Source organism: Scyliorhinus canicula, chromosome 5 (assembly GCF_902713615.1).
Source record: "Scyliorhinus canicula chromosome 5, sScyCan1.1, whole genome shotgun sequence".
NCBI classification, from domain to species: domain Eukaryota; kingdom Metazoa; phylum Chordata; class Chondrichthyes; order Carcharhiniformes; family Scyliorhinidae; genus Scyliorhinus; species Scyliorhinus canicula.
This window is the reverse complement of record NC_052150.1, coordinates 214,407,528-214,671,695: the sequence shown is the minus strand read 5'-3', so window position 1 is coordinate 214,671,695 and position 264,168 is coordinate 214,407,528. Positions and strand designations below refer to the sequence as shown.

General features: G+C 47.5%; 2 protein-coding genes and 1 pseudogene across 7 annotated transcripts; 1 reads left to right on the top strand and 2 right to left on the bottom strand.

Moving 5' to 3' along the window:
• Nucleotides 1–27,384: 27,384 nt before the first annotated feature.
• Nucleotides 27,385–27,484, bottom strand: LOC119966708 (annotated as a pseudogene).
• A 17,897-nt stretch (nt 27,485–45,381) lies between these two features.
• Nucleotides 45,382–97,224, bottom strand: gorasp1b (golgi reassembly stacking protein 1b). The gene is made up of 9 exons (XM_038798473.1): nt 97,083–97,224; nt 85,874–85,954; nt 80,714–80,917; nt 76,028–76,114; nt 72,734–72,864; nt 65,586–65,721; nt 58,624–58,753; nt 54,209–54,370; nt 45,382–49,149 (listed from the first exon to the last, which is right to left on the bottom strand). Exons 1-9 carry the CDS (start codon nt 97,128–97,130, stop codon nt 48,878–48,880), a joined length of 1,251 nt encoding a protein of 416 aa, XP_038654401.1. The 5' UTR covers nt 97,131–97,224; the 3' UTR covers nt 45,382–48,877.
• A 14,909-nt stretch (nt 97,225–112,133) lies between these two features.
• On the top strand, nt 112,134–263,211 carry LOC119966565 (tetratricopeptide repeat protein 21B-like). 6 transcript variants are annotated; one of them, XM_038798472.1, is made up of 29 exons: nt 112,134–112,345; nt 113,938–114,067; nt 131,740–131,850; nt 135,000–135,166; nt 138,467–138,589; nt 146,380–146,537; nt 153,090–153,174; nt 165,004–165,102; nt 165,697–165,889; nt 172,328–172,425; nt 175,237–175,437; nt 185,305–185,434; nt 186,782–186,939; nt 188,469–188,690; nt 194,999–195,237; nt 196,019–196,091; nt 199,210–199,320; nt 206,092–206,227; nt 209,601–209,707; nt 211,793–211,981; nt 229,768–229,878; nt 232,264–232,345; nt 234,740–234,890; nt 235,687–235,848; nt 240,824–241,022; nt 244,590–244,814; nt 259,166–259,286; nt 261,354–261,421; nt 263,045–263,211. In XM_038798472.1, the coding sequence occupies exons 1-29, from the start codon at nt 112,319–112,321 to the stop codon at nt 263,120–263,122; spliced, it is 3,954 nt and encodes a 1,317-aa protein (XP_038654400.1). In that variant the 5' UTR covers nt 112,134–112,318; the 3' UTR covers nt 263,123–263,211. The 6 variants fall into 6 exon arrangements, with proteins under 6 accessions (XP_038654400.1, XP_038654397.1, XP_038654396.1 ...); XM_038798469.1 differs by having other exon boundaries at nt 206,092–206,236; XM_038798468.1 differs by having other exon boundaries at nt 138,443–138,589.
• The last annotated feature ends 957 nt before the right edge of the window (nt 263,212–264,168 follow it).

Genomic DNA, 264,168 nt, shown 5'->3' with positions numbered 1-264,168 from the left:
TGAACCAATCCCGACCCAACTAGACAGAAGCAACCCAGACTGAACCAACCTAGACTCAAACAGATTGAACCAACCCAGACCAAACCCAGACTGAACCAACCCAGACCAAACCAGACTGAACCAACACAGACCCAACCAGACTGAACCAACCCAGACCCAACCAGACTGAACCAACCCAGACCCAACCAGACAGAACCAACCCAGACCCAACCAGACTGAACCAACCCAGACCCAACCAGACTGAACCAACCCAGACCCAACTAGACTGACCCAACCCGACCCAACCAAACTGAACCAACCCAGACCCAACCAGACTGAACCAACCCAGACCCAACTAGACTGACCCAACCCGACCCAACCAAACTGAACCAACCCTGACCCAACCAGACTGAACCAACCCAGACCCAACCAGACTGAACCAACCCAGACCCAACTAGACTGACCCAACCCGACCCAACCAGACTGAACTGGCCCAGACTGAACCGACCCAGACTGAACCGACCCAGACCAAACCCATACTGAACCAACCCAGACCCAAGAGGACGGAACCAACGCAGACCAAACCAAACTGAACCAACCCTGACCCAACCAGACTGAACCAAACCAGACCCAACTGAGACTGAATAAAACCAGATTGAACCAACCCAGACGAAACCCAGACCGAACAAACCCAGACCCAACCAACCCAGACCCAACCAGACTGAACCAACCCAGACCAAACCCAGACTGAACCAACCCAGACCACACCAGACTGAACCAACCCAAACTGAACCAACCCAGAACAAACCCAGACTGAACCAACCCAGACCAAACCCAGACTGAACCAACCCAGACCACACCAGACTGAACCAACCCAAACTGAACCAACCCAGAACAAACCCAGACTGAATCAACCCAGACCCAACCCAGATGAACCAACCCAGACAAAACCCAGACTGAACCAATCCAGACCCAACCCAGACTGAACCAATCCAGACCCAACCCAGACTGAACCAACCCAGACCAAACCCAGACTGAACCAACCCAGACCAAACCCAGACTGAACCAACCCAGACCCAACCAGACTGAACCAACCCAGACCCAACCAGACTGAACCAACCCAGACCCAACCAGACTGAACCAACCCAGACCCAACTAGACTGAACTAACCCAGACCCAACCAAACTGAACCGACCCAGACCCAACCCAGACTGAACCAACCCAGACCAAACCCAAACTGAACCAACCCAGACCAAACCAGACTGAACCGACCCAGACCAAACACAGACTGAACCGACCCCGACCAAACCCAGACTGAACCGACCCAGACCAAACCAGACTGAACCGACCCAGACCAAACCCAGACTGAACCGAACCAGACCAAACCCAGACAGCACCAACCCAGACCCAATCAGACTGAACCAACCCAGACCAAACCTGACTGAACCAACCCTGACCCAACCAGACTGAACCGGCCCAGACCAAACACAGACTGAACCGACCCAGACCAAACCCAGACTGAACCGACCCAGACCAAACCAGACTGAACCGACCCAGACCAAACCCAGACTGATCCGAACCAGACCAAACCCAGACTGAACCAACCCAGACCCAATCAGACTGAACCAACCCGACCCAACCCAGACTGAACCGACCCAGACCAAACCAGACTGAACCAACCCAGAACAAACCAGACTGAACCAACCCAGACCAAACCAGACTGAACCAACCCAGACCCAACCAGACTGAACCAACCCAGACCCAACTAGACCGAACTAACCCAGACCCAACCAAACTGAACCGTCCCGGACCCAACCCAGACTGAACCGACCCAGACCAAACCCAGACTGATCCGAACCAGACCAAACCCAGACTGAACCAACCCAGACCCAATCAGACTGAACCAACCCGACCCAACCCAGACTGAACCGACCCAGACCAAACCAGACTGAACCAACCCAGAACAAACCAGACTGAACCAAACCAGACTGAACCAACCCTGACCCAACCAGACTGAACCAACCCAGACCAAACCAGACTGAACCAACACAGACTAAACCCGACTGAACCAACCCAGACCAAACCAGACTGAACCAATGCAGACCAAACCAGACTGAACCAACCCAGACCCAACCAGACTGAACCAACCCAGACCCAACCAGACTGAACCAACTCAGACCCAACCAGACTGAACCAACCCAGACCCAACTAGACTGAACTAACCCAGACCAAACCCAGACTGAACCAACCCAGACCCAACTAGACTGAACTAACCCAGACCCAACCAGACTGAACCAACTCAGACCAAACCAGACTGAACCAATCCAGACCCAACTAGACGGAAGCAACCCAGACGGAACCAACCAAGACCCAACAAGACTGAACCAACCCAGACCCAACCAGACTGAACCAACTCAGACCCAACCAGACTGAACCAACCCAGACCCAACTAGACTGAACTAACCCAGACCAAACCCAGACTGTACCAACCCAGACCCAACTAGACTGAACTAACCCAGACCCAACCAGACTGAACCAACTCAGACCAAACCAGACTGAACCAATCCAGACCCAACCCAGACTGAACCAACCGAGACCAAACCCAGACTGAACCAACCAAGACCCAACAAGACTGAACCAACCCAGACCAAACCAGACTTAAACCAACGCAGACCAAACCAGACTGAACCGACCCTGACCAAACCAGACTGAACCAACCCAGACCAAACCTGACTGAACCGACCCAGACTCAACCCAGACTGAACCAACCCAGACCAAACCCAGACTGAACCAACCCAGACTAAACCAACCCAGACTGAACCAACCCGGACCCAACCAGACTGAACCAACCCAGACTGAACCAACCCAGACCAAACCCAGACTGAACCAACCCAGACCAAACCCAGACTGAACCAACCCTGACCCAACCAGACTGACCCAACCCGACCCAACCAGACTGACCCAACCCCACCCAACCTGACTGACCCAACCCCACCCAACCAGACTGAACGTATCCAGACCCAACTAGGCGGAAGCAGCCCAGACTGAACCAACCCAGACCAAACCCAGACTAAATCAACCCAGACCCAACCACACTGAACCAATCCAGACCCAACCCAGACTGAACCAACCCAGACCAAACCCAGACTGAACCAACCCAGACCCAACCAGACTGACCCAACCAGACTGAACCGACCCAGACTGAATCGGCCCAGACCAAACTCAGACTGAACCAACCCAGACCCAACTGGACGGAACCAACGCAGACCAAACCAAACTGAACCAACCCTGACCCAACCAGACTGAACCAATCCAGACCCAACCCAGACTGAACCAACCCAGACCAAACCCAGACTGAACCAACCCAGACCCAACCAAACTGAACCAACCCTGACCCAACCAGACTGAACCAACCCAGAACAAACCCAGGCTGAACCAACGCAGACCAAACCCAGACTGAACCAATCCAGATCAACCCAGACTGAACCAATCCAGACCCAACCCAGACTGAACCAACCCAGACCAAACCCAGACTGAACCAACCCAGACCCAACCAGACTGACCCAACCCGACCCAACCAGACTGAACCGACCCAGACTGAATCGGCCCAGACCAAACTCAGACTGAACCAACCCAGACCCAACTGGACGGAACCAACGCAGACTAAACCAAACTGAACCAACCCTGACCCAACCAGACTGAACCAACCCAGACCCAACTGAGACTGAACCAACCCAGACCAAACCAGACTGAACCAACCCAGACGAAACCCAGACCGAACCCAGACTGAACCAACCCAGACCAAACCAGACCGAACCAACCCAGACCCAACCAGACTGAACCAACCCAGACCAAACCCAGACTGAACCAACCCAGACCAAACCAGACTGAACCAACCCAGACCAAACCCAGACTGAACCAACCCAGACCAAACCCAGACTGAACCAACCCAGACCAAACCCAGACTGAACCAACCCAGACCAAAGCCAGACTGAACCAATCCAGACTAAACACATACTGAACCAACCCAGACCAAACCCAGACTGAACCAACCCAGACCAAACCCAGACTGAACCAACCCAGACCAAATCCAGACTGAACCAAACCAGACTGAACCAACCCAGACTGAACCAATCCAGACCAAACCCACACTGAACCAACCCAGACCAAACCCAGACTGAATCAACCCAGACCCACCCAGACTGAACCAACCCAGACCCATCCCAGACTGAACCAACCCAGACCAAACCCAGACTGAACCAACCCAGACTGAACCAACCCAGACTAAACCCAGACTGAACCAACCCAGACAAAACCCAGACTGAAACAACCCAGACCAAACCCAGACTGAACTAACCCAGACCCAACCAGACTGAAACAACCCTGACTGAACCAAATAACCCAGACTCAACCACAGCAATTCAAACAACCCAGACCCAACCAAACTGGACCACCCCAGGCTCAACCACAGCAATTCAAACAAACTAAATTAGGCGAAACCGGACCCTATCAAACTGGACGAAACCAGACTCAACCTCAGCATCTCAAACAAACCAAAACAAACCAAACTAGACCAAACTGGACAAAACTAACTCAACCCAGACCAAACCAAACTTAACCATCTCAGACCAAACCAGTCCGAACCAAACCAGACTCAACCACAGCAACTCAAACAAAACAAAACAAAATCTTCTGTACCAAACAAGACCCAACGATATTGGATCAACCCAGACTCACCACACCACTTCAAACAAACCAGATAAAACTAAACAGGACCAATCCAGGCCCAGTCACAACAACTCAAACAAACCAGACAAACAAACTGGAATAAAGATGAACCAAACTGGACCAAATGAGCACCAACCAGAACACATTAGACCAAACCACTGCAATACAAACAACCAAGCCAAACCAAACTGGACAAAACTGACCCAATCACACCAACACAAAGATACAAGAACAAACCAAAACAAAGCAGACTATTACAAACCAGACCCAACCACATACACCAGACCCAACCACTACAACCCAAATAAACCAGACCCAAACACAACAGCCCAAATCAACCAGACCCAAACACAACAGCCCAAATCAACCAGACCCAACCACAAATCAAATCAACCAGACCCAACCACAACAACCCAAATAAACCAGACCCAACCACTACAACCCAAATAAACCAGACCCAAACACAACAGCCCAAATCAACCAGACCCAATCACAACAACCCAAATAAACCCGACCCAACCACAAATCAAATCAACCAGACACAACCACAACAGCCCAAAGCAACCAGACCCAAACACAACAGCCCAAATCAACCAGACCCAAACACAACAGCCCAAATCAACCAGACACAACCACAGCAACCCAAATAAACCCAAACCAACCACAACAACCCAAATAAACCAGGCCCAACCACAACCGCCCAAATAATCCAGACCCAACCACAACAACCCAAATAAACCAGGCCCAACCACAACAACCCAAATAAACCAGACCAAACCACAAATCAAATCAACCAGACACAACCACAACAGCCCAAAGCAACCAGACCCAAACACAACAGCCCAAATCAACCAGACCCAAACACAACAGCCCAAATCAACCAGACCCAAACACAACAACCCAAATAAACCCGAACCAACCACAACAACCCAAATAAACCAGACCCAACCACAACCGCCCAAATAATCCAGACCCAACCACAACAACCCAAATAAACTAGGCCCAACCACAACAACCCAAATAAACCAGGCCCAACCACAACAACCCAAATAAACCAGGCCCAACCACAACAACCCAAATAAACCAGACCCAACCACAACAGCCCAAATAAACCGGACCCAACCACAGCAACTCAAATAAACCAGACCCAACCACAACAGCCCAAATAAACCAGACCCAACCACAACCCAAATCAACCAGACACAACTACAACAACCCAAATAAACCAGACCCAACCACAACAACCCAAATAAACCAGACCCAACCACAACCCAAATAAACCAGACCCAACCACAACAGCCCAAATCAACCAGACACAACCACAGCAACCCAAATAAACCAGACCCAACCACAACAACCCAAATAAACCCGACCCAACCACACAACCCAAATAAACCAGGCCCAACCACAACAACCCAAATAAACCAGACCCAACCACAACAACCCAAATAAACCAGACCCAACCACAACCCAAATAAACCAGACCCAACCACAACAACCCAAATAAACCAGACCCAACCACAACCCAAATAAACCAGACCCAACCACAACAACTCAAATAAACCAGACCCAACCACAACAACCCAAATATACCAGACCCAACCACAACCATAATAAACCAGACCCAACCACAACAACCCAAATAAACCAGACCCAACCACAACCCAAATAAACCAGACCCAACCACAACAACCCAAATAAACCCGACCCAACCACAACAACCCAAATAAACCAGGCCCAACCACAACAACCCAAATAAACCAGACTCAACCACAACAACCCAAATAAACCAGACCCAACCACAACCAAAATAAACCAGGCCCAACCACAACAACCCAAATAAACCAGACCCAACCACAACCCAAATAAACCAGACCCAACCACAACAACTCAAATAAACCAGACCCAACCACAACAACCCAAATATACCAGACCCAACCACAACCATAATAAACCAGACCCAACCACAACAACCCAAATAAACCAGACCCAACCACAACCCAAATAAACCAGACCCAACCACAACAACTCAAATAAACCAGACCCAACCACAACAACCCAAATATACCAGACCCAACCACAACCCAAATAAACCAGACCCAACCACAACCCATATAAACCAGACCCTACCACAACAACCCAAATAAACCAGACCCAACCACAACCCAAATATACCAGACCCAACCACAACCCAAATAAACCAGACCCAACCACTACAACCCAAATAAACCAGACCCAATCACAACAACCCAAATAAACCAGACCCAACCACAACAACCCAAATAAACCAGACCCAACCACAACAACCCAAATAAACCAGACCCAATCACAACCCAAATAAACCAGACCCAACCATAACAACTCAAATAAACCCGACCCAACCACAACAACCCAAATAAACCAGACCCAAACACAACAACTCAAATAAACCAGACCCAACCACAACAACTCAAATAAACCAGACCCAACCACAACCCAAATAAACCAGACCCAACCACAACAACTCAAATAAACCAGACCCAACCACAACAACCCAAATATACCAGACCCAACCACAACAGCCCAAATATCCCAGACCCAACCACAACAACCCAAATAAACCAGACCCAACCACAACCCAAATAAACCAGACCCAACCACAACAACCCAAATTAACCAGACCCAACCACAGCAACCCAAATAAACCAGACACAACCACAGCAACACAAATAAACCAGACCCAACCACAACAGCCCAAATAAACCAGACCCAATCACAACCCAAATAAACCAGACCCAACCACAGCAACTCAAATAAACCAGACCCAACCACAACAGCCCAAATAAACCAGACCCAACCACAACAACCCAAATAAACCAGACCCAACCACAACAACCCAAATTAACCAGACCCAACCACAGCAACCCAAATAAACCCGACCCAACCACAACAGCCCAAATAAACCAGACCCAACCACAGCAACTCAAATAAACCAGACCCAACCACAACAGCCCAAATAAACCAGACCCAACCACAGCAACACAAATAAACCAGACCCAACCACAGCAACACAAATAAACCAGACCCAGCCACAACCCAAATAAACCAGACCCAACCACAGCAACACAAATAAACCAGACACAACCACAGCAACACAAATAAACCAAACCCAACCACAACAGCCCAAATAAACCAGACCCAACCACAGCAACTCAAATAAACCAGACCCAACCACAACAGCCCAAATAAACCAGACCCAACCACAGCAACCCAAATAAACCAGACCCAACCACAACAGCCCAAATAATCCAGACTCAACCTCAACAACCCAAATAAACCAGACCCATCCACAGCCCAAATAAACCAGCCCCAACCACAACAGCCCAAATAAACCAGACCCAACCACAGCAACTCAAATAAACCAGACCCAACCACAACAACCCAAATTAACCAGACCCAACCACAGCAACCCAAATAAACCCGACCCAACCACAACAGCCCAAATAAACCAGACCCAACCACAGCAACTCAAATAAACCAGACCCAACCACAGCAACACAAATAAACCAGACCCAACCACAGCAACACAAATAAACCAGACCCAGCCACAACCCAAATAAACCAGACCCAACCACAGCAACACAAATAAACCAGACACAACCACAGCAACACAAATAAACCAAACCCAACCACAACAGCCCAAATAAACCAGACCCAACCACAGCAACCCAAATAAACCAGACCCAACCACAACAGCCCAAATAATCCAGACTCAACCTCAACAACCCAAATAAACCAGACCCATCCACAGCCCAAATAAACCAGCCCCAACCACAACAACCCAAATAAACCGGACCCAACCACAACAACCCAAATAAACCAGACCCAACCACAACAGCCCAAATCAACCAGACCCAATCACAACAACCCAAATAAACCAGACTCAACCTCAACAACCCAAATAAACCAGACCCATCCACAGCCCAAATAAACCAGCCCCAACCACAACAACCCAAATAAACCGGACCCAACCACAACAACCCAAATAAACCACACCCAACCACAACAAACCAAATAAACCAGATCCAACCACAACAGCCCAAATAAACCAGACCCAACCACAGCAACTCAAATAAACCAGACCCAACCACAACAACCCAAATAAATCCGACCCAACCACAGCAACTCAAATACACCAAAAAAACAAGCCCAATCCAAACCATACCAAATCATGCCTTGCCAAACCACAGCAACACAAACAAACCAGACTGACCAAAACCAAACCTAAAGATAACCAATCCTAACTGAACTAGACCAAGCCACAGCAACTCAAAACAAGCTAGACTAAGTCAAAACAAACCAAACTAGACCAAACCCAGAACAAACCACATAAAGCGAAAGCAAGTCAGGACGACCCAGGTGATCCACTCCGTGCCAGGCCAATCAAGACCAACCAGATCAATCCAAGTCATGTCAAACCAACCCAAAACACGCCCCACAAGGAAATCTGCCGTCCTTTCCTGGTGTAGCTTACATGTGACCCCTGGACCGCAGCAATGTGGTTCACTCTTAATAGAGGGCAATGTTTAGGGAAGGAATTCTAGAGTTTACAATTGAAGCAACTAATAGTGTAGACAATAGTGTCGTAATTAAATTTAGGGATGTGCAAGAGGCCAGAATTGGGGAAACACTGATATAGAATCGTCGAGGTCTACAGCACAGAAAAGGCCCTTCGACCAATTGTGTTTGTGCCCGTCAAAAATAGCCACCTATGTATTCTAATTGCATTTTCCAGCACTTGTCCCGTAGCCTTGCCTGCCTCAGCATCGCAAGTGCACCTCTAAATACGACTTAAATATTATCAGAGTCTCTACCTCCACCACCCTTTCAGGCAGTGAGTTCCAGACTGCCATCACCCCCTGGGTGTAAAAGCTTTTCCTCACATACCCTCTAAACCTCTTGCCCCTTATTTTAAATCTATGCCCCCTGGTCATTGGTCCCTCCTCGTCTATCTATTCCCCTCATACTTTTATACATCTCTGTAGGTGACCCACAGTCGAGCCGGCTGCAACATGCCGAAATTCACCCCTCTCCGGTGCAGCACCGCCTTAGCCCAGTTGTACCCGACCCTCTTCTTAGCCACCTCCACACTCCAGTCCTGATAAATCCGGATCTCTGCGTTCTCCCACCTGCTGCTCCGCTCCTTCTTAGCCCACCTCAGCACACATTCTCTGTCCGCAAACCGATGGAACCGCACCAGCACCGCCCGTGGTGGCTCACTGGGCTTGGGCCTCCTCGCCAGCACTCGATGGGCCCCCTCCAGCTCCAGGGGCCCCTGGAAGGATCCGGTGCCCATCAACGTATTCAGCATGGTGACCACGTAGGCACCCACATCTGACCCCTCCAGCCCCTCCGGGAGACCCAGAATCCGCAGATTCTTTCTCCTCGACCGGTTCTCCAGGTCCTCGATCTTCGCCTGCCATTTCTTATGGAGCGCCTCGTGCATCTCCACCTTCACCGCCAGGCCCACGATCCCGTCCTCATTCTCCAAGACCTTTTGTCGGAGCTCCCGGATCGCCGCCTCTTGGGCCGTCTGGGTCTCAAGCAGCTTATCAATTGACGCCTTCATCGTCTCTAGCAGCTCTGACTTCAGCTCCGTGAAGCAGCGCTGGAGAAACTCCTGCTGCTCCTGTGACCACTGCTCCCACGCTGCCTGGTCTCCACCCGCCGCCATCTTGGCCTTCCTCCCTCGCACCTTTCTCTGCTCCAACTCCACTTTTTGCACCGCTCCACTCCTGGTCCAATCCATACAGTGCCGGGGGAATAATGTTGTCCCCTTCCCACTCTGGGAATCATCGAGAAATTGCCGCTGGGGGCCCAAAAGTCCGTTTCTAACAGGAGCTGCCGAATGTGCGACTTAGCTCCGCATAGCCGCAACCAAAGCCCACTTTTATACCTCTCAATCATGTCCCCCCTCAGTCTCTTCTGCTCCAAGGAATATGGCCTCCTTCTGCACTGTAAATTCCATGATTCTACGATATCCAATCTCTCTTCATAACTAAACCTCTCCAGCCCAGGTAACATCCTAGTGAATCACCTTTGCACCTTTTCTAGTGCTATCACATCCCTCCTATAATGTGGATTCCAGAACTGCACACTCTGTCTTGTTATGCTCTAGGTGTAGCATAAGCGGCTTCCTTGTGGTGCACTTGACAAAGGAAGGTTCAGACGTGGAGATAGCTTCAACACGTTTATTAAACTATATACACTTCTATAACTCGGGTTCGACACTACTGTTAATCCTACTATAGCTACCCAGACTGACTAACCAGTCTGCTACAATCCACGTGGTGGGAGTGATATCAAATCAACCCTGTGTCTCTGCTCACTGACTGACTCCACTGGAAAAAGGCAGATCATGTGTGTGGTGTCCTTTGTATATGAGTTGGTGTAATGCCCTCCTGTGGTCGTGTCACCTCTGTGTGTATTGTGAATGCCCATTGGTCGTGTTCTATCTAACTGATCTATTGGTTGAGTGTGTGTGTGTGATGTCTCTGGTGCTCCCTCTAGTGTCTAGCTAGTCTACATGTATTTACATTAACCCCTTGTGTATTTACAGTGATGCACATCACCACACACTCTACTTTAGCTGTGGCCTAATCAACATTTTATACAGTTTCAGCATAACCTTCCTGCTCTCAAACTCTACGCCTTGGCTCATAAAGGCAAGTATGCCATATGCCTTCTGAACCACTGTCTCTACCAGCCCTGCTACCTTAAGGGTCCAGAGTACATGCACACCAAGGCCCCTCTGATCCTCAGTGCTTCCCATAGTCCTGCCATTTATCATGTATTCCCTTGCCTTGTTTGTCCTGCCCAAGTGCATCACCTCACACTTATTCAGATTGAATTCCATTTGCTACTGATCAGTCCATTTGCCCAGCCTGTCTATTGTCAGGTGGATGTACCTTTAAGAAATGGGTGTTTATCAAATAGCTGCAGTGATGTCAGTGTGCGGGTGGAGCTGGGCTGTCTGTCTTTCACTTTCGTTTTTGAGCTGGCAGCTGCAGTGAGTTTTTGGTTTCGTTTTCAGAGGTGGAGAGCTGTATTCAAAGCAAGCAGCTGTATAAATGAATCTCTCTCTACAAGCTAAAGAATGTCTCCAGATCATTGATGATTTCAAAATAATACCTGTTTCTGTAGAGCATTTAAACCTGCTGTCTTTATTTTAAAAAGGATTTAACTTATGGATGTTGTTTGGGAAGTTATTAAGGGTTACCAATAGAATATTGTATTTGGGAAAGTATCAGTGTTTGTAGTTGATATGATGTTTACTGTGTGTTTATAAAATGTTAACTGGATTCATAGAATAAACATTGTTTTGTTTTAAACATACTTTAGTTCTCTGTTGCATCACACCTGTAAAGTGGGCCCTTGTGCTCCCCATAACCAAAATCTATTTAAAGTTATGGGTCAGGTGAACTCCACGATATACTTTGGGTTTCTCTAAACCCTGGCCCATAATATTGTATACGTAGAAAAACATACATAGAAAATGGAAGCAGTGGGAGGCCTTTCGCCCTTCAAGCTCTGCCATTCATTATGATTATGGCTGATCACAAGTTCAATACCCTGGTCCCATATCCCTTGATTCCTTTAACCCCAAGAGCTATATTTATTCCCTCATGAAAATACACAACATTTTGGCTTCACTACTTTCTGTGGTAGTGAATTCCACAGATGCACCACTCCCTGGGTGAAGAAATTTCTCATTACCTCAGTCCTAAAAGGTTTACCCCTCATCCTCAAACTATGACCCCTAGTTCTGGACTCCCCCACCACCGGGCACAATCTTTCCGAATCTACCCTGTCTAATCCTGTTAGAATCTAATCCTGTTAGAATTTTTACATTTCTATGAGATCCCCTCCCTCTCTTCTAAATTCCAATGAATATAATCCTAACTGACTTAGTCTCTCCTCATATGACAATTCCACCATAGCAAGAATATCCTTCCTCAGGTAAGGACACCAAAACTGAACACAATACTCCAGGTGTGGCCTCACCAATGCCCGATACAATCCTCCTGTCATCCTCCTGTAATCAATCCATGGCTATCCTCCTCACTATTTACTACCTCACCAATTTTCGTATCATCAGTGAACTTACTGATCAACCCTCCTATATTCATTTCTAAATCATTTATATAAACGACAAACAGCAAGGGTCCCAACACTGATCCCTGAGGGACCCCCACTGGACACAGACTTCCAGTCAGAAAAACACCCCTCGACCATCACCCTCTACTTCCTGCCACTCAGCCAATTCTGGATCCAATTTGCCAAATTTCCTTGGTTCCCATTGGCTCTTACCTTCGCTATCAGTCTCCCATGAGCAACCTCATCAAAAACTTTGCTGAAGTCCAAGAAGACTACTTCAAATGCATTATCGTCATCTACACAGCTCGTCACCTTTTCAAAAAATTCAATTAAGTTGGTCAGACATGACCTCCCCTCAGCAAAACAATGCTGACTGTTCTTGATTAATCCCTGCCTCTCCAAATGCAGATTAGTTATATCTCTCAGAATTGCTTCCAATAGTTTCGCAACCACTCTGAGGTTAGACTGACTGGCCTGTTGTTTCCTGGTTGATTCCTTCCTCCTTGAATAATGGTACCACATTGGCTATCCTCCAGTCCTCTCCTGGGGCCAGAGAGGAATTGACAATTATTGCCAGCACCTCTGCTAATTCCTCCCTTGCTCCACTCAACAGCCTGGGATACATTTCATTTGGCCCTGGAGGTTTTACTCTTAAGCCTGTCAGAACACTCAGAACCTCCGCTCTGTCCATGTTACTTTATTTCATTTTATCACAGTCCTTCTCCCTGATTTCCATGCCCACATCATCCTTCTCACTAGTCAACACCAACACAAAGTATTCAGTTAGGACATTACCTACGTCCTCAGGCTCCATTCACAAGTTACCACTGTGGTCCTTAATGGGCCCTATTCTTTCCCTAGTTAGCGGTTTACCCTTAATGTACTTGTAAAACAACTTATTTTACCTGCCAGAATCCTTTCATATTTCCTTTTTGCTCTCCTAATTTATTTTTCATTTTCCCTTTTGCACATTCTAGGTAGTGGGGCCTGGAAGAGGATATAGAGAGTGGGAGGGGGCGGGGCAAATGCAGGAAGGAATTGAAAACAAGAATGAGAATTCTTTAATCAGGTCATTGCTGGATCTGGAGACAATTAGGTCAACAAGCGCAGGGTTGAGGGGTGGACGACAAAGTACTTTTAAGGGATCGCCTCTGTTGCAATCCAGGAAATGCATAGCCATGTTGTGCACAGCAAGATCCCAAAAAAATAGCATTGTGACGAGGAGCAGCTAAACTGATGCTGTTTGAGGGATAAATATTGGTCAGGGCACCAGGGGATGTCTTCCCTGCTCTTCTTCAAAAGAGCGCACTGGGATCTTCTATGTACAACCTTCTATCCTGCAACATAGATACATAGAAGATAGGAGCAGGAAGAGGCCTTTTGGCCATTCAAGTCTGCTCCGCCATTTATCATGAACATGGCTGATCATCCAACTCAATAGCCTAATCCTGCTTTCTCCCCATAGTCTTTGATCCCATTCGCCCCAAGTGCTATATCTAGCCACCTCTTGAATATATTCAATGTTTTAGCATCAACTACTTCCTGTGGTAATGAATTCCACAGGCTCACCACTCTTTGGGTGAAGAAATGTCTCCTCATCTCTGTCCAAAATGATTTACCCTGAATCTTCAGAGTGTGTCCCCTGGTTCTGGACACACCCATCATTGGGAACATCTTCTCTGCATCTACCCTGGCTAGTCCTGTTAGAATTTTATAAATCTCAAAAGGGTGCCCCTCATTCTTCTGTACTTCAGCGAGAACAATCCTAATCTAGTCAATCTCTCCTCATATGACAGTCACGCCATCCTTGGAATCAGTCTGGTAAACCTTCGCTGCATTCCCTCAAGAGCAAGAACATCCTCCCTCAGAAAAGGAGACCAAAACCAATATTGAAGGTGTGGCCTCACCAAGGCCCTGTATAAATGCAGCAACACATCCCTGCTTCTGTACTCGAAACTTCTTGCAAGCGGGCGGCACGGTAGCACAGTGGTTAGCACTGTTACTTCACAGCTCCAGGGTCCCAGGTTCGATTCCCGGCTTGGGTTGCTGTCTGTGTGGAGTCTGCGCGTTCTCCCCGAGTCTGCGTGGATTTCCTCTGGGTGCTCTGGTTTCCTCTCACAGTTGAAAGATGCGCAGGTTGTGTGGATTGGCTGTGCGGAATTGCCCTTAGTATCCAAAAAGGGTAGGTGGGGGTTACTGGGTCACGGGGAGGTGTTGACTTAAATAGGGTGCTCTTTCCAAGGGCTGGTGCAGATGCGATGGGCTGAATGGCCCCCTTCTGCACTGTAAATTCTATGCAATCTATGAACTCAGCACCTCCGACAATGCAGCTCCCATATAGAGTGCCCTCTTAGTGGCTTTTCTGCATTGGGCCCATGACACAAATGTTTTCCTTGTGTACTAGTGAGCAGAATTGGATATGGGACTGAATCGTGGAATTTTAGCCAGAAGGCAGCTCCAGAGCCCATTGTGTCTGTACAAACTGTTTGAAACAGCCATCCAATTAGCTCCACTCCCCTGCCCCTTTCCCCAGGGCTGGAAAATTCCTTCTCTTTCTAATGGCAAGTTCCAACTGCAGCATTGTGAAGGGAATTTTAAATTGTGTAAAAATGCTCACTGAAATTTGGAATGAAGTGTAATAGTTGATAAGAATTTTTAAATCGTGCAAGACGGGGGAGGTCGCAGGGTTACTTCTTTGGGCAAGTGAACTGAAAGAGGAAAGAAATGGGCTTTTGTTCTCCAGAAAAACTCTGTGATCTTATTGCTAGGTTTGATTTGCAGCACTGAGCAATGCTGAGATGGGATGCGTTGTTCTGGTTTGGAATGTACCGCCTGATAGGATGGTGGAAGCACATCGAATTCAAACCTCCAAAAGGGAATTGAATAAATTATTGGAGCTGAAGAATTGCAGGGCCGTGGGCCAGTACGCATATGATGGGCCAAATAGCCTCCTTAGCTGCCGTATCAATCGATGAATCGCAGGGCATTATCAAAGGTGGTATGGAGGCTCTATTATGGTACAGTCAAATGGGACAGGTTTGCACAATACAACGTGTGCAGAGCTTTTTTGCATTGCATTGCATTGTATTGATTTTTATGTCATCATTGGCTACAGGAATAGTGCCAGAGGACTGGAGGATAGCAAATGTGGTCCCTTTGTTCAAGAAAGGGAGTAGAGAAAATCCCGGTAACTATAGGCCGGTGAGCCTCACTTCTGTTGTGGGTAAAGTCTTGGAGAGGATTATAAGAGATACAATTTATAATCATCTAGATAGGAATAATATGATTAGGGATAGTCAGCATGGTTTTGTGAAGGGTAGGTCATGCCTCACAAACCTTATCGAGTTCTTTGAGAAGGTGACTGAACAGGTAGACGAGGGTAGAGCAGTTGAGGTGGTGTATATGGATTTCAGTAAAGCATTTGATAAGGTTCCCCACGGTTGGCTATTGCAGAAAATACGGAGGCTGGGGATTGAGGGTGATTTAGAGATGTGGATCAGAAATTGGCTAGTTGAAAGAAGACAGAGGGTGGTGGTTGATGGAAAATGTTCAGAATGGAGTTCAGTTACGAGTGGCATACCACAAGGATCTGTTCTGGGGCCGTTGCTGTTTGCCATTTTTATAAATGACCTAGAGGAGGGCACAAAAGGTTGGGTGAGTAAATTTGCAGACGACACTAAAGTCGGTGGAGTTGTAGACAGTGTGGAAGGATGTTGCAGGTTACAGAGGGACATAGATAAGCTGCAGAGCTGGGCTGAGAGGTGGCAAATGGAGTTTAATGTAGAGAAGTGTGAGGTGATTCACTTTGGAAAGAATAACAGGAATGCAGACTATTTGGCTAATGGTAAAATTCTTGGTAGTGTGGATGAGCAGAGGGATCTCGGTGTCCATGTACATAGATCCCTGAAAGTTGCCACCCAGGTTGATAGGGTTGTGAAGAAGGCCTATGGTGTGTTGGCCTTTATTGGTAGAGGGATTGAGTTCCGGAGCCATGAGGTCATGTTGCAGCTGTACAAAACTCTGGTATGGCCGCATTTGGAGTATTGCGTACAGTTCTGGTCGCCTCATTATAGGAAGGACGTGAAAGCTTTGGAACGGGTGCAGAGGAGATTTACCAGGATGTTGCTTGGTATGGAGGGAAAATCTTATGAGGAAAGGCTGATGGACTTGAGGTTGTTTTCGTTAGAGAGAAGAAGGTGACTTAATAGAGGCATACAAAATGATCAGAGGGTTAGATAGGTTGGACAGCGAGAGCCTTCTCCCGCGGATGGAGGTGGCTAGCACGAGGGGACATACCCTTAAATTGAAGGGTAATAGATATAGGACAGAGGTCAGAGGTAGGTTATTTACACAAAGAGTGGTTAGGCCGTGGAATGCCCTACCTGCAACAGTAGTGAACTCGCCAACATTGAGGGCATTTAAAAGTTTATTGGATAAGCATATGGATGATAATGGCATAGTGTAGGTTAGATGGCCTTTAGTTTTTGACTTCCCATGTCGGTGCAACATCGAGGGCCGAAGGGCCTGTACTGCGCTGTATCGTTCTATGTTCTATGTTCTATGTTCTATGTATCAGCACCAACTGCCGGTGAAAAATGCAGCCTGGATTCAGAGTCAGGACCAGTCCTGATCGGAGTAGTGAGGAAGGATTCTGGGCGGAATCCTCCGGCTGTTCACCGGTGGCGGGATTTTCTGATCCCGCCGGCCTCGCACACCTGCCCGTGGGTTTCCCGCCGGCGTGGGGTGGCTTCACTGGGAAATTCCATTGACAAAGGGCAGTAGCAGAGAAACCTTCACCAGCGAAAGACGTGTCAACATTCTCCGTCCTCGCTTGGGGAGGCCCCACAATGGAGAATCCCGGTCTCTTTCTCAAATTCACTCCCGAGTCAGGCGAGGACAGCTGACCTGTGAAGCAAAGATGAAACTTCTTTGTCACCAATGCTATACTTGTAGTGTGAATGCATTGTTAAAAATAAAAGGCAGCGGTGGAAATAACTCATAAAATTCAAGATGAGGGTTAGAGAGAATAGGCATTCAGAAATATCCCCAAATTTAATTTGGTTAGTTTTTCAGTTGTGATTTAGATTAGAACAAGAACAAAGAACAAAACACAATCCAGCACAGGAACAGGCCCTTCGGCCCTCCAAGCCTGCGGCAACCGTGGTACGTGCCTAAACTAAACTCTGCACTTACGGAGTCTGTATCCTTCCATTCCCACCCTATTCATATATTTGTCTACTTGTCCCTTAAATGCCGCTATCGTACCTGGTCCTGCCACCTCCCCAGGCCGCGCATTCCATATATTTACCACCTTCTGTGTAAAAAACATTTGCCTCGCACATCTGTTCTAAACTTTTCTCCACGCACTTTAAACCTATGTCCCCTAGTACTCGACTCTCCAACCTTAAGAAAGAGCATCTGACTATCCACTCTGTCCATGCCACTCTATCAGGTAACCTCTCAACCTCCGTTGTGCCAGTGAGAACAGACCGGGCTTATCTAACCTCTCCTCATAGCTAATGCTCTCCATACCAGGCAACAACCTAGTAAACCGCTCCTGTGCCCTCTCCAATGCATCACATCCTTCTGGTAGTGTGGCGATCAGAATTGTACATAATATTCCAAATGAGGCCTAACTAAGGTCCGGTACAGCTGCAACATGACTTGTCAACTTTTATATTAATTGCCCTGATGAAGGCCAGCATTTCGTATGTCATAATATCCACTCATGTATATAATGAGATGCAGGCAGGCAGTGATTGACACACAGGATAACCAATGAACACACACGACACAGAACAACCAATCACCAGACAGGACACCACTACTATAAAGCCCACAGGCATTAAGACTCTCCCTCTCTCACAGGACACAGCTGCTGCGATAGTTAGAGTGCACAAGCCAGTGAGCACCATCTCCATGTGATAGAAAGCCAGTCTGGTCAAGCCAGTAGGAGATTATCAGTTAGATTAATAGACTGGCAACCCGCAGCAGATTATGTACAGCAATCAGCAAGTTCAATAAAACAGTGTTGGACCATCTCCTGTGTCGGAAGCCTGATTCTAGTTTCACTGCATCCAGTTGCAGTCAACGTTGAACTAACTCACTTAACACATCACCGAATGCCTTCTTTTTTTTTATAAATTTAGATTACCCAATTATTTTTTCCAATTAAGGGGCAATTTAGCGTGGCCAATCCACCTACTCTGCACATTTTTGTGTTGTGGGGGCGAAACCCACGCAGACACGGGGAGAATGTGCAAACTCCACACGGACAGTGACCCAGAGCCGGGATCGAACCTGGGACCTCAGCGCCGTGAGGCGGTTGTGCTAACCACTAGGCCACCGTGCTGCCTTCCGAATGCCTTCTTGACCACTTTGTCCACTTGCCACTTTCAGTGATCGGTGGACATGCACGCCCAGATCTCTCTGCCTGTCAGTACTCGCAAGAGTTCTACCATTTATTGTGTAATTCCTACATGCATTGGACCTTCCAAAGTGCATTACCTCACACTTGTCCAGATTAAACTCCACCTGCCATTATTCCACCGAGGACTCCAACCAGTTTATATCCTGCTGTATATTCTTTTTTTTTTTAAATTTAGAGTGCCCAATTAATTTTTTCCAATTAAGGGCCAATTTAGCATGGCCAATCCACCTACCCTGCACATCTTTGGGTTGTGGGGGTGAAACCCATGCAAACATGGGGAGAATGTGCAAACTCCACAGGGACAGTGACCCGGGGCCGGGATGGAACCTGGGACCTCGGCGTCATAAGGCAGCAGTGCCACTGTGCTGTCCGTGAATGTATGGAGATGCCAATCAAGTGGGGTTGTTTTGTCCTGGATGGTGATAAGCTATTTGATTGTTGTTGGAGCTGTACTCATCTCGGCAAAGGGAGAGTATCCCATTACATTCCTGACTTTTGCTTTGTATATAGTGGACAGGCTTTGAGGAGTCAGGAGATGTGTTACCACCACAGAATTCTTAGCCTCTGACCTGTTCTTGTAGCCATTGTATTTATATGAGCAGCAAGTTCAGTTTCTGATCAATGGTAACCCCCAGGATGTTGATTGTGGGGAATTCAGCAATGGTAATGCCGTTGAATGTCAAGGGGCGATGGTTAGGTCCTCTCTTGTAGGAGATGGTCATTGCCTCGCACTTACGTGGCGCAAATGTAACTTGTCACTTGTCAGCCCAAGCTTGGATATTGCCCAGGTCTTGCTGCATTTTGACATGGATTGCTTCAATATCTGAGGAGTCGCAAATGGTGCTGAACATTGTGCAGCCATCCGCAAACATCCCCACAACAGACCTTACAATAGATGGGAGGTCATTGATGAAGCAGCTGAAGATGGTTGGGCCTGGGACACTAACTTGAGGAACTCCTGCAGTGATGTCCTGGAGCTGAGATGATTGACCTCCAACCACCTCAACCATCTTCCTTTGTGCCAGGTATGACTCCAACCAGCGGAGAGTTTCCCCCTGATTCCCATTGACTCCAGTTTAGCTCGGGCTCCTTGATGCCATACTCGGTCAAATGCTACCTTGATGTCAAGGGCAGTCACTCTCACCTCATCTTTGCAATTCAGGGGGCAGCACGGTGGCCTAGTGGTTAGCACAACCGCCTCACGGCGCTGAGGTCCCAGGTTCGATCCTGGCTATGGGTCACTGTCCATGTGGAGTTTGCACATTCTCCCCGTGTCTGTGTGGGTTTCGCCCCCACAACCCAAAAATGTGCAGAGTAGGTGGATTGGCCACGCTGAATTGCCCCTTAATTAGAAAAAATATTTGGCTAATCTAAATTTATAAAAAAAAATTAAAAAAATCTTTGCAATTCAGCTCTTTTTTCCATGTTTGAACCAAGGCTGTAATGAGATCAGGAGCTGGGTGACCCTGGCGGAACCCAAACTGAGCGTCTGTGAACAGGTTATTGCTGATCAAGTGATTCCTTCCATCGCCCCTTCCACAAACATTCAAACCATCCACCACTGACCAACAATGGCAACCGTGTGTACCATCTGCAAAATGCACTGCAGTCACTCGACAAGGTTCCTTAAACAGCATCTTCCAAACCACGACTACCATCATCTAGATAGAAAAGGGCAGAAGAGACCTGGGAACCTCCCCAACTGGAGGTTCCCCTCCAAGTCACTCACCACCCTGATGAGGAAGCCGTTGCTTCACTGTCGCTGGAGAAAAATCCTGGAACTCCCTCCCTAACAGCACTGTGGGTGTACCAGGGACTGCAGCAGTTCCAGGAAGGGAGCTCGCCACCACCTCCTGAAGGGAAACTAGGGATGGGAAATAAATGCGGGCCTAACTATTAATGCCCACATCCTGTAAATGAGTAATTTTTGTTGAAAGATGGTTGACTGACAATACAGGTCCAGACATGCCCTGACAGATTGACTGTGTTCTGTCGATTTGAATTTGGCCAAGTTCGAATTCCCATCAGGCTAGTTTTGGAGCTGATCGTGTTTGATTTAAAATTTCCAATTCTTAGTTTAAAGTGTCCCGTTTTATCGGGCCTAAAATATAGGCTGCTTTCCATTTTACCACAGCGTTCAGCGCATTTGAAGTAGTTTATGGCCACAAAATCCGGGGTCCATTAAAATTGTTGAAAGAGAAGTTTCCAGAACAACAGGAAATGTCCTCAATGTTGGATTACATGTCCGAGTTTCTGGAAAGACTCACAGGAGTTTGTCAGGTAGCCCGAGAGCTTCTAAAGATTTCAGGAGCATGAGTGAAAATGTGGACAGACAAACATGCTAGGTCCACACCCTTCCGGGCTGGAAATGACGTTATTGTTGGGGCTGGTTTAGTTCACTGGGCTAAATCGCTGGCTTTTAAAGCAGACCAAGCAGGCCAGCAGCACTGTTCGATTCCCGTACCAGCCTCCCCGGACAGGCGCCGGAATGTGGCGACTAGGGGCTTTTCACAGTATCTTCATTGAAGCCGACGAGCACTGAGGCAATATGGGTGGAGCTAAGAAATAGGAAGGGTGCAGTAACATTGTTGGGACTTTACTACAGGCCTCCCAAAAGCGAGCATGAAGTAGAGGTACAAATATGCAGACAGATTATAGAAAAATGTCGGAGCAATAGGGTGGTTGTGATGGGAGATTTTAACTTCCCCAACATTGAATGGGATTTGTGTAGTGTTGGAGGTGTAGATGGAGCAGAGTTTGTAAGGAGCATCAAGGAGAGTTTTTTAGAGTAGTATGTAAATAGTCCAACTCGGGAGGGGGCCATACTGGACCTGGTATTGGGGAATGATCCCGGCCAGGTGGTTGATGTTTCAGTCGGTGATTACTTTGGGAATAGCGATCACAATTCCGTAAGTTTTAGAATACTCATGGACAAGGACAAGAGTGGTCCGAAAGGAAGAGTGCTAAAATGATTAGAGTGCAGGACAGACATGTCCCTGTGAAAATGAGGGATAGAAATGGCAAGATTAGGGAACCATGGATGACGGGTGAAATTGTGAGACTAGCTAAGATGAAAAAGGAAGCATTCATAAGATCGAGGCAATTCAAAACTGATGAAGCTTTGGAGGAATATTGGGAAAGTAGAACGAATCTCAAACGCGCAATAAAGAGGGCTAAAAGGGGTCATGAAATATCTTTGGCTAACAGGGTTAAGGAAAATCCCAAAGCCTTTTATTCGTATGTAAGGAGCAAGAGGGTAACTAGAGAAAGGATTGGCCCACTCAAAGACAAAAGAGGGAATGTATGCGTGGACTCAGAGGAAATGGGTGAGATTGTTAATGAGCACTTTGCATCAGTATTCACAAAGGAGAGGGACAAGATGGATATTGAGGCTAGAGATGGATGTTTAAATACTCTAGGCCAAGTTGTCATACGGAAGGGGGAAATTTTGGATATTCTAAAAGACATTAAGGTGAACAAGTCACCAGGACTGGATGGGATATATCCCAGGTTACTGAGGGAAGCGAGGGTCGAAATAGCTGGGGCCTTAACAGGTATCTTTACAGCATCCTTGAGCATGGGTGAGGTCCCGGAGGACTGGAGAATTGCTAATGTTGTCCCTTTGTTTAAGAAGGGTAGCAGGAATAATCCAGGGAATTATAGACCTGTGAGCTTGACGTCAGTGGTAGGCAAACTGTTGGAGAAGATACTGAGGATAGGATCTATTCACATCTGGAAGAAAATAGACTTATCAGTGATAGGCAGCATTGTTTTGTGCAGGGAAGGTCATGCCTTACAAACCTAATAGAATTCTTTGAGGACGTGACAAAGTTAATTGATGAGGGAAGGGCTGTAGATGTCATATACATGGACTTTAACAAGGCGTTTGATAAGGTTTCCCATGGCAGGTTGATGGAAAAAGTGAAGTCGTATGGGGTTCAGGGTGTACTAGCTAGATGGACAAAGAACTGGCTAGGTAACAGGAGACAGAGAGTAGTGGTGGAAGGGAGTGTCTCAAAATGGACAGAGGTGACTAGTGGTGTTCCACAGGGATCCGTGCTCGGACCACTGTTGTTTGTGATCTACATAAATGACCTGGAGGATAGGTGGTCTGATTAGCAAGTTTGCAGATGATACAAAGATTGTTGGAGTTGCAGATAGCGAGGAGGACTGTCAGAGAATACAACAAAATATAGATAGATTGGAGAGTTGGGCAGAGAAATGGCAAATGGAGTTCAATCCAGACAAATGCGAGGTGATGCATTTTGGAAGATCAAATTCAAGAGCGGACTATATGGTCAATGGAAGGGTCCTGGGGGAAATTGATGTACAGAGAGATCTGGGAGTTCAGGTCCATTGTACCCTGAAGGTGGCAATGCAGGTTGATAGAGTGGTCAAGAAGGCATACAGCATGCTTGCCTTCATCGGACGGGGTATTGAGTACAAGAGTCGGCAGGTCATGTTACAGTTGTATAGGACTTTGGTTAGGCCACATTTGGAATACTGCGTGCAGTTCTGGTCGCCACATCACCAGAAGGATGTGGATGCTTTGGAGAGGATGCAGAGGTTCACCAGGATGTTGCCTGGTACGGAGGGGACTAGCTATGAAGAAAGGTTGAGTAGATTAGGATTGTTTTCATTGGAAAGACGGATGTTGAGGGGGGACCTGATTGAGGTCGACAAAATATTGAGAGGTATGGACAGGGTGGATAGCAACAAGCTTTTTCCAAGAGTGGGGGTGTCAGTTACAAGGGGTCATGATTTCAAAGTGAGAGGGGGAAAGTTTAAGGGAGATGTGCGTGGAAAGTTTTTTACGCAGAGGGTGGTGGGTGCCTGGAACGCTTTACCAGCGGAGATGGTAGAGGCGGGCACGATAGCATCATTTAAGAGGCATCTAGACGGGTATATGAACGGGCGGGAACAGAGGGAAGTAGACCTTGGAAAATAGGAGACAGGTTTAGATAAAGGATCTGGATCGGCGCAGGCTGGGAGGGCCGAAGGGCCTGTTCCTGTGCTGTAATTTTCTTTGTTCTTTGTTCTTGTTCTACTAGTGACAATAAGCCATTTTCATTTCAATTTCATTTCATTTCATTTAATTTCATATTGTTAATACAATTAATGTTGTTTCCATTGCTGCTGCCTCCCAGGTTCGATCCCGGCTCTGGGTCACTGTCCCTGTGGAGTTTGCACATTCTCCCCGTGCTTGAGAGGGTTTCATCCCCACAACCCAAAAGATGTGCAGCGTAGGTGGATTGGCCAGGCTAAATTTCCCCGTAATTGGAAAAAATTAATTGGGTACTCTAAATTTATTTTAAAAATATATTGTTTCCATTGTAGGGTGAACCTCCGGCAAATTCATTGCCCCTATGAGGTAGTTAGGAGAGTGAGTAAAGTGACTTACCTAACAGATACTGCAGACCGTAGGAAGAAGGACCGATTATGCCATGTAAATCTGTAAAGAAATATTGTCGTAGGGAAGAGGAACCAAGTGTGTCAGGTGGTAGAAGTAGTGGAAGAGGACAGAAATGGGAAGAGGTAGGAGACAAGGTTGACAGTTCAGAGAACGACCCTCCGGTGGTATGACTAACAAATACAGACTACTCAGATAATTAGAGGCCCAGTTTGCCTATTTAGGAGATGTAAAAGGGTGCCACAGTAGCACAGTGGTTAGCACTGTTGCTTCACAGCACCAGGTCCCAGGTTCGATTCCCGGCTTGGGTCACTGTCTGTGCGGAGTCTGCACGTTCTCCCCGTGCCTGCGTGGGTTTCCTCCGGGCACTCTGGTTTCCTCCCACAAGTCCTGAGAGACGTGCTGTGGGGTACTTTGGACATTCTGAATTCTGCCTCTGTGTACTCGAATAGGCACCGGAATGTGGCAACTAGGGGCTTTTCACAGTAACTTCATTGCAGTGTTAATGTAAGCCTACTTGTGACAATAAAGGTTATTATTGAAAGAGAAAAGATCTAATTAAGATACTGAAAAAATGGGTAGATTTGTACAAACATATCAGGGTGCACTATGTTAACTAATCATTATGCAGACACGGGAAACCCCGAACCAACAAAGCAACATTTGACTGGACTAAACCCATGGAGAGTGACCCAGTTAGAGACCGAAATCCGGTGCATGTTGGTGATGTTGCTGTAACAAGAGAAAATGGTGTGTGGTCCACAGAATGCCAAGTAGAGTTTTGGAAGGTTGAGGGCCAGGTTGGTCAGGTTGGTGGGTGAACCAGTGCTGGCAGCCCTGGAATTTTCCAGACCTTTTGAAATGATCATGTATGCCAGCGACTGGGGACTGGGGGGGAGGGGGGGGGGGAAGAGGGTGGTATGGTGAGGGGGGCAGTGTTACTACAAGATGATGATGCAGGTATAGATAGGCCAGTGGGATATTTTCCAAAAAAGACTAAGTCCATGCCAAAGAAGGTACTACACCATTGAAAAGGAAGCCTTTGCCTTGCTACTAGCCCTTCAGCATTTTGAAATATATGTCCGGGATGACAATAAACAGAGCTTATTTTATACAGACCATAATCTGCTTGTGTTTATAGAAAAGTTTAAAACCCGGAATGAAAAATTATTCCATTTGAGTTTTATTATTACAACAGTTAAATGCTAAAATTGTACACATCCTTGGAAGGGATAGTGTGATTGCGGATACTTTATCACGAGCTTAAGGGCTGACTAATTACTAATGTAGTTGACTTGCTACTAAACTGGGAAGGGCTGACTAGTTACTAAACTGGGAAGGGAACTTGTATAATGAGTGAATGGATGAATGGATATGTGTTTGTGATTTATGTCTTGCGTACATCATAATGAAACACCTGTGCCTTGACCTTTCATTCCTTTTAGGGAGGGAGGTATGCAAAGGCCCCTTCTTGTTGATTCCATTACTTCCCATTTCTTTTACTTTGTGGTTATCATTTTGATTCATGGATATTGAATGGACTGATACCTTGAAGTCGAGCAGAGAAGATGAGGGACTCAAACGTTGCAGAAAAGTACACTGCGATTTTGCAGATTTAGCTTTTGAACAGCAGAACTCAGACTTTCTGGCTCCTGAGAGATTGGAGGGATTCGGTTCGGTTGGTTGGCTGATGGCCAATGAATTGGCAAATGGCTGAATTCTGCCCGGTGACAGGTGGTGATTGGATTCTGCTGGTGTGAGATGGTTTTCAGAGAATCCAGGAAGGGACAGTTGGATGCTGGACACTGAGAGGAAATGAAAAAATGAAAATCGCTTATTGTCACAAGTAGGCTTCAAATGAAGTCACTGTGAAAAGCCCCTAGTCGCCACATTCCGGCGCCTGTTCGGGGAGGCTGGTACGGGAATTGAACCCGTGCTGCTGGCCTGCCTTGGTCTGCTTTCAAAGCCAGCAATTTAGCCCAGTGTGCTAAACCAGCCCCTAAGGAGAAGCTCTGAGCTGTTGTCTGTCTCTCTTTCTCTCTTTCTTTCTCTGGCTCTCTTTCTCCTGAAATGCTACCTATCTACTGTTTTCTGAACCTGTAGAGAGGTTTTTGAGACCTTGACGAATCTACAGTGAAAACTACCACAGACTGAAAGAAAAAACCTCGAACTGAAGGCGTAGTCTGAAGAACGTGTACTGGAAACGTTCATCTGAAACAGTGACGTTTATTCTTTTCATTTTTCTTCACCCCCTCTTTCCCCTGTGTTTGGCTGTCTTGTGTGTGTGTGTGTATGTAGAGGGTGGGGTGAGTCAAAGAGGGAGGTTTAGGAATTAGATAATAGTTAACCTGTTGTTTTTGATGTTTAGTTAATGATAGTTATCGTTATTAGTAACAATTAATTGTGTTTAAATTTACAAACCTGATGACTATTTTATTGGGCGGCCAAAGACCAAAGACTTTGGGTATTTCCTAAGAATGAATTACTAATTTCAAATGATTCTCCGTCTCACCAGCCGGCCAACGGGGTTTCCATTTCTTTTACTTTGTGGTTATCATTTTGATCTGTCGGGAAATCCCCGGCGTGGGTGCAGTCCCGGCACAACGGAGAATCCCGACAGCGGAGAATCCGGACCCATATATTTATAGTGGGACTGTCATAACAATCATCTTCCACAGTATATTCTTCACATCCATTAAGAATAGAATATAAGAATATATTTTGAAATTAGTTAATCTTCTATGTTAAACTGATAAAAACAGATACTACACTTGATCCTAGCCAAAAGGCCAAGAAGCGATGTTAACCTTCTGTGTTGAATGAGTTGTCCATGTTGTGATGTAAGGTGGGGAAAGCTCAAAGAGGATGGGTTGATGTCATCCACAGAAATTCCCAAGACTATGGAAAGTATTCAGGAGCAGTTCATGTGGAGCATGTTCCCGACAATATTTCAACATATCTAAAGGAATTTTGAATAGCAGGTGACGTTTAGTGCTTAGGGGTGGATTCTCCATTGCTTGATGCTGGTAACGGCCTTCCCAATCTGACGGAGAATGGAGTATCGGTCGAAAAATGGGATCGGCGCCCAGCCTCAATCCCATTCCGATGCTCCGGTTCACCGCCAGCTGCGACAGCGAACTACGCGCCCCGTGCCGACAGGGGGATGAAATCAGTTTGTAACAGCTGTGACAAAGAATCATCGGACTCGATACGTTAGCTCTTGTCTCTCCCTACAGATGCTGCCAAACCTGCTGAGAGTTTCCAGCATTTTCTCTTTCGTTCCGGATGAAATCAGTGTTTTGCACCTATTTGCATCTGATTAAAGGGCTGGAAGCACAAGTCTCCAACACCCCCCCCCCCCCCCCCCCCCCCCCCTCCCCCCCAATCCCGTTATGCATTGACCCCCACAGCGGGAAATCCTCCAGGCGGGATTTGGTGCAAATTATCCCAAGCATGGCCCTGTCACGTAGACCCCGCGGTGGGTCAAACTGGTTAGTGTTATTGGAGTTGCATTCAACCAGGTAAGCGGAGAATATTCCATCACACTCCTCACTTGTACCTTGTAAATGGTGGACAGGCTATGGGGGGGTCAGGAGGTGAGTTACCAACCACAGGATTCCTAACCTCTGACCTACTCTTGTAGCCACAATATTTACATGGCTAGTCCAGTTCAGTTTCTGACCAGCGGTAACCCTCAGGATGTTGATTGTGGGAGATTCAGTGAATGTAGTGCCATTGAATGTCATGGAGCGATGGTTAGATTCTCTCTTATTGGAGATGGTCATTGCCTGGCACTTGTACGGCGCGAAGGTTACTTGCCACTTGTCAGCCCAAGCCTGGATATTATCCAGGTTTTGTTGCATTTGGACATGGACTGAGGAGTTGTGAATGGCTCTGAACAATATGCAGACATCCACAAACATCTCTACTTCTGCCCTTATGATGGAAGGAAGGTCATTGATGAAGCAACCGATGGTGGCTGGGCCCAGGATATTACCCTGAGGAACTCCTGCAGTGAAGTCCTGGAGCTGAGATGATTGACCTCTAACCTGCACAACTATCTTTCTTTGTGCCAGGTGAGACTCGGTAAGGTAGCACAGTGGTTAGCACTGCCGCTTCACAGCTCCAATGTCCCAGTTTTGATTCCCGTCTTGCGTCACTGTCTGTGCAGAGTCTGCACGTTCTCCCCGTGTCTGCGTGGGTTTCCTCCGGGTGCTCCGGTTTCCTCCCACAGTCCAAAGTGTGCAGGTTAGGTGGATTGGCCATGCTAAATTGCGCTTAGTGTCCAACTGGGTTACGGGGATAGGGTGGAGGCATGGGCTGAAGTAGGGTGCTCTTTCTGAGGGCAGGTGCAGATGCGATTGGCCAAATGGCCTCCTTCTGCACTGTAAATTCTATGATCTGTGATAACAGTGGAGGGCTTCCTAGATTCCCATTGACTCCAACTTTAGCTAGGACTCCGTGATGCCACACCTGGTCAAATACTGCCTTGATGTCAAGGGCAGGCACTCTCTCCTCACCTTTGGCGTCCAGTTCTTTTATCCATATTTGAACTAAGGCTGTAATAAGGTCAGGAGCTGGATAGTCAGAGGCTCTTCCCCAGGGTAGAGGGGTCAATTACTAGGAGGCATAGGTTTAAGGTGCGAGGGGCAAGGTTTAGAGGAGATGTACGAGGCAAGTATTTTACACAGAGGGTAATGGGTGCCTGGAACTCGCTGCCGGAGGAGGTGGTGGAAGAAGGGACGATAGTGACATTTAAGGGGCATCTTGACAAATACATGAATATGATGGGAATAGAGGGATACGGACCCAGGAAGTGTAGAAGATTTTAGTTTAGACGGGCAGCATGGTCGGCACGGGCTTGGAAGGCAGAAGGGCCTGTTCCTGTGCTGTACTTTTCTTTGTTCTTTGTTCTTTGAATGATCCTGGTGGAACCCAAACTGAGCATCAGTGGGCAGTTATTGCTAAGGATGTGCCACTTGATAGAACTGCTGATTACGCCTTCTATCACTTTATTGATTATCTAAATAGACTGATCGTGCGGTAATTGGCCAGTTTGGGTATTTCCTGCCCTTGTATACAGGATATACCTGGGAATTTTTCACATTGTCAGGTAGATGCCAGTTTTGTAGGTGTACTATTTATGTTGCCGTAATGTTGTCAGGGCCCATAGCATTTGCAGGATCCAGTGCCTTCAGCCTGGATCAAAAGATTACTGATTTAAAGTGATTTGCAAAAGAAGCAAATGCAATGTGAGAGAAAAAAAATTCTCACAGAGAGTGGTTCGGGTCTGCAATGCACGGCCTGGAGGGGTGGTGGGGGCAGCTTAAAACAGAGGCATTCAAGAGGACATTAAGTAATTACTTGAATAGAAACAATGTGCAGGCCTACAGGGAAAAGGCAGGGGAATGACATCAAGCTGGATACCTGGTGTAAACACGATGAGCGGAAGGCCTCCTTCTACACTGTGACAATTCTCTGATTCTGTCACTGCTGCAGATCACATGACTCATAAGAATATCCAACAGCAGTTACGAAGACATAAGAGTTCCACCCTCATCCTTGTGTAATCTCGCACCCCATTCTAAGAACACGTTATTATCATAAAACCAGGGGAGGGCAGCACGGTGGCGCAGTGGGTTAGCCCTGTAGCCTCACGGCGCCGAGGTCCCAGGTTCAATCCTGGCCCTGGGTCACTGTCCGTGTGGAGTTTGCACATTCTGCCCATGTTTGCGTGGGTTTCACCCCCACAACCCAAAGATGTGCAGGGTAGGTGGATTGGCCACGCTAAATTGCCCCTCAATTGGAAAAAAATTAATTGGGTACACTAAATTAAAAAAAATAAATAAATAAATAAAATTAAATAAAACCAGGGGACTCGCAGATATTGAAACTCGTTGGGCGGAATTCTCCGCTCCCGGGAAAAATCGGGAGGGCCGTCGTGAACTCAGCCGAGTTTCACGACGGCCTTCGGAGGCTGCTCCTTGCCCCCTATTCTCCCCTCCCGGCGGGGCTAGGAGCGGCGCTCCGTAAATCTCGGCCGTGGGGGCGTCGCGCCGAGAATGACGCGGCCAGCGTGCCTAATGACGTCAGCCGCGCATGTGCAGGTTGGCCGGCTCCATAACATAAGACATAAATCAAAAGCAAGGTTCAGACACCCGGTAAACATCCCTTTATGAACTCATTATGGTGGAAGGTCAAATGGCTCAAGTGACCATTTTGAAATTACCATACTGTTGGGAACTCAAATGGAGGCCAGTCTACTGATTTACCTCCAGCCTGAGTAGAACAACAGCAGGACTCCGAACTGACCAGGCAGCCAACACCAAATCTCAGCTCCCCAAAGCCTGTTCGTCCGAACTCCACCAGCCACTGCCCACCAAGCGGAACAAGCCTCCGAATACCAATCTCAACGTGTCGCACCATCCTCCACTTTTCAGGAATTTGGTGCTGCTTTCCTCAACCGAATAACTACGGGAATTGGAACCTCTCCATGAATGAATTCCCCCTCTGGATTTTGACTTTCGGGACTCTGGGAATCACACATACTAATATTAATTTCTGTGGTTCTTTTACGATTGTTACTGTCACAACAGCCTGGGGCTATTGCACGGTCAATTCAGGTGAAATAAGATTTTATCTAAAATACCCGAGGTCTTTGGTTGAGCCAATAAACTACAGTCACCAGGTTTGTAACTTTGACATGAGTAACCTTTCATTATGTACAATATTATAATTACATAGTCAGAGGGCAGCACGGTGGCCTAGTGGTTAGCACAACCGCCTCACGGCGCTGAGGTCCCAGGTTCGATCCCGGCTCTGGGTCACTGTCTGTGTGGAGTTTGCACGTTCTCCCCGTGTCTGCGTGGGTTTCGCCCCCACAACCCAAAAATGTGCAGAGTAGGTGGATTGGCCACGCTAAATTGCCCCTTAATTGGAAAAAATAATTGGCTAATCTAAATTTTAAAAAAAATAAATAAATAAATAATTACATAGTCAGAAAATGTACTATCTACTACCCCATTCTAAACCTCCCCCTTCCTAATTCACCCCATTCTACACACACACACACACACACACAGACAAACAGCACAGAGGGGAAAGGGTGGTGGAAAGGGAAATTAAAAATAAATGAAAATCAAAAGGATAATGATCTTTGATGCACTGGAATAATATCCAGTCGATGTCTTTCTGAAGTTCAGGCTTTCGTTTTGGTACTTCTTCCTTCTAGGCTTGAGATGGCTTTCTCTGGAAAGGTTGTGAGCACAAATGGCTTTCAGAACAATAAAGCAGTTGTTTCACTTCAGCAAGCAGAAGAAAGAGAGTTCCATTCACTTCCAAGGTCTAAACACTTCTGCTACGTTCTCTCAGAAAACATCAGGCAGGAACCAATCACTGACTATTGCCAAGCAGAACACTGGCCCTGGCCAACCTATTGGCTGCCAGTTAACTAAGCGAACCGGCTCACGCCACAACCAGTTCCTAAGATCCACCCGGTGCCGGGGAGTCTGGCTTCTCCTCTCCAAATACAAAACCTGGGAATGCAGTGTCCTGGCAAGCAGGCTGTTTCACTGTTGAATCTTCTACTTAAAAGCACATCCCATTTTTGGGTCCATGGATGAAAACAATAAAATAAATGGGAACAAAGGAAATGAACAGGAAGGGCTCTTACATTACCCATATCTGTTAAACTCTCTTCTTTCTATCCCTCTTCTTGGATATGTGTGTATGCATGTGCAAGGCTGTGAAAGTGTGAATAAATTGATCTTCTGAGTTAATCAGGAAGCAAATTTCCTGAGAGTTGTTGTGTTATGCTGCTTCGGATAACCACTTGATGCAGTCTTAACTAAAGGATGCTCCAGACTCTGAAATATGTTCAACGTGTTTATTGAACTATTAACACAGTTCTCAAATGAGTTCGACTCTTTGCTAATCTAACTGTGGTAACTCAGTCTAACTGTACCAGCTTGCTCTAAGCCACGTGCTGGGGTGTGATGCTGCTGATCAACCCTGTCTAATCCTGTGGGCAGCACGGTAGCATTGTGGGTAGTACAATTGCTTCACAGCTCCAGGGTCCCAGGTTCGATTCCGGCTTGGGTCTCTGCATGTTCTCCCCGTGTGTGCGTGGGTTTCCTCTGGCTGCTCCGGTTTCCTCCCACAGTCCAAAGATGTGCAGGTTAGGTGGATTGCCCATGATAAATTGCGCTTAGTGTCCAAAATTGCCCTTAGTGTTGGGTGGGGTTGCTGGGTTATGGGGATAGGGTGGAGGTGTGGGCTTGAATAGCGTGCTCTTCCCAAGAGCCGGTGCAGACTCGATGGGCCTAATGGCCTCCTTCTGCACTGTAAATTTTATGTAAATTCTATGAAACTCTCTGGATGTCTCTCTGTGGAAAGAGGCAGGGTGTGAGTGCCTCATCCCTTTTATAGTGTTTATGTCATGCCCCCTTGTGGTGATGCCACCTCTGAGTGTCCTGACTGCCCATTGGTTGTGTCCTATTCTGAGTGTTCATTGGTTGCTTGTTTGCAGATCATGACAAGAGTAAAATTGGACCACACAAACTGTGGCTTTGGGGAAACACACCGCAGCCTAGTTTTCAAACAGACAGGCAGACAGTGAGGGGATAAAGAAGTTCAGTTTGCCTCTCTCTCTGGCCTGGAACAAAATAGTTGCTCCCTTACCCAACAACATACATTTGTGAAGTATAATCTTTTGCTATGACAGCAATGAAGACAAAGTACAGGTCCCGTCTGTCAGTGGAATGTTATTTACAAATATTATTGTAAAACATGACACTAAGGACAGGCAAACTCTTCAGTAAGAAGCAGTTACACCTATCTCACGGATATCTATATGTAAACAACTTTACACTTGAAATGTAGCACTTTCATATTATGGTTATTACATAATATTATAATTTAGGTAGAGGCACCGCGATCGCTAATCCATTTGAAAAGGGGGGTTTCAATCAAAAAGGTTTGAGAACCTCATCTCTGATGTGGCACAATGTCAAATTATATTTGATAATGCCAGGCAGTTTTTCTGTCCCAGAAGTGTGATGGAAATGCAAGTTGTTTCATTTGCAACAATGAGAAAGCCACACAAAAAAACTAATATGAGCACTTTACAATATTTTTTTTAACAAAGTGCTGAGACAGAGAGAAACTGTAAAAGTGCCTTTGAGGTAAAGGATGTTGGTGCTGAGGAATCACCCAGTTTAACCTTTTGGTCACCAGGGAACTCTGCACTAACAATGGGGGTAGCACTCCCCTGTGTTGCTTGTAACAAAATCATAAACCTGTTATTTGTAGTTGAGTTCATAATTTTGTAATACTGTGTACCCGGGGAAAATCAACTTATGTTCAATTCATCTTTTGCCCGTCCAATGCATTTTCACAAATCTGAAAAGTGTCAAACCAAAAGTCGTAATGTCATAGGTTTAATCCACACTCTAGATACTTTGGAACCCATTTTCGAGACAGATCGCAGGGCTGTACTTAGGGAGTGCTGCACTGTTGGTAGGGTTCTATCCGTTATTCATTACGATCTTGGCTGATCATCGAGTTCAATACCCTGATCTTGCCGTTCCCCCATATCCCTTGTTCCCTTTAGCCCCAAGAGTTGAATCTAATTCCTGAGATAATGAAGTTGCCCAGGAGTTTTGGCTCCTTCTCTGGGTACAAGTTGAACTTGGACAAGAGTGAATGTTTCCTGGTTAGCCCCCGAGGAGGAGAGCTCAGCTGGAGACGCTACAATTTTGCCTTGACAAGACTAACTTTCATTATCTGGGGGTAATTGGAGTCCACAATTGGGTCTCGCTTCATAAATTAAATTACACTAATCTGGTTGATGGTGTCAAGTCAGACTTACAGAGGTGGGATAACCTCCTCCTGTCCTTGGCGAGCAGGGTTCAGTCCATTAAAATGAACGTACACCTGACATTTTTATTTATTTTTCAATGTCTCCCCATTTTCCTCCACAAATCCTTTTTTGTCAAAATCAGCAAATTAACGTCCTCTTTATTTTAACAGGTAAGACCCCAAGGACCCGTAGGACTTCGCTCCAAAGGGGGCTTGGCTCTACCCAATTTCTTGTTTTAATATCGGGCAGCCAATATTGAGAAGATATTGGACGCGGTCTACCAGCCACGCTGTGTCCAAAAAGCAGCTCGCCGCGGCATTACATGGCCAGTGAATGACGAGAGACCCCACTCCCAAGATCTACCCAGCTCGCCACACCTTGCAAGATCTAACGTGATCTTGTTGCGATATGAAGCCCGCCCATTGTGAGGTGAGGATGAAATGAGAAGGTGAATTGGGTCCCATTCCAGATATTGAGGTGTGGAGTGAGGCCCTTCACAGGGTCAATCACATGTCTTCATGTGCTTGGCTAAGTTTGATTCAATTCAAAGTGGTGTACAGGACGTATTTGACTAAAGCGAGGATTTTTCTCTGGGGGGGAGAACAAGGGTGAGCGCCGCTAACCACACTCATATGTTCTGGTCTTGGCCCAGGTTTGCAAGCTCCTGGGCCTCTTTCTTCAGCGCATGTCAGAGATACTCAATGTTGATTTGGATCCATGTCTGTTGGTGGCCCTCTTTGGGGTATCAAACTTCACTATCAGTGCTTCAGGAGGGGATGAAAGTGGATGTTCTCGTTGATAGCCCGGAGATGTGTTCTGCTCCGCTTATGCCTCAGCTTGGTTAAGTGACCTCATTTCCTTCTTACATTTGGAGAAGGTCAGTACACCATTAGGGGGTCGATGGAAGGGTTCTACCTAAGATGGCACCCAATCATTTCCTTTTTTAAGGTGCTAGTCACTGCCAGATGTTAGGGGGTTTAGTTTAGATTTTAGGGTTAAAGTTTGTCTTGTTCTTCTATTGTGTAATTTTGGTTCATTGTGTTGTATGGTTTTGTTTATTATGGAAAATGTTCAATAAACATGTTTTAAAAACCTCACTTATTACTGGATATGTTCAACAAGTCATTATCTCAAGGCTCTGTACCCCCAACAGTGACTCAAGCTTCCATCTCGCTTATACTCAAAAGAGAGAGAGAGAGGCCCTGCAGAATGTGGCTCATTCCAGCCTATCTCTCTGTTAAATGTGGACATAACGCTGTTGGCTAATGTGTTGGCATGTCACTTAGAGCCTTGCATTTCTGGTATAATATTTGATGGCTTTGTGAAGGGGCACCAATTATTCTCCAACGTACGTCGCCTTCTTGACAGTATTCTTTCCCCAACAGCCACGGCTGACCCAGATGTTGTTAACTCTCTGGATGCGGAGAGGGCGTTTGATCGGGTGGAGTAGGATTATTTCTTTACACTTTGGGATAAATTTGGGTTTGGCTCAACATGTATTTCTTAGATTCACCTTCTCCATACCTCACCTTCCGCACCCCTCATTGCGCTTCTGTGAACTAGCCCACCCAGCTAGCCTGGCAGCCCCCACCCGTGGATGCCTAGCATCCTATCCCCTGTTGTTCCCCCTATCCCCTGCTCGAACATCAAGGGTGCCCTTTGCCCCCACTTCTTTTTGCCCTGGTGATAGACCCCCTGTCCATAGCCTTAAAGCCGTCAATGCTGTTAAAGGGTATCCACCAGAAGACTTACCCTCTGGTGTATGGAGCTGAATGCCAGAAGTGGTCGAAAAAGAGGGAATTGATCGTTTGGAGCTGGTGCGGTGCCTGCAACGCAGGTGGAGATGGCAGCGGGGCAGGGAGCGACCCTGCCAGCTCAGTGCTTGACGGAGCAGCTGGTGAGCTTCTTGAACAAGCATTTCACCCAGCAACGGAAGGAGAGTCTGGAGGACCTGGCCCGGGCGGTGGATTTGATTAAGGCGGTGGTCGACCGCGTTGAGACGAGGCCCAGGGTCTTGCAATCCAGTAGATGGAGGAGGTGGCATGGGAACACGAGCAGCAGTTTGCCTCGATGGCAGCGGAGTTGGGGCTGATGAGCGATCAGCAGAAGCGGCTCCAGGAGAAGGTCGAGGACCTAGAGAACCGGTCACACAGGCAGAATATAAGGATTGTTGGCCTACCGGAGGGGAGTGAAGGAGCTGATGCTGCTCGTATGTGGGGAGGATGCTGGAGATGCTGCTCGGACAGGGTGCGTTTGCATGGCTGTTGGAGGTGGATGGGGGTTCAGTCTCTTTGCTTGGGTTTGGGTAGGGGTTGTTTTTGGTTTCTTTGCACTAATGTTCGAGTAGAGGATAGGGGGATCAGCAGGGGATAGGATGCTGGGCGCCATGGGCAGGGGCCGCCAGGCTAGCTGGGTGGGCTAGTTCACGGAAGCGCAATGGAGGGTGAGGTCAGTGGGGGATGGGGGCAGGGGTTTGTTGCTGGGGGCTCTGGGGAAGGGGTGATCGGGGGGGGGGTACTGCTGACAGGGGTAGGGCTTTTAAAATGTAAGGGGAGGAGGATTGATGTTGGTGGGTGCCTGCGGGCGGGCCTGGGGAGGTGCGGGGCACAGATGGGAGGCTAGCCCAAGAGGGGCTATGGTTGATCGGCCGGGGGGGTTGGGACCCCCTCCCCAGGGGTGCAGGATACCCCCCTGACCAGGCTCGTCCCATGGATCGTGCGAGGATTGAATGGACCGGTCAAGAGTGCCCGTGTGTTCGCACACTTAAAGCGATTAAAGGTGGAGGTGGCTATGCTACAAGAGACATACCTGAAGATGGGGGACCAGATTAGGCTGAGGAAAGAATGAGTTGGGCAAGTGTTTCATTCAGGGCTGGATTCTAAAATGAGGGGGGGGGGGGGGGGGGGGGGGGGGGGTGGCAATTTAGGTCAATAAGCGGGTGGCATTCGAGGCGGGAAATATTGTGGCGGAGTCTGGAGGGAGGTATGTCATGACAAATGGGAAACTGGAGGGGATGTCGGTGGGGTTGGTCAACATCTATGCCCCGAACTGGGACGACGTGGAATTTATCAGGTGGGTGCTGGGGAGAATTCCGGAACTAGACACTCATCAGCTGATTATGGGGGGGGTGGGACTTTAACAATGACCTGGATCTGAGACTGGACCTGTCAAGCTTGAGGTCGGGGAGGGTGTCGGTTACAGCCAAGATGCTCCGGAGGTTCATGGAGAACATGGGGGAGTGGGGGGTTTGGACCCGTGGAGATTTGGGAGACCGAGGGTGAAAGAATTTTAGTTTTACTCCCATGTGCACACGGTGTACTCCCAAATAGATTTTTTCGTGGTGGATAAGATGTTGTTGGCAGAGGTGGTGAATGTCGAGTATTCGGCAATAGTGGTGTTGGCCCATACCCCACACTGTGAGTGTGCAAGGCGGGGGGCCAGTGCCCACTATGGAGGTTGGATATGGGACTGTTAGCGGAGGAGGAGGTGTGTGAGCGGGTGACAGAGGTCACCCGGGGGTATGTTGAGATTAATGACACGGGGGAGGTTTCGGCAAGTACAATCTGGGAGGCACTGAAAGCAGTGGTCAGGGGGGAGTTCATTTCGATTCGGGCACATAGGGAAAAGGCGGAGCGGGTGGAGATAGAAAGGCTAGTGAAGGAAATCCTGCAGGTGGACCGGAGATATGCAGAGACCCCGGAGGAAGGGCTGTTCAAGGAACGCCAGAGGCAGTAAATAGAATTTGGGTTGTTACCCACGGGTAAGGCGAAGGGTGAGAGGGGCGATATACGAGTATGGGGAGAAGGCGAGTAGGATGTTAGCGCACCAGTTGAGGAAGCAGGAGGCAGCAAGAGAATTTGGGAAAGTGAAGGACAGGGGAGGGAACACAGTCTTGGACCCGGCAGGGGTGAATGGAGTGTTCAGGGAGTTTTACAGTAAATTGTATAAGTCGGAACTGCCGGCCGGGGAGGAGGGGATGAGGAGGTTTCTGGGAGGGTTAGAGTTCCTGAAGGTGGATGAGAAGTTGGTGAAGGGCTTGGGGGCCCCAATTGGGCTTGTAGAAGTAGTAGATGGGTTGGAGGCGATGCAATCAGGTAAGGCCCCGGGATGGACGGGTACCCGATGGAATTTTATAAGAAATTCTCGGGGTGTTGGGACCTCTGTTGGTAAGGGCTTTCAATGAAGCAAAGGAGCTGGGAGTGCACCCCCGACGTTGTCACAGGTGCAATCTTCCTCATTAAAAATGGGATAAGGACCCAGAAAACTGTGGGTCATATAGGCCGATTTCCCTGTTAAATGTGGATGTCAATTTGTTGGCGAAGATCCTGGCCATAAGGATTGAGGATTGCGTCCCAGGTATAATTGGGGAGGACAGATGGGGTTCATTAAGGGGCGGCATCTGGTGACCAACATTAGGAGGTTGCTTAATGTAATTACGATGCCTCCAGAGAGGCGCAAGGTTGAGGTGGTGGTGGCCATGGACGCAAAGAAGGCCTTTGATCAGGTGAAGTGGGAATACTCATGGGAGGTCCTGGGGTGGTTTGGGTTTGGCAGGGATTTGTGGATTGGGTCCGGTTGCCATACCAGACACCAGTGGCAAGTGTGCGGACGAAGCGGGTGAGATCGGACTACTTTAGGTTACATCGGGGGACGAGGCAGAGATGTCAACTTTCCCCACTGTTGTTTGCCTTGGCTGTAGAGCCGTGGGCATTGGCATTGAGAGCGTCAAGGGTCTGACAGTGGATAGTACGGGGTGGAGGGGGGTGTGGAACACAGGGTCTCGCTCTACGCGGACGATCTGTTGCTGTACATAAAACAAACATTACTAGCCTGATCACCAAGATTAAGGCAGATTTCCAATGCTGGGATAAATTGCCTCTTTCCTTGGCCAGCTGAATACAATCTATAAAGATGAACATTGTACCAGGTTCTTGTTTCTTTTTCAGTGCCTCCTGATCTTCTTACTAAAAATAATTTTTTGTTGTGGTAAATAAATTGATATCAACATCCACCCGGGCAGGCAGGACTCCTCAAGCCCATGGAGTGATAACCTGTACTTCCGAGAGAGAGAGAGAGAGAGATAGCTTGCATTACCGAACCATCTGCACTATTAGTGGGCTGCGGGTATTGTTAGATTTTAATATGGTGTCACGATCCAGAGGAACACTGGTATCTTCTGGAACTGCAGTCCAGCTGCTCATTCTCCCTTCCTGCCTTAATTTGTGCCCCGCTGTCCCTGTCTCCTGCCAAATGCATGTCACGCTCCCATTGTAATTTCCCCTTTAAAAATCTGGAAACAATTTTGTCAACACTTGAAACTCACCATTCCTTCGCCTCAGGACCTTATTTGTAACAACCACTTATTCTTGCTTTCCAAGTTTGTCTCGGCATTTGCCTTTTGGAGGGAGAGAGGGCCTGAGCGTTTCACTGAAATGTCTGTAGATGGGTCCTTTACCAGCTTTAACAAGCTGGAAGCCAAATTTAACCTGCCCCAATATAGTCTTTACCGCTATTTTCAGGCCCATAGTTTTGTTCGCTTGCATTGGTCATCCTTTCCTCAGTTACCTCCAAACACAGGATTGGAAGGGATTCTGTCTCTGCCTCAAACTTGCAGAGGTTTCATTTCAAGATTGTGTGGTCACATGTGCTTCTCTAGTCCCTCCCCTCTTCACAAGATCGGAAATGACTGGGGAACAGAACTTGTGCTTGACCTTGCAGAGGATTGGTGGGAGACTGCCCTTACTAGGGCCAACTCCACACTGACCTGTCCTTGGTTAAGCTTAATTCAAAGTGTTGCACAAAAATCACTTCATCAAAGCCAGATTTTTTTTTTGACAAACAATTTTATTGAGGCATTTTGGCATAGTAAACAACAATATAAAACAGTGTGCAAAGAACAATCAACATAGCGCAAAACCCAGCTCCCCTCCTACAAGGACCCACCTAACTACCCCCCCCCCCCCCCCCCTAATCTACGTTGCCCAAACCCCCCACCCCTGTTGACGATTAATTTTCCGCAAAGAAGTCGATAAATGGTTGCCAACTCCGGGCGAACCCTGACAGTGATCCCCTCAGAGCGAACTTAATTTTCTCCAGACCCACCAAGGCCAGAATTAGCACATTTCCCCTCCCCAATACGAACAATAAATGTGACAGGTGTTCACTTGCCCCTGTGGACCATACCCACACAGATAAAAGCAAATTACTGCGGATGTGGAATCTGAAATAAAAACAGAAAATGCTGGACAATCTCAGCAGGTCTGACAGCATCCGTGAAGAGAGACGGAAGCTTTTTTAAAATCCATTTAGAGTACCTAATTAATTTTTTCCAATTAAGGGGCAATTTAGCGTGGCCAATCCACCTAGCCTGCACATCTTTTGGGTTGTGGGGGTGAAACCCACGCAAACACAGGGAGAATGTGCAAACTCCACACACAGTGACCCAGAGCCGGATTGAACCTGGGACCTCGGCGGCCGTGAGGCAACAGGGCTAACCCACTGCACCACCGTCTTGCCTTGAGAGAAGTAAGCTAACATCGAGTCTGGATGACTCTTGAGTGAAGAGGTTTCTCCTCATCTGATTTAGCTCATTGGGCTAAATCGCTGGCTTTTAAAGCAGACTAAGCAGGCCAGCAGCACGGTTCGATTCCCGTATCAGCCTCCCCGGACAGATGCCGGAATGTGGCGACTAGGGGCTTTTCACAGTAACTTCATTGAAGCCTACTCGTGACAATAAGCAATTTTCATTTTTTCATTTCATCTCAGTCCTAAATGCCCTACCCTGTATACTGAGACCGTGACCCCTTGTTCTAGACCCCCCCCCCCAAACAGAGGAAAGAACATCCTTGAATCCAGTCTGTATAGCCCTTTCAGAATTCTATGTATCTCAATCAGATCCCCTCTCATTCTTCTAAATTCCAGTGAATACAGGCCCAGTTGACCCAATGTCTCCTCATATGAAATTCCTGTCATCCCAAGAATCAGTTTGGAAACCTTTGCTGCACTCCCTCCATGGCAAGTATATCCTTTCTTCAATGAGACACAATACCCCAAGTGCGGTCTCACCAAGCCCTGTGCAACTGCAGTAAGACATCTTTGCTCCTGTACTCAATCCTTCCTTTTTAAAAAAAAAATTAAAGCGCCCAATTAATTTTTTCCAATTAAGGGGCAATTTAGTGTGGCCAATCCACCTACCCTGCACATCGTTTTGGGGTGAGACCCACGCAAACACAGTGACCTGAGCTGGGATTGAACCCGGGTCCCAAGGCTGTGAAGCATCAGTGCTAACCGCTGTGCCACCGTGCCACCCTTATTCAATCCTTCCTAACTGCTTGCTGTACCTGCATGCTTGCTTTCACTGACTGGTGTACTAGGACACCGAAATCCCATTGTATGTGAACATTTTCCAATCTATCACCATTTAAATAATAATCTGCCATTGTTTTTCCTACCAAAGTGCATTTTAAAAAATAAATCTAGAGTTTATTTTATCTTTCCAATTAAGGGGGAATTTAGCATGGCCGATCACCCTAACTTGCACATCTTTGGATTATGGGGTTGAAACCTATACAGACACGGGGAGATTGGGCAAACTCCTCACAGTGAACCTGGGACCTCGGCGCCGTGAGGCAGATGTGCTAACCACTGCACTACCGTGCTGCCCCCAATTTTGCACTCTTCTGTGGGATGTTCAATAAAGCTTTCTGAAAATCCAAATACACCACACCCACTGGTTCACCCTTAGCTATCCAACTGGTTACACCCTCAAAAACTCCAATGGATTTGTCAAACATGTTTTTCCTCTCACAAATAAATGTTAGAAAATATCAACAAGATAGGAAAAAGTCTAAGTGTCCTGTTATCAAATCCTTCATAATAGACTCCAGCATTTTCCCTACTACTGTTAGGCTAACCGGTCTGTAATGCCTTGTTTTCTACATGTACTACCCAACAATCTACCACGGCTGTTCCAAAGGAAGATGACAACCAACATATCCTTTATTTCCATTTGTACCACCTTTCGTCCCCCGGTGCTAGAGTGCTGCACATAAGCAAAAATCCATTTAGCGTTTTGAGATCTATCCTGCAACATCACCAATACTCTCCTTTGCATTTAATCATCAATATCTGAGGAGCTAAATCTGAGATTAAGTCAGTCCATTTGCAGCCTTGGGGTCACATTTGACCCAAGATGAGCTTCCAACCTCATTTGTGCCATCACTCAGGCCATCAATTTTCACCTCCACAACATCACCTGCATCAACTCATCCACTGCCAGAATCCTCATTTCACACTTTGCTTTGTTACCTGTAATCATGACTATTCCAATACCGACCCACCCCGTCCCAAAGCTGGATTATCACCATAAACCCGAGGTCATCCAAAACTCTGCTGCCAGTGTCTGAACTCACGGCAAGTCTCATTCTCCGATCACCCGTCCTCGTTACCTCCCCTGTCTTGCAAACCTATTAATTTTTAAATTCTCATCTTCGTTTTCAAATCCTTCCATGTCTGTAATCTCCTGCAGACACACAACCCTCCCAGATATCTGCTCTCCTCTAACTCTCTAAGAAGTCTTACAACACCAGGTTAAAGTCCAACAGGTTTGTTTCAAACACGAGCTTTCGGAGCGCAGCTCCTTCCTCAGGAGATCTCCTCTAACTCTGGTTGTGTGCGCCTCCCAACCTTTAAATGCTCCACCACAGGTGACCGTTTGCATTTGCCAAGGTCCTACACTCTGGAATATGCTCCCATGTTCACTGGTCCACCTCGCTTCCCTCCTTCATGACACTCTTTGACCTCTGTTGCTCAAGTGTTATCTTTTGTTTTCCAAGGCCCTGCAGCTGCTTGGGATTTATTAGGTTAAAGGTACTTATCAGCATAAACTGCTCAGATTGAGCAGCTTGATGTTGAGTTTCCACTGCTCCCTGCCTCTTTCTGCCCTCCCATGACCATTGTATCTCTAGGTTCAAATTCTCTGTATAAAAGCAAATTACCGCGGATGCTGGAATCTGAAACGAAAGAGAAAATGCTGGACAATCTCAGCAAATCTGGCATCTGTAGGGAGAGAAAAGAGCTAACATTTCGAGTCCGATGAATCTTTGTCAAAGCCTTTGCCAAAGTCTTTGTCTTTCATTTCAAATTCTCTGTAACTCCTTTCATTTGTCAGTTGGTCTCATTGACCATCTTGTAACCTAAGGGCCAATTAGTTGAATACCCATTTAAATCTTTGATGATGAATTCATTTCAAGTTTGTTTCAATATAACAGTTGTGATTGAATTGCCATAACATTGATCTATCTTCAGGTCACAAACTACCCTTTTATCTCTACCATTGTTCATGCTGCAACCATTAGGTATGCAGCCGAGGCCACCCCATCTCCCAACTTTGCATCTTTGTCACCTCATCCAATGATGTGCGGAACTTTTAAAAATTTGATCATGGGTTTTAAGGCTTGTTGGCCTGGCCAGTGTTTATCGCCCCGCCCTTATCAGACAGTTGCAGTGGCCCACATCTTTGAACCGTTGTGGTCCTCGTGGCGTTGCTCTACCTACAGTGTTGTTAGGGAGTTCCGATGCTCATGATGGAAGATTGATGAATCAGCTTTTGAAAAACTTACAAATAGCATAGTTTACAGCAGTGGTTTCCAAGCTCTGGTGGTCCATGAGAGTATTACAGGTGGTCCGTGGAAATATACAATTAAGTGTACCTCGTATGTATCATAATCAATGTTACATAATTATTGCAATGTAATTTGCTTCACAAATATCCTTGTAATATAATCTGCAATATATTTGAGTGTACATCATAAACTATTAGAAATAGCTGAGTTTAAAAAAAAATTAATAAAAAAGAAAAGAAATAGCTGAGTTTTTAATACGTGTTGATAAATAGGTCAGCTGTAGGCTATGCAAAAAAATTAATTACAACGGCTTGTGGACAGAGTGATCCACAAAAGCTTTTGATGACTATCTACGGTCTGCATAAAGGACAAGGTTAGGAACCTCTGGTTTACAGGATCTAATTTACACTCAATTATTGTACAGTCCAGTGACAATCGCTGCTCCAAACTGAAGGCGTTATATGCAGATCAGGTAGTGTTACATTTTAATTACCAATTTCCTTTTCACAAAACTCTTGAGCATGGTTTATCTTACTGATGGATTTAATTCCTTGCCCAATGTTCTATTCATTTAGAACAGCAGAAATTCATAGCAAAAGCTACCATGTAGATGTCTGCTGTTCACTGGGAAAATCCAAAACCCATGGTCAGGTACTGTCCACAACTTCAAATTTGCTCCTGTTAAAGACGTAATGCTCAAGAATTCACTGTTTATCCACGGGCACGAACATTAGTTACGTTCGTCATTATTGTCGGGTTTGGTGATCATCTGCTTTTCATCAAGTTGTAGCGAAGCTGGGCAAACTAGTGTGTCAATTCAGTCATCTGAATATCTCAATCTCTACAGGGCAGAAGGAGGCCATTCAGCCCATCAAGTCTGCACCAACCCTCTAAAAAAGCACCCCACCCAGGCCTACACCACTGCTCTATTGCCGCAACCCCACCTAACCTTTTGACACCAAGGGGTAATTTAGCATGGTCAAACTAACCTGCACATCTTTGGACTGTGGGAGGAAATGGAGCCCCCAGAGTAAATCCACGCAGACACAGGAAGAACATGCAAACTTCACACAGTCACCCAAGGTCAGAATCGAACCAGGAGGCAGCAGTGCTAACCACTGTGCCACCCATGGCCTGAAAGATTAGACTCTTGGGGCAACCTCTGTGTGTCACCGTGAACTCCAGCCTGAACGAAAACTAGAATGATTAAAAGTGAGGCATCCAAATTAAACATTTTAATGTCTTCAGAAAAAAACTTTACATATACCATTCACTGGCCCATTTTCCCACATCCCCTCACATAATTGTTTTGACAAAATACAAATTCCCTTCATCAACATTCACCTTTTTAGGAGCTTCTCCTGTGCCATCATCAAAATGACATTTTTGTATAATTAAGTATGAAAATACTAAGATGCGGAAATTGGACGAGACCCTGATTCTATAAGATACCAAATCCAGTCCTGAAATTTTCCACACCATTTAAAGAGTTTTACACAGCTGAGTGGGTGTCAGTCAGTGGCACTATTTATTAGGAGAGTCAAACAGCCATATTCTCATTTTTTCCGTTGAAAGGTGGAAAGCGGTAACTCAGCACGGCATTGATTACAGCCTGACAAAATTCTCCGCAACATTAAACAATGATGAGCAAATTTAAAGTCACAGGATGCCAGCCCAGTTCACTTATACATGCAATGTGACGACTAAAACTCACTTTTCGTTTAAGAACCAGATAATTGGGAAATGCACGATTGAAGAGCAAAGAGTTTAGGAAATGTGCATTTTGTGCCTCGTTAAAATTTTTTTATTGGATATAAAAGTAACATCTGTTAATATCTTCAAAATGTTAGAAAACAGGCACAGAACATCTCAAAGAGGACGATGGTCAATACATTTTGGGTGTAACCGTGACGATCGAGCACCTTCTGCATTTCCATCTTTGGCAAGTTTTCCTTGTTAAAATTAAGCAGCATAATTGCGCACCTTGTCAATTGCCTTTCACCAAGCCCACGCAAAAAGCCAGTAAGCGCATTTAGACATGTGTTCAAAAAGAAAGTGAGGCACAACTAAACACACGGTAACCTGTGCAAACGTGGTTAAATGATAAAAATTGGCAAGGAAGAATTTTGATACAAAGGACTAAATACAAACTCTAGGAAATAAGTACAAGCTGTCTCAGCATCTTTGGAAGGTAGAAAGTAAAACCCTTCAAGCTCTGCTGCAAGAATACATTTTGAAAGCACATTTGTTCTGACAGAAGCTATGTAGCTTTTCCACAATGCGCATCAATGTACAACAGTGTTGAAGCTATTCCTCCTCCAATATGTAAACATGACTTCTATTAAAAACCTTCTCTTACCCTATTTCAGGGCTATCGTTTAATCAGTGTCTGTAGCTTTACGACCAAGTAGACCAAACAAGTTCCAATGACATAAAGAGAGATTAGGAAAGAAAAAAAAAAATCAAACTGAAAATTGTACGGTCATAAGATTTAGCGTCTTAACCTGATTTAAAGAATTAGCCACAACAGCATCCCCAAAGCCACAACCAGCAAATATTACCTCTACATGAAGCATCATCTCCATTCTTACATTTTCAATCATTCATTACCTTGTGCGTCGACTAGTAAAAGCAATAATAAACCCTCCAAACCCTTCATTAACTGGCATGAGTACCGGCCATCGTACAAAATTACAGTATAAGCTGTTGCCTTGGTGTAGTGCTATGCTCCTGGGAAGCTGGCTTATAACTGAACGTTTCATGTAGTGAAACTGCGACACAAGGCAGGTCTGTGTACAATAATAACTGAAAAAACCCCCCCAAAATTGTCAACTACATATATTATTGATCTTTATATGCTAGTTAAATAATTGATAGTCATCAATCATTGCCTGCAAATGAGCACACTGGCTGATTTGGACTGGCTAACAAACAGGCAGTTGGCTTTTCAGTCTTTGGCTTTGTGGACCTGAAGGCAGCAGAATGAGTGACCTGGTTGCAATGTGTGAAAGAAATTCCTGCTCTTGATGCGATGCATGGTGTTGGAAACTACATGCGAGGGGACATCAGGTGCACACAGAGCTGGACATGACTTCCCATACCTGACAAGGTAGCCTCCTGACACCAGCATGAAGGCTGGCCAGCCCCTCGAGGAACCGTACCCCAGTAAAAATCACCGCCTTCGGAAAGTGGGAAGGAAAATACAAGGAAGTGTTACCAGGACAGGAGGTAACTATTGCTGCATAGATCAGAGTTCTTTTAGCCAGAAGTAGGGGAAAGTCTGTACAAAATCAATTGTTTTCCATTTTCTTTGTCGCTTTCAATGTGGTAAGTGGCTAGCCATTTGACAACATCGGAGTAATAGTGAGAAATTAGATATAATCTATCCGTAAAACTGAGTAAAGCAGAAGTGGGATGCACACACGGAAATATAAGTGGAGGTTATTCATTTATAGGTTTCCTTTCCAGCAACTCTACATCAGCAAAAGTTAGTGCACGAAAGAGAGATAAATTCCACCCATGAAGTTTCAATAGCTCAGAGGCTTTGGGGAGGTTCTTGCGTCATTATCCAGCGTCAACAGATTTAGATTTTCTGCACAGAATATTTGAGTTTTTCTTCCCCTCCAAATTGCTCGAGTTAAAGGGTCCTAACGGCCTGCAAAATAACCTGGAGCTGCACTTTTTGATGGATAGGGGGAAAGTTTGCAAGACCGAGCTACTGCTTAATTAATTAAGAAAAATTGCTGAGCCCCCCCCTCAGACTGCGAATGGAAGCTAGTAACTAAAGCAACACTAAATTTTGAAAGTTTCAAATCTCTGCCTGCATGATGCATGTACAATGGTTTCCCCATCGCCTCACTGTGTGATTCCAGTCCAATAGTGACACAAAATACATTTCCGTTAAACAGTAACTTATTTTATATCCGTTAATGGGGCGTGAGCATCATTGACAAGAACGGATAAGTGCCGATAAGAATCATTGAGAATATTTCAATCTGGGCAATATAATAGTGCAGTGAAAGCATTCATGGTTACTTTATAGGTGGGGAATAAACGGGATTGCCTCAATACAAGCAGAGGGTTTGGGTGAAGATATATAATTTGATTACAAAGCTCCCAAAGTCCTTCAATCTTTGAAATGGTGGCTGTTGCCTTGAGCTCCATCCTACTCAAGAATATGACAGTACTAATCTCTTACTGGCGCAGTAGTGTTGTACACTGAGAGAAATGCACCCAAAGAAGATGCTTAAAGTATGATGCAGTTGGAATCTAGTCACAATGATATATGTTTCCCAAAGGCAGCAATATGAATCTTCCCACCACCCTCTTCTCCAACGAAGGTCAGGTTATACTTATTCTTTACTTTTCAAGAATTGCTATACAGGATAATTATATTTTTAGGAAACACAAGCACCATCACCAGAATTTTAGCTTAGCGGCCAGCTGATTTGAATGCGATATAACTAGCACTTAAATGCCTCCTTATTGCTTGTACCATCCAATGGAATAGTCAATAATGGGCATGTGACAGAAGCTACAAAACAGCGTAATGTTGCCTTTAGACAAGGAGCAACAAAAATAGCCTCAACATACAACTGTTTGTATTTCAATACACAATTTATCATCGTATTTAGATTAAAAGTAAACTCATGTAAGACTTTCAGCCGCAAGACATGTTTCACTCCCTGCTTCCCACTATCCTCGTGGCCTCTTCAACCTTTGCCTTCGTCTTCAATCACCGAGGAATCACGGAGGCTGTTTTCACCTTGAGACGGGCACTCTTCAAGATCTTTTGGCAAAGACTCCATGTAGTCAATAGCCACATGCTCGTCCGGTAGCATTTCAGAGGAGGTGGGAAGCGTCGGGGCAGTCAAGTCAGAGATTGAGGAGCAATCCTGATCCAGGTCTTGCTCCGTTGGTGAAGCAGCACAAGGCACAGCACCAACAGGATTCAAATCCTCAGACGCAGCTGCACTAGTCTGGTCTATTTAAAAACAAAAAGGCACACACACATATTCACTCTAAGTCAGTCACACAAAGTCCCACAAAAGGGATTAGCGCGCAAAATTAAAGCACATGGGATTGGAGGTAGTGTATTGAGATGGATAGAAAACAGTCGGCAGCCAGGAAACAAAGAGGTCGTTTTCAAAATGGCAGGTGGGGTACCACAGAGACCGGTGCTGGGACCCCTGCTATTCACAATATATATGAATAATTTAGGTGAATGAACTAAATGTGATATCCAAAAATTTGCAGATGGCACAAAGCTGGGTGGGAGGGCGAGCGGTGAGGGTAAACTGTGTGGAGGATACAGAGATCCTTCAGCGTGATTTGGGCAGACTGTGTGAATGGGCAAATGCATAGCAGATGCAGTATAACATGGATAAATGTGAGGTTATCCACTTTGGTGGCAAAAACAGGAAGATTATCTGAATGGCTATAAATTAAGAGAGTGGACTGTGCAGCGAGGCCTGGGTGTCCTTGTAAGCTAGGCGCTGAAAGAGTATGCATGTGCAGCAGGTGGTGAAGACACTAAATGGCATGTTGGCCTTCATAGTGAGGGGATTAGAGTACGGGAGCAGGGATGTTTTGCTGCAATTATACAGGGCCTTGGAGAGGCCACACCTGGAATATTGTGTGCAGTTTTGGTGGCCTTATCTGAGGAAGGATGTTCTTGATCTAGAGGGAATGCAGAGAAGGTTTACCAGACTGATTCCTGGGATTGTGGAATAAACGTAAAGGGAGAGATTGAGTCGGTGAGGATTGTATTCGCTGAACTTCAGAAGAATGAGGGGGTTCTCATAGAAACCTATAAAATCCTAACAGGACCAGACATATGCAGAAAGGATGTTCCGTACAAACCAGGGGTTACAGTTCAAGGATAAGGATTAAACCGTTTAGGACTGAGATGAGGAGGAATCTATTCACCCAGAGTGTTGAGTCTGTGGAATTCGTATACCACAAGAAATAGTTGAGGCCAAAACATTGTATGATTTCAAGGAGCTACATTTAGCGCTTGGGGCTAAGGGCATCAAAGGATCCCTTTAGGATCCCGGGCAGCACTGTGGCACAGTGGTTAGCATTGCTGCCTACGGCGCTGAGGACCTGGGTTCGAATCGCGGCCCTGGGTCACTGTCCATGACGAGTTTGCACATTTTCCCCGTGTTTGCGTGGGTTTCACCCCCACAACCCAAAAGATGTGCAGGGTAGGTGGATTGGTCGTGCTAAATTGCCCCTTAATTGGAAAAAATAATTGGGTACTCTAAATTAAAAAAAAAAAGCACTGCTGCCTCACAGCGCTAGTTAAAGTCCAACAGGTTTGTTTCAAACACGAGCTTTCGGAGCACTGCTCCTTCCTCAGGTGAATGGAGAAGTATGTTCCAGAAACATTTATATAGACAAAGTCAGAGATGCTGGACAATGCTTGGAATGCGAGCATTTGCAGGTAATTAAATCATTACAGATCCAGGGAGAGGGATAATCACAGGTTAAAGAGGTGTGAATTGTCTCAAGCCAGAACAGTTGGTAGGATTTTGCAAGTCCAGGCCAGATGGTGGGGGGTGGATGTAATGCGACATGAATCCAAGGTCCCGGTTGAGGCCGCACTCATGCGTGCGGAACTTAGCTATAAGTTTTTGCTCGGCAATTCTGCGTTGTCTCGTGTCCTGAAGACCGCCTTGGAGAACGCTTACCCGGAGATTAGAGGCTGAATGCCCTTGACTGCTAAAGTGTTCCCCGACTGGAAGGGAACATTCCTGCCTGGTGATTGTCGCACGATGCCCGTTCATTCGTTGTCGCAGTGTCTGCATGGTCTCGCCAATGTACCACGCTTCAGGACATCCTTTCCTGCAGCGTAAGAGGTAGACTACATTGGTCGAGTCGCACGAGTATGTGCCGCGTACCTGGTGGGTGGTGTTACCACGTGTAATGGTGGTATCCAAGTCGATGATCTGGCATGTCTTGCAGAGATTGCCCTGGCAGGGTTGTGTGCCGCAGAATTGCCGAGCAAAAACTTATAGCTAAGTTCTGCATAGATCTTTCTGGAACATACCTCTCCATTCACCTGAGGAAGGAGCTGTGCTCCGAAAGCTCGTGTTTGAAACAAACCTGTTGGACTTTAACCTGGTGTTGTAAGACTTCTTACTGTGCTCACCCCGGTCCAACGCCGACATCTCCACATCATCACAGCGCTAGGGCCCGGGTTCAATTCCAGCCTTTGGTGACTGTCTGTTTGGAGTTTGTACGTTCTCCCCCTGTCTGCGTGGATTTCCTACGGGTGCTCTAGTTTCCTCCCACAATGCAAAGATGTACAGGTTAGGTGGATTGGCCATGCTAAATTGTGCCTCAGTGTTGAAAAGGTTAGGTGGGGTTACTGGGTTCAGGGATTGGGTGCTCTTTCATAGAGTTTTCATAGAATTTACAGTGCAGAAGGCCATTCAGCCCATCGAGTCTGTACCGGCTCTTGGAAAGAGCACCCTACCCAAGGTCAACAACTCCACCCTATCCCCATAACCCAGTAACCCCACCCAACACTAAGGGCAATTTTGGACTCTAAGGGCAATTATCATGGCCAATCCACCTAACCTGCACATCTTTGGACTGTGGAAGGAAACCGGAGCACCCGGAGGAAACCCACGCACACACGGGGAGGATGTGCAGACTCCGCATAGACAGTGACCCAAGCCGGAATCGAACCTGGGACCCTGGAGCTGTGAAGCGACTGTGCTATCCACAATGCTACCGTGCTGCCCCCGAGGGTCAGATACAGACTCGCTGGGCTGAATGGCCTCCTTCTGCACTGTAGGGATTCTATGATATTAGGGGAAGGCGGGAACAGTTTAGCCTGGCCTTTTTAAAAAAAGGTACATACACACGCGCTGAATGTACGTCAGTCACATGAATTCACCCGACAGATGGGATTACTATTTTGCATTGAATTCTTCATCTTCCCTGCATTAGGTCTGTTTAAAAGCAACAATTGAGCAGCAAATGCTTTTTCAATAATTTGCTAGTAACATAACGCTATTTGAGAGACAGCTAGATTGAAGAGCTGGGGAGCAGTACATTTGTGGCATTTGAGGCAGGGGTGTGGGTGAGCGACCTCGCAGAATTCCTGAGGTTGGAGAAGGTCAAGTTCGCTCTGCGGGGGTCGATAGAGGGGTTCACCCGAAGGTGGAAACCGTTTATTGATTTCTTCGAGGAGGATTGAGGGGCCAGCTGGGGGTTAAAATGTGGAAGGCAGGGCGTGTCTGGGGGTCGAGTCAGGAGGGCCTGGAGGGTTGTGGCTGTTAGTTGGGTTGATGTGATATTCTTCCGATGCTCTTTTGATATTCTCTGTATTTATATTTCTGTTGAAAAGCCTTGAATAAAAATAATTTTATAAAAAATTTGTGGCATTTGAATTTTGGATGAAAATGTTCATATTTTATATTTTTTTACAGTAATGTTATTAAAACCTGGATTAAGATGCATATAGATAGTACAGTATGACTGCTAGAGCTGTGATTAAGGTGTCGTTAAAGTGAGGTAATCATTGATTTGCTGGTGAAGTGTTCTGCTAATAGATCTTGAGAACAATTTACTTGTTTACAGATAACTAGCTAATGGAATATTGTTTAGGTTTGAAGGAACCCTGGGGCGTACATAATTCATGAGGAGTATTGTGTTTGGTCCTGGCTAAACAAGTCAAAGGACATCTCAAGAGACAAAAGACACTGCTGCCTCATGGCGATGAGGACCCGGGTTCAATCCCGGCCCTGGGTCACTGTTCGTGTAGAGTTTCCACATTCTCCATGTGTTTGCGTGGGTCTCGCCCCCACATGCCAAAAATGTGCAGGGTAGGTGGATTGGCCATGCTCAAAATTGCCCCTTAATTGGAAAAAAAAATAATTGGGTACTCTAAATTTAAAAAGAGACAAAAGAATGCCTTATGCTTTGGGTACAGATAATGCAGTTAATAATAATCTTTATTGTCACAAGTAGGCTTAGATTAACACTTCATTGAAGGTACTGTGAAAAGCCCCTAGCCGCCACATTCCAGCGCACCTGTTTAGGTACACAAAGGGAGAATTCAGAATGCCCAAATTACCCAACAGCATATCTTTCGCGACTTGTGGGAGGAAGCCGGAGCACCCGGAGGTAACCCACGCAGTTACAGGGAGAACGTGCAGACTCTACTCAGTGACCCAAGATGGGAATCGAACCTGGGACCCTGGAGCTGTGAAGCAACAGTGCTATCGTGCTGCCCGGTAATGGGAGGAGCCAGGTATGTCTGCAAAATCAGTTGGCCCTAGAACTCTCATCTGAACAGAGGTGTTTCTGTTTGGTCCTGAAAGGTTTTATCTCCAAAGATTATGCATGGAGAAAAACAAGTAAAAATCTGGCTGTTAACTTTATTCATGGGTGGTATTTGAAATATATTGGTTTGCTTAATTCATATAGTGGCAGGTTTAACGTAGAAAATAGAAGCAGGAGGAGGCCATTCGGCCCTTCGAGCCTACTCCACCATTCACTTTGATCATGTCTGAGGAAGTTACGGTTTTCTCTTTTACTTGTAACTGTAAAGCTATTTCTTTGATGCTAATGTGGTTAATTCTATGATCAAATTAAAGTTTGTTTCAACATAAAATTATTGGTCAGTGTTATCACTACTGTGGTGTGGTAGCATTTCCTACCAAATTGCAAATAGTTGGGTTCTCATCCAGGATCCTAACAAATCAGTGCTACCCACTGTGCTACCATGCTGCCCAGTGAACCGTCACTCAAAATTAAAACTAATTTTTGATTACTATTTTAAAAATTTTGAAGCAAGTAATATATATAGAAATTTAAAACCAAAAAAAAAGTGTTTGATCATTTTCCTAAATTGCATAGAGAAGTGGTCAGGGCAGGCACTGGATCTGTGATAATACTGTAGGTGAATAGTCTACAATACTTGCTGCACCGACCTGCACACAAAGAACTGTCACCTGGATGAGACACCGTAGGGCAGTCAGTCCAGCCTGGGAAGGCAAAAAAAAAGGTTGACTGCTGGCTATACTTACCAAAGTGGAGTTCAAGTTCTTCACTGGTGAGGATTCCATCTGTTCCAATGTTCCTCTCTGTTGTTGTGTTAAAGGTAGTTGAGGAGGATGACGACACTGCGTCATTCAATATACTGGGCAAGTCATGAGCTCCCAGACTGTCTGTGGATCCAGGTGGAAAACCTGTTCAAGAATACAAAGGACAAATTAAATCATGACCCTTTATCTGTACCTACTGGAAATTCTATACAGTGCCACATTGACTGCAGCCACTCAAACTTGTTTCAATTCAAAGCCTGGTTTCTATTCAAAAGTGCTTCTATATTTCAAAACAAGCCTCTAACAAAAACAAGTGCTGAAATCTGTGGCAGCAACATTATCAGCCAGCTGGACAAACTTGTAGAATCTAATCATTGTCCCTATTCTAGGCTATTAAGAGTTGCAGAGCGGCAGAAATGATGCCTGCCCAGAATACAGTATTCACTCTATCACCCTTAACTCCGGATATTATATTACAAGCTTTGCAAACCATAGCGTAGTAACATACACTGTGCACCGTAATCGCGCTGAGCCAGCAGAGGTTTGGGCGTTGGCCCATGAAGGGCCAGGGTCACATGACATAGTCTCACCCCACCATGTATCCATACCCTTAATTAAGACACCTTCCCCTGGCAAGGCTAGTCACCAGGAATGTGCGGCGCCTGAGGGGACCTGTAAAGATCTCTTGGCATGCAGGAAAAAACTGCAATTGCAATTTGACCTGCTGTCCAGGGACAATGTGCAGCAATTGAGGTGGGCAAAGGGGCATTGTACGAGTATGGAGAGAAGGCCAGTCGTCTCTTTGTTCGCCATTTAAGGCAGCAGGAGATGGCCAGGGGGATTGCACGAGTTAGGGATTTGGAGGGGAGGCTGGTGTCTGCCCCATATAAGGCGAGTGGAGTGTTTCGGGACTTTTACGAGAGGCGGTAAAGGTTGAAACCGCTGGACTGGGAATGGCAGAGTTCTTGGGGGGGGTTTGGAGTTTCCCAAGATGGGGAAGGATCTGGAGGCACTGTTGGGCCTGGAGGAGATTCAGGTAGCGTTCAGCCACATGCAGGCAAGGAAGGCACTGGGGCCAGATGGGTTCCAGGTGGAATTTTAGAAGTTTGCAGACCAGTTGGGACTGGTGTTGCTGGGCATGTATAGGGGGCCTGTGTCGCCGGGCACCCTCCCTCAGACACTTGGGTAGGCATCCATCTCTCTGCTCCTGACAAAGGATAAGGACCCCACAAAATGTAGGTCGTATAGCCCGATCTCACTGCTAAATGTGGATGTCAAGTAATTGGCCAAAGTGTTAGATGCGGAGAAGTCATTCGACTGGGCTGAGTGGGGGTATCACTTTGCGGTATTGGAGAAGCTCGAGTTTGGTCCTGGGTTTGTATAATGGGTACGGCTGTGGTATGCGGCCTCGTTTGCAACCACTTTTACCAATACCACGAGCTTGGGGGAGGAGACAGGGGTGTCCAGTGCCGCCTCTGCGTTTGCGCTGGCGATTGAGCCATTGCCCGTTGTTTTGAGGGCCTCGAATGTGTGGAGCAGGATTTGTTGAGTGGGGGTGGGGGGTATCATTATATACAGATGATTTGCTGCTGTACGTGTGGAGCCCAGGGTCATCTATAGTAAACATTATGGACAGTTTGCAGGGCTTCGGGTCCTTCGCCGATTACAAGTTGGACATAGGGAAGAGCGAATGTTTTGTAGTCGGCGCGGCGGGTAAGGAGTCAGATTGGGGAGGTTACCATTTTGTTTAGCTAGGACTAGTTTTTAATATTATGAGGTGCAAGTGGCTAGGAATTGGGCGTGGCTCCAGAGTTTGAACTACACAAGCTTAGTGAGTAAAGTCAAGGCGGACCTGCAGCGGTGGGATAGTCTCTCACCATCTTTAGCGGGCCAGGTCCAATCAGTTAAGATGGACATCTTGCCGAGATTTGTGTTTTTATTTTAATGTCTCCTGATGTTCCTGCCCAAGTCAAATTTGGGGGCATTGGTAATGGCACCATTCCCACTGGCACCAGCAAGGTACCCGGCAAACCCAGTGTTGGTGTCCATGTTCATAATAATTTTTTTTTAAATTTTAGTGTACCCAATTCATTTGTTCCAATTAAGGAGCAATTTAGCATTGCCAATCCACCTACCCTGCACATCTATTGCATTGTGGGGGCGAAATCCATAGACACGGGAAGAATGTGCAAATTCCACATGGACAGTGACCCAGAGCCAAGATCGAACCTGGGACTAGGTGCTGTGAGGCAGCTGTGTTAACCATTGTGCTGCCCCCATGTTAATGATAATAATCTTTATTGTCACAAGTAGGCTTACTTTAACACTGTACTGAAGTTACTGTGAAAAGCCCCCAGTCGCCACATTCCGGTGCCTGCTCGGGTACACGGAGGGAGAATTCAGGACGTTCAAATGACCTCTTTCGGGATTTTTGGGAGGAAACCGGAGCACCCGGGGAAAACCCATGCAGACACGGGGAGAATGTGCAGACTCCGCACAGACAGTGACCCAAGTTGAGAATTGAACCTGGGACCCTGGAGCTGTGAAGCAACAGTGCTAAACACTATACTATCGTACTGCCCAAGTCTCACAGGGATCAGAGAGGGAGAGAGAGAGACAGATTGAGAGAGAGAGGAGAGAGAGAGAGAGACAGAGACAGAGAGACAGACAGAGAGAGAGAGAGACAGAGAGAGATGAAAGGGTGGTTTGCCAGCCTGGGAATATTATAGGATGATTTGGCTTGGCCGGCTCGGACCGGTTTAGGTACCTCCAGGTACAGAGCTTTTTGAAGGGGATGTTCTCGGGTTTTCTGGTACTGTCGCCATCGTCCTTACTGGAGAAGGTTTTCTCCCATTCGGGGTCGGAGGGCAGCTCGCCTGTCATGTACAAACGGATCGTAGGGGAAGAGCTGAGTTCAGTGGAGGGGGTAAATGCTAAATGAAAGGGGATTGGGACCAATACTGGAGGAGGTATAGAGGCACTGTGGAGGGCAAATGTCACATTATCATAGGCGAGACTGAGCCTGATACAACTCAAAACAGTGCGTCGAGTGCACTTCTTTCTCCAAGGTGAGGATGAGTCATTTTTTTGAGGGGGTAGAAGATAGGTGTGAGCATTGTTCGAGAAGGCTGCTCACAACACACATGCTCTGGTCCTGTTCCAAATTGGGCGAGGGGGTTGCCGGTCACTTATTAACACCATGACGGCGATCTTAAGCATTGAACTGGAGCCCCATCCTTTGGTGGCAAGTTTGGAGATTCGGATATTCCGGAGCTGTGGACGGGTGCGGGAGCAGATGTTCTTGCCGGCCTAGTTGGTGGCGTGGAGGTAGATTCTGCTGGGTTCAAAGCTAGCAACGCTGCCCAGTGCTTCGGTGTGGTAAGGGGATTTGATGGCATTTTTGCCCCTCAAGATGATCAAATACACCGCAAGGGGGTTGATTGAAGGGTTCTTCCCGAGATGGCGACTGTTTACATTGTATTTCAGATAGTTGGTCACTGTTAGCTGTTCAAGGGGGGAGGGGCTTGTCCTTGGGTTGAAGGGTTGTTGTTGCGGGTTCTGGTTGTTTGCGTCTAGTTAAGGGTTATAGTTTGAAATTTTTCTAAATTTTGTACAAAGTGTTAAAACTTTAATTGAAACATTAAAAATTTTTTACGACACATCAAAAACATCACGGATGTGGCTTTTTTTTTGGAATCTCAATGTTCATCAAGGTATTCAAGATGAAATCGGGCATTATTATGGTCAGTGTTGCGGTTTGATTTTAGTAACCTATAAAGAATTATCTGCAGAATTTTTAAATAAAATTTAAGAGTACCCAATTCTTTTTTCCAATTCAGGGGCAATTTGGAGTGGCCAATCCACCTTTGGGTTATGGGGGTGAAAACCACGCAAACACGGGGAGAATGTGCAAACTCCATACGGACAGTGACCCAGGGCTGGGATCAAACCCGGGTCCCCAGCACTGTGAGGCAGCAGTGCTAACTACTGCGCGCCACTGTGCCGCCCTTATCTGCAGAATCTTAATGATGACTCAACATGTCAAAATTTCCACCTGTTCCAACCCCAATCAGTCATTGCATGGAACACAGCACCATGAAAATCACAGACGTGAATCTTACATTTGTAATGTGCCGCACTGCATTTTCTGAAGTCAGTGAGCCAGATTTTTGTTCTTTAAATGGCATACAGTACACCATGAATGCAGGATAGTATGGACTCGAATAGGCTCGATATCCCATCTGATTAGACATTACGTTAAAATAATTTACCAAGTTAATACATTTATCATTACATTATCAAAGCATCATTGGCAGGAACTTAAATGGCTGACCAGACAGCCTATTGTTCAGTTTCAGACACTACAAAGGAAAAAGCTATTTAAAAATGTTCAGTACCTGGGTCCATGACACGTTGTATGGGAGGAGGGAGAAGTGAGCTTTCCACCGTTAGATTGGTCAGTTCTTGTTCTAAACCTGGACTCTCACTTGTCCTGTCAGTCGGTGAGCTGGGAGCCACTAAAGGTGCCTAGTGAATAAGCACAAAGATATGTTTTATGGCCATCTCAACCTGTATTCAGTAGGGTACGCCACCTTCAGCAATCACATTTGCAGACATTTCAAATCTATCATTTATCAAAGTTTATACAATAATCCCGAAAACAAATTTTAAAACATCAAACTGAAAATTAAACAATTTTTGTTAAAAAATAAATTTAGAGTACCCAATTCATTTTTTTCCCATTAAGGGGCAATTTAAGTTGGCTAATCCACCTAGCCTGCACATCTTTTGGGTTGTGGGGGCAAAACCCACGCAGACATGGGGAGTGACCCAGAGCCAGGATCGAATCTGGGACCATGAGGCAGTAATGCTAACCACTGCGCCACCGTGCTGCCCCTAAATTAAACAATTTTTGACTACAGTAAGAATGTACTTTACCTGGATCAGGTTTGTCAATTGATCTGTAGCCAAATTTAACAATAAAGACAGTGTGTTCCTGAAGTAATAAATATTGATCTGCTCAACATCATTCTTCTCCCCATAGGTGCAGGATGGCCTGCTGAACCTTTGCCAAAGCTAGAGACCACGTCTCAGATCCAACACACAAAAATATAGACACCACCCAGGACAAAGCAGCATGCTTGATTGACACCCTTTCTCCAAACATTCTACACAGTGGCTAGCACTGTTGCCTCACAGCACCAGGGACTCGGGTTCATTTCCGACCTCGAGTCACTGTCTTGTGTGGAGTCTGAACTTTCTCCTCATGTCTGCGTGGGTTCCCTCCAGTTTCCTCCCACAAGCCAAAGATGTGCAGGTTAGGTGGATTGGTCAAGATAAAAATTGCCCATTAGTGTTCAGGGATAAGGTGGGGGAATAGGTAGGGCAGTCTTCCAGAGGGTCAGTGCATACTCAATGGGCCGAACGGCCTCCTTCTGCACCGTAGAGATTCTATGATTCAATCCCTGCATCACGAATGTAATATAATCATAATAATAAGAATAATACTCGCTTATTGTCACAAGTAGACTTCAATGAAGTTACTGTGAACTTCACATGCTGACGCCTCTTCGGGGACTAGGGGCTTTTCACAGTAGAGTAGAGTAGAAGCGATGCAAACCCACTTTGTAAATGCAGGTTGCAACCCGCTGCTGGGTCGCGGGGTGGATGTCAGAAGGGTCGTTCTGCGCCCATTAGCTACTAGTTTTCCAACAACAGCATTCAGAAGCCTGCAGGTAAAATCCTGCCTAAAATATCAATTCAGTCGCCCTCCTGGCCAAAGCTGCAGCCCAAGAGTTCGCCCGGATGCAGCCCACCTGCACTTCAGCCCCCCCCAGGATTATAGACCCCATGTGCTCTGCCTCGATGCAGAACAGTTGTCCAGTGGGGCATCAAGGGGACTATACTCCCCCTCTGGGCGACCATCCTGCAGCAGAAAGAGCCCACCAGGAATTCGGAGACCAGTGGAGCCCTCACCGCCAAGCTCAGCAGATGCGTGAGCCAGAGCATGTCAGAGCCCTCGGCGAGTGAGCACAAACCTGGACATGCGCGTGATTGCTGTGCTCTCAGTGATAATAGCAATATAACCAAGGCAATGTCTCCATGCTGACAAAAAGCATGAAAATATTCTGCAGATTTCTTGGAGTGTGGCTGCTGCTGAGGGGCCATCAGTGTGTGTCAGCGACACCATGGAGGCACCCTCAGTGGGAGGGAATCGGCTGCCATTGCAGCAAGAGCGACATTCTTGGAGGTAACAATCTCCTCTGAGTGACTTCTTCCATCAGGCAGGAGATACAAAAGTCTGAGAACATTCACATACAGATTTGGGGCTGGTGGAACAGACCTGATGGAACAGACTGGGGCTGGTTTAGCACAGGGCTAAAGAGCTGGCTTTTAAAGCAAACCAAGGCAGGCCGGCAGCATGGTTCAATTCCCGTACCAGCCTCCCCGAATAGGCGCCGGAATGTGGCGACTAGGGGCTTTTCACAGTAACTTCATTTGAAGCCTACTTGTGACAATAAGCGATTTTCATTTGATTTTCATTCATTTCAAAAACAGCTTCTTCCCCGCTGTTGCCAGACACTAATCGACCCTCTTATGGACTGACCTGATTAATACTACACTCCTGTATGCTTCACCCGATGCCAGTGTTTATGTATTTACATTGCGGACCTTGTGTTGCCCTATTTTCTTTTCTTTTCATGAACTAAATGATCTGTTTGAGCTGCTCGCAAAAAAATACTTGTCACTGTACCTCGGTACACGTGACAATAAACAAATCCAAATGGCCTGTCTTCTGTTGTGGAGGCACGAGCACATCACTGTGCCATCATTGAATACCTGAGAAAATAATTAATATCTGAGAAATGCTTGTTCAATATCCATTTGTCTGATTAATGACAACCAGAACAGTTAGATTGTCAGTTGTCTGTGGGTCCGTTTTAATGCTGTCTGCATTCATCAATATTAATTAACTTGTTTCAAATAGTGTACTTTGAAGTTGAATAAACTTGCATCAAGCAACTGAATTGCATTTAAGCCAATTAGAAATCAATATTTTAATATAATGATCTTCAGATTTATGGTTGTTTTATTTACAAGAGCCACACATGGCCCTCTCCCAGTGATATCTGTTCTTTGTTCTCCTCAGTCTTGTTCATTTGTTTATTTTTTCCTCAAGGCAGTGTCCAGCGATGAATTCAGGTTCACAATTGTTGGTGGCCCTCCAGTATCTTGGAGTAACTTTTATTCATGTGTGACCCTGGACAGTGAACTTTTATAGATAGGAGGACGTCGCAGGCATTTCGGATAAATTTGACGTACCTGGTGCTACTGGATAGTGATTAAGAACTGGAAAACTAAATGATTTTCTTTCCCTCTCCTGCCTGGGGCAAGAAAACATTAGTGTCCCAAACACTGCCTTAGATAGACTGGGTATACGAGCATGCCGTGGGTCCCAAAGGTCAGCCGGCGGGGTCCCAAAGACTGGCCAGTTGACAAGAGAGTGTCCCGGGACAAAAATCTTGAAAAACACTGATCTAGAAGGACAAGGGCAGCAGATACATCGGACCGTCACCACCTGGAAGTTCCCTTCCAAGTCATTCGCCATCCCAATTTGGAAATATATTGCCGTTCCGTCACCGGGTCAAAATCCTGGAACTCCCTCCCGAACAGCATTGTGGGTGTACCTACAACACATGCATGGGCTGAGCGGTTCAAGAAGGCAGCTCACCACCACCTTCTCAAGGACTAAGGAAGGGCAATAAATGCTGGCATAGCTAGCAACGCTCAGATCCCATAAATAAAATAAAATATTGATGAATGTTCTGTGCCCCATTAGCTGATCTTGGTTGAATGCTGGAATGGATGCAGCAAATGGTCTTAGTTCTATTGGGTTGAGAGGGGTGGGGAGGGAACAAACCAGTTGTTGTTGAACATTGGTCTCTGCTGAAAAATGCATTTGTGAGGCACTGTGTTTGGACAATTAAGGCAAGAGTAGTGATACTGAGCTCTCTAATTTTTAAAAAGTTAATTCAAGGAACGTGGCCAACATTTTTAGCCCACTCCTAATTGCCCTAGAGTAGGTGGTGTAGGTGAGCTGCCTTTTTGAACTGCAGCAGTCCATGTGGTGTAGGTTCACCCACATTACTCTGTGTGTGTGTGTGTGGGGGGGGGGGGGGGGGGGGGGGGGGGGGGGAATTCCAGGATATTTACCCAGTGACAAATATGGCTTCCACAGCCCGTCAACATTCACTGTTGAAGCTCCCACACAACACAAGAAATGGTGGCTTGGGAAAGGTGGGAGGGGGGGGGGAAAAGAGGACAGGAGAGTCAGCACAGTTTTGTGCAAAGCAAATCGTCTTCGACTAACTTGATTTGAGACCTTTGACGAGGTTGCAGAGACAGTGGATGATGGCTGTCTCGTGTTGTGGATATAGTCTTACGACATTCGATAAAGTATCATGTAATAGGTTTGTTAGTAGAGTTGAATCCCGTGGGATTAAGAAAAGCATCAGCAGCATAGAAATGAAATCGACTAAGGAATTAAATCAGAGTTGTGGCGAGCAGCTGCTACCGACGTACATTATTAATCTCTTGGACTTGCACACACCGGGCACAATACAAACTTGGCAGAGAACACAAAATTAGTAAAGCGAGGTAGATATCAATATTCTTCAAGAAAACAAAGACAGGCTGATGGAGTGAACAGACACATGGGAAGATGAAATTTAATGCGTTGAGGTACGAGCTGATAAATCTTGTTAGGCAGAATGAAAAAAAAACAATTGACTAAATTGCATAATTTTTAAATGGGTTCAAGAAGAGGGACATCGAGTGGGTGTTACACACACATCTTTGGAAGAGGCAGGCAAGTTAGCATAGCACTTAATAAAGTATATGGGACGCAGGCATAGAGCACAAACGTTGTGCTAACCTACACTAACCCTAGTTGCTTCTCAGTTGGAGTAGTGTGTCAAACTCTGGTCACCACACTTTGAAAAGGAGTAAAAGGCTTTGGGGGGTACATAAAACATTTACCAGAATGGTTCCAGGGATGTGGGACTTCAGGTTACGTGGCTAGCTGAGAGGAGCAGAGTTTGTTCTTAGAAGGTCAACAGGGGATTTGCGAGATGCAATAAAAATTACTGATGGTTTAAAATAAAATAAAGAGAAACTGTTCCCAGAGGCGCAAAGCACAGATTTAAAACGTGATTGGCAAACGAACCACAGCCGACACGAGGAAAATTGAGTGGTTAGAATTTAAAACTTTAGGGTGGCAGCTACAACTGCTGCAATAGCTTTCAAAAGGAAATTAGATAACTGCCTGAGTGAGTATAGAAACTGCAGGGATGTGGGATAAGAGCTGGGGAGTGGGACTAAATAGAATGCTGTTCAAAAGAACTGGCACATACCTGATGGGCCGAATGGTCTCTTTGTGCGCTGTACTATTCCATGATTCTATGAGCTGCCTCCAATGAAAACATAACCCAGCAAGAAGGCAGAACCACCAACAGAGTAGCATGGAGAGAGGATGGACTAAAAGTATGTAGGAACAGGAGTAGGCCATTCAGCCCCTCGAGCCTGCCCCTCCATTCAATGAAATCACAGCTGACCTGTGGTCTAACCCCATATACCTGCCTTTGGCCCATACCCCTTAATGAAATGAAATGAAATGAAAATCGCTTATTGTCACTAGTAGGCTTCAATGAAGTTACTGTGAAAAGCCCCTAGTCGCCACATTCCGGCGCCTGTTCGGGGAGGCTGGTACGGGAATCGAACCGTGCTGCTGGCCTGCTTTAAAAGCCAGCGATTTAGCCCAGTGAGCTAAACCAGCCCCTAATACCATTGCTAAACAAAAATATATCTATCTCAGATTTAAAATTAACTGTTCTAGAAGGCAGTAACATCAACAAAGTAGCACACAGAGAGGATGGACTGAAACATTACAATGTGAAGTAATTTTCCTAAAGTTTGCAAACCACAACACACAATGCAGCTACTTTTATAAATGTTACATTACTTGCATCTGCTAAAATTATACCAATGTGACTCTAAGAAGCTTAACAATTTGATACAAATTTGTATCTGATGCGTTTCTATGCTTCACATAATTGGAAATCTGGTAAAGATATACGATTTGTGTCTGGTAAGTGCATCAGCTTTTATAATTGTGTATCTGGCTCATTTATACATTCATTGCAAACATTTGCAATTCTTATGCTTCTGGCTCCCCCAGCTGTTTATAAACAAGTACTGCAAGGAATTTAAAAGATTGAGTTTCTTGCCCCCTCAAAGTGCAGGGAAATGCAGTCAATTTAAGAAAAACAATTTGATGGGCAACTTTCCTTTCCCCATTAAGGGGTAATTTAGTGTGGCCAATCCACCTACCCTGCACATCTTTAGGTTGTGGTGGGTGAGACCCACGCAGACATGGGGAGAATGTGCAAACTCCACACGGAAAGTGATTGATTGGCAAACATTGGTGGCAAACATACGGTGGTGATGTGGTGGTATTATTACTGGGCCTGTCATCCAAGAGACCCAGGGTAATGCTCTGGTGACCTGTGTTCGAATCCCACCACGGCAGACGGTGGAATCTGAATTGAATAAAAATCTGGAATTAAAAGTCTAATGGATTGGATTGGATTTGTTTATTGTCATGTTTACCGAGGTACAGTGAAAAGTATTTTTCTGCAAGCAGCTCAACAGATCATTCAGTACATGGGAAGAGAAGGGAATTAAACAAAATTCAAGAAAATACATGAGAATACATAATAGGGCAACACAAGATATACAATGTAACTACATAAGCATTGGCATCGGATGAAGCATACAGGGTGTAGTGTTAATGAGGTCAGTCAATAAGAGGGTCATTTAGGAGTCTGGTGACAGTGGGGAAGAAGCTGTTTTTGAGTGACCATGAAACCATTGTTGTAAAAAAAAAAAAATACCCACCCAGTGAGGGAAAGAAATTTGCCGTCCTTATCTGGTCTGGCCTACAAGTGACTCCAGACCCACAGCACTCTGGTTGACTCATGAATACCCTCTGAACAAGGACAATTAGGGGTAGGCAACAAATGCGGGCCCAGCCACTGACGCCTACCTCCCATAAATGAACGAACAAAACTTCACAGACGGGTTAAGAGTAATTCTCACATTACGAATCCCGGGAGCAGAGCAGCAGTGATGGGATAATTCAAGAGATGGTAACAGTGGCAACAGTGCCCTTCAGCACATCAGAGGTGTAATCATAAAAACATGAAGAAATATGACAGATAATTGATAGGTAAATGTGCGAATTGTGCAGGGTGGTGCTAAGATTGGGGCCAGTGAATTGTTGGAGCCTGTGGTTACCCACCTCAGTATATCCTTTTTCTGGGTTGTGGGGTGGAGTGCTTGTCACAGGTGGTGCTGGAACCTCGGCCTTTTTGTTCGGTACGACAGGACAGGAGGGGATTCTGTGCAAATAGCCGTAGCCAATGCCGCAACCCAAGCTGAAAATGAGAATCAGGCACAGTGAACATGATGGAAGGTTGCTTAAATTGTCATATATGTATACTGTAATCATATATTACATATATTCTCAAGGGCAATTATAATAATCTTTATTGTCATAAGTAGGCTTACATTAACACTGCAATGAAATTACTGTGAAAATCCCCGAGTCACCACACTCCAGAGCCTGTTCGTTAACACTGAGGAAGAGTTCAGAATGTCAATTCGCCTAACAAATATGTCTTTCAGGACTTGTGGGACAAAACCAGAACACCCGGTGGAAACCCACGCAGACCAAGAGAACGTGCAGACTCCGCAGACAATGACCCAAGCCGGGAATCAAACCCAGGTCCCTGGCCCTGTGAAGCAACAGTGCTAACCACTGTGCTATCATCCCACCCATCATTATGGTGTCGAAGCGGAGCTGTAGTCAATGAATAGAGTTGGACCTAGGAGTCCTTGTTGTCGAGATGCTCCAGGAATGAGTGTAGGTCCAGGGCGATAGCATCTGCTGTGGACTGTTTGTGGCAGTATGCAAATTGCAGTGGATCATGGTAGCCTGGAAGTGTGGAGTTAATTCATCTCATGACTAACCTCTCGAAGCACTTCATAGTGATAGATGTTGGGCCGCCCAACAGTTGTCATTGAGGCACGTTGCCTGGTTCCTTTTTGGCACCGGAATGACTGTGGTCTTGAAGCAGGTGGGAACCTCAGACCAGAGTAGGGAGAGGTTGATGATGTCTGTGGACACACCCGCCAGTTGGTCCACAGAGAATGAGTGCATGACCAGGGACTCCGTCAGGTCCCGTTGCTTTTTGCGGTTCACTTTCAAGGCCGATCTGACTTCTGAGGCTGTGGTGGTAGGTATGGGTGTGCCCGAGGCTGTTGGGGCAGTTGACAATGGTTTGTAGGCTTCCTGCTCGAAACTGGCATAGAATGCATTGAGTTCATCAGGGAGGGGTGCTCTGTTGCCAGAGATTCTACTCGGCATTACTTTGTAGCCCGTTATGTTGTTAATGCCTTGCTACAATCGACTAGAGTCCGTGTCATTAGTCTGTGACTCTAGCTTAGACTGGTATTGTCTCTTGGCATCCCTGATGGCTTTGCGAAGGTCATACCTAAATCTCTTTTATAGGTCAGGGTCGCCTGCCCTCAACGCCTCAGGCCTGGAATTCAGTAGGGAGTGGATCTCCCGGTTAAACCATGGTTTCCGGTTGGGAGTTGATATTCTCTCTCTAATCTTTCCAATTGCAGAACAACTTTCCTCATTTCAATTTCCTTTTGAAAAGATCTTTCTTTTTCCCGCGTCTCCATTTTTAAAAATCCCTCTCATGCTCAAACTGCACCCGAATTTTCCCCAGATCGATTTCCTCACCAGAAATCTGATGCTACACTACCTGGACTACTTGTTCATGGGTGTTCCTGGGTTTCTCACAGACCCTACTACTCAACTATACATAATAAATCTCTCCCTTCTTAACTTTGATTGACCACCACTACTTTTAATTAACTTGCCAATTCAATTAATTTGTCTTTCAAAGCCCTTGTAAATAAACCAAAGAGAAGTCCTCCACCTGAAGAAAGGCTTTAGCAGCTTCTAGAGCCATCCTGCCATGTTATTACAAACCCGATGCCTCTTTAACATATAATGTACCCCAAATCGCCGCTGTCTACCTTTCCAAAGGTCCCGAATGAGCCCCCAAACCATTTCATGGCAACTTGGGCTAGTGCAGTCAATTCCAGCTCCACATGACCTGGAGTTGCAACACAGGTGAAATTAGATTTTATTTAAAATACCCAGGGTCCTTGGTTGAGCCCAATAAACTGCAGACGCAGACAACAGGTTTGTAACTTGAACTTTCATTATGTACCAGTATTATAATTACATGGACAGAAAATGTAACTGACTATCAACTACCTTTTTCCCAACTCGCTCCACTCTCTATACACACACACAAAGAATACAGAGGAGAAAGGGTGGTAAAAAAGGGAAAGAAAATATAAACAAAAAGACCAGGATCTCTGGTGCACTGGGATGACTTCCAGTCAATGTCTTTCTGAAGTTCAGACTTTCATTCTGGTACTTTTTCCTTCGAGGCTTGAGATGGTTTTCTCTGACCAGGTTGTCTATTTCTTCTGCAGACTCAGCATCATTCCAAAGGATGTGCCAGGCCCTCGTTGCTTTCAGAACAATAGAGCAGTCATTTCACTTCAGCAAGCAGGAGAGTTCCTCTCACTTCCAAGGTCTAAACACTTCTGCTAAGTTCTCGCGGAAAGCATCACACAGAAACCAATTACTGACCATTGTCAGGCAGAACACTGTTCCTCCCCAACTCACCAGTTGCCAATTAACCAATTGAGCCAAAGCTAGCTCCTAAGATCCAATTGGTGCCAGGGAGTTTGGTTTGTCCCCTCCAAAATACAGAACCTGGGAACACAGTGACCTGGCCAGCAGGCTGCTTCAATTTTGAATCTTCTGCTTAAAGGCACGTCCCAATTACAGGTCCATGGACCAAAACAATACAAATAAAATAAACAGGAGTAAAGGAAATACATAGGAAGGACTCTTACAGATGATAGCGAGTTTCTTTCATGCATATAGTAAGAAGTCTTGCAACACCAGGTTAAAGTCCAACATGTTTGTTTCAAATACTAGCTTTTGGAGCACTGCTCCTTCCTCAGGTGAATTCATGTATATACTCATTGTATAGTGAGTTCTTCGTTTCAGGACATCTGAGGATGAAAATCCTTTAAAAGGTTAACTTTCCATTTCTCTGTCCACAGATACTGCCTGATTAATAAGTGTTTCCTGCATTTTCTGTTTGATCCTGAACATTCATTCGTATTGTCCCATTATTTGATCTGAGCAAAAACATCCGCCTGTTCCTGAAACTGGGGCTTATATTTATCATTACGAGAGAAAGGATAGCTAAAGAGAAAGTGCTGGAATATTCAGCAGGTCAAACAGCATCTGTCGAGAGACAAACAGACTTGATGTGTCAGCTCTGTGGTCCGTCGTCAGAGGTGAAAAAAGTAATGATTGAAATAGAAAAGTTCACATAATTGCAGAGAGTCAATTTGCCACTCAAACATAGCTGCTGTAAGAAGATTTTCCCGATGGAAATGCTTGCTGGAAGGGTTCAGACAACCTTTCGAACCGAAGGCCCTACCAACACAGTAAGCAGAGGGATGAGGTTCAGAACACTGACTGTGTATCTCTTGAACTGGTTCCCTAGCCAGCAGTGGCTGACTCATCTCACTGGAATATGAGCTAATATGAATAAATAAGGAGATTTAACACACGCCCAAAGGTGGCCATGGAGACTGAATGCAGCAAAAACAAATGCAGGAATTTTGGTAAGTGAAGGAATACAGTACCATGAGGGAGGTGGTGCTGTTCTGGCCCTTTGCAAAAGGGAGTGGTTCAAGAGAAGGAGCCAGAGACAGTGAGACAGAGAGCTAATGCCCAGAGGCATCAAGTCGGTCTGCAGGAAGGTAATTAGTGATCTTAATTTTTTTTTCTCTTCTAAGCTGGGGGTAATATAAATCAGTACTGGATAGGTACGAGTATTACGTTACATTTTAGCATAGCTATGTAAACTCCATAATCACTTTGGTCAGAAGAATGGAGGCATAGACTATTTTCTAAATGGGAAAAGGCTTCGTAAATCAGAAGCACTAAGGGACTTAGAAGTCCTAGTTCAGGATTCACAAGATTAATGTGCAGGTTCAGTTGGCAGTTAGGGAGTCAAATGCAATGTTAGAATTCATGTCGAGAGGGTCAGAATACAAGAGGAAGGATGTATTGTTGAAGCTGTATAAGGCTCTGGTCAGACTCCATTTGGAACACTGTGAGCAGTTTTGGGCCCCATATCTAAGGAAGGATGTGCTAGCCTTGGAGAGGGTCCAAAGGAGGTTCACAAAAATTATCCCTGGAATGAAGGACTTCTCATATGATTTGTGGTTGAGGACTTTGGGTCTGTACTCAATGGAGTTTAGAAGGACGAGGGGGGATATAATTGAAACCTACAGAATACTGAGAGGCCTAGATAGAGTGAACGTGGAGAGGGTGTTTCCACTAGTAGGATAAACTAGAACCCGAGGGCACTGCCTCATACTGAAGCGACAATCCTTTAAAACAGAGATGAGAAGGAATTTCTTCAGCCAGAGGGTGGTGAATCTATGGAACTCGTTGTCGCAGAAGGCTGTGCAGCCCAAGTCAGAGTGTCTTTAAGACAGAGATAGATCGGTTCTTGATTAATAACGGGATCAAGGGTTATGGGGAGAAAGCAGAACAGGGATGAGAAATATATTATCCATGATTGAATGGCAGAGCAGACTCAATGGGCGGAATGGTCTAATTCTGCTCCTATGTCTTATGGTCGTATAATATAACTATGGATAATCATTGACTGATATTCTAAACTGGATACCTAATTAGTTAAATACTAACAATGTGGGAGCTGCTGGTGAACATCTGTGGGATACATGGCAATGACATCTGCAGTAAGCGTCTTCAGCTTAAGGAACATCAGATTCGAGTTGATGAGCTGGAATCAGAGTTTCAGAGATTGCAACGATGAGGCAAGTCACATTACTTGGACTAGGTACTTCAGATTTGGTCCATGGTCAGGCGCAGGAGGGTGCGACTGTAAGAGAAGCAGGTATATGGCTCCAAAGGTAGTAAGAGGAGCCATAGCCCTTGTAATTGCCCAACAGGTTCAATGTCTTGCAGCTCGTGTTGATGACAGCAGAACTGCAGAGAGTATGAGCAAGCTGACCATGGCAACAAGGTGCAGGGGATCACACAAGTGGGGAGAAGCAGAATGGAACATAGATATAATGGGGGCAGTATTGTTATGGAGGATAGACAGCAGTTGAAAGAATAAGTCCCAAAAGCTGTGTTGTCTGCCTGGTTAAAGAAACTTAAGAGTGAGTGGAGAAGGATGCAGTTGCCATGCTCCACGTTTGTACCAAGGACACAGTTGGGGCTAAGAACAAGGTTCTACATACTGCTGGAGGTGAACACATTGGCACAAGATTAAAGAGGTGAATATATACATCAAAGATTGGGAGGGGCAAAATGGTTTCAATCCATGGGACACTTGCACCAGTAACGGGGCAAGAGCGAGCTGGACTGGTTGGAAGGCCTTGCATAGAAACATGGAAAATAATTAGCCATTCGGCCCTCCGACCCTGCTCCGCCATTCATTCTGATCATAGCTGATCATTCAACTTGATAGCCTGTTCCCACCTCCCCCCTCCCCCCATATCTTTTGATCCCTTTCAGTCCAAGAGCTATATCTAACTCCTTGTCGAAAACATGCAATGTTTTGGCCTCAACTACTTTGTGGTAGTGAATTCCACAGGCTCACCACCCTCTGGGTGAAAAAACTTCTCCTCATCCCAGTCCTAACTGGTGTACCCCATATGCTCAGACCTTCACCTGAAATGTTCAGTGACCGGTACCCTGGTCAGTCAAATAATGAGAGTTGGAGAGAGGCCTTAAAAATAAACGGGGAACAGGGTTCACATGGGGGTAGATTTGGAACGTTCAAGAGAAAGGACAAGGCAATAATGCAAAGTAAAGATTCGGGTATTGATAACCAGAGTGCGACAGACTGAACAAATAGTAAAAGAGAATTAAATCTCTATCTGAATGCGCTCGGAATTTGTAACAAGATGGATGAATTGATAGCAGAAATAAAAATAATGGGAGCTTGCAAGAAAGGTAGTGCAGTAATCCTGAGAGGTCGTTTATCTTCATACAGATCTGAGTCAAACTGGCAAAGGTAGCCTGGAGGGTGCGTTCACAAGTGTATTCAGGACAGTTTGTCAGAACAACATGTTCTGGAACCAGCCAGGGTACAGACTAAGTGCTGGTAATGGGTAATGAAACAGGATTAGTTAATGAAGGATTAATAAATTAATAATTAATAAAGGATACTCTAGGTAAGAGGGATCACAACATGATAGAATATCACAATCATGTTTGAGGGTGAGAAATGAGCTGATGACACATAGGTAGATAGGAAAGCAATTTGTGAGGATAGAGAGCCTGCAAAAGGATAGAGGCAGGTTTAAATGAGTGGGCAACCATTTGGCAGATGGGATATCATGTGGAAAATTGAGGTTACCCTCTTTGGCAGAACAAAAAAGCAGCTGATTTTAATGGAAAGAGACTGAAAATTGTTCCAGTATCGAGGAATGTTTGTACATGAATCTTTGTACACCATTCACAAAACTTTAGCATGCAAGTATACAGTGCATTTAGGAAGGCAAATGGAATGTAGGTCTTTATTGCAAGAGGGATGGAGCATAAACGTAGAGAAGACTTACTATAGCATTACAGGATGTTGGTGAGACCGTACCTGGAGTAGCGTGTCCAGTTTTGATCACCATATTTAAGATTTTGTTTCTTTCACGGGATGTGGGCGTCACTGGTTAAACCAGGATTTTCATTGCCCGTCCCTAATTGCCTTTGAGAAAGTGGTGGTGGTGAGCAGCCTTCTTGAACCGCTGCAGTCCACGTGGTGTAGGTACACCCACAGTGCTGATCCCACTAAAGACGGAGATGAGGAGGAATTTCTTCTGAGGACTGTTGTCTGAGAATTCTCTTCCACAGGGAGCAGTGCAGACTGGGTCATTGAATTTTTGATTGACAAGGAAGTCCGGGGGGAGGGGGGGGGGGGGGAGAGGGGGGAGGGAGGAGAGAGAGAGAGAGAGAGAGAGAGAGAGAGAGAGAGGAGAGAGAGAGAGAGAGAGAGAGAGAGAGAGAGAGAAAACGGTGTTCTCACCACAATCAGATCAGCCATGAACTTATTGGATTGCACATCATGATTGATAGGCCGACTCCGGCTTCTATTTCTTATGATCCTATGCATGGCTTGTTCCGACACTGACAGTGAACAATGGGGGCAGTTACATTGCAAGCTTACATGCTTAATGTATGGTTCTCAAAATAGTGCGCTTTAACGTCACACAACAGCTTATCAATAAATCAGCACATACCTGCCCTCTCCTCCCCAGGCCCCATTGGGTGTAACCATGACTTCCCTGATGGCATCTGTCTCAGTGTTATAAACCATCAGCTTCAGGGGCTTTCCTTCAAAGGCCTCAATCAAGTTGAAAAAATCTTCAGTCTAGTTGAGGAAAAACAGATTTTCTTTTTGTAAAAGCACAAAGCTTTCCCACTTCTTAGACTCTTTTCCACACAAATCCTGAATCAGAAGCTGATGCAGGTGAGATTTAACCAACAATGTTGTTTTCACCATACAGATCAATTCATAAAATGAGAGATGAATTCTTTCATTGGAAGCGAAAAATGAGTTCAGTCGGATAGTTCAGTGCTGCCTGGTGTAAAACTGGCGAGTGCTGAAGGCTTAATTTTTTTGCTTTATTTATTCATTCAGAGAACATGAGCATTGCTAGCTAGACAGGTAATTATTATCCATCCCTCGCTGCCAAACAGAAAGTGGCGGTGGTGAGTCACCTCTTTAAACCATTGCATTCCGTGTGGTGAAGGTATCCCCACAGGCAGGGAGGTCCATACTTTAGAGTGAATAACTCAACATTTCAGGTGTTTGCGTTAAGAGGGGATTCCTGGAGCAGGTACCATCGAGGTCTGTGTAGGGGCAGCATGGTGATGTAGTGGTTAGCACTGCTGCAACATGCCGCCGAAGACCCGGGTTCGATGCAGGTCGCTATCCGTGTGGAGTGTGCACATTCTCCCCAGGGAACATCCTCACCATGCCCACTCTGTCAAGGCCCCTCAGGATCTTATATATTTCAATTAAGTCGCCCCTTACTCTTCTTTTTTAAAAATAAATTTAGAGTACCCAATTATTTTTCCCAATTAAGGGGCAATTTAATGTGGCCAATTCACCTAACCTGCACATCTTTGGGTTGTGGGGGCGAAACCCACGCAGACACGGGGAGAATGTGCAAACTCCACACGGACAGTGACCCAGGGCCGGGATTCGAACCCGGGTCCTCAGCACCGTAGGCAGCAATGCTAACCACTGTGCCACTGTGCTGCCCCGCCCCTTACTCTTCTAAACTCCAGTGGATACTAGCCTAGCCCCTCCAACCTTTCCTCACAAGACAATCCACTCATTTCAGGTATTTGTCTGGTAAACCATTTTTTCCAAATAAGGGGCAATTTAGCGTGGCCAATCCACTTACTCTGCACTACTTTGGGTTGTGGGGGTGAAACACACGCAGACACGGGGAGAATGTGCAAACTCCACACACAGTGACCCAGAGCCGGGATCGAACCTGGGACCTCGGTGCCATGAGGCAGCAATGCTAACCCACTGCGCCACCATGCTGCCCTTGGTAAACCTTTTCTGAACTGTTCCCAATCTTTTCTTAAATAAGGAGATCAATTCTGTGCACAATACTCTAGATGTGGTCTCATGAGTTCCCAGTACAACTGAAGCATAACCGTCCTAATTTTGTATTAATTTCCCCTCACAATAAATGATAACATTATATTAGCCTCCTTATGTCCTCTTCATAACTTACTTTCCAACCTTTGTTTCATCAACAAATACTGGCAACAATCCTGTCCATCCCTTCATCCAAGTCATTTATATAAATTGTATACAGTTTTTAAAATATAAATTTAGAGTATCCAATTAAGGGACAATTTAGCATGGCCAATTCACCTACCCTGCACATGTTTTGGATTGTGGGGGTGAGACCCACGCAGACACGGGGAGAATGAGCAAATTCCACACGGACAGTGACCCGGGGTCCATTTATTTTATTTCATCTTTACTGTTTGTTTTGGTCCGGGGATCATTAATTGAGACAAAGCTTTTAGTCAAGCAGAGGAAGTACAGAATTCAAAGTTTCAAATAGGTTGACAACTTGAACACAATTGTCCTCAAGTTTTGTATTTGGGAAAGGAAATCCCAGACATTCTGGCACGCAGCAGATTGCAGGGATTCAGTTTGATTAGTTGGCTGGTGGCCAATGTGTTAACCAAGGACAGTGTTCCGCCTGGCAACAGACAGCAATTGGTTCCTGCCAGGTGGGGCTTTTTGGAGAAAACCCAGCAGAAGACATGAGATCCTCCAAGTAAGAAGCTGTGTTTTCTCCCTCTCTATGTGTGTGTAATTATATATATTAGATAAGAGTGGGGTGAGTTAGAATGGGGTGGGGGGGGGGGGGGGGGGTTGGAATTAGAAAGTACCTCATCAGTTGTATTGTTCCCAATTTGATGGTAATTATTGTTGAATAATAAAAAGTTATGTGTGTTAAAATTTACACACCCGTGTTGTGGCCCCAGGTCAAGTGGAGCTGGAATCGACCGCGCCAGGTTGCTGCAACACCAGGTCATTTTTAATTTAAACATCAGGTGCAACTTGGTTGGTCCTGACTCCGAAAACTGTGGAATCAAGTCCCACTCCAGAGGCTTGAGCACCGGGCTGACAGTTCAAAAGAGTAATGAGTGAGCGCTGCACTGGCCTTTCCTTCAACACCAGGCCCCGTCTGTTCTCACGGGTTGATATAGTTTACTCCATGGCTCTATTTTGAAGAGCAGCAGTGAAGTTCCCTCGGTTTCCTGTTAAATATTTATCGCTCGCCCAACATTGCAAGCAAACTGCCTTGTGATTTGTCTCATTGTAGTTGTGGGATCTTGCTGTGCACACACTGGCTGGCGCATTCCCTGTCACTTAAAAAGTGCTCCATCAGCTCTGTTGGGGGAGCACTCTGCTCACACATGTAACCAAGCAAAGGGAGATAATAATTGTCACGCGTGGGTTTACATTAACACTGCAATGTCACGAGTAGGTTTACATTAACACTGCAATGTCACGAGTAGGTTTACATTAACACTGCAATGTCACGAGTAGGTTTACATTAACACTGCAATGTCACGAGTAGGTTTACATTAACACTGCAATGTCACGAGTAGGTTTACATTAACACTGCAATGAAGTTACTGTTTCTGGTACTCAGGGAGAATTGAGGATACCCAATTCACCTAACAAACGCATCTTTCGGGACTTGTGGGAGGAAACCGGAGCACCCGGAGGAAACCCACGCGGACACAGGGAGAACGTGCAGATTCCACAGTGACCCAAGCGGGAATCAAACACCTGCCCCTGGTGCTGTGAAGCAACAATGCTAAACACTGTGCTACCGTGCCACCCTGTCTCTCTAGCAGCATGATTTAAGAATTCTGAATTCAGGCAGACGCCAAGCAATGCATTTTATGTTAATTGTCTGGCTGGAGCCCAACCCTGAGCTGCCAGCTTCAGACCATGTCATAAACGTACCCTGAGAGTTTGTTACCTCTTGCAGCACTTGATCGGCGCCTATAATGTAGTCGGTTTGTGGCCTGAGACCTGCCAGGGCTGCCGGAGAATTTGGTTCAACATCCTGTTGGAGAATAGATGAAATAAAGGTGAGTGTGGAAAGTTTTGCTGCTCTCCAGTTTGTTGGCATGTGTGATACCGCTGACATCGTTTAGCTAAGATTAAAACACAAAGCAGCACCAGACAAAAAAAAAAGATTGAATCATACTTTTGCAGAACGAGGACAGAAACACAAATTACTAAAACAAAGAAACATTAAACTGTGAACTCTGCCTCATAACCCCATAAGCAGCAAAGATGCTCAGTCACATATTTGCTCCTTCTTGCAAATCCTGTCTTGAACACAATCAAAGATTCAATACGGTCATAAAGAAAAACACCGATCCAGCACCACTATTGCACATCCCAGCATGTACACAAATGATCCGGGGTATAAGACTATCCTATTTTTCCAGCCCCAAAAGTCATGTTTTTGCATAGACTTGGCACAGAGTGTTCAGTTCTGTTTTCTTTTCAGCAACAACACATTATACTTGCACTAGCCTCAACCAGTCTCAATGTTGCACCCCACAAATGCATGTTTTATTTAGCGGTAAGTTATGATCCTAAACCAGACTTGGTCAGACAACCAATAATGTTTTGTTTAAAATAGAGATTCCAGACACTTGCTCAGTGAATAAACCACAGGTTTCCACAGAGCTTGAACGCATAAAAATAAACTTTACAAGGTCAGAAAGATAAAACAATTTACAATATCTGTCCTATACTCTGACATTCAGGGTTAAGACCATATGACATAGGAGCAGAATTAGGCCATTCGGCCCATCGAGAGTGATCGCCATTCACTCATGGCTGATATGTTTCTCATTCCCATGCCTTCTCCTCATAACCCCGATTCCCCTTATTAATCAAGAATTTTGCCTGTCTTCACGGTAGAAGATAATAAAAATTTTCAAAAGCTAGTTAATGCAGAGGAAGTTGATGCAATAACCATCTCTTGGGAGATGGTATTGAATAAACTAATGGGATTAAAGGCAGTTAAGTCTCCGGGATATGATGGCCTGCACCCTAGGGTATTAAGGAAGGTGGCAGCAGAAATGGTGGAAGCATTGGTTATGAGATTTCAGAATTCCCTGGATTCTGGAAGAATCCCTATGGATTCAAAAAGGGAGTGAGGCAAAGAGTAGGAAACTATAGACCGGTTAGCTTGACCTCTGCGGTGGGGAAGGAGGAGATGACTGAACATTTGGAAACACAAAGCTCAATCATTGCCAGCATGGTTTTATGAAGGGTAAGTCATGCTTGACAAACTTGCTGGAGTTCTTTGATGGTGTAACCAGCAAGGTGGATAATGGGGCAGCTGTGGATGTGGTTTAGCTAGAATTCCAGAAGGCATTTGACAAGGTTCCGCATAATAAACTGATCCAGAAAGTGAGATTGCGGAGGATTGGGGATAGAGCATTAGATTGGATTGAGGATTGACAGACTGACAGAAAGCAGAGGGTCAGGATAAATGGGACCTTCTCTGACTGGTGAACTGTAATCAGCGGGGTGCCAGTGGTCAATCCTTGGACCTCAGCTGTTTGCAATCTATATAAATGATCATTAAGCAGGGACAGAGTGTAAAATAGCACATTTTGCGGGTGAAATTACAATACGTGAGAAGGCAGGCAGTGAAGGGGAGATAAAAATTTTACTGATGGATCTAGATAGTCTCGGAGATTGGGCCAAGGTTTGGCAGATCGGAGTTTAATGTAGTAAGCGTGAGGTTAACAATTTTGGCCATAAAAATAGAAAGGCAAATTAAGTAAATGGAAAGCAGATTCAATCTGCCTCTGGGCAGAGGGATCTGGGAGTTTTGTTCAGGAATTGCAGAAAGTCAGTATGCAGGTATACCACACGATTAAAAGGCAAATGGAACCGTGCTGTGTTATTGCAGTGCATCTTGTAGATGGTACACGCGGCTGCCACTGTTCGTCAGTGATGAAGGGTTTGAATTTTGTGGAAGGGGTAGCAATGAGCGGGTTGCTTTGCCATGGGTGGTGTTCAGCTTCTTGAATGTTGTTGGACCTGCACTCATCCAGGAAAGTAGAGAGGACTCCATTACACTCCTGACTTGTGCCTTGTGGACAGGCTTTGGGGGTGCCAGGAGGTTGTTACTCACCGTAGGATTAATAGCCTTTGACCTGCCCTGGTAGCCACAGTATTAATATGGCTAGTCCAGTTCAGTTTCTGCCTCCAGGATATGGATTGTGGGGGATTCAGCAATGATAATGCCATTGAATGTCAAGGGGCGATGGTTAGATCCTCTCTTGTCGGGGATGGTCATTGCTTGGCACTTGTATGGCATGAATGTAACTTGCCATTTGTCAGCCAAAGCCTGGATATTTTTAAGTTATTTCTGCATTTGGACATTGACTGCTGCATTCTCGGTGGGGTTGCCAATGGTGCTGAACTTTGTGCATCATCTGCAAACGTTCCCTCTTCTAACCTTATGATGGAAGGGAGGTTATTGATGAAACAACTGAAGCTGGTTGGGCCTAGGACACTACCATGAGGACCTGCTGCAGTGATGTCCTGGAGATGATTGACCTCCAACAAAAATAACTATCTTCCTTTGTGCCAGGTATGACTCTGACCAATGGAGAGTTTCCCCCCTGATTCCCATCGCCTCCAATTTGGCTTGGGCTCCTTGATGACATACTCGGTCAAATGCTGCCTTGATGTCAAGGGCAGTCACTCTCATCTCACCTCTGGCATTCAGCTCTTTTGTCCGTGTTTGAAGTTGTAATGAGGTCAGGGGCTGAGTGACCCTGGCGGAATCCAAACTGAGCTTCCGTGAGCAGGTTATTGCTGAGTAAGTGCCGCTTGATAGTGCTGTTGATGACTCCTTCCATCACTTTGCTGATGATTGAGAATTGACTGATAGGGTGGTAATTGGCTGGGTTGGATTTGTCCAGTTTCTTGTGTACAGGACACACCTGGGCAATGTTCCACATTGCCGGGTAGGTGCCAATGTCGTAACTGTACTGGAACAGCTTGGCTCAGGATGTGGCAAGTTTTGGAGCACAAGTCTTCAGTACTAATGCCGGTATATTGTCAGGACCCATAACCTTTTGCCGTATCCAGTGCCTTCGGCCATTTCTTGATATCATGTGGAGTGAATTGTATTGGCTGAAGACTGATATCTGTGATGCTGGGGACCTCCGGAGGAGACAGAGTTGGATCATCCACTCGGCCACTTCTGGCAGAAGATTGTTACGAATGCCTCAGCCTTGTCTTTGGCACATACGTGCTGCACTCCTCCTTCATTGAGGACAGCGCTATTTGTGGAGCTTCCTCCTCCAGTGATTTTGTTTAATTTTCCACCACCATTCATGGCTGGATGTAGCAGGACTGCAGAGCTTAGACCTGATGCATTTGTTGTGGAATCGCTTAGCTCTGTCTATTGCTTGCTGCAATACTGTTTGGCACACAAATAGTCCTGTATTCTGCTAGAAATGTAAAATAAATAGAAACATTGAGGTTGGGGCACAGCTAACCTTTGCCTGGTCAAACTGGGAAAGGAATATTTGACACGTACTGACCAGACTGAAGCAGGTCCAGTAAGATACCATGAATCTTGCAGAAGAGATAAGTAAGCAATATTAATTAAAATGCGACGTTGGAAATTCTTGAGGAAAGCTGTAAAGCCAGGAAACATCTCGATCCTATGAGATCATGGATAGATAACAAAATAATTACAAGAAAGGCCATGTTTAATAATTTGTTTGTAGTTTTGCCACGTTTAATGATTAGGTGATCAAAATATTTTAATTAACTAAATATATTCTGTGTAATTATGGTGAATGTAGGACAACAGCCTTGACTGCAGGTGCATTCTTAGATGACAGGTGAAAACACAGCACAAAACCGTAGCCTAGTACAATGCTGCATTTTTGTTTGAATGTGTAGTCTTGAAAGAAGTTAAATACTTTATTTCAAAATGTATGTAACAAATTTATACCGTCTTAGCTTTGACATACATATTGTCTATATCTCTCTCTCTACTTTGTAATGTCTAAATCAGGTCAAGACCTTGTGCCATGTTATATAATTGTTATTTAGCTTCACTCCAAGCATGAACAATCGCAATGAGAACATACATTGACAACATACGGATAAGCCCATTTTCATGGAAATTCCACAGGATATCAATACACCAATTAGGCATTTCAGATGGGCTCAAAGATTACATTGACACCGAGAGCCTCTTATCTTTATTAAGCAAATACTGAAAAATTGCGATGCACCAAGTATGAGATATATGTGAATTAATAAGCAAACTGTGATCAAACACACTTGGCACAATCAATGGCAGATGCAACCATGACAGAGTCCATGGATTTCTCAACAGACGTCCTATCTGCCAGTAACCCTGGGAGTCAAAACAATCTCATTGAAACTGCCTTGTTCTCAAACAGGGTTCCAGTCCTCATCTTTGAAGATCTAACCTGGGAATTCTCTCCAAAGGTCGCTCCAACTCAGACTGCATCAACAACTGCCTACCTCACCAAACAATCAAGAAGCTTTAGAAATATGCACAGTTTATAACAATTTAGTTATTGCTTTTGCTCTAAAGGCACTACTAAGTTCCATTTAACAGGTAATTAGGATCACTTACCAGTACATGCCAGATATGTTCATGCGCACCTTCAAAACTGCAGAAGCGAACACTGGCTCCCAGCAGGCCCTGTCCACCCCACATGTTATTGGGGACAACTTCCACCTCGCGGACCCTTGCAGCTTTCATGTTGTACACTTCCAGCTTCACTGGCTTCTCCACATTGACAATCAGCAGGTCCTTAAATGTGTCATTGTCCTTATTCTGCAAAGTGAAACTTTGTTTAAAACACTTTTTAAGTTGATTGATTGCAAAGTTGAACTGGCTTCTTGCAAGATGAATTGATAACATAAATAACAAAGGCTGATGGAACACTGGCCTTCTATCTGGAGGAATAAAAGCAAAATACTGCAGATGTGGGAAATCTGAAACAAGAATACAAAATGTTGGAAAAGCTCAGCAGGTCAGGCAGCATCTGTAGAGACAGAAACAGAGTTAACGTTTTGAGTCCAATGTGACTTCATCGGTTCCAAAGAGGAATTAAATAGACTCAAATCGTTAACTTTGTTTCGCTCTCCACAGATGCGACCGGACCGGATGGGTTTTTCCAAGAACTTTGCTTTTCTATTATATTTAGAGAATTCAAATAATAATAATCGCTTATTGTCACGAGTAGGCTTCAATTAAGTTACTGTGAAAAGCCCCTAGTCGCCACATTCCGGCGCCTGTTTGGGGAGGCTGGTACGGGGATTGAATCCGCGCTGCTGGTCTTGCTCTGCATTATAAGCCAGCTGTTTTGCCCACTGTGCTAAACCAGCCCCTGGCTGGTGTCGAAATACAAGGGTGGCGAAGTACTGCTACATCTATACAATAAGAAGTCTTACAACACCAGGTTAAAGTCCAACAGGTTTGAATCAAACCTGTTGGACTTTAACCTGGTGTTGTAAGACTTCTTACTGTGCTCACCCCAGTCCAACGCCGGCATCTCCACATCACATCTATACAAGGCCTGGCTCATAAATAGTAGACCATTTTGGGCGGCACGGTGGCATAGTTAGCACTGCTGCCTCACAGGTCCAGGGACCCAGGTTCAATTCCAGTGTCAGGTGACTGTCTGTGTAGAGTTTGCACTTTTTCCCCGTGTGTGCATGGGTTTCCTCCTGGTGCTCTGGTTTCCTCCCGGTGCTCTGGTTTCCTCCCACAGTCCAAAGATATGCAGGTTAGGTGAATTGGCCATGATAAACTGCCCCTTAAGTGTCCACCAAAGGTTAGGAGGGGTACTGGGTTATGGGGATAGGGTGGAGGCGTGGGCTTAAGTAGGGTGCTGGTTCAAGGGCCAGTGTAGACTCGATGGGCTGAATAGCCTCTCTCTGCACTGTAAATTCTATGATTCTATGATTTGGCTGAAGTCTGCTCTGCCGTTCAATAAGATAACCTGATTATAACTTTTTTTTAAAAAATAATTTTTATTGAGAAATTTTGATTTTATACAACAATAACGCACCTTAGTAAAATACCGAAAATAACAATAATATTAACAATCATATACATTCGCCCCATCCCCATGAACAACCCAGCATTTTAACAACAACGCAAATTAACACACTGTAAAGTTACAGAATAAACACTACAATAATGCACCCCCCCCCCCCCCCCCCCCCCCCCCGGGTTGCTGCTGCTATTGACCCAGTTACCTATCTCTGAGCCACGAAGTCCAGAAAAGGCTGCCATCGTTTATAGAACCCTTGTATTGATCCTCTCAGGGCAAATTTGACCTTTTCCAATTTTATAAATCCCGCCATGTCACTGATCCAGGTCTCCACGCTTGGGGGCCTTGCATCCTTCCATTGTAACAGAATCCTTCGACGTGCTACTAGGGACGCAAAGGCCAGGACACCGGCCTCTTTCGCCTCCTGCACTCCCGGCTCCACCCCAACCCCAAAAATCGCGAGTCCCCACCCTGGTTTGACCCTGGATCCAACCACCCTCGACACCGTCCCCGCCACCCCCTTCCAGAATTCTTCCAGTGCTGGGCATGCCCAGAACATATGGGCGTGGTTCGCAGGACTCCCCGAACATCTGGTGCACCTGTCCTCACCCCCGAAGAACCTACTCATCCTAGTCCCGGACATATGGGCCCGGTGCAGCACCTTAAATTGGATGAGACTAAGCCTCGCACATGAGGAGGAGGAGGTGACTCTCTCCAAGGCCTCCGCCCAAGTCCCGTCCTCTATCTGCTCCCCGAGTTCCTCCTCCCATTTAGCCTTCAGCTCCTCCACTGACGACTCCTCCACCTCCTGCATTACCTTATAGATGTCAGACACCTTCCCCTCTCCTACCCACACTCCCGAAAGCACTCTGTCCATCGTCCCCTGCAAGGGCAGCAAAGGGAATCCCTCTACCTGTCGCCTAGCAAACGCCTTTACCTGCAGGTATCTGAACATGTTCCCCTGGGGAAGGCCAAATTTATCTTCCAGTTCCCCCAGACCCGCAAACCTCCCGCCAATAAACAGGTCCCTCAATTTGCTGATGCCCGCCCTTTGCCATCCCCTGAATCCCCCATCCGTGTTCCCGGGATGAACCGATGGTTGCCACCCAGTGGAGCCTCCATCGAGCCCCCTGTTTCCCCCCGATGCCGTCTCCACTGTCCCCAGATTCTTAGGGTCGCCGCCACCACCGGGCTCGTGGTAACCCTCTTGGGGGAGAGCGGCAACGGTGCCGTTACCATGGCACCCAGGCTTGTACCTCTACATGACGCCATCTCCATTCTTTTCCACGCCGCCCCTCCCCCCTCCATCACCCATTTACGCACCGTTGACACATTGGCTGCCCAATAGTACCCCAGAAGGTTGGGCAGCGCCAGCCCGCCTCTATCCCTTCCTCGCTCCAGGAACACCCTCCTCACTCTCGGAGTCCCATGTGCCCACGCAAAGCTCAGAATACTGCCGGTCACTCTCCTAAAGAAGGCCCTGGGGATAAATATGGGCAGGCACTGAAAAAGGAACAAGAACCTCGGAAGCACTGTCATTTTGACGGACTGCACCCTCCCCGCCAACGACAATGGCAGCATGTCCCACCTCCTGAACTCCTCCTCCATCTTGACATTTGCTCGATGTTAAGGAGTTTTAAGATATATAGAAGCGGGGAGGTCGAGAAAGGAGAATTTTCTTTCCAAGAAAAAATACACAGTTGCCACGACCTGGGGAGCACAGCCTGAGAGGGCAAAGGAATCAGATTCAACAATAAATTTCCCAACGGGATTGGATAAATACCGGAAAAGGAGAAATGTGCAGGGTAACGAGGAATCAAAGGAGCAGTGCTAACTGGATAACTCTCCCAAAGGGCTGGCACTGGCAAGACAGGCCAAATGGCCTCCTCCTGTTCAGTATTATTCCATTCTGTCAGACAGAAGGTCGACGTTAAAACATGGTCACTCCACTGTGTTACAAAGTTGATTCTCAGCCGTGAGGAAAGACCGGTTTTCGCTCCTCTGGTTCCATAGGAGAATTCTGAAAAGTGATCTTATAGGAGATACACAAGAGGGAGAAGAAGTCTATGGGAAAGATCATAGATTATCATAGAATTTACAGTGCTGAAGGAGGCCACTCGGCCCATCGAGTCTGCACCGGCTCTTGGAAAGAGCACCCTACCCGAGGTCAACACCGCCATCCTATCCCCATAACCCAGTAACCCTACCCAACACTAAGGGCAATTTTGGAAACTAAGGGCAATTTATCATGGCCAATCCACCTAACCTGCACATCTTTGGACTGTGGGAGGAAACCAGAGCACCCGGAGGAAACCCACGCACACACGGGGTGGATGTGCAGACTCCGCACAGACAGTGACCCAAGCCGGAATCGAACCTGGGACCCTGGAGCTGTGAAGCAATTGTGCTAGCCACAATGCTACCATGCTGCCCTAATCAATCCAGAAAATTTACTTCAAATTAAACTGAGGGAGCAGGGCAAAGGATCGCAAGACATTTTTCCGTTAAATTCTATTTGCTGCACGTGAGCAGCTTATTGCCATGTCTGACCCCTTTAAGACTAACAGTCAGCTGAATGGGAACAGTCCTGCGATGGCTTATTTGTCCCGTGTGTAGTGTATTACAGGTGGCTGTGCACTGAACAGGCAGGATTCAACATGTAACAGGTAAATATGGGACTAATTTTCAAAAGATTGTTAAAGAAAGTGAGATACAATTATGAGAATCCAGGAATTATTCAAGAATCAACTGGATTCGGAAACCGGGTGTTCTTGTCACTGGATGCATGGGCTAAATCGATTCCCTAATCTATAATCGTGTGATGACCTTGTGAAAAAACATTATTTGAAGCGTTCCTTTTTTATTTGTGTGAAAATTTATATTATTTTATACAGTACCCACATCGTACCATGACTGTGTAGCAATATTTTTTCGTTATTCTTTTACGGGATGTAGCTGGAAACTCCAGCATTTGTCATAGCGGAGGTCCATTACACTAATTACAGTGCTTTGTTATCAAAGGAAACCTTGCACAACAGTGTCACGAGTAAGGTTAGGTGTGTAAAATGTTCATATTATCTTCACTTGAACACTCAAGGGCCAAATTATAGATTCTGTCTCCCCAAAAACAGGTTGCCTCTGGAGACAGAATTTTGATGTACAGAATAATTGGTGATCACTGGTGATGGTGGCAGGAGTAGGAACAATGTAGGACAATAGGTTAACAGCATCACCAAAGAATCATATTGGGTAACATTAGCTGAAGTTATGAGGGGCATGGATAGAGTGGATGGGCAGGCACACAGGGTGGAGGGGTCAGTCACCAGGGGGCATAGGTTTAAGGTCCGTGGGCAAAATTTAGAGGAGACGTGTGAAGCAGTTTTTTTTTTTTACGCAGAGGGTGGTGAGTGCCTGGAATGCGTTGCCAGGGGAGGTTGTGGAAGCAGATACATTAACGGCGTTCAAAAGGCATCTTGACAAACACCTGGATAGGATGGGTATAGAGGGATACGACATAAGGAAGTGCTGAGGGCTTTGGCCAAGGTTGGTATCATGACTGGTAAAGGCTTGGAGGGCCGAAGGGCCTGTTCCTGCGCTATACTGTTCTTTGAAGTGCAATTTATCCAATATGTCTAGGGACAACAAGGATACACTTGTCTCTTGTGTTTACAAAAGTTTCTGGCCAACCCAAAGTGTGTCTATGAATATCCTCTTACACAAGCAAAACTCACCAGCCTAGTATTTCCTATGGCGAGGATGAAGTCAAAGAATGGTTCCAAGCCTGCAATTTGGGCTGGGGAGTTGTCTTGTATCTGCAACAAAAAAGGTGAAAACATGAAATACTGCATCAAAACTTGAATTCAGTGTATTATCCTGAGTAACTTAGATGTCAAAAATTTCAGGCCCCTTTTAAAAAAGTAATCACCAGACACTTGACTGCCTCTAGCAAGGCAAAATTCATTGCTTGTCCCCAGTTGCCCGTCGCGTTTTTGAAGCGCTGCAGGTCACGTGGTAAAAACATTCCCACAGTGCGGGTGGGTCGTGAGTTCCAGGATTTTGACCCAGACACGGCGAAGGAACGACCCGCACCAGATAACTTACCAGGTTCAAAACAGTGTGTTAACCCGTGAGCGGGCATCACATTTCCCTGGATTCAGAGCTCACATCACCCTTTACTGCCTGGTTATTAATTACAGTCACAACCCATAAAACAGCAAACAAACCTGTAGCTCACAGCATTGAAAAAATGCCCTCTGCCACTGTTAATGTACAAACAATAGAAAACAGGGAAAGTGTCTCTGAACAATCCAATCTGCACAAATGTGATACCTTACGATGCACAAAATTCCTTAATCTGCCCAAAACCATGCAATCACCTGGCAGACATTTTAAAAACACAAAAATTAAAGGATTAAATTTACTGAAACTCTGCACTCGTTTCCAATTCTTCTGCAGACTGAGCTTATTCAAACTCAACAAGAAACAACAAAAACTTGACCTTGCATTTTCGTGCTACTTGCAAAGTCAGGGATTGGTCGATTTAGTTGCCAGTCCAATTGGCTACTTACTATCCTCCTGTGTGCATAGTGGGTGTGTGCGTCCATCTGGTCTTCCTGAATAAGATCTTCGTGGGAGGGAGTGAGAGATTGTGGGTCACTAGAATGCATTAACAAACCTCTATCTCAAAACTGATACAATTCTCACAGCTACCTTGATTACATAAGAACACAAGAACTAGGAGCAGGAGTAGGCCAAATGGCCCTCGAGCCTGCTCCGCCATTCAATGAGATCATGGCTGATCTTTTGTGGACTCAGCTCCACTTTCCGGCCCGAACACCATAACCCTTAATCCCTTTATTCTTCAAAAAACTATCTATCTTTATCTTAAAAACATTTAATGAAGGAGCCTCAACTGCTTCACTGGGCAAGGAATTCCATAGATTCACAACCCTTTGGGTGAAGAGGTTCCTCCTAAACTCAGTCCTAAATCTGCTTCCCCTTATTTGAGGCTATGCCCCCTAGTTCTGCTTTCACCCGCCAGTGGAAACAACCTGCCCGCATCTATCCTATCTATTCCTTTCATAATTTTATATGTTTCTACAAGATCCCCCCTCATCCTTCTAAATTCCAGTGAGTACAGTCCCAGTCTACTCAACTTCTCCTCGTAATCCAACCACTTCAGGTCTGGGATTAACCTAGTGAATCTCCTCTGCACACCCTCCAGCGCCAGTACGTCCTTTCTCAGGTAAGGAGACCAAAACTGAACACAATACTCCAGGTGTGGCCTCACTAACACCTTATACAATTGCAGCATAACCTGCCTAGTCTTAAATTCCATCCCTCTATCAATGAAGGACAACATTCCATTCGCCTTCTTAATCACCTGTTGCACCTGTAAACCAACTTTTTGCGACCCATACACTAGCACACCCAAGTCTCTCTGCACAGCAGCATGTTTTAATATTTTATCATTTAAATAATAATCCCTTTTGCTGTTATTCCTACCAAAATGGGTAACCTCACATTTGTCAACATTGTATTCCATCTGCTAGACACTAGCCCATTAACTTAGCCTATCCAAATCTCTCTGCAGACTTCCGGTATCCTCTGCACTTTTTGCTTTACCACTCATCTTAGTGTCGTCTGCAAACGTTGGACACACTGCCCAACTCCAAATCATCTATGTAAATTGTGAACAATTGTGGGCCCAACACTGATCCCTGAGGGACACCACTAGCTACTGATTGCCAACCTAAGAAACACCCTTTAATCCCCACTCTTTGCTTTCTATTAATTAACCAATCCTCTATCCATGCTACTACTATACCCTTACACCACTTCACAGCCTGCTCCCTGTGAGGACTCCATCCCATTCTTCCAGTTTCTCCGCCTCCGTCGCATCTGTTCTGATGATGCCACCTTTGCAAATGGTGCTTCTGACATGTCTTCCCTTTTCCTTAACTGAGGTTTCCCTCCCACTGTGGTTAACTGGGCACTCAGCTGGGTTCCGCCCATTTCCTGCACCTCTTCCCTCACATCTTCCTCTCCCTCTCGGAACCATGATAGGAATCCCCCCTCGTCTTACCTTTCACCCCACCAGCCTCCGCATTCATCTTCCGCCAGTTCCAGCATACCACCAATAAACGCATATTCCGCCAACCCCCCACTCCACCGTCAGCATTCCGCTGGGACCACTCTCTGTGACATCCTGCCCCCATCACAGCCAACTTCCCATTTCACCTTCCCTTGCCCTTACCTCCTCACCTTTCAAGGCCCCAAATACTTCTTTTAAGTTACACAGTGCTTCACTTACACGTCCTTCAATTTGGTTTATTGTATTCACTGCTCCCAATCCGGTCTCCTCTACATGGGGAAACTAAATGCAGACCAGGCGACCGCTTTGCAGAACAACGTTGCTCAGCCTGCAGCATGATCCCCCCAACCTTCCTGTTGTGTGCCATTTTAATTCTCCGATGCCCATATGTCCGTCATTGGCCTGCTGCGCTTCTCCAGTGAAGCCCGGCGCAAGTTGGGGCAGCATCTTCTGGTTGGGCACCTTACAGCCCTCGGGACTCAACGTCGAGTTCGGCAGCTTTAGATTTTGACTTCGCGCCTCCATCGTTTTCTTCTTTGACGCCTATCCAGAAGCCCCATATCCGTTATAACGACGTCCATGCAGCGACCAGGGCCGTCATCGAGCGGTGAGCCGGCATCCTGATGATGTGGTTCAGGTGCCTGAACCCCTCCAAAACTCTAGGAGGGTCTCCTATATCGTGGTGGTCTGTTGCGTCCTGCACAACATCACACAGCAGAGGGGCAACATTCTGGAGGAGGAGGAGGAGGAAGAAAGTCAGGCCTCATCCAACGAGGGGGATGCAGAGGGCAGATAGGATGGGCAGGGGCAGAGGCCGGATAGGGTGGGCAGGGGCAGAGGGCGGATAGGATGGGCAGGGGCAGAGGGCGGATAGGATGGGCAGGGGCGGAGGGCGGATAGGATGGACGGGGCAGAGGGCAGATAGGATGGGTGGGGCAGAGGGCGGATAGGATGGGCAAGGCATGGGATACGGGCAGCCACAGGAGGCCACATAACGTGTGTGCCAGGGCCGCCGCGCATGGGACAGTCTAATCACCTCCAGATTTACCAACTAGGCCGAATAGGCCCCCCTTTTCTTCATTTAAAAAAAATATTCCAATCATGTATTGCCCTAATTAAATACACCCCTCCCCCCCTCTCGCACCCAGTCATCTGCCACTTGTTCTTAAAGTTGCTACTTTTTGTTGCTGTTTCTTTTGCCCCAACATTCTCCCTTCTTTCAGTTCCGAAGAAGGGTCCATGACTCAAAATGCTAACTGTGTTTCTCTTCTGATAGATGCTGGCAGACCTGCTGAGTTTTTCCAGCTTCCTTGTTTCAGAAACACAGTCGTGTCAGCCAGTGCCTTACATCCTTTCTGGCAACTGGTACCAACAAGACCTCAGTGACAAACGTGAAAAAGGGCAGAAGCACTGTTGTGCTGTGCTGCCCTGATACAATAAAGCTGAGGTGTCACTAGCCAATTTGGATGCCTGTCAATTAAAAGTTCAGCAAAACTCCCCCTTAAATGTTAAATTATAATATCAGAAACATATCAAAATAAATCATAATGCTAAGGACTGAGGCTTCAGCTGGCCAAAGTCAGAGTTTGGAATTTTCTATTAAGAAAGGGCAGCACAGTAGCACAGTGGTCAGCACAATTGCTTCACAGCTCCAGGGTCCCAGGTTTGATTCCTGGCTTGGGTCACTCTGTGCGGAGTCTGCACGTTCTCCCCGTGTGTGCGTGGGTTTCCTCTGGGTGCTCTGGTTTCCTCTCTCAGTCCAAAGATGTGCAGGTTAGGTGGATTGGCCACGCTAAATTGCCCTTCATGTCCGAAATTGCCCTTAGTGTTGGGTGGGGTTACTGGGTTATGGGGATAGGGTGGAGGTGTGGGCTTGGGCAGGATGCTCTTACCAAGAGCCGGTGCAGACTCAATGGGCCAAATGGCCTCCTTCTGCACTGTAAATTCTATAATTCTATCAACAGGAACAGTTCAGTCGCTCAAGGCTGTTTGATCATGAGACACATGAGCAGATATAGGTCATTTGGCCCAAAGAGTCTGCTCCAACATGCAATGCGGTCAAGACCGAGCTGATAATCCTCAAATCCACTTTCCTGCCATCTCCCCATAACCCTCAATTCTCTTCCTGATTAAAATCCATCTACCTCAGCCCTGAACATCCAACTAGCCACTCAACCAAACCATGGCTGATCTGCTTCATTTCTGCATCCCTTCATACCCTTACCCAGCAAGAATCTATCAATGGCAGTTTTGAGATTTTCCATTGACCCCCATCTCGGCAGCTTTTTAAGAAAGGTGAGGTGAGGTTGGGGGTGGGGGAAAGACTGGGCAGGAGGAGGAGGAGATGGGGAAGGGGTGTCTGAAGAAGTCCTTCCAGACATTAACCTTGAATGGGCCAGCTCTAATTTTCAGGTTAAACCCCATTGCTCGAGACTCCTCCACCAGAGGAAGTAGCTTCTCACTATCTACCCTTTAATCATCCAACCCACCTCAATTAAATCACCCCTTAATCTTCCACATATCAGGAACTTCCAGTCGGCAAGCAACCTTTCCTCAGAATTTGGCCCTTTCAGTCCCGGAGTCATTCTGGTGAATCTATATTGCACCTCATTCCAAGGCTAATGCATCCTTCCTGAGCAGTAGTGCCAAGAACTGAATGTTGTACTCATCATTTTTGTATCTATCCACTAGTCTTTAGTAGTTTCTGTGCAGAGACCCACAACTCTCTCTGCTCCAGGTTTCTCACCATTTATACTATACTGTGATCTACCTTTCTTCAATCTATATTCAAGGGAATGAGAAGTCACAGGCACAGCTAAAAATGAGATCCTGACCTGGGCAGGCAACATGCACATTCAACAGCTGAAGCAGGGGGGCGGCAGGGTGGTTAGCACTGCTACCTCACGGCGCCGAGGAGTCGGGTTCGATCCCGGCCCCGGGTCACTGTCCGTGTGGAGTTTGCATGTTCTCCACGTGTCTGCGTGGGTCTCACCCCCACAACATAAAGATGTGCAGTGTAGGTGGATTGGCCACATCAAATATTTAGCCGAGTGAGCTAAACCAGCCGTTGGTTTAGCTCACTCGGCTAAATCGCTGGCTTTTAAAGCAGACCAGCAGGCCAGCAGCACGGTTCGATTCCCGTCCCAGCCTCCCCGGACAGGCGCCGGAATGTGGCGACTAGGGGCTTTTCACAGTAACTTAATTGAAGCCTACTCGTGACAATAAGTGATTTTCAATCATTTCATTTTCAAATAGCCCCTTAATTGGAAAAAAAATAATTGGGTACCCTAAATTTATGAAAGAAAACAGTGGAAGCAGCATGCGAGAGAGCTGAGCAAACCCACAACCAATGGATCAAATCAGAGTCCTGCCGCTCTGGCACATCCGTGAACGGTGGTGGACACTTAAACAACAAACAACCCCGTTCGCAATGATGGGGGAAGTCCAGCACCTCAGTACAGAAGACAAGACTGAAACATTCACTACCATCTTCAGCCAGAAGTGCTGAGTGGATGATCCATCTCTCCCCGAGATACCCAGCATCACAGCGCCAATCCTCAGCCAACTCGACTTCCTCCAAGTGAAGGGCCGAAGCAATGGATACTGCCAAGGCTATGGGTTGGGATAACACCACAGCAATAGTACTTGTGATCCCAGCTGATACTAATATTGGACAAGTCAGATTCCAGAGTGAAACCTGACTCGATAGATACTATTTTTAAAACATGGAGGGAAAGTAACTGAACAAATTCACGGGATTCTGTTGTTGAACTTTAAACTAAAATAATAAAATACTTATTAAACAATAAAAATGAATTCAATTTTTACAGCAGACAAAAAGGTTGGAAAGATCACAATAGTGATTCAAATATTCACACTATTTCTTCACCCGAGCTATCCCTTCACAGACGCATACAAATGCAGAAACATTAAATAATTAACCACCACTAATATTCAGGTAATGTATGTGGTGGATGTGAATCAACTGATGAACTGAAACCAGACACACCACATTCCAGAGTAATTGCCAGATGGCGAAGAAAGCAGATTCTATGGATTTCTCAACAACCTACCCAGACACTTGTCACACGGTCAGCCATCCGATCTCACGGACACTCTCTCTCTCACCAGGGTTTCCAATCTCCACATTTGAAAAACCCACTTTGGAAGTCTCCCCAAAAGTCAATCCCACCCGGAAGGCTTCAACAAGGATCCACTCCAAGATTTCAATCCCTCCATCTCAGATTCCTTCCCTTGTGTACACTCAAGTTTCACCTTCCAAGTACACTTTTAGGCCGTCGGCCATGTAAAACCACTGGTCCAAAAAGGTATCTTTGCCCCCATGGCTCACAGCACGCAGTCATCAACCTTTGGTTGCCCACTCAGATATTCTGGGCTACTCTCAAGCGTTCTTTGCTCCGAGATGATCATCGCAACTTTCTCTCTTTCAACATGGTGCCTATTTCTCTGTTCCTTCCTTTTAACTTTAGTTCCGAAACCTCTGTCTGTCCACTCCCGGCTTTGGGACCTTGTCCACATTCCCTTCCCCAGGTCCTGCTCCTTGGGCTGCCCTCCTCCTAATAGCCTTCTGGTTCCACATCACCCGATTTCATTTCCACACTGTTTCACGATTCTCCCCATTCTTTTCTTCTGCGCAGGGCTGGTTACCGGCCTAAAGAATGAAAAAAAACACTAACTGTACACGTGCAGCCCCTTCCCGGCCAGTGCAAACATAGAAGACACTAAGATCATACAAAAAACTGAACTGTAGCACAGTGGTTAGCACAGGTCCAGGGTCCCAGGTTCAATTCCCGGCTTGGGTCACTGTCTGTGCGGAGTCTGCACGTTCTCCCTGTGTGTGCGTGGGTTTCCTCCGGGTGCTCCGGTTTCCTCTCACAGTCCAAAGGTGTGCAGGTTAGGATGGATTGGCCATGATAAATTGCCCTTAGTATCCAAAAATTCTAAATTCTATGACTAACATTTATCTGGCAATATGGAAAATTGCCCAGGTGTGTCCTGTACACAAAACGCATGACAAATCCTCAATTACCAACCCATCAGTACATACTCTCGATCATCAGCAAAGTGGTCGATCATCGACAATGCTATCAAGTGGCACTTACTCAGCCTCTCTACCAATGCTAAGTTGGGTTTCAGCAGGACCACTAAACTCCAGAGCTTATTACAGCGTTGGTCCAAACATGGACAAAAGATCCGAATGCCAGAGGTGAGGCGAGAGTGACTACCCTTGATATCAAGGCAGCATTTGACCGAATATGGCATCAAGGAGCCCGAACAAAACTGGAGACAGTTGGACTCGGGGAAAATCCATTGCTGGTTGTAGCTACACGTGGCACAAAGATGACTGTGGTTGTTGGAAGTCAATCATCTCAGTACCAGGTCTTTGTTAAAGTGGATAGTTTCATGGACCCAATAATCTTCTGATGCTTCATCAATGACCTTCCTTCCATCATAAGCAGATGTTCACTGATGTTGAGCACCATTTGCAATAGATGCACTGCAGCAACTTGCCAAGGCAGATCCTCTAACACCTAGAAGCTCAAAGGCAGCAATTGCATTGGAAACTCTCCACCTGAAATTTCCCCTCAAAGGCACACAAAATTCTGACGCAACTATATCACCATTCCTTCATTGTGGCTGGGCCAAAGTCCCGGAACTCCCTCCCTAACAGCACTGTGGGAGTATCGACACCACGTGGACTGCAGTGGTTCAAGGAGGCATCTAACCACCACCTTCTCAAGGACAATTAGGGATGGGCAATAAATCCTGGCCGAGCCAGCAATGCCCACATTCAACAGTTTGTTTTTAAAACTGATTAGTACCTTCTAATTTGGAGATCACCTGCAAGAAAATAGGGCTGTTTGCTTGTTGATTGCATCAAATCAGTTAGCAAATCCAAAAATCAGGACGCAAAACATTTAAGATACAGTGGACCAAGCACAGCACATGCTGAATGATCTGATCCTGACCCAAGATTGGAACTGTACCAGGGCGTGTATTAAATCCCAATTTCCCAGACGTGCAGGCACACGAGACCATCACTTCTGACTCTCCACTCGTGCTCTTCATGTTGTCTTCACCACGCTGGCCTCAAGTCAGGCAAACACCAGCAGCAGTCAAAATGAAAGTTCCTAAAAGAACTTGCTTCCTGTAGAGGTACACATCCATGGGCACTGCTGCCCATCCTACATTGCCACTGCATTTACACTTCATGTCATTCATTTGCGTGTAAAGTCCTTTGGGGCCTCTCGAAAAAGATGCTCTGCAAATGAGTCTACCTTTTATAGGTCTTCTATGTGTGGCCCGAGATAGCCAAAAGCAGCAGGTAATCCAACAACAACTTGCACTTGTATAGCTCCTATGATGTATTAATATATTTCAAGGTGCTTCGTTGGAGCTTTACGAAGCAAACTTTGACACCCAACCATACAAGGAGATGGCAGGGCAGATAGCAAATAGCACGATCAAAGAGTTTGAAGCATTGTCTTAAAGGAGCAAAGGGAGGTCAAGAGATGGAGAGATTTGAGGGAATTCCAGGATTTTGGGCCTTGGCAGCTGAAGACATTGTGAAGCAAATCAAATTGGGATGCCCAAGTGGCAGGAATTGGAGAAGTGGAGATATCCCAGAGAAAAATTCAAGAATGAGAACTTTAAAATCAAATGTTGATTAAACAGGAGTCAATGCAAGTCAGTGAGCGCAAAAGGCGAAACGTGAACAGGAGTTAGTGCAACTATGGACACAGGCAGCAGAGTATGGGTGACATCAAGTTTATAGACTGTAGAATGTGGGAGGCCATTCGGGCTGCGTTGGAACTAGCAAGTCTGGAGGTGACAAAGGCATGAGTGAAGATTTTAGCAATGAGCTGCAGCAGGGGCAAAGTCATGCGATGTTACCGAGGTGGAAATAGATGGCCTTTGCGATGTGGTCATGGATGTGTGGTCGGAAGCTACATCTCAGGGTCAAACCCCTTCTGAAGGACAACTCCCCCCAGAACCTACCACCCCTCCCCTTGAACTTGTAGGCCAGCATGGTAGCAGTGGTTAGCACTGTGGCTTCACAGTGTCAGGGTCGCAGGCTCGATTCCCTGCTGGGTCATTGCCTGTGCGGAGTCTGCACGTTCTCCCCGTGCCTGCGTGGGTTTCCTCCGGGTGCTCCGGTTTCCTGCCACAGTCCAAAGACGTGCAGTTTAGGTGGATTGGCCAGGCTAAATTACCCTTAAGTGTTCAAAAAGATTAGGAGGGGTTTAGGGTTAGGGTAGAAGTGAGGGATTAAGTGGGTCGGTGTAGACTTGATAGGCCGAATGGCCTCCTTCTGCACTGCATGTTCTATCCCTTTATGCAGCTAGAAGGCAGAGGAGTTAGCCCCAGTGTTTTGGCCAATACATGATCACACTGCTATCTGAGAGTTTGTTGTGCGGAAATTGGCAGCTACATTTCATACACCACAACAGTTACTAAAATTCAAAAGTACTTAATTGGTTGTAAAGCACTTTGAGACATCCAGTGGTCGCTATATAAGTGCAAGTCTTTTTTTAAATTTAGCATCCAAGCTGTCAGGTGGGAGATCAGGCAACATTTTTAAAAGTACATGATCGGTTATGATTTGATTGGACGGTAAGCTTAAACCATATTCCTTTCTCAGGCGTTTCAATTCTTTATCCTTGGGAAACATCACCAACAACTCGCTGCACTCCCAGCAAAACTCATTTACTGACTCTTCTCCCTGTCATCAACCAATTTTCTATCCACAATGTCTCATTCCATTTTAAAACATATGCCTAGAGATTTCCAACACACCTCGAGTCACTTTTAGTGGTGCTTTCTGACACCGACATACACAGCTACCACATTTCACCGCTAAAGCCACACCAATCTCAATCATGTTCGTCAAGCACAGCTTTTCCGTTAAGAAACGGATGCGGAGTAGCCGATATATATATTTCATCAAAAATTTCACACACAACCCAAGTCAGACTAACTTCACAACCTGACTTAACCTCCTCTTCCTTTGGTAAAGGTAAGAAGTCTTACAACACCAGGTTAAAGTCCAGCAGGTTTCTTTCAAACAAGAGCTTTCGGAGCACTGCTCCTCACTCGGGACCCGAGGAAGGAGCAGTGCTCCGAAAGCTCGTGTTTGAAACAAACCTGTTGCACTTGGTGTTGTAAGACCTCTTACTGTGCCCACCCCAGTCCAACGCCGGCATCTCCACATTCTGGTAAAGGTGCCACATCAGCAGACTTCAGCACTGGAGTTTGTTGATATTTGACCCTTTAAAAAAAGTTATCAAACGCGGCAGATTCGCCCCAAATGCATAACACCACAGCTTCAGGTTAAATTATTTCATTCTGTCTTTTAAAAACATTCTTAACTTAACGAAAACAGAAAGATAAACAGCAGTTATTGGAATATTACACAATCTTTGGCAGCCAGGTCTATGTTTGCTCTTGGAGGGGGTGGGAGAGGGAACATATTTTACAGTTTTGCTATTTTCAACTTTTAATGAATTTTTCAGTTGGGAAGTTTAATTTTTAGACAAAATTCATTAAAGGGATGCTTTAAAGTGGATGGAACAATAACATATTAACTAAAAACTTTCTGAAATGTTCAGGGTTGAGGATAGAGTGTGCGGCTGTGTTGGTGACAGCTCAGTCCCTCCTGCCCAGCTCCCGGCCTCCAGGCCCCGGCTAAAGGCTGAGGGAGTCACCGGGCGGCCTCCACCCACAGCGGGTCTGACTGACTGCCTGCCCGGGGGGCGCAGCCCCGCTCGCCGAGGGTAGCTCCGCAAGTTGCCGCGCCGGCACCTCCCCTTCCCAGGGCTACCCACCCCGAACACATGGTAGCCCTCGTTGCCGCTGCTCTGGGAGCCTCCCATCCTCGGGTCTCGCCGGCTGCTGCTCGCTCCTCGCTTCGCTCCGAACCCCCAGCTCCGTCTCGACTGAGGGCGGATCCAGCAACGCCGCCCCCACCCGGCCGACTCCGGCAAAGCCGCCCCCTCCCGGCCGACTCCGGCAACGCCGCCCCCTCCCGGCCGACCCCGGCAACGCCGCACCCTCCCGGCCGACTCCGGCGACGTCGCCCCCTCTCGGCCGACTCCGGCAACGCCGCCCCCTCCCGGCCGACTCCGGCAACGCCGCCCCCTCCCGGCCGACCCCGGCAACGCCGCACCCTCCCGGCCGACCCCGGCAACGCCGCACCCTCCCGGCCGACTCCGGCGACGTCGCCCCCTCTCGGCCGACTCCGGCAAATGCGCCCCCTCCCGGCCGACTCCGACAACGCCGCCCCCTCCCGGCCGACTCCGACCACGCCGCCCCCTCCCGCCCGACTCCGACAACGCCGCCCCCTGTCGCCCGACTCCCGCCATAACCCACTGGGAAACATTTATTGAATATAGAACAGTACAGCACAGAACAGGCCCTTCGGCCCGTGTTGTGCCGAGCAATGATCACCCTACTCAAACCCACTATCCACCCTATACCCGTAACCCAACAACCCCCCTAACCTTACTTTTAGGACACTACGGGCAATTTAGCATGGCCAATCCACCTAACCCGCACATCTTTGGACTGTGGGAGGAACCCGGAGCACCTGGAGGAAACCCACGCACACACGGGGAGGACGTGCAGACTCCACACAGACAATGACCCAGCCGGGAATCGAACCTGGGACCCTGGAGCTGTGAAGCATTTATGCTAACCACCATGCTACCGTGCTGCCCAATATATTTAAATAGTTAGGAATGGGAACTTATCTTAATTGGACCCGCCCAACCCCTGAACCAAGCTACAAACTGAATGTGACCGTTCAGGTGGTTGTAAAGGAACCTGTGGCTCTATTCCGATAATGGTGACCAAATCTACTCACCATCAACACAGGTCAACTGGTCATTTGCACCATTGCTGTTATTGGGAGCTTGAAATGAAATGAAAATGGCTTATTGTCACAAGTAGCCTTCAAATGAAGTTACTGTGAAAAGCCCCTAGTAGCCACATTTCGGTGCCTGTTCGGGGTGGCCGGTACGGGAATTGAACCATGTTGCTGGCCTGCCTCGGTCTGCTTTCAAAGCCAGCTCTTTACAAAAAAGTGACTCATCGGCTTCCAGCAGCTTCCTTGGAGAAAATGAAACACATTTTGCAAATTCTTCTTTCTTTCACCTTATCCAAATGGCCATTCTTTGTATGGGTCGGTCCCTCGCTTGCTTGACAAGCATAGACAACACCAATTACACATTAGTGACCCCCTTCGGGCAGGAGATACAAAATTCTGAGAACACGCACGAACAGACTCAAAAACAGCTTCTTCCCCACTGTTGCCAGACTCCTAAATGACCCTCTTATTGACTGACCTCATTAACACTACACCCTGTATGCTTCACCCGATGCCGGTGTTATGTAGTTACATTGTGTGCCTTGTGTTGCCCTATTATGTATTTTATTTTATTTTTATGTACTAAATGATCTGTTGAGCTGCTTGCAGAAAAATACTTTCCAATGTACCTCGGTACACGTGACAATAAACAAAATCCAATCTAATCTGGAAAGAATAAAAACCGTCTTTAGAAATGCAAGCTCATCCCTTTAAAAATGAATTGGGTACTCTAAATAAAAAAAAGAAATACAACCAGGCATTGCCTTCTTCCAGACCCTTCCATCAGGCAGAAGTTACAGAAGTCTGAAGACCCGCACATCCAGACATAGGAACCGCTTCTTCCCCACAGATACTAGTCTCCTCAACGACTCCCCCTCGGACTCATCTGTTCCCTGTAAGAACACTATTCACGATGCTCTTGCTCATGTATTTGCTTGGCTTGACCCCTTGTTCCGCACTGTAACCAATCACTGTTTGTCGATGTACCATTTTGTCAATGTTCTCTGTTGATTATTCTTTTTGTCTACTATGTACGTACTGTGTACGTTCCCTCGGCCGCAGAAAAATACTTTTCACTGTACTTCGGTACATGTGACAATAAATCCAATCATTAATCAAACTCATAGACCACAACCCTTTCAAAACTAGCATTATATTAATTATTATATCCGTGTTTGGAGTGGATGAATGATGAGGTTCCCCTCTGAATGCTCAGTAACTAATTTGAATGATTTGGGTAACAAGTCACTCTAAATGGAGAAGGGTAAGTGACCCTTTTTATTGATTGGGATTGTCCAGCCACCAAGAAAAGAGAATGCATCTCAGGAGAATCAGTAGGTGGAGTCGGGCAGCAATTGAGGTTCTTAAGAGAATTTGGTGCTGAAAAGGGAGTCCAGACTCATATATGGGCCCGATTTTAACTCCGAGTAAATTAATGGATTTTGAATGAGTTAAAACTGGATCTACGCTGTCTGGGCAGGCGATATTGAAAGAGACTAGTTCATTACTTTGCACAAATCAGGAGTGTGATGCAATACTCTCCCCTTGCCTGGTGAATACAGCTCCAACAACACTTTTGGACACTAAGGGCAATTTAGCATGGCCAATCCACTTAACCTGCACATCTTTAGACTTGTGGGAGGAAACGAGAGGACCCGGAGGGAAACCTACCCAGACACGGGGAGAACTTGCAGACTCCGCACAGACAGTGGCCCAAGTTGGAAATTGAACCTGGTACACGGGAGCTGTGAAGCAACAGTGCTAACCATTGTGTTACCGTGCCGCCCAGAGAACTTGGGCGGGATTCGCTGTCCCAGATTTCTGGTGTGGCGTGCCCCAGGATTCTCCGTTTCGCCTGCCGCCCAATGGGGTTTTCCATCGTCGGGAAATCCCCGGGCTGCCGGCGCAACGGAGAATCCCAACAGCGGAGAATCCAGCCCCTTGTTTTAGTGATTTTAAAGGATTAGTGAAATAGGGGAATAAATACTTTAGGCGCCTGACCACTGTGGAAAAGTCACACATTGCTCTTATTCCAATGGTGCATGTGAAATCTTACATATTATTCTGGAAGGTCAGCAAGGAACTCAGTTTAATGTCTTGTCTGAAGGGCATTAGCTGAGTCAATGAACACCTCCCTCATGACTGACCCTCATACAGTGCAGTGCTCCCTCATTGCTGACCCTCATACAGTGCAGTGCTCCCTCACGACTGACCCTCATACAGTGCAGTGCTCCCTCATGACTGACCCTCATACAGTGCAGTGCTCCCTCATGACTGACCCTCATACAGTGCAGTGCTCCCTCATGACTGACCCTCATACAGTGCAGTGCTCCCTCAGTACTGACCCTCATACAGTGCAGTGCTCCCTCATGACTGACCCTCATACAGTGCAGTGCTCCCTCATGACTGACCCTCATACAGTGCAGTACTCCCTCAGTACTGACCCTTATACAGTGCAGTGCTCCATCATTACTGATCCTCACACAGTGCAGTGCACCCTCAGTACTGACCCTTATACAGTGCAGTGCTCCCTCATTACTGACCCTCATACAGTGCAGTGCTCCCTCAGTACTGACCCTCATACAGTGCAGTGCTCCCTCATGACTGACCCTCATACAGTGCAGTGCTCCCTCAGTACTGACCCTCATACAGTGCAGTGCTCCCTCATGACTGACCCTCATACAGTGCAGTGCTCCCTCATGACTGACCCTCATACAGTGCAGTGCTCCCTCATTACTGACCCTCATACAATGCAGTGCTCCCTCATTGCTGACCCTTATACAGTGCAGTACTCCCTCAGTACTGACCCTTATACAGTGCAGTGCTCCATCATTACTGACCCTCATACAGTGCAGTGCACCCTCAGTACTGACCCTTATACAGTGCAGTGCTCCCTCATTACTGACCCTCATACAGTGCAGTGCTCCCTCAGTACTGACCCTTATACAATGCAGTGCTCCCTCATTGCTGACCCTTATACAGTGCAGTACTCCCTCAGTACTGACCCTTATACAATGCAATGCTCCCTCTTTACTGACCCTCATACAGTGTAGTACTCCCTCAGTACTGACCCTCATACAGTGCAGTGCTCCCTCATTACTGACCCTTATACAGTGCAGTGCTCCCTCATGACTGACCCTTATACAGTGCAGTGCTCCCTCTGTGCTGACCCTTATACAGTGCAGTGCACCCTCAGTACTGACCCTTATACAGTGCAGTGCTCCCTCATTACTGACCCTCATACAGTGCAGTGCTCCCTCTGTGCTGACCCTTATACAATGCAGTGTGTGGTGAATGTAATATATATATTTATATATGATAATTCACACTGTCTTTGTAAGCGCAGTAGCACTATCCTACCACTAGGGGGTAGCTCTAGGAGTACTCAGGAACTTGTACTGGGCTCCACCCTTGGCTCCGTCCATGACTCCTCCCCCTAGTGCAGCTGTATAAATACCCTTGTCCAGAGTCAGCCTGAGATCACTAAGCGTTCATCAACGGGTAACAGGCTGGCTCTGAAGTAAGTCGATTAAAGCCAAGATTCATATCGGAAACACGTGTCTGGTGAATTGATGGTTCCATCAATTTAATCGACTTAAGAACAGTAAAGATCGATTATGGAATCGGCCCTCAAGCCTGGACGCCTGGAACTCGACCCGCAGGATGCAGAGGCTAAAGAAATCTTCTGCCACTGGATCCGGTGCTTCAAGGCCTACCTGGCAGAAGCAAGCACAGCCGAAACAGCAGAGGATCAGAAGCTAAGTCTATTGCATGCGAGGGTGAGCCACAGAATCTCTATGCAACTAAACTCGGCCAGTTCATGTACTAGCAGTTCTCGATAAAATTTATGTAAGGCCCATTAATGAAGTTTACGCTCGCCATGTGTTCATGACTCGCCGCCAGCGGCCTACAGAATCACTCGCCGAATTTCTAAGGGAACTCAATAATTTGTCCAATGACTGTAATTACCAAGCGGTTACCGCGGCTGAACACAGGGAACTTGCAGTACGCGATGTTTTTGTAGCGGGCCTCAGATCTAACTATGTGCGCCAACGACTGCTGGAAAAGGGGGCCCAGGACTTAGAAACGACTGTGGAAGCTGCTACCGCGATGGAGGTCTCCTTCCGCAGCCTTAACTCATTCCCCGCGGACCCCGCGACCCAATCATGGGCCCCCGACCAGCGACTCCCCCAGGCCTGTGCTACGCGGCCGCCCAGCCACCATGCTGCCCCAGCCAGCCACAATGCTGCTCCAGCCAGCCACTACGCTGCCCCAGCCAGCCACAATGCTGCTCCAGCCAGCCACTACGCTGCTCCAGCCTGCCATTTCTGCGGCCAGAACCAGCACCCGCGGCAGCACTGCCCGGCCCGCAACGCGACCTGCAGCAGCTGCGGGCGAAAAGGCCATTACGCAAGAGTGTGCCTCGCTAAAAGGGCCCCAGCTTCCAAGTCCCCAGCGACTAGAAGTAATCGCTCCCCTCACTCGCAGGCCCGTGGGGCCCGAAACGCTGCGGCCTATGCCCCGACTCCGCCCCCTTCAGCCAGGTGCGATCCATGGGGGCCGCCATCTTGGAAAACCTCCACCGCGCGGCCGGCCACGTGCGACTCATGGGGGCTGCCATCTTGGACGCCATCTTCCTCGCCGCCCGCCACGTGCGATCCACGGGCCCGATCGGCATCTCTGCGCTCGGACAACTCTGTGGAAGAATTCGAATTCGACTATGAACTCAGAGGGCAGTCATCACGGGGCCACTCCAGCACAGCTGATCGAGCCGCCGACTACCCGCAACTCAGCGCAGTCACTCTGGACCAATCACGCCCGAAGCATCTGCGAAATTCGATGGCAGAGGTCCATATCAACGGGTACAAAACGCCATGCCTCTTTGACTCCGGGAGCACTGAGAGCTTCATACATCCAGACCTGGTAAGACGCTGTTTGCTCCCCGTTTTCCCCGTGCAGCAAACTATCTCGCTCGCTTCAGGCTCCCATTCGGTCCAGATCCAGGGGCGCACCGCAGCGACACTCACAATCCGAGGCGCTAGCTACTCGAAATTCAAACTCTACGTTTTGCCCGAACCCTGCGCGCCACTCTTATTAGGCCTAGACTTTCAATGTAACCTCAAGAGCCTCACCCTCAGCTTCGGAGGGCCCCTGCCCCCACTCACGATCTGCAGCCTCGCTACGCTGCGAATCCCCCCCCCCCTCCTCTCTTCGCCAATCTCACAAAGGACTGTAAACCCGTAGCCACTCGTAGCAGGCGGTACAGCCTGCAGGATCGGGTATTTGTCAGAGCAGAGGTCCGAAGGCTACTCAGTGAGGGGGTTCTAGAGGCCAGCAATAGTCCCTGGAGAGCTCAGGTGGTGGTCGTTAAGACCGGGGAAAAATTCCGTATGGTGGTCGACTACAGTCAGACCATAAATAGATTTACGCTCCTTGACGCGTATCCCCTCCCCAGGATTGCAGACATGGTAAATCAGATCGCCCAGTACCGGCTCTTTTCCACGGTGGATCTGAAGTCTGCATACCACCAGCTCCCAATCCACCTGGAGGACCGCCACTACACGGCATTTGAGGCCGATGGCCGCCTCTTCCATTTCCTCCGGGTCCCTTTCCGCATTACTAATTGGGTCTCGGTGTTCCAACGAGCAATGGACCGAATGGTGGACCAGTACAGGCTGCGGGCCACGTTTCCGTTCTTGGACAATGTCACCATCTGCGGCTATGACCAGCAGGACCACGACGCCAACCTCCACCGTTTTCTCCAGACGGCACAGAAACTGAACCTCACGTACAACAAGGAGAAATGCGTTTTCTGCACAACCAGACTAGCCATCCTCGGCTATGTCGTGGAAAACGGAGTCCTAGGCCCAGACCCGGACCGTATGCGCCCCCTCTTAGAACTCCCCGTCCCCCATTGCCCCAAGGCCCTCAAACGGTGCTTGGGCTTCAATATGCGGACAAAGCCCGCCCACTCTTTGGACCACACGATTTCCCCTGTCAGCCGAGGCACGCCAGGCCTTCAACGGCATCAAGGAGGACATCACCAAAGCGGTCATGCAGGCGGTGGATGAATCCACTCCATTCCAGGTTGAGAGCGACGCCTCAGAGGTATCTCTTGCAGCCACGTTAAATCAGGCAGGGAGACCCGTTGCATTTTTTTCCCATACCCTCTCCGCTTCAGAACTCCGACACTCTTCAGTCGAGAAAGAAGCACAAGGCATTGTGGAGGATATCCGTCACTGGAGGCACTACCTCGCAGGTAGGAGGTTCACCCTCATCACCGATCAAAGATCGTTTGCGTTCATGTTCGACAACTCGCAAAGGGGCAAAGGTAACCAACCAGACCCCTCATGAGAGGCTCTTCATTTTTTCCAGGGGCACTACCACGGGGGTCTCACTTCCGGCATGGCTGAGGACACCGGGCCCCGTACTTCTGAGGAAACACGTCAGGGCGCACAAAACCGACCCCCTTGTTGAAAAGGTGCACTTGCTCCACTCCAACCCCCAGTACGCATTCGTCGAGTTCCCTGACGGCCGTCAGGACACTGTACCCCTCCGGGATCTGGCACCCGCCGGATCCAGCGCCCCCTCTACCCCCACAGAAGGACCTCTCACCCTACACCCCATGCTGCCGCCCCCTCGCGCACCCGAGCCCGCGAGCTCGCTCCACCAGTTCCGCGCACCCACGCTGGCCAGCCCCCAGCGCCCCCAGTCCCCGGTCGAACCAGGAGAGTATGAAGCTCGGATACAACCCTCCCTGGAGTCCGCCATCGTACCCCAGCACACAACACCCATCCAGCCACCGCAAGAGGCTGCAACCCCGGTGTTCTGCAGATCACAGCGGACAATTCAACCACCGGACAGACTGACGTTGTAGGCCACCACCCCCGCCGGACTTGATTTTTTTGCAGGGGGTGAATGTGGTGAATGTAATATATATATATGTATATATGATAATTCACACTGTCTTTGTAAGCGCAGTAGCACTATCCTACCACTAGGAGGAGTAGCTCTGGGAGTACTCAGGAACTTGTACTGGGCTCCACCCTTGGCTCCGCCCACGACTCCTCCCCCTAGTGCAGCTGTATAAATACCCTTTGATGGAACCATCAATTCAGCGAACACATGTAGTTGGATCTGAACAGAGGCTTTAATACACTTACAACAGAGCCAGCCTGTTCGTCATTGAACTTCAGATGAACTGCAGGCTGGCTCTAAGGCACTGATCTTTATACATCGGTCCCAGGGGGAGGAGTCCTGGGCGGAGCTAAAGGAGGAGCCCAGTGCAAACTCTCGCGTACTCCCAGAGCGACTCCCCCTGATGGTCGGATAGTGCAACTGCACTTACAATGGTGGATAGTGAATATATATACACGGAGTTATATTGGCAACTATATACAGCATTGATCTTACAACGGGTAGATAACGAACATATATACATGGAGTGATATTGGCAACCATATATAGTGTGAATCACATTCACCACATTCACCCCGTGTTAAAAAAATCAAGTCCGGCGGGGGTGATGGCTCAAAGAGTCAGTCTGTCCGGTGGACGAATTGTCCGTTTTGATCTGCGGAGCACCGGGGTTGCAGCCTCTTGCAGTGGCTGGGCGGGCGTCGAGGTCTGGGGTACGGTTGCCGGCTCCAGGGCGAGTCTTGTCCGAGCCTCATACAGCTCCTGGCCGAATGGAGACTGGGGGGGCGGGGGGCGGGCTGGTGCTGGCGCTCGGCACTGGTGGGGTGAGCTCACAGAATCGGGGGCGCAATTCAGCAGCAACCCGGTATCCCCCCCCCCCCCCCCCCCCCAAGACTAGGACCCCTCCTAGCCGCGACTCTCCCTCCACTGTACTCCTGTGAGCCAGCTGACTTCTGCTGACCCCGGCAGCTCCCGCTCTAACTCCGACCCCTCCCGATATGAGGCCCCCCCTCCTCCCCTGCATCAGCTCCTTGGCACCGCTTCAGCGCGGGAAACCCGGTCTAATAACCACGCCCCTCGCCACCAGCTCCACCCCTCGTCCCGCAGCGCGGGAAACCAGAGAAAAGCCTGTTTTCACACTGCCCCACCCCACCAACGCAGCTCCCAAACCGCAGTCCCAACCCAACCACCAACTCCGTACAAACAAAGACACAGATCAACCACAAACCCCAGTACCCCCCTTAAAACACAAAACCATAACCCACATCGTCCGAAAGCAAGAGAAAAAACAGAAACAAACGTAATAATCCGCTACAGCATAGAAAATGATACAAAAATAGAGAAAGTCCCACAGCTCCCAATCTCTAGTTCGAGTCCAACTTTTCAGCCTGCACAAAGGCCCACGCTTCCTCCGGGGACTCAAAGTAGTGATGCCGGTCCTTGTAGGTGACCCACAGGCGCGCAGGCGGCAGCATGCCGAACTTCACCTGCTTTCCATGGAGCACCGCCTTCGTCCGGTTAAACCCGGCTCTCCGCTTGGCCACCTCCGCACTCCAGTCCTGGTAGATACGCACTACCGAATTCTCCCACTTACTACTCCTCACCTTCTTGGCCCATCGGAGTACACATTCCCAGGGCGAAATTCTCCGACCCCCAGCAGGGTCGGAGAATCGCTGGGGCCGCCAAAAATCCCGCCCCCACCGTGGCAGAGATTCTCCGCCACCCGGGAAGTGGCGGTGGCGGGAATCTCGCCATTCCGATCGGCAGGGCCCCTGCGGTGATTCTCCGGCCCGGATGGGCTGAAGTCCCGCCGCTGGAAGGCCTCTCCTGCCGCCGAGGTTTGAACCACCTCTGGTGGCGGCGGGATCGGCGGCGCGAGCGGGCCCCGGGGTCCTGGGGGGGCGGGGGGCGATCGGACCCCGGGGGGTGCCCTCACGGTGGCCTGGCCCGCGAACGGGGCCCCCCTCAGACTCCGGGCCAGTGCCCTGGGTGCACTCTTTCTCCTTCCGCGGCCGCCACGGCCTCCGCCATGGCGGAAGCGGAAGAGAAACCCACATCACGCATGCGCCGCTGACGTCACTGCCGGCGCATGCGCCGACCGGCGAAAGCCTTTCGGCCAGCCCCGCTGCCGGGGCGCCGGTTTTTTGCGCCAGTCTTCTGGTGCCAACCGCTCCGGCGGGGCTAGCCCCCAAAGGTGGGGAGAATTCCCCACCTTTGGGGAGGCCCGACCCTGGAGTGGTTGGCGCCACTCCCCTACGCCGGGACCCCCCGTCACGCCGGGTAGGGGCGAATCCCGCCCCAGGTCACTGAACCGATGGAACCGTACCGGCACCGCCCACGGGGGTTCATTCGCCTTAGGCCGCCTGGCCAGTACTCTGTGCTCCAGGTCCAGGGACAGATGGAAGGATCCTGCCCCCACCAGCGAGTTCAACATCACAGCCACATAGGCCGGCAGGTCCGAACCCTCCAGCCCCTCCTCGAGGCCCAGGATCCGCAGGTTCTTCCTCCGTGACCGAAGCTCCATCTCCTCGAACCGATCTTGCCACTTTTTATGAAGTGCCTCGTGTACCTCCACCTTCCCCACGAGGGCCGAAACCTCCTCCTTGCGCTCAGAGGCCTGCTGCTGCAACTCCAGTATCGCTGCACCCTGGGTTGTCTGGGTCTCCAGCAGCTTACTCGTCGTCACCTTCAGGGATTCCAACAACTGCCCTTTCAGCTCCATGAAATAGCGCAGAAGGGCCGCCTGCTGCTCCTCAGCCCACTGCCTCCACTCCTCAGGGGCTCCACCGGCCGCCATTTTGTCCACCTTCCCCCGCTTTTCCAGGGGAGCTGCTGCCGTTTTTCTCCTCGCCCCACTTCGAGTCCGCACCATAAATCCCGGGGGGTTTTGCTCCAGACCCTTTTATCCACCGGGAATCGTCGAATCAGCGCCGTTTGGGGCCCTTAAAAGAGCCCACAAGTCCTATTAAAGCGGGAGCTGCCGAACGTGCGGCTGAGCTCCGCATAGCCGCAACCGGAAGTCGGATGTCATCCTTAAATAACAGAGCAACACCACCTCCCTTACCATCCACTCTGTCCTTCCGAATAGTTTGATACCCTCGGATATTTAACTCCCAGTCGTGACCATCCTTTAACCATGTTTCAGTAATGGCCACTAAATCATAGTCATTTACGATGATTTGTGCCCTCAACTCATTTACTTTATTCCGAATACTACGAGCATTCAGGTAAAGTACACTTATGTTGGGTTTTTTTTTAACTCTGTTTTGAATCTTAACATCTCCAGTTTTATTCCTTTTAGTATTACTGGGCCTATTCACTGAGCTCCCCTCAGTCACTGTACCTTGTACTGTCGCCCTTTTTGATTTTTGACTATGTCTTCTCTGCCTTGCACTTTTCCCCTTACTTCCTTTTGCTTCTGTCCCTGTTTTACTACCTTCCAACATCCTGCATCGGTTCCCATCCCCCTGCCACGTTAGTTTAAACCCTCCCCAACAGCTCTAGCAAACACCCCCCCCTAGGACATCGGTTCTAGTCTTGCCCAGGTGCAGACCGTCCGGTTTGTACTGGTCCCACCTCCCCCAGAACCGGTCCCAATGCCCCAGGAATTTGAATCCCTCCCTCTTGCACCATCTCTCGAGCCACGCATTCATCCTATCTATCCTGACATTCCTACTCTGACTAGCTCGTGGCACTGGTAGCAATCCTGAGATTACTACCTTTGAGGTCCTACTTTTTAGTTTAACTCCTAACTCCCTGAATTCCGCTTGTAGGACCTCATCCCGTTTTTTACCTATATCGTTGGTGCCTATGTGCACCACGGCAGCTGGCTGTTCACCCTCCCCCCCCAGAATGTCCTGCAGCCGCTCCGAGTCATCCTTGACCCTTGCACCAGGGAGGCAACATACCATCCTGGAGTCTCGATTGCGTCCACAGAACCGCCTGTCTATTCCCCTTACGATCGAGTCCCCTATCACTATAGCCCTGCCATTTTTCTTCCTGCCCTGCTGTGCAGCAGAGCCAGCCACGGTGCCATGAACCTTGCTGCTGCCTTCCCTTGGTGAGCCATCTCCATCAACAGTATCCAAAGCGGTATATCTGTTTTGCAGGGAGATGACCGCAGGGGACACCTGCACTGCCTTCCTACTCTTGCTTTGTCTTTTGGTCACCCATTTTCTATCTCCCTCAGTAACTTTCACCTGCGGTGTGACCAACTCGCTAAACGTGCTATCCACGACCTCCTCAGCATTGCGGATGTTCCAAAGTGAGTCCATCCGCAGCTCCAGAGCCGTCAAGCGGTCTAACAAGAGCTGCAACTGAACACACTTCTTGCACGTGAAGGAGCCAGGGACAGTGGATGTGTCCCTGAGCTCCCACATCGCACACGAGGAGCATGACACGGGTCTGGGATCTCCTGCCATGTCTTAAATCTTAGGTAAACTTATACAACTACAATTTCAAAATAAAAATAAATAAATTAGACAATGAAAAGAAAAACTACTTACCAGTCACTTACCAGGGTTAAAAAGCACCTCCGAAAAAGCACCTTCTCCCACTCTGCACTGAATTACCTCACTGCACCAAATTACCAAGTTGCAATTCCCACTCTGGATGTGCCTCACTCTGGCTGTGTCTCCTTGACAAGCGCAAGCTTACTGAGTGCGCTTTCTGTCTGTCTTTTATGCAGTCCTCAGCTAACCGATGACTCAAAAATTCCTAAACTTCAAAGAGAAGAATACAATGTGCCCTTTGTGCCCCTAAACAGGCCTCAGGTGACTGACAGATAACTGCCACTCAGCAATTAGGGTGGGGGCGGCTTCAGCCAATCAGACACTAAGCTACACACTGCACTTTTAACTGAAAAACAGCAGAATTAGATTTATCACTTACTTTTCCTGATTACCTCACTGCACCAAATTACCAAGTTGCAATTCCCACTCTGGATGTGCCTCACTCCGGCTGTGTTTCCTTGACAAGCGCAAGGACAAGTCCCCCAGTACTGGCCCTTTGACAGTGCACAGCTTCCTCAGTACTGACCATTTGACAGTGCACAGCTCCCTCAGTACTGATCCTTTGGCAGTCCCGTGCTCCCTCAGTATTGACCCTTTGAAAGTGCACAGCTTCCTTAGTACTGACCATCTGATAGTGCAGCGCTCCCTCAGTGCTGAACCTCTGACAGTGCACCACTCTGTCAATACTGACCCTCTGACAGTGCAGCGCTCTTTCTGCCCTGACCATCTGACAGTGCACTGCTCCCTCAGTACTGAACCTCTGAACCTCTGACAGTGCAGCGCTCCCTCTGTACTGAATCTCTGACAGTGCAGCACTCCCTCAGTACTGAATCTCGGACAGTGCAGCACTCTTTCAGTCCTGACCATCTGATGGTGCAGCGCTCCCTCAGTCCTGACCTTTTAACAGTCCAGTACTCCCTCAGTACTGACTCTTTGACAGTGTGGTGCTCCCTCAGTATTGACCCTTTGAAAGTGCAGCGCTCCCTCAGTACTGAACTTCTGACAGTGCAGCAATCCTTCAGTCCTGACCATCTGACAGTGCAGCACTCCCTCAGTACTGACCCTTTGACAGTACAGCGCTCCCTCAGTATTGGCCAGTACCAGTCATTTTCCAATTTATATTGTTTTTACCTTCTGAAAATCAGGAGATGAGTGAAGTTACTTGCGGAAGGATCAAGAAGTAAAGGGCGCCAAGTTAAGTGAATGGCAAAATGACCAGAGAGGCGGCACAGCGGCACAGTGGTTAGCACTGCTGCTCCTCGCCTTAAAAATGTTTGTAAAGTTTTGAGGGAAATTCTCTCTCTCCTCCCTTAAAAAAAGTTTGTAAAGTTGTGAAGGAAATTCTTTCTCCTCCCCCCTTCAAAAACGTTTGTAAAGTTTTGAGGGACCTTCTCTCTCCCCCTCCCCTTAAAAAAGTTTGTAAAGTTTTGAGGCAATTTCTCTCTTTCCCTCCCTTAAAAAAGTTTGTAAAGTTTTGAGGCAATTTCTCTCTCCCCCCCCCCCCCTTAAAAAAGGTTTGTAAAGTTGAGGGAACTTCTCACTTCCCCCTTTAAAAAAAGTTTGTAAAGTTTTGAAGGATTTCTCTCCCCCTTAGAATAAGTGATGCAACCATCAATTCACATGAAACAAGGAGTAGAAGTAAACTGTGACTTTAATCGACTTGAACAGTGCCTGCCTGCGACTGCTCTGCTACTGACAGCCGCCTACAGGGCAGCTGCTCTTTAAACCTTCCCTCAAGGGGAGGGGCCGGGGCGGAGCCCACAAAGGCACCAACATGATACAGCAGGGGCAGCAGGGTAGCATGGTGGTTAGCATAAATGCTTCACAGCTCCAGGGTCCCAGGTTCGATTCCCGGCTGGGTCACTGTCTGTGTGGAGTCTGCACGTCCTCCCCCTGTGTGCGTGGGTTTCCTCCGGGTGCTCCGGTTTCCTCCCACAGTCCAAAGATGTGCGGGTTAGGTGGATTGGCCATGCTAAATTGCCCGTAGTGTCCTAATAAAAGTAAGGTTAAGGGGGGTGTTGTTGGGTTACGGGTATAGGGTGGATACGTGGGTTTGAGTAGGGTGATCATGGCTCGGCACAACATTGAGGGCCGAAGGGCCTGTTCTGTGCTGTACTGTTCTATGTTCTATTCCAGATAATACCTTACAATGGTCCATAGATGGAGCCCTCATGGGCAACAGCGTGATACAGTTACATACATGGTGAATAGTTAATGCAATACGTTCAGCACAATAAGTTTGTAAAGTTTTGAAGGAACTTCCCTCTCCCCTCCCCCTTAAAAAGTTTGTAAAGTTTTGAGGAAACTTCTTTCTCCACCCCCCTTAAAAACCGTTTGGAAAGTTTTGAAGGAACTTCTCTCCCCCCCCCCCGCGTCCCCGCTAAAAACGTTTGTAAAGTGTTGAAGGAACTTCTCTTTCCCCCTCCCCTTAAAAAAAGTTTGTAAAGTTTGAAGGAACTTCTCTCCACCCGCCCCTCCCCCCTCCCCGACTCTTGCCAGTCGGCCAATGAGCGACGCCGCCCCGTTGTGTAGCAACAAGCAGCTGATGAGCAACAAGAGGTAAAAGCGGCCAAGTGTTCCAGGCAAGAGGCAGCCTGTGCCCGCCCTGTGGGCCCCGCTTTCTAACAATGACTTCCAATCACCGCAATTTCTGTAGTGTCTTCTGTTTAACTTTGGTGGTGGTCATAGTCACAATTTATTATTATTTATTTTTCCTTTTGTTTTTCTAAGGGCAGGGCCGGCAGAGGCGAACTCTCTCAGCTGAAGCATGGCTGACAGCTACTCCCTCACTTTGGTATGTTGCTTCTGGTTAGACAAACGGGAGCCCCCGATTCAGAGTCGAATTCAACCTACCTTATCCGGTTATAAGGAATTATAACTCACCGAATCCGCTCAACCCACCCTTTGTGGATTTGTACTGTTCTCTGCCACGTTTCAGAGAGTCTTTTCCACACAATTGATCCATAATTTCCCCAAACTCTAGTGTCCTGGGCTCTAAAGATTGACTTAGAATCAAAGGGTCTGTGGCACAGAAAGAGCCATTTGGCCCATCCTGCTGTATCTGCTATGAAGAGAAGGTGGGGCAGTGTTTCTATCCATTCCCGGGATGTTGGCTGGGCGAGAATTTGTTGCCCATCCCGTATTGTCCTTCAGAGGGCATTTGTTTTAAGAGTCAACCCCTGTGGATCTGGAGTCGCATGTGGGCCAGACCAGGCGAGGGTGGCAGATTGCCACCCCTAAAGGACATGAGTGAACCCAGATGGGTTTTTACGACAATGGTTTAGAACCATAGAATAGAACCATATGACCACTACAGTGCAGAGGGAGGCCATTCTGCCCATTGCAAGTCACCAACCCTCTGAAAGAGAACCCTAATCAGGCCCTTCCCCTATTCCTGCAAATTCATAACCCCACCTAACACACACATCCCTGGACACCAAGGGGAAGTTTAGCATAGACAATCCTCCGAACCTGCGGTGAATGTATTATACCAATAATCCATCAGTGTATTTGTATCTGTGCGGTTGCCCTTGTATTTGTATCTGTGCTATGCTGTTGCCCTTGTGGGCTTCTCCTATGGACCATTGTATGGCATTATCCACAGGGGAACATGTTGGGGCAAGTATAGGCTCTGCCCATGGCTCCTCCCCTTGAAGGGAGGTATAAAGAGCAGTCGACCTATAGGCGGTTCTCAGTATTGATTCAGTCGCAGGCAGGCACTGTTCTAAGTTAATTAAAGCCATGGTTTACTTCTACTCATGTCTTGAGAGAATTGATGCTCGCATCAGAACCTGCACATCTTTGGACAGTGGGAGGAGACTGGAGCACCCAGAGAAAACCAACACCGACTCGGGGAGAAAGTGCAAACTCCACACCAGTCACCCGAGGCTGGAATTGAACACTGGTCCCTGGCGCGGTGAGGCAGCAGTGCTAACCACTGTGCCATCATGTGTGCCCCCCCCCCCACTCCACACAGACGGTGACCCAAGTCAGGAATCGAACCTGGGACCCTGGAGCTATGAAGCAACAGTGCTAACCACTGTGCTACCAGGCTGCCCTAGATCCAGTACTGCATAGCTAGATTGGGGGGAGGGGGGGGGGGGGGTTGTGGTGGTAAGCTGATAAACACATAAAGGAGAAAGGATTTGCTGATAGGATGAGATGAAGTAGTATGGTTGGAGGTTCACGTGGAGCTGAAACAACAGCATAGACCAGTTGGACGAAATGGGTCTGATTCTGTGCTGTGGATTCTATGTGATATGCATGGAGAGTTCTTTCAGAACACACCACTGAAAAATATGACACAGAATATATAACATCCTGTACGCTACTACACACTTCATTGTCTTAACTTTGTGACTTTTTGTTTTCTTGCTTTGATTTCAGGCATCGGTAGCTTACTACTGTCAAGAAAAATATTTCCACCATGTGTTGGACGCTGCGAGCGAAGGGCTGAAGACCTGCAGCAGCAAACCTGTGCTGATTTTCTTTAAAGCTTTCGCGAATTTAATGGAAGGTTAAAAATAATATATATATACCTTTCTAAGAAGGCACCGTGGGCTTTCAGACCTTGTGTGGGCAGATCATTCACCCATAGCGCTTGTGCATAAAGTATTTCCAGGACGTGCAAAGGAAAGTTGTGCCCGGAAGATAAGGCATTCTTAATAGCGTCTGCCTAATTGTTCTATCCATGGATTTAAACGTGAGGAGAACTGGATGATTCTCCTTTGTGGACGTGTGATCATTCCCCATGTTCGGTTTTGTCTGACTGATGTTTTTTTGACCAATTGGGCGCTTACAACAGTGACTGCACTTCAAAAGAGATTCACTGCCTGTAAGATCCCGAGGTTGTAAAAGTCACCACATAAATGCAAGTCTGTCTTCTTTTCTTTTCGGTGTCAGCCAACTTGGCTGTGCAATTAGGGGACGTGCTCCCTTCTATCGCAACTAGCCATCTGTGAAGAAAAATAAAGTGCATTTCCCTCAAAAGTTGGTATTGGCTTCAAGTAGGCAACCCTCTCCAACAGCACATCAGAGTCCAGGGGATTGCTTTATTCGGTACTTGGGAAAGAAGTTGGCACAGGCTTGATTGTTCAATAATGAGTATTGCCAAAACTAAAGGACCACAAGACGTAGGAGCAGAGGTGGGGCATTCGGCCCATTGAGTCTGCTCTGCCATTCAATGAGATCATGACTGATCTGCTGTGATAATCCTCAACTCCACTTTTCCGCCTTTTCCCCATAATCTTGATTCCCTTATCTCTGCCTGTCTCAGCAGACTTGCACTTGTATCGAGTCTGTCGCAACATCAGTACATCAGCACATCTCCAAACCTTACAGCTGATGATGCACTTTGGAAGTGGGATCGTATGATCTTATATATTCAACGTAATGTAGGAAATGCCTCATCCAATCACCTGCTTGCTGAGGTCTTCCATGATTTTCATTGGGCTTCATCGATAAGGAAGACTGGTGAATAGTTGACCTATGGTTCTTTGCATAGGTTTATTTTCTGCTGCGTTTTATCCTTTCTCATTGCAAAACCTCACCCCAACTTCCACCACCCTATTTTTGAGGTGAAACTCTTTTTGGCTTCACGTTTCCAGGGAGCAGCCCTTACCAGATAAGAGTGCAGTTGGGCTCGAACCATGCATTATTCCTGCCCCTTGAATAAAGAGTTTGCGAACTTGCATTTATCGAGTGCCTCCTACAGCCTCAGGCCATCCGAAGGCACAGCCAGTTAATTTATTTTGACGTAGTTACTGTTGTAATGTGGCAATCGATGATTTTTGTGCTGCGGTGATTACGGAACGGTGGCTCGTCCTAAGCTATAGGAATACATTCAATTGGAAGAGACAGAAGAGGAAGAAGGGCAACGTTATCTTCAAATAAGAATTGAGCAATTTGAATTAATGGAAGGCACAAAATCAAATAATGTGGCTTGAATTCGCTCATAAACAAATGGGTGGATTAACAATGGGTTACAGAAACAAAGAAAATAGAAGCAGGAGGAGGCCATTCAGCCCTTCAAGCCTGCTCCGCCATTCATTATGACCATGGCTGATCATCCAAATTAGTAACCTGTCCCCGCTTTCCCGCTCATATCCTTTGATCCCTTTAGCCCCAAGAGATATTCTAACTCCTTTTTTTAAAAAAATAATTTTTATTGAGAAATTTTGATTTTATACAACATTGACGCACCTTAGTAAAATACCAAAAATAACAATAATATTAACAATCATATACATTCGCCCCATCCCCATGAACAACCCCCCCCCCCCCCGGGTTGCTGCTGCTATTGACCCAGTTACCTATCTCTGAGCCAGGAAGTCCAAAAAAGGCTGCCATCGTTTATAGAACCCTTGTATTGATCCTCTCAGGGCAAATTTGACCTTTTCCAATTTTATAAATCCCGCCATGTCACTGATCCAGGTCTCCACACTTGGGGGCCTTGCATCCTTCCATTGTAACAGAATCCTTCGACGGGCTACTAGGGACGCAAAGGCCAGGACACCGGCCTCTTTCGCCTCCTGCACTCCCGGCTCTACCGCAACTCCAAAAATCGCGAGTCCCCACCCTGGTTTGACCCTGGATCCAACCACCCTCGACACCGTCCCCGCCACCCCCTTCCAGAATTCTTCCAGTGCTGGGCATGCCCAGAACATATGGGCGTGGTTCGCAGGACTCCCCGAACATCTGGTGCACCTGTCCTCACCCCCGAAGAACCTACTCATCCTAGTCCCGGACATGTGGGCCCGGTGCAGCACCTTAAATTGGATGAGACTAAGCCTCGCACATGAGGAGGAAGAGTTGACTCTCTCCAAGGCATCCGCCCAAGTCCCGTCCTCTATCTGCTCCCCGAGTTCCTCCTCCCATTTAGCCTTCAGCTCCTCCACTGACGACTCCTCCACCTCCTGCATTACCTTATAGATGTCAGACACCTTCCCCTCTCCTACCCACACCCCCGAAAGCACTCTGTCCATCGCCCCCTGCGAGGGCAGCAAAGGGAATCCCTCTACCTGTCGCCTAGCAAACGCCTTTACCTGCAGGTATCTGAACATGTTCCCCTGGGGAAGGCCAAATTTATCTTCCAGTTCCCCCAGGCCCGCAAACCTCCCGCCAATAAACAGGTCCCTCAATTTGCTGATGCCCGCCCTTTGCCACCCCCTGAATCCTCCATCCGTGTTCCCCGGGATGAACCGATGGTTGCCACCCAGTGGAGCCTCCATCGAGCCCCCTGTTTCCCCCCGATGCCGTCTCCATTGTTCCCAGATTCTTAGGGTCGCCGCCACCACCGGGCTCGTGGTAAACCTCTTAGGGGAGAGCGGCAACGGTGCCGTTATTCTAACTCCTTCTTAAAAGCATATAATGTTATCTGCGAAAATCACCTACAAATCCCTAGGTGGGATTAGAACAATGACAAAACATTGGACCATCCCACGTGCACCTTTATGCTTATACCTGCACCATTTAGCCTGGAAATACTTTGCACGAGAACGTGTTGGAGGTCTGAGACTTGTTGGCGCATTGAGGGCAATGAGGCACGTTGGACCCTAGTGAGCAATGGAACCAATGATTGACCTTCATTAATGAGATTTAAGGATCTAGAAAGAAACAGGAATGACAAAAAAAAAAAAAAAGAGGGCAAATTAGATTCAGGTATAGGTCGTGAAATAAAGAGAGGACAAGAAAGTCTGAGCCAAGAGAAAGAGACAGAGAAACGGGCGGCACAGTGGTCAGCACTACTGCGTACAGCGCTGAGGATCCGGGTTCGATCCTGGCCCCAGGTCACTATCTGTGTGGAGTTTGCACATTCTCCCCATGTCTGCGTTGGTTTCACCCCCACAACCCAAAGATGTGCAGGTTAACCCTAACACTAACTCTAAATTGCCCCTTAATTGGAAAAAAGTAATTGAGGACTCTAAATTTATTTTTTTTTAAAAGAGAGAGAAAATACAGAAAAGAAAATGAGGAAGAATTTAAAGAAACAATTGACATGGTGAAATCTCTCACAATAATTTACATGCAGGAATGATCCATGAGTGTTTGATGGCATTACATTTGCAACTAGCACATTGGCTATGAGATGCCTACACTATTAATCATAGAGTCATAACACAATTTTGGCACAGAAGGAGACCATTAAGCTCATCATGTCCTTGTTGAGTGAAAAAAGCTACCCAGCCTAATCCTGCTTTCCAGCTCTTTGTTGGGTAGCTCCGTACATTATGGCACTTGTGACTATCCAAATATTTTAAAATGTGCCGAGGGTTTCTGCTTCGCTTACCCTTTCAGGCAGTGAATTCCTGACATCTATCACTCTTTGGGTTAAAAACTCTCCCCTCAGCCTCCCTCTGATCTCTTTTACTTTAAACCTATGGCCCAGGTTGATCTCTGCTAAGGGAAATAGATCTTTTCTATCCACTCTATCGAGGCGTCTCATAATTTTCTACACCTCAATTAAATCTCCCCTCCACCTTCTCTATTCCAAAATTTAAAAAAAACAATAGCATAAAATACCTTGTGTATCAGTCCTGTTATCTTCAGGGATCTGTCACCATGCAGTGAATGGTCCTTTTGTTGATCTATGCTTTCTGTACCCTTCTATTTATTGTGTATTCCTTATCTTTTTTGTCCTGCCCCAAATATGTCACCTCACTTTGACAGACTGAACTCCATTTGACATCTTTCCAGTCATCTGAACAGTCCATTGCTATCTTCCAGCAAGCTCTAGCTTTCTTTCTATCAACCACAGGACCAATTTTGTGTATCATTGGCAAACTTCTTAATCTGCCCAAGTTTGACTCATTGATATAAACCACGACATGCAAGGCACCTAGTCTTTCGCAGGCCCACTTGAAACAGCCCATCTATCACAAAAATGCCCATCGACCATTATGTTTTGCTTCCTGCCCACGAGTCCATTTTGGATCAAATTTGCCACTTGTTCTTGGATTCCAGCATGGACGTTTTGCTTTTCTTATTAGTCTGCCACGTGGAACTTTGTCAAAAGCCTAGCTCAAGTTCATTTTGGCCGGACTCAGCTACATAACAGCTTCCTGCTCAAAACGAAAGTGGAAGCCAGAAACACAGCTCAGCTCCACCCACACAATGACATTACTGCAGCTATTTGATAAACACACTTTTCTTAAAGGGAACCTCACATGACACCTACCCCAAAGGAAAAGAAAATAAACCATCAACTTCAAGATGGCTTCATTTTTCACTTTCCCTGAAGAAATATTGATCGTAAATATACTTTTTTTGTTTCACAAAACAAAGTATGCAAACATTTATAAAAACATAGTCCATTTTAGTTCTTCTTCCTCCACTGAACCTGCTTCTCTTCATCACATTCGTGACAAAGCATCTGCTATCACTTTTTCTCGTCCTGCCACATGTAGTATTTTGAAATGAAATGGCTGTAACAATAAACTCCATCAAAACAGTCTGGCATTGTTATTCCGGAATCGCTCCAAAAGCGTCAATGGATTATGATCAGTATATATAATTACTTCAGATGAATTGCTGGTAATATAAATTTGAAAATGTTGCAAAGCCAGCACCAAGCTCAAAGTCTCTTTCTCAATCGTGGGGTAATTCTTCTGGTGCTTATTTAATTTCATTGAAAAATAACCAATAGGCTGCTCTAGTCCTTTGTCGTCTTCTTGTAAAAGCATCGCACCTACGCCCACGTCACTCACATCAACAGCCATTTGAATGGTTTTGGGTAATATGGGTTGGCCAACACAGGAGCAGTGGTTAACACAACCTTCAGGCTGTCAAATGCCTGTTGACACTCCGCTGTCCACTGAAATTGGCTACCCCTCTTTAGCAGGTCCGTCAGTGGAGCGACCACACTGCTAAAATTCGGCACAAATGCCCGGTAAAATCCACTCGTGCCAAGAAATCGCATTATTTCCCTTTGTGTCGAAAGTATTGGAAACTCCCCAACAACATTTGCTTTCACGTCCTGTGGGACCATTCAACCCTGTCCAATTGTATGACCAAGGAAAGTGACTTGGGCTTTTCCAAATTTACTTTTGGCTAGGTTTACCACCAAACCCACGTCCTAAAGTTGATCAAATAACTTCATCAGATGTTTGAAATGTTCTTTCCATGTCTGGCTGAAAATTACCAGATCGTTGATGTATACTGCACCATTGGGTAACCCTGAAACGACTTTGTTAGTTAACCGTTGAAATATGGCTGGGGCATTTTTCATGCCAAATGGCATAACTTTGAATTGGTATATACCATCTGGAGTCACAAAAGCTGAAATCTCCTTCGCCTTTCGGATAAAGGTGCCTGCCAGTAACCTTTAAGTAAATCCAGTTTGGAAATAAAAACTGCTTGTCCCACCTTCTCAATGCAATCCTCCAAACATGGGATAGGATAAGAGTCTGTTCTTGTAACTGCATTAACCTTTCTATTGTCCACACACAACCTTTGATTACTGTCTGGTTTCGGTACCATCACAATGGGTGAGCTCCATTGGCTGCAACCCACTTCATTTAAAAAATGATTTTTAGTCTCCTTTTTCACATTTTCTCCCAAATTTACACTCACCAACAATAAACAATAATGAGTAACGGATTTGTCAATCCCCATATCAATAACAACGATATTCCTCCTACCAAACCCCAAACATTAGCCCGCATGTTCACATAAATAACAAAATGGAATCAAGAATCACCCATAGTCACCATTAACACACATAGTTCCTCTCCCCCCAACCCTCCCACCCACCCCCAAACTAATGCTCAATGTTATCCAGTTCTTGAAAGTGCATAATGAATAATGCCCATGAATTGTAGAACCCCTCCATCCTTCCCCTCAATTCAAACTTAACCTTCTCAATAGTCAAGAATTCCAACAGGTCCCCCCACCATGCCAGGGCACAGGGTTGAGAGGTTGCTCTCCATCCCATCAGGATCCGCCTTTGGACGATCAACGAGGCGAAGGCTACAACATCTGCCTCTGCATTGAGGGGTGGTAGATATAGGACAGATGTCAGAGGCAGTTTCTTTACTCAGAGAGTAGTAGGGGTATGGAACGCCCTGCCTGCAACAGTAGTAGACTCGCCAACTTTAAGGGCATTTAAGTGGTCACTGGATAGACACATGGATGAAAATGGAATAGTGTAGGTCAGATAGGCTTCAGATGGTTTCACAGGTCGGCGCAACATCGAGGGCCGAAGGGCCCGTACTGCTCTGTAATGTTCTATGTTCTATGCATCCGTTTCCAACCCCGGCTGGTCCGACACCCCGAAAATGGCCTCCCGAGGGCTCGGGTACAGTTTCACTTTAGACATGACCCTAAAAACCTCCTACCAGTAATCCTCCAACTTTGCATGGGATGTATCTAAGCATTTCCCCTTGCTCCAGCCCATACTTTGCTTCCAGCTCCTTCAGTTCTGCAAACCGACCCCCAAGAAACAAATCTTTTTGTGTCATAATCCCCTTTTCCTCCCATTTCCGAAAATTTCCATCCCACTTCCCTGGCTCAATGCAACCCACTTCAATAATGCCATTTTTAAGCATACTTTCAATTCCTTTGTTAACCTGTGCCAATTTTAAAGGGGTAAGTTTATCTGGATGCTGTTTAATTGGAACAGCATTTCCCACATCTACATCATGTATAGCCATTTTAGTATTTCCCAACTTATCTCCACAAACTTGCCCACGTGATATCAATAACCCTTTCAGGTCAGTTCGTTTTTCCTCTGGAAGGTAACTCAACAATTTATCCCAATTTTTAAGAACATTCTTGTTTTCCAATTTAATTTCGAGGTATGTCAAATTCAAAATCATCTGGATTCAGTTCTTCATTTTGAGTTAGAATCATTAAAACCTTTTGCCCTCCTTCCCTTTCAAAGTACCTTTTAAGCATATTCACATGACACACTCGGTGAGATTTCCTTCTATCCAGCGTTCTTACCACATAATTCATTTCACTTAAGTTCCTTTCAATCTGATATGGTCCACAAAACTTTGCTTTTAAAGGTTCACCTACCACTGGTAACAATACTAAAACTTTATCTCCACTGGCAAAACTACAAACTTTTGCTTTCTTGTCCGCTACCCGTTTCATCACATGTTGTGCAACTTTTAAATGTTGTCTAGCCAATTCACCTGCTCTATTTAATTGTTCCCTAAAATTTGACACATAATCTAATAATGTAAGTTCCGACTGTTCACTTACCAGTTTTTCCTTTATCAATTTAAGTGGTCCTCTTACTTCATGACCAACAATTAGTTCAAAAGGACTGAATTTGGTTGACTCATTAGGTGCATCCCTAATTGCAAACAGTACGAATGGAATTCCTTTATCCCAATCCTCTGAATAATCTTGGCAATAAGCCCTCAACATTGTCTTTAATGTCTGATGCCACCTTTCTTACGCTCCCTGTGATTCTGGATGGTATGCAGTTGACTAAAATTGTTTTATTCCGAGCTATCCATAACATTTAAAAAACCTTGAGGTAAAATTTGATCCTTGATCCGATTGTATTTCTGTGGGTAGTCCATATCTGGTAAAGAATTTAAGTAACTCCTCCACAATCTTTTTAGCTGTCATATTGTGTACTGGAATGGCCTCTGGAAACCTAGTAGACACATCCATTACATTCAAAAGATATTCATTCCCACTTTTTGCTTTAGGAAGCGGTCCTACACAATCAATTAAGACCCTTGTAAAAGGTTCTTCAGATGCTGGAATGGGTATTAAGGGCGCTGGTTTGATCAATGCTTGAGGTTTCCCTATCACTTGACATGTGCACGGTAGCATGGTGGTTAGCATAAATGCTTCACAGCTCCAGGGTCCCAGGTTCGATTCCCGGCTGGGTCACTGTCTGTGCGGAGTCTGCACGTCCTCCCCATGTGTGCGTGGGTTTCCTCCGGGTGCTCCGGTTTCCTCCCACAGTCCAAAGATGTGCGGGTTAGGTGGATTGGCCATGCTAAATTGCCCGTAGTGTCCTAAAAAGTAAGGTTGAGGGGGGGGGGGTTGTTGGGTTATGGGTATAGGATTGATACGTGGGTTTGAGTGGGGTGATCATTGCTTGGCACAACATCGAGGGCCGAAGGGCCTGTTCTGTGCTGTACTGTTCTATGTGTGACATGATCGACAAAATTTAACTGCACCTTTATGTAGTCCAGGCCAATAAGAATGTTTTTGTATTTTGGCTTGAGTTTTCCTTACTACCAAGTGACCTCCCACTGGTACCTCATGTGCAACTCGCAACACCTCCTTTCTGTACCCTACCGGCAATACCACTTGATGAACTTCCACCAACTTTTCATCCACCTGCATATGTACAGGTCTCCATTTTCTCATCAAGACATCACTTTTACGGTAATAACAATCTGGTATACACTCAGATTCCTCTTCCGTGTATGCTTTCTGATACATCCGTTTTATTTCTACATCTTTCTGTTGTAATCCCTCCAATTTTCCTGAACTAAAAATATCTGCCTCATCCTCCACCTGTTGTTCTTTTCCAATCATCTGATCAAAAATTGTTTCTGATAATTGAACTTCAACTTTATCTTCACTCTTTGATTTCTCCTCTTGTCTTAACCTGTGACTTTGCGACCTTGTTACTACACAATCTGGAAAAATCCCAGGATATTCGTCCTTCAAAACTTCAGTTGTCTGATTTTCCACTGGCTTATCAACCACAGTAGGCATCACTCCTACCTGCGATCCAGCTATATGATTACCCAAGATAAACTGTATTCCTGGACAAGATAGTTTCTCTATTACTCCTACTACCACTTCACCACTCTTCACTGAACTTCCCAACCTTAACTTATATAATGGAACACTACTCTTCTTACCCTGAATTCCACATGTTACTACCTTTTCTGGCAATATTCCTCCCAAACTACATAACTCCTCATCTCTTACCACCAAAGATTGACTAGCTCCCGTCCCTCTTAAAATTGTGACTTCTTTACGACTACTCCTGATACACATGAGTAAACTTTACCCACACAAGTAAATTCTTTAAAGAGATCTGGCACCTTCTTATCAATCACCTCTTGATCAGGCTGTACAATCTTTTGCACCTCCTTTGCTTCACTTGCGCTTTCCTTTACCACTTGAACAAACCCCACTGTCTTATCCTGTTTTACCACATCATCCTTCCCAGTACTTTTCTTCAACCACCAACACTGTGACTTTACATGGCCTATTTTATTACAGTGAAAACATTTGAAACTTTTCATTTCTCTTCCACCCTCCTGGACTTTTTTTAAAATCTGAGGCACACTCTCCTTATTATCTCCCATCAGATCACCTTTACCTTTACCACTTGAGTATTTCTCATTTCCCCAGTTTCTATCCCTCACAGGCTGAAACTGATGTCGGAAACCAAACTTTGATTTATGAACTAATTCATAATCATCTGCCATTTCTGCTGCTAACCTCACAGTTTTAACCCTCTGCTCTTCCACATGAGTTCTCACTACATCAGGAATTGAATTTTTAAACTCCACCAAAAGTATAATTTCTCTGCGAGCTTCATACGTTTGGTCTATTTTCAATGCCCTCATCCACCTATCTAAATTTCTAAACCTTTGTCTGTAGGCTTCTGGCACCAGTTCATATGCACCTAATATGGATTTTTTCACCTCCTCATACGTCCCTGATACCTCCTCTGATAGTGATGCAAACACTTCACTAGCTCTACCTACCAGCATTGTTTGAATCAGTAATACCCACATGTCCTGTGGCCATTTCAGTTTTTTGGCTACCTTCTCAAATGAAATGAAAAAGGCTTCTGCCTCCTTCTCATCAAACCTTGGCAATGCTTGGACATATTTAAATAGATCCCCACCAAGCCTTCGACTATGACACTCTTTCTCTTTATCCTCATCACTATCCTTCAACTGTATGTTTCCCTTCACATCCACCAATTTTAACTGACTGTCGGGTTTCATGGCCATTATCTGAAGTTCAAACTCTCTCTTTTTCCCTTTCCTCTCTCTCTTTTTCCCTTTCCTCTCTCTCTTTCTCTCCCTTTTTCTTTTTCTTCTCTATATCTTTCTCTTTTCTTTTTCCTTTCTGTCTCTTTCTCTCTCTTTTTCTTTTTCCTTGACCTGTACCTTCCCTTTCTCATTCTTCTTGTTCTGCTAGGGCTATTCTTTCTTTTTTTCTTCGTTGTCTCTCATTTTCTCTTTCTTTTTCCCTCATTTTGTATTCAAGCTGCTTTAATTCTTTATCATGTTCCAGTTGTTTAATCTGTAACTGAATTTTTTGTCATTTCTAATAACTCAGACTGTATCTCAGGCAATTTTCAATGCCCAGCTACCGCTGTAAGTATCCCTTCTTTTCGTATGCTGTCAGGTAACGTTAACTGCATGTTATTGCCAAATCTAAAAGCCTTTTTTCAGTCCCTGTTCATAAGGCACTGCGTGTGACCTTCTCCACCCCCCAAAAACCTCTGAGCCTCTGAAAGGGCCATTGCCCACAACACACTCCCTACATAAACTGGAATAACGCACCTGAAAAGCAAACACAAATATGCTCACCCTCACTGTCTTTAAGTTCACTAAGCCAACCCAATCACGAAAGATAGACTTTTATCCCACAAGCCCCCAATTTATAATGGGACTGGCTTTAAAAAACGCCAAATTATATCATGGAGTTCACTTGACGCACAACTTTTAATAGATTTTGGTTATGGGAGCACAAGGGCCCACTTCCCAGGTGTTATGGAACAGAGACCTCAAGTATTTTGAAACAAAACAATGTTTATTCTATGAATCCAGTTAACATTTTATAAACACACAGTAAACAGTTTATCAATTACCAACAGAGATACACCCCAAAGATACAATACTCTATAGGTAACCCTTAATAACTTTCCTAACAACATCCATAAGCCAAAGACCCTTTTTAACAAAGACAATAGGTATGAATTCTCTGCAGAGAACAGTTATCATTTTTTAAATAATCAAGTGGTCTGGAGACATTCTTTACCATGCAGAGAGAGAGATAGATCAAAATACACCTTCTTGTTTGAATACAGCTCCCAACTGAAAAATAAACCAAAAACTCAGCTACAAAACAGCTTCCAGCTCAAAACGAAAGTAAAAGCCAGAAACACAACGCAGCTCCACCCACATAATGACATCACTGCAGCTATTTGATAAACCCATTTTTCTGAAATAGTGCGCCAGACTCTCCATTGCGGTCACCACCCTAGCAGTGTTGACCTCTGCTACGCATTGCTGATGACATCTCCTGCACCCATAGCCTCTGTGACTCCTCCAGTGGTTATGGTCCTGCTAGAGTGATGCTGACATCTCCCTTTAATGTCTCAGCCGCTCCTGAACTATCACCTCCGGGATAGCCTGTTCCACAGGCTCAGCATCAGGCTGGGGCCTGATTGTGCCCCAGAAGCCTGACCAATAACGGTTCCCACCGAGGTGCGTGTATCTGCGCTGGTGGAGGGTGGGGATGACATCTGTGATGCCTCGATCGTGTCTTCCTCAAAGCGCTCCTCTGAGGAGTTCTCCTGGGAGGCTGGATAGAGGAGCCACCTGGGATGGGCCAGCGGCGTTAGCTGGAGGACGTGCATGAGAATAGACATGTGGTCAGTGGGAGGGATCGGTCAGTCAGTAAGGCAATAACAACTCACGTTAGACAGGTCCTCTGGGTGGGGCAAGGTGGTTCCTCACCTCTGCGGCGTCCACCAGCCTCCACATTGGTGCCGCTTTGTCCTCAGCCATCACCACCTCCAGGGCTCGTTCCTCAAAGGAGGTGAGGATTCTTACGTCCGGCACACCTACGCTAGTCTGAGCCCTCTCCCAATGGCTGTGGGAGAGCTTTTCCTGAGGAGACACAGAAAGGGCATTGCTAGCGACATGCATGGTTCACAGTGGGGAGTTTTGGGGGGTGAAAGGAGAGGGGGTGGAGGGAGAGTTGGGGGGTGGGCTCTCATGTGAAGGCGGAAAGGTGTCCGGGGGAGGGGGGGGTGTCGGTGTCTACTCAGTTATGCTGCCCAGAGTCGGTCGTTGACCTTTTTCCGGCACTCGATGCCAGTCCTCCTGGTCGCCACAGCTGCCGCCACCTTGTCCCACACAGCACTGGCTGCCCTGTAGCTGACCCTTCGGGATCTTCGGGGAACAGGACATCTCTCGTGGCCTCCACTGTGTCTAGCAGCCTCCCCAGATCTGCATCCCCGAACCTTGGGGCTGGCCTCCTGGGCGCCATTGTTGCGAGCTGGCTGGGGTTGGCAGAGCAAGTGATGTTCAACCTTGTTAGCAGGAGGGCAACACGGTGGCGCAGTGGGTTAGCCCTGCTGCCTCACGGCGCCGAGGTCCCAGGTTCGATCCCAGCTCTGGGTCACTGTTCGTGTGGAGTTTGCACATTCTCCCCGTGTTTGCGTGGGTTTCGCCCCCACAACCCAAAGATGTGCAGGATAGGTGGATTGAACACGATAAATTGCCCCTTAATTGGAAAAAAAAAATTAATTGGGTACACTAAATTTATAAAAAAAAAACCTTGTTAGCGGGAGCCTGGCAACCCGTGAGGCCTCGTTAAGTGGATCAATTAACATTGAATAGCGTTGCCGACCTCGCTGGGCCGAGCTCTGGGAAGCTCGTGCCCAAAGTGATGACTGTAGGGTTCTTCCAGTGTTGGCATGTGTTAGCCATATTGACTGGCCTCGTTTGATTGGTGTTCCTCACCGACAAACCTGGTCTGGCTTCTTTCTCACTGTACAGTAGCTGCATCCAACCCAGTCACAGACCACTCCAGACCAGTATTTCACGTCATGGGAAGCGAATGTTGTGCCGGCCGCTGAACAGCTTGACCACGGAGCCGCAGGTTACATACTGCCGATCGATGGCAGGGTTGAGCCGGGCAGCACGCAGAGCACTAGCACCAAAGCAGAGCTCCAAGCTGGGGCCACCAATGTTAGCATCGCATGCCCCCGTGGACGCCCATCAGCCCCTGTCCCCACCCCCTGCACTCACGCCATGACCAGCAGACAGCCTAGCCTCGCACCGCCCCACCCCCCAAACGCCACAACCAATCGGGAACTGCCTGCGGCCAACATTCTTTAAAGCCGGTTGAAGCCGTTGGGGACTTCTTCCTGTGATTAGGAACGCTACAACGATCGCTCCATGACCCTCCCGGCATCCGCCCAGCGTCGCGACCCTGAGTTTGAAAAACCCTGCAATAAACCCACCAAAGGTAATTAGCTCACAGGGCTAATCGCTGGCTTTTAAAGCAGACCAAGCAGGCCAGCAGCACGGTTCGATTCCCGTACCAGCCTCCCCGGACAGGTGCCGGAATGTGGTGACTAGGGGCTTTTCACAGTAACTTAATTGAAGCCTACTCGTGACAATAAGCGATTTTCATTTCATTTTCATTTCAAATGCGGGACTCGGTCGTGCCAATTATTAGGTTCGCATCCATTATATGTCAATGGATCTCAAAAGTAATTTATTAAATGAGAACGTCGAGACATTTCAATCCAATGTGGTGTTATCAGTACAAGTTCTTTCTTCCTGTTCTATCAATACAAGTTTTCCTTAATAATTTATTTTATGGTCAAAGCAGAAGTCAATAGCTTTCTAGATACCAGTGGCATCAAAGGATACAACGGTATTGCGGGTCGATAGTGCTGAGGTCAAAGATCAGCCATGTTCTAGTTAAATTGTGGAACCTGCTTGAGGAGACACATGGCCTACTCCCGCTCCTATGTTCTTATTGGTCACTATAGAATTCATGGACTCCCAAGAGATGAGTAAACATTTTTTAAAAATGTATTTTTTAAATTATAAACATGTATCAAAGCAGATTACAGCGAATAAACACCCCGGGAAACATACTTCCCAACAATCAACAATACAGTCTGTACAGATTTTCCCTCTTTATCACCCCCCACCCTTCCCCCGCGATGAACAGCTCCTCAAATACGGTCACAAACATCCCCCACCTTTCCTCAAACACCCTGAAGAGCCCATTAACTCATACTTTGCCTTCTCTAATTGCAGGAAGTTTTACAGGTCACCCAACCAAGCCGCTACCCCGGTGGCGATGCCGACCGCCACTCCAGCAAAATTTGCCACCGTGCAATCAGAGAGGCGAAGGCCAAGACATCGGCCATCCTCCTCTCCATGAGCTCCGGCTTCTCAGAAACCCCAAATATCGCCACCAAAGGGTCCGGGTCCACTCCCTCCTTCACTATCGTGGCTAAGACCGCGATCCCGCCAAGAATCTTTCCAATTTTTCGCAACCCCAAAACATGTGCACATGATTTGCTGGCCCCCGCCCACACCTCTCACACTCATCTGCTACCTCCTGAAAGAACCCACTCATTCTCGTCCGAGTCATATGCACCCTGTGCACCACCTTAAACTGTATCAAGCTCATCATTTCACAAGAGGAGGCCCTGTTTACCCTATGCAGTGCCTCACTCCATACTCCCCAATTGACCTCCCCTCCCAACTCCGCTTCCCATTTCTCCTCGATCTTCACCACCCAGTCGCCTCCCTGCTCACCCAGCCCCTTGTATATTTCCCCAATTCTTCCCTCCCCTTCCACATCTGGAAGCAGCAATCGCTCCAGCAGGGTGTATCCCAGCAACCTAGTGAGTCCCCTCCCGACCTTTTGCGCAAAGTCCCTAACCTGCAGATAACTGAACTCACTCTCCCCCGGCAGCTCTACCCTCTCCCTTAGCTCCTCCACACTGGCGAACCCTTCCTCTAAATAAAGATCCCTCACCTTGACCAGCCCCGCTTCCCCCCACCTCCTGTATCCATCCCCCCCACCCCCCCCCCCCCCCCAGCTCAAACTCCAGATTCGCGCACAGCAGCGTTAGCACCAACATCCCTTGCACCCTAAAATGCCTCCACATCTGATTCCATACCTTCACCGTGGACTGGACCACCGGGCTCCTTGAATACCTACTTGGAGCCATTGGCAACACAAGCATCACCATAGCCCTCAAACTAGACCCCTTACAAGTTTCTTCCTCCATCCTAACCCACTCCACCTCTTCTCCTTCCCACCACTGCTGCACCTTGTCCATATTCGCCGCCCAATAATAACGAAGCAAGTTCAGCAACGCCAACCCCCCCCCCCCCCCCCCCCCCCCCCCTCTGCTGCCTCTGCCTCTGTAGCAGGGTCCTCCCCACCCTCGGCAAGGGAGGATTAAACATAATGGGCAAAGTCAAGACCATTGGATGTAAGGGTGAGGAGCTATAGACACTTATAAAGTGAAATTCCAGAATTATTTTCTGACTAAGGGTGAGAGTGTTGCTGCTCAACTAAAGCTGACACTCAACAGTTTTCGTCAGCCATAGTAACATTCCTGTGGTGCAATACCTGTGCTCCACCGAGGGCCTGGCCAAGGCTCTGTGTGACTGAAGCTTAACTTCCTCCCATTTCTATGATTCCCGAGCTCAATTTATTTTTGCTGACATCAGGCAACTTTGTGGTAGGAACACTGCTCCTGGGCTGGGGAGGGGGGGGGGGGGGGCGGCGGGAGCTGCCTGTTCCCCAATTCCAATCGTCTGCTCAACCCTACTGGGAATGGATGTGTGTGGATGTCAAGGGGAGAGAGTAAGTGATGACCCCTACAGCCAAATAACCTGCTGGCGCTCAGTGCCAGTGCCAAAAGGCACCTGATACCTGTCTAACTCGATCAAGTAAGGAGTCAGCGCCGTCAGGAAAAGAGGGGAGGGTTATTTTTAGGATACATTTAAGGGAAAGCTATGGAAATACATAAGAGAGAATAGAACAGAAGGGCATGCTGATGTCCTGAGATCAACATGGGAGGGGAAGCACATGAGGAGCTCAAATACTGGCAGCGACATGTTTGGCCAAAGGACCTGTTTCTGTGCTGTAAATGTCCAGCTCCCTCAAGATGGAGGCCAGCACTTGTTTAGCTTTTGTATTAAATACTAAATTAAATTTTGTATCAGAGCATTAGCGTTACGGTGATTTATATACCAGTGGGAATCACAATCTATTTGCTCTTTCACAGTTTAGTCGTGTCTCAGAGAAGTTCAGTAAGTAGAACTCTTCAATGGGAATTAATCTGAGCTCCACACCAAATTAATTATGCTCCTCCGCAGCAACTGATCTTTTGCAAGAAAACATAACAAACTGATGAGCTGAAGGACCCGTTGATATGTTTTATAGATTCTGTGTGGAGTTTGCACATTCTCCCCGTGTTTGCGTGGGTTTCACCCCCACAACCCACAGATGTGCAGGATAGGTGGATTGGCCACGCTAAATTGCCCCTTAATTGGAAAAAAATGAATTGGGTACTCTAAATTTAAAAAAAAAATGTTTTATAGATGGTTGAGCAAGGTGGGGGGGGGGGGGTGTTCTTGGGTTACGGGTATAGGGTGGATACGTGGGTTTGAGTAGGGTGATCATTGGTCGGCACAACATCGAGGACCGAAGGGCCTGTTCTGTGCTGAACTGTTCTATGTTCTATGTTCTATGAATGTTGGCCTGAGCACCACCGTACGTCCAATATTTTTTTATTTGTCTTTGGGGACATCGCTAACAAAGCCAGAATTTATTGTCAATTACTTTTTAAAAAATAAATTTAGATTACACGATTATCTTTTTCCAATTATGGAGCAATTTAGCGTGGCCAATCCACCCACCCTGCACATCTTTGTGTTGTGGTGGTGAAGCTCACACAGACACGGGGAGAATGTGCAAACTCCACACGGACAGTGACCCAGGGCCGGGATCGAACCCGGACCCTCGGCGCAGTGAGACGGCAGTGCTAACCACTGAGCCACCGTGCCACCCTATTGCCAATTCCTGAAGGTAGTGATCCACTTTCTTGTAGTTCATGAGTGTAGGGACACGCTCGGTGCTGTTTGGGAGGGAGTTTCTTAGATTTTGATTAGCCAGTGTTGTGATATAATCAATAAAACATGCAGACATGATTTTAGATTTAACATCTTTTGCAAAGGACAGCACCGCTGGTAATGTAGCTCAGCCTCGGTGCTGCATTGCAGTGCAAATTTAAATTACATACTGAAGCCTCGTGCTGGGATGTACTATGACTCAGAACCATGCAAGCCAATCTGCAACTGTGGACATAGTGATGGCACAGCTCATGTAGTAGCAAGGTGTACATGTTTGAATGGGCTTAATCCACTTTCCTCACCCCCTCCACTAAAGGCTGCACCATTACCTTTACAGGGCGTATCCAAGAAACCATCAGACTCCTTGAGGCAATCAGGGGCAACCAAAATGTTTCACTGTGCTCCATTATTGCCCTCATTCATGCGCACAGAAAGAGCTCAATAATTGGTAGGTCCTTCAAGAATTATGCTTTCAATTAGTCCTACCTCGAACTGTTAAGAAATATGAACAGGCCTAGAAGAGCTGAAATAGTCATTGGATTCAGTGCTTAGGTCACTTTCCAATGAAACATGTAGATGCCTCTAGAATCCTGTTTACTTTAATGGCTTCCTGGCGAACATTTTTCTCGAACTCCACTACCCTTTGTAATAAATGAACATACCCATTTGGAACAGGTGTAGGCCACTCAGCCCCTCGAGCCTGCTCCACCACTCAATAAGATGGTATCCATGATGTGGAGATGCCGACGTTGGACTGGGGTGGGCACAGTAAGAAGTCTTACAACACCAGGTTAAAGTCCAACAGGTTTGTTTCGAATCACTAGCTTTTGGAGCCTGAGGACGGAGCTGCGCTCTGAAAGCTAGCGATTCAAAACAAACCTGTTGGACTTTAACCTGGTGTTGTAAGACTTCTTACAATAAGATGGTGGCCAATCTGATTGTGGCCTCGACTTCACATTCCGCCTACCGTCCACTAGCCTTTGACTCCCTTGCCAGTCAAATATGTATCTACCTCTGCCTTACATCGATCCTGCCTCCACTACTCTCTGGGGAGGTGAGTTCCAAAGATTCCCTACCTTCTGGGAGAAAACAATTTCTTCTCATCTCCAACTTAAATGAGAGACCCCCTATTTGTAAACTGTGGCCCCTAGTTCTAGTCTCGCCCACTTGGGGAAACATCCATTCAGCATCCACCCTGTCAAGTCCCCTCAGTGTCTTATATATTTCAATAAGGCCATCTCTCAATCTACTAAACTCCAATGACTACAGGCCCTTTCCTCGTAAGATATCGCCCCTATCCCAACACAGAGTATCAGTCGAGTGAATTAAACGTAATTTGTTGCTTATGGTAAGTTGCTCGGAACTTGTTTCATATTGAACTCAAATGTATATAATTCACAGGTAAAATGAGTCATGTATGACTGGGCAGGCCATTTTGAATCCACAAAGTCTTATTTCAGTGGCAATTAATCTATTAATGGTGATTAATTAGACTGGCGCCTCCCAGGCAGTCAATTTGGTAAAATTGTGGTGAAATTGCCAAGCAGCTCCTACCGCTGCCAGTTGTGGGCTGGGGACCCGCGTTGGACCGTGCCGGGGGTCCCAGCTCACTTTGTAACATTCAGCCCCAGGAAACCCCAAACCTATCACTTTGTCAGTTGTGGGACGATTGCCCGAATCTGTCACCAGGGGCAGGGAGTGGCCGAACAATTGAACAAGTATCAGCTGACTAAGCAGCGACAGCATGAATTTGTGAAGGATAGCCTTTCTCTGACTAATCTAATTGAATTTTTCGCAGGAGGATAATGTGGTGGAAGCATTGAGTCCAAGCACAAAATATCCTGCACATACTGGGAAGCTAAAATAAAAACAAAAAGTTGGAAATATTTAGCAGGTCCGGCAGCATCTGGGCAGAGGAAAAGAGCGACTGTTTCAACTCAGTGACCTCTCTTCAGCTATGATGAAAGGTCATCGGCCTGAAACAGTAGTGTCTATATATATTGTCTATATTGTCAAAAACACTTGATAAGGTTCTGCACAAGAGATCATTAATAAATGTGAGAGTGTGTGGTATTGGAGGTAACCAGGTGACATGGGCTGGTAGGTGGTTGGGAGGTAGGAGGCAGGGTGACTGTCCGCTGATGGATTGTGACAAGTAGTCTCCCTAAGGGCTCTGGATGGGGGCCACAGCTTTTCACCAAATGCAGCAATGACCTGGGATAGAGAATAGACCTGGAATGAGGGAACAGAGAATTGCACGTCCAAGCTTGCTGTTGATATTAAATTGAGAAGCGCAGTGCGTAGTGCGGATGAGAGCAGAATGTCAAGGAAAAACATAGATGCAGTGAGTGGATGAAACTGCGGCACAGTAGCACAGTGGGTAGCACTGTTGCTTCACAGATCCAGGGTCCCAGGCTCGATTCCCGGCTTGGGTCACTGTCTGTGCGGAGTCTGCATGTTCCCACCATGTCTGCGTGGGTTTCCTCCGGGTGCTCCGGTTTCCTCCCACAGTCCAAAGATGTGCACGTTAGGTCGGTTGGCCATGCTAAATTGCCCTTAGTGTCCAAAGGTTAGGTGGGGTTATGGGCTAGGGTGGGAGTGAATGGATAGGGTGGAGGTGTGGGCGTAGGTAGGGTGCTCTTTCCAAGGGCCGGTGCAGATTTGATGGGCCAAATGGCCTTCTTCTGCACTGTAAATTCTATGATTCTGTGAGCATGTCCAATCCACCTAACCCGCACATCTTTGGACTGTGGGAGGAAACCGGAGCACCCGGAGGAAACCCACGCACACACAGGGAAAATGCGCAAACTCCGCACAGACAGTAACCCAAGCCGGGAATCAAACGTGGGACCCTGGAGCTGTGAAGCAATTGTGCTATCCACAATGCTACCGTGTTGTCCCATGTCTCTGCGTCTCTGGATTAGTAGTGATGGGGAACAAATTATTCTTCAGCAGTTTGTGTTGGTTGTCTTAGGGCAGTGAGATTCTATACAGAACTATCCTTTGTGAGATAGTATATGGTGTATGTAGTTTGTGGAAGGAACCGACTTGATGGGCTGAGTAAGCCTTCTTTCCATCCTCATCTCCTCATGTATTGTTGAACTTATTCGTCTTCCATTGGTTCCCAGTCCAGCAACAACTCCGTTTTAAATTCTCATCTTTATTTTCAAATCCTTCCCTGGTTCCACCCCTCCCTATCTCTTTAGCCTCCTTCAGCCTTCCAACCCTCTGAGAGAGGGCCTCCAGCCCGCCAACTCCTCCAGATCTAGCCTCTTGCACGGCCCTGATTTTAAGCCCTTCACCATCTGCGGTTGTGTCTTCAGCAGCTTTGACCCTAAGCTCTGGAATTTCCTACACCTTCCCGTCTCCCTACCTCTCCCTCGGCTCTGTTCAGATCCTCCTTGAAAGCGAGTTCCTTCGACCAAGCTTTTCGGTCATCTGTACCAATGTCTGTTTATATAGCTCAGCGCCTATGATGTTCCTGAGGATGTTTAGCTACCTTAAAGGTGCTAAAGAAATGCAGTTTTCTAAAACAAACTTCTATGTCACAAAATCCCGGTGTGTATAAGTGATTAATGAGTATTTTGCCTTTCCAAGATCAGGATACCATTCAGGAGCTTGACATAAAGCTCCAAGAAAACCAAAACACGGCAGGCGATGAAGCTCTCTATTATGCTAGCATGTTCTTATGGTTTGTGAATCGGCAGGCGGAAGCTAGAGAATATATTGACAGACTGTTGAAAATTTCCAATGGATCAAAGGAGGTATGTAACTTTCCTTTGTATGAATTTAGAGTACCCAATGTTTTTTTTTCCAATTAAGGGGCAATTTAGCATGGCCAATCCCCCTACCCTGCACATCTTTGGGTTGTGGGGGTGAAACCCACGCTGACACGGGGAGAATGTGCAAACTCCACATGGACAGTGACCCGGGGCCAGGATCAAACCCCGGTCCTCGGTGCCGTGAGGCAGCAGTGCTAACCACTGCGCCACTGTGCTGCCAGAGGAGGTATGTATATTATGTTGTGTTACCAAATAAACCTATGCCTATGTCACAACTTGTCATGTTCTCACAACTCCCCGTGGCACTTTAAAGTCAATGCATTGCTTGTGAATTTTGGCCATTGTTGCTATGTTAGCAAAAGCCACAGTCATTTTGTGTGCCCCCCGAGGACCCACAAACAACAATGGGGCAAATGATTCATCCACTTGTTTTTAATGGTGTCGTTTCCCAGGCACCGTTCCCTAATTTTCTTTGAATGGTACATTGGGATGTTTTGACTATCTGCCTGAAGCAAATAGAACACCAATTCAAAACACCTCTGACAATGCAGCACTCCAAAAGATCACTGCTCCACTACAATAGGCAAGGCTGAAGCATTTGCAACAATCTTGAATGAAAATGAAAAATGAAAATCGCTTATTGTCACGAGTAGGCTTCAATGAAGTTACTGTGAAAAGCCCCTAGTCGCCACATTCCGGCGCCTGTCCGGGGAGGCTGGTACGGGAATCGAACCGTGCTGCTGGCCTGCTTGGTCTGCTTTAAAAGCCAGCGATTTAGCCTTGTGAGCTAAACCAATCTTCAACCAGAAGTGCCAAGTGGATGATCCATCTCGGCCTCCTCTGGAGCTCCGCAGCATCACAGATTCCAGTCTTCAGCCAGCTCAAATCACTCCACGTGATATCAAGAAACAGCTGAAGGCACTGGACATGGGCCCAGGCAACATTCCAGCAATAGTATGAAGATTTTTTCTCCAGAACTAGCCACATCCTAGCCAAGCTGTTCCAGTACAGCTAGAACACTGACATCTACCTGGCAATGTGGAAAACTGCTAGGCTATGTCCTGTCCACAAAAAGCAGGATAAATTTAATACGGTCAATTACCATCCCATCAGTCTACTCTCAGTCATCAGCAAAGTGTTGGAAGGGGCTGTCAAATGTGCAATGAAGTGACTCACTCAGCAATGACTGCTCAATGATTTTCAGTTTGGGTTCCAGCCGGACCACATAGCTCCTGACCTTTTACAGCGTTGCTCCAAACATAGACAAAACAGCTGAATTCAAGAGGTACGGTGAGGTTGTCTTAGGCCAAATCACCTTCAGCTGTTTCATAAATGATCTTCCGTTCTTCAAAATGCCCATGTCCAAATGCAACAAGACCTGGACCATATCTCGACTTGGACTGGATAAGTGGCAAGTAACATTTGCACCACCCAAGTGTCTCCAACAAGAGGAATCTAACCATCTCCCCGTGACATTCAATGACATTACCATCACTGAATTCCCCCACTATCAACATCCTTGGGGTTACCATTGACCAGAAACTTAACTGGACCAACCCTATAAATACTGAGGCTACAAGAGAAGGTCAGAGTCTAGGAATTCCAGGGTAAATAACTGACCTCCTGACTCTCCAAAGCCTGTCCATCATCTGTGAGGCGCAAGTCAGGAGTGTGATGGTACACCCACAGTGTTCCTCAGAAGGGAATTTCAGGATTTTGACCCAGCAACAGTGAAGAAACTGTGATGTATTTCCAAGTCAGGATGGTGAGTGGCTTGGATGGGTGGTGGTATTCCCAGCTATCTGCTGCCCTTGTCCTTCTGGAAGATGCTGTTGAAGAAACCTTGTTGAGATGCTGCAGTGCATATTGTGTATGGTACACACTGCTGCTACTGTGCGTCGCTGGTGGAGGGAGTGAATGCTCGAAGTGGTGGATGGGGTGCCAATTAAGCGAGCTGCTTTCTCCTGGATGGTGTTGAACTTCTTGAATATTGTTGGAACGGCACTCATCCAGAAAAGAGGAGAGTATTCCATCACACTCCTGACTTGCGTCTCACAGATGATGGACAGACTTTGGAGAGTCAGGAGGTCAGTTATTCACCATGGAATTCCTAGACTCTGACCTTCTCTTGTAGCCTCAGTATTTATAAGGTTGGTCCAGTTAAGTTTCTGGTCAATGGTAACCCCAAGGATGTTCATAGTGGGGGAATTCAGTGATGGTAATTCGATGAGGCAGGAGTGGAAATATTGGGTTCCTGACTTTGGGTTGACTGTGTGAAATTTAATGGGTGATGTGTCAGTGACGGAATGGGTATCGTGCTTCCTAGTGGTGAGAATTTAACATACATTTGCATACCATGAATACTCATTTACCAAATTAACTCCTCCCTTGAAGATTAAGTCAGAAGCACATGGGAAACGCCCTTTCCTGAGAGCTTAAATGTGGCGCGCACCATAGGAGGCTGTTCAATCTTTAAACCTGCAGTGATGGTCTTTGTCTAATTTAGTGGTACAGGAAATGCGTGCAGGAAAATGAAATGAAATGAAAATCGCTTATTGTCACGAGTAGGCTTCAATGAAGTTACTGTGAAAAGCCCCTAGTCGCCACATTCCGGCGCCTGTCCGGGGAGGCTGGTACGGGAATCGAACCGTGCTGCTGGCCTGCTTGGTCTGCTTTAAAAGCCAGCGATTTAGCCTGGTGAGCTAAACCAGCCCCGGAGAAGCTAAACCAACCAGGAGAAGTTGGGTGGTCCGGCAGCGCACCTTCTGAATCGGCAATGCGGTACATTAATGAAACTACTGAAGGAACTCATTGTGGCTGTGTCAGCTTGGCTTGGCCAACGCTCTCTCACTTGGAATAAGGAAGAATATTGGTCTGTGCTGCACTCCAGCAACACCGACTTGGCCTGTCTGAGCTGTAACGTTTCGTAATCCAGGTCAATGCTTTAGTGTGGTACTGAGGGTTTTAAAATTTATTCTTTCACTGAATGGAGGCATCGCTAGTTAAGCCAGAATTTATTGCCCATCCTTAATTGTCCTTGTGAGGGTGGTGATGAACCACCTTCTTGAATTGCTGCAGTCCATGATATTTCCACTCCTGCTGCATTAAGTACCCTGCCCGCCTCGATACGCAGTCTCACAGGTACCGTTTTGGGGTTGATGGCCTATTGTCAGAAGTCCAGTTTTCGCCCTGAGTCAGCATTTCCATTTTCACTTCAGTTTTCCGGCATCTGTTGTATTTTGCTTTGTTTGTAATCAGTTTCCATATTGTTTATGCTGCCAGACATTAATACTTAAAGGATGGATTGAACTGACAGATAACAATAATGGTAATTTAAAGAAGGCCATCAATTACCTCGAAGAAGGGCTGAGGGGTTCGAAAGATATATTCGGTTTGATGGGAAAGGTGAGCCTGTTAATTTTGTGACTTTCGATTTGCTAAACACAGCTTACATTCCTATAGCACCTTATGAGTTCACTCACTTCACTCACAGCAGCACGTATGTGGGTGGGGAAGTGCAAACAGTCACTGCTGGCTCACTCAGTGTGGACAGATAGGGATAATAAATATTGACATCCTTCCTCCCTCTACCTGCTTCATGTATCCGTAATATTGAAGGGCCTAAATAGAGGGAAAGGGCAGTGGTATTAGTATCAGGCACTGTTCTCTCATTGAGAGAACACTGATTGTGTTTCTGACTTCCTGAAGCACAATGGGCCTACCTGTTGGCCCGATCTTCAATCAAGGGTCAATCTTCACGTCAGATAACGGGATTGAGACACCCACTCCCTACTTCATTGGTGTGATTTTTTAAACTTCCTACACCAGCCATAGAATCATAGGATCCCTACAATGCAGAAGGAGACCATTTGGCCCATCGGGTCTGCACCCATCCTCTGAAAGAGCACCCTACCTTGGCCCACTTCCCTACCCTATCCCCGCAACCTCACCAAACTTACACATCCCAGGATACTAAGGGGCAATTTAGCATGGCCAACTAACCTGCACATCTTTGGATTGTGGGAGTAATCGGAGTACCCAGAGGAAACCCACCCAGACGCAGGGAGAACATACAGACTGCACACAGTGACCCAAGGCTGGAATTGAACCTGGCACTGTGAGGCAGCAGTGCTAACCACTGTGCCACCACGCCACCCATCTGTGTGCCTTTTCCCCTGAGATGGCTCATTTGGAACAGATTTGAATTGTAGTGACCCTACTGGCTTGAGAATGACCTCATTCATTCCACAGACTTCTCCCACAGCATCAGAAAGAAGAGGGGTTTACCCGGGCTGAATTCAAATCAGGTCTGCAGAAGGACGGGAAGGCCCATGGTCGACCTTCCTACCTCAAGGCCAATTAATGACCACTTCAGGGCCTTGTCCTGCCGCCATTGGGATGAACCTGCAAGTAGACCTGTTACAGGCGAACATGTGGAGGCTGATTGTCGCCTCAGAGGGAGGTCATCAATCAAAGGCATTCAATGTCTGATTGAGGGACTGGACATTGGGAAGGTGAGGGCCCAATGAGAGTCACCTTGGTTCTGACTCATCTCCTCATAACCCCTACCTTGCAAAACCACCCCCTCCCCCACCCCACTTCCACCATTACTTGTAGCCAGGGTCCTCTACGATACAATCCTAGGACTCCACAGGTTGTCCTTCTGACCTTCTTAGTGGTGCTGCTGAGGGCAACAGCTGCCGAACTCTGATCGGCCAACAGAGCTTGCTCGACGTGACCTCCGAGCCTGGGGTCTTGATTCCAGGGGAAGACTCACGGGTGGCCTCACCACTTCCTGATTGGTGTGCGGTTCGGTGGGCCTTCCTGAAAAGCGGAGTCTCTCGCCCGATCTCCAGCCAGCAGGCGAGGCGAGACCCCCAGCTCCACAGGACCCTGCCCTGGCCTTGTATTCTTTGGAGGATAGAAGGTTAACCGGGTGATCTATCTGATCACTGCAGAACAAGGGGGTGCAATCTTACTATCAGAGCTCGGTCATTCTGAAGTGACGTCAGAAAGCACTTCACACAATGGGGAGCAGAGAGCTGTAATTTCCACTCCAAAAAGATTGTTGCGGCTAGGGATCCATTCTAAATTTCAAAATTGTGATTGGTAAGTTTTTACCGGGCAATGTTATTGAGGCGTATGTAAGCAAGGCAGGTGAATGCAGTCAAGACAAAGATCAGCCAAGGTTTAACTGACTGGCAGAGCAGGGTCATGGAGATAAATGGCCTCCTTCTCTACCTGTGATGATCACTCACACTTTAATTACCCTTTCCTCCATGGTGAGGACTCTGTCAGTCTCTACTTAGCCTGCCTCCTGCTGGGCAGGCTGGAAGTAAGAACTGACCAATTCAATTGCAGGATGTCAATCACTGTGCTATGCACCAATCACATGGAAATATCACTGCCCTTAAAATAATGGAACTACCTCACACAGTCCGCTGTGGTGACGGTACACGTACATTAAGATCCTGAGGGGACTATTTTCCAACTGAATTTTTACAGGACGTGGGCTTCACTGGCACGGCCAGCATTTGTTACCCATCCCTAATTGCCCTTGAGAAGGTGGTGGTGAACTGCTTTCTTCAACCCGCTGTAGTCCATGTGGTGTAGGTACACCCACGGTGATGTCAGGGAGGGCTTTCCAAAATTTTGACCCAGCAACTGTGAAGGAACAGCAATATATTTCCAAGTCAGGATCGTATGTGGCTTGGAGGGGAACCTCAGATGCTGGCGTTCCCAGGTATCTACTGCCCTTGGCCTTCTAGATAGTACTTGACAGGGTGGATGCTGAATGGATGTTTCCCCTGGTGGGAGAGACTAGAACTAGGGCATGCAATTCAAAAATATAAACAAAGAAAATTACAGCACAGGAACAGGCCCTTCGGCCCTCCCAACCTGCGCCGATCCAGATCCTTTATCTAAACCTGTTGCCTATTTTCCAAGGATCTACTTCTCTCTGTTCCCCGCCCGTTCATATATCTGTCCAGATGCATCTTAAATGATGCTATCGTGCCCGCCTCTACCACCTCCGCTGGCAAAGCATTCCAGGCACCCACCACCCTCTGCGTAAAAAACTTTCCATGCACATCTCCCTTAACCTTTCCCCCTCTCACCTTGAAATCGTGACCCCTTGTAATTGACACCCCCACTCTTGGGAAAAGCTTGTTGCTATCCACCCTGTCCATGCCTCTCATAATTTTGTAGACCTCAATCAGGTCCCCCCTCAACCTCTGTGTTTCCAACGAGAACAATCCTAATCTACTCAACCTTTCTTCATAGCTAGCACCCTCCATACCAAGCAACATCCTGGTGAACCTCCTCTGCACCCTCTCTAAAGCATCCACATCCTTCTGGTAATGTGGCGACCAGAACTGCATGCAGTATTCCAAATGTGGCCTAACCAAAGTCCTATACAACTGTAACATGACCTGCCGACTCTTGTACTCAATACCCCGTCCGATGAAGGCAAGCATGCTGTATGCCTTCTTGACCACTCTATCGACCTTCGTTGCCACCTTCAGGGTACAATGGACCTGAACTCCCAGATCTCTCTGTACATCAATTTTCCCCAGGACACTTCCATTGACCATATAGTCTGCTCTTGAGTTAGATCTTCCAAAATGCATCACCTCGCATTTGCCTGGATTGAACTCCATCTGCCATTTCTCTGCCCAACTCTCCAATCTATCTATATTTTGCTGTATTCTCTGACAGTCCTCCTCGCTATCTGCAACTCCACCAATCTTAATATCATCTGCCATTCTTGCTCATCAGACCACTTATACCTTCGTCCAGATCATTTATAAATATCACAAACAACAGTGGTCCGAGCACGGATCCCTGTGGAACACCACTAGTCACCTTTCTCCATTTTGAGACACTCCCTTCCACCACTACTCTCTGTCTCCTGTTGCCCAGCCAGTTCTTTATCCATCTAGCTAGTACACGCTGAACCCCATACGACTTCACTTTTTCCACCAACTTGCCATGGGAAACTTTATCAAATGCTTTACTGAAGTCCATGTATATGACATCTACAGCCCTTCCCTCATCAATTAACTTTGTCACTTCCTCAAAGAATTCTAGTAGGTTTGTAAGACATGACCTTCCCTGCACAAAACCATGCTGCTTATCACTGATGTCTATTTTCTTCCAAATGTGAATAGATCCTATCCCTCAGTATCTTTTCCAACAGTTTGCCTACCACTGACGTCAAGCTCAAAGGTCTATAATTCCCTGGATTATCCCTGCTACCTTTCTTAAACAAAGGGACAACATTAGCAATTCTCCAATCCTCCGGGACCTCACCCGTGCTCAAGGATGCTGCAAAGATATCTGTTAAGGCCCCAGCTATTTCGTCCCTCGCTTCCGTCAGTAACCTAGGATAGATCCCATCCGGTCCTGGGGACATGTCCACCTTAATGCCTTTTAGAATACCCAAAACCTCCCCCTTCATTATGCCGACATGACCTAGAGTATTTAAACATCCATCCCTAGCCTCAACATCCGTCATGTCCCTCTCCTTGGTGAATACCGATGCAAAGTACTCATTAAGAATCTCACACATTTCCTCTGATTCCACGCATAAATTCCCTCTTTTGTCTTTGAGTGGGCCAATCCTTTCTCTAGTTACCCTCTTGCTCCTTATATACAAATAAAAGGCTTTGGGATTTTCCTCAACCCTGTTAGGCAAAGATATTTCATGACCCCTTCTAGCCCTCTTTATTGCGCGTTTGAGATTTGTCCTACTTTCCGATATTCCTCCAAAGCTTCATCAGTTTTGAGTCGCCTCGATCTTATGTATGCTTCCATTTTCATCTTAGCTAGCCTCACAATTCCACCCGTCATCCATGGTTCCCTAATCTTGCCATTTCTATCTCTCATTTTCACAGGAACATGTCTGTCCTGCACTCTAATCAACCTTTCCTTAAAAGACTCCCACATTTCAAATGTGGATTTACCCTTAAACAGCTGCTCCCAATCCACATTCCCGAGCTCCTGCCGAATTTTGTTATAGTTGGCCTTTCCCCAATTTAGCACTCTTCCTTTAGGACGACTCTCGTCTTTGTCCATGAGTATTCTAAAACTTATGGAATTGTGATCGCTTAACCCAAAGTAATCACTGACTGAAACTTCAACCACCTGGCCGGGATCATTCCCCAATACCAGGTCCAGTATGGCCCCTTCCCGAATTGGACTATTTGCATACTGCTCTAAAAAACTCTCCTGGATGGTCCTTACAAATTCTGCTCCATCTACGCCTCCAACACTACATGAGTCCCGTTCAATGTTGGGGAAGTTAAAATCTCCCATCACAACCACCCTATTGCTTCTACATCGTTCTATAATCTGTGTACATATTTGTACCTCTACTTCACTTTCGCTTTTGGGAGGCCTGTAGTAAAGTCCCAACAATGTTACTGCACCCTTCCTATTTCTTAGCTCCACCCATATTGCCTCAGTGCTCGAATCCTCCATCGTGCCCTCCTTAATCACAGCTGTGATATCATCTCTGACCAGTAATGCAACTCCTCCACCCCTTTTACCTCCCTCTCTATCCCTCCTGAGGCATCTATACCCTGGGATATTTAGTTGCCAGTCTTGCCCATCCCTCAACCAAGTCTCAGTAATACCAATAACATCATATTCCCAGGTACTAACCAAGCCCTAAGTTCATCTGCCTTACCTGCTACACTTCTCGTATTAAAACAAATACACCTCAGACCACCTGTTCCTTTGCGATCATCATCTCTTCCCTATCTACTCTTCCCCTTAGTCACATTGAGTTTATTATCTAGTACCTTACTGGCTTTAGTTGCTGCCTCTTTACTGACCTCTAACTTCCTAATCTGGTTCCCATCCCCCTGCCTCATTAGTTTAAAACCTCCCCAACAATGTTAGCAAAAGCACCCCCTAAGGCATTGGTTCCAGTCCTGCCCAGGTGTAGACCATCCGATTGGTAATGGTCCCACCGCCCCCAGAACCGGTTCCAATGTCCCAAAAATCTGAACCCCTCCCATCTCTCAAGCCACGTATTCATTCCGACTATTCTTAAATTTCTACTCTGACTGTCTCGTGGCACTGGTAGCAATCCTGAGATTACTACCTTTGAAGTCCTACTTTTTAACTTATCTCCTAACTCCCTAAATTCTGATTGTAGGACCTCATCCCATTTTTTACCTATATCGTTGGTGCCTATATGCACCATGGCATCTGGCTGTTCACTCTCCCCTTTCAGTATGTCCTGCAGCCGATCTGAGACATCCCTGACCCGTGTACCTGGGAGGCAACATACCATTCGGGAGTCTCGTTTTCGACCACAGAAACACCTGTCTACTCCCCTTACAATTGAATCCCCTATGACTATAGTCCTGCCAGTCTTTTTCCAGCCCTTCTGTGCAGCAGAGCCAGCCACGGTGCCATGAGCCTGGCTACTACTGCCTTCCCCTAGTGTGTCATCTCCCCAACGGTATCCAAAACGGTATACCTGTTTTGGAGGGAGATGACTGCAGGGGACACCTGTACTACCTTCCTGCTCTTTCTCTGCCTTTTGGTCACCCATTCCCTGTCTCCCTCACCAATCCTAATCTGTGGTGTGACCAACTCACTGAACGTGCTATCCATGACCTTCTCAGCATCGTGGATGCTCCAAAGTGAGTCCATCCGCAGCTCCAGAGCCGTCATGCGGTCTAACAGGAGCTGCAGCTGGACACACTTCCCGCACATGAAGGAGTCAGGGGCATCGGCCGCGTCCCTGAACTCCCACATTGAACACGAGGAGCATAACACGGGTCTGGGATCTCCTGCAATTTTCACACTTTACCTTAACTGATTACAAATAAAGTATCAAATAATGAATAAATGAAAGGAATAAGGATTCTACTTACCAATCACAACACTTACCAAAAAACAAAGAGTTAAATTTCTCCCAGCTACTGCTAATTGGTCCTTACCAGCCAATCAGGTTACTCTTCAAGGTAAGTTTTTAAAGAGATAAACTTACCTTCCCAACGACGGCGGTTGTTTTTTTTGGTTAGAGGAGGGGGTGGGGGGTGGGGGGGGGGGGGGGGGGGGGGAGAACACTGAAGAAGCGTTTCGGGTTAAACTATCACTTGACAACAGCCCCTCCACAAACCACCTTCAAATTACGCTGACCGCACTGCACGTATGCAAATTTCCCCGGAACAGCCAATCAGTAGCTCCGCTCTACTGCCCTCTGCTGGATAAGGGCTGGAATTTTCCCTTCCGGGGACTAAGTCCCCACGCCGACGGGAAAACTGGTGCCAATGACTCCGGCGTCAATGGGCCCCCAAGGTGAGGAATTCTCACCTGTCTAGGGGGCTAGGTGGACGGCGGAGGGGTTGGCACCGCTCCAGCCAGTGCCGAAGGGACTGCGCGAGTTCGCGCATGCGCGGAACGGCCGTCGTATTTTGCCGCATGCGCGGGGGGGTTCTCTTCTCCGTGCTGACCATGGCGGAGCCCTACAGGGGCTGACGCGGAAGGAAGAAGTGCCCCCATGGAACAGGTCCGCCCGCAGATCAGTGGGCCCCGATAGTGGGCCAGGGCACCGTGGGCCCCGCCCCCCCATGGTCGAATCCCCCCCGCGCCCCCCTTGAGGACTGCCCACACCGACTTACCTGCCAGGTCCCGCCGTGTGGGACCATGCGTAACCCACGCCGGTGGGACTGGCCAAAAACAGATGGCCACTCGGTCCATCGGGGCCCGGAGAATTGCCGGGGGGCCTGCTGCCAATGCACCCCGTCCCGAGAAACAGTGCCGGAGAATACGGCAGCCAGCATCGGGGCGATGGGGCGGGATTCGCGCCACCCCCCCCCCCCCGTGGATTCCCCGACCCGGCTGGGGCGTTGGAGAATCCCTCCCAAGGTCTCCCACTTATGAGAGATGAGAAGAAATTCCCGGAGAGAGGTGGAGACAGACCATTGATTAATTTAAGGGGCAGAGGCAAGCTAGGTCCTTGACCAACAAGGGAGTCAAAGGATATTGGAGGGGTAGGCAGGAACGTGGGGATGAGGGTACAATCAGATCAGCAACAATCTTATCAAATGGCAGAGCAGGCTTGAGGGGCTGAATGGCCTCTTTCTGCCCCTAATTCTGATGTTTGTAATTGCTCACTGAACTTTGTTGCTAAAAGCCCTGGCTTTGTCACCCACCGCCTGCTTTCTGAACCACAGATCTACTACCACCAGAGGGAACAGAATTTCATCAGTGCCCTGGAAACAGTCAACCTGATTATTGCCACCAGTCCCACGTTCCTGCCAGCACTCATTTTGAAGATGAAGCTGTTTTTTGCCCAAAACAACTGGGATCAAACTTTAGAAACGGCACAAAGGTAAATGTAGTGGAGAAGATTGTACAAAAAGGAAATAATAGTGTTCAGTTGACCAATGTTCAAGTCCAGCGCATGACCCTGACCACGGCACAGCCAAATGCATAGCATAAATCAAGTTCCTAATATGCTTGATCTGTTATGGCATATGATTTTTATTCTCCGTGGGTGGCATTTACTGCTCCCACCAGTGTGTGTGAATCATGGCGGACAAGGGAACTCAATTTAGCGTGATGCCGAAAGTCAGTTCCCCGCCAGCGGGAAATTAGTTTGGAATTTTGTTCTCCCGGCGGGTTGTGCTTCCCACTGGTCTATCTTGGGAACCACATTTACAAGCATTTGCACCTCATGAATCCTCATGAAAAATCCCAACTCACCGGAATGTTCTCCCTCCAATTAAAGTTCCGTGCCAGCGGATAATTAGAAAGCTCTGTTTCAGAACTGTACTTAAGTGACGTGCACCTGACGAGCTCCACTTCATCAACAGCGAGACGCTGCTTTCACCTACCTTTGGCGCAGCGCTGTGACATCTCAATGCTTCTCTGAATGTGCGCCAAGCCTGGTGCCCATGAGGCAAGACCGGAAGCCAGAGGGAAAGCCAAAGGCTTGATTTGCAAATGTTACACCCTTGTTCAAAGACGGTTGTAAGGATGACCCAGCAATTACAGATCAGTCAGTTCAACATCAGTAGTGGGCAAGCTTCTGGAAACAATTATTCGGGATAGAATTAGTAGTCATATGGAACAATGTGGGTTGATTAGGAAGAGCCCGCATGGATTTCTAAAGGGCAAATTGTGTTTAACTAACTTGCTGGAGTTTTTTTGAGCCGGTAACAGAAAGGGTCGATGAGGGTAATGCGTTGATGTGGTGTACATGGACTTTCAAAAGGCACTCAAGTGGCTTCCTTCTGCACCGTAACAATTCTGTGATTCTGTGACTTGGACTGGGCTACTGGAAGATGGGAGGGGGGGGGGGGGGGGGGAAGGGAAGGACAGATGCATGGCGGAGGTGATAAAGGAAGAGAGGGGAGGCGTGAAAGACTATTCTGGTGGGGCAAAGGTTATAATACTGTCCAAGGAGGATGGGATTGTCCTGTGTTTGAGTCCACACTGTTGGGTACAAGATGAACAGTCCGTCCTGAGGCTGTGTGGGCCATATTTGAGGACTCAACGTGACATAGATGTTTTGGTCCCTCCCGGTCCTGGGGTGGGAGAGGCTTCTTTGAGTAGTGACAGTCGTCCACAGCATGGTGTGGCAGGGCACGGGTGGTTAGTCTCTTAAAGGATTTGGTCTTGGGGATTAGAGGCATCTTCATCTTACAACTCTTGAGTTGGAAAGTCATGGTGGAGTATTGTGTCCTCTCACGGGGGAATCCCAGCACATCAGGATACAGGTGACCTTGAGAAGGGGATAGGTTCAGTCCATAAAGGTCATGGGGACTGTCATGATATGCAGACATGCAGATAATGATATGCAGACAGGCACAGACAGGCAGCTAATGAACACAGAGAACAGGACATGACCAATGAGCAGGCAGGACACTCAGGGGTGGTATCTCACTATAAAAGGCACAAGGCACTCACACTCCGCCTCTTTCCACTGATGTACATCTACAGAGTGAGTCAGGGTGTATGTACAGTGTCATACCTCCAGCACGTGGCTCAGAGCTAGTCTGGTTCAGTCAGACAGAGTAACCACACTTAGGTTAGCAGAGAGTCGACCTCATAGAGAACTGTGCTAACTGTGCTACTGGTTCAATAAATCAGATTGAACTAACTTCAAAGTCTGGTGTATTTTTTGGTTAAAGCTGCACCCAGTTGTAGCCTGTGTTATCCCAGAGTACATAACACGACAGGGACATTAACATTAAAGGAGACTGAGACAAGTGGGAGGAGCTGGTGACTACAACTTTGGGCTACTTGAACACGCAGCCTAATAATTATCTGCTAAAGTCATGTAGATCAAGAGTCGGCTGAGAACTGATTTTGTGCACCAAAAACCCACTGAAGGAGTTTGCTTCTTTATTCATGGTGCACATTATTGCAAGAGACCATTAAATTTTAGGGCTATATTTAAGTTGGTCTGATTGGCCATTTGTTCCTGACAGAATCATGGAAAAAGGATGTCATGTAAGGAGGATCAAATAATCACGGGCCACGGAAGCTGGAAAGACAAGCACTGCAAGCAGCAGTATTCTCACGTTAATGGTCATGGTTACAGTCATGACATTAGGAGCTGGTTTAGCGCAGTGGGCTAAATAGCTGGCTTGTAATGCAGAACAATGCCAGCAGCGCGGGTTCAATTCCCGTACCGGCCTCCCAGAACAGGTGCCGGAATGTGGCGACTAGGGGCTTTTCACAGTAACTTCATTGAAGCCTACTTGTGACAATAAGCGATTATTATTATTATTAGTTCAAGGTTAGACTAATGTCTAGGCTAATAGAGACAAGCTGATATTCGCCTCACTGAGGGTGAGAACACATGAATACATGCACCCGCATCTACATCTTCTTTGCCCGTCATTTTCAGCTTCATGTGAGCCTTCAGGATCTGCTTCCATACAAGGGGTGGCTTGGGGATCACATGTCTGGACTGAAGACAGCCCAAGGGTTTCACACTGGCTTTCTGGCTTAGAGATTCAAGGCAAAGGTGCAACAATGACTCAAATATTTTGGTCCACAGATACGAGGAGGAGTGGAGAATACAGGTTGCAGACAACACTGCCTTCTTCACAGCTTGGATACTGAGGAAAAGAAGGACCCATCGCCATTGACATACTTCAGGGAGAAAATTAGACCCGAGGAACAACAGCCAGAATTGCCCAGGAAGACCCAGATGCTGACAAGGGGACCTTTGGACTATGTGTAGTTGTTTAGCTGTGTCTATAGAAGATGCAGCTCATACCACAAGGTGAGTGAAAGACAGAGCTGTAGGCTCCTTCACTTGGTCGTACCAACGTCACTTACCTAGGTATGTGAGGGCTCATATTTTCCCTCACCGCAATCTCAGACTTCCCGCAAGTATGGGGCACCATCGACTGTACACATCTGGCCATGAAAGCTTCCTGAGAGAAGCCAGCGTGATACATTAACAAAAAAGGATTTCAGACTTTAAATGCCTGGCTGATCTGTGATCACACCAAGCAGATCGTGCAAGTTTGTGCTAGATGTCCTGGGAGCTCTCACAACTCTTACATCTTGAGTCACTCGCAGGTGCCACAGATTTTTGAGAGCTACTCGGTGATAAGGGCGCTTACAGCTAAACAACTACACATAGTCCAGTCCTTTCAACCATAGAGGGAAGAAGTCATCATCCTTCAATGCTGCTGTTCACATCGATGCACTCACGCCAGTGCAACAGGATCTTAGCCGGACAGCAGTGAAAGGGAAAACATTCATCGTTGGTTATTGCTTATCTGTCTGAAGACAGAGCGACGTCCAAACAGCACTCTCTCTCCAAATTCCATCTCTCATGCTTGAATGACACAGAGGTCACATCTTGAGACTGAGCCCAGGATGGCGCTGGACATCAGGACATAGCAGCATGGGCAAAACCTGCGAGTGATGTTAGCATTGTCCTCACAGCAATTCAGCAGGATCATTGTCAAACACTCATTACTTTGCCTGTGTCCAAATACTCCAACGTTTGCGTCCTGTATTGCCTTGGTACCAGATAGGTTTTTAACACTGCATTCAACAATAACTTTGCCCCCTCGTAGATACCGATTACAACTGGGGAGATGTGCCATACCATCTCTTCCACACTATTGCAGTCCTCCACATTGTCCACATCATCGAAGGTCAATATCTGTGATGAAACCTAAGACACTGATTGCACAGTCATGTCATGAAATCGATTGGTGTTCTGAAACCAAATGTATGGATCCAGCAAAACAGCAATAGGCTGCTGTTCAGCATCAAAGCTCATCCTCGGGATGAGCACATACCAATGGTATTACACACTTACTCCGAGTTAGCACATCGCTCATTTAACGTGTATGGGTGAGGGATGGGGACGGGGGGGCACTAATGGAGGAGTAATGTTTATGCATCAGATTGTTCACTAAGTCACACTGCAGGGTGGCATCATGGTGCTTGGCAACGATTAGTACTTGATGTAAAGCATCACAGTATAAAAATGAAGGCCATTGCAAAGTGCCACTGCGTGAAAAGACTGCAACATCTCCCATGAAACATATTTACCAGCATGCAAACATAACAGGGTTTGGTGCTACAAAAACCTAGCAGGAATAATTCCCATGAGGTGACAAAATGTGATCCTCATATGAAAGGCTTACTTTTTTTTTAAATTTAGAGTACCCAATTATTTTTTCCAATTAAGGGGCAATTTAGCGTGGCCAATTCACCTACCCTGCGCATCTTTTGGGTTTGGGGGGCGAAACCAACGCAGACACGGGGAGAATGTGCAAACTCCACACGGACAGTGACCCAGGGCCGGGATTTGAACCCGGGTCCTTAACGCCGTAGGCAGCAATGCTAACCACTGTGCCACCGTGCTGCCCTATGAAAGGCTTACTTTACTGTCCAACTATTGTTCTCTTAAATGAAGTGCCAATCACTGTTAATGTCGCGGATATGGAAGGCAATTAACTGAGATGAGATTGTGCAACAGTATATCGAACTGAGGGACAAGATGGAAGATCATTGAGGTGGGTGGAAGGGTTGGTGGAGGGCGTGATCTGGTACTCTTCGATTAATGCGGGATGCTGCAACACAGTGAAGAGCAATTCAGTACCTGAGACTTTGAGAGACAAAAGCAATATATGTTTAGCAACATGACCATTATTTATTGAATGAACACCAGTTCAACCATTGTACTCTCAGTATTTCATAATTTTTATAACTCCATTGCTATGTCTAACTGCAGCCTGGACATCCGCAGGAAGGCCGAGAGGCAGCCTAGTGACTGCTATGCCGATTGTCAGAGGTGACTTTGTAGGCCCAACACCTGGAGGACTCTGGCCTACTAAAGATCTCCTGCTCAGGGGCAAGTGCACCCTTCTTGGCCTGACTTGTTGGAGTTAATGAGGGTCACAGGCAGTGGGGATTGGGAGCAGGAAGGCAATCTTGGGATCTCCCGCGTAGAGCGCCCCGGGAAGTCCGGTTGCTGATCCTCCACCCTTTGCGTACCCAAGGCCCCCTCCCTGACTCCTTGACGAGTAGGGACAACGGGGGGAGGTTAAGGTGCACTGTCCCCCTCTCTCTCTGCAGGAACGCAATCATGGCTGGAGTGATGGAGTGCAGGTCCGAACGCAAGTCCAGCAGAAACTGTGCATTCTGCCGGTCCTAGATCTCCAAGGCAACAGCTATAATTCCAATGGAGGCCTTGACATGCTCACATGTCACATGCCACAACATCAGACCAAACATGGACGGATTCCTCCAGTCTTTGTCCAATTTTGTGAATGGCCTCTGACAGCTCTGCCGAATGTCCCCCCTGTGGGATTCACGCCTCCCCCAGGGATTCTCCGACCCGGCCGGGGGAGGGGGGGGGGTCAGAGAATCCCACCACTATCTCTTTCTTGTGTGTGTGTGTGTGTGTGTGTGTGTGATGTAGTGTTTCAGCTTTTGGGGTGAATGTGTGAATAATAAAAAAAAATCTTTATTTGAACTCATGAAGGCCTGCTGCTGTTATCTGATCACACCTCCAGGGGCAAAGAAACTCAAACATCTTTCTTTCCAAAATCCTACTGAAATATAGGCAGTAAGGGAAAAGGTACAAGGATTCAGTTTTCTCCCCACCCTGTCCATAATTGAACAATCATAATTCCTACATAGTACTGTTTCTGATGGGATATGGTATTAATAGTAGGAGAATGTCAATTTAGTACTGGGGACTGGAAGGAGATGGGATGAGGAGATCGGGAAAGTCCCCGACTTAACAAACCCGTCTCCATTAAGGAGGCTTCCACCTGCCATATTTTCACTCTGCAGAAGCAGGAGCTGAACAACATCAGGTCTGCCATCTCCAAACATTGCCAGAAACAGAAATCGGGTCGGAAATCCTGGAACTGTGTCCCATCTGCTATTTATACAGGCCTCCCCCTTGCCCCACCCCAGCCGATTCAGCCTAAGTCCACAAAAATCTTGACTAAGATGCATGCTGTGTGAAACGCCAAGCAGTATGAGTACCACCCAGAAGTGGCTCACACCTCTTGCCTTTATTGTGGTCCACAGTTAGACTCTACTATCGCCTCTCAATGTGTATGTACCACCAGTTGGGAAGAACTAAGAATACAAAAGCAACGACATGTCTATACCGTAAATAAACTGGCGAATGTGTGGGGATGAAGAGCCACAAATCGGACCAACCAATGGTGGATGAATTAATGAATATTTGAATAAGGATGTGCAAATGCATCGCCTTCTTCCAGGTATAATCACAATGTACAAGTCTGTTTTTACATGAAACAGCAATGCAATTGTGCACTGTACACAGATGGTGTGCGAGTTTTATGTAATAGGTACATATGTAGCATTTTTTAAAGAATGACTCTCATTACTAAACCCTTCGTTTTCTCCTCATTGAAACAAGAATTCTGCTGAAGGATGGCACCAATGTGGATGCACTGCTGATCTTGTGTCTCTATTCGCTTTGCAAAGACGGAGATCTGGCTGAGGTGAGGAAGCTTATGGTTAGTGAAAGCCACTAATTTGTTAGCGTAGCTCAATGTCGGGTGTCCCAAACCAGGAAGGTCGTTCTTTTTGGCTGCTGAACCCCAAGGTCTTATTTCACACTCCATACAAAGTTAGGAGCCCGCGCAAAGAACCAAAGGTACATTGTAAATTAAGCACTCCCCATAATGCGATCTGGACATTTGAGGAGAGCCTACCTAAATGACTAAACATCCACACAGAAGAGGTGTTGAAGGAGGAAGCCTACCTGTGAGCTTCTATACGTTAAAGGTTTATTGCTGTGGCACTCAACAACTAATGGGGTTTGGCACCATTTTGTCGGATAAAAGAAATGAGTGAAATATTTGGGAGTCTTGCTGACAGTACTGCATTTTTCAAAAAGAGCAGGGCCTGTCCATCTATGGATATGTTGGCGCAGACCTTTATTCACATGTTCTGGGGGTTGTGGGAACAAGTTGGCAGAGCTCGGTCATATCACCCAACATTCAGTGCACAATAGCATTCTTCATTAGCAGGTACAAAGCCTAATGGATATGGTACAGGAAAGACAACCTAGAGGTCATCATTCCGTCATGGTAAGTTGTAAAACTGAATCTGAAAATGGCTTTGAAAATCGCCAGATTGTCGTAGCCCAGTGTCCTTCCGGACAGTAAACATCCTGGACTGGCCTACATCTAACTCCAATATCAGGCCATGTAATTCTTAAAGCTTTTAAAGTATCCATGAAACATTCGCACCAATCTTCAGTCAGAAGTGCCAAGTAGATGACCCAACTCGGCCTCCTCCAGAGGTCCCCAGCATCACAGATGTCCGTCTTCAGCCAATTTAATTCATTTCACGTGATATCAAGAAATGGCTGAAGGCCCTGAAGGCTGCAAAGGCTTCGGGCCCAGACAATATTTTGGCAATAGTACTGAAGACTTGTGCGCCAGGACTTGCCACACCCCTAGCCAAGCTGTCCCTACAGCTACATCGCTTTGGAATGTGGAAAATTGACCGGGTATGTCCTGTACACAAAATCAGTCCACGCCCCATCATCAGCAAAGTGATGGAAGAGGTCATCAATAGTGTGAGTAAATGGCGTTTGCTTAGCAATAACCTCCACACTCAGTTTGAGTTCCGCCAGGGCTACTCGGGGGAAAATTCTCCGCTGGTTGGAGTCATACCTGGCACAAAGGAAGATGGCTGTAATTTCCAGGACATCACTGCTGGAGTTCCTCATGGGTTGTACTCCAAGCGCAACCAACTTGAGCTGTTTCATCAACGACCTCCCTTCCATCATAAGGTCAGAAGCGGGGATGATTGCGGATGACTGCACAATGTTCAGCACTATTCGCGACTCCTCAGATAATGAAGCAGCCCAGGTCCAAATGCAGCAAGACCTGGGCAATATCCAGGCTTGGGCTGACGAGTGGCAAGTTACATTCGCATCACAAAGATGTCAGTCAAAGATCATCTTCAGCAAGTGATAATCTGACCATTGCCACTTGACCTTCAATTACATTACAGTTAGGATACTGGACCAGGCCCCAACCTTTGTTCGGATACCAGACAGGAAACCCCAAACAATTTTCATTTTTTCAAAACAGTGGGGAAAAGATACTTCACTCCAACAGTGATGACTCTGACCAATAGTTTAAAACAAACTTTAAATTAAACACAGAATTAACCACATTAACATCACAGAAATAGCTTTGCAGGTAACAGTTAAACAACTCTTAAATAAAAGGAAAAACTTTAACTTATTATCTGCGCCTGCCACTATATTCTAATTGAGAAACCCAATACAGTACAAATTCAACTTATATATATGGTTAACAATCAGGGTTTCTTGCTTATCTGTGCAGACCTCTGGAGAGAGAGACCCTTTCAGGAACAACCTGAAAATCCTTCTGTCTTGTCAGACTCAAATCCTATCGACAACCTCTGTTCAACTTAAAATCCTAGAACAGACTGCAAAACTACAGACAGACCTGACTCCTCCCCTTAATTACATCATTTGTATCCCATTGTTACGGGAAAGTTGTTTTCAGAACCCCAAAATGTATCATGGAGTTCAACCAACCCCCACCTTTAATGGATTGTTGCTTTTGAAGCACACGGCTTGTTCCGTAGGTGTAGCATTACAATTATGGACACGTGGTTTTTAAAACAAAACAATGTTTATTCCATGAACTCAAATTAATCTTTTAAATAAACATTGGATCTCTTAACACCCCTTACTCCAAAGATGACCCCAAAAATAACACACTACCGAATCCTGCAAACTGTTCCTTTATACATCCAAAAGACTTAACAAATCCTTCAAACAGAAGCACATTAGATTTATATTCAATACGGAGACCTTTTTACAATTCCGATTTCACCAAAGGATTAAGAGATAGTCCTTCATGGCAGAGATCACCAGCAATGCAGCTCTCAGCCACACCCAAGCTTTCTTCAAATTGAAACGAAAACTTTCAAAAAGCAGAAGTGAGCTCAGCTCCCCCCATGACATCACTTCAGTAATATGATCAGCTTCATTTCTTAAAGGTACATTTCTTAAACATCCAATTCTTAAAGCCACTCTCACATGACACTTCCCCCCCCCCAAAGGAAAAAAAACTAAACCATCAACTTCAAGATGGTTTCATTTTTCACTTTTGCACCATCCACTAAGAAATGCACACAGTAAATATACGTTTTTAAAAAACAACACACGCAAACAGGCATAATAATATAGTCCATTTTTCCCATTCTTCTTCCTCCAACCGAAAACCTTCTCGATTGACAGTCTCTTTGAACAAGAAAGTCTCTGCACGATCCATCCATTCCTCTACTCCTCGGCATTCATCTTTAGAATCAGATACTTTGGTTCAATCTGACCACAGACCCCCTTGCAATTCTCCAATACAGGAACATTGGTCATCACAGCTTTCAGGCAGTCAAATGCTTGTTGAAAGTCACCTCTCCATTGAAATTTTTAATGTTTCTTCAGCAATTCCATCAGTGGAGTAACCACGCTACAAATCTTTTGCACAAAGTTTCGATCAAATTCGTTCATGCTGAGAGATTGCATTATTTCCCTTCGTCTTGAGGGTATCGGAAACTCCTCAAGGAAAGTGATTCGGGCTTCTCCAAATTCACTTTCGGCTAGGTTCATCACCAAACCCGCCTCCTGAAGTCAATCGAAGAACTCCATACGGTGTTTTAAATGTTCTTTCCATGTCTGGAAGTTGGAAATAAAAGCAGATTGCCCCACTTTCTCACGGCAATCCTTCAAACGTGGGATAGGGTAAGAGTCCATTCTTGTAACCGCATTCAGTCTTCGATAGTCCAGACACAACCGTTAGGTACCGTCTGGTTTCGGTACCATCACAATGGGTGAGCTCCGTTGGCTGCAACCCACTTCAATTATGCCAATTTTAAGCATACTCTCAATCTCTTTGTTAACCTGTGCCAATTTTAATGGGTTAAGTCTATATGGATGTTGTTTGATCGGAACAGCATTTCCCACATCTACATCATGTATAGCCATTTTAGTACTTCCCAATTTATCTCTACAAACTTGCCCATGCGATATCAATAACTCTTTCAGGTCAATTCATTTTTCCTCTGGAAGGTAACTTAACAATTCATCCCAATTTTTAAGAACATCCTCATTTTCCAATTTAATTTGAGGTATGTCAAATTCACAGTCATCTGGATTTGGTTCGTCACTTTGAGTTAGAATCATTAAAACCTCCTTTTTCTCTCCTTCCATTTCAAAGTACCTTTTAAGCATATCCACATGACACACTCGGTGAGTCTTCCTTCTATCTGGTGTTTTTACCACATAATTCACCTCACTTAATTTCCTTTCAATCTGATACGGTCCACAAAACCTAGCTTTTAAAAATTTATCTCCATTTGCAAAACTACGAACTGTGGCTTTCTTGTCCGCTACCCACTTCATCACATTTTGTGCAACTTTCAAATGTTGTCTAGCCAATTCACCTATTTAATCGTTCCCTAAAATTTGACACATAATCCAATAGTGTAATTTCCGATTTCTCACCCACCAATTTTTCTTTGATCAATTTAAATGGTCTTCTTACCCCATGACCACAAATTAGTTCAAAAGGACAAAATTTGGTTGACTCATTAGGTGCATCCCTAATTGCTAACAGTATGAATGGAAATCCTTTATCCCAATCCTCTGGATAATCTTGACAATACGCCCTCAACATTGTCTTTAATGTCTGATGCCACCTTTCTAACGCTCCCTGCGATTCTGGACTGCAGGCAGTTGATTTAAATTGTTTTATTCCTAAGCTATCCATAACTTCTTTGAATAACTTTGCAGCACAATTTGATCCTTGATCCAATTGTATTTCTGTGGATAGTCCATATCTAGTAAAGAATTTAAGTAACTCCTCCACAATCTTTTTAGCTGTAATATTACGTACTGGAATGGTCTCTGGAAACCTAGTAGACACATTCATTATAGTCAAAAGATATTGATTCCCACTTTTGGTTTTAGGAAGCGGTCCTAAACAATCAATTAGGACCCTCGTAAAAGGTTCCTCAAATGCTGGAATGGGTGTAAAGGATGCTGGTTTTATCACTGCTTGAGGTTTTCCTATCACTTGACATGTGTGACATTATTGACAAAATTTAACTACATCTTTATGTAGTCCAGGCCAATAAAAATGTTTCTGGATTTTAGCTTGAGTTTTCCTTGTTCACAAATAACCTCACACTGGTATCTCATGTGCAACTCGCAACACCTCCTTTCTGTACCCTACTGGCAATACTACTTGATGAACTTCTGCCCACTTTTCATCCGCCTGCATATATAAAGGTCTCCATTTTCTCATCAAGACATCACATTTACGGTAATAACACTCTGGTATACTCTCAGATTCCTCTTCCGTGTATGCTTTCTGATACATCCGTTTTATTTCTACATCTTTCTGTTGTAACTCCGCCAACTTTCCTGAACTAAAAATATCTGTTTCATCCTCCACCTGTTCTTGTTCTTTTTCAACCATCTGATCAAAAATCGTTTCTGATAATTGCACTTCAACTTCATCTTCACTCTTTGATTTTTCCTCTTGTCTTAACCTGTGACTTTGCGACCTTGTTACTACACAATCCAGAAAAATCCCAGGATATTTGTCCTTCAACACTTCAGTTGTCTGATTTTCCACTGGCTTATCAACCACAGTAGGCAGCACTCCCACCTGAGATCCAGCTATATCATTACCCAAGATAAACTGTATTCCTGGACAAGATAGTTTATCTATTACTCCTCCTACCACTTCACCACTCTTCATTGGACTTTCCAACCTTACCTTATATAATGGAACACTACTCCTCTCACCCTGAATTCCACATATAACCACTTTTCTGGCAACATTCTTCCCAAACTATATAATTCCTCATCTCTTACCATTAAATATTGACTAGCCCCTGTATCTCTTAAAATTGTGACTTCTTTACCTGCTCCTCCTGATACACATGAGTAAACTTTACCCACACAAGTAAATTATTTAAAGACATCTGGCACCTTCTTAACAATTACTTCTTGAACAGGCTGTACAATCATTTGCACCTCCTTTGCTTCCCTTGGGCATTCCTTTACCACTCTAACAAATCCCACTGACTTATCCTGTTTTACCACATCAGCCTTTCCAGTGCTTTTCTTCAATCACCAACACTGTGACTTTACATGGCCTAGTTTATTGCAGTGAACACATTTGAAACTTTTCATTTCTCTTCCACCCTCCTGGATTTCTTTTTAAATCTGAGGTACACTCTCTTTATTAAGAAGATAAGAACTAGGAGCAGGAGTAGGCCATCTGGCCCCTCGAGCCTGCTCCACCATTCAATGAGATCATGGCTGATCTTTTGTGGACTCAGCTCCACTTTCCGGCCCGAACACCATAACCCTTAATCCCTTTATTCTTCAAAAAACGATCTATCTTTACCTTAAAAACATTTAATGAAGGAGCCTCAACTGCTTCACTGGGCAAGGAATTCCATAGATTCACAACCCTTTGGGTGAAGAAGTTCCTCCTAAACCCAGTCCTAAATTTACGTCCCCTTATTTTGAGGCTATGTCCCCTAGTTCTGCTTTCACACGTCAGTGGAAACAACCTGCCCGCATCTATCCTATCTATTCCCTTCATAATTTTTAATGTTTCTATAAGATCCCCCCTCATCCTTCTAAATTCCAATGAGTACATTCCCAGTCTACTCAACCTCTCCTCATAATCCAACCCCTTCAGCTCTGGGATTAACTGAGTAATTCTCCTCTGCACACCTCCCAGTGCCAGTATGTCCTTTCTCAAGTAAGGAGACAAAAACTGAACACAATACTCCAGGTGTGGCCTCACTAACACCTTATACAATTGCAACATAATCTTCCTAGTCTTAAACTCCATCCCTCTAGCAATGAAGGACAAAATTCCATTTGCCTTCTTAATCACCTGTTGCACCTGTAAACCAACTTTCTGTGACTCATGCACTAGCACACCCAGGTCTCTCTGCACAGCGGCATGCTTTAATATTTTATCTTTTAAATAATAATCCCGTTTGCTGTTATTCCTACCAAAATGGATAACCTCACATTTGTCAACATTGTATTCCATCTGCCAGACCCGAGCCCATTCACTTAACCTATCCAAATCCCTCTGCAGACTTCCAGTATCCTCTGCACTTTTCACTTTACCACTCATCTTAGTGTCATCTACAAACTTGGACACATTGCCATTGGTCCCTAACTCCAAATCATCTATGTAAATTGTGAACAATTGTGGGCCCAACACGGATCCCTGAGGGACACCACTAGCTACTGATTGCCAACCAGAGTAACACCCATTAATCCCCACTCTTTGCTTTCTACTAATTAACCAATCCTCTATCCATGCTACTACTTTACCCTTAATGCCATGCATCTTTATCTTATGCAGCAACCTTTTGTGTGGCACCTTGTCAAAGGCTTTCTGGAAATCCAGATATACCACATCCATTGGCTCCCCATTATCTACTGCACTGGTAATGTCCTCAAAAAATTCCACTAAATTAGTTAGGCATGACCTGCCCTTTATGAACCCATGCTGTGTCTGCCCAATGGGACAATGTCTATCCAGATGCCTTGCTATTTCTTCCTTGATGATAGATTCCAGCATCTTCCCTACTACCGAAATTAAGCTCACTGGCCTATAATTACCCGCTCTCTGCCTACCTCCTTTCTTAAACAGTGGTGTCACGTTTGCTAATTTCCAATCCACCGGGACCACCCCAGAGTCTAGTGAATTTTGGTAAATCATCATTAGTGCATCTGCAATTTCCCTAGCCATGTCTTTTAGCACTCTGGGATGCATTCCATCAGGACCAGGAGACTTGTCTACCTTTAGCCCCATTAGCCTGCCCATCACTACCTTCTTAGTGATAACAATCCTCTCAAGGTCCTCACCTGTCATAACCTTATTTCTATCAGTCGCTGGCATGTTATTTGTGTCTTCCACTGTGAAGACCGACCAAAAAAATCTGTTCAGTTCCTCAGCCATTTCCTCATCTCCCATTATTAAAACTCCCTTCTCATCCTCTAAAGGACCAATATTTACCTTACTTTTACTGTCTGTTTTTATATTCTGAGCAAGTTTACTCTCATACTCTATCTTACTCTTCTTTATAGCTTTTTTAGTAGCTTTCTGTTGCCCCCTAAAGATTTCCCAGTCCTCTAGTCTCCCACCAATCTTTGCCACTTTGTACGCTTTTTCCTTCAATTTGATACTCTTCCTTACTGTCTCCCATAAGATCACCTTTACCTTTACCACTTGAATATTTCTCATGTCTCCAGTTTCTATCCCTCATCGGCTGAAACTGATGTCGGAAACCAATCTTTTATTTATGAACTAATTCATAATCATCTGCCATTTTTGCTGCTAATCTTGCAGTTTTAACCCTCTGTTTTTCCACATGAGTTCTCACTACATCAGGAATTGAATTTTTAAACTCCTCCAAAAGTATAATTTCTCTAAGAGCTTCATATGTTTGGTCAATTTTCAAAGCCCTTATCCACCTATCAAAATTACTATGTTTAAGCCTTTCAAACTCCATGTATGTTTGACCAAATTCTTTCCTTAAATTTCTAAACCTTTGAATATAAGCTTCAGGCACTAGCTCATATGCACTTAAAATGGATTTCGTCACCTCCTCATACGTTCCAGGTACCTCCTCCGGTAGTGATGCAAGCACTTCACTAGCTCTACCTACCAGCTTTGTTTGAATCAGTAACACCCACATGTCCTGTGGCCATTTCATTTGTTTAGGTACCTTCTCAAATGAAATGAAAAAGGCTTCCACTTCCTTCTCGTCAAACCTTGGCAATGCTTGGATATATTTAAATAGATCCCCACCAAGCCTACGACTATTACGCTCTTTCTCACTATCCTCATCACTGTCATCCAACTGTACGTTTCCCTTTATATCTGCCAATTTTAACTGACTGTCTTGTTTCATGGCCATTTTCTGAAGTTCAAACTCTCTCTTTATCTTTTCCCCTGATCTGTATCTCCCTTTCTCTTTCTTTTTGTTCTGCTGAGGCTATTCTTTCTTTTCTCCTTTCTTCTGTCTCCTTTTCTTTTTCCTCTTTCTCCCTTTCTTTTTCCACTCTCTCTCTTTCGTATTCAAGCCGCTTTAATTCTTTCTCACAGGCGCGGGAATGTGGCGACTAGGGGCTTTTTACAGTAACTTCATGGGGCAGCACGGTAGCATTGTGGATAGCACAATAGCTTCACAGCTCCAGGTTCCCAGGTTCGATTCCGGCTTGGGTCACTGTCTGTGCGGAGTCTGCACATCCTCCCCGTGTGTGCGTGGGTTTCCTCCGGGTGCTCCGGTTTCCTCCCACAGTCCAAAGATGTGCAGGTTAGGTGGATTGGCCATGATAAATTGCCCTTAGTGTCCAAAATTGCCCTTGGTGGGGTTTCTGGGTTATTGGTATAGGGGTAATGTTGACCTTGGGTGGGGTGCTCTTTCTGGGGGCTGGTGCGGACTCGATGGGCCAGGTGGCCTCCTTCTGCACTGTAAATTCTATGAATAAGGACAAGGGGCAGCAGACACATGGGAACACCACCACCTGGAGGTATCCTTCCACACCACTCAGCATCCTGACTGGAAAAATATTGCCGTTCTTGGACCGTTGTTGAGTCAAAATGCGGGAACGCCCGCCCGCACTAAAGGACATGCGTTATTGAGAGGATTGTGAGAGAAGTTGAATGTTTTCTAAGTGTCAAGAACCCAGCTGCTCATATGAGTGGCAGAGTGGACAGAATCTGCCCAGGTTGGTGGGGGCCTGTTTGAAGGCAGGACTAGGAAGGTATTCAGGAATCCTGCCGTTGTCAGCAGTCTGCAGCATTCCCACCTCCAGGTAATCTTCCCAAAGGTGGGTCATCACTGCCCAGGTCTATGTACCTGGCAGATTTGAATAATGATTGTCCCAAAGGCAGACAGCCCCCCTCCAACCCCCCACTGAGGGTCAAGCCTGGCAGGTGCCTGGAGGTTGATGTACTGGTGGCTGGCTGGGGGGATTGCCATTTAGTCTTGTGCTCTCACCACTGCCCCAAGGACACCAGCAAACGGGAGGTAGCAACAGGAGTAGAACTTACAGCCCATCAAGCCAATGCTGCCATTCATTTCAGTCATGGCTGATCTTGCGCCTTAACTTCACTTTCCCGCCCATTCCCCATATTCCTTAATTCCTCGACAGCCTTCAATGTATTCACCGATGGAGCATCCGCAATCTTCCGGCGTGGAGAATCCCAAGGATTCACAACCCTCTGAGCAAAGAAATCATTTTTTTTATTGTTGATTTAGGGCCCAGACATTGGGGCGAACTTCCCCTGCTCTTCTTCGAATTAGGAACACCTGAGCAGACTTGCTTTAAAGACTCGTCGGGAAGACGGTACCTCCCACAGTGCAGCACTCTCTCAGTACGGTGGTGGAGTGTCATCAAGATGTGTGACTGCTGCTACTCAGGACAGTGCGACGTCAAGCCCTTTTCTCGAAACATAGAAAATAGATAACATAGAAAATAGAAGCAGGAGGAGGCCATTCGGTCCTTTGAGGCTGCCCCGCCATTCATTATGATCATGGCTGCTCATCCAACACAGTAACCTGATATAGAAACACCACTGTATCAGAGGGTGAGCAAGGAGCAGCTGCAGGTTCATTTCATAGCAAAGGGCCAAGAAGCAAGATCGGTTTGTCCTCCACAATGTCCACCCTGCAACCGCAACCACCCCCCACCCTCCCCTCCCCATGTTCACCTGGAAGAGTCCTGGCTGCCTGGCAAGCGTCTAGACGGCCATTATTTTCTGTTCTTATATGTTGCACATAAATGATACAATGGCACGCAGAAAAGGCGTCATGGTAAAGACAACTGAGTGTGTAACTGCTGCGGCTAGATTGTGCTGTCTTCAGTGCTGTAAGAAAAGGTGAAAAAATTGGTCAATTAAGAATTGAGTTAGTGCAGAGGCCAATTCTGGAGAATACGGTTTTGGTCACTATGATAGGGAAGTGAGAGGATGGATAATGCAAAGGGCGGATGAGCACTGAGGGAACTTTTCTCTGAGGGCAAAGTGGTTCACACATTTCCTGACTCCCTTCATGTTGCTTGTTCCTGCCTCAAGGTGGCAGCTCTCCCTGGTGCCCTTCTCTCCATTGATGCCAAATTTGTGCAGCATGCCAGAGTTATCAGCCAATCATGCAGCCTGCTCCCAAGGTCCTCACCATCCATCATCAATACCATTGCAATTGTTGGAGGGGTTAGGCTATGTTTTGGGGTTTTATGTTTGTACCTTGTTTCTATCTTGTTGTTTTGCACTGTTGTGTATTATATAAAATTAAAATCCGAATAAAAATATTTTAAATTTTTTAAAAAATCAATACCAGTGCAAAGCCAATCTGGTTCACTCCTGTGTAGCATTAGGATGCATCTAAATGCACTGAATCCAAGAAAGGCCATGGATCATGATAATACCCGAGTTGCAAGGTGGAGCAGAGCGAACTGCCCTCCTAATCAAGCTGTTCCAGTATAGTTAGAATGCTGGTATCCATCCATAACTGGATAATGATGCCCAGGTTTGTCCTATAGGCGGCATGGTAGCACAGTAGTTAGCATAGTTGCTTCACAGCGCCAGGGTCCCAGGTTCGATTCCCAGCTTGAGTCACTGGCTGTGTGGAGTCTGCACGCTCTCCCAGTGTCTGCGTGGGTTTCCTCGGGTGCTCCAGTTTCCTCCCACACGTCCCGAAAGACGCGCTGTTAGGTAATTTGGACATTCTAAATTCTCTTTCTGTGTACCTGAGCAGGCGCCGGAATGTGGCGACTAGGGGCTTTTCACAGTAACTTCAAATGTAAGCCTAGTTGTAACAATAAAGATTATTATTTGACACATAAGACAGAAGAAATACAAAACAGCCAATTACTGCCCATTCACCCGCCATTAATCATCAATAAACTGATGGAAGAATTCATCAATAGTTTAATCAAGGGTCTCCTGTTTGTCAATAACATGTTCACTGATGCCCAGTTCAGGCTCTACCAGAACCACTAAGCTCCAGACTTCATTACAGCCTTAATCCAGATGGAGGCGCAAGAGCTGAATGCCACAGGAGAGGCAGAATTTGATCAACTACGAACCCTCCCTGGGCGAAACTAAAGTTGGCATTGGAGAGCGGTGGGGGTGGTCAAACGAAAAAAAAACCAAGGTGTCTAGAGATAGATATGTCTCTGAATGCAATGGAGCATCATTTATACGTTTTGTACAATCTATTTATTAATTTAGGCTGAAAAGTACGTGAAGCAGCTCATCAGTGCCTTGGAGAAAAGGGAACCTCAAAATCCAAAGCTTTATCTGTCTGTAGCTGTTTTATTAAGCAGAATGGTAAGTGAAACAATCTTCTCATTTTGACCATTTACTCTTGTCTATACAAAGTATTGAAACAAGAGCTAGAGAGGGTAAATTCTAATTTTAATTTTGATATTGTGAGAATTCTTGCTTTGTCTACTCCCCTGTCCCCTCCATCCTATCCTCGTAACCCCACAACGTGACGTGTACCTCCTTTGACACTAAGGGGCAATTTATCATAGCCAATCCACCCAACCCACACATCTTCGGACCACCCGTTGGAAACCCACAGGGGGAGAATGTACAAACTCCACGCGGACAGTGACCCAAGGCCGGAATTGAACCCAGGCCCCTGGCGCTGTGAGGCAGCAGTGTTAAACGCCGTGCCACTGTGCCAGCCCTATCCAATTAACCTCACTCTATCCAGTTCTTTGTCCAAAGCACTACACATTTCCCACTCTACCAGAAAGAAATAAAACAGTAAAATGGGGATATAAGACTGCTGGTCTGAACCGGCCTTGTACACATTAAAAGGGAACACCGGTAAAACTGGGAGATAGGAATACTGGGCCGAACTGTGTGTTTACTGATGCAGAATTTGACCTGTTGTGCATTTTATAACTTCAACAGTGTGGCAGGAACCAGAACATTTTGGATCAGACGTACAGTCTGGTGGAGCATTCACTATACATGGCCCCCGCAGACCCACAGATTGCGACCGAGCTGGGTTTCCAACTTGTCCTCCAGGATAAACTGCAGGACGCTGTGAAGCGGTACACAGAGGCAATGAAACTGAAGGAAACCAACATGCCCGCACTGACAGGTGGGCAAGCTCGAAAGATTGCTCGGAAATCTTAGGCTACAGCAGCGTGAGTCTGAATTGGTTACCGGTTACAAACATAGATTGACCAAGAATGATATGCAAAGATAGGTCAATATGGGCACAACGGAAAATCCTCCTCAAATCCCTCTTGAGTAATAGATGCTTTTAATATTTCAACTTTCCACAAATATTTTGAATTAATCACCACAATTTGCAGACATCATGGACATGATCCTCCATTTCGCCGGCAGTGCACTCACGCCTGCAGATTTCAAGATGGCGTGGGGACGGGGTGGGGAAACCCCATTGGCCGGCTGCCATGACGGTTGATCCCGCTGCCCGTGGGGGCGCGCCACACCTGTTTTCAGGAGAATCCCCTCCCTTAGTTTTTGGCCCTGGAAAATTGGATACGGTAGAATGCTATACGGTATTCATTATGATGTATACGGTAGAATGCTTGGAAGTAAAGACTGAACATGCTTCACCCAAATTTCTTTGTCTGTTATTTTAGCTGAAGTATTATCTTGTTTATTTAAAGTAAGTTAAGGCTCTGCCAAGAGAGCGGTGAAAGCAATTTCATGCGAATCGAACATTCCTTAATTCGCGCAATTGAAATCGCGCAATCGTAATCACCTAGTTCCTAATGTTCCCTCAGCAAATATTGCCCTAAGTGTAGTTGAATGAGATTGAGAAAAGAAGGCTCAGGAAAATGTGCGTAAGAATATAAGAAATAACAGCGCGAGCCGGCTCCACCATTCAATACAATCATGACTGATCATCCGCTTTCCCGCCCGTTCGTCATATCCCTTCATCCTCTGAGAGACCAATAATCTGTCTCTCCCGGTCTTAAACATATTCAACAATGGAGCACCCAGAACCCTGTGGGGTAGAGAATTCCAAAGATCCACAATCCTTTAAGTGAAATAATTTCTCCTCATCTCAGTCCTAAATGATTGGCCTCCTCTCCTGAGACTGGGATCTGTCGTTGAGAGCGCCGCAGTGCTGGTGGCGACTCAGGCATTGGCTTGGTCTTCGGTGACTCCGGGAGCGTGTCGATATCGTCTTCATCCCTGGGTGGGTCCAAGAGGAGGACGGATTATCCTGGAGCGGGGGCTGTGCTGGGGTGCGCTGGGGGGAGGAAGAATGGCACCGGGACGGGGGCGGGGGGGGAGGGGGGAGGTGTGGAGACCCAGCTGGTTCCAGGTCCCTGAGGGAGACTGTCTTGGCGGCCGTCGGGGTACGCTACGTAGGTGTATTGCGGGTTTGCGTGGGTAGCTGTACCTCTTAAACAATGGGTGCGCCTTGTGGAGCCACACGTGCTTGCAAAGGAGAACAGGACCTGGAGCTGCCAACCACGTTGGGAGCGAAACCCCGGAGGTGGACTTCCTGGGGAAGCAAAGAGACATTCATGGGGAGTTCCGTTAGTCGCGGTGCACAGGAGCGACCGAATGGAGTGAAGTGCGTCGGGGAGGACCTCCTGCCAGTGGGAGACCGGGAAATTTTTGGACCAGCACTGCGGCGCTCTCAACGACAGATCAAGGCGCCGGATCGTCTAAATTTGTAACCATCTCTGTAATTTTAAAGCCAATCTGAATGTAAATACTTTCTCCACCACCCCGCTGGACTAATTTTCAACAGGGGGTGAATGTGGTAGTCACGCTGTTCTATTATACTGTATATACTGGTATTACGGTAAAGCCCCTGTACTACAGGTACGGGGGTAGATCCCTGCCTGCTGGCTCCGCCCAGTAGGCGGAGTATAAATATGTGTGCTCTCTGAACAGCAGCCTTTTCGGCAGCTGCTGTAGGAGGCCGCACATCTCTGTGCAATAAAGCCTCGATTACATTGTACTCTCGTCTCGTCGTAATTGATAGTGCATTTCACTCCCACCTCTGAGCATCAGAACAGCGACCCCAGTGCCCCCGGGCTCATTGCCTGGGAGTGAAGATGGCTACTCACCTCCTCAGACCCCCACAGCAGCCATTCTGCCAGCTTCACGTTTTTAAAAAGGTGAACTAATCGGCGTCGGTGTGACCACTTGCTGGGGTGCCTGTTAGATTACGGGAGGCCGTTAGATACGGGGCTGCTCCCGTTAATTGTCGGGAGATTGGCCTTAAATATTATTGATTATTGATTATTGATTATTGGTTTCTCGCCACACTACAGCAGGATCCTGATTTTGGCAATGGGAGCGGGCCGGTTAGATCACCAACCGATCGCCGTCTGGCGCGGTTCTCGTTTTCAGCCTCACCTGTGATCTTACAGTCTCGTCACACTTTCATTTAACTGCAAGGTGACCATAAATCGCGCCCATTATCTTTTCTATATTTTGAGGAAATTAAGAATGCCCGAAGAGGATCCACTGAGAAATATATTTGTCGATGTCAACCATTTATCTCTTTGTTTAATCTGCCGACTGTTAATTTTACTGTTAATTTTTTGTACGGTTTTTGTTTGTCTGTTTATTCGAGGGCAGTTGCGTTATGGTCCTGCATTATACTTTGTTTACCTGCTCTTTTCCTCTTCTGCAAATCAATAGAAAGAATCTTTCCAAAAATCCCAGTTTTCTTCAAAATTCAATCATTGGTTATGGACATCGCTGGCAAGGCCAGCTTTTATTACCCAATCCTTTTTTTAAATGCTTATTTTGTAAATTTGTTTAAATATTTAGAGCACCCAATTATTTTTTTTCCAATTAAGGGGCAATTTAGCGTGGCCAATCCACCTAGCCTGCACATCTTTGGGTTGTGCACAGTAAGAAGTCTGACAACACCAGGTTAAAGTCCAACAGGTTTGTTTCAAACACGAGCTTTCGGAGCACTGCTCCTTCCTCAGGTGAATGGAGAGGTATGTTCCAGAAACATTTATATGGACAAAGTCAAGGATGCCAGACAATGCTTGGAATGCGAGCATTTGCGGGTAATCAAATCATCACAGATCCAGAGATAGGGGGTGATCCCAGGTTAAAGAGGTGTGAATTGTCTCAAGCCAGGACAGTTGGTAGGATTTAGCAAGTCCAGGCCAGATGGTGGGGGGTGAATGTAATGCGACATGAATCCAAGATCCTAGTTGAGGCCGCACTCATGCATGCGGAACTTAGCTATAAGTTTTGCTTGGCAATTCTAAGCCTGTGCCGACCATGCTGTCCATCTAAACTAAAATCTTCGACACTTCCTGGGTCCGTATCCCTCTATTCCCATCCTTTCATGTATTTGTCAAGATGCCCCTTAAATGTCACTATCGTCCCTGCTTCCACCACCTCCTCCGGCAGCGAGATCCAGGCACCCACTACCCTCTGTGTAAAAAAACTTGCCTCGTACATCTACTCTAAACCTTGCCCCTCGTACCTCAAAACTATGCCCCCTAGTAATTGACCCCTCTACCCTGGGAAAAAGCCTCTGATTATCCACTCTGTCTATGCCCCTCATAATTTTGTAGACCTCTATCAGGTCACCCCTCAACCTCCGTTATTCCAGTGAGAACAAACCAAGTTTATTCAACCTCTCCTCATAGCTAATGCCCTCCATACCAGGCAACATCCTGGTAAATCTCTTCTGCGCCCTCTCTAAAGCCTCCACATCCTTCTGGTAGTGTGGTGACCAGACTTGAACACTATACTCCTAGTGTGGCCTAACTAAGGTTCTGTACAGCTGCAACATGACTTGCCAATTCTTATACTCAATGCCCTGGCCAATGAGGGCAAGCATGCTGTATGCCTTCTTGAATATCTTCTCCACCTGTGTTGCCCCTTTCAGTGACCTGTGGACCTGTACACCTAGATCTCTCTGACTGTCAATACTCTTGAGGGTTCCTGCATTCACTGTCTATTCCCTTCCTGCATTAGACCTTCCAAAATGCATTACCTCATATTTGTCCGGATTAAACACCATCTGCCATCTCTCGGCCCAAGTCTCCAAACAATCTAAATCCTGCTGTATCCTCTGTCAGTCCTCATCGCTATCCGCAATTCTACCAACCTTTGTGTCGTCTGCAAACTTACTAATCAGACCAGTTACATTTTCCTCCAAATCACTTCCCGAAATGCATTTATAAAAAAAAAGGAAAAAGGGTTATGGTGTTCGGGCCGGAAAGTGGAGCTGAGTCCACAAAAGATCAGCCATGATCTAATTGATTGGCGGAGCAGGCTCGAGGGGCCAGATGGCCTACTCCTGCTCCTAGTTCTTATGTTCTTATGTTCTTATATGCAACGAACAGCAAAAGTCCCAGCACTGATCCCTGCGGAACACCGCTAGTCACAACCCTCCAATTAGAAAAGCACCCTTCCATTGCTACTCTCTGCCTTCTATGACCTAGCCAGTTCTGTATCCATCTTGCGAACTCACCCCTGTTCCCGTGTGACTTCACCTTTTGTACCAGTCTGCCATGAGGGACCTTGTCAAAGGCCTTACCGAAGTCCATATAGACAACATCCACTGCCCTATCTGCATCAATCATCTTTGTGACCTCTTCTAAAAACTCTATCAAGTTAGTGAGACACGACTTCCTCTTCACAAAACCATGCTGCCTCTCGCTAATACGTCCATTTGCTTCCAAATGGGAGTAGATCGTGTCTTGAAGAATTCTTCAAGGCCTCAGCAATTTCCTCTCTAGCCTCCTTCAGTATTCTGGGGTAGATCCTATCAGGCCCTTGGGACTTAGCTACCTTAATATTTTTCAAGACGCCCAACACCTCGTCTTTTTGGATCTCAACGTGACCCAGGCTATCTACACACCCTTCTCCAGACTCAACATCCACCAATTCCTTCTCTTTGGTGAATACTGATGCAAAGTATTCATTTAGTACCTCGCCCATTTCCTCTGGCTCCACACATAGATTCCCTGTCTTTCAGTAGGCCCACCCTTTTCCTGGCTACCCTCTTGCTTTCTATGAACGTGTAGAAAATTTTGGGATTTTCCTTAACCCTATTTGCCAATGACTGTTCGTGACCTCTTCTAGCCCTGCTGACCCCTTGCTTAAGTTCCTTCCTACATTCCTTATATTCCACACAGGCTTTGTCTGTTCCCAGCCTTCTAGCCCTGACAAATACCTCCTTTTTCTTTTTGACAAGGCCAACAATATCTCTCGTTATCCAAGGATTGTGAAATTTGCCGTATTTATCCATCTTCTGCACAGGAACATGCCGGTCCTGAACTCCTTTCAACTGACATTTGAAAGCCTCCCAATTGTCAGATATTGATTTTACCCTCAAGCATCCGCCCCCAATCTAGGTACTTTAGTTCCCACCTAATATTGTTATAATTAGCCTTCCCCCAATTTAGCAGATTCACCCTAGGACCACTCTTATCCTTGTCCACCAGCACTTTACAACTTACTGAATTGTGGTCACTGTTCCCGAAATTCTCCCCTACTGAAACGTGTACCACCTGGCCGGGCTCATTCCCCAATACCAGCTCCAGTACAGCCCCTTCCCTAGTTGGACTGTCTACATATTGTTTTAAGAAGCCCTCCCGGATGCTCCATACAAACTCTGCCCCATTTAAGCCCCTAGACTAAGTGAGTCCCAGTCAATATTGGGGAAGTTGAAGTCTCCCATTACAACCCAGTTGTTTTTACTCGTTTCCAAAATCTGTCTATCTATCTGTTCCTCTATCTCCCGCTGGTTGTTGGGAGGCCTGTAGTAAACCCCCAACATTGTGACTACACCCTTCTTATTCCTGATCTCTACCCATACAGCCTCGTTGCCCTCTAAGGTGTTCTCCCATCATACAGCTGTGATATTCTCCCTAGCCAGTAGCGCAACTCCGCCACCCCTTTTACATCCCCCTCTATCCCGCCTGAAACATCTAAATCCTGGAACGTTTAGCTGCCAATCCTGTCCTTCCCTCAACCAGGTCTCTGTAATGGCAACAACATCATAGTACCAAGTACTAATCCAAGCTCTAAGTTAATTTGCCTTACCCGTAATACTTCTTGCATTAAAACATATGCATTTCTTTCAGGAATGCCACCAGACCCGCTGTTTTCGGCAACATCTCCCTGTCTGCTCTTCTTCAGAGCCATACTGGCCCTATTCCCTCGTTCTCCCTCAATGCTTTCACCTTCTGACCTATTGCTCTGGTACCCACCCCCCTGCCGTACTAGTTTGAACCCTCCCGTTTAAACTTCTGTGATTCTGTGAATGACTTGGAGGGGAGCTTGCAAGTGTTGTCAAAGGAGTTTTGGAAAGTTGCTGCAGTGCATCTTGCAAATGATACACACTGCTGCCACTGTGCACCAGGACCCTGGATGGTGTTGAGCTGCTTGAGTGTTGTTGGAGTTACACTCATCCAGGTGAGTGGGGAGTTATTTTCTGATTTAAAAAAAAAGGACTTGTTTTATTCTGAATACACTTCATATTTTCAATAACTCACACAAAGCAACATTCCTAAAGTTTCCCATGTGACTGGATAATATGAAAACGGTATATTGTGTTCAGGGAAAATTCAAGCAGAGATCTTACTCGGGCAGCTCGAAGATGCGGAACAACAGCTGGAGCTCCTGAAAGAAATGCAAGAGTTCATTGGAACATCTGCGGTAAGGAATAGAATTTGCCCTCTTGTTGGAATGAATTATCAGCCAAGGCTTTAAGATAACTCTATCTTTCGACTTCCTTTCAAAAGGGATCACGTGCCGAAGTACATTTTATTTACTTTAAAATTGCGGAATACGAATCGGAAATGTTTCACAGCAGGTTCACAGAATGATATTCAAACTTCTTTTGGAGACGGGCCAATAAAAGCTGGTGCAGTATATAACAGGCTGCCAATTCACTGTAAGGCTGTTTGCCACTGCTGACGTGTATCAATTTTACCACTGTGTCCCTTTTTGCCCGAGATAACAAAGTTCACAGGAATGATCGAAAGGACAAAGGCACCACCTTAGCTCTCTTTGTAACTTAAACCAGATGGCATATTTAAATGTTAGTGGTTAAAAAACTAAGGAGCTGTACAATCTCCAGTGCTTGAGATTGCAGCACAAATACAGATTAGAGAGTGAGTACGGAACTGAGGAGTGTATCTGAGCAGCATGCCCAGCTTTACGCACTTGTGCAGCATCTGCACAGGGGCTAGTGCCGCTGCTAATCCAGCTGGAATCTCTGCCAGTGTGTAGTTTCCTCTGCACCAGGCACAGGCAATAGAGACCTACCCCCTGAGCACAGGAAACTCACATACTAGCAAGCCAGGGGGCAGATGACCACATCATTCGATTTTGCCAAGATCTCACCAGTGGCACGGCGGCACAGTGGTTAGCACTACTGCCTCCCAGCGCCAGGCGCCCAGGTTCGATTCCGGTCTCGGGTGACTGTCTGTGCGGAGTTTGCATGTTCTCTCTGTGCCGGCTTTTCCTCCGGTTTCCTCCCACAGTCCAAAGATGTACATGTTAGGTGGACTGGCCATGCTAAATTGCCCCTTAATGTCCAAAGGCTTAGGTGGGATTACAGGGAGAGGGTGGGGGTGTGGACCTCGGTAGGATGCTCTTTCTGAGGGTCGGTCCCGACTCGATGGACTGAATGGCCTCCTTCTGCACTGTAGGGATTGTGTGATCTGTGATCTGTTTGGGTTTCCTGCCAGCAGAATCACATTTAGGGCTAACGTGACTGGGCTAAAATATATATTTTGCTATCTAAACGCGATTGCCTTGTAAAAGAACTCTTCTGATTTTTCAAAGAATATTGAGTCATATACCCCTCCCCCCCCAGCAGATCCTTACGCTAATATAATTTTCAATTTGCATTTACCACGAATAGTTAATACAAAAACAGAGAAGAGCCTTAATGAGTATTTTTGGATGAAATGTCTGTTACAAAGTGTAATGACTTAGGCCTGGCCTTTGAGATTGGCCAATTAGAATATGAGTTCCCTGATTAGTAGTTCAATCAGACAGAGACAGTATATAACAGGGAGTTGCAGTCCCAGTGTTGACAGCCAGCTGAATGCACCTGGTTGTTTGGCTGTTGGTTTTGTAATAAAAGGAATAGTGGTGAAGAGACTTCTGCCTCCGTGGACGTATTACACAAAGATAGTTCTGAAATGCCCAAATAATTTTTTGTGGAGAGGTGAACATTATTTGGGGCTAGATATATGCAGCAGGAGTAAAGCTGAGGCGAGCAGAGCTCTCTGTTGCAACAAGATAAATTGGTCAGCAATCTCTGCAGTCATACATTCGCAAGTAAATGTGCAATTCCAGCACTTACTGTTGCACTATTGCAATCCTCTTCGGTGGACTTGATACGGAAATTATTGTAATGGCATGAACTTGTGGCACCTGCCCACTAAAGACAGTCGAAAAAGTTTGGCAGCTGTTTTTAACTACATGATGGTTATTGCTGAGCAACATCTCTGGCCCTGAAAAGCTTTTGTTTTACAAATGTGGAGTTTCATTCTTGGCCTCAGTGAGGTGAAAGGCGAGCGCTGTTCCTTTGATGCTAACCACAAAATCTGGCCCAATGATATTTAGCGTCCTAAAACCCATAGGCTTTCTCTCCCCTAAACCTGGTCCCCCAGTGATGGGGTGCAGCCTCCCGTTATATCTGCTCCTGGCCCCACTGATGTTTTCTCAACTTGAGCAGCCGCACTGCTATGGACCCATCTCTTCCGTTGACAAGAGAATCATGGAATCAGAGAATTTACAGTACAGAAGGAGGCCATTCGGCCCATCGAGTCTGCACCGGCTCTTGGAAAGAGCACCCTACCAAGCCCACACCTCCACCCTATCCCCTTAACCCAGTAACCCCACCCAACATTAAGGGCAGTTTTCGACACGAAGGGCAATTTATCACGGCCAATCCACCTAACCTGCACATCTTTGGACTGTGGGAGGAAACTGGAGCACTCGGAGGAAACCCACGCACACACGGGGAGAACGTGCCGACAGTGGCCCAAGCCAGAATCGAACCTGGGACCCTGGAGCTGTGAAGCAATTATGCTAACCACTATGCTACCGAGCAGGTAATCCAGCCGAGGCAACTGTTCGCTCTCCAGTTGGCAGCTCTGCCCCAGCACCATTTTCTCAATGGGCTGAGCACCCGTCTCGGACAGCTGTTTCCCTCAGAGTTTCCTCAGGCCACTCTTCATGCCAGCCGTCTGGCGTAACCCAGGGTGAAGTAAGTAGATGTGCCCACGAGGGAGAGAGGTTTTGCCCCCTCCCCCTTGCTGGAAAGACATCAGCAAGGCTGGTTGGGGTCCGAGCCTAATTTCCTGGTCCTTCCACTGCACCCCCTTGCTGGAAGTGCACCGGGATGGGGGCGGGCGGAGGTATGGCACAATATCCAGCGGATTTTAAGGGCCTCATTGTCTCATTCTTTTTGCTCAATTTAGCTGAAATTATGACTGTATTCTCTTAAAGGAGCTGGCCTATCTTCAAGCAGTGTTAGCTGTCGATAAAGGCAAAGAGCCAAAGATCATCATCAAACTTCTGAACCGAGCTTTAGACATTCACTTCCGTTTATTAGAGGACCTCCCTCTTGGCTTGGAGTACTATGAGAAGCTCAACCCTGAATTCCTGCTTGATATTGTAAAGAAACTCTTGGCCCTCTGCCCTGACCAGGTGAGTACCAACAACAACAACTTGCATTTATGCAACACCTTTAATGTAGCAAATGTCTCCAATTGTCGAACACAAGGTGGGGTTGGGGGGGTGGTTCCAACAGCATGAACTAAGAGGTAGGTTTTCTGGCCCTGGGGGGTGCCCCTACGGTGGCCTGGTCCGTGATCGGGGCCCACCGATCCGCTAGCGGGCCTGTGCCGTGGGGGCACTGTATTCCGTGCGGCCATTGTGGTCCTCCGCCATGGCCGACGCGGAGATGAACCCCCCTGCACATGCGCTAGGATGACGGCAGCACACACTGATGCTCCCGTCCTTGTGCCAACTCACGCCGGCCGGCGCAGGCCCTTCAGCGTCGATTGGCGTGCCGCCAAGCCCCTTCCCGCTGGCCGGCACTGCGCAAACCACTCCGCCACCGGCCTAGCCCCTTGCTTTTGGGGCGGCCACTCCTCGCCGCCGGGACCGCCCGCCCTGCCGGGTAGGGGAGAATCCCGCCCCAGGAGTCTGGCCAACATTTATCCTTTAATCAACACCACAAAGAAACAGATTATCTGGCTATTATCACATTGCTGTCTGTGAGAATTTACAGTGTGCATATTGGCCGCTGTGTTTCCTAATTACAACAATGACTACACTTCAAAAGAACTTCACTGTCTGTAAAGCACTTTGAGATGTCCAGTGGCCATGAAAAGGACGATAGAAATGGAAGTCTTTCTTTCTTCAATTCGTGCTCAGCAGTTCGTGTTCATTCGCCAGTCGGGTTAATCCAACTCTTTATTTTAAGTAAGATTCTAACATTGGATGCCATTGCGAAGAAGAAAGAGTTTGGAATGAGAAAAGACGATTGATCTATTCAACCTTGTTTCTCACCATGAACCGCATCGAATCCATTATATTTTTCGGACAGAAATATAGCTGAGGCCAGCGGCGCTAACCGTTAAAACCGGACCAATTGGACGGCCAATGCGGTGTCCGTGCATTTGCAGTTAAATGCACAAATCCATGAGTTGCTGCCACACATACACTGCTGCTCCAGAAGGTGCACTGATGTTCGATCACGGTTCGGCAATTATATGAAATTTGGAGCCATTGCAAACTGCATGTGTGGGAAGATTGCAATGGTGAGCAGAGAGTTGGTCGAAGCAATTTAATCAGTACATTCTGTACTCTTCATATGTAGCAGCCAGTGAATAGAGCATTAGCACTGGCTGCAGGCATAAACCATAGGCCCAGATCTTTCATTTTGTGGAGGGTCACACCCGAGAGGTAATCTGGAGGATGCACCAGGTGATCCTTTGGAAGCCCCTACACAAACACTGCATGGGAATTTCCTGGGAGGTGTCAACTTCCACAAGGCAAATACCCTGTATCTGGAATCCTCTGAAACACCGATTTAAAGTTCAAGTCTTCAGACTCAATTAGCAGAATAGTTACCCAAGAAAATGTAGAAGGATTAATACCAGTTATAACTCCTGGGGCGAAATTCTCCGACCCCCAGCAGGGTCGGAGAATCGCCTGGGGCCGCCGAAAATCCTGCCCCCGCCGTGGCAGAGATTCTCCGCCACCCGGGAAGTGGCGGTGGCGGGAATCTCGCCACTCCAATCGGAGTGGCCCCTGCGGTGATTCTCCGGCCCGGATGGGCCGAAGTCCCGCCGCTGGGAGGCCTCTCCCGCCGCCGAGGTTTGAACCACCTCTGGAACGGCGGGATCAGCGGCGCGAGCAGGCCCCGGGGTCCTGGGGGGGGACGGGGGGCGAACGGACCCGGGGGGGTGCCCCCACGGTGGCCTGGCCCGCGATCGGGGCCCCCCGCTCAGACTCCGGGCCAGTGCCCTGGGTGCACTATTTTCTTCCGCGGCCGCCACGGCCTTCGCATTGCGGAAGCGGAAAAGAACCCCACATCGCGCATCGCCGGCAGTCACTGCCAGCGCATGCGGCGACCAGCGAAAGCCTTTCGGCCAGCCCCGCTGCTGGGGGCGCCGGTTTTTTGCGCCGGTCTTCTGGTGCAAACCGCTCCGGCGCGGGGCTGGCCCCCAAAGGTGGGGAGAATTCCCCACCTTTGGGGAGGCCCGACCCCTGAGTGGTTGGCGCTACTCCCCCACGCCGGCACCCTCCGTCACGCCGGGTAGGGGAGAATGTCGCCCCTGGTAACTATAGTACCGACTACCCCGAACCACTACTGAACCCTGAAAAATTCCTCCCCACTCCCCACCCCCCACACACACAATTCCTTGACGACCCTTCAGCCCCCTGACAACTACCCGGAAGTACCCCTGACCTCCTCAGACACCATTAACCCCAGGACCCTCCCGACCACCCCCACCACACACAATCCACCTGCCCCTTAATGACCACCCCAACTGTCCCATTGACTCTAGGCTGCTCTACACATTTTCTATCCCGCCCATGGCAATGCCTGCAGGCTAGCAGAGTCAGAAAGTCCCGACCAATATGATAATAACAAGACAAGCTGTTATTTTCAGGTGCAGTTTGATGGATAAATAACCAGGAGAATGACGCCTCGAATTTTCTTCAGAACAGTGCCATGGGATCTTTGACATCCACCCAAACTCTGATCTCCTTTTAGCAACAGCCGACGGTGCAGCATTCCCTCAGTACCAGCTTTGGTTTATGTACTCAATGTAGGAAAATAGGAATTAGGAGCAGACGTAGGCAATTCAGCCCTTCGAGTCTGCTCCGCCATTCAATCAGATCATGGCTGATCTCTTCCTGGTCTTAAATTCACCTTGCCACCTGTCCCCAAATCCCTTTAACCCATTTTTTAAAAGTCAGAAATAGATCTATTTCCTTCTTGAAACCATTGAATAACTCTCTGAACTGCCTCCAATGCCACCATATCCTTCCTCAAATAAGCAGACAAAACTGGACACAGTACTCCAGATGTGGTCTCACCAACACCCTACAATTGCAACAACATTTCTCTACTTTAATATTCCAGTCCTTCAGCAATAAATGCGAACATTCCAATTGCCTTTTTAATTACATGCTGTTCCTACACACCGACTTTCTGGAATCCATGAACAAAAACTCCCAGATCCCTCTGCCCAGACTCATTTTGAATCTACTTCCCATTTGGATAATAACTTGGGGGGTCTTGAAAAGTTCTCCAGGAGCCCGTGAAACTGGTGGCCGTCACATGACTGACAAATGGCGGTTTGAATCCGCAAAGTTTGAGAAGACTAATTAGAGAAAACAAATCGGTTCATTTGATTTATTCGATCTCACTGTTGCTGGGCAGAAAAGCCAACAATCAGCAGTGAAGATCGTGCAGAAGACAAGTGGCGTGATGGACCCTCGGACTAAGTGTGAGTTACACGGAGTGGACCTCGGAGCAGGCGGGCAGGCAGGCCTCAGAAGGACGGGGGGTCCTTGGAATGAGTGGGCCTCGGAGCAAGTGGGCCTCACGGCGGGCAGGCGGGACTGGGAGAGGGCATACGGGCGTCAAAGTAAATGGATCTCCGACCAAGCGGGTGATCCTCAAAGTGGGGCGGCTGATCTTCGCAGCAGTCGGTGGGTGATCCTCGGAGCGAGGCGGGTGGTCCTCGCAGCAGTCGGTGGTCCTCAGAGAACAAAGAACAAAGAAAAGTACAGCACAGGAACAGGCCCTTGGGCCCTCCAAGCCTGTGCCGACCACGCTGCCCGTCTAAACAAAAATCTTCTGCACTTCCGGGGTCCGTATCCCTCTATTCCCATCCTAGTCATGTATTTGTCAAGATGTCCCTTAAATATCACTATCGTTCCTGCTTCCACCACCTCCTCCGGCAGCGAGCTCCAGGCACCCACTACCCTCCTTGTAAAAACACTTGTCTCCTAGATCTCCTCTAAACCTTGCCCCTCGCACCTTAAACCTATGCCCCTAGTAATTGACCCCTCTACCCTGGGAAAAAGCCTCCGACTATGCACTCTGTCTATGCCCCTCATAATTTTGTAGACCTCTATCAGGTCGCCCCTCAACCTCCTTCGTTCCAGTGAGAACAAACCGAGTTTATTCAACCGCTCCTCATAGCTAATGCCCTCCATACCAGGCAACATCCTGGTAAATCTCTTCTGCACCCTCTCTAAAGCTTCCAAATCCTTCTGGTAGTGTGGCGACCAGAATGGAACACTATACTCCAAGTGTGGCCTAACTGAGGTTCTATACAGCTGCAACATGACTTGCCAATTTTTATACTCAATGCCTCGGCCAATGAAGGCGAGCGTGCCGTATGCCTTCTTGACTACCTTCTCCACCGGTGTTGCCCTTTTCAGTGACCTGTGGACCTGTACAACTAGATCTCTCTGACTGTCAATACTCTTGAGGGTTCTACCATTCACTGTATATTCCCTACCTGTATTAGACCTTCCAAAATGCATTACCTCACATTTGTCCGGATTAAACTCCATCTGCCACCTCTCGGCCCAAGTCTCCAAACGATCTAAATCCTGCTGTATCCTCTGACAGTCCACATGGCTATCTGCAATTCCTCCAACCATTGTGTCATCTGCAAACTTGCTAATAAGTCCAGTTACATTTTCCTCCAAATCATTTTGAACAGCAAAGGTCCCAGCACGGACCCCTGCGGAACACCACTAGTCACAGCCCTCCAATCAGAAAAGCACCCTTCCATTGCTACTGTCTGCCTTCTATGACCTAGCCAGTTCTGTATCCACCTTGCCAGCTCACCCCTGATCCCGTGTGACTTCACCTTTTGTACCAGTCTGCCATGAGGGACCTTGTCAACGGCCTTACTGAAGTCCATATAGACAACATCCACTGCCCTATCTGCATCAATCATCTTTGTGACCTCTCAAAAACCTCTTCAAGTTAGTGAGACATGACCTCCCCTTCACAAAACCGTGCTGCCTCTCGCTAATACATCCATTTGCTTCCAAATGGGAGCAGATCCTGTCTCGAAGAATTTTCTCCAGTAGTTTCTCGACCACTGACATAAAACTCGCCGGCCTGCAGTTCCTCTCTTAAACAAAGGAACAGCATTGGCTATTCTCCAGTCCTCTGGGACATCACCCGAAGACAGTGAGGATCCAAAGATTTCTGTCAAGGCCTCAGCAATTTCCTCTCTTGCCTCCTTCAGTATTCTGGGATCGATCCCATCAGGCCCTGGGGACTTATCCACTGTAATATTTTTCAAGACGCCCAATGCCTCGTCTTTTTGGATCTCAATGTGACCCAGGCTATCTATGCACCCTTCTCCAGACTCAACATCCACCAATTCCTTCTCTTTGGTGAATACTGATGCAAAGTATTCATTTATTACCTCACCCATTTCCTCTGACTCTACACATAGATTCCCACCCCTGTCCTTCAGTGGGCCAACCCTTTCCCTGGCTACCCTCTTGCTTTTTATGTACGTGTAAAAAGCCTTGGGATTTTCCTTAACCCTATTTGCCAATGACTTTTCGTGACCCCTTTTAGCTCTCCTGACTCCTTGCTTAAGTTCCTTCCTACTTTCCTTATATTCCACACAGGCTTCGTCTGTTCTCGACCTTCTAGCCCTGACAAATGCCTCCTTTTTCATTTTGACGAGGCCTACGATATCTCTCGTTATCCAATGTTCCTGAAATTTGCCGTAATTATCCTTCTTCCGCACAGGAACATGCCGGTCCTGAATTCCTTTCAACTGACATTTGAAAGCCTCCCAATTGTCAGATGTTGATTTAACCTCAAACATCCGCCCCCAATCTAGGTTCTTCAGTTCCTGCCTAAAATTGTTATAATTAGCCTTTCCCCAATTTAGCACATTCACCCTAGGACCACTTGTCCACCAGTACTTTAAAACTTACTGAATTGTGGTCACTGTTCCCGAAATGCTCCCCTACTGAAACTTCTACCACCTGGCCGGGCTCATTCCCAATACCAGGTCCAGTACAGCCCCTTCCCTAGTTGGACTATCTACATATTGTTTTAAGAAGCCCTCCTGGATGCACCTTACAAACTCTGCCCCATCCAAGCCCCTAGCACCAAGTGAGTCCCAGTCAATATTGGGGAAGTTAAAGTCTCCCATCACAACCACCCTTTTGCTTTTACTCCTTTCCAAAATCTGTCTATCTATTTGCTCCTCTATCTCCCGCTGGCTGTTGGATGGCCTGTAGTAAACCCCCAACATTGTGACTGCACCCTTCTATTCCTGATCTCTACCTATATAGCCTCGCTGCCCTCTGAGGTGTCCGCCCGTAGTACAGCTGTGATATTCTCCGTAACCAGTAGCGCAACTCCTCCGCCACTTTTAAATCCCCCTCTATCCCGCCTGAAACATCTAAATCCTGGAACGTTTAGCTGCCAATCCTGTCCTTCCCTCAACCAGGTCTCTGTAATGGCAACAACATCATGGGCGAAATTCTCCGACCCCCCGCCATGGCCGGAATACTCGGCACCCGGGAATTGGTGGGGGCGGGAATCACGCCGTGTGATCGGCGTGCCCCCCCGTGGCGATTCTCCGGCCCGCGATGGGCCGAAGTCCCGCCGCTGAGAGGCCTCTCCCGCCGACGTGGTTTCAACCACCTCTGGTGGCGGCGGGATTGGTGGCGTGAGCGGGCCCCCGGGGTCCTGGGGGGGCGCAGGGCGATTGGACCCCGAGGGGTGCCCCCATGGCGGCCTGGCTCGCGATCGGGGCCCACCGATCGACCGGCGGGCCAGTGCCGTGGGGGCACTCTTTTTCTTCCGCCGCCACCACGGCCTCCACCATGGCGGAGGCGGAAGAGAACCCCCCTACCACGCATGCGCCAGTGGTGATGTCAGCGGCCGCTGACGCACTGGTGCGTGCGTGAACCGGCGAAGGCCTTTCGGCCAGCCCCGACGCCGGGCGGCGGGTGTCAAAGGCCGTTGCCGCTGGTTTTGGCGGCAGTCGGCGTGGCGCCAACCGCTCCGGCGCGGGCCTAGCCCCCAAAGGTGCGGAGAATTCTGCACCTTTGGGGAGGCCTGACGCCGGAGTGGTTGGTGCCACTCCGCTACGCCAGGACCCCCCGCCCCGCCAGGTAGGGGAGAATCCCAGCCCATAGCTCCTAGGAACTAATCCAAGCTCTCAGTTTGGAACTGAGAACTAATCCAAGCTCTCAGTTCATCTTCCTGACCTGTTGTACTTCTTGCATTAAAACATATGCACTTCAGGCCACCAGTCCCGCTGTTTTCAGCAACATCTCCCTGTCTGCTCTTCCTCAGAGCCATACTGGCCCTATTCCTTCATTCTCCCTCAATGCTTTCACCTTCCGGTACCCACTCCCCTGCCATACTAGTTTAATCCCTCCTGTGTGACATTAGCAAACCTCGTGGCCAGGATATTTATGCCTCTCCAGTTTAGATGCAACCCGTCCTTCTTATACAGGTCACACCTGCCCCGGAAGATCTCCCAGTGGTCCAGAAAATGGAAACCCTCCCTCCTACACCAGCTGTTTAGCCACGTGTTTAGCTGCTCTATCTTCCTATTTCTAGCCTCACTGGCACGTGGCACAGGGAGTAATCCCAAGATTACAACCCTAGAGGTCCTGTCTTTTAACTTTCTGCCTAACTCCCTGAACTCCTGCTGCAGGACCTCATGCCCCTTCCTGCCTATGTCGTTAATACCAAATTGTACAACAACCTCTGCCTGTTTGCCCTCCCCCTTCAGGATGCCCGCTACACGTTCGGAGACATCCTGGACCCTGGCACCATGGAGGCGACATACCATCCTGGAGTCTCTTTCACGTCCACAGAAGCGCCTATCTGTGCCCCCGACTGTAGAGTCCCCTCTGACTATTGCTCTTCTGCTCTTTGACCGTCCCTTCTGAACATCAGAGCCAGCCGTGGTGCCACTGCTCTGGCTGCTGCTGTTTTCCCCTGAGAGGCTATTCCCCCCCGACAGTATCCAAAGGGGTGTACCTGTTTGAGAGGGGGACAACCACAGGGGATTCCTGCACTGACTGCCTGCCCCTTCTGGTGGTCACCCATCTCTCTGCCTGCACCTTGGATGTGACCACATCTCTATAACTCCTATCTATTACGCTTTCCACCACCTGCATGCTCCTAAGTGCGTCCAACTGCTGCTCCGACAGTAGTGAGGAGCTGCCATTGTTTTAAATATTTTTTAGGGTACCCAATTCATTTTGTCCAATTAAGGGGCAATTTAGCGTGGCCAATCCACCTAGCCTGCACATCTTTTGGGTTGTGGGGGTGAAAGTCACACAAACACAGGGAGAATGTGCAAACTCCTCACGGACAGAGACCCAGAGCCGGGATCGAACCTGGGACCCCGGCGCCGTGAGGCAGCAGGGCTAACCCACTGCACCATTGTGCGGACCTGGAGCTGCCATTGGTTACACTTACTGCAGATGTAGTCGATTGGAACGCTGGAAGCGTCACAGATCTGCCACATCTCACAGCTGGAGCACTGCACTAGATAATTAATTTAAACACTTGAATTATTGTTAGATTAAGTTACAATTAACTATATGGCCCTGATGCACGATGATTTTAACTGTAAATTAAATGCTAAATACCAATCTCTGCCCTCAGGTTTAGTTACTCCACTATCTTGTTGATCAATTAGATTTTTTTTCAATACTTTTCTTTCAAATTTAATAGATTTCCAACCAGCCAATCAAGTCACAGCTTTACTGTGATGTCATTTACAGTCACCCCCCCCCCCCCCCACCACACACACAATTTGAAAAGGTAATAAAAATAAAATAAAAATCTCTTACCTTCCCAGGATGCTCTCTGGTTCTCTCCCTGCAGATTAACAGTTACAGGCCAGAAGAAAGAGAACAAAACGGTAGAGAAAAAGCACCTTCTCCCACTCTGCACCAAATTACCTCACTGCACCAAATTACCAAGTTCCAATTCCCACTCTGGATGTGTCTCACTCACTCAGGATGTGTCTCCTTCATCTGCGCAAAACTTACTGCGTGCGCTTTCTGTCTGTCTTTTATACAGAACTCAGCTAACCAGGGTGACTCACACTACTTCAGCTTCAAACAGAAAAACACATTGTCCCACCCTTGTGCCACTAAGCAGATTTCAGATGACTGACAGATAACTGCCTCTCAGCAATTAGGGTGGGGGCAGCAATCAGACACTAAGCTACTAAGGTGGGTGTTGATCCTCGGAGCAGCCAGGTGGTCCTCGGCGCAACCGGACAATCCTCGATGCAAGAGGGCCTCGGAGAGAGGGAGCATCACAGCAGGCAGGCGAACCTCAGAGTAAGCGAGCCTCCGAGCGGACAGGTGGGCCTCAGAGCGGGTGGGTGGGCCTCAGAGCAGGCGGTCCTTGGATCGAGTGAACCTCGAGAGGAGGAGCTGGCCTCAGAACGAACGGGCAATCACAGAGTGAGAGAGCCTCGGAGTGATCAGGTGAGCCTCAGAGCGAGTGGGTAGTCTTCGGAATGAGGGGGTGGTCCTCGAAATGAGGGGGCGTTCCTTGAAGCGGGTGGGCCTTGGAGCGGATGGGCAGGCAGGCCTCAGAATGAATATGCTTTGTGGGGGGCTCCGAGTGACCGGGCAGTCCTTTGAGCAAGCAGACGGATCACGTGAGAGGACAATGTAGCTGGCAAATGTATTTGTGACAGTAAGTCTCTTTCTAATTCCCAATACATGCATCGATATAACTGGAAAAAACTTCTTTACATTTGACATCTGTGTTCACACCTCTTCCGTAGCAAAAAAAGGGGTCTCGACAATATGAAAATGTTTGGGGTTCCCCGATCCTTCTGGGTGTTCACAAGGGGTTCCACAGTTCAAAAAGTTTGGGGAAACCTACCCTATACAGCTGGAGTCAAATCTAATTTTGCGATCTCATTTTAGATTGACAATGACAGAATCAAGAATGCAAATGTTTCAACTACCCTTAACTCTTGTATGTTATGTGGCGATTCTTCCCTCCAGTCTATGCTGCTAGGACAACCCTTCTCTCCTCTACTGAGGCAGTCTGCAATGATTCTGGAGCCACTGGTCAAGGCAGCCCCTGGGATTAGGAAACTTCTGTACTATGTGGCCAAAATTAGATACATGTCAGGTAAGGTGATTTTGGTAATGGCCATGGATAGACTTGTATATTTTATTTCTTAATTTGTACTCACGCAATGGGCAAAAACACATTTATTATCCATTCATGCTGACCCTGATTAAATGAAAATCGCTAATTGTCACAAGTAGGCTTCAAATGAAGTTACTGTGAAATGCCCCTAGTTGCCACATTCCGCCGACTGCTCAGGGAGGCGGGTATGGGTATTGAACCGGAAGCGCAAAACCTACAGTTAGATTCATGCTGGACAAAGATGTCTGTATGTGTGAACAAAGAACAAAAGTGGGGGTTGGTTAAGTTCCAACTGTGTTTCTATTGTGCTGAGAGAGGGCTATTGCTTGAAGAATAAAACTAGCAGTGGTTGCTTAGCAACTGGAGCCTTGTATGGTAGAGAAGCTTTTAAGTCCTTTTGTATCTGCTTTTCCTTTGTCCCTCTTTCCAGCAGCCTTTTTTGCAGGTTAGATGATACCCTCCAACACCGGGTTTGAGCCACCAATAATGTTACAAGGACTCAATAGGGTAGATTGGCACAGGCTTGGAGGGCCGAAGGGCCTGTTTCTGTGCTATGCTTTTCTTTGTTCGTTGTTCTTTATGCAGGCAAACTGTGTCCTTTGGCGAGGAAATCTAGAAGAAAGGGAGCATAACGTTAAAATTAGAGCCCAGCCATTTAGGACGGAAATCATGAAATATTTCTTCAAACAAAGGGGAGTAGAAATTTGAAATTCACCTCCAAAAAAGGGTATGAATGCTGGGAACAATTGGCGCTTCACGACTCTAATCGTTAGATTCTTGGTGGGCAATTGTATTGAGGGTATGGAAGTGGAGTCGGTAAATGAGTTGAGGTACAGATCAGTCATGAGCTGGTTGAATGGTGGAGAAGCTGAATGGTCCATTCTTGTTTCTATATAAGACCATAAGACATAGGAAGAGAATTAGGCCACTCGGCCCATCGAGTCTGCCCCACCATTCAATCATGGCTGATATTTTCCTCATCCCCATTCTCCTGCCTTCTCCCCATAACCCCTGATCCCCTAGTATTTTCCTTGTAGTGCCACATCATGTTAAATGTTGTTCCCATGAGGAAATGGATTGAGACTGAACTCATTTTTGTATAGGGCCATGGGAGTTGAAACCAAGACTCCATGCATGAAGGGACAGCTGTCAGCTCACTCCACCAAATCCCTGCTTCATCGTACTTATGTCAAATATATAAATACTACCAGGAACTTTGCCTCAACATTGTGCAAAATCTACGGCTTATGCTTTGGGAATGAAAGGGATAAAAAAAAAAGGATGCCGTGAGCAGATTTCACGTAACCTGTTCTTCGTCCTGTGCAGGTAGCTTGAACATAGCTCAGACCACCCTGCAGCAGTATCTACAGCTGGATCCTAGTTATTCTGATGGCCACCTGCTTATGGCCCAGATACACCTGGCCCAATGCAATTTTGAAGAATGCTCCCATTCTCTGGAAATGGGCCTCAGCTACAACTTTCAGGTGAGAGCCACCTCACTGGTCCATGACTACATCCAACATTTCTGCCTTAATAGGGAAAAAAAGTATTTTTAAAAAGTATTTGCGTTTTATGCAGAATCACAGAATTATTACAACGCAAAAGGAGGCCATTTGGTCCATCATGTCTGTATCGGCTCCCGAAATGAGCAATGCACCCTAGTGCCACTCTCTCACCTTCTCTTCATAGCCCCGCGTATTTTTCCTCTTCAGGTAATAATCCAATTCCCTCTTGAAAGCCCCGATTGAATCTGCCTCCACCACACTCTCAGGCTGCGCATTCCTGATCCTAGCCACCCGCTGTGTGAAAAATGACTCCAATGCTGCCTTTCCCAATTGCTTAAATCTGCGCCCTCTGATTCCCAATCCTTCCACCAATGGGAATGTAGTGATCTTTACATGGGTATGTACAGAAGGGGTTGATGGGAAATGAAAAGATCACTAGGGGGCAGCACTGGCAGGTATAAAAGGAGAAGCCCTATGGTCTCTTTGGCTGATTAGACTGTGAGGAGAGCAGAAGCAGAGATTTAGCTCAGGGTTGTTAGTGTGATCAGGCCTAGTTGTTGTATGTAAAAGTTGTAACCGTTCTGTTAGTATAGTTCTTAAAGTAAGAACTCACACAGTTATTAAGTTCTGTTACTCAATAAACCTTACATACACTTCTGGACGACTTCGAGCTTTCTTCCGGAAGCGTCTGCTGTCAGCTCATGCCCCTCGTCTGCTGTAACTGGATTGAGTAGCACATGTTACCTACCACACAGGTAACAAAACAGGGAATAGTTTCGCTCAAACCTCTCTGTCCAGACTCTCCTCGTGATTTTGAAGACCACCACCAAATCGTCTTTCTGCCCTTTGTTTGCCAAGGAAAGTAGTCCTAACTTCCCCAATCTATCCACATAACTGAAATTCCTCACTCCTGGAACCATTCTCGTGAATCTTTTCTGCACTCTCTCTAATGCCTTCACGTCCTTCCTAAAGGATGGTGCCCAGAACCAAAGAGGACAAACCAGTGCCAAGTACAAGTTTAATGTAACCTCTTTTCTCTTGCAGTCTATGCCCCTATTCATAAAGCCTAATCTGCTTTATTAAGTGCGCTCTCAACCTGCCCTGCCACATTCACTGACCTATGCATATATATGTCCATGAGCTGCAACAAGTCTGTAGTCTAGTCAAATGCCTTTTGGAAGAGTCATTAGAATGTGGAACTTGACACCACAGAGAACAGTTGAGACAAATGCCATTTGTCCCTTTAAGGCAATACTAGATAAGCACATAAAGTAGAAAGGAATAAAAGGATATGCTGATAGGGTTAGATGAATGGAGTGTGGGGGATACACATCAACATTAGCGATTTGGACCGAATGGGCCATTTCTGTGCTGCAAATTCTGTGTCATCTTTGCATTATTATTCTGTGGTGAGACATAAGGGCCCTCTTTCTCCATGTCTCAGGGCATTCGTTTTTGTAAATGTTCCTAGTTGAAGGTGCGAGTTGCATTTTTGCTCAACCTTGCAGGTCAGAGAACACCCTCTCTACCATCTGATCAAAGCCAAGGCTCTGAAGAAGATGGGCAAGTCCTCAGAAGCCATAGCAACGTTGAAGATGGCGATCGCCCTGCCGGGGGTGAGGAGAGGCTCCACCGGAAGGGGAAAATTGGTATCGGCCAACGTCAGTGTGAGTGACAGCGTCTCTGTGTACCTGGAGCTGGCAGCCGTGCAGTACTCAAATGGTGAACAGGTACCGTGCTCCGCAATGTTCAAACGCAATCACTGTATTAAATTGCATTTATACACCACGTTTAACATAGTTAAACAGTCCCGACTGTGGCTAACAAATTGCATATTTTGGAAAGAAAATGTAGAAAATGCCGGAAATCTGCAGCAGAGGTTGAGTGGTGCACACTTCACTTTGTAGCTTCCCAGCATTGGTGCTTTCCTTGCAGCATTTCTTACAACAACATTTGCATTTATATAGCAGCTCTAGTGTCGTTAAAAAAAAAGTCCCACGTCTAGCGAGCCTTCTTCCCTTGCTGCTTCTGTATCGTGACTACCCTCTCTTTTTGTTTGGCTTATTGGCTGTTGGCTACAAACAGATCTTGGAACAACCAAGCGACTAGCTCCCATGTTTTGTGGAAGTCCACTTCTGACCCCCGAATGGCAAATTAAATTTTCTCCATTTGGAGAGATTCCGATAGGACGGACAGCCAGTCTGCAGCTTTGGGTGGTGCTGCTGACCGCCAGCCGAGCAGGATTCTCCAGCGGGCGATAAGGGAGGCAAAGGCAAGGGCATCGGCCCTCCTCTCCATGAAGAGATCTGGCTGTTCGAGACCCCGAAGACCGCCACTCTTGGGCATCACTCCACCCTCATCCCCACCACCTTGGACATTGCCTCAAAGAAGGCTGTCCAAATGTCCCCCCCAAACCCGGCCTCTCCACAAATACTCCTACTCCCCTCAACCACTCCCCTCCCTCACAGGCCTCACCTCCCCTCGCCAACCTGAGACCCCCAACATTAACCTACTCCTGGACTCGCGAGAATAGACTCTGGGACTGCTTGTCATGTTAATGGTCTGTTAAGGATGCCCACTGTCCCCGCTGCTGTTCGCACTAGCAATTGAACCGCTAGCAATCGCGCTCAGGGCAGCAAAAAATTGGAGGGGGATCCGAAGGGGAGGTAGAGAGCACAGAGTCTCACTCTATGCGGATGATCTGCTCCTCTATATCTCGGACCCACAAAGCAGCATGGACGGAATCATCGCGCTCCTGAAAGAGTTTGGAGCCTTCTCGGGCTACAAACTCAACATGAGCAAAAGTGAGATCTTCCCATTACACCCGCAAGGGGGGGGGGGGGGGGGGGCAGCACTAAAGGGGCTGCCGTTCAAACAAGCCCGACATAAATTCCGCTACCTGGGGATCCAAATAGCCCATGACTGGAAAGGGATCCACAAATGGAACCTCACCAGCCTGACGGAGGAAGTTAAAAAGGACCTGCAAAGATGGAGCACACTCCCGCTCTCCCTCGCGGGGAGAGTTCAGACGATCAAAATGAACGTACTGCCCAGGTTCCTCTTCCTGTTTAGATCCATTCCGATCTACATCCCCAAGGCCTTTTTCAAAGCGCTGGACAAACTCATCATGGCGTTCGTATGGGGGGGGTAAAAATGCTAGGATCCCAAAGAAGGTCTTACAAAAAACAAAAACCAGGGGAGGGTTAGCCCTCCCGAATCTACAATTCTACCACTGGGCAGCAACAGCCGAGCGAGTAAGGGGATGGATCCAGGAGCCAGAAGCTGAGTGGGTGCGTGCGGAGGAGGCCTCCTGCATGGGAACCTCCCTCCGGGCCCTCGCCACGGCAGCACTCCCATCCCCACCCAAAAAACACTCCAGCAGCCCAGTGGTGACAGCCACCCTCCAATCCTGGAACCAACTGCGGCAGCAACTTGGCCTGACCAAAATGTCGAACAGGGCTCCCATCTGCAACAACCATAGGTTCAAACCAGCACTGACCGACGCCACCTTCAAAAGGTGGAGGCAGGACGGGGGAACACTGACAGTCAGGGACCTATACACGGACGACAGGATCGCAACACTGGACGAACTGACAGAGAAATTTCAGCTAGCTGGGGGGAACGAGCTACGGTACCTGCAGCTCAAAAACTTCCTACGAAAGGAGACAAGGACGTACCCACAACCGCCACGACAGACACTACTGGAAGACCTACTGGACGCAAGTATCCTAGAGAAAGGGAACTGTAGTGACATGTATGACCGACTGGTAGATAGGGACGACACCGTACTGGACGCAACAAGGAAGAAGTGGGAGGACGACCTGGGGATGGAGATAGGGTGGGGACTCTGGAGCGAAGCACTGCATAGGGTCAACTCCACCTCCACGTGCGCAAGGCTCAGCCTGACGTAACTAAAAGTGGTACATAGAGCCCACTTAACAAGAACCCGTATGAGTCGGTTCTTCCCGGAGGTGGAAGACAGATGTGAGCGGTGCCAAAGAGGCCCGGCCAACCACGCCCACATGTTCTGGTCTTGCCCCAGACTTGTGGAGTACTGGACAGCCTTCTTCGAGGCTATGTCCAAAGTGGTGGGGGTGAGGGTGGAGCCATGCCCGATAGTGGCGGTCTTCGGGGTTTCAGACCAGCCAGATCTATTCCTGGGGAGGAGGGCGGACGCCCTTGCCTTTGCCTCCCTGATCGCCCGCCGTAGAATCCTGTTTGGCTGGCGGTCAGCAGCACCGCCCAGAGCTGCGGACTGGCTGTCCGACCTCTCGGAATCTCTCCAAATGGAGAAAATCAAATTTGCCATCCGAGGGTCGGACGACGGCTTCCACAGAACGTGGGAGCCATTCATGCAACTGTTCCGGGACCTATTTGTGGCCAATGTACAAGAGGAAGAATAGTCGGGGGAAGGTAGCGGGAGGGGGGGGGGGCTACAGGTTCGTTACGGGGGTTCGATGGCTAGCTAAGGCCCAAAACCAAGCTAAATAAACATGTTGAGGGGGGGGGGGGGGCGCAGTTACTACTACGAAGATGCTTACCTGTAAATATGTATGTTAATTTTTGCGTGTTTGGTTTTTTTTTTTTTTTTTGTTTTGTCTCTCTCTCCTAACAATTTGTAATTTGTTCAATATAAAATATGAAAACTGAATAAAAAACATTTATAAAAAAAATGTTAATGGTCTGTTAGGAATATCTTTGGGATACTCAGGCACTGTTTAATTAAGTACTTTGATTACATATAAATAGGAGATAGCTGGGACACTGGATGTGTGGGAGGAGAGGTGTGAGACTAAACAAATGCAATAAACTCTCTGCATAAAGGAAAGTTTGGTGTCTTGGTTTCTGCTTCGTCAGCCCAGCTTGGATCTTCTGAACAGCAATCCCAGTTTTGTCTACTGTAGCTTCTGGCATTGCCAGTACGAGAGAGCTGTTGGCCAGTCAAACTGGCCTCCCAATTGAGGGGTGGGAGTTCCGTCTCCAGCTAATGAACACTCCCTGGGCATTAAATGGGTGCAGGGCAGCCAGTATCGATGGTGATGTGTGGCCACTGACTCTTCAGACGGAGGGAAAGGAGACAGGGTATCCCAATGGCCGGAGAATTCCGGCCTAGATGTTTCGATGGGGAGTTTTTTTTTAAATAGCATAATTAATGGGATCAATTCTGGGGCCTCAACTATTTACAATCTCTAGTCATGACTTGGATGATGGGAGTAAATGTATGGTTGCTCAATTTGCTGATGACATATTGATAGGCAGGAAAACAGGTTGTGAAGAGGGCGTAAGAATCAGCAAAGGGATAGACGGGTGAAGTGAGTAGGCAAAAAACTGGCAGATGGAGTATAATGTGGGAAAATGTGAACGTATCGGCCGGGATTCTCCGACCCCGCGCCGGCTTACCTATTCTCCGGCAGCGATTCTCGGGCGCCCGCAGAATCGCCGCTGCACCGGTCGGGGGCACCCCCCCCCCCCCCCCCCCCCCCCGGGATTCTCGGGGCCCCGAAGGGCCGAGTGGCAGCCGAGTTTGGACAAGTCCCGCCGGCGTGGGTTACTCGGGTCCCACACGGCGGGACCTGGAAGGTGTGTCTGCGGGGGCCTTTCTGGAGGGGGGCCGGGGGGGGGGGGGGCTCCCACAGTGGCCTGGCCCACAATTGGGGCCTATTGATTGGCGGGCGGGCTGGTTCCGTAGGGGCCTATGCATCTCTCCACTGTTCCACGCCGGCTGGAGCTGCAGGGACTACTCCGGCGCCGACCTAGCCCCCTATTCATAGAATTTACAGTGCAGAAGGAGGCCATTCGGCCCATCGAGTCTGCACCGGCTCTTGGAAAGAGCACCCTACCCAAGGTCAACACCTCCACCCTATCCCCATAACCCAGTAACCCCACCCAACACTAAGGGCAATTTATCATGGCCAATCCACCTAACCTGCACATCTTTGGACTGTGGGAGGAAACCGAAGCACCCGGAGGAAACCCACGCACACACGGGGAGGATGTGCAGACTCCGCACAGTGACCCAAACCAGGAATCAAACCTGGGACCCTGGAGCTGTGAAGCAATTGTGCTATCCACAATACTACTGTGCTGCCCTAAGAAGGGGAGCATTTCTCAATATCGGGGAGCGTTGACGCCGGAGTGGTTGGCGCCACTTTTCACGCCGCCGTCAGAACTTGGCCGCGGGATTGGAGAATCCCGGCCATCCACTTTGACAGGAAGATCACTAAAGCAGGAAATGATTTAAATGGAGAGAGTTCGATCGCCTCCAGGTACAGCAAGTGATTGGGAAGGCAAATGGGATGTTGTTTCTTACAAAGGGAATGGAGTATAAAAGTAGGGACACTTTGCTCCTATAGGGGATTCGTTAGATCACATCTGGAGCACTGTGCACAGTTTTTTTTCTCCATATTTAAGAAAAGACATAATTGCACTCGAAGCATTTCAGAGAAAACATTATGGATTCCTGGGATGAGTGGGGAGGGGGGTGTTATCTTATGAGGAAAGGTTGGGCAATCCATTGATTGCTGGAAGAACGAAAGGTGATCTTATTGAAACATACAAGATCCTGAGGGGACTTGACAAAGTGGATGTTAAAAAGGGACTAGGGGGCGAATTCTCCGTACCGGGATGCCCGAAGCGCGTTTCTCGATGGGACAGAGAATCGGAAAATTGGGATTGGCGCTGGGCATCGGCAGGCACCGATCCAAAAGCGATGCTCAGAACCCCCCCTGTCGGCGGCGATTACAAGGTTCACACCCACCTGCCAGCCAGACAATGTAAATGAATGCCCATTGATGACCCATTTGCATCCATTTAGCGGGCCTGGCACCCTAAACCCGGCCATCTGTGATTTCCCCAGACCCCAGGGCCAGGAATCACACGGGCAGGTATTATTACAAGTCTCACCAAACGTGAGCTTGACGTAGTGCGTCTTGCGATGGACCAAGGGGGTAACCCCTTAAGGGAGTTGCCCCCAAAATCAATCCGAGGGCCACGCTCCCCGCGACAATGCACTACCCGCCCACCCCTCCGCTACCAGACCCCCCCCGAACACCTACCCCAGAGACTCCCAAAAAGGGAGAACCCCCCCCAAGAGACCTCCTTAATAGGGAGACTCCTCGGGGACCCCCTTAATAGGGAGATGCACCAGAACCCCCTAACCAGAGGGACACCCACAAAGACCCCATAACTAAAGGAACCCCCCCCCCCCCACAGACACCCCCAGACCCACCCCCACAGACTCTCCACCACCCCCAGAAAATAGCCCCCTATCTGCAAGCTGGAGAGCAGTCCAGACAGGGGCAATGAAAAGAATTACAGCTGTAACACTTACCTGGAAGCTCAACCTCTCCATTCCTGGAAGGAGAACAGGTGTGCCTCTGTTTAAGCCCCTCAGATCCATTAGCTGCAAGCCATTCATTCATTTCTAGTAGTGGTCTGTGATTGACAGCTTCCATAAAACAGCTGCAGCCTTGATTCATCCACCTCCCTTCATGGATCAGTGACTCCAAGTGCTGAAGCCCCAATGTTTGCAAACATCAACTACATCAAAGAGCGGTAAGTGCATTGTAGTGCAGTGTAATCACACACTTGAGTGACTGGAACACACTTAGTGATTGAAATGCACTTACCTCTGTTTGATGTGGTTCATGTTTGTAAACACTAGCGATCTGAGGAAGTACTTGTCAAAGGATTGTGGAAATCTGGACCAGTCGCCCAGGAAAAGCTGTTGAGGCTCGGGGTCAATTGAAAGTTTCAAAACTGACATTGATAGACTTTTGTTCGGTAAGGGTACAGGGAACCAGAGGGGATAGATGGAGTTAAGATACAGATTAGCTATAATCTAATTGAATGGCAGAATAGGCTCAAGAGATGGAATAGTCTACTCCTGTGACCTGAACGGGAACCTGCAGTCAATGGTGCCCCATGACATTGAACTCTCACCCCTACTCAGGTAGCAGTGCTGAGAAGCACTGCCAAGGTAAGCTTGGTGGGTTGTTGCCAAAGCAATTCCCGTTAATTGTACAAATTGTCTTTTCAGGATGAAGCTGCGAAAGTGATGCAAGATGCTATCCACGAGTTTGCCGGAACGCCTGAAGAAACCCGTATCACCATCGCCAATGTCGATTTGGCTCTCGTCCAGGATGATGTGGAAACAGCGTTCAGCATGCTCAGGAGCATCCTCCCCGAGCAGCCATATTACATCGAAGCCCAGAAGAAGCTGGCACAGATCTACCTGCACAAGCAGAAGGACCAAAGGCTTTATATCAGCTGTTACATGTATGTAAAAGATCGTGATGGGTATGTGACACGGGTGGGCAACCTCCAACCCATCAGGGTTCTAAGTTTTAAGTTGCGTGGCGCCCACCAGATAGTGACCCAGAGGCCTGCCTGCTAAGTCCATCCATTGAGGTGTGTGTCTCTGCAATGGTGGATGGTGCGTGTGATAGCAATGATACTTCATCCGTGTCCTCCTCCGAGATGGTGTTGAGGGTGGGCGGTGGGTCACTGCTGGTAGATGGCCGAGGCTCTTCAGCTAATGTTCCTGCAAGTCAAGGGACATGGCTTTACTGCATGGCCTGGTCGAAGGTTTGGACGACACGGAACCTATTGGATGAAGGTACAGTGGCTCCTCACTTTTCTCTCGCAGGCCCACCTCACTCTCGGCTCAGGCCCACTCCTCCCCTGCGAGCTCCATGGCTCTCTCCTCTTATGGAGTCAGGATCCTCAGCTAGGGGGTACTAGCGCTTATTATCGCTCGCTCGCGGTGGTTGTGGACAAGCTTCTGCTGCACGAGAACAACTAGGGATGGTGTGGCACCTGCCGGGTCAGAGGTCAATGACATCTGGCATGTCTGGTCACTGGTCTTAGCTGGGAAGGGTTCTGATGAGGAGTGCCAGGGGGTTTGAGGATGCTCGTGGGAGATCGGGTGCTCGGGCCTTGTGAGGTCATGGCACATGGGATCAAGGTGACATTCCAGGGGGTGACAGGAAGGATGGAGTGCCGAGAGGAGACAGGGATGATCTCCCACAGCACTATTGTTATTTTTTTTGTTTTACAGAGACTTGTATGAACGGTTCCCGAATCCACACATAAGCCTTCTTCTTGGTGACGCATATATAACCATCCAGGAGGTATGTCAGAAGGATTGTGACCATGTGCACCTATAGGTTTTGTCCAGTTAGATCCTGAATTTCCTCCACCCTATTTAAAAATGAGTTTTTATACTAATTTTAGCACTGGAGAACAAGGGGCGGAATCCCCCCCCCCCCCCACACACAGCGGGTGGGAGAATCACCGGTGCGCCTCGCGAGTCCCGCCACGCCGCCCCGGCACCCACAGGTGATTCTCCCACCCCCCCCCCCCCCCGACCCCCAAACCAGCGCGGCGAGAATCACAGCTGGCCGCTCGGAGAATCGCCGCTCGCTGTTTGCAAAAGGCGAGCGGCGATTCCCCGGCCCGAATGGGCCGAGTGGCCGCCCCAATACGATAGGTTCCCGCCGGAGCCGTCCACACCTGGTCGTTGCTGGTGGGAACTGCGCGGGAACGCTGGCCGTGTCATTTACGCGGCGCCACATTTTACGCAGCGCCAAGGCCCAGCGTGCGTAAAATATGCAACACCGCACCGAGCCCCCCGGGGGCGGGAGAATAGGGGGCTGGGAGCGGGCTCCGACGCCGGAGTGAAACACTCCGGTTTTCACTCCGGCGTCGGGCCTTTGTCTCCATTTCGGAGAATCGCGCCCAAGGGGTTTTGCATTTCAGACATTCATTGAAAGAGTAACTAGCCTTTCTTATCAGGTGGGAAGCCCACAGGATTAGTTGCAACCCAGAATTGGCTTCATTGGGAAGTAGAAATGGGTGAAATGTAAAACTTGTGATGACGTCCCTGTGCAGAATAACTTCAGGTAGTCTACCAGCTCTAATAGGCCCAACTAGGGGGAGACAGTGGATAATGTGTTGGTAGTCTTGTCACTAGGGGCCCAGGCTAATCCTCTAGGGGCAATTAAATTCAATTCATTAATACATCTGGAATTGTACAGCTAGTCTTAATAATGCTGACCATGAAACTATCATTGATCGTCATAAGACCCCATCTGGTTCACTGATCTCCTTTAGGGAAGAAGATTTGCCGTCCTTACCTATTCTGGCCGACATGTGACCCCAGACCCACACCAGTGTGATTTACTCTTAACTGTCCCCTGGAATGGCCCAGCAAGCCACTCAGCTCAAGGGTAATTAGGGATGGGCAAGAAATGCTGTATTACCCCACATCAAATGAACAAAACAAAACAAAGAACAAAAAAAGGTACAGCACAGAAATAGGCTCTTTGGCCCTCCAAGCCTGTGCCGACCATGCTGCCCATCTAAACTAAAATCTTCTACACTTCCGGGGTCCGTATCCCTTTATTCACATCCTATTCATGTATTTGTCAAGATGTCCCTTAAATGTCACTATCGTCCCTGCTTCCACCACCTCCTCCAGCAGCGAGTTCCAGGCACCCACTACCCTCTGTGTAAAAAAACTTGCCTCATACATCTCCTCTAAACCTTGCCCCTCGTACCTTAAACCTATGCCGCCTAGTAATTCACCCCTCTACCCTGGGAAAAAGTCTCTGACTATCCACTCTGTCTATGCCCCTCATAATTTTGTAGACCTCTATCAGGTCCCCCCTCCACCTCCATCGTTTTAGTGAGAACAAACCGAGTTTATTCAATCTCTCCTCATAACTAATGCCCTCCATACCAGGCAACATCCTGGTAAATCTATTCTCCACCCTCTCTAAAGCCTCCACATCCTTCTGGTAGTGTGGCAACCAGAATCGAACACTATACTCCAAGTGTGGCCTAACTAAGGTTCTGTACAGCTGCAACATGACTTGCCAATTTTTATACTCAATGCCCCGGCCAATGAAGGCAAGCATGCCGTATTCCTTCTTGACTACCTTCTCCACCTGTATTGCCCCTTTCAGTGACCTGTGGAGCTGTACACCTAGATCTCTCTGACTGTCAATACTCTTGAGGGTTCCTGCATTCACTGTCTATTCCCTACCTGTATTAGACCTTCCAAAATGCATTACCTCACATTTGTCTGGATTAAGCTCCATCTGCCATCTCTCCGCCCAAGTCTCCAAACGATCTAAATCCTGCTGCATCCTCTGACAGTCCTCATCGCTATCCGCAATTCCACCAACCTTTGTGTCGTCTGCAAACTTACTCATCAGACCAGTTACAGACCAGTTGAAGAATGAAAGAAACTGGGTTTGTGTTTATGTTCCATGTGAGCCTATCCCACCCCACTTCAACTCACCATTTCAGCAAATCCTTTTATTCCTTTCTCAGTTTGTGGTTTGTCTAATGTCCCAGATTCATGAATCGGGTATCTTTCATAATTGCATAGATCTGGTTTGCACTGAAGGTTGCTATAGTAACATAGGATTACTGAGGATATGTGACACAGAAACAGGCCATTTGACCCAGGCCATTTGACCCAATTACTCTGTGCCAATGTTTATGCTCCACTCGAGCCTCCTCCGGTCCTTCATCACCGTAACCTAGTCCTTTCTTTGCTCGTATAGTTTCCCTTCTTTTTCTCAGCCCACCAATCCTTTTCTACGATGAATACCATTTCCTGCATTGTCCTTGGAAACCTTCTCTGCGCCCACCCCAGTGTCTCCAAATCCTTTTTACAATAATGGTGGCCAGAACTGAACAGAGTGTGATCGACCCAAGGTTTGACACAGGTTTAGCCATTCAATACCATCATGGCTGATCTTGGCCATAAACTCCATTTTCTCTCCTCATATCCCTTAATTCCCCAAGAGAGCAAAAATCCAAAGTTTCCCTCCATTGACCGGAATTAATTGACCTTTGATTGGGACAATTGGCTACCCGCTGCATGGTGGCAGGTAGCTATGCTACCATCCTCCAATCGCACCACCCGACTCCCCCCCCCCCACCCCACCCACCAAGAAAATAGCCCCAGGGTGGGAATTGACACCAGGGCCGTGAAATTCCTTTCTCTTCTGGCTCCATCCTGGCCTTGGCAGCAGCTGAAAACCAAGCCTTAGGAATCTCTTTGTAAACATCACTCAAGTCTTGGTTCTCCTCCCTAATCTTTTCATTTCTTAATGTGGATTCCCCTATGAAGCCCCCTGGGGTGATTTCTATGTTAAAAGTGCAACGTCTGTACTTCTTGTTGTTTCTGGGTTTTTTTTTAAATCGCCTGACTGTTTATAATTTAATTTATTTTAGCCAGAAAAAGCTATCGAGGTATATGAGCAGGTCTTGAAGAAAAACCCTCATGATGGACATTTGGTGAGGAAGATTGGTCAAGCACTAGTTAAAACTCACCACTACACCAAGGTATGTGGGAACAAACCCACATTTTGACAGAATCTTTCTACGTAGTTGGTTTGATGTTCTTCAACATTGTTTCAATATTAGTCGTCGCTCATACTGTTTACCGTGAAGACTTTGCAGTATTTTTAATTAACCTACAATGAATCTTTGCCTTCGATTGGATACAACTTGTGGTGAATGTGATTCACACTATATATAGTTGCCAATATCACTCCATGTATATATGTTCGTTATCTACCCATTGTAAGTGCAGTTGCACTATCCAACCACCAGGGGGAGTCACTCTGGGAGTACGCGAGAGTTGTACTGGGCTCCTCCCTTGGCTCCGCCCAGGACTCCTCCCCCTGGGACCGATGTATAAAGATCAGTGCCTTAGAACTAGCCTGCCATTTCACCTGCAGTTCAACGACGAATAGGCTGGCTCTATTGTAAGTGTATTAAAGCCTCTGTTCAGATCCAACTACACTTGTTCGCTGAATTGATGGTTCCATCAATTTAATACACTTAAGAAGTTGCCGAAGTAAAGCATGGAATCCGCTCTAAAACCAGGACGTCTAGAACTCGATCCGCAGGATGCAGAGGCGAAAGAAACCTTCTGCCACTGGCTGAAATGTTTTAAGGCCTACATGGCCGAGATCAGCACCGCTGAAACTATGGAGGAACAAAAGCTCAGCCGACTGCACGCGAGGGTAAGCCACAGAATTTCTACACAACTAAATCCAGCCGGTTCCTACACCGCTGCGCTGGCGATTTTGGACAAAATGTATATTAGGCCCATGAACGAGGTCTTTGCCCGCCATGTGTTCACGACTCGCCGACAACGGCCTACTGAAACTTTAGCTGAATTTGCACGCGAGTTGAACAGTCTCTCAAATGACTTGAATTACCAGGCCGATGTATAAAGATCAGTGCCTTAGAGCCAGCCTGCCATTTCACCTGAAGTTCAACGACGAATAGGCTGGCTCTATTGTAAGTGTATTAAAGCCTCTGTTCAGATCCAACTACACGTGTTTGCTGAATTGATGGTTCCATCTCAACTCTCAGCTCTCTTGCAAATATTAACCTTTACTTTCAAATTCGAAAGCAAGCAGAAGGTGTTAAGTTGTGAACCTTCCGGACTGAAAGCCAGCCAAGTGCAAGAAACACTGAATTCTTAACTTTGTACATCGAGATGGATAAAATTTAAGGCCCCATGGATTTTCTCGCCCCCCCCCCCCCCCCCCCCCCCCCCCACCCCCCACTCTATTTACTCCACTGCTCTCCTGACAGTTATTTTCAATCATGGAGTAGGTGGGATGGAGCATCACAGTAGCATATTGGTTAGCACTGCTGCTTCACAGCACCAGGGTCCCATGTTTAATTCCCGGCTTGGGTCACTGTGTGGCGTCCGCATGTTCTCCCCGTGCCTGCGTGGGTTTCCTCCGGGTGCTCTGGTTTCCTCCCACAAGTCCCGAAAGACATGCTTGTTAGGTGAATTGGACATTCTGAATTCTCCCCAGATGTATTCGAACAGGCGCTGGAGTGTGGCGACTAGGGGCTTTTCACAGTAACTTCATTGCAGTGTTAATGTAAGCCTACTTGTGACACTAATAAAGATAATCACAACAGAACTCGATCCTGTTTTCAACAATCTTCCACCACAACCACACTTACTGGTTGACTGGCCATGCTAAATTGCTCCTTCGTGTCCAATGATATGGAGGTTAGGCAGATTGACCATGATTGATGTGCAAGGTTCCAGGGATAGGGCGGAGGAGTGGGCCTAGGTAGGGTGCTCTTTCAGAGGGTCGGTGCAGACTCAATATGCTGAATGGCCTCCTTCTGCACTGTAGGGATTCTATTGATGTTGGATGGGCATCACCCATTTGTGGTGATATGCATCACTGTAGATACACAAGGGGTTAATGTAAGTGCACGTAGACTAGCTAGACACTAGAGGGAGCACCAGAGATATGACACACAGACACTCAACCAATAGATCAGTAAGATAGGACATGACCAATGGGCATTCACGATACACACAAAGAGGTGACACTACCACAGGGGGACATTACACCAACCCATGTATAAAGGACACAGCACACATGATCTTCCTCTTTCCAGTGGAGACACTCAGTGAGTACAGACACAAGGTTGATTCAACATCATACCCACCACATGGATTGTAGCAGACTGGTTTTTCAGTCTGAATAGCTATAGAAGGATTAACAGTAGAGGCGAATCCGAGTAAGAGGATTGTAAATAGTTTAATAAACGTGTTGAAGTTATCTGCACGTCTGAACCTTCCTTTGTCAGAGTGAACATCAAGGAAGCAGCTTATGCTACACCAAGAGCATAACAAAACATGGTACACAGGAGTGACTGTTAAATCCAAATAGTTACAACTCAGCAAACGGTGACAACCAGCAACAACAGCCAGGCAAGATGATGTTCGGGATTCCGGTTCCACAGCAGCTCAGGTACCAAAGCAATCTCAGTGAAAACTGGCGTTGGTTCAGGCAAAGATTCGAGATCTACCTGGTAGTGTCCGACTTAGATGGCATGGCGGATGCAGAGAAAATAAAGCTGCTACTTACCATCGCAGGTCCAGAAGGGCAGCTTAAATCTTCCAGACCTTCAAATACTCAAAGGGGCAAAACAAGAGCGACTTCCAGGCAGTCCTGGACAAATTCCAAGAATTCTGTGAGGGACATACAAGAAAAAACGGTAAAAGAGGCGCCAAAACTCACCATGAGGTAGGCTTGCAGCAGAAATCTGAAGTTTTGAATTGCAGCCATCTTGGTAAAGGTGCTGCACATGTGCAGTGGAGAAAAAGGCCCCAAGTAAAGGAACAGTGATCTGAGCATGCCCAATTGCTTCCTACGACCGTCGTCACACGCTTCGTGACGTCAGAGACCCCGGACTATGCCCACTTAAAGGGGAAATGTCCCAAAACACGGAAAAAAAATTTTAAAGCTGTAAAACCTGATTCTTTCACCTGGAACGACAGCACAATGCCTGAAATTCAACCAGTAGCTGAAAGTAACCTCCGCAGAATCCTGCAACAAGCAGTTAGCACCGCCCAAGAAGATGATATAGTCCTTGAAGACTACGACTCTGACTTTGATTTCTTCTTTGGACATCACAAGCTCAATGCCAGCTCCGACACAAAAAGTGATGATATGGTCCTAGAAAACTACGACTCAGACAAAGGTTTTTTCATTACAGATGGCGACCCCAGTACCAAATCTGAACCCCAACGAGACATGTTCTTCAGCGAAGAATCCAACACAGACGCGGATGTGTTCTTAGGATTTGAGGATCTTCAGCCCAGCATATATGACATCCCGACTCGTGAGTGCAGGATTATGCTGCGGCTTAATGCCAAGAGACAGAGAGCAGTACAAGCCCACAGAGAGCGGCCTGCTGCCACACAGAGAGTGGTCCACGCACCACAAAGGGTCCCAACCTCAACACAGGAAGCGATGAAAGACTCCACAGCGAGACAACTGCACGTCGCCACACAGCAGTCCTTGCATGAACAAGAAGTGGCTCGAGTGACACAAGCCTCCACAGTGAGCTCGTGGACAGCCTCCACGATAGAAGCAACGCAAGACTACAAAACGCAGTCCTTGCATGAACAAGACCATAAGAGTCTAGCAACCTCCTCTGAGCAACCAGCAGCAGACGATGTAAGTCTGCCACGCTCAAGTGAACAACAAAAAGACTATGACAGTCTGCCATGCTCAAGTGCACAGCAAGAAGACTATAACAGTCTACCACGCTCCAGTGAACAGCAAGACGACTGTGACAGTCTACCATGCTCCAGTGAACAATAAAGCGACTATGACAGCCCACCCACATTGTTTGAGCCACCAAAAGAAGATTCTGACAGTCTACCCAGCCCAAGTGAACAATAATAAGCTACTGAGACTCTACCTGTATGTGCGACAAGTGACGACGACATCCCACTTCCCATACAAGATGTGCAACGTGACAGACCTCAGCTAGTGTGTACAGAGGCACTCGACAATCACAGTGAGACTACTGGTGACTCCGGTGACACCACGTTACTTCAAACCTCATTCGCTCGAGCCTCTCCACAAGCAAATGCTTTCCTGAATGTTTTGACTCCTGACGTGGAGCATCAGGAAACCTCAGCTGACTCAAGTGAACCTGAAATGACTCTGGAAGGGGAGCGGCAAGAAACCAAAGCTGACACAGGTGAACCAAAACGACTCCAGACGGGGAGCATCAACAAGCCAAAGCTGATTCAAGTAAGCCGGACATGACTCCAGACGGGGAGCATCGACAAGCCAAAGCTGATTCAAGTAAGCCGGACATGACTCCAGACGGGGAGCGCCGCAAACTCAGCGACGGCACGCTGAAGAAAACAGCAGATGCCACAAAGCACGCTGACGCGAGTAACTGTGTGAAGGACTCGTATTATCCACAGAGTGTGGTCCTTGAGCGCAGCAAACACAACAAAACCAACCAACACAACAGCAACATCCAGAAGTGTGCCAAAGGCAACAGCGTCGACAACAAGTACGACAAAGACACTTATGTAACTGCGACTGATATGACATGGTACAACTCTGCCCATGAGGGACACGGTTACTGCTCAGCTCAGTACAATGACATACCATGGCAGGACGATGCATCTTCCCAATTCACGTTTTCTGCACCACCAACAGGCAACCTGGCCTTCAGGACAGATGCCATCCAACATCGCTACCACAAGCATCGGAAGAAAAACAGACTCCAAATCAGACAATGAAGTGATTTGACCACTTCTTGGTTCCTTATGCACAGGGACACTGATGGCGTTCACAAGGACATGCCACCATCAAAATCACCAACTCACCAACCCAACAAGAAAGACATTCGACCATGATAATTGATGGGTTTTGGACTCATACATATGAGTCGGACTTATTGTTTAATGATCACTGTCATCATAACTTGTACAGAGCATCACTTATATACCTGTTTTTGTTCAGTTTTCTTCAACAGTGTACAGAAAATATGTAACATGAAAACAGGGGGATGTGGTGATACACAAGGGGTTAATGTAAGCACATGTAGACTAGCTAGACACTAGAGGGAGCACCAGAGACATGACACACAGACACTCAACCAATAGGTCAGTAAAATAGGACACGAGCAATGGGCATTCACGACACACACAGAGGTGACACCACCACAGGGGGGCATTACACCAACCCATATATAAAGGACACAGCACACATGATCTTCCTCTTTCCAGTGGAGACACTCAGTGAGTACAGATACAGGGTTGATTCAACATCACACCCACCACGTGGATTGTAGCAGACTGGTTCGTCAGTCTGAGTAGCTATAGAAGGATTAACAGTAGAGGCAAATCCGAGTAGGAGGATTGTAAATAGTTTAATAAACATGTTGAAGTTATCTCCACGTCTGAACCTTCCTTTGTCAGAGTGAACATCAAGGAAGCAGCTTATGCTACGCCAAGAGCAATACAAGACACCATTGTGTTAATTACATCTGGGTTAAAGATGAAAAGTCTTGATCTGCAGATTCCTGAAGGAATATATAGCTATACATGTAAGAAAGTGAAAGGTTTGATATCTTTTACCAAACATGCACTCTACTTACAGCTCACTTTGACCCATGAACTACAAGCAAACAAATTGATGACTCACTCAATAGATTGGTATCCTTAATTTGGATAATTCATTTGTACCCAGGATTATAGATTTAAGATGGACATATATTTGAAATTATTAGAGGAAAATTAAGATGGGTACAGATTTTAAAAAGTTGGGCAAAAGAAGAGGAAAGAAACATAACAAAAAATAACAATCACTTTGTTATTTTACCCCCAGCAATTGAATGCTTCAACAATGTTACTCTGTTGTTCAATGTTTTATAGCGTTATTCAGGGGATTACTTTCTGAACAGGGCACACCACACTGTCAAGCATTTTTGTTAAAAGGAAAATACCCAATTATATTCTGCACTCTTTGCTTTGATTTGAAGATGTGCAGAAAGCAGCCCACCTTTCTCCAGTAATTTTCCAGTACGCGAAGCCCCTTCTAGAAAACAACGCTTGTATGTTGTTGGAATATTGTGCTGCATCTTATCTAGTTTCAAGGCAGAAGCTTCATAAACTAAGGCAGGAATATCTCTTGCTGACCTGCATTATCTCTGTTGTGTCTCTCAGCAGCGTTTGTTTCTGTCTCTCAGCTTGACAAGGTTAGCGGGTTTAATCATAAAAGACCATTGCCGTTGCTGCTAGCTTTCCGAAGCTTGCCGATTGAATGTCAAATTACATCGAGAGGCTGTTTCTCCGTCCTACGAAAGTATGAACAAGTGGAGGTTGTACAGGCCCCTCCCTGGCCTATTTTCCAGCGACGGAGGCGGCTCGACATTGGCTGCCGGTCCTGCCAAAGTCTACACAGTCTTGTGTGACTCGCCTGCCCATCCGTCAGGGAACCCCACGTGGAGCGGGGCTTGTCATCAGCGGGTCCGGAAGATCTCGCTGGAGGGATGGACCGGAAAATCCTGCTCCATATCTTTCCTCCCACCATGTCCAATCTCTCTCAGTCTGGGATCAAATGTGGCCTAGCTTGATCTGCCTCAGGCCCAACTTGTGCAATATACCCCCCCCCCCCCCCCCCCCACCCCCACCCCGACGCTAATTATAGCACCGATCTCATTGCAGCTTAACATCTCACTTTTTTTTAATGTCGACAATTTCATCAAGTTGGAACTTCACCTGGGTGATTTGTATTTTCTTTTCATCTTCAGGCCATCTATTATTTTGAAACTGCGTTAAAGATTGGTGGACAGGACTTCCTGTGCCACGATTTGGCTGAACTCCTCCTGAAAGTGAGACTATTTGAAAAGGCAAAGAAAGTGCTCAGAAAGGCCCTTGAACATTTCAGTGTGTTGGGTTTGTATTACGCTTCCTAGTAGGGGAGGTGTTGGGCAGGGAGTGGGGGGGGGGGGGTGCGCGGCCTTTACAACCAGGGGACTGATGTACCATCAATTGTACGCAAGGCGAGTGATTTACCAAAGTCCGGCTTTAATAGACTAGAACACAGCTCTGCGATCGTCTACAATGGAAAGGACGATCGTCAGGCGTCTGATCATTTATACCTCGTTAATAGAGGCGTGGTTAACTCAGCCTCTCGGCCAATCGGTCGAGAGGCACATGACCGACCAGGGCCAATGGTAAGCCGACGTTCTGGCCCAATGGCAGACAGGTATGCAGATCATATCACCACAGGGACACAGTCTCAGAATAAGGGGCAAGCCATTTAGGACTGAGATTAGGAGGGAATTTCATCACTCAGAGGGTTGTGAATCTTTGGAATTCTCCACCCTGGAGAACAGTGGGGGCTCAGTCATTGAGTATGTTCCAGGCAGAGATTGGTAGATTTCTAAATACTGATGGCATCAAGGTATAAGGGGATAATGGGGGGGGGGGGGGGGGGGGGGGGGGGGGGTGGGGCTCGGAAATGTGGGGTGCGGGGCTGAAAAGGAGTGGGGGGAAAGATCAGAGCAGCCAGACAAAATGGCATCCCAATCTGCGAGGAGCCTTTCCTACTGGGCCAACCGGCAGGAAATTACTCAAGTACGGGACTGGCAGAGAGATCTCCCATGATTATTGCCGAGCCTTTCTGACAAGCTCCAATTATTTCTTCCTTGATGCTCCACCCTGCCATGTGCTAAATGTTAGGGGGCCTGTAGACTACTCCCACAAGTGACTTCTTACCTTTACTACTTCTCATTTCTACCCAAGCCCTTTCCACATCCCTGTGTCCTGAACTTAGGTTATCCCTCTGAATTGTTCTAGTACCATCATTATCGAACAGAGCCAACCCCTCCACTTTTTTCTCACTTTCTGTCCTTCCTTCAATATTCAGCTCCCAATCCATGTCCCCCTGGAGGCATGTCTCTGTAATGGCTATCAACTCGTACTTATTTATTTTTCTGTGCGCTCTCTGTTTTGTTTTGAACGCTACGTGGATTCAGGTACAGAGCTTTTAGTTTTGTCATTTTATTATTTTCATAACCCCTAGTCTCAACTGTGGATTTACTGTTAGATTTGTACTCTCTATCCATTACTGTTATGGTCTGTTTTTCAATCCCCGTAATAGTACCTTTCTCTTTTGCCTTGTCTCTGCTCTTTGATTTACCACATCTTCCCAAATTTGATCCTATCTAGTTTAAAACCCTCTGTACTTCACTAGTCATGCGGCTCACTAGAATACTTGTTCCAGCATGGTTCGTCCATGCTGAACGTCCCAACGATACAGATCTCACTTTTCCCAGTACTCGTGCCAGTGCCCCACAACCTGTAATCCACTTCTCCCACCGCCAACCTTCGAACCACCCATTCATCTCTCTAAGCTGATTTGTCCCATGCCAATTTTCATGTGGCTCAGGTAATAATCCAGAGGTTATTAATTTGGTGCCAATCTCCTCATACTATCTATGCAGAACTTTATCCTGCCTATGTTGTTGGTATCTACATGGACCATGACAACTGGGTCCTCCCCCTCCCACTGCAAGTTCCTTTCCAGGCCTGAGCAGATGCCCTGAACCCTGGCACTAGTTCATAAATTCATAAGATATAGGAGCAGAATTAGGCCTTTCTGCCCATCGAGTCTGCTCCGCCATTCTATCATGGCTTGTACGTTCCTCATCTCTTGCCTACTATGTTACAGACCAAGGGCAGGCAACATGGCCACCTTGACTCATGTTCTCTGCTGCAGGGAAGGTGTTAATCTCTATGCTTATACTAGTAAAGTAAAGTTGCCATAGTCCCAGATGACCATAGGCTCTTTCCCCTTTGAGGGGGAGAGCTGATTGGTGGTGATTTAGCCCGAGGATTACCACAGCTCAGGTGAGGGGCAAAGTTGAGATTGCGGGGCCTTCAAAAATAACCTCAGCGAGTACGGGAATTGAACCCACCCTGTTGGCCTCGCTCTGCATCACAAACCAGCTGTCGAGCCAACGGAGCTAAACCTGAGACTGCAAACCTGTTTGACTATTGTAAAGGCTGAGGTTCCCTTATTCCAAGCCCTCTGGGTCCCCTTACCTGCCTCATTCACCGTCATACTCTCCTGTACCTGACCACTAACTAAACCAAAGGAACTTACCCTGAGAGGTGGGATTGCCTCCTGGTACAAAGAATCCACAAAACCTTCCCCCTCACTGATGCATCGCAGTGTCTGCAGTTCAACCTCCAGCTCATAAACTCTGAGCAGAAGCTGCTCAAACTTCAAACACTTATCGTAGACGTCTTTACCCTGGATCAAACCAGTATCCAGGAGCTCCTACAAGCTGCAGCTGTGACACATCACCTAGCCTGCCATCCTTAATGTGTTCTGATTAACTGTTTAATTATTTTATTCAATATTGGATTTTACTTTTGCTTTTATTTATTTTATCAATCTGACCAACAGCTGCTGGACAATTTTGAATCTTAGGAATAGACAAAACCGTAGTCACTTACTAATACTCACCAAATAACTAGCTTCCTCTCCTGTCACAGAGTAAGATCACTTCCTACAGGATGAGACTGTTAGGAAATAAAAAACAAAAGAGCACCTCTTTCTCTTCCTTTCCTAAATCGATTGATTACCCAAATACCAGGACTCTATTCTAAGTTACACTTCTAGCAGTGCACATTACCTAAAGCACCTCTCTCCCCCAAAACACCGAATTAATGCTTTGAAAAATTCCCAAATACACTCACCCGATCCACCATTACAAGGGGACATAAATTTAAGGTGAATGGTGGAAGATATAGGGGGGATGTCAGAGGTAGGTTCTTTGTCCAGAGACTAGTGGGGGCATGGAATGCACTGCCTGTGGAAGTAGTTGAGGTGGAAACATTAGGGGCCTTCAAGCGGCTATTGGATAGGTACATGGATTACGGTAGAATGATGGGGTGTAGATTAATTTGTTCTTAATCTAGGACAAAGGTTCGGCACAACATCGTGGGCCGAAGGGCCTGTTCTGTGCTGTATTTTCTATGTTCTATGTTCTACCTCATTCCGGCCGACATCTTCCTCACTGACTATGGTGATGCAGAGCAACAAAGACCACACATTAATATGGGAAAGCAACACAAGAAGGGCGGGTATCGAGAACTTTGGTGAGAGACAAGGATAGCATAATCTATCAAATGTGTGTAATCGAGCAGTCTTGAAATAGCAGATTGCTGTTCAACATTAATAAAGCAAGCAGCATATATGCTACCTACTGTCTGGCAAATACTATATCTAAATATTATTGTTTTCCAGAAAACGATTCAGCCACCATGATGAATGACGTCAAGTGCCTGATGCTTTTGGCGAAGATTTGCACCAAGACTAATGAAGTCGAGGAAGCTCTGTCTGCTTATAGCAAGGTGAGGGGATCCTGATACACAATGAAATGTCTGCGTCATTTATGGTTCAGTGCTGCGCCCTCAATACACACCGGATATTTACTCAGCTGAAGGCTGTGATGCCAATGAATCATCGTTATTTAGTGAATGTGCCCCAAACTCAGATCACAAATAGATAACTATCAGGTTTGCTGTCGTTGAAGTTGGTTAGTACACTCTCTTTTCACTTCAGAATCACAGAACCGTCACACTGCAGAAGGAGGCCACTCTGTCCATCAAATCTGTGCTGACTCTCTGAAAGAGAATTCGTCCTTGTCCCACTCCCCTGCTGTTTCCCCGGTAACCTCGCACTTCCTTTCTTTTCAGAGGGCATCCAATACCCCTTTGAATATCTCATATTTATTTAAATATATTAAAAAATATATTTGCATGTCTTTGTTGTCTGTAATCTGGTACTAATTTGGTAATGAAATATAACATTTGCAAGGGGTAGTCATGCTTCTGCAGTGTGATGAATTACATTTGAGCTTCCTCTTATTCCATTGTGTTCCTGATCTCAACCATGGTACTGAATCTTAGATGTGGATGAAGGCTAAAGTCATCCAAGTAGAAGAGGAAAAAATCTGGATGGGGAGTCTTAATGGACTTTTAAAAATTATTTAATGGGATCAAGGCATCGCTGGCTGGGCCAGCCTTTATGGCCCATCCCTAATTGCCCTTGAATTGAGTGGCTTATTAGGCCACTCCGGGAGGCATTTTATGAGGCAACACATTGTTGTCGGTCTGGAGTCACATGTCAGGCCATGTAAGGACAGACTTCCCTCCTTCCCAAAAGGATATTAGTGGGTCTTTACAACAAACGACAATGGTTATCAATTAGACTTTGATCAAAACCTTTAAGATCCTGAGGTCTCTTGACAGGGTGGATGTGGAGAGGATGTTTCCTCTTGTCAGAGAGCCTAGAACTAGGGGTCACTGTTTTCAGGTAAGTGTCATTTGAGACAGAGATGAGGAATTATTTTTTTTATTCAGAGGGTCGTGAGTCTGTGGAACTCTCATCCTCAAAAGGCAGTGGAAGCAGAGTCCTTTAAAGGCAGAGCTAGATAGATTGTTGATTTTAATAATAATAATCCTTATTAGTGTCACAAGTAGGCTTACATTAAGACTGTAATAAAGTTACTGTGAAAAGCCCCTAGTCGCCACACTCTGGCGCCTGTTCGAGTACACTGATGGAGAATTCAGAATGTCCAATTCACCTAACAGCACGTCTTTCAGGAATTGTGGAAGGAAACCGGAGCACCCGGAGGAAACCCCCGCAGACACCGGGGGAACGTACAGACTCCGCACAGACAGTGACCCAAGCCGGGAATCGACCTGGGTACCTGGTGCTGTGAAGCAACAGTGCTAACCACGGTGGTGGGGGGGCTGAAAGGTTATTATGGGTAGGCAGGAATGTGGGGTTGAGGTTACCCAATCAGATCAGTCCATGATCTTATCGAATGGAGGAGCAGGCACGAGGGGCACAGAAGGAGGCCATTGGGCCCATTGTGTCCATGCCAACTCTCTGAAAGAACTACTCAGCTGGTCCATTCTCTGGCAGCTGCTGCTTTTGTGCCACTGCTGCGCCAGTGTTCCGGCTCACGCAACGCCACTCACCCTCTCGTTGTTCTCCGCTCCACAGATCACAGGTCGTTTCCCCCCTCAACCCGCACTTGCTGCTAATAGGCTCACGAGTGAGATTCAGTTGTGCCTATTCAGAGCAAATGCAGGTAAGAAGAAACGGCCTGAGGTTGGTAGAGGAGCCAGCAGCATGAAGGCACATTATCCATTATCCTGATCATCAGAAACTCTTGCAAGATGGGGAGGTGGAGGTCCAAAAGAAATTAATGAAAATCCGCCATTGCACAATTAAGAGAAAGGTTTCCCCGAGCGACATCTGCCGTACGGGTGGCCCACTTTGAGTACCAATGGTCCAGACCCTTCATGATCGAAGACTTCTATCAAACCCCCTGTCAGCCTTCTCTGCAATGTAAATTACTCTTGTGAGAGTCGCAGTTATGTGGCAGCTATTTGACTTACTTATGCCTCATTTGGAATGTTTTAAAGGCCTACGACTTACAAGGGCGGTTACTGAAACGCCTGATGCTGGAGCAGACAGATATTATTCCAGCCCAAAACCAGCTGGCAGCCTCCATCTGTACTGAGATAGCACACCTGTGCATGGATAGGCAAGAGTACGATAAGGCAGCCCATTACTACAAAGAAGGGCTGGGCTTTGTGGAAAACGATCCTAAAGTGAGTACGGAAAGTATTCTTTTCATGTTTCCAATTGTAGAACTGCCTCTTATCACAATTTGTGATGTAAGTTTTGATTTTTTGATCTGCTTAAACCAGGCAGGTTTCTCCCGAATACCCCGATGGCCCGATGCCGGCGTAAAAAAAGGCGCGAACCACTCCGGCGCCTGGCCAACCGGAAGTTGCGAAATCCTCCGCACGTCCGGGGGCTAGGCCGGCGGCCAAGGGGTTGGTGCCGCGCCAACCGATGCCGAAGGGCCGGCGCAAGTTAGCGCATGCGCAGAATCGCCCCGTGGTTCCTACGCATGCGTAGACCGGCCGGCGTATTCTTGCGCAAGCGCAGGGGGGTGCCTTCACTGCGCCGGCCATGGAGGAGCCCTACAGAGGTCGGCGCGGAAGGAAGGAGTGCCCCCATGTCACAGGCCCGCCCACAGATCGATGGGCCCCGATTGCAGGCCAGGCCACCGCGGGCCCTCCCCCCCCCCCGAGGGCCGCACCAGCCGTCCTACCAGCCAGGACCCGCCGTGTGGGACCATGTCCATTTCACGTCAGCGGGACTGGCCAGAAACTGATGGCCGCTCGGCCCATCGAATTGCCGGGGGGGGGGGGGGCGCCGCCAATGGCCCCCGACCGGCGTGGCGTGATCCTCACCCCAGCCCGAAAACCGGCGTGGGGGAATACGGCAGCCAGCATCGGAGCGGCGGGGTGGGATTCACGCCGCATCCCGGGGATTCTCCGGCTCGGCGGGGGTCGGAGAATCCCGCTGATAAGCGACAACCAGACTGTCTCTTCGCAAGGAAGCATTTATTGCTGGTGTCACCGGGGCTATGCACAGCTCTGGTTACCTGACACATACAGCCCAATATTCCTAGACATGTTTATAACGATACCTGAGCATTTGTAGAATGAGGTTTGCTCACCAGACAACATCAGTCATAGGGTGTAGCTCCTTGTTCACATGTTGCTGATTGTTAAAAAGTTCATTATTGTGATGTGGGCGTCGTTGGCAAGGCCAGCGTGTATTGCCCAACCCTAATTTCCCTGGAAAGGTTTGACACAACTGAACGGTTAGGAGGCAACCATATTGAGCGTCAACTGATTTCACTGGAGACCAGACTGGATGAGAATGGCTTGTTTTCTTCCCAAAGGGAGATTAGTGGTTGCTTCTGTACTGTCCACAGCCTGTGGAGCCCTTGCTGATAAGGCCCAGCCATTAGCGGACTAGGTTCCCACAGTGTGTCATATTGCCCCAATCAACATATCGAGAAGATCAATTTCCTGAAATAGCGGGTGCGGGGGTGGGTGGGGGGGGGGGGGGGGTGCTGTCCTTTGGCCACCCAGCATATAGCCGTCTGAAAATGGTGGCGTATTGGGCCGTTTGGTGTTAGCAGAGTGGTCAGACGAATGATCCCACTTCAAAGCGGTCACCGCTTTATAAATGTCAAGTTAGCCAAGTTAAAATTGGCACCAATGAGGGAAGCATTGTCAGATTTAACAGTGCAATGGACACCAAAATCAATCCACTTGAGGTCAGCCCAGCCATGACTACTGCCGATGTCCTGGGACATCGCTGCAGGAGTTCCTCAAGTCCTAGGTCCAACCATCTTCAGCTGCTTCATCAATGACCATCCTTCCATCATTAGGTCAGCAGCAGGGTTGTTCACGAATGTCTGCACAATATTTGCAACTCTCCAGATACTGACACAACCTGTCCATATGCAGCAAAATTCAGGCTTAGATTGATACATGGCAAGTGACACCAGTACCACACAAGGTGCCAGGTAATTGCCACCTCCAACAAGAGAGAATCCAATCATTGCCCATTGACATTCAATGGCATTACCATCACTGAACTCCCCATTATCAACATCCTGGGAGGTCACCAATAACCAGAAACTGAACTGGACCAGCTCAATAACTGCAGAGTGGCAGTTCCCGGACTATATATAAGTTGCGCTGCAGCAACTCACCAAGGTTCCTTTGACAGCCAAACCTTTCAAACATTCTGTTATGGTGGCCAGGTAGGACACGGGGGATCATCAATAGATCTCCCGTGGGCTTCGTGGAATATGAGCTTCCTTATTGAGCGGGCGGGAGATTGCCTGATGCGAAATGAGCAACAGGAGTTTAACACCTCCTGTTTCAGCCCGAGACGGTGTTCTGTAGTTCCCCCGGGAGTAGATTTGTGCACCGTAAGCCGCGGCTGCACCCTTTTCCGTAATGTAAATAAAAGGTTGCGGTGTCGGTTGACTGGCCTTGGCGAGATTATTGCATTGGCGACGAGGAGTAAACATGTTTTTCCTCCGAGCAAACCTCATTGTCCAGAACAGGCAACTTCTCCAATAAGAAAAAAAATGCCGCTCTTCAGTAAACCTGTACCCTATGGTGTAAGCAGAAAAGACTGGGCTCAATACACTGAGCGCATGCATTACGTTTCCGGGCTAATAATAGTGGGGGAGATGAATAGCAGACAATGATCTGATTGGCAACATGCAGAGTCCCAACCTTGTGTGTGATTAAATAGTCTGACCTATCCAGATGCCCCTGACCTGAAGACTTTTAACGAGTTACTAGACTTGGTCCAAATGGGTGGCATGGTGGGGCAGTGGTTAGCACTGTTGCCTCACAACCCCAGGAACCCAGGTTCAATTCTGACCTCAGACGACTGTGTGGAGTTTCCACTTTCTCCCAGTGTCTGCGTGGGTTTCCTCCGGGTGCTCCGGTTTCCTCTCACAGTCCAAAGTTGTGCAGGTTAGGTGGATTGACCATTTTAAATGACCCCTTAGGGTGGAGTTGCAGGAATAGAGCGGGGTATTGGGCCTCGCTAGGATGGTCTTCTGAAGGGTTTGTGCAGACACGATGGGCCGAATGGTCTCCTTCTGCACTGTAGGGATTCTATGAAGCTCCCTGTTATACTCCAGAAATACCACTTTAACACAGCAGGGAGGACCCCAGGGAAACCTGTCACTGAATGTTTGGTCAGATTACAAATTCAGATTGTGAATTCAGATTGTGAATTCAGACCATCCCTGAACAAAATGTTGCAAGACAGATTGATATGCAGAACAAACAGCTTTTAAAAAAAATTATATTTTTATTCTCCTTTTTCACATTTTCTCCCAAATGTTCACCCACCAACAGTAAACAATAATCAGTAACGAATATAATGTCAATCCCCATATCAACAACAACGATCCCATCTTCCCACCAACCCCCAAACAACTGCCTGCGTGTTAACATAAACAAATAAAATGGAATCAGGGATCACCCATAGTTACCATTAACACATACAGTCCCCCTCCCCCCAACCCTCCCAACACCCCACTCCCCACTAATGTTCGATGTTATCCAGTTCTCGAAAGTGCATGATGAATAACGCCCATGAATTGTAGAACCCCTCCATCCTTCCCCTCAGTTCAAACTTAACCTTTTCAAGAGTCAAGAATTCCAAAAGGTTCCCCCGCCACGCCAGGGCACAGGGTGGAGAGGCCGCTCTCTGTGGTCATCCACTGTGTTAACTGTGTGCACCTGTATTAGGGGATGTACGGTAGTACCTATACTACAGGTTCGCCGGTAGCCCCTGCTGGCTAGCTCCGCCCACAAGGAGCCATATAAATATGCATGACTCCTCCTGATCAGCCATTCTGCCAGCTGCTGTAGGAGGCCATGCATCTGACTGTAATAAAGCCTCTGTTGTACCAATCCGAATCTTTAGTACAATTGATAGTGCATCAATTTATTACAGTCAGATGCGTGGCCTCCTCATGCAGCTGGCAGAATGGACATCAGGATCGGACCAGATCGCCTGCAGCTGGATCCGCACTCGCCAGACCCCAGAAAGGACTTTAATCACTGGCTGGCTTGCCTTGAGGCCGACATCAACCCAGCGACCCCCGCGCCGACAGAAGCTCAGAAGATCCAAGTTCTATACTCCAGGTTGAGCTCCAGCGTGTTCCCTCTGATCCTGGAAGCCCCGACTTACGCAGACGCCATGCCACTTCTTAAAGAGAACTACGTTCAGAAGACGAACACTCTCTTCGCAAGGCACGTTCTCGCCACGCGTACAACTACCTGGTGAGTCGATCGAAGACTTCTGGCGGGCTCTTATCCCACTCGTACGGGACTGTGACTGTCAGGCCGTCAGGGCCACGGAACATTCCAATCTCCTCATGCGTGACGCATTCGTGACGGGGATTGCGTTGGATCCCATCCGACAACGACTGCTAGAAGGGGCCACGCTCGACCTAGCGTAGTCGAAAGCTTTAGCACTCTCCATGACGGTCGCATCTCGCAACGTCCAGTCCTACCCCGCTCACCCCGTTCACGCCTCCTACTCCTCTTGGACCCCGCAAACGACCCCCCCAACAGGGGCCACTCCTGCTCAGTATGCCTGCGCTGCCCGCCACACCACGCACTCTGGGGGTCCCCGCTGCTACTTCTGCGGCCAACAGAAGCACCCCCGCCAGCGCGGCCCAGCCCGCGCAGCCACCTGCACATCCTGCGGTAAGAAGGGCCACTTTGCGGCGGTGTGCCAGGCCCGCGCAGTTGCCGCTATTGCGCCTGAATTTTCTCCCTTCCCCAGCCAATCGCACAATGGGCGCCGCCATCTTCTGCTCCTGGGGCCACGTGCGACCAGTGGGCGCCGCCATCTTCTCCCCCCAGGTCCACGTGTGGCCCGTGGGCGCTGCCATCTTGCCCCACCCCCACAACGTGCACTCTATGGACGCCGCCATCTTGCCCCGCGCCCGCAACATGCGCTGCATGGGCGCCGCCATCTTCTCCCCCACAGGTCCTCCAGACGTTGCCATCGCCGCCATTTTATCTCCCCCTCGGGACTGGAACGCTGGACCCGGGTCGCCGTCGCTCCCCATCTGACTCCTCGGACGACCACCCGCTGCTTGCCTCTATGATGCTGGACCAGTCCCGTCCTCACAACCTGGCCACCGCTTCGACAACAGTGCCAATCAACGGCCACGCGACCTCCTGCCTACTGGACTCCGGGAGCACCAAAAGCTTCATCCACCCGGACACGGTAAGGCGCTGCTCCCTCGCGGTCCACCCCGCCAACCAACGGATCTCCCTGGCCTCCGGATCCCACTCTGTCCCGATCCGAGGTTTCTGTGTGGTCAATATCACTGTCCAAGGCGTAGAATTCAGCGGTTTCCGCCTATACGTTCTACCCAACCTCTGTGCTGCACTATTGCTGGGTCTGGATTTTCAATGTAACCTCCAGAGTCTCACCCTCAAATTCAGCGGGCCCCTACCCCCACTCACCGTTTGCGGCCTCACGACCCTCAAGGTTGACCCTCCCTCCCTCTTTGCCAATCTAATTGTGGATTGCAAGCCCGTCGCCACCAGGAGCAGATGGTACAGCGCCCAGGACAAGGCTTTCATCAGGTCCGAAGTCCAGCGGCTGCTTCGGGAGGGTGTTATCTAGGCCAGCAATAGCCCCTGGAGAGGTCAAGTGATAGTGGTTAAAACTGGGGAGAAACACAGGATGGTCGTGGACTACAGCCAGACCATCAATCGGTACACGCAGCTCGACGCGTACCCCCTCCCTCGCATATCTGACATGGTCAATCAGATTGCACAGTACCGGGTCTTCTCGACGATTGACCTTAAATCCGCCTACCACCAGCTCCCCATCCGTATACCGGATCGTCCATACACTGCCTTCGAGGTGGACGGTCGCCTCTATCAATTTCTTAGGGTTTCCTTCGGCGTCACTAACGGGGTCTCGGTATTCCAAAGAGAAATGGACCGAATGGTTTCCGTACCTGGACAACGTTACCATCTGTGGCCATGACCAGCAGGACCATGACGCCAACCTTGCCAAATTTCTCCACACCGTCTCTCTCCTCATCCTCACCTACAACAAGGAGAAGTGCGTGTTCAGCACCAACTGCCTAGCCATCCTCGGCTACGTAGTCCAAAACGGACTCCTGGGGCCCGACCCCGACCGCATGTGCCCCCTCATGGAGCTTCCCCTCCCCCACTGCCCCAAGGCCCTCAAACGCTGCCTTGGGTTCTTCTCCTACTACGCCCAGTGGGTCCCAAACTACGCGGACAAGGCCCGGCCACTTATACAGTCCACTCAATTTCCACTCACGGGGGACTTCCCATTGCGGTGATGCGGAGCTAAGCCGCACGTTCGGTAGCTCTCGCTATTTTTGGTCTTTTGGGCTCTTTTAAAGGCCAGTAGCGGTGCTGGTTGGACTTTTCCCCGGGTGGGAACACTTCCGCTAAGATTATCTGCCAGTGGATGGACTGGACCAGGAGCGGAGCGGTCAAAATGTCGGCTTTGGAGCAGAGAAAGGTGGGAGGCAGGAAAAGCAAGATGGCGGCGGGTGGGGAACCGGCAGCGTGGCAGCAGTGGGCGCAGGAGCAGCAGGAGCTGCTCCATCGCTGCTTCACAGAGCTGAAGGCTGAGATTCTGGAACCGGTTAAGGCCTCGCTGGACAAGCTCACGACAACTCAGACGGCTCAGGGTGCGGAGATCCGAGAGCTACAGCAAAAGGCCTCAGAGAGCGAGGACGAACTCCTGGGCCTGGCAGTGAAGGTGGAGTCGCACGAGGCACTCCACAATAAGTGGTTAGCGAGGATTGAAGAGATGGAGAACCGCTCCCGTCGGAAAAACTTGCGGATTCTGGGCCTCCCGGAGGGGCTGGAAGGTTTGGATTTGGGGGCCTATGTGGCTATGATGCTGAACTCACTAATGGACGCGGGGTTGTTCCAGGCGCCCTTGGAGCTGGAGGGTGCCCATCGAGTGCTGTTGAGGAAACCCAGGCCAAACGAGCCACCTCGGGCGGTGCTGGTCCATTTCCACTGCTTCGTCGACCGTGAGTGTGTGCTGAGATGGGTGAAGAAGGAGAGGATTGCCACCATGGGGAACGGGGGTGGGCGGTCCTGCAGGCACGTGGTGAGCCGAGGCAGAGCTATGGCTGACTGGCGCAGAGGGAGGGGGAGGACCCCCCAGATTCGGCTGGACACATGGAACGTGAGGGGGCTGAATGGACCGGTGAAGCGCTCCCGGGTCTTGGCGCATCTGAAGGGGCTGGGGGCGGACATGGCTATGCTCCAGGAGACGCACCTTAAGGTGGCGGATCAGGTGAGGCTGAGACGAGGCTGGGTTGGAGAGGTATTTCACTCGGGGCTAGATGCGAAGAATCGAGGGCTGGCGATTTTAGTGCGCAAGAGCTTGTCGTTTGTGGCGTCGAGTATGGTGGCGGACAGCGCAGGGAGATATGTAATGGTGAGTGGTAGGCTTCAAGGGGAACAGGTGGTTCTGGTTAATGTGTACGCCCCCAACTGGGATGATGCGGGCTTCATGCGGCGAACGTTGAGCTGGATTCCGGACCTGGAGACGGGGGCTTGATCTCGGGAGGGGATTTTAACACTCTGTTGGACCCAGCCCTGGATCGTTCGAGGTCAAGGACGGGTAAGAGGCCAGCGGCGGCCTCAGTGCTGAGGGGGTTCATGGATCAGGTGGGAGGGGTAGACCCTTGGAGGTTTTTGAGGCCGGGAGGTAGGGAGTTTTCCTTTTTCTCCCATGTCCACAAGGCCTATTCCCGGATTGACTTTTTTGTCCTCAGCAGGGCGCTAATCCCGAGAGTGGTGGGGGCGGAGTGTTCGGCGATAGTCATATCTGACCACGCTCCGCATTCGGTGGAGCTGGGGGAGGGGAAGGATCAGCGCCCACTGTGGAGGTTAGATGTGGGGCTTCTGTCAGAGGAGGAAGTATGTGGGTGGGTCTGTAGGTGCATAGAGGGGTATTTGGAAGCCAATGACAATGGGGAGGTGCAAGTTGGGGTGGTCTGGGAAGCGCTGAAGGTGGTGGTTAGAGGGGAGCTGATATCTATTCGGGCGCACAGGGAGAGGGCGGAGAGGGTTGAGAGGGAGAGGTTAGTGGAAGAAATGGTAAGGGTGGACAGGAGGTATGCGGATGTCCCGGAAGAGGGGCTTTTGAGGAAGCGCCGCAGTCTCCAAGCAGAGTTCGATATACTGGCCACCCGGAAGGTGGAGGTGCAGTGGAGGAGGGCGCAGGGGGCGGTATATGAGTACGGGGAGAAGGCAAGTCGGATGCTGGCCCACCAGCTCCGGAAACAGGAGGCAGCGAGAGAGATAGGGGGAGCCACAGATGCAGGAGGGAACCTGGTGCGGAGTGCTAGGGACATTAATGGGGTGTTCAGATTCTTTTATGAGGGGCTGTACCGGTCGGTGCCCCCGAAGGAGGTGGGCGGGCACCAACCGGTACAGCCGGCTGTGGGAAGTGTTGAGGAGATTTGGGTTTGGTGAGGGATTCATTAGCTGGGTGAGGCTGCTGTATAGTTCCCCGGTAGCGAGCGTGGTGACGAATGGGAGGAGGTCGGAAGACTTCCGGCTGTCCTGGGGGGACGAGGCAGGGGTGCCCCTTGTCTCCCCTGCTCTTCGCGTTAGCGATTGAGCTCTTGGCCATGGCACTGAACATAGAACATAGAACATAGAACATTACAGCGCTGTACAGACCCTTCGGCCCACGATGTTGCACCGTCCTGTGAAACCCTTCTAAAGTCCCTCTACACTATTCCCTTATCGTCCATATGCCTATCCAATGACCATTTGAATGCGTTTAGTGTTGGCGAGTCCACTACTGTTGCAGGCAGGGCATTCCACGCCCTTACTACTCTCTGAGTAAAGAACCTACCTCTGACATCTGTCCTATATCTATCTCCCCTCAATTTAAAGCTATGTCACCTCGTGCTGGACATCACCATCCGAGGAAAAAGGCTCTCGATGTCCATCCTATCTAATCCTCTGATCATCTTGTATGCCTCAATTAAGTCCCCTCTTAACCTTCTTCTCTCTAACGAAAACAGCCTCAAGTCCTTCAGCCTTTCCTCATATGATCTTCCCTCCTTACCAGGCAACATTCTTGTAAATCTCCTCTGTACCCTTTCCAATGCTTCCACATCCTTCCTATAATGTGGCAACCAGAACTGCACACAATACTCCAAATGCAGCCGCACCAGAGTTTTGTACAACTGCAACATGACCTCATGACTCCGAAACTCAATTCCTCTACCAATAAAAGCTAACACACCGTACGCCTTCTTAACAACCCTCTCAACTTGGGTGGCAACTTTCAGGGATCTATGAACATGGACACCGAGATCTCTCTGCTCGTCCACACTACCAAGAATCTTACCATTAGCCCAGTACTCTGCCTTCCTGTTATTCCTTCCAAAATGAATCACCTCACACTTTTCTGCATTAAACTCCATTTGCCACCTCTCAGCCCAGCTCTGCAGCTTATCTATGTCCCTCTGTAACTTGTAACATCCTTCTGCACTGTCCACAAGGGACTCGAAGAACTGGAGGGGGGTTGTGCAGGGGAGGAGGAGCACCGATTGCCGCTGTACGCAGATGATTTACTGCTATACATTGCGGATCCGGTGGGGGGAGGGGGATGCCAGAGGTGCTGAAGATACTTGGGGAGTTTGGGGATTTTTCGGGCTATAAGCTCAACGTGGGGAAGAGTGAGCTGTTCGTGCTGCACCCGGGGGACCAGGAGAGGGAAATAGGCGAGCTCCCGTTGAAGAGGGCGGTGAGGAGCTTTAGATATCTTGGGGTCCAGATAGCTAGGAGCTGGGGGGCCCTGCATAGGCTAAATTTTTCGAGGTTGGTGGAACAGATGGAGGAGGAGTTCAGGAGGTGGGACACGTTGTCACTCTCTTTGGCGGGTAGGGTCCAGTCAGTTAAGATGACGGTGCTCCCGAGGTTCTTGTTTCTCTTCCAGTGCCTCCCCATATTGGTCCCGAAGTCTTTTATTAGGAGGGTTAACAGGAGTATTCTGGGGTTCGTGTGGGCGCGCAAGACCCGGAGGATGAGGAGGGTATTCCTAGAACGAGGCAGGGAGGTAGGTGGGTTGGTGTTGCCCAACTTGTATGGATACTACTGGGCTGCAAATGTGGCAATGATTCGTAGGTGGGTGATGGAGGGTGCCGCATGGAAGAGGTTGGAGGCGGCGTCCTGTGTGGGCACGAGTTTAGAGGCTCTGGTGACGGCCCCGCTCCCACTCCCCCCGGCAAGGTATTCTACGAGTCCAGTAGTGGTGGCTTCCCTCAAAATCTGGGGACAGTGGAGGCGGCATCGGGGGGGAGGTGAAGGCCTCAGTGTGGGCCCCGATACGGGGCAATCACCGGTTTACACCAGGGAGAATAGATGGTGGGTATTTGAGTTGGCATAGGGCAGGCATCAGGCGGATGGGGGACCTTTTCCTCGATGGGAAGTTTGCGACTTTAGAGGAGTTGGAGGGGAAGTGGGGCCTCCCCCCCGGGAATGCTTTCAGATATATGCAGATTAGGGCATTTGTTAAGCGGCAGGTGGCGGAGTTCCCGCTACTGCCGCCTAGGGGGGTGCAGGACAGGGTGCTCTCGGGGACGTGGGTCGGTGAGGGTAGGATCTCGGCAATTTATCAGGTGATGCAGGAGGAGGAGGAGGCCTCGGTGGAAGAGCTGAAAGCGAAGTGGGAGGTGGAGCTAGGGGAGGGAATCGACGAGGGGACGTGGGCGGACGCACTGGGGAGGGTGAATTTGTCCTCTTCTTGTGCACAGCTCAGCTTGATTCAGCTGAAGGTGCTGCATAGGGCGCACATGACTGGGGTCAGGATGAGCCGGTTCTTTGGGGGAGAGGACAGGTGTGGGAGGTGTTCGCGAGGCCCGGCGAATCACACCCACATGTTCTGGGCGTGTCCGGCGTTGGAGGGGTTCTGAAAGGGGGTGGCGGGGACCTTGTCCAAGGTGGTCGGCTCCAGGGTAGAACCGGGCTGGGGGCTCGCTATCTTTGGGGTAGCATCGGAGCCGGGAGTGCAGGAAGCGAGAGAGGCCGGCATTCTGGCCTTTGCGTCTCTAGCAGCCCAGCGTAGGATTCTTTTGCAATGGAGGGACGCTCCACCGGAGGCCTGGGTTAACGACATGGCTGGGTTCATCAGGCTGGAGAAGGTCAAGTTTGCCCTGAGGGGGTCGGTACAGGGGTTCTTCCGGCAGTGGCAGCCCTTTCTCGATTTTCTGGCGGAGGGTTAGAGGGTGGTCAATCCCAGCAGCAACCCGGGGAGGGGGTTAGGGATCTGTTAAGGGGGTTTGTTTTTGCGACTGTTTGTTTGCTACTTTCTTGTCTTTTTGTATTGTTATTAATTTATTGCTTTGTATTGGGAGGGGGGTGTTCTTTCTGTTTATTTTTATACTCTGTTTATTTTATTGTTGGGAGAATATTTGTAGTTGAAAAATTTGAATAAAAATTATTTTTTAAAAAAAAGTTCCCCTCACGGCCGAGGCACAACATGCCTTCGCCCGTATTAGAGCAGACATAGCCAAGGCTGGGATGCATGCAGTAGATGAGACACTGCCCTTTCAAGTAGAGAGTGACGCTTCAGATGTCGCCCTTGCCGCCACTCTAAACCAGGCAGGTAGACCCGTGGCATTCTTTTCCCGCACCCTCCATGCCCTTGAAATTCGACATTCGTCTGTTGAAAAGGGGGCCCAGGCTACCGTTGAAGCGGTGCGGCACTGGAGGCATTACCTGGCCGGCAGGAGATTCACTCTCCTCACTGACCAACGGTCGGTAGCCTTCATGTTCAACAACACGCAGCGGGGCAAGATCAAAAATGATAAAATCTTGCGGTGGAGAATCGAGCTCTCCACCTATAATTACGAGATCTTGTATCGCCCGGCAAGCTCAACGAGCCCCCAGATGCCCTCTCTCGAGGTATATGTGCCAGTGCACAAGTAGGCCAGCTCCGTGCCCTGCACGACAGCCTTTGCCACCTGGGGGTCACTCGGTTGTATCACCTCGTCAAAGCCCGCAATCTGCCCTACTCCGTCAAGGAAGTACGGACAGTCACCAGAGACTGTCAGGTCTGTGTGGAGTGCAAGCCGCACTTCTACCGGCCAGACCGTGCGCGCCTGGTGAAAGCGTCCCGCCCCTTTGAACGCCTCAGCGTGGATTTCAAAGGGCCCCTCCCCTCCACCGACCGCAACACATATATCCTCAGTGTGGTCAATGAATTCTCTAGGTTCCCCTTCGCCATCCCATGCCCGGATATGACGTCTGCCGCCGTCATCAAGGCCCTCAACTCCATATTCGCTCTGTTCGGTTTCCCCGACTACATCCACAGCGACAGGGGATCCTCATTCATGAGCGATGAGCTGTATCAGTTCCTGTTCAGCAGGGGTATCGCCTCCAGCAGGACGACCAGCTACAACCCCCGGGGAAACGGGCAGGTGGAGAGGGAGAACAGGACGGTATGGAGGGCCGTCCAGCTGGCCCTACGGTCCAGAAACCTCCCAGCCACTCGCTGGCAGCAGGTCCTCCCGGATGCACTGCACTCCATCCGGTCGCTACTGTGCACTGCCATGAATAACACACCCCATGAACGTGTTTTTACCTTCCCTAGGAAGTTCATATCTAGGGTGTCGCTCCCGACTTGGCTCGCAGCTCCAGGACCGGTTCTTCTACGTAGGCATGCCAGACTCCACAAGGCGGACCCCTTGGTGGACAGGGTACGCCTGCTCCACGCCAACCCCCAGTATGCCTATGTGGAGTTCCCCGATGGCCGCCAGGATACAGTCTCACTCAGGGACCTGGTTCTCTCGGGTTACACGCCCACACACTTCCCCACCCACCCGCTACCCTCCCCTCGCCCGGCGCTCCCAGCATCAGCCCCACCAGGTCCATCCCTCCTTCCCCTGCCCATGCTAGAAGATGAGGAACGCTCCCGGAGTCATCCAACTACTGGCCAGCACCAACACCGCCAGCACCGACGTCGTCAACGCCGACACCACCAGTACCGACATTGCCACCACCGTTACGTCGCTCCCAGCGAACCGTCAAACCACCGGACAGACTTAACCTCTGACGGGCACCAGACTACAAGATGGACATGTACTTCTTCCCCTCCCCTCTGTAAATAATTTACAATTCTGTATATAGTTCCACGCCACCCCCGCCGGACTCATTTTTAACATGGGGTGAATGTGGTGATCCACTGTGTTAACTGTGTGCACCTGTATTAGGGGATGTACGGTAGTACCTATACTACAGGTTCGCTGGTAGCCCCTGCCAGCTAGCTCCGCCCACAAGGAGCCGTATAAATATGCATGACTCCTGATCAGCCATTCTGCCAGCTGAATCAGGAGCCACGCATCTGACTGCAATAAAGCCTCTGTTGTACCAGTCCGAGTCTTTAGTACAATTGATAGTGCATCACTCTCCATCCCAACAGGATCCGCCTATGGGCGATCAATGAGGCAAGGACTACAATATCTGCCTCCACGTTTCCAACCCCGGCTGGTCCGACACCCCTAATATGGCGTCCCACGGGCCCGGATCCAGTTTCACGTGCACCACTTTAGAGAATACCCTAAAAACCAGTAATCCTCCAACTTTGGACAGGACCAAAACATATGAACGTGATTTGCCCCCCCCCCACCTCGGCAATGTTCACACACATCTTCTACCTCCTCAAAGAGCCGTCTCATCCTGGCTAATGAATGAAGCGGATGAGTTGCAGAATTGTGTCAGGAGATTGGCAGTTGTTGGTGTTGAGGACTGAGGCTGTTGCAGCAATGCCGTCGTCATGGGGGATGCTGGTGTAGAGTGCCGAGATGTCCATTGTGACGAGGAATGTTCCTGGTTCAACTGGTCCATGGGTGCTGAATTTCTGTAGGAAGTCCGTCGTGTCGCGACAGAAGCTGGGCGTACCTTGTACGATGGGTTTCAAGATGCCCCTGATGTAGCCAGAGAGGTTCTCACACAGGGTCCCATTGCCTGAAACGATAGGACGACCTGGTGTGTTGGCCTTGTGTATTTCCGGGAGGCAGTAAAGATCGCCAATGTGGGGAGTACGTGGGATGAGAGCACGTAGGGTGCTCTGAAGGTCTGGATCCAAGGTTTTGATCAGTCTGTTGAGTTGGCGGATGTGTTCCTTGGTCGGATCTGCGGGTAACTGTCTATAGTGTTCCTGGTTGTTGAGTTGTCGGTACACTTCTTTGAAGTAGTCGTTCTGTTCAGTAAGACGGTGGCCCCTCCTTTGTCTGCTGGTTTGATGACGATGTTGCAGTTGGCCTTGAGGTCTCAACTCATCCGCTTCATTCTGGATCACAACGTCTTAACCTTCGACAACAAGTTCTTCATCCAGACGCACGGAACAGAGTACCCTTCGTCGTCCAGTACTTTCCAGGAGCAGAGAAACTACGACATCTTCTTTACAGCCTCAAACACGTCATCGATGAAGATGAAAATCTTGCCAAGGTCATCCCCACACCCCCACTACTTGCCTTCAAATAACCGCGCAACCTCAAACAAACCATTGTTTGCAGCAAACTACCCAGCCTTCAGAACAGCAACCACGACACCACACAACCCTGCCATGGCAATCTCTGCAAGACATGCCAGATCATTGACATGGGTACCACCATTACACGTGAGAACACCACCCACCAGGTACGCAGCACATACTCGTGCGACTCGGCCAACGTTGTCTACCTCATACGCTGCAGGAAAGGATGTCCCGAAGCGTGGTACATTGGCGAGACCATGCAGACACTGCAACAACGAATGAACGGACATTGCGCAACAATCACCAGGCAGGAATGTTCCCTTCCAGTCGGGGAACACTTCAGAAGTCAAGGGCATTCAGCCTCTGATCTCCGGGTAAGCGTTCTCCAAGGCGGCCTTCAGGACGCACGACAACGCAGAATCGCTGAGCAGAAACCTATAGCCAAGTTCCGCACACATGAGTACGGCCTCAACCGGGACCTGGGATTCATGTCGCATTACATTCACCCCCACCATCTGGCCTGGGCTTGTGAAATCCTACCAACTGTCCTGGCTTGAGACAATTCACACCTCTATCTCTGGCTACCCCTATCTCTGGATCTGTAAAGATTCAATTACCTGCAAATGCTCGCATTCTAAGCATTGTCTGGCATCTTTGAATTTGTCTATATATATGTTTCTGGAACCCACCTCTTCATTCACCTGAGGAAGGAGCAGTGCTCCGAAAGCTGGTGTTTGAAACAAACCTGTTGGACTTTAACCTGGTGTTGTAAGACTTCTTACTGCGCTCACCCCAGTCCAACGCCGGCATCTCCACATCATTACAACCAGTGTCGCCCCAATAATGGTGGAAGTGCTGGTGGACAGGCATCCATTGAAAATGGAGGTGCACACGGGAACGGGAGTAGCGGTCTCCGTTATCGGGGAGCAGACATATGATCATCTCCAAATTGCTATTCAACTCTTGAGCTTAGAAGACTTGAAGGCCAGACTAGCCACCTACATGGGGGAACCATTCGGAAAAAAGAGCACCACAATTACCCCAGTAACTTACAGGCAGCAATCGACCTGACTCCCACTCATTGTTGTGCGGGGGCAATGGCCAAGCCGAACGGGGAGAGATTGGCTCCAGTGGATCAGGCTGAACTGGTGGGAGATCTTCAGGCTGGGTGTGGGAGGAGTCTCGGAAGACATCATCAAATGCCTGAAGTTTTTCAGGAAGGACTAATAGGAGCCAAAGTCAAGGTTTATGCCAACCCCAATGCTAACTAATTATTTTAGAGTGAGATCGGCTCCAGACTCCCTAATGGAAAAGGTGGAGACTGAACTTGGCCACCTGAAAAATCTAGACGTAATACGTAATAATACAGTTCACAGAGTGGACCGCGCCTGTTATCCTGGTCCTTAAACTTGTCAAATCGGTCTACCTCTGTGGAGATTATAACTTAACCGATGGTTAATTGGTTTCCAAGCTCAGTATGTACCGCTGCCTCAAATCGAAGACCTGTACTCCAAGTTAGCAGGTGGCCAGACATTCACAAAGTTGGATATGAGCCATGTCCATCTTTAACTTGAATTAGGTGGAGCCCTCCCAGAAGGATGTTACAATCAGTTTACACTAGTGCCAAATGACTACACTCGCTTGCCCTTCAGGGTCTCATCAGAATGCGCCATATTCCAATAGATCATGCAGGACATACTTTAAGGGCTACCCAAAATTGTGGTGTACTTTTAAAATTCATTTACGGAAAGTGGGCATTGCTGGTTAGGCCAGAATTTATTGCCCATCCCTAGTTGCCCTTCAGGAGGTGGTGGTGAGTTACGTTGTTGAACCGTTGCAGTCCCTGAGGTGTAGGTACACCCATGGTGCTGTTAGAGAGGGAGTTCCAGGATTTTGACGCAGCAACAGTGAAGGAACAGCAATATATTTCCAAGTCAGGAGGGTGAATGACTTGGAGGGTGGTGGGGTTCCCAGGTATATGCTGCCCTTGTCCTTCTAGATGGTAGTGGCCGTGGGTTTGGAAGGTGCTGCCTAAGGAACCTTGGAGAGTTCCTGCAGTGCATCTTGTAGATGGGATACACGGCTGCCACTGTTCATCAGTGTTGGAGGGATTGAATGTTTGTGGAAGAGATGCCAATCAAGCAGGCTGCTTTGTCCAGGATGGTGTTGAGCTTCTTGAGTGTTGTTGGCTTATGTCTTGCTCACGGTACTTAAGAATGAGAATATCTGGCAAATCTAATAATAATAATCTTTATTGTCACAAGTTAGTTTACATTAACACTGCAATGAAGTTACTGTGAAAATCCCCTAGTCGCCACACTCCGGCACTTGTTCGGTACACTGAGGGAGAATTCAGAATGTCCAATTCACTTAACAAGCATGTGTTTCGGGACTTGTGGGAGGAAATCGGAGCACCCGGAGGAAACCCCCGCAGGCACAGGCGAACGTGCAGACTCCGCACAGAGAGTGACCCAAGCCAGGAATCGAACCTGGGACCCTGATGCTGTAAAGCAACAGTGCTAACCACTGTGCTACCGTGCTAGAAGAGGTCTTACAGAGAATGTTGAGAGCTAGGGTACACCTGAAGAGTGTTTTTCAAGCAAATGAGGTGACTACTTGCGCTATCGGGTGGATAACAAAGGTATATATCAAGGAAGCACCAACTCCAAGAAATGCCACGGAGTTAAAATCCTTCCAGGGATTAGGAAATTATTACGGGAAATTTACCCTGAATTTGGCCTCCTTACTGACCCCCTTGCAAACCCTATACTGTATGGAAGGATCAAAGATGCTCTTGAGAGGCACCACAGGTGGAGGCTTTCAATGAAGTTCATCAACAATTGCTGTCATCCAACGTATTGGCCTGTTTTGACCCCAGAAGGAACTCGCTCTGACATGCGGTGCTTCCTGTTACAGGGTTGGCTTGGCATCGAGTGCCGGGTGGCATTGTGGTACAGTGGTTAGCACTGCTGCCTCACAGCGCCATGAACCGGGTTCAATTCCGACCTTGGGTGATAGTCTGTGTGGAGTTTGTACATTCTCCCTGTGGCTGAGCTGCTCGCAGAAAAATACTTTTCACTGTCCCTCGGTGCACGTGACAATAAACAAAATCCAAATCCAATCCAAGATAAAAGAAAGATTTATATATTCTGGCGCAACAAAATTTGTAATGGTTTCAGGTGCAGCACAGTATGGAGCGGTTGAAATGAATAGCATTGATACCTTTAAGTGGAGGCTGATACAGCACATGGCAGAGAAAGGTACAGAATGAAATGCAAAGAGAGTAAGATGGAGTAGGTTTTGAGGAGGCTCTTGTGGGGCACAGACATAGGTGTGGATCTGTTGGGTCGAAATGCCTCTTTCTGTGCTGTTAAAGAAGATCTATGCAACAGTGAATCTTTGATCTTTTTTGGAACAAATCTCCCTCAGTACTTTACAACAATCCTCTTCATAACATTGTTTGTTCCCCTAGCTGATGATAGAGCTCGCCCAATTATACTTGGCTAAAGGAGACAGTGATGTGTGTGAGCTTCTGTGTATGAAGCTATTGAAGAATGTACAGAACAACGATGATGTTAACATGGTATGTTTATTTACATATATTTCAGCTCCTCTTTTACCAAGATGGTTTTTTTCTGTTTCTTTCTTTATTTAATTTCTGGCCACTGGATTCTCCTTCTTCCCCATATTCCTCTCTTGTGCATCCATTGAAAATAGAGGTGCACACGGGAGCAGCGGTCTCCGTTATTGGGGAGCAGGCATATTGGTAACATCTCCAAATTGGTATTCAACTCTTGAGCTTAGAAGGCGTGAAGGCCAGACTAGCCACCTACATGGTGGAACAATTCGGAAAAAAGGGCACCACAATTACCCCAGTAACTTACAGGCAGCAATCTTCCTCCCTTCACATTACTCCTCCACCACTTCAACCACCACCATGTTTTCCCAGTATGGGGCCTCTTCACACCAAGCGTCCATTCCCTCAACAAAAGAAAGAGCTGGAGACTGGCCTCCTGCTTTTGCCAATGGCAGTGGATAACCTGCTACTTGGGGGCCTCCCTCATAATCTCTGGTGACTTGACCCCATTTGATTTTACTTTTCTTCATCTGATCGATCTGCCCCCAGTGTGGGGCTGAGGCCATAAGACCATAAAACGTAGGAGCAGAAGTAGGCCATTTGGCCCATCCAGACTGCTCCGGCTATCAATGAGATCACGACTAATCTGAAATGATAATCTTCAACTTCACTTTCCCGCCTTATCTCCGAGACCCTTGATTCCCTTCCTGATCAAAAGTCTGCCTGCCTCAGCCTTGGCCTAACCATGTGGGGATTGAGCATGTAGCTGTGATTTAGGATTAGTCCCTTTGAGTTTCAGCGTTTTGCGCCTTCCTGCCACAACTCACTTCAACACCTGCCCAAGAATTTTCACGATTTGGTGGTCGGAAGGAAAAGTGATTTTCTCTGAAACAAAGTGCTTTACCTCTTGCTCGAGCAGTAACTCTGCTTCTCAGTGTGGGATGGAGCCATCAAAACTGTAAATCTGAAACCCACTGTCGCCAATATCTCACCTGTAAACATCCTCTACCAAACAAACCCTTCACCAATAACGCCTGACTCCTACAAGCCCGTCCTAGAAATTCGCCTCCCAATCAATGCCTCATCCCGTACCAGCCTCCCCGAACAGGCGCCAGAATGTGGCGACTAGGGGCTTTTCACAGTAACTTCATTTGAAGCCTACTTGTGACAATAAGCGATTTTCATTTCATCCATCTATTGAATAAACAGAATTATCATATAGGGTGCGACCCAACCAAATTACAACAGAGTCCTGCGATGAGCGCGTTTAGCCGGGTGTTTCCCGGCACTCGCAACACTGAGAAACACCATGTCATCTATCGGGACTTTATTGCAATCTGGGGCCTCAGTGGGGTCCGCCCTGCCAAGGCCGCACCTAGTCACATTTACCGCACTGAGGAGCTCCACTCGCCACAACAGGTAGATGTCAGGACACCGTCACTCGACCCCCTCAACATCATCCCCAAACCCCCTGTGGTGAATGTAACTTGGTAATTCACACTGTATCTTTGTAAGCGCAGTAGCGTTATCCGACCACTAGGGGGAGTAGCTTTTGTACGGGGCTCCACCCTTGGCTCCGCCCACGACTCCTCCCCCTTGTGCTGCTGTATAAATACCCTCGTCCAGAGTCAGCCTGCAGTTCACCGAGAGTTCATCAACGGGTAACAGGCTGGCTCTGTAGTAAGTAGATTAAAACCACTGTTCATATCGGAAAGCACGTGTCTGGTGAATTGATGGTTCCATCTCCCCCCTCCTCCCCCCCCCCCCCCCCAAACTCACCTATAAGGGAGTCCTTAGGCTCCCAAACCTCACATGGGCAGTGCATCCCCAGGCCCAATCCCTGGCATGAGAAAAATGCCTCCTGGAAACACCAGCCTGGCCCTGCCAAGGTACTACCCTGTCCAGAGGGCAACCACCTGGGGGCCTCCAATCCCCTGGGAACCCCCATTTGTGGAGACCAGCATTGAACAGCACTTGCCTGAAGTCTCCAAGGGAATGGGTTAGATCCCAGGTCCTTGGCAGATCAGCCGAGTGTCTAATAGAGTGAGACTAGCTGTATCCCAGCATCTACCGGCTGCGGCACCGTTCGGGCACAACGCGAACAGTAGTTTGCACCCAGTTTGTCAAGTTTGAATGTTTGTGCAGGAACATATAGGAAGGAGATGGAATAGCTTGGTCGCCAAGATATTGGTGTGACAAAAATATTACGTGAGGGAGATATTGTTGGTAAAAGATGTACGTAGGACGGAACTGTTGAAAGGAAATTATATTGGTGAGGATTAGACACTTGGAATCAGTCTTTGGTGGGGATTGAGAGGTGTGCGGGAGGGAGGGGGATGGTATTGATGGGTAAGATATTAATACCTGTTGTCATTCTCTTTCTGTTCATAGATGATGGCGGACCTCATGTTTAAAAAACAAGAGTATGAACACGCTATATTCTATTACCGACTTCTATTGCAGAGATCACCAGGTATCTTTTGGCTCTATGTATAATGCCATGTCATCCCATCACAGTTTTATCATAGCTCTGTCCAATGATAATTAGCAATGCAGGTGAATTGTAAGGTCAATTCTAGCCATATTGCTGCTGAAGGCAGGATATTGTTGTCTCGGTGGGGCTGCTAAAATTAGGGTGTTGCCAGTCAGCCGGATTGGGTGACAGCTATTTGAGGCGGGAATTTGCCCTCGGACGGGGGCGCAAGTCTCGCCTCTGGCCAATTGATGCCCACGGAGGGAGCATGCATTCATTCCCTGCCGACGTTTTCGGGAGCAGGGCCGGAAACTGCGCAATCCCCCCAAAAATCCTGCCCAATTATTCAGGATAATTACCTTCGCAATCCACCAAAATCTGGAACCCACCTTCAATTTTAAACTCTTATCGCGAGGGAGAGTGCAAGTTCGTTTGTCACTTGGAAAAGTCCCATTGTACAATGACTCACGGTGGTTCAGGACAATTTATTTCAGCGTGTTGGAATTTGAACCATATGGTCAGCTGCCTCAGTTGATAACACAGATTGATTTTTCTTACCAAATTTGATAATGATTTCATGGTCACCGCCATTACTGAGGCCGGCTTTCAGTTCCAAAGTTATTAATTGAATTTGAATCCCACCAGCTTGCTTTTGGAGCCCATGTCCCTAGAGCATTAGACTGGGCCTCTGGATTACTAGTCCATTGGCATTACCACTACGCCATCACCTCCCAATAAATGAGGCTGACGTTCCAAGGTGATTCGAAGGAAGCGTTGTTGGAGGTTTGGTCCTTCGGATAAGATATTAAATTGAGGTCTATCTGCTCAATTAAATGGTTCAGATGTCCATTAAAGACCCCATGGCACTGGAGAGCTGGCAGCATAGAGGTTACAGAATGGAATGAGGCCATTCAGTCCACTGCATCTGTGCCAGCTCCATGTGAGAGCAATTCAAAACTAATCCTACCGCCCCACCATCCTACATCTTCTTCTGTTTCAAATATTTGAGCTACTGCCCAACAAAAGATGCAATGATCTCTAGCTGAACCAGTCTTTCTGGCAAAGCACTCTATGAATCAACAGCACTTTGAATAAAGAAAGCTCTATAAACCACTTTACATATACTTCCTGCAACAATCTTAAATTGATTGTTAATCGGCAGTACCTCCTCATACAGAAGTAATAGTCTTTTCCTGTTCAATCTGTCAATGCTCTTCACTATTTCAAAGATATCTATGAAATCTCCCCTGTTTTAGTCAAAATAGCCCCAATATCTCAAGTCCCTCCTTGTAAAACTAGGTCTTTGTTTAGGCCTGTTTTCAGGTGGAGGATTGATGACACGCTGAAAGTGCACGCCCGAATCTGGAGGCCTGAGCCTCATCTGAAAATAGACCTCAGGCGCTATTCAGTTTCCTGCCAGTGAATTGTGGGCACTAAGTGGGTGTCCAGGGACAATTGGCGCCGACGAGGATCAATTTGGGCAGCCGCTTTGCTGATGATTATGGGCTAACAGGAGCCCTCGGGAGCCCCGCAGAGGCAGAAGAAACATTGCTGTTCCTCCTGATTCCATGCGGATTAGCGATGGGAGATAAAGGAGTGTGAAATTGCTGATAGTCTTAAATGGTTTTCTTTCAACCAATGTATTATTGCACAATGGAATGTATTGCTGCAAGTGGCTATTGAAGGCACGCCAAACATTTATTTATTAAGATGAAACAGAAAACTATTAAAAGATGTGGGGAAATAGTGTGGAGCTCCAACGTGCAGCTGTGCAGCAACGTGGGGCTGGTTTAGCACAGGGCTAAATCGCTGGCTTTGAAATCAGACCAAGGCAGGCCAGCAGCACGGTTCAATTCCCGTACCAGCCTCCCCAAACAGGCGCCGGAATGTGGCGACTAGGGGCTTTTCACAGTAACTTCATTTGAAGCCTACTCGTGACAATAAGCGATTTTCATTTCATTTCATTAGCATGGACAAATTCGTCCATAGGGACTCCTTCTGTAGTCAATTTTCTCTGATTCTGTGATCATTAAATAAACTCATGTTATCTGATATGAGATCCATATTTGGCGTGCTCTAATATTCATCAGAGAAGAAAACATCACAAAGGAGCTCAACCCTACTCCACTCATTCATTTCCCCTAGCCCTGAATTTATTTTCTTTTCAGTAAACATTTTGTGTTTCCTTTCAAAAGTTGCAGTTAGATAATTAATATAACATTGGACTTGGTTTTTTCCAAGGACAGGTTGGATGCTCTGTTCACCTTGTCCATGGAATCACCTACCTTCGAAAGAATGTTTATCTGTTTTCTTCAGGAGCTGTGAAGTTAACAAGGATTTGCGTCACTGTTGAAGATCTGTAAATGTGTTTATCTTTTCCTCTCCTTTGGGCAGACAACTTCTTGGTCTTAAGCAAGTTAATGAAGCTGTTCAGAAAAACAGGCAGACTTGATAAAGCTCGAGGGTTTTTGGAGCTGGCCGAGAGGAAATCAACAAGGACCGCTGCGGAGCCCGGGTTCAACCACTGCAAAGGCCTCTATCTCTGGTAAATGAAGGTTCAGTGAATTGTGATGACTTGCATGTTTGCTCCAAAATATTCAAGAATAAGGTGTGAGAAATGCAATTCAAGGGCCAAACACAAGCCCTGAAGCAGTTTGGCCAACAAGGCCTGGTCATTTCAAACCTGTCTGCGCTACTTCTTGTTCACTAGTTCGAGGTGTTTGGAGTGTGAGGGCCGGCAAAGGCTATTTTTAGCCCCTGTGCCTCAATGGTGGATGAATCCAACTTCAGATCATAGAATTTATATAGAAGGAGGCCATTCAGCCCATTGAGTCTGCAGTGGCCCTTGGAAAGAGCACTCTATTTAAGGCCTGGCCTCCACCCTATCCCCATAGCCCAGTAACCCCACCTAACCTTTTGAACACTAAGGGGCAATTTTTAATGGCCAATCCACCTAACCTGCACATCTTTGGACTGTGGGAGGAAACCGGACGTAGCAACCGGAGGAAACCCACGCAGACACGGGGAGAAAGTGAAAACCTTTGAGATTAACGCAAATCAGTGCATACTTCTTGGGGCATGCAGCATGGCAGCCAATGACAATTGTTTCTTTTTTATTACTTTTTCAGAGTTACAGAGCCAGAGCTCAGAGTGTGCACAGGGGCAAACCCCTAATCCAGCTCCTTACCTGCTCCAAAAACCAATTCAAATTGAATCCAATTCATGGTCCCCACAAGAGAGACATACCAGATCCAGGCATTACACCTGACCTCACGCTCATCTTAGCCAAAAGGCCGAGAAGCGATTGCAAATGCCAGTTGTTAATATATTTCTGTTGATAGGTATACAGGGCAGCCAAATGGAGCACTGAAACATTTTAACAAAGCACGCAAGGACAGCGACTGGGGGCAAAGTTCCATTTACAACATGATCCAGATATGCCTTAACCCAGATAATGAGATCATAGGAAGCAACCTGTTTGAAACCCTGGATGAAGACTTCAGGTTCGATTAAGCCACATTCAATTAATTGGCTAAATATTAGATACAACCCTGTTGTCTCCAATGAGATGAGATCTCTGGTTTTCACGATATGTTTATCTGAACAAAGATTCAGAATAGTCAATACCTTAAAAAGAAGTTAAGGTTTTGATTGATTGAATGATTGATTGATATTTATTGTCACTTGTACTGAAGTACAGTGAAAAGTATTTTTCTGCAGCCAAGAGAACGAACACTGTACATACATAGTAGACAAAAAAAAGAGTACATTGACATATGGTACATTGAGAAATAGTGACTGGTTACAGTGGGGAACAAGGGCCGAATAAGCAGCATAGGACAACATGAATAGGGTTCTTACAGGGAACAGATCAGTCCAAGGGAGAGTCATTGAGGAGTCTCGTAGCTGTGAGGAAGAAGCTGTTCCTATGTCTGGATGTGCGGGTCTTCAGACTTCTGTATCTTCTGCCTGATGGAAGGGTCAGGAACAGGGCAAAGCCTGGACGTGAGAGTCAAACCTATTAAAGGAGAGTCCCACACTGAATCTTTGGCCCAATCTTTCTCTTTCAGATGTGGACCAAGTTGCTTTACATTTTGGGTTTCATGTCAGATTTAAACTTGCAGTTCCCCTACAAGTCATACACTCTCCTGACTTGGAAAGGCAGCTCCTTCAACATCAGTGGTTAAAATCCTGGAACTCCCCATCTCACTATGCCACCTGCACTGTAGTAGCTCTTGAAGGTGGCTCATTAACATCTTCTCAAGAGTAATTAAGGAGGGTCAATAAATGTTGGCCTTCTTCAAATAAAGTTTCTTTGCTTAGATTGCCAGGATACCAGACCAGACTCCAACTTGTATTCGGAGGCCAGACCAGAATCCCCAAACAATTTGCAATTTGTAAAACTGTGAGGGAAGGATACTCCACCACAAGCGTGAAGACCCTGACCAAAAGGAAAAATCTTTAACTCACTATCTACACTTGCCGTGCTATATATATCCCAACAAAGCAACCCAATACAGTTCAAAATCCACTCATAAATAAAGTTAGCAATAAGGGTTACTTGCTGTTCTCTGTGCAGACCTTGGAGAGAGACCTTTTCAAGAACAATTTCTGTCTTGTCAGACTTAAATCCGATGGTCAAACTGCTAAAACAACAGACAGACCTGCCCCCTCCCATGAATTACATAATCTGTATCTTTTGTAAGGTCAACAAGGAGTTCACACCAAGTGGGTTAAAACAAAAGCTTATAATAATTATTATTTACAGCTCCAGTAGATCCCAACTGGGTCTTCTCTAGCTCATGCCTTACTGACTGACTCTATTTATACAAAGCCAAGTATTGTTAAGGCGGCCCCACCTCTTCTCATGGGAGCTCGTATTCTGCAAGATCCATGGGGTAGTTAATCATTCCTACCCTGCAAGAACTGTGCAGGTTATAACAGTATCCCATTAAGATGTCCTATGACCTGCTTAGCTGGGACCAAACCTCATCCCTCATTAATTAATGAATTCATTAATTATCTACACCCCAGGGAACCTCCAAAAACATAAACAATATTTCATTAGCTATCTCTCTGTGAACAAGTAAATGGGTAAAATCAATGATAACTCACTTTTACGACACCTTAATTACAGCTTTTACAGATATGCATCCTGTATGTATTTGAACCCAGGGGTTTTAATAACATTATTACCACAAAATATAAAATACAATATTTAATAATTTCCTACATTCATCACACCTTCTCCTTAAAAAAATGAACCAGTAATATGAAAACATTAATTAATTTTCCAAAGCATTTTCAACTTTAAACATTACTCATTACTAAACACTACTATTAGACTATATGATACATATTTCTTCATATTTATATATCCAAATTTAAACATCAGTATAGCCCATTTCAGTCTTTATTTCCCAACTTTGAAAATTCCATTATTTTTACATCCCAAAGTCATGAAAAAGCATCTGCAATCAATTTGCTCTTCATGCTACATGTATAATTTTCAAGTTAAATGGTTGCATCAATAAACTCCACCTAAACAGTCTTGCATTGTGATCTTTAACTTTCTCCAGAAACTTCAGTGGATTCTGGTCTGTATAAATAATTATCTCTGATGAATTGTTAGCAACGTAAATGTCAAAATGCTGCAACGCCAATACCAAACTCAATTGGCGCGATTCTCTGCCCCCCACGCTGGGTGGGAGAACATCCCGACATTTTTCACGCCCTTCCACTATTCTCCCCCCCCAACGCCTGACCCACGCCACGAATCGCCGCTCGCCGTTTTTTATGGCGAGCAGCGATTCTCCGAGGCTGATGGGCCGAGCAGCCGGGCCTTCACGCCCGTTTCAACACGGCAGCAAACACACCTGCTCACTGCTATCGTGTAACGGGCGCCAGATGCCCGTTTGGGGCATCTGGTGGCCCGATTGGCACGGCAGTACCACGGCAGTGCCAAGGGGGGCATAGGCCCGCGATCGGTGCCCACCGATCACGGGCCGTGCGTCCGTAACGGACGCACTCTTTTCCCTCCGCCTCCCCGCAAGATCAAGCCGCCACGTCTTGCGGGGCGGCTGAGGGAAAAGACGGCAACTGGGCATGCGTGGGTTGGCGTTGTCCAACCTGCGCATGCGCGGATGACGTCATCGGCTGCGTCAGCCGGCGTGACGCTTGACGTGCGGCCTTGATGACCGTCGTCAAGGCCGCGCCTCCGTGATGCACGGGGCCACGCTCCTAGCCCCGCCCGGGGGGGAGTATCGGCCCCGGAAGTGGGCGTGAAGGCTGCCGTGGGTCACGGCCTGTCCCACAGCAGCCTTTATGATTCTCCGCATTTGCGGAGAATCTCGCCCAATGTCTCCTTCTCGATGTCGAATGCTTCTTTTGATGAATATTTTGTTTTCTGGAAAAATAACCAATAGGTCTTTCAATACCGTTTTCATTTACTGTTCTTCTCTAATTGTCCTTTATATAATGTGACACTCAAATACACTTTGTTATACATTATATTGGCTGAGAAGGCCACAAAAGAGTCCACGCAGAGTAGCTCAAGGAAATTTAGTTTATTTACAATAACTATTATATATCACATGGTAGATCCTAATTGGTCTGCTTCATATACCCGACAAATATACATTGTTCAGAGGTCCCCCGCCCCTTAACGGGGAAGCACATATTCTGCAAGGTCCATGGGGAAGTTAACTGTTCCCACCCCGTACGATACTTGTGGGTTATAACAATTGGGAAAGGAATTAAAGTGTTCCTATAATATTTGTATTTCTGTGGTTGTGGACAGATTGTATTTGCTTTCTTACTTGCCCTTTCTTACTTGGAGTGTATATTCCAATTAAATAGTACAGCAGCAAACATTATGGGTGGGATGTTCCCAGAGATCAGGGGCTGGATTCTCCGCCCCGCCGCGCCACATTTCTGTTTCAGCACGTCGGCAGGATGCTCCTTTACGCCGGCTGGTCAATGGGGTTTCCCATTGTGGGGCAGCCCCACGCCGTCGGGAAACCCCCAGGCTGCCGGCAAAACGGAGCATCCCGCCGGCGGAGAATCCAACCCCAGACATTCCTGCCCAAGGTCAACAGACCTTTAAATGTTCCATCACATTTTCCGTGCCAGGCACTACACTCCAATGAGGGTGGGTTGTGAACATTCACCCCAGTGAATTTAAAATAAAGCTATTTCTTCTCACACACTTACCACAAGTTAACACACACACATTAAGTTAGCGCATTTATACAGGTTACAGTTAATTCAATCTCGATTTCCTGTCTACTGAGTGGCAGGCTGGTGGTTTCTTGAATAGATTTGATGATTTAAAGTTGAAGTGAGGGTTTTGTAAAGTGAAGGGCTCAAAGCAGATTGCAAGTTTTTTTTATATTTGAGTATCTCAGAGGTTGGCTTACGGGTGAACTTTGAAACTGCAACAGGTTCCCGAATTGGATTGTATGATGACTTACAACTAGTTTCAGAGTCTTATTATCAGGTTGGCTGGTGAATGATAGTTTGTAAAAGACACCGATAGCCAAGAAAGGCTAAGAATACATAATGAGACTCGGCAGCGAGCCCAGACATCCATTATGCTGATGAAACACCGTTGCTCCAGAGAAATCATTTCTTGATTGACAGCATTGGATATCTTATTCCCACTGTCAATTTTAAAATGTTTACTTACACAAGATTAAGAGATTTCAAGTGTTTGCAGTTTCTGTTATTGATACTTGAAAGAATCTAGATTATTGAGACTTTAATTGGGCTGTGGAATAACGCCATTTTCTTTAATATAATGTAATGAACGAATTACTTTTATAAAGTTTATTTTTACACATCATATTGTCACTCTTGAATTCAGTGGTTCTATAAAGTGTGTAGTGTGTCAATGGGCATAGACGTGCCTTGAGAGGCCATGGGGGCACGGGGAGAACGTGCAGACTCCGCACAGACAGTGGCCCAGCGTGGAATTGAACCTGGGACCCTGGTGTTGTGAGGCCACTGTGCAATCCACTTGTACTACCGAGCTGCCCAGTGTGTGAGGATAGCTTGGCATGGGAGGCATGACCAGACCTTTAGAATGTCATCTCATGTAGACTATGGTTCGCAGCTCCCTCTGAGAGTCCGTCAACCATGCTTCTTTATAAACCTGCCGTGACTCCATGAAAATTGCCGAGGAGTAGAACATGCCTATCTCTACAATGGAACTGGCCAGTTGTGGACTCATGATCTGAACCAATAAAAGACAGTTCCAGAAGATTCCAAACCAGCTCAATCCATATGCAAAGTTATGAATATGATTTGCCTTTACTGGACACAATATTGAAGTTTTAATAAATTTATTAATATAGTACTCGAAATGAGTTAATGTAATTTCCTAATATTATCAGAAGTAATATCTAGGCTGAAATTTCTGAGAATAACTCGAAGGATGGATCTGTTTTTTTCCCCTCCTTTTTATAACACCGGGAACAGTGAAGAGTCCACTGAAAAGAAGGAGATGGACCAGCTCGCTGTAAGGACAGCAGAGAAACTATTGAAAGAGTATCATCCTCAAACACAGGAAGAACAGGAGCAACGGACATTGCTGCAGAACAGTTGCCTCATGGCCACTAAAGATCGCTCCAAAGTGGAAAAGGCCCTTGAGGTGTTCACGGAAATGGCCTCGATTAAGGTGAGCAGTAGTGTAAGCTATACACAGTAACTCCTGATCCTAATCGGCCAAGTGCCAGGAACAGTTGCGCATGAACATTCAGCTCACACTGCATCCCATTGGCACACTCGTGGTTTCTCCCTTTGCTGCCGCCATCAGTGTGCGCCCATTAGCCCGTGCCAGCACGGGGCTGGTGTAGCTCACTCAGCTAAATCGCTGGCTTTTAAAGCAGACCAAGCAGGCCAGCAGCACGGTTCAATTCCCGTACCAGCCTCCCCGGACAGGCGCCGGAATGTGGCGACTAGGGGCTTTTCACAGTAACTTCATTGAAGCCTACTCGTGACAATAAGCGATTTTCATTTCTTTTCATTTTCAGCACCCCAGTTTGCACTAACAGGAATGATAATGCCATTCTGTCTGCCGCATCTTGTCTGCCGGTGACCCTGTCCCTCTCCCGTCCAAGGTCTCTCTCCCGATGGTCCATCCCCTTCTATTGTGAGCTGCGGTCAGTCCGGCACTGAAGATGATCAGTTATTTCAGGATGTCAAAAATAAGATGTGTAATGTTCTCTGTATGCGTGGATGGCAAGGTCTTTGTAGTTGAAGTGATCAGAGAACATACTGCTTTGTAAATGAACAAAAATGCTTATTAATTAATTAAAACACTAAAGGGTTTCTCTGGGGAGGGATTTTCCCACCCCCCCGCCAGGTCAGAGAATCGGCGGGGGCGGCCGGCGTGAATCCCGCCCCGCTGCTGGCTGCCGAATTCTCCTGCGCCGGGATTTTGGCGGGCGCACGAATCGCGCCACGCTGGTCGGCGGCCACTAGCAGCGCCCCCCCCCCCCGGCGATTCTCTGCCCCGCGATGCACCGAGTGGCAGCCCATTTTCGGCAGGACCCGCCGGCATAAATCAAACCAGGTCCATACCGGTGGGACCTGGCTCTACGGGCGGCCTGCAGAGTCCTCGGGGGTGGGGGGGGGGGGGGGGGGGGTGCAGGAGGATCTGGCCCCACGCACCCTGGACATACTCTCTTCCACCTCCTTCCGTCAGGAAAAAGATACCAAAGTTTGAGGTCACATACCAACCGACTCAAGAACAGCTTCTTCCCTACTGCCATCAGACTTTTGAATGGACCTACCTCGTATTAAGTTGATCTTTTCTCTACACCTTGCTATAACTGTAACATTATATTCTGCAGTCTCTCCTTCCTTCCCTACATACGGTATGCATTGTTTGTACAGCATGCAAGAAACAATACTTTTCACCGTATACAGTACTAATACATGTGACAATAATAAATCAAATCAAAATCAAATAATGTACAGCCCTGTGTGCAACCCTGAAAGAGGAGTTTACTGACTGCTATTTTTGTTGATACTACAAAATCCAAAGTGAATTCCATTAATCTGCTTCAGTGTTTCTACAAATTTCCTCTAATTTAGTAATCAGAGCTCTTGCTTCCTTTGATGTCACGGGCAGTGCAAATGCATATTCAGGAAATGTGCCCCCTGCAGTTGCAGCACTACCAGACCCAGCCAGAGGTACAACCTGGAAGGCCATGGGGGTCACCTTAGTTCACAGCTCTTTGGAACGAGCAGCAGAAAGTAGTAGAGGTACCTTATTGGATTTCCCTGCTGAATTTAATTTGAAAGTCACCTATTCAGTAGTCACTTACGTTAATAGGCGTAAAAATATGCAAGCACTTTTAAGAGGCACAATGATACTAACTGGAGATTTCTGACCACCGATATTCTAATTTATTTTATAAACCATTTTTCTCTCCTCCTCCTCCTCCCTTACATGCATCGACTTGTTGCCTGGGCTTGGGCACTGGGCATTTTCTGGCACCGTGGCCCAAGCGGCCATTCCTGATGACCGCGACTGACGCAGCGATGTGAGGCCATGAGATTAATCAGATTTGGGGATGTTCGCCACTCAGCATCAACACGCCTCCCACGCACGCGCATACATATTCCAGTAGGAATCACTGGATGGCAATCAGCAAGAGACACACTGGCCAATTTCCTGTGTTCTACCTCAGCGGCCTCAAAGCCAATTATAGGCTCAACCAGACTGAGATGAGTTGATCAGAAATCAGACTTGGATTCTGGGGGAAATACAGCCAGAAATAGGCCATTCAATACCGATCCACCTTTTGCTAAGGTTATGGCCAATTGGCAACTTGACTCCATTTACCCTCCGATTCCATGTCCCTTAATACCCTTGTCTAACGAAAAAAGCTATTCAATCTCAGTTTTGAAAGTTCAGATTGAGCCCCCCCCCCCCCCCCCCCCCCCCCCCCCCCCCACCAAGCCTTGACAACATTCTGAGGGAGAAAGTTCCAGATTTCCGACACCCTTTATGTGAGGAAGTGCTTCCTGACCTCCCTCCCAAATGGCCTGGCTCTAATTTTAAGGATATGCCTTCTTGTTCTGGGCTCCCCCATCAACCTTATCAACTTTCCATTGACCTTATCAACCCCCTTAATCATCTGATATTTCTCAGTTAGATCATCCTTTAGTCTTCTACACTGAAGGAAATACAAGCTTAGTTTATGTAACTAGAGACCTTCTTGTTTCTATGTCTTTGCCAATTACTCCAATGGAGTAATCTGACAGAATATACTTAAAGCCATAAGAGTGAGCTTCGTGGGAGACATATATTTAGCTCAGTAAGAAGTCTTACAACACCAGGTTAATGTCCAATAGGTTTGTTTCAAACACTAGCTTTAGGAGCACTGCTCCTTCCTCAGGTGAATGGAGAGGTACGTTCCAGAAACATATATATAGACAAATTCAAAGATGCCAGACAATGCTTAGAATGCGAGCATTTGCAGGTAGTTAAGTCTTTACAAATCCAGAGATAGGGGTAACCCCAGGTTAAAGAGGTGTGAATTGTCTCAAGCCAGAACAGTTGGAAGGATTTCGCAAGCACAGATGGTGGGGGGTGAATGTAATGCAACATTAATTCAAGATCCCGGTTGAGGCCGTACTCATGTGTGCGGAACTTGGCTGTAAGTTTCTGCTCGGCAATTCTGCGTTGTCGCGCGTCCTGAAGGCCGCCTTGGAGAACGCTTACCCGGAGATCAGAGGCTGAATGCCCTTGACTGCTGGAGTGTTCCCCGACTGGAAGGGAACATTCCTGCCTGGTGATTGTCGCATGATGCCCGTTCATTTGTTGTCGCAGCGTCTGCGTGGTCTCGCCAATGTCTGCATGTCCCTATCTCTGGATTTGTAAAGACTTCATTACCTGCAAATGGTCGCATTCTAAGCATTGTCTGGCATCTTTGAATTTGTCCATATATATGTTTCTGGAACGTACCTTTTCATTCACCTGAGGAAGGAGCAGTGCTCTGAAAGCTAGTGTTTGAAACAATCCTGTTGGACTTTAACCTGGTGTTGTAAGACTTCTCACTGTGCCCAGCCCAGTCCAACACCGGCATCTCCACATTATATTATACTCAACAATCCAAAGATAGACTGAAGATGTGTTTCTTGCTGTTGATTATAACTCAATAATGTGAAATATTACACACCACTCTTGCAAACATTCGACGGGACTGCTTCTTGCAAATTATTTATTTTTCAGAAGGACCACGTTCCTTCTCTGCTGGCCGTAGCTCAAGCCTGCATGATCCTAAAGCTGATTCCCCGGGCCAGGAACCAGCTGAAGAGAATAACAAAAATAAACTGGAATTTGAAGGAAGCGGAGGAGTTTGAGAAGAGCTGGCTTCTGCTGGCGGATATTTACATTAAAGCAGGAAAATATGACCTTGCGACAGAATTGCTGAAACGCTGCTTACAGTACAATCAGGTGCGCCATTTCAAGTGCATTTAGTAAAAGTGTGCTAGTACTTTCCTCTTCAAGGAATAATCTGAAGGGGCGGCATGTGGTGCACTGGTTAGCACTGGGAATGCAGCGCTGAGGACATGGGTTCGAATCCCGGCTCTGGGTCACTGTCCGTGTGGAGTTTGCACATTCTCCCCGTGTCTGCATGGGTTTCACCCCCAAAGATGTGCAGATTAGGTGGACTGGTCACACTAAATTGCCCCTTAATTGGAAATAAAAAATAATTGGTACTCTAAATTGATAAAGAAAAAGGAATAATCAGAAAACATCTTCTTCTTTAAAACCATACAACAGCTGTGAAATGTATGTGTGCCTTTGTAAAATAAGTATTTGATAAAAGACGGAGAGATTGGAACACAGAAATAGAAATAACCTATTCACGTCCTCGAGCCATTGAGTTTGCGGCTCATCTCTGCCTCAGCTCCGTTTACCTACCTTGCCTCCACATATCTCGGATACCCTTACCTAGCCCCAATCTATCAAACTTGGTCAAAAGCATTGTTTGTCCCAGGGTCCAAGCCGTTTTTGGGGGAAGAACATATTTTTGCTCTGTCAAAATGCATTTCCTGATTTCCCAGAATCTTGAATCACTATAGTGCAGAAGGAGGCCATGTGGCTCATTGAGTTTGCACTGACCCTCCAAAAGAGCACCCCACCTCAGTCCACTGCCCCACCCCATTCCCGTAACCCCACCAAGCCGACAGATCTCTAGACACCATGGGGCAATTTAGCATGGCGAATGCATCTAACCTGCACATCTTTGAACTGTGGGAGGAAACCAGAGCACCCAGGGGAAATCTACGCAAACACGGGGAGAACATGCAAACTTTGCAGTCACCCAGGGCCGGAATTGAACACGGGTCCCAACCCTGTGAGGCAGCAGTGCTAACAACTGTGCCACCATGCCCTCATTCTTGAACCTCCATAAGGGAAAATATTTATCTGTGGCATTGTGGTAATGTCACTGGGCTAATAATCCAGTGGCCCAGACTAATGCCCAGGTTCAAATCCCACCAAAGCACCTGGTGGGATTTAAATCTGGAATTGAAAACTAGCCTCAGTAATGGTGACCATGAAGTTATCAGCGATTGTTATAAAGATCCATCTTGTTCACTAGTGTCTTTCAAGGAAGGAAATGTGCCATCCTTACTCAGAGCGGCCTACATGTGACTCCAGACCCACAGCAATGGTTGACTCCCAAGCCAGTCAGTTCAAGGGCAATTTGGGGGTGGGCAAGAAATGCTGGCCTTGTCAGCGACAGGAACATCACATGAAAGAACACGTTTTTAAACTATCCAACCTATTTAACATTTTGATCAGATCAATCGTCAATCTCTTAAACTCAATGGAATAGAATCACAGGATCACGGAATTTTTAGAGCGTAGAATGAGGCCATTTGACCCGTCAAGTCGGCACCAGTGTTCCAAACAAGCATCATAACTTAGTGCCATTCCCCTGCCTTTTCCCCGTACCCCTGCACATTGTTTCTATTCAAGTAATCATCTAATGCCTTCTTGGATGCCTCGATTGAACCTGCCTCCACCACACTTCCAGGCCGTGCATTCAGGGCAGCACGGTAGCATGGTGGTTAGCACAATTGCTTCACAGCTCCAGGGTCCCAGGTTCAATTCCCGTCTTGGTTCACTGTCTGTGTGGAGTTTGCACGTTCTCCCCGTGTTTGCATGGGTTTCCTCTGGGTGCTCCGGTTTCCTCCCAGAATCCAAAGATGTGCAGGTTAGGTAGATTGGCCATGCTAAATTGCCCTTAGTGTTCAAAATTGCCCTTAATGTTGGGTGGGGTTACTGGGTTATGGGGATAGGGTGGAGGTGCGGGCTTGGGTAGGGTGCTCTTTCAAAGTGCCGGTGCAGACTCGATGGGCCAAATGGCCTCCTTCTGCACTGTAAATTCTATGACTATGACCCAAACTACTCTGTGTGAAAAAGCTTTTTCTCACATCATATTTGCTTCTTTTGAAAGTCACTTTAAATCTGCGCCCTCTCGTTCTTGATTGTGTTACGAGCGGGAACCATTTCTCCCCATGTGCTCTGTCCAGTTTTGAACATCTCTATTTAATCTCCTCTTAGCCTTCTTCTCTCCAAGGAGAACAGTCCCAATCTCTCCTTCGTAACTGTAGTTTCTCATCCCTGGAACCACTCTTGTAAAGCTCTAGCGCAGTCTCTCCAACACAAGCCAAGTTTATTCAACCTGCCCTCATATTTTAAGCCTGCTAGCCCCAGAGTCATTATTCTGGAGAATCTGCACTGCACTCTTCCAAGGTCCCTATATATTTCCTGGGATCCAATGCTCCAAATGGATCTCAGTATTCCAAACAGAGTCTAATAAAGTTCTATACAACTAACATGAAGAGCTTGAAAGGTGAAGCCAGCAAACATTCGGTCCAGTAAACCTATCAGTCTTGATGATATCGCCAGGCAGATTTTCAAACAGAACTAATTTATCCATTTTGCATATTGGAGTTAAGTGTCCCTATGAACTGGGGTCACTGGATCTGATTAAACCAGTGATCATTGCAATCACAATTCTGCCAGTTGCTGCTGAATTTAGTACAACCAAAAGGATGAACTGGTTACTGATAACCTACTAGAGCCTATTCTGTACAATACCAAAGAGATGGAGTCCTGCTGTTAGACCTAGAAGATTATAACTGGGTCAATGCCACAAATGTGGCTTCTGGTTAAGCCAGTAAACTATATTAAAGCCAATATACAAAAGACACTGCATGAGCAAGTTGCAGAAGTACCAAGCTGTTTGAGCCTGTAGCCATCTGGGATGGCCACTTTCAGTGTATAAAATGGACACTCGCAGAGCCTAGAGGGAAATATGGACAATGCAAAGCAACAAGCAGGCACAGAGCCTGAATGTATATTTGGAAGGCAGTCAGCAGACGGAATCGAAACTCTGGGTCAATTTACATATTGATGGCCCATCTCCGGGGAACAAAGAACTAATACTCAGGTAGTTGATGCTGCCCCAGACAGACTGGAGCCACTACCCCAACCAGAAGACACAAACAAAACAAGGCCAACGGCCACCGAGGACACACCCAGCCATCAAGGCACCCACCCCTTTATTGGTTTAGATCGATGACAATGATCAAGAAGCTACCCAATTAATTGGGACCAAGTTTAAGGCCCGCCTAAAAGCGCGCAAAGCCCCTCCAAGTACAGAAGGAACCCCCGCCAAAGGTTCAGCCTCTTGGATTTGGCTCTCAAGTGGAGAGACCCTTCCACCAGCACCACCAGAAGCAGTAAGTTCAAGGTCAACGCTCGCTACCAGATGGATGACCTTAGCTGTTCTCCTGTGACCTCTTCGAACCCAACAGCCTCAGATCCGAACGGCCATTGTTCCTCTGACCTAAGTGGGCACCCGAAGTTAAGTATAGGTGTTAGTGATAGATATAGTTTAGCCTGTAGTGTTATTGTGCATGAGTAGATCTTACTGTGTGTAAATAAATAGTATTTATTTTGAACTAACTAACTGGTGTATTGGCTCTTTGATCGGTATTCGGGTTGAACCTTGTGGCAGTATCGAGAGATACCTGGCGACTCTGAAAGTATACTCGTAATTAGGATTAAGAAAGGCGACCTTATTAACCACCATATTTATAGCAAGTAAACAGAGCAACATTACTGGCGACATCTGACGGGACTCTACCTAGAAGTGACGTTGTCACTCTGGGAGAACCCAAATTTGAATTAGAAACCCAATTGGAAAAAGTAAAAACCACAAGCATAAGACCAATATTGATCAAACCACTAAGATTCGGAAGTGAAGTGTGTTATTTGCATGTGTACTAACAAGGGATATAAGGTGACCTCAATAGATTTTGTTGCGTAAAACTGTCGGGAGTTTTGTAGACTGGAAAATAGCTTAAGCCGTACCCATGTTTACATCACCACTTTATTCCCCCCGTTCCAAATTTGGTAGAAACCCATAGATAACAGTAGAAATGGTAATGAAGGCAATGGAACGCCTTATGAACCCCCAGAAATTCGAGGTCGCAGCGACCAATAAAGCAGGGCAGTATGGGAGTATAGAGTATGCCCGTATGGGAAGAGGAAATATGGAAATATCTAAAAGGAAAAGGATGGCCCCTTTGGAGTGAATTTTGTGCAAACGACGAAACAGGTCCTGGAAGTATAGGGCATACTTGGTGGGAGAACCTGACCGAGATTCATAAGAAAAGCTTAGGAAAAGTTTGTGAGCCGATGGCAATCGTGTCCTGCTTGGCACAATTGCGAGGCACAGAGGAGGTCGTGAAGACGCTCTGCAGAGAGGTTCAGGAGAGAGAGAAGAATAGTGAGGGAGACGTTAGCAAGTATGAAAAAGTTAACAGGCAACTTAGAGAGCAGTTAGCGGCGAAGGACAAGGAGGTGGCTGATGTCAAACGGGCACACCAATCTTGTCTCGCTCATCGGAGCAGCTTTCAGTCACAATACGATAAGGCCTACCAAGACACTCAACAAATTATTAGGGCCCCTTCATGAAATTGGATGTAAGGTAAACTCCAAAAAGGCCCAGATTCTACAAGAAAAAATAATTTATTTAGGCACAGTCATCACTCATGGCAAATGTGAGATCGAGGCAGAAACGCATTGACTCCATTATCAAATTACCCTTGCCCCATAATGTCACAGCCCTCCGGTCATTTCGAGGACTGGTTGGCTACTGCAGGAATCACATAGACGGTTTTGCCACAAAGGCAGCCCCTGTCTCCGAACTCCTAATAAAGCAAGCCGCATGGGAATGGCTTCCACAGAACACGGATGCCATGGATGCATTAAAACGAGCCCTCAGCACAGCACCCGCATTACAGGTCCCAGATCCACTTTCCCTATACGTAATTGAGGTTGCGACCACCGACTGAACCCTTTCAGCCGTGCTCCTCCAGGAAAGACACAATCGTTTAGCATACACTTCACGAGTTCTCGACCCAGTTGAGCAAGGATTTTCTGCCGGCGAAAAGCACCTGCTCGCAGTTTTTTTTGGGCTGGTCAGTACTTCGCCTACATAACAGGACTCAACCCCATAACCATTTTAACAGAGCACACCCCAACCCAACTTCTACTAGGCGGTAGACTAAAGGACGGCACAGTCAGCCAAATTCATGCCGCACGATGGTCTCTACTCTTACAAGGACGGGACATTACAGTAAAAAGGACTAAAACACACATATTCCTCGCAGATAATTTACATTACGCAGGCACCCCACATGAGTGTGAAATCAGCACCACAAGACACAATACAGGACCCTTTGTACCCAAATCAGCTCCCCCAAAACCAGGCACTACACCCCAGAGACCTCAGCCCACAGACATAGACGCACCCTTAAGATTTATGTGGATGGCTCCTCCACAGTTTTGAACAGTAAACGAATTACTGGTTGTGGCATTTATGTAGAGGATGCACAGGGACGTGCGTTAGAGAAGGTATCATTGAAATTGCCTGGAGATCTAGGTTCGCAGGCAGCAGAATTAGCATATATTGTAGAGCTCGCTGACTCGTTCCCGATCCCAGCAGAAATATACTCCGACAGCCTATATGTCTGCAATAGTTTAACAGAATTCCTACTCCTGTGGGAATCAAGAGGTTTTGTTTCCGCAGATGGAAAACCCCTACCCTCAGCCCCATTACTGCAGCATATTCTCAGGACAGCTAAAGACCATAAATACAGTATCATTAAAGTTCATAGCCACCATCGTTCTTCCCCCCTGGTAACGTTAAGGCAGACACCCTAGCAAAGGCAGGTTCCAGGCACGGTCACTTTTGGAATCCCCCCGGGAGTGACCCGCGGTCCAGGTCTCACAGACCAATACTCAAGATTTAGCTCAGGCCCAAAAGGAAGACGAAAAGCTCAGGGAAGTTTTAAAAGGTAACTTCGCAGCCCCCCTACGATAAGTACAGAAACACTTTACCGACACACGACGGCATAATTTTAAAGGATGGTATTTATGTGGTCCCCACCCAAGACAGAAACCAAATTATCTGCCAATTCCACGACAACCATGGATATCAAGGGATAGATGCAACCCTTGCCCACCTCAGACCTCTCTGCTGGTGGCCCGATTTGAAATCCAATGTAACGCATTACATCGAAAATTGTCTAATTTGCGTCCAGAACAATCCAGGCAGATATGCAAGGAAAGGTCAGCTCAGTCACACCCACCCCGTTAATGGCCCCTGGACGAATTTGCATATTGATTACATAGGACCCCTATCCCGCTGCAAGAATGGTTTTAAGTATGCGTTGGTAGTCATCGACACCTTCACGAAATGGGTCGAAGCTTTTCCATCTAGAACTAACACGGCAAAAACCTAGAACATACAGTGCAGAAGGAGGCCATTCAGCCCATCGAGTCTGCACCGACCCACTTAAGCCCTCACTTTCATCCTATCCCCATAACCCAATAACCCCTCCTACCCTTTTTGGGGGTTTGGTACGTTTCGGCGTGGCCAGTTCGGCGTGGCCAGTTCGGCGTGGCCGATTCGGCGTGGCCAGTTCGGCATAGCCGATTCGACAGAGGAATTTTTCGGCGGAGGGACGTTTCGGCGTCAAATTAGTTATAGTCGCAAAATGTTTGTGCAGCCCATTTCTTGTATCTTTTCCTTCCAGCCGCCTCAGATATCGTGTTTGTGCACCAAACCGGGTCTCTTAAAGAAAGGCACCAACATTAAACTCTTAAAGAAAGCCGGTGTTACTGAAAGTATTGAAGCAGCTGCCCAGTGATCTACACTGCTGTCTGACTTAACACATTGTGTAAAGTCACAATATCTTCAGTAACACCGGCTGTATAAAGTCAGACCCGGTTTGGTGCTCCGCGGGGGAGCTTATGGACCCCAACTGTCAGTTGTGTCAATTTCAGCGGCTGGCTCACTTTGATCCGGAGAGGGAAGCTGCTCTCTCACTGAAGCAATCAGCCGTCCGCTGAAATTGACACTGCCGGCTGCTCTCTCCCTCCAATCAGAAACATTAAAACTTAAAAGTTGGATTGGAGAGCGAGAGCAGCGGGCAGTGTCAATTTCAGCGGCCGCTGATTGTTTCAGTGAGAGAGCAGCTTCCCTCTCCGGCCGCTGAAATTGACACTGTTTTAATTAGATCCACGATGGGGGTTTTAAATTTATTTAAAAATCTATGCTAGCGCTTCCCATTGAGAGTCTACGGGGGTCTGACCTCTCCCCCCGCCCCCAGTAGACTCTCAATGGGAAGCGGTAGCATAGATTTTTAAATAAATTTCCGTCCCTCCGCCGAAAAACTCCTCCGCCGAATCGGCCACGCTGAAACGTCCCATTCCAATCGGCTACGCCGAACTGGCCCCGCCGAATTGGCCACGCCGAACTGGCCACGCCGAAACGTCCCATCCCCCCTTTTTGGGCACTAAGGGCAATTTATCATGGCCAATCCACCTAACGTGTACGTCTTTGGACTGTGGGAGGAAACCGGAGCACCCGGAGGAAACCCACGCAGACACGGGGAGAAAGTGCAAACTCTGCACAGACAGTGACCCAGCAGGTAATCGAACCTGGGACCCTGGAACTGTGAAGCCACAGTGCTATCCACTTATGCTACCGTGCTGCCCAACAGCCAAGATCCTAACGCAGCACATCTTTACAAGGTGGGGACTTCCCCGTAGTATAGAGTCCGACCAAGGCTCACATTTTACAGGACACGTCATGAAAAATGTCCTCACAATTTTCAGCATCCGCCAAAAATTTCACATTGCCTATCACCCCCAATCAAACGGAATCATAGAGAGAATGAATAGAACCCTCAAGGCAACCCTCAGGAAAATGCTGCAACAGCACAATACCACATGGGACACAGTTCTCCCCTTTGCACTCATGTTCATAAGGAACACGGTATCCACTTGGACTGGATACACCCCCCACACCTTCATGACCGGACGACCCATGAAGGGAACAGAATACTTGTTAGGACTTGATTTGGCCAGCCCCGCAGTCACCGGCCTCATCCATGAGAAACCAGTACAGCAGATTATCGATAATGTTAAAGCCTTTGGGCATGGCAGCGGGCGCGGGTGGGCGATACGTTCCTGGAGGGGAGCTTTGCGAGTTTGAGGAGCTTGGAGGAGAAATTTGGTCTGGTAAGGGGAAATGATTTTAGGTACCTACAGTTGCGGGACTTTGTCCGCAGACAGGTCCCATCCTTCCCACGCCTCCCGCCAATGGGGATCCAAGACAGAATAGTCTCTAGGGGGGAAGGAGGGGAGGGTAGAGTCTCTGATATTTATAAGGTGCTCATGAAGGAGGAAGGGTCCCAGACGGAGGAACTGAAACTCAAATGGGAGGAGGAGCTAGGCGGGGAAATGGAGGACGGGCCGTGGGCAGAAGCCCTGAGTAGGGTAAATTCGGCTGCAACATGTGCCAGGCTCGGCCTGATTCAATTTAAGGTCGTTCACTGGGCCCACATGACGGTGGCTCGGATGAGCAAATTCTTTGGGGTAGAGGACAAATGCGCTAGGTGCGCAGGAGGACCAGCGAACCACGTACACATGTTTTGGGCATGTCCGATGCTTAGGGGGTACTGGGAGGGATTTGCGGGGATCATGTCCCGGGTGCTAAAAACAAGGGTGGCGATGGGTCCAGGGGTGGCAATTTTTGGGGTTTCGGAAGACCCGGGAGTCCAGGGTGAGAAAGAGGCCGATGTTTTGGCCTTTGCTTCCCTGCTAGCCCGGCGCTGAATATTGTTGGTGTGGAGGGACTCAAAGCCCCCGAAGACTGAGGTGTGGCTTACGGACATGCCGAGTTTCCTGGGTATGGAAAAAATTAAGTTCGCCTTGAGGGGATCTGTACAGGGGTTCGCCCGAAAGTGGCAACCATTCATTGACTTCTTTGTGGGAGAGTGAGCATCAGCAGGGGGGGAGGGAGGGGGGAGGTTAGAGTAGAGTGGAGTAGGAGGGATAAATTGGCGGGTAGTGCCGATGGCAGAGGTGCCGGCATGTGCAGTATGTTACGATTGAAGTATTGAATGTACGCGGATGTTTGCACATTTTTGCCTGTTTTGCTTTCTTTCGGTTGATGTCTGCAACTGTTTACAATGCCAAAAAACTACCTCAATAAATTTGTTTGTTAAAAAAAAATGTTAAAGCCGCCCAGCTCACCGCAGCTGTTAGGCTTTGGACACGAAAGAAGCAAAGTAAAGTTTGTTTTGACAAAACAGTACACGCCACAGAATTTTCAGTAGGACAGCAGGTCATGCTCTCCATATACAGTCCCAGTTCATTTCTTTCCCCCAAATTTGCAGAACCCTACTCCATTTCAGATAAAGTCAGCCCATTCGTGTATAAGATCACTTTTCCCAATGGCAAGTCAGGATGGTTTCACATAAACCAGCTTAAGGCATATGGCACACAGAGCAACCACTCACACCACTTCTCGCTTGCAGCAGCAGCCGAACACGCCCACGGACGACCTATTCCTACCCTCCCCCAACCAGTCCAGCCCATCCTCGGACACCACTTCCACTCCACCCCCAGAGGCACGACTCTGCCTCTCCCTTCATTCGACCAGCACCGACAGCGACAGCATTGATACATTAGACCTCGTGGAACCACCACACGATTTCAACTCTGCGGCAGGCCCCACTCCCAGTGACTCCGAACACGATTCGTTCGACCCCTTTGAGACCACATATATCAAAACCCCTGATCCGGATCCACCGCCCGACGACTATGGATAGCCCCCTACCGCCTCCATCCTCGAAATGAAACATTGGCACCGCGACAATTCCTACAGACTCATCCGTAACAATGAGATGGACCTCACATCGCCCCAAGCAGCCTTGGCATGGCTACTCCAGTCACGAGTGTGGCAAACGGGAGTAGATGATGACTCAGAGTCTGACTCCCACCAGACGAACCCCTTTGCGACTCTTTTTTCTATAGAGCAATGAGGCGTCCAGATGATGGTAGAAAGGAACCGATGGAGATTTACGGTGTCCTTCTTTCTGATGGAGCCTGCCCGATTTTGTTATTTTAGTTTGTTAATTTTAAATGTTGAATGTTTGTATTGTGATAACATTTATCATGTCCCCACACAAATTTTGATGCAGTCATAACCACTCTTTTAATGTCGAGTGGCAGTTAAAGGAACTAGTTTGTCAACAGACACTCATTCATAGCTACTCTTCTGATTCGAAGGTAATCATAAGAGGCCGTATCCACGATGAACACAAATTCTTTCCGTTCTTGTCTGGTCGCTCTGGTAGTGGAGTAACGGCACTGATCCCCGCCCTGCCTGAGGACCCCCATCTAGTCAGCTACGCTCAGGTAGTGCACTTACGGCACTGGTCACCGTCCTACCCGGGGATTCCACCCATTCTTGCCCCACCGTGGCCCATTGGCACTCCATTCGGAACTTTTGGTTCTAAACTCTTTTACAGTTCTTTTAGTCTGTGGTTTAAAGAATGTTCTTTGCCACACGTTTTGTTTGTTTTCTGGCGACCCTTAGGCCGCTCTCCCATTTGCTGTTTACATCCTCAAACACTTGGATGAAACACTTTGCTGCTGGACGGAGAGATTGTCCGCCCACTCACCGCATCGCTCACACAGGCTGCGAGACAGCTCGCACTGTGACAGTATTTTCTTATCGCATGTCTGGTCCCCAAAATATTTGGTTTAAAAAAAAGAGGGAGTCACCTATGCTGACAATTCTAATGGGCAATTGATAATAAAAGGACAGACAGACAGACATATGACATCTTAAACAAGGCAATAACAGATATTATGTTTGTGTCCACAGGAAATCCAGAACAACAGAAGACAGAGGAAGACCAAGAAGGAAAAAGAGAACAGGAAGACAGACATCGTGATCTGCATTTGGATCTTCGTGGGATCACTACAGTTGCGCGTGGACGCGACCACCATAACCCCTACCCCACAGGCCATCCCATCCCTGCCATACACCACACCCAGAGACAGCCACTGATACACCAACCTGGTATGACAAATTTATCAAATGGTATTCCCTGTCATACATTGTGGAAGCACTGTTAGTCATAGCGATACTCTGTAGTGTCATCGAGACACTGAGACCTTGGAAATGGTGAAGGAAAGCCTCCTGCACTCCAGTATATACACTCAGACCCCCTATTTTCGGACTTCAGCAAACCCCCCACTCCCTCTAAGTAAATAAAGTGCTAATTTTTTTGTTTGTTCCAATAAAAGATGTGAAATTCTGTATTTGACCGCCAAGATACAGAGACATGTAATGCTGCTATTGTATAGTTTATACTGTTGTAAGTTATTTTAATTGACTAAGGATAGTTTAGAGAAGAATAGTTAGAAATTCCCATGCTTTAAATGAAAAATAAATGTAATGCATGCCTGAATGTCATAGCGCCCCTTAGGACTTTATAATGATGTGATGTACATAAAGCAATTTAGGTAAAGGTTCCAATCCATAGGACAGAGAAGGATAGAGCCTGTCCTTGATTGCGGGTGCCCGACTTAGACAGAGAACAAAGAAGATTCAGTAATATGATCCTTCACGATTCACATTGAGGATCCCAAGGGGGGAGTGTAGCCAACTGGGATGGCCATTTTCAGTAAATAAAATGGACACTCGCAGAGCCTATAGGGAAATATGGACAATGCAAAGCAACAAGCAGGCACAGAGCCTGATTGTATATTTGGAAGGCAGTCAGCAGACGGAATCAAAACTCTGGGTCGATTTACATATTGATGGCCCATCTCCGGGGAACAAAGGACTAATACTCAGGTAGCCGATACTATCCCAGACAGTCCGGCGCCACTACCCCAACCAGAAGACACAAACAAAGCAAGGCCAACGGCCACCTAGGACACGCCCAGTCATCAAGGCACCCACCCCTTTATTGGTTTAGATCGATGACAATGATCACGAAGCTGCCCAATTAATTGGGACCAAGTTTAAGGCCCGCCTAAAAGCGCGCAAAGCCCCTCCAAGTATAAGAAGGAACCCCCGCCAAAGGTTCAGCCTCTTGGATTTGGCTCTCAAGCAGAGAGACCCTTCCACCAGCACCACCAGAAGCAGTAAGTTCAAGGTCAACGCTCGCTATCAGACAGACGACCTTAGCTGTACTCCTGTTACCTCTTCCAAACCAACAGCCTCAGATCCGAACAACGGCCATTGTTCCTCTGACCTAAGTGGGCACCCGAAGCTAAGTATCGGTGTTAGTGATAGATATAGTTTAGCCTGTAGTGTTATTGTGCATGAGTAGATCTTACTGTGTGTAAATAAATAGTATTGATTTTGAACTAACTAACTGGTGTATTGGCTCTTTGATCGGTATTCGGGTTGAACCTTGTGGCGGTATCGAGAGATACCTGGCGACTCTGAAAGTATACTCATAATTAGGATTAAGAAAGGCGACCTTATTAACCGCCATATTTACAGCAAGTAAACAGAGCAACAAGTCCAAAACCTTCCGCGTACATCATCTCCATTGCAGCTGGAAGATGACATTATTCAGAGTCCCGTTCCCTCAGCAGAAAAGTTCTAAAACTTTCACTGGAGCAACTATACAGTAAGTGTGATTCCTGGCATCCTATTACAATTTCTCCAAGACCAGAGTTTTACGCTGGGCCCGATCCACCTCCGGGGCCTTGTCAAGTAACCTCGCCAGCATCCTGGCGACATAGCCCGTTGTATTCAGTCCCTCCACTATCTCCGGTAGGCCCACGATCTGAAGGTTTTGGCACCTGGACCTGTTTTCCTGGTCCTCCACCTTTGCTCGCAGTGTTTTACCCATGTCCCCCACCCAGGATCGCCACCTGCGCTTCCAGCAACACAAGCCGGCCGCTCTGGTTGGACACCAGCGGAGCATCACCCCCCTGCACCTCCAGGTGCTTCTCCGCCAGTTCCAGAGTCCCGTGAAGAGGTGCCACTGCCCCCTCAATTACCTTCATCCAGTCGTTCTGCACATCCTTGATGCTGCTGCTGAAATTTCTCCTTAATGAAGCTCATCAACTGCTCCATTGACAGCTTTCCAGTCAAGGATGACCCTTCCCCCTCTACCATTTTTCCAACTCTTGCTGCGCCACAAATCTCCTCCAGCTCTTTAGCCAGGGCTCTCACTGTCTTCTGTCGAGTTTGATATCTCGTAGATATGCCCATCTGGGGGGAGAACTGATCCCCCCCACTCTCCGTACAACTTTTCCGCTGAAATTTCCCAAAGTCCGACTAAAACGGACCGAAACCGAGACCTCCAGGCAGGAGCCACCCTGTGTGTGACCGCTCACTCCATGCTGCAACCGGACGCCGTCCTGGTTACTGGAATTTAGCGCCAGGAGGCTCCCTGCAGTGCCTCTTCTGGCCACTGCAGCGCTGTGCCTGAAGGGACTGGAGAACTGCCGGCCAATCTGATTGGTCAGCAGCTCTCCAAGGCAGGACTTCCTCACACGTGAGGGCCGGAAGACCTGTCTTACGCCAATCAACGCTTGTTCGAGCGTAATACGACTTCGGCACTGCTGGAGTGGGTGGGGATTTGTTTCTGAAAATTCAGGCCCAAGTCTTTCTGTGTTGCCTCTTCCCTTTAGTATCATATACAACTTTATTTGCTTCACCTTGTATGCGACCTGTATAACACAAAAAAAACGTTCATTCGCCAAGACTGAACTTGACTCGTCGTTCCATATTATGTAACCAGTGCTTATTGTAATCTAGAAATATGCTTTGTCAATCGATTAGCAGCAATGACAACTCCTGGCACGAACATGATTTTCTTTAACAACTCACCGTGAATCAGCTGGATTTAAAGATCTTCTCGTTCATATTTTCAAAGTATCATTCTTACTCTTATTTATAAAGATGAGAAAAACGATCGACAAGACCCTCTCGTCCACTCAGCCCATCCTGCATCCTGCCTGGGTGACACGGTAGCACAGTGGTTAGCATTGCTGCTTCACAGAGCCAGGATCCCCAGGTTCGATCCCGGCTTGGGTCACTCTGTGCAGAGTCTGAACATTCACCCAATGTTTGTGTGGGTTTCCTCCGGGTGCTCCAGTTTCTTCCCACACGTCCCGAAAGACGTGCGGTTAGGTAATTTGGATATTCTGAATTCTCCCTCTGTGTACCCGAACAGGTGCTGGAATGTGGTGACTAGGGAATTTTCACTGTACCTTAATTGCAGTGTAAATGTAAGCCTACTTGTGACAAAAAAGATCATTATTATTCTTATTATATTTGTACATCATTGTATATAATACACTCTAGAGTTTGTTCAATTATGAATTATTTATTTGCTTCTTTCAATTGGTTGCAAACAAATTACCCTCAGTTTTTTTTATCTGTCTAGTCTTGTTGTAAGGCATATGAGTACCTGGGGTTTATCATGGAGAAAGAGCAGTCCTACATGGATGCAGTTACAAACTACAAATTGGCCTGGACGTGTAGCAATGAGGCAAACCCTGCTATCGGTGAGCTCGTACATCTCGTGTTGTTTTTTTAAAATAATTTTTATTGAAAGAATTTTTTACATGAAGATATTTACCCCAACTAACTATAAAATATTACAAAATATTCCCTCTTAACCAATATCCCCCCCCCCGCCCGAACTCGCGCGCGCGTTGTCCCTCCCCCCCTCCCCCTCCCCCAAAAACAAACAAAGCAACAATCAACATCAAACATGAACTGCGAGCAAATTTGCCCGCATTTCAACCGTAAATAACCCACCACAACCGTTGTTGTACATCTCGTGTTGTTAATGGGCAGGAAACTTTAACAACGGGATTTGATATAAGAAATTGAAAGTCTAGTCTCCCGGATCCCCAAATTTGATCTCTAAGTTGAGATCTTAATAGCAACCTTGAGGGGCCATATGTAAGCATGAACATAAGAAATAGGAGCAGGGTTAAGCCTCTCAAACCTGCTCCACCATTCAATAAGGTAACGGCCAATCTGATCTTGGGGCTGGATTCTTCCGCCCCGCTGCCACAAGATCGCCATGTAACATTCCTGTCACAGTTTCAGAACAGGAGGTTTCCTATTTAAGACAGAGAAGAAGAGGAATTTAATCTCTCAGAGGTTGTTAACCTTTGGAATTCTCTTTGTTTTATTCTTTCATGGGATGTAGGCTTTGATGGCTAGGCCAGCATTTACTGCTCACTCCCGACTGCCCTTGAGAAGGTGGTCGTGAGTCATCTTTTTGAACCGCTGGGCTAAAATACATGCGGCTGGGGAAAGCGGAAGGAAGGTGGCCAACCTGGCAGGTTTCACTGCACGGGCTAAAGGTGGGCAGGTGGCACACCACCCCCACTAAGATGTTGCCCCCTTTTGCGCCACACCATCTTCCCGCTTAAACCCAAATCCCCCCCCCCCCCACCCCCTTCTCCGATTTGGGGGTCACAAAGATATCCCTGCTCAATACTCCCAAACTTATCTAAAATCTGGGAGACATCTTCAGTTCTTCTTGGAACTCCTTGTGGTCCCAACAGTGGCCATTGCCATGCTCCAGTACTGTTGAGGCTACAGATCAGATTGACTGCCAGCTCACGAGGGTGGGCCCATTCCAAAAATGGAAGAGTCATATTAAACTATGTTACTCTGTTCCTCCCTCCTCACGTGCTGCCAGACCTGCTGGGTTTCTTTCCAGCATGATCTGCTTTTATTTCCGATTTCCAACACGCACAGTACTTTGCTTTTGCTCACGTTAGAGTTGCCCTGTTCCATCCCACTCCTGGGCTATTTTCCCAGAGTTGGGAGGGGGATCGAGTGGCGGCACCTCTACCCACCCATAAGCCAACTGAGCCAGTGAAGGGCTCCTCAGCCGACGGCACTCCAGCTGTCAGGAGATGGCCTCTGTAAGGCCGGGGTGTGTGTGTGTGTGTGGGGGGGGGGGGGGGGTGCAGCGCTCTAGGTGGTCTTAAGGGGCCTCACGGTAGCATGGTGGTTAGCATCAATGCTTCACAGCTCCAGGGTCCCAGGTTCGATTCCCGGCTGGGTCACTGTCTGTGTGGAGTCTGCACGTCCTCCCTGTGTGTGCGTGGGTTTCCTCCGGGTGCTCCGGTTTCCTCCCACAGTACAAAGATGTGCAGGTTAGGTGGATTGGCCATGCTAAATTGCCCGTAGTGTAAGGTTAATGGGGTATACGGGTTACGTGGGTTTAAGTAGGGTGATCATTGCTCGGCACAACATTGAGGGCCGAAGGGCCTGTTCTGTGCTGTACTGTTCTATGTTCTATGTTAAGAGGCCCTCCCTCAGCAAGGCCATTGACTCTTAACTGCCCCCTGAAATGTCCGAACAAGCCACTCAGTTCAAGGCAATTAGAGATCAGCAACAAATCCTGGCCTTGCCCGCGATGCCCACATCCCTTGAAATAATATTTTTAAAAAACAGAACCCTCACAGTTAGCCAACGAAAGAAACTTTGAAATGAGTTTAGGTGGAAGTTCCCTGGATTTTAGCAAATTTGAATGTAAGATATGTGAATATTTGATGACTCTATAAATCTCTTCAACTCTATACATTTCTTTTTTTTCTGTGAAGGTTACAAACTTGCTTTCAACTACTTGAAAGCAAAAATGTACATGCATGCAATCGACATTTGTCACAAGGTTAGTATCGTGTCAAGAGGTTTCAAACAAAAACATTTTATTCACTGAAAGGAAATGCTGGGGTTGGGTTTTGTTCCCTTAATAAAAAAGGTAAGTCGACTCCGAGGGTTAGATTAAGATGAAGTATTGCTGTTCACAAGCTCAGGTTATTTGCCCTGGAACTTAAAAGATTAAATGGTGATTTGATCAAAGTTTTCAAGCTATTGAGTGGAACCAATTAGATAGATAGAGAGAAGTGATGGGTACGGTTCTCCTATTTGCAGACTAAGTGTTTCCACCAGCGGGAAAACCGGATTGACTCCCCCTGGCACTAGGAGCGACGCGGCACTTCAACATTTATTTTACCAGGATCAGATTTTTCATGTTGTTCGTTGGCACATAATGGTCAAAATTTTCCCTTTGGGAGACTAAGTGTTGACGTCGGGATTGATTTGCATGCGGTTTGCGTTCCCGTTGGGGGCGCTATTTGTGGAACAATTCAGGACATGCTAATGGGCCAACACTCTACTGGCGTGAATCCCGAGCAATTCCCGGCCAAACGGACATTCTAACCACTGGAGCCGGAGTTAGCGCCAAAGAGCCTGGCAGCTGGAACACTCCCCCTTACCACACACTCACTGCAGCCACCAAGATGGCTCAGAGAAGACCTGTTCCCCAAGATAGGGAGTCCAAAGTGGACCCACACCTCCAAAGTCACCCTCTTTCCCAGCATGGGATGCAGACTCAGGCTTGCCCTCCTGAACGGGGCGGCACGGTGGTTAGCACTGCTGCCTCACAACTCCAGGGTCCCGGGTTCAATTACGGCCTTAGGTGACTGTGTGGAGTTTGCATGTTCTGCCCGTGTCTGCGTAGGTTTCCTCCGGGTGCTCCGGTTTCCTCCCACAGTCCAAAGATGTGCAGGTTAGGGGGATTAGCCATGCTAAATTGCCCCTTAGTGTCCAAAAGGTTAGGTGGGGTTATTGGGTTACAGGGGTAGGGTGGAGGCATGGGATTGAATAGGGTGCTCTTCCCAAGGGCCAGTGCTGACTCGATGGGCTGAATGGCCTCCTTTTGCATTGTAAATTCTATGACTATGAACACTGCCTGGGAGTTGGTGGCAGAGGCAGTCAGCACTGCCAGCCTCACCAGGAGACAGCTGGGGATCCGGAGGGTGGGGTCGCTGGTGAGTCCTCTGCCCTGAGAGGGGCACAGAACCAGGATGGGTTCCAAAGCTCATGGTGCAGGTGTCCTCCTGTTGGGGTGAGCTGTGCTAATCCCGTGCTTTCCCTGCAATGGGACAGCACTTCTGAGGAGTGCCAACACCTGGAGGGTTCCTGATTGAGCTTGGCCTTTGGTGATACAGCTGTGGTATGTGGGTGTTGATAGAAGCGACCTGGTGGGCTCCCAGATGACCAGAGGCCTTCTGAGCATTTAAAGGACACAGACGGTACTCAGCAGTGTGCGCAGCCAGGAGCCTCGAATTAGCAGCAGCAGCAGCATTAGGAGGGCAATCGTCCATTCAGGTGGACTCCTGCCCAAGGCCGGATGGTTGGGAACCTGACCCAGTCTCCTGTATATCTCTTGCAGTTAAAATTCTATTTGGAGGCCATTTGTACTTAACTATTTTATCCTCCCGTTTTTTAGGTACTGAAAAATCATCCCACTTATCCAAAGATTCAAAAGGAGGTTTTCGAAAAGGCGAGAGCTTCTCTTAAGCAATAAGAAGTTCAAACACTTTACATCGATTGTAATTTCCTAATACCTAAGAGACTTGTGCATGAACAAATATCCATTGACAATAAAACTCTCCAAGATTGGGTTCATTGTTATCAATGAAAAAAAGCTTGTACTTGTTAACTTACCTTTATGTTAAGCCTTATGCAACTTCTTGACATTTATTGAGGCAAAGCCTTTAGTTCTTTTCCTTTTGGCTTGTCTTTGGAAGTTCATTCTCTTTCATAATGACATGAAGTTACAGAGATTGGATGTAGAATTCCCCTTTCAGTCATCAGCAAGAATGCCACCTTGAGTCAAGCTGACAATGAGCGTAGCTGTTTTGGTGTCATGGAGACATACACTGGTCTCATTGAAATGAATGGTGCATCTGACATAGCTTCATTATTGCGATAAACATATCTGACAAATTATTTAGTTCCACCAGGATGTTTGATTAAAAAAACTATATAAATCATTTAAGAAAGGTTTTGGCAAGAGAGATATATTTTAGAACTGCAATGTTCAACATCAGGGTTGCAACCTGCGGGCGAGTGTCGGAAGGGTCGTGGGACCATCGGTCGCGGCGTTCACGATCACGGGATGAAGTCACGCAATGGCCATGACTGGCTTTCAGAATGCTGGCCATCCTGCGCATGCGTGCCCCCTCAGCAGTGCGCAGGCCCAGAGCCCAACAAGACAGCCCGCCTCCTCCTGACGTCAGTGCGCTGGACCCAGGAGCAGATTCTTTAAAAACCGATGGAGTCTTCTCTCCAGAAGTGGCAGCAGAGAGCAGGTCTCGTGCCCCGTACACTGACACACTCGTGCTCTGGGCGCGAGAGAGATTCCTCCATTTTGTAGCTGTCAGTACAGCTGGTGTGAGCTCCAGGGCCTCTGGTGAACAATCCATGAAAAAGAAGCTGAAAACTGGAACAAAGCAGTAGAAAGATGATTTTGTGAGGTATGGGTTTTTTAATTGTGCCAATGCAAATCAGGAGGCAAAGTTCATGTGTGTTATATGCAGGGAAGTACTGGCAAATGAGAGAAGTTTCAGA

Bases quoted from the DNA above. Each gene is read 5' to 3' on its own strand.
- gorasp1b (XM_038798473.1), bottom strand. From the start codon at position 97,130: ATGGGAGGCTCCCAGAGCAGCGGCAACGAGGGCTACCATGTGTTCGGG. The intron at 80,918-85,873 runs GTGAGTTTTGCT...TTCACTTTGCAG, and splicing joins CCATAGGAAATACTAGGCTG to AATAAGGACAATGACACATT. The intron at 76,115-80,713 runs GTAAGTGATCCT...ATTCTCCAACAG, and splicing joins AACATATCTGGCATGTACTG to GATGTTGAACCAAATTCTCC.
- LOC119966565 (XM_038798467.1), top strand. From the start codon at position 112,319: ATGGCTGACAGCTACTCCCTCACTTTG. The intron at 235,849-240,823 runs GTTCGATTAAGC...CACCGGGAACAG, and splicing joins ACCCTGGATGAAGACTTCAG to TGAAGAGTCCACTGAAAAGA. The intron at 259,287-261,353 runs GTGAGCTCGTAC...TTTTCTGTGAAG, and splicing joins TGAGGCAAACCCTGCTATCG to GTTACAAACTTGCTTTCAAC.